This window comes from Plecotus auritus (genome assembly GCF_963455305.1).
Source record: "Plecotus auritus genome assembly, chromosome: 3".
NCBI lineage: Eukaryota > Metazoa > Chordata > Mammalia > Chiroptera > Vespertilionidae > Plecotus > Plecotus auritus.
In genome coordinates, this window is record NC_137772.1 from 28427133 (window position 1) to 28638574 (window position 211442).

Sequence of the window (211442 nt, forward strand, 5' to 3'; positions counted from 1 at the left end):
TCCACGTCAATCTATAGGGCAGAGACACGGGAGTTGTGTTCAAATAGTTGAAATGCCATCCATGAAGAGGGATTAGGCCTCTGCATGGCCCTGGAGGGCACACTGATGAAGTAAGTGCCCAGGAAGCAGAATTGGAAAGAACTTTGCTCAATAGGGAAGAACTTTATCACAAGCAGAGCGATGGAACAGTTGATCTCAGGGAACCTAGCCTAATGGAAAGTGGGCCAGATTTGAAGTCAGAAGATAAAAGGTTGGGTCGAAGCTTTATACAAGGTCAATAAATAAGCTATGTGTGTGTCTCTTTCTCTGCCTTTCTCCATCGGTCTGGACCTCTGACCTATCAATGGGCCTGACTCTCTTGGCCAATGGTCCTCAACATGGAGGAATTGTCCCCTCCTCCCAGAGCCATTTGGCAATTTGGAGCCGTTTTTGCTGGTCACAACTCGGGTGGTGTGCTACTGGCATCTAGTGCATAGCGCCCAGAGATGCTGCTAAACATTATACAGAGGACTGTCTGCCCCAAAGTGTCAGTAGTGCTGATGATGAGAAACTCTAGTCTGGGCAGTAAATCCAAGTTGTCATGCAGAGTAAATTCTACTTGCCATACTGCATATTCCATCTACTAGCCAGGAGGTCCTTGTTTCCTCTGTCTCGGCCTCCTCATCTGTAAAAAGGGGTGAGTTAGTTCCAGAGTGTATAATGCAGGCCAGATTCTGAGCCACATCTTTCCACAGATCCAGCATGGCAACCGGGCTTCATCTGCTTTCTCCCAGGAGACAAGGATTTGACCCAGAAGACAAGGATTTGATAGAAATGGTTTATTTGTGGGAGTGAGAAAGGGGAAATAATAAAGGGTAAGTGTGGAAGTCAGCGAAGAGTGTCCTCTGAGGCCAGGGGGAGATAAAAACTTAAAACTATGGGGAAAGGCTGGAAAATGAGGCAAAACACACACCTCAGAATTATTACACGCCAGAGGGTTTCTGGGCTATTTCTACACCACCATCTCAGCACAGGTGCTGAGACTAGCATTGGAGCACTCAGATGTGTCTGAGAGATTAAGTGAGGTTGTGACAGCATTTGCTATGGCCCATAAAATGTTGCTACTCCTTACACAACTGTAGAAGGTAAACGAAATGTTATTTATCAGAAAGAATTAGTCTGGTGCCGAGAAGGTCATCGTCCTTGGTAAATAAGTGTCTTGTATTAAATTGCATGTCATTCAAGTAGAAGGCTGAACAAGCAGTGTTCTTTGAAAAGATTCTGGGTCACTCACTGAATCAAATGGAAACACTGAGCATTGGGGCTTGGTAAATAAAGGACCAGTGCTGTGCTGGTCCCAGAGATCTCAGCAGCAGGAGTTTGTGGGCTTTCTCGTTCAACATTGCTGTTGGAAGCCTCAGTAGCAGTCACCTTCCAGCCCCGTGTAACTGAGGCCAGGATTTAAAACGTGGGGGGAAATATTCTGATTGGTCTAACTTGGTCATAAGCTCAGCCTGATGGTCAGGGTTGGGTGGTGTGAAAAGCATCCTGCCAAATCATGAGGAGTCGAGCTGGCAACTTAAAGGAGGGATGTTAGTGCCCATGAAAAGCAAGAGTTAGGTATGGCCCTCCTCCTCTTCCTGGCCACCCTGTGCACACACATTTTCTTATTTCCATAAATACAGTTCCAAAACGGAGAGCCACCCTCTCTAAAATGGATGGGAACCTAAAATCTCATTAGCTGATGCACCTAGAATGGAGTTGTTCTTCTCCAATTCCAAACCTCCAGATGTGTCCTTTCTTCCCTAGTTCCTTCGCTTCTCCCTCCATAGCATGTGATCCAGGTCACCATGGACGATAGCTCGATTAGCTGTTCCATCACTGCAAACCATGGACTCCTATTCCCATCCCAGAACATGAGTGAGAGGCTCATAGCTTTTCACATGATCTTCCCCAAAAGTTCCACAAGGAAGAGTTGCCGATCAGATAAATACTATAAGAGATGTCCACCATTCTTATTTACAGGGGAGTCTGTGGTGGGAATTCACTTCCAGAGAGGTGGGGCTTCACTGAACTGAATGTTCTTAGTAACCCCAAGAATCACTAACATTCAAAAATGTGAGATTTTCAATATGTTATACAGAAACTATTTAGTAGTGAAATCCAATTCTGTAATTTTTGGTCCCTTTATTGTCTGGTAACACAGTGGCTCAGAGTTCATAATCCTCTCTGTGCAGTGATGTAGGGCTGCTATAATACCCCTCACTAACCAGACTTTGGGGAAGCCCCTGAGAGTGCCAGAGGAAAGGGCTCACGGAAGCTGCTGTAGGAAGGGGGTGTAAAGATTTAGACCACTTAGCATTGTAGAAGCACCAGACACCAGCAGAATCATAAAATGGGACTCTTCTCATCTTGGCTTGGGCTGGCGCATGAAGACCATGGATTCCTTATTATGCTAATAAGAGACCATCTTCAGAAATTTTAAAGTAGGTGTTCAGAAAAACCATTCAAGCAACACATAAACTTTGTCAAACTTGTGGTCATAGAAGAATTTACTTCTGTTTCATTTTAAGCATCCTTTATACAATGACATATGGTACCAGTGAAGAAAGAAGGAAGTAAATATGAGTGAAGTAATCCAATACATTTGGAAAGAAAAAGTGAAGTTATAGTCATTTCATTTTTAAAATAGCACGTACCTGTTTCTAAGCATTTGAGTGTGCCCTTAACCACATGGAAAGGCATGGCTTGCTGTAGTTTTCTGCCTTATAAAGAGGCTCTGACAAGAAACCAATGAGTAGCCTCTATGGACTATATGCATTTGGGAGAAAAGGTGTACTTAGTTGTTTGTTTCTACTTTTATTCCCCCACCCCCACCCCCATCTAGTTCTTAAAATAAATTACCACTCAAAGAAATTGTATTGTTATTTGAGAAAAATATTTAACTGCAGTTGTTGAAGATTCATAATAGTCAGAGTTCATGTCATCAAGATAGCCAAGAATGATTTGGAGCTGAGCTCTAAGCCCGCATTAACTACATGAAACAAAGTCATATTTGGGAAACAGGTTTAGTTAAAAACAAAACAAAACACACACACACAAAAACACTTTCTGGTCAAATTCTGATCAGAAGAGTTAGTTTTGCTAATAACCTTCTTCCTATGTTAAAATTTAATAAATGATAGCTTTCAGAAGTTCACCTTAATCTTAAAATAGATGGAACAAAATGAGTCTCTAAGAATGGAAAAAAATCCCTTCCCAGTAATTCAATGTTGCGGAATGATCCCTGGGTTCCAGTTCTATGGTCATACCTGAAGCAGAAATAACTATGACAACCCTTACAACTCTCGGCCAGAAACAGATTCTTGCAATGTCATCTGTTCTTTCCATATTGTCATCAGCTGCCTGGAAATGGCACTTTTTAGAGGGGCTTAGTGGTAACTATTCATGCTCCAGTTTTAGCAGCAGCAGTTGACCTGTTTTCAGAAAGATAATTTTTTCCCAAAAGACTTCTATTAGGAAAGAAAGTTTATCTGATGGGGTTATTCTAGGTTGTACCACAAGGGAGAATTCCTTTCATTATTTCTTCTCATTCTAGGACAGACTCAACTTGAAAAACATATGTTCTTACCTGAGGCTCTCCTGTCATGGATTTGGAGAAATATACTAGTACTGTGTTATTTCAGTATAGATCTAGATGGGAAGGAGTGAGAGAGGCCCTGGCCAATGTTCTAAGTGGTTAGAGCATCTGCCCATGCACCAAAGGGTTGAAGGTTCGAGTCCTGATCAAGGGCACATATCTAGATTGCAGGTTTGGTCTCTGCCCTGGTGGGGGTGTGTGCGGGAGGCAACCAATCTATGTGTCTCTTTCACATCAACGTCTCTCTCTTTCTCTCTCCTCCCCCTCCCTCCCTCTTACTCTCTCTAAAAAAATCAATGGAAAAAATATCCTCAGGTGAGGATTTAAAAAAAAAGGGGGGGGGCATGCAGGAGGCAGCTGATCGATGTTTCTGTCTCTCTCTCCCTCTTCCTTTCTTTCTCTGAAATATATACACTGAGTGGCCATATTATTATGATCTCTGAACAGATAATAATCTGGCCACTCAATATCTATATAATAAAAGGCTAATATGCAAATTGTCCCCTCAACCAGGAGTTCAACCAGCAGGCAGGCCGGCCAACTGCCCATGGCCAGGGGGAGGGGACATGGGCAATTGGCTGGCCTGCCTGCTGGTTGAACTCCTGGTCGAGGGGACAATTTGCATATTAGCCTTTTATTATATAGAATATATACCGAGTGGCCAGATTATTATGCATTCAGAGATCATAATAATAATCTGGCCACTCAATATATATATATGCCATTTGCAATATAATAAAAATTGTAAGGTTCCAAGGAAAAAAATCTACTGAAAGGTAATATGAGAAATTGTCTTTTTCAAGATTTTTTCTCTCTAGTTGGTGAAAAGGCATCTCCAAATAATTACTCCAATTACAGGGACAGAGGTAATATGAGCTATCATAAGCCACCTCGTTATGACATTTGCCAATAATGACACCTTCCTTTCTGTAATTGGTGACTAGATCTTAGGCAATAAAACTCAGAAACTTTTGGAGCTTCATATATTACCTTTCCCCTCTTCCTCCTCCTCCCCCTCCCCCTGCTTCACCACTTCCTCCTCCATCTCCTCCTCCTCCTTCTCTTCCTCTTCCTCCTGCTCCTCCTTCTTCTTCTCTCTTTGTTTCCTTTTTGTAGTCTTCAATTATTGAGTTAAAGTTCACTATAGTTTTACTTAGTTATATCAAAACTGGGGGCCATCGGGGGTGGGCCGGCTGGAGCGAGGGACAGCAGGTGTTCCAGTTGTTCCGCTGTTTGGTCGATTTGCATATTACCCTTTTATTATCTATACTAATGCAAATTGGTCACAACACCCTCACAGTAACAACTGAACAGCAGGCTGCGTGGGGCGACCAGGCCGGAAGGGGAGTTAGCGAGGGACGACCAAACGACAAGTCTGGTGGGAGTGGGGGGCAGTGAGGGGCAACCAGGCCAGCAGGGGGGGCAGTTGGGGGTGACCAGGACAGCAGAGGAGGCAGTTGGGGGGAACCAGGCCAGCGGGGGGGGGGGGCACTAAGGGGCAACCAGGTCAGCGGGGGGGAGGGAGCAGTTAGGGGTGATCAGGCTGACAGGCAGATGCGGTTAAGAGTGATTAGGCTCTTAACCAGGCCAGGCAGGGGGTGCAATTAGGGGTGATAAGGCAGGCAGGCAGGTGAGCAGTTAGAAGCCAGTGGTCCCAGATTGTGAGAGGGATGTCCAACTGCCTGTTTCAGCCCAATCCCTGGGATCAGGCCGAAACTGGCAGTTGGACATCCCCCAAGGGGTCCCGGATTGGAGAGGGTCCAGGCTGGGCTGAAGGGACCCCCCACCCCCCACACGAATTTCATGCACTGGGCCTCTAGTATAGAATAAATGGAAAGAAAAACTTAAAGTAAGATATGAATGTAAACTAGGGAAATCTTGCAAAATCACAATAATTCTCGGTGCTTCCAGAGATAGAAAGCATGGAATTGGTCACGCGCTCGCCCTAAAATAGTGAAAAGGCTATATACTATAGAATTCCAACTGTATGACATTCTGGAAAAAGCAACACTATGGAGACATAAAAAGATCAGTGGTTGCCAGGGGTGAGAGGGAAGGGAGGGATGAGGAGGGGGAGTATGGAGGATTTTTAGGGGAGTGAAACTACCCTGTGTGACACTATAATGGTGGATACATGTCATCGTACATTTGTCAAAACCCATAGTTGTACACCAAGAATGAACCTTCGTGGAAACAAACCATGGACTTGGGCTGGTAATGATGTGTCAGTGTAGGTTCACCGATTATAACAAAGGTATCTCTGTGGTGGGGATGCGATGGTGGAGGAGGCTGTGCATCTGAGAGACAGGGGGTACGTGGGAACTCTCTGTACTTGCCGGTTAAATTTGCTGTGAACCTAAAACTTCTTTAAAAATAAAATTATTAAATAAAAGTAAGTGATCTGTTTCAGTTTTCTGAGAGAATTTTTTTTTTTTTAACAAGTCGACTGTTTACTGATCCCTTCTGACACTGTTAGTAGGAAACCCCAAGTGGAAATCAGAATGCGATTGCGTAGTCAGTGCAAGGTGAAACCCTGGATCGCAGGATAGCTTAAATGCTTTACACATGTGTCAAAGGTCAGCTGATTTAGTTACAGTGTTGGCTCTCTGCCCAGCACAGCAATAAAGGGTGGCATTTTCAGTGGCACCAATATGGGGTTATCTTTTCATTCCATACACTTGAATCACTCTAGGTATTGGAATAACAACACGGGGATTTCTTCCTAAGGAAAGGATTGCAGCATGCCTCCACACGTAGACAATGAGATCGGAAATACTCAATTATACGCGAGTGGAAAGCAGCGAGCTTATCTTACAGTATCTCTTTCAGAAGCCTGGGATAAGCAGGAGACAACATGCAAATGTCACACTACTTTCACTTGGGAGAAGATAAATGTGATAAAATGAGCATTTCATAAGACATAATCTGTGTCCCCTGTCCCAGAATGCGTTGATTCTAGTCTGAAATGCATGCTGTTATCCCAACCCTTTAAAACCTTTAAAACCTCCCCCTCTCCTCCTCTCCCTGCCTCTCCTTTCTCCTCCTCTCCCTCTCTCCTGGCAAAATGAGAACTATAGAATCATAGGTCATTTATAGATGCTTTAACTCCATCAAACATTAATCATTTTATTTAGACTATAGCTCCTTCTTATAGACATCCCTTAGATATAACTTTTCCCATTCTCTTGGTTTAATTGTTTTAAAGGTGAAAATTGAGCTAGACTTTAAATTTTTTCAGACAATTGTTGTCTGTGTAAAATTCTTCCTGCCTCTCTAACTCAGAAAACTAGTATTTCCTTCAGCACCGCTCCGCCAGCACTGCACCAGGTGGGTTTCCAGGACCCCTCTGAGTACACACGCCCCCTTTCATTCTTTTCAGTCATGGCTCAACTTAACTACCTGAGAGTTTGTCTCTTGCCAGCTGGACTGTGAGGAACTTGAAGGCTGAGACCTAGTATCGTTACTGGCATGAGTGAATGAATAATGGGAACAACTTTCTTATTGAACAGAATTCAGACCATGCAAGTTTAAAAAGTTGGTATAGATCAGTTTCTTTAGACGTAGAGAGCTTGAACTACCTGTCCAAGGTTTCTCAGGCTTCTGTAATATATCAATCACTTTTTCTTACCAAGATTTTTTCTTTGCTAAGTTAAAGAATATGGACAGTTACAAAACTAATATAACAAACACCCAAAGTCCCACCAACAATAAATTAACATAACCTTTCATCACGTTCTCTTTAAGATATAGATACAAGTAAATGCTCTTTTCATTAGATGGGGACATTTCATGGGCCAATCATGAGCTTCCTGCCTCTCAGCTCCATTTGTCACCTTTTTCCCCCAGCTCTGTGAAAATGGATGTGGGTCCTTTAAATGTTTCCCCCTTGCCAGCTGGAACGGTACTAAACCTTGTCAGGAGAGGGTACTGGAGGACAGAATCCTGCCTCCCAGGCCGGGTGTGCTCCTGCAGCCCAGAGGATGTCCCCAGGGCCCCGCGCCCACAGAGCTGGCAGCTTCTCCAGGGCTCCGCACGGAAAGCAAGGCAGCAGCAGCACCCATGCCAGCAGCCTTCCCTGCACCCCCAGAACATGTGGGAAATTTGGTAGCTCAGCCCTTCCCCATGAACAGCTTTCCCTGGCACCCTCTAGGGCAGATTTCCAACAAATGTGACCAGAACAACGCCACATCAACCTCCCTCTCTCCCATCCAGCAAACCACAGCCTCGCCCTCTCAACAAGATCTGGGCCTCAGACCTGTTAGTGGTGGTGGTGATGGGGGGAGGCGGGGAGGGGAGGGAACGGGGCAGGGTGTTCTAGCTCAGCTAAGAGCAGTGGCTGCTCCCTATAATTTGCTTTTTCTACATTCTTTAGGGTTCTCTTCTTAATAGCCAATGCCTCATGGTTTTAATCTCACTTTATAGTTATTAATTTTTTTATATTCAACTTTCCCCATTAAATTACTAAGTGGTTTCTTTCTCCTGATTGGACTCAAGCAGAAGCAGAGGCCAGCACATCATGGTGTGGTGCATGCCTGTGCTTCTAGTGCTGTAAGGACCAGAGGGGCTGATTCTGATGGGGATCAGAAGCCTGCAGGGAAGTGCTGTGCCCTTCGGGACTCACCCTTCCGACTCCTCTGAGCTATAAGTCCCTGTGACTAGTGATTTGCCAACTGCGGGGAGGGGGTAAACTCAGACTTCATGGCTAACAAGGTGAAAAGGGCTCAGTAAGTCTCGCTTGACAAATGGAGTTCAGCCAGGTTGGCCCCAGTAGCATCTCTGCGTTCCATAAAAAAGAGGCCACCAGATCTCTGAGGGAAATGTTAGCTCCCGTTCACCACTGGAGCAAGGCTGCTGGCTCTGTGGGACCCTCAATTCCCAAAGAAGCTCAGTGGGGCTATTAAGAAAAAAAATCCATTCTATTAATATAGTCAATTGAATATGAGGGAAAAGAGAGAGAGAGACCCAGCTCATTAGACATTATTGGAAATACCAGAGGCCCAATTTGTTACTCTGAAACTAGCGATTAAGAGAATGAAATACTGATCTTGTCTTCAGGATAATCAAATAGACCTAACTGAAGAGAAATTTCCAATTTACAGAGGAATGCCAGCCAGTGAATGTGTAAGGAACGTTAGCATCAGAAAATTATCACCTCGCCACCTCTACTGAAGTAATTGAGTCACACAACAGTCATCAAGGGATAGAAACACTTGACAATGGTGAGCAGCTATAGTGCAGGGACCAGCTGTCACCGCCCCACCCTTTGATCAGTCTTAGCCCACTAAAAATAGAAGCCAGACATTAGGTGCCTCCTGAGGTAACGCAATAGGAAAAACACAGCACCAACTGTGACATAGTCTTGCCAAAAGGAAAAAGAAAGAAAGAAAGGTTAAACCTGAATCTAATCAAGTCTCTACCTCGAACTAGGGGAAATAAAGGAATTAAAGAAGGAAGTTAAATAGAACCACAACGAAATGAAAGGGAAACAAATCAGAGTGTGGAACATTCCATGGGATAATGGATCTCTGGCTTATGGAACAAGCCAGTGGCAGAGAAAGGTGGGAGAGGGAGGACACAGTTTGATTAAAAGAGATTTTAAAAGCAAAACAATGCAACGAGTGGACCTTGATTTCATCTTAATTTGAATAAATAATCTGTTCAAATATTTTGAGACAATCAGGAGAATTTGATTATGGTCTGATTATAAAATAATTCTGAAGAATTACGGTTAATTTTATTAGGTGTGATAATAACATTGTGTGTAACGGAGAAAATGTGTCTTTTATTTTAGGGACTAAACTGTGCTGGAGGGAAATGATACGTCATTTAGGATTTTCTTGAAAACACTTTAACAAAGAAAAATTAAAAAAATGAATAGATGAAACAAACGTAGAAAATCTTCCTAATGGTTGAATCTGGGAGACTGATATCTAGGAATTCACTGTACTATCCCCTGCAATTTTGTGCATGTCTGGTAACCAAATAATTCAAAGCCTTTTAGACAATAGATTAAATAATATATTAAAAAAAAGAAATTGAAACCATTATGAGCAACACAGAAATAAATATCAAAATGTTTGGGGATATGGAAAAATATTCACAAGAAAACTTATAGCCTTAAATGTATTAATTATGAAAAATAAGCACTTAAATTAAAAACTTAAGAAAAGGCACACTTTGGCATCTGACTGAGGTGGAGTGGATTTACCTCTTGCCTGAAACAACAAAAAATAGACAGCATGTGGGAAATAGTAGTTCCCAGTATACTAAATATCAGGCGATTAAAAAAAATGTGATCCCAGAGAGACAGGAAACAGAAGAGGTGAGCCTCATGATTCACTCAGCTAGCTTCCTTCCTGCATCCAGCAGAAAGTGGAGGGAGGGAGAACGCAGGAGCAGCTCAGCAGGCTCCGTAAATTGGAGAGATGGTATTCCCAGGAGGCAGAAAGACACCAAGTTTGAAAGACAGAGTGACAGTGGAGAGAGAGCTGCAGAGAGACCTCTGGGTCTGTGCCCTGACTGGGACTTGAACCACCACCTTCTGGTGTACAGGATGACACTCCAATCAACTGCGCCCTGCCCGCCAGGCCTATAATTTATTGTGTGAAGCGTGCCTAAGTAGTCCAAGCATAGCAAACATGTTTGTAAAAGATCAAGTAGCATTTATAATAGAGGAAATGTAAGGTGGTATGAACAACTTTCATCTGTCTTGTCACTGTAATAATAAAACAACTAACATTATAGAATTTTTATGAGCCAAAATATTTTTTCCCAAAGAAGACGAATACTTTATTAACATGCTAAGCATCAGTCAGTATAAAATACTTTTTAAAAAAATTCATTTGGTGCTAAGAATCCGTCTGTCTGCACCCTCATCCCCAACCCCACACTTCGATGATGTTCTCCTGACAGTGGGCAGCAGAGGGTCATCAGCCCTGAGGGCAGAGGTGAGATGCTCTGCCGGAGGGTTCCAGATCACACTCCAGGTTCACAATCACCTGCCACCAGGTGAGCCTGTTCCACGCTGACCATGAGCCTCAAAGCCCAGGGCGGTAAAATACACATGCAGGTAGGTGGTAACAGGGCAGGTAGCAAAGGAAGAGTCTCTTGGCAACCCTGCAGGATGGCTTCCTGCCTGTCCTGGAAGATGCACTGAGCAGTGACGGGTGCTCTGGAGTGAGGTCCCAAAGCCTCCTGATGTCCTGGTGATGGCAGGTGGCAATCGGGTACAGGTCATCCATCTGTTGTGGGTTCCCATTCAGGTCAGGGATGAGGACAAAGCCATCTGAGGGACCTGGGTTCTCAAGACCAGTGTTTACCCCGGCACTTTGTGGCATTTGACATTGCTGAACCTTCACTGCTATTTGAAACTCTCCCTGTAGTCTCTATGCTCTCCTAACTTTCTGGTCATTCTCTCTCAATCTCATTTATAGGCTACATTCCCTCAAATTCACCTTTCAGTCATTGATGTGGGCTGGGAAGAGGGTTTCCATGTCTGGGTCCTCTCCCCTGGGGATTATGAGGAGGCAGGAGAAACTAAAGGGAGATCTCATGCTTGGTAGGACCAAACCCAAAGTCATCTGCTTTCCCATCCTAGCCCCCCGGGACAACTGTGCAAATCTACTGCAGAAATAAAATAGATCAGTTTAGACAATACTGTATGAAGAAACCATTTGACTTTATATGACTTTATTTTTCACAGAATAGCACAATTACAGCCAGATTTCTACTTCAGATGAATCTAGATATGGTAATATCAATTTAAACTGGGTCGAAGGACTTTAAGAGTGACGCCCCAACTTTTTGGAGAAACTCCACATATGGAAAGAACTTGAAATCTTTGCCACTAGGGGAATTCTGAAGTTTCTCTTCCTTAAAGTTTTTTGGGGGATCATCCAGCGAATGGTTTGGGGTATAATCTCCAGTGAGTCTGCTGGTACACAGGCATAAAAAAATGGCTGGTTTTGTTTTCCTTCATAATGGAAATTGAAATCTTCTGGATGAGGTTTTGATGCTGACTTACGTTTGCTCAGAAAATAACCTGCTCTTTCTGGCTCACAATCACGCACTTTCTTCTCCCTTTTGCGTTTTGCTTTACTCTGTGTATAATTGGGATAGCAGTCCCAATGAACGTTGTTTCTATATGAATCAAAGTTTGACTTCTTTCTTTCTAGATGTCTGTGAGGTTTGTCTTGGCTTTTTGCAAGATGTAATTTGAGATTTGATTCTGTTAAGGGAGCTAAAGAGTTTTCTGTAATCCACAAGAGCTTCTCTTCACTCAATTTAGTAGGCGATGCAAATGGAACCTCCACAGTACTTAGTGAACTGTGATACAACCAGTCAGGAGACTGCACTTGGGGGGAAGACCTATATTTTCTGGTGCTGTGGGATTCGTAGGAAGGCGTTGTCACAACTGAGGAAGGTTTTCTACAGCCTCTAACATGATGAGACACCGAATTATCACTGTAAAGTGGTTTCAAATCAGTTTGGATTTGTTTCATCTTGTAAAGATTTTCCAAAGGAATGCTTTTCTGTAATTCATATAGCATATTTCCTGATTCCTGACTCAAATAAGGGTTGGCTTCTAAAAGCATACTTTCTTCATTCTCATGTTTTTCAAGAGCTGAGCATTCTTCCAAGTTAGCTGAATTCTCAATATCTGTTTGATGACCAGTAAAATCTTGAAAAGTCTGAATTGAGTGGTAATCAGCTAAGCTAGCTGTTTCTTGAAACCATACGTGATGTTTATCTTTTTCTGGGGTCAGAGGAGGTTTTAACACTGAAAGAATCATAGTGTCTTCCCGTGCTGTTCCATGTTGTTCCGGGTCAGAAGCACACACATGGGTGGGCTCCAGGAATCTCCTGATCAGTGATGAGTTTTTATGGGGACTTTGCTTTTTGAAAGAGATATGTTGTTCTAACAGTTCTGTATCAATGGGAAGACTACCACTTTCTCCACTATTGTCTACTTTTTTACAGGTTGCAGCTGTGTTTAACTTAAGGATATGTTTGGGAAGTGTATTTGGCTTAGGGATCATACTTTCTACCGGAAGCCCCAGGAGAAAACTAAGGTATTTACTTTGTAAATCTAGTTCTATTTGATGAAGAGATTTTTCCTCAAAACCTAAAGAAATTATGTTTTTCTGTTTTGGTACTTTGACACCAGAATGAATACATTTAGATAAAGGTTTCTTTTTATCCCGAGTATCGGCCATTGAGTAAGATTCTGTTACAATTTTGGGAAAGGCTTTCATTTGGGTCTCCAATGTTTTCATAGAGAAGTGTATGAGAAGTTTGTCTTTTTCTTCCTCTGAGTAGTTTTGGAGAATTTGAGACATGGGCATTTTATTAGCAGAAGTCACTGAAGATGTTCCACTTTCTAGCTTACTAATACTCTTCACCTTTGTAATGATCTCCTTGCTGCCACTTGAAACCACAGTCAGTGTCTTCATACAGCTGATCTGAGGGGAACCTTTTTGGGATTTGTGTTTTAAGTTAAGTTTGATAGTATCAATCCCTTCTAGAGATAAAAAGCTCATTTTTTTGTGTCTTGGATAGAGCCTCCGACTATGATCTTCTGAAATAGTCTGTTTTGAATAAAAGTCGAACTTTTGGAAGGATTGTTTTGCTGTCTTGGGTATCAGATTCAGTTTTATCTTGAGTGCTTTTGACTCTAAAATGGGTTTTGGCTGAAATGTAGGATGTGCTGTTGTGGATGTTATATCTGGACCCCCTGAAAAAGGTGTTGACTTCCAATCATCAGGGTAATGAGCTTTTACTTCTTCCAGTTTGTCAGTACAAACTTTGTCTTGGACCATGTTTTTTATCTGGGCTTCAAAGACATTTTTAATTGCATCATAAAGAGGGAGTAAACTTTCTTTACTTGTACTATCTGCCACTATTTTTATTTCATTACTTTCAACTTGGGGTGGTGTAGGTACAGTTCCTGAAAAAGTGTTTTGTTGCTGGACCTTTTGTGTGGTTGAGTCCTGTATGGGCTCACTCTGATCCCTACACTCATGTCCTTCTACTCTTGGAGGGGAAATGTGCACACTTAGGGTACTTTTCATGTGGGTTTTCACATTTTCCTTTGGATCTTCAGACATGCTTGGACACTCTGTGGGTGTCAGAATGGGTTTTGATGCCTTTTCTTCTTGCTCTATAGTAAGCAAGTCGGGTTCTTTTATGATCCTTGAGCTATCGTGCCCTGAAACAACCCCTTCTTCTGTTTGTGGAGTGACATTTATTTTACTTACTTCACTACTGAGGTTTTCTTCTGGTTTAACACTAGGAAGTTTTTGCATTTGTTGTTGGTCCATGGAGGGCTGAGAATCTTCTGGAAGTGTGCTTGTAAAATTCTGGCCTCCTCTTTTTACAGTGCTGGAGTTGTCCCTCTCAACCATTTCACTAGCCGTTGATGATTTCTCCTGGAATTTAGAAAAACAGATTCTCTTTTTTCTTTCTAGCTTTGTCTCAGATTCGACAATTTCTTCAGTCTGAAATAGATTCATCCCAGAAATAGAAAGACTTCTGATAAGTAGTCCTGACTCATCTTCATTCCGCAAAGCTATTTCTTTTTGTTTGTTAAAGTCACACTCTTTACTTTTCTGTGTTTTCTTTTCTTCATGTATGGGGAACATGAGGTTTATCGTCTCCACACCAACCTCTTCCTTATTCTGTGGCACACATTGCTTGCCCTCTTGCGGACTGAATAAAATATCAGGAATAATTGGCTCTACATATACAACTTTCTCAGAATCTGATGATTCCTGGAAGTGTACTGGGGAAGCGGAGGATCTTGTTAATGGCGAAATGCTCTTTTCCCTGATTCTGATATTCATGTTAAGGTGCACTGGGGGAGAGCTCGAAGTGCAAGTCTTAGTCAGCATCACACCAGTTGGCTCAACTTTCTGAACCTTTCCCTTTTGCTCTTTCGTTTTCCTCTGAAGGTCACTTAGATTGTATATAAGTAAAATAGGCGATTTCTTTGTATTCAAATACATATCAATGGGATCCACTATACTATTTATATCCATGGTTTTCTCTCTATTCTTTACTTCTTTCGGTAACATGAATTCTTTCAATTCATTTACATCAGTGGAAAGGTCTCCATTAAGTGCTTCTGCACGTGCTAATACTTCTGCATCTGATGATTCCTCAGACTGTAGTTGTGGGAGAGGCTCAATTGTTATCATGTACCCCTCTCTTTCTGTTGCCGCGAATTTAAGATATGGTAGAGTAACCAAAGAAGTACAGATGTTTTTGATATTTGTAACTAGTTTATTTTTATCTTCCTGTACTTTTCTCTTTTGCTCTTTAATTTGACACCGCAATTCCCTGGTATTAAGTATATGTGGAGGAGGTAATTTCTTTGCCTTCAGATCCATGTAGATTGGGCGCACTTTGTCCTCAATATCCCTTTTGAGTCTATCCTTCTTCTTTAACTTATAACCTTCAAATGACTTAGTATGTGCTTTTTTGCCTGAATAAGATGAATGTTTAATATTTAATGGTGGAAAACAGGGTTGTATTGTCTCTAGTGTGTATTCCTGTTCATTCATTCTAGTGTCCCATTTCAGGTGAAAAGGAGAAGGTAAGGACTCACAGGCGTTCCTCAGAACCATTTCTGGCTTAACTTTGTCTTTCTGTGTATCTTTCACTTTCTGTTTAATATTCAAAGGTAGTCTTTTCTTACTGAGTAGATGTGTAAGTGGGGATGTGTGTATTCTCAAAGTCATTATTTGGGGGAGTATTCTACCTTTCCCTTCTTCTACTTTCACTTTGCCCATTCTGTCTGTATATGACATATGTCGATTAGCTTCTATTATTGTATTACATGAGCTGATTTCTTCATTGGAATTTGCATATTTGTTGTTCCTTGCAGCTAAGGACTCAGGGAGCTGTAATTGTGAAAAAGAAAACCCTGTAATTTCAAGCAAGTCTTGGTCAACTTTGGTTCTGTTTTGTTCTCTGTCCTTTTCTTTCTGTGATAGGTGTTTTCTTTTTCTTACATCACTACTGGTCGTCTCTGTATCTTCTGTTTTCTCTGCATCTGATAACGCTGAAACCATTTGTGGAAATAGAGTGGGTCTTTTAATTCCAAGCTCTTCTTCCTCTACTTGAGTACCTTTATCTAATTTGAGGTGAGTTGGAGGTTTGGAAACATGAACTTTTCTTAGCACTGTACAAGGTGATTTACCTTGACCTTCATGTATCTTCTGTCCTTGACTTCCAAGGTTCATGCGCAATTCTGTTCTATGGAGTGTATATGAAGGAGGTGATTTCCTTGACTTCATACTTCTATCTGCAGCATGTGTCAGACCTCTCATAGCTACTGTGTTTTCTCTGTTCGTCTCTTCTTTCTGAGACATATGTTGTTTCTTGTTTTGAACATTTTCCATGATATCCCCACTAATTGGCTCAATATGCACTATCTCCCCTGCATATGATATTCTCTGCATTTCTTTATTCCATTTGAGGAGAGAGAGAGATGGTAATGAATTAGAAGTTTGGGTCATAAGCACCCCTGGTTCATCTTTACTTCCTTGCGTTTTCTTTTCTTGATATTTGGGGAACATGGGGTTTATTGTCTCCCCTCCAACCTCTTCCTTGTTCTGTTGCACATTCATTTCCATTGTGTAGCCTGATCTGTTGTTTTGTGTATCCATGGGATTGGCTTTCTGTGCTTCCCTGTAACATGTTGATTTCTCTAGCTTTAGATAGACAGAGTTCTTGAATCTTACTCTTTGTTGACCCGTCTCTGCCTTTAGTGTTCTACACATTTCAATATCTATTTTGTTATCGGTTGAAAAAGGAGTGGGAGATGAAAATGCATTATCTATGCTTTTATTTTGTTGCATGTCTTTCATTGTAGATTTTGAGTCGCATTCCTGTTCTTTTCTACAGTATAGGGTGCCATGCTCAGTGACAGTGAGTGTCTGGGAACAAAGAGGCTGCTGTGTCTTCATGGTTAAACTTATGGGACCTGTAACATTTTTTCCTTCTGGAAATTTGAATACTTCTTTCTGCCATTTAGACTCAGATAAAACAGACGTCGTAGATCTTGTTAGTAAATCTCTTTGCAGATCTTCATATTTCTTGGCAATATGACCACCCACTTTCCTTCTAGGGCTTTCATCACATGTATCTCCAAGGACTGAGTTCCCTGACTTGGTAGGTGGGATATTTTGATCAACTGTGTGTTTTATTACATTTTGAGCTCCTATGTCTTTCTTTTCTTCTTTAGAGTGTAGGGAACCTGTCCTGTGAACATCCAGCTTCCTTGTAGGGCTCCCACCAGATGACGTACTATACCCTATTCCATCAGCTAAAAGATAATCAAACCTTACTTTCCCGGATTTTGGACATGAAATAATTTCACCAATTCTTTGTAGTATGTATTTTAGTGGTGGCATATTCTTCTGTAGCTTTTCAGTTTGGAATGGAATCATCAGGGGAGAAGAAGCTGACTCTGATACACTTTCTGAGACCAGTATTTGTTGCTGGGTTTCTCGCTTTGCAATAAGCATATTTTGATCTTTTCTACATCCCATACTATTCAGAAATGGTAGACCTGCTTTGGATAAAATGTCATTATCCTGTTTAATCCTTTTATTTTGCCATTTTGATTCTAATATGCTTTTGGAGGTAGTCCATTTATTACAGGAATATGTACATAGTGGTAATTTCTTTGCCTTCCGATCCATGTACATTGGGAGCATTTTGTCCTCAATATTGCTTTTGAGTCTATCCTCCTTCTTTAACATATAACGTTCAAGTGACTTAGTATATGCTTTTTTGCCTGAATAGGATGAATGTTTGATATTTAATGGTGGAAAATAGGGTTGTGTTGTTTTTAGTGTATCTTCCTGTTCATTCATTCTAGTGTCCCATTTCAGGTGAAATGGAGAAGGTGAGGACGCAGAGGCTTTCCTCAGAACCATTTCTGGCTTAACTTTGTCTTTCTGTGTATCTTTCACTTTCTGTTTAATATTCAAAGGTAGTCTTTTCTTACTGAGTAGATGTGTAAGTGGGGATGTGTGTATTCTCAAAGTCATTATTTGGGGGAGTATTCTACCTTTCCCTTCTTCTACTTTCACTTTGCCCATTCTGTCTGTATATGACATATGTCGATTAGCTTCTATTATTGTATTACATGAGCTGATTTCTTCATTGGAATTTGCATATTTGTTGTTCCTTGCAGCTAAGGACTCAGGGAGCTGTAATTGTGAAAAAGAAAACCCTGTAATTTCAAGCAAGTCTTGGTCAACTTTGGTTCTGTTTTGTTCTCTGTCCTTTTCTTTCTGTGATAGGTGTTTTCTTTTTCTTACATCACTACTGGTCGTCTCTGTATCTTCTGTTTTCTCTGCATCTGATAACGCTGAAACCATTTGTGGAAATAGAGTGGGTCTTTTAATTCCAAGCTCTTCTTCCTCTACTTGAGTACCTTTATCTAATTTGAGGTGAGTTGGAGGTTTGGAAACATGAACTTTTCTTAGCACTGTACAAGGTGATTTACCTTGACCTTCATGTATCTTCTGTCCTTGACTTCCAAGGTTCATGCGCAATTCTGTTCTATGGAGTGTATATGAAGGAGGTGATTTCCTTGACTTCATACTTCTATCTGCAGCATGTGTCAGACCTCTCATAGCTACTGTGTTTTCTCTGTTCGTCTCTTCTTTCTGAGACATATGTTGTTTCTTGTTTTGAACATTTTCCATGATACCTCCACTAATTGGCTCAATATGCACTATCTCCCCTGCATATGATATTCTCTGCATTTCTTTATTCCATTTGAGGAGAGAGAGAGATGGTAATGAATTAGAAGTTTGGGTCATAAGCACCCCTGGTTCATCTTTACTTCCTTGCGTTTTCTTTTCTTGATATTGGGGGAACATGGAGTTTATCGTCTCCACTCCAACCTCTTCCTTGTTCTGTTGCACATTCATTTCCATTGTGTAGCCTGATCTGTTGTTTTGTGTATCCATGGGATTGGCTTTCTGTGCTTCCCTGTAACATGTTGATTTCTCTAGCTTTAGATAGACAGAGTTCTTGAATCTTACTCTTTGTTGATCCATCTCTGCCTTTAGTGTTCTACACATTTCAATATCTATTTTGTTATCGGTTGAAAAAGGTGTGGGAGATGAAAATGCATTATCTATGCTTTTATTTTGTTGCATGTCTTTCATTGTAGATTTTGAGTCGCATTCCTGTTCTTTTCTACAGTATAGGGTGCCATGCTCAGTGACAGTGAGTGTCTGGGAACAAGGAGGCTTCTGTGTCTTCATGTAACCTGTAAGAGTTTTCCCTTCTGGAAATTTGAATACTTCTTTCTGCCTTTTAGACTCAGATAAAACAGATGTCGTAAACCTTGTTAGTAAATCTCTTTGCAGATCTTCATATTTCTTGGCAATATGACCACCCACTTTCCTTCTAGGGCTTTCATCACATGGATCTCCAAGGACTGAGTTCCCTGACTTGGTAGGTGGGATATTTTGATCAACTGTGTGTTTTATTACTTTTTGAGTTTCTATGTCTTCCTTTTCTTCTTTAGAGTGTAGGGAACCTAAACTATGAACATCCAGCTTCCTAGTAGGGCTCCCACCTGATGTCGTACTATATTCTGTTCCATCAGCTAAAAGATAATCAAACCTTGCTTTCTCTGATTTTGGACATAAAATCTTTTCACCTATTCTATGTAGTGTGTCTTTTTGTGGTGGCATATTCTTCTGTAGCTTTTCAGTTTGGAATGGAATCATCTGTGGAGAACATACTGTCTCTGATGTATTTTCCGAACGCAGTGTTTGTTGTTGCGTTTCTTGCCCTGCAATAAGCATATTTTGATCTTTTCTATGTCCCACACTACTCAGAAGTGGTAGGCCTGCCTTGGATAAAATTTCATTATCCTGTTTATTCTTTTCATTTTGCCATATTGATTCTAATATGTTTTTGAAGGTACTCCATTTATTGCAGGAATATGTAGATAGTCTTTCTCCTTTATCTTGTTTCCCTTCACCTTGTTCCCAACCCCTTGTAGTGCTGCTTTTTTTCCTTAATGGGCCTTTCTTTGATTTTTCTTTTTTATGGTTTTTGATGGCAGATGAGACAGGTGTGGATGAAAGAAAGTTATTTATAAACATATATGACCTACCTAGAGATACTTGTTGGGCCATGTTTTCCAAGATGGGATCCTGTTGCTTTCTGTGGCTAAGGGCATCAGACCTGGTGATATTAATTGTCTTTGAAACCATCTGTGCTTTCCCAGTTCTAGACTTAGGGATTTGTGCAGCATTTCTTTGCCTTTTAAAATCAGATGAAGCTGGCACGGAGAAATAAGAAAACTCTAGGTTTCTGGCTGGTAAATCCTTTTGTAACCGTATCTCTCTCTCTGGAATAGAACTAGCAAGTTCCTTCCTAGGGCTTTTTCCAAATGGAATGCCACTCTGTGCTGTATCCATTAAAGATTCACCAATTGATTTCCCTGGCACTGGAGATAAAATCTTTGGATTCCTTGTATCTTTTAATCCTGTTTGTGTTTGTGTTCTTTTTGGTAGCTTCTCAAATGGAAGTACATTCAAAATAGAGTGAGGAATAGGATGTAATACACGTTGTGTGAAAAGTGTTTGTTGCTGCAGCTCCTGAGCAGTGGTAAGGGATTCTGGGACTTTTTTCCTTGCTGAGTTCATCTGTTCTACCTCTGGGTACACAAAGAGAGGCTCTGTCATCTCAGGAGCATTAAAACTGAAGTGTTGAGTGTTCCAAGGGGCTGCTTCTCCACCTGGGATTTTTGCTTTCTTCATGCTGTTTGAGGCACTGCCCCTTTTATTGCCGGAACTGGCACAGCAGGCTTGCTCTCCATCTGGTGATTGCTCTTGCTGTTGTAGTTCATGACTGAATCTCATTTTCCACGGCTCGTCTATCTCTACTTTTATTCTATTATTCACATTCATGTCAAATGAAATAGGTATGGTAGAGGAAAAGGCATTTAGGATTATATCTGCCACAGGTATACATTTTCCCATCATGACTTTGAAGTTGCATTCGAATTGCCTCCTATGGCTTGGTGTACCACGTTTTGTGATATCAAATGTCTGGGAAATCAGTGCATTCTTTGCCTTCAAAGTTACACATTTGGGACTCATTTTATTTCTCTTGCCTGAACATTTTAAATATTTTCTCTTTGATGTAGGTACAGCAAGTGTGGATAAATCCAAAGACTCTGGCATCGTTGCTGGCAATTCTTGTGCTAATCCTTCCTTTCTCTCTGCAGTAAAATCTTCCAGTACCTCAGAATATTTTATATCAACCAAAAAGTCAAAAACCCTTGATTTCAGTGTCTTTGAAGGTAAATTTTTTTGACATCCATTCCCTGGGATATTAAATATCTGTGAAATTGGTGTTTTCCTTGTCTTCATAATTACACATTTGGAGTTCCTTTTACATTTTAAGGTTGTACACATAAACGTCTTTCTCTGCCTTTTAGATTCGGGTGGGTCAGGTGTGGAGACAGCCAACGACTGCAGAACTGTTGCTTGCTGATTTTTATTAAACTCTGGCTTGTCCTCTTTACCATGACTATACAGTGTCCCCGGATGGCTCCCATTACTTGACATCCCGCCTTCCATTGTGTCCATGAGAACTTGACCTCTCAGTGATTCCTTTGACTTTCTAAGAGGATGCTTGGACTTGGCTGTGCATATTGTGCCGTTTGGTGTCTGGTGGCTTTTCTTAGGCTCCTCCACCAGCATTGGATCCGTAGGCTGCATTTGTTGTGGGACATCTTGTTCAGTAACAAACAGAATTCTCCCACTTCCTTCATTTTCGGATTTGTGATGGTCAAGCTCCTCCTTCTGGCCTGAGCAGAATGTGAAGTATTTGCCCTGCTCTAGAACTCCTTTTAGTAACGTCTCCTGTTCACTTTCTTCTTCCTCTTGAAGACTGGTTTCTTTGGTGTCATCTGAAGCGACGTTCTCTTCGTGTAGTGATAGCGTTTGCTTTACTTGTTTAGAACTGAGTCTTTTTGCTCCTAGCATGTCTTTTTCTCTTTCTGTCTTGCTACACATATTCACGTCAGGTGTAATAGTCATGAATGAGGACGTTGTATCTGCCATTTCTTTACCTTGATCCACCTCTTCCATTTTGGTTGTCCAGTTACATCCCAATTCTTTCCTATGTTTTGGGCTAGCACCACCCTTGATATTGAGTATGTATGAAATTGATGGTCGCTTTGCTTTTAAAATTCCACACTTAGGTCTCACTAACGTTTCCATGTCTGGATATTGTTTGAAGTTTCTCTTCCTTTTGGATATAGAAAAAGCAGACATGCAGGAACCGAAAGTCACTGTCTTTTTCCTTTCAATACCAGCAGTCTGTTCCCTTTGATGGTTTGCATCAGATGGGACAACACATTCCTTTGCAGAAAATATTGCATCAGTCTTTGCCTCCCCTGACTTTGGAGGGGAAAATGTAGCATACCCCTCTGGCTTTCCAAATTGAAATTGATCAAATATGGGGCATGAAGCAGAATCCAAAATAGTTTGTGGCAGATGGATTTGTAGTTTTACCTGGATATTTATACTTCCTGGTTGTTTCAGTTCCTCATCTGTTTTAACAAGTTCATGGTTCTTCTGATATGCATTGAATATGAAGCCTTGACTATTCTTAGAGGCTAGTAAAGATTTGCATTCCCCTCCCCCCTCTTTCCCATCTTTCCCACTGCTAGATAAGCCACCCACATTAATAGAACAACACACTTTTTGTTCATTTGGTAACTTCTCTTGCATTAGCTGTGAATGACCAAGTCTTATTTTCCTTTGCATATCTGTCTCCACATTTAATATGCTATTCATTTTGGTGTTGGGCAAAATAGGCAGTTTGGAGTGAATGACATCCCAAAATGCATCTGCTACATTTTTCTTTTGCTGTGGATTTTTCATCTTTGTTTTCAAAATGCATCGCAGTTCCTTGCTCTGCCTGTCATTAAGCAGATGTGAAATTGATGCTTTTTTCCCCCTCATGGTTCTATATCTGCAACTCACTGTTGCTTCCTTGCTATTTTTATGTGTTTTTCTTTTTTTTAGATTTAGAAGCAAAGAACTTGACAGAATCAGAAGACTTCAGGGATGTCAGTTGCAAATATTTTTGTAACTTCGAAATTTTTTCCCCATAAAATAATCTAGTTGCGAGAGAGAGAGAGAGATTATATATATCACACACACATACACATGCACACACACACACAAACACCACACTCTATTGGCTCAGTTTCTCTGGAGCACCCAGACTATTATACCTCCTCATTATCTTTAGTATTATGTTACCTTTGATTACAAGGTCTGTCCTTACTACTAAAGCAAAATTTTGAGTTAGAGTAATGATCACAGATGTGGACTCTTCAACATCCATTGTACCTCAAATGGTTAGGCTAGGTCTAACACAGTAATCTCATTTCCAGTGGATCAGTTTAGGAATTGGCATGAACTAATCCTATATAATAAAAGCCTAATATGCAAATTGACCAAACAGCAGAACAACTGGTTGCTATGACATGCATTGACCACCAGGGGGCAAACGCTCAACACAGGAGCTGCCCCTTGGTGGTCAGTGCGTTCCCTCAGAGGGCGGGTCCACAACCGCTCAGCTGACCGGGATGAGCGGCTGCTCCCACAGCGGGCTGATCCCCACCAGTGCATGAATCCTGTGCACCGAGCCTCTAGTCCTAGTATAAGACACAGATTTTTAAGGACTTCTGGAGAAAGTTTCTAAGTTTCTAAGGAAGACACACAAAGAAATCACCTCTTATTTCTTCTGGACATTGATGTTCTGATATTGGAACTCTTGTGGATAAAACCAATACCAAGAAAGGCAGATGGAGAGATACAGGACCTTAATGAAGTTGCTGAACCACTGTATCAATGAATTAAGCAGCCTAGCTCTTCACATTCATCTCCCACTATTCCCTGTGACTCAACCTTAGCATTCTAATCACTCAGAGACAAACATAATTTATTGGCCATAACTTATTGTTTCCTATCTCCTTGCTTCTGCTCACATCCTGAAATGCCTTTCTTATCCTTCTAACCTGCCATCTTTTTCTGGCCACTTTTCTGTCTTTTAAAATTCAGCTCCATCATAACCTTCCTCATGAAGCCATTCCCAGCACCCCTATACAGGCTTGGTTATTTCCTAAATGTTCTCATCATATTTCTCTCATTGTGGTACCAGACTGCAGGGCAATCATCCTTTATGTACATGTCTTCTTCACAGGCATATAAGCTTCTTGAGAACAGAGACTATTTTATTGTTTGTATCCCAGTATCAAACAATGTCCATTGTATATTGAATGATTGTTGGATGGATTTTAATGAAAATTAAATTATTGATAGCAGCAAGAGTAGTGGTCAGTATTTAATTCCTAGCATTGGCATATCTCAATGATGCTAATGAATTCTGATTGTATAAACTCTTTTCAGCACCTAGCTCAGGGTTTGCTTGATTCATAGCAGTCTAAATAAATATTTTCTCAATTGAATTATCAAAACTGGTTATTATGAAAACTACTTTGTGCAAATTGGAGAGGTTGGGGTAGGGAAGCAAGTCACTTAACCTCCTTAAGCATATTTTCCTCATTTGTAAAAACAGTAATAATATTACCTATCTGGAGGGATAATTTCAATAGTATATGAAAAGCCATTAACACAGCTTGGAACTGAGCAACCATTTACAATCAACATTAGACTGAATTATGATGATCAGCTGTAGTCCTCTATACATATGAAAAAAACCTTTTCTGGAATTCAGATGTAAATTCAATTTTCAATAGAACACAACCAATCTGTTTCATTTAATTTCAAAATATAACACTTACCTTTTTTCTGAAGATGAATGAATTGACCAATAATCTAGAGATAAATAGATAAATTTTAAAAGTCAGAGCACCAATGGGAGAGCTTGACTGAATAAGTTTTACATATATTAAAATATGAAATTGTATAATATTTTCCAAATTTCATGCTTTTCAGGCAACCGTCTTCATTCTATTTCAAGGGAGACAATAAAATATTAGAGGAATAAGCCTAATATCAAAGTTCCACAATTTTATGTTATTCTTATGTGTAGTTGTGAAAAATAGGAGAGAAGGAAATCAACCATTTTTTCTTACCTTCTGGGCCTCTGAACTCTTCTTTTCTGGAAGTGCAAGCTTTTTCTGAAACCATGTACAAATCTGTATACGCACGATCTCAAAAATAACTCCTAGAAAAATTAAAATAAAGAAGATTGGCATCCATGTATTTTGAGAAGTCCAGGACTCTATGTGGTCCCATAAAGTAAAAAATGTATTATCTTCCAATCCACCCATTACAGCTTTTTAAAATAAATAAAACCGCTTTCACATTTTTATATGACATGTGAAATAAATTGATGTCTCACTCTGAAGTCCTCCTCATCTCATAACCACATGCGATGCTCTGTGTCAGAAAAAAGTTCCCAGTGCTGTCAGTGTCTTAGCAAGGGCAGTGATGATTAAATAAGGTGAGGTGCATGTCACAGTGGGTATTTAACTGCGCTCGTAGCAACTTACTTTAGCAATAATGAAAGTTCATCTGTGAGACATGTGGTGCTATAAGTGGTGGTTGTTTTTTTTTACTTAAAATTTTTAAAATAATCCTTTATTAATTTTGCAGAAAGAAACACAGTTCTATAAAGAACTCCTTAGTATAGGTGGGTTGTCAATGCCCTGTAATTCAAATATAGGACAAATTTGAATTGGACATAACCATTTTCTATTACCACCAGGAATAGTATAGCTTATGTTTCCATGTGATCAAGAAAATATAAATGTAGGGGAGCCAGATTTAGAAAAAACACACAAACTAAAACAAAACTAGATGCCCCCGTTTAATTTAAGTTTCAGAGAAATGCCAAATAATTTTTCAGTATAAGTATGCCACATTGTTACTATGAGGACATAATAACTGTTGAGGAGCGAACGCGAGTAAAGACCACTGGAGTCCAGACCAAATTAAAATTTAGGGAGCCTTTATTGCCGGCCGGCGACTGTCCCCTCTCCACTCAGGAGCAGCCCAACCCTTTGTGTCCGACCGTATTTAAACCCATTCACTACATCCTGTTTTTGCAGAGCAAACAGTCTAAAACAATTTAAAACAAAGCAGTTTTCCTTAATTAAAGAGCCAGCCCTATTTGCACTTAGTGGTTATCTCGTTGCTGGCCTTGAAAACAACACAGTTCTATCCAATTAAAAAAATGCACCTGGCATGGCATTGAGAGTATGGGCATATCTAGTCTCTGGCCTACAAGGTCAGACAGCTAAGTTTATCTTCCTCATTATTCAAGCAGGCTAAAGCAGGCTAGAAAGCAAAGTTATTTTTTAGAATAAGAGTTCGTCTAAAAAAACAGCAGAGAATTCCAAACAGTAGTTTTACAAAATAGGCGTTAGCCTTCTCACTAGGAGGAAGCATGCTCAAAAATTCCCACTCTCCAACAATAACTTGTCTCTTATAAGCTGTGGACTTTTCCTCTTAACCTTAAAATATACACCTAATATTTAATATTTCCTTTTGCTAGATGAGTCTCTTGGCAAGGTTCATCTTCAGCAATAGCAATCAAACTATTGGCGTGAGTTTCTTTTTTGTTTTTTTGCACTTAATTTGATGCTTTTAGTGAGCAAATCTGTATTAAACAATTTAAAAATCACTGGCCCTGCGGCATACCTTCTTCAAGCCACTCTTCTCTGTTAATGAGCACGTTTTCACTGATGTAGACACTTTCTTCATCCCTTTTGGTAGACTCTCGTGCTGACAATAGTATTCGTGGCATGTCTCGCTACCATTTTTCCATCGGGAGATTGTCTTTTGATTGTTGTCTCTTTGCCAAGCCGTTTTTTTGGACATGGATCAATGAGCCACCGTCTAATGTTATGATGCTCTTCACTTTCTAGTTGACTGCTGTGGCTTCATTAAACTCCTTCCTCAGCTTGAAGGGGAGCTCAATAGAGACAAGGTATCTAGGTTGAAGCGAGCCAGGATAATACAGGCAGTATGATACAGAATTCAGTCTCTAAGGTGGAATCCTAGCTGTGTGACCTTGAACACTTTACAGCTCTCAAAGCTTGTTTCCTCGTCTGTTAATTGAGATAATGAGACCACCTTCCTAGAGGGTTTTGTAAAACTTAATTTTGGTGTTTCTAGACACAGTATGCACTCAATAAATGGAAGTTACTACTGCTGCTACTAATAATAGTAACATTGGTACTTTACACCACATTGCCTATCCTGTACATTTCCAATTTCTTTCTTAGTGAATTGTACACTGCAGATGTTTCCTAGAATTGGATATTCTGACTTGAAAACTATGTGCATGGAAATAGGAATGTGTTCTTAACAGAGATATGTAGGCATATGCGTGTTTTAATGAAAATTAAATTATTGATAGCAGCAAGAGTAGTGGTCAGTATTTAATTCAGTGAACCAGGGATCTTTCCTTAAAACTTTTTTTTTTTTTTTTTTTTTTTTTTTTGCCGAAACCGGTTTGGCTCAGTGGATAGAGCGTCAGCCTGCGGACTGAAAGGTCCCGGGTTCAATTCCGGTCAAGGGCACGTACCTTGGTTGTGGGCACATCCCCAGTAGGAGGTGTGCAGGAGGCAGCTGATCGATGTTTCTCTCTCATCGATGTTTCTAACTCTCTATCCCTCTCCTTTCCTCTCTGTAAAAAATCAATAAAATATATTTAAAAAAACAAAAAACTTTTTTTTTTTGCTTTTGATAGAATTCTCTTTCACTTTATTTTTAAAACTTGAAATCAAGTATAGTTTTGTAGTTTAAGTCCCTGCTCATATACAGAGAATCATTTCCCAAGATACAGAACAAGATCTGAGGACTTGATGACATTTCTCAGCTTGTTTACATGTTGATGGCCTCTTCTTACAGGAGGGCTGGCCTCCCACGGATGTGGGTGCTAGCTCATCTCTGACTCATCTCTGATGTGGGTATACCTTTTTAATTGAATGAAAATTTTTTCATTGAATGAGAAACCCCTGCTCCCTTTGGGACTGAGAGGGTTAATAAAATATTTGCGCCCTGACCGGTTTGGCTCAGTGGATAGAGCAGCCTTGGGCAAACTACGGCCCGCGGGCCGGATCCGGCTGTTCTATTCGGTTCTCTTGCTCTCCCCTCCGCTCCTTTACTTTGAATTTATATTAGTTCACACAAACACTCCATCCATGCTTTTGTTCCGGCCCTCCGGTCCAGTTTAAGAACCCATTGTGGCCCTCGAGTCAAAAAGTTTGCCCACCCCTGGGATAGAGCGTCGGCCTGTAGACTGAAAGGTCCCAGGTTCGATTCCGGTCAAGGGCATGTACCTTGGTTGCAGGCACATCTCCAGTAGGAGGTGTGCAGGAGGCAGCTGATAGATGTTTCTCTCTCATCGATGTTTCTAACTCTCTATCCCTCTCTCTTCCTCTCTGTAAAAAAATCAATAAAATATATTTTTTAAAAAATAAAATATTTGCATTTTTCAATCAGATGATATTGATGCAGTTCTTGAATGTATATGGGTATGTTGTTTGTGTGTACATGTACATGTGCACACGTTTTGAACAATTTATTTCTTGAAGTTATGCAGAAAGCATTGATCTCAGTTATTGTAATATAAAAAATGTTCAAGCATATGTTTTAGCAAATTTTGGTACATCCACCACATGATGTAACATGAGAAAGTCATTCCTAGTGATAAGGCTTGGGTGAGGTTTAGTGTGGGAGATGGGGAGGTCCAGAGGACAACAGAGGAGTCGTTATAAATTCAGAGGGCATTAGGGGCTGCGTGAAAGAAAAGAAGGCTTCAGAGATGACTTCCAGGATGGATACTAGCCATCTGTTTTGGAACCAAAAGTGCTGCTGTGTCTTGCAAATATGGAGGAGTTGATGGAATACATTGTACCTTTGACCTCAGTCCTACCTCCCTTTGGGACATTACTTGTTTTCTCTTTGCCTAATTTTCCTTATAAGTGTTCAGTCTTCTATATCTTGCTATATTGTATGTCTTTTTTTTTTGAAACGTTGTAAATTGTTTTAGCTGCACATTGAGAGATATATATAAACATATACATATATATGTATATGTGTGTGTGTGACACACACACAAACTGACAATTTTTAGAGATGCTCTTTCCAAAATCTTGGTTTGTTCATGGAATATATGCCATAGTATTTATAATAAATGGCCTCTATACAATTAAAAAGCTAAAGTAGGGAAAGAGCAGATAGGAGGACAGCCACAAAACTACGTAGAAAATGCTTTTGGTACAAAATAAATGTTCGCCTAAGGCTGTTATAACTGTGGGGTGGAGGCTCGATAATAGCTCTTGCTTCAAGGAGCTTGCATACACAGTTGGGTTCGTGAGGCCAGTTCTAGAAGAAACAGGAAGACGTAAGGATTAAGCTACGTGTCAAAATCATCCTAAACCAGCGGTGGGCAAACTACAGCCCGCGGGCTGGATCCGGCCCGTTAGGCTGTTCTATCCGGCCCGCGGAGCCGAAAGAGCAGAGGGTTCTCTTGCTCTCCCCTCCGCTCCTTTACTTTGAATTTATATTAGTTCACACAAACACTCCATCCATGCTTTTGTTCCGGCCCTCCGGTCCAGTTTAAGAACCCATTGTGGCCCTGGAGTCAAAAAGTTTGCCCACCCCTGCCTAGACTAAGCTTTGGTCTAATTTCTTAAGTGGCTGTAGGGTTTCTGCTTGGAGTTTTGTGAAGCTATCTTACCTAATCTTTGCTGATGACTATGAAACAGAGAAATCTCAACCAGGCAAGTGTTTGCTGTGGTAGAAACAGGGTAGTAAGCAGATACCCAAGAAACAATATAATGTGATTTTTAGGAAGGTAAGAAAATAGATTTCGTTATCTATTCTATATTCTGAATTTACTGAGCCTGCATTGATTCAAATGAAGATGGGACTTGAGTAAATCTGCTCTACTGAGGAACTAAAAAGAAGCCCAAGAATACAGTTCTTTTGGCACAGCTGAGATGTTGAATTACTCCGTTAATATATATGATGATGGAAACCTGCTCTCTATTGTGACCAGTGGAGGTATTCTCTTTCAGATTTGCTAGTTAGAGTTAAATTTATAAAGTGCAAGATGATAAATTCCTGTAGCCAAAAGCAGCCTCAGAGAGAATTTAATCTAGAGATTCCAATTGAAGAACTAGGTCTGGAATAATAAATGCAATTTGATTTCCTGGCTGGTGTGTGAAAGCTGACACCTATACCCTCCCAAAGGACAGCTGCCATAGTTCAGGTCAAAGGCGGAGTGTCAGAACCCATGATCTATACTCACTTAGGAATGGAAATTGTTATTTGTTATGGTTCCTATGTCAAAGCCAGTTTGATTTCCATAAGTTTTACTTTTTTTTTTTCTTCTTGGAAATATATTTTTACCAGTATTGATTTCAGAGAGGAAGGGAGAGTGAGATAGAGAAACATCAATGATGAGAGAGAATCATTGATCGGCTGCCTCCTGCACACCCTCTACTGGGGATGGAGCCCGAAACCTGGGCATGTGCCCTTGACTAGAATCGAACCCGGGACCCTTCAGTCTACAGGCCGATGCTCTATCCACTGAGCCAAACTGGCTAGGGCTACTTTTCTTAAAAGAAAATAAAAGTAATTGAAACAAGCAAGTCTTTGGCAGTATCTCACAGGAAATGTTCAGTAAAATAAAAGATGAGAAGGACATATTGATAAGAGTAGTTAATAATCACAGAATTGATGTGAATGTTAACAAGTAGTTACCTGAGATCAGAAGGTAAAGCAAACCGCTTGCAACAGTTAAGGAGTAGAGTTTGTCAGATGTCTTGCTGCGAAATGTGGGGCCAACATCTGGAGACAGCATCGGGGGAACCAGAGAAACTGGGTCCCAGCCTCTTTCACTGACTGTGTGGCCTTGGAGAGATTATGTCACCTCTCAGCCTCAGTTCCTCATTATCTTGGGGGCCACTTAAAGACCAGTTTTCTGGGAGGTTACAATGGGGTTGCCCTGGCCATCATGTTGCCCAGTTCCAGGAGGCACCCCTCAGATGGTAGTCTATGGGCCCCACTTTGGAGTTGTGTGACATGGTAGTGCTCAGACCTCCCTTTTTTAGCAGCAATAGCCTCAGAGTTCTCCTGACTCGACACCAGGCATCTAGCTAGGAATAACACCAGGAATCCCCCAAACTTCCTTCAAGAATATGCTCTGCCTTCTTTTTGCTTAAAAAAATTAGATGATGTTGTATGTGATTTCACAAATCTCGAATGCCTTGTCCATCCTACCCTGCTTTGGGCACTCTTCATATTTGCCTTCATCTGTTTGGGCTGCTATAACAAAAATACCACAGACTGGGTGGCTTATAAACAACAATGTATTTCTCACAGTCCCAGATGCTAGAAGTCTGAGATCAGGGTACCCACATGGTCAGGTTCTGGGTCTGGTGAAGACCTGTTTCCTGGTTTATAAACGGCTGTCTTCTTGCTGTCTCCTCGCCCGGTGGAAGGGGCAATGGAGGGCTCTGGAGTCCCTTTCATAAGGGCACTAATCCCATTCATGGGGGCTCCACCCTTATGACCTAAGCACCTCCCAAAGATCCCACCTCCCAAAACCATCACACTGGGAGTTAGGTTTCAACGTATGAATTCAGGAGGACACAAACATTCAGACCATAGCAATTGCTGACATATTCATGTTACACGAAACACAGGGGGTGAGAGTGGGAGTGTGACAACAGATGATGCTATGAAAAGGCAAGAAAGGATTTAAAAAGCAGCAGCCAGGTCTCAATACATAGTAGTTGGAAAAAAGCACTGTCTTCGTTGGTCAGTGAAAGAGTCGGTGAGAAGAGGACATGCGTGTACTTGAGTGGACTGTGTCAGCACAGTTCTTCGACTGTGATCTCCTTCCATTGATTCCACTGTGCATACAGCAGTATCCCACGGGTCATATATGTAAAATGTTGGTATTTCTTTTTAAAAACAGAATTACATTTATGTTTCTAGAGTAGTTTACAAATGACTCTTTGAGAGCCTTTCAGCTGTTTGGTTCTATGAAATTCTCTCATATGAAGCAACAACTTGGAAAGCAACGTATTTTTCACAGAGTTCACTTTGTTTTATTCTCTTCACTAAGTGTAATTTAATAGTAAATCCAGTGCAGGGAGGTTGAGGGCATTGGAAGGAGGACAGAAACCTGTAAAATTGAGTGGAATCCGATCTCCATTCTTCTTTTCCATTAAATCCATTGTCTTCCTTTTACACCTTTAGTTCCCATATTCTTTTTCATCATGTCTTTCTCTTTCACCTCATTTCTCTTCATTATCTTATTTCCTCCTCTCTTTGCAGACCCTCAACTAACCCCACCTTTCCTTTCTCACTTTCCTTAATCTAAATGTCCTGTCCAATTTCATGGTGTTCTGGTGGCATTCAGAACCTGAATGGCATGGTGAGCTGATGGTCAGGTTTGTCTCAGTCACCCAGGGGTAAGCTGGGCAGGGCCTCTACCATGTAGGTTTGTGATCCGAAATGTCTCCTAGAACCAGTCCTGGGCCTTTCTGTATGACTTTGGGGTGCAGTGAGTGGGCATGAATGGGTGATCCACATACTCCATGAAGCCTGTTTCAGAAAAGGAGCAAGCCAACGGGAATCCTGCTGGCCTGCAGCCTCTTCCCCGGCACAAAACAAGCTCCACCCTCTTTTGGTCTGAACCCTAAGATGCAGACCAAACTGGCCCTGACTCTTTTCCCTCAAGAGTAGAGGGTAAATCCCACGGCATTAGAAGACACCAATGCTGCCTAGAGTCCCAGGTATGAAGAAGCAACATTTAAAAAATGACCCTGGTGACTACAGTTAGCAACACTGTACTGTGTACTTGGAAGTTGCTGTGAGAGTGGAGCTTTAATGTTCTCACCATAACAACAAAATGGTAATTGTGTGAGGTAAAGGATGTGATAACTAACGTTATTGTGGTAAACATTTTATGATACATAGGCATGTCAAATCTCAGTGTACACCTTAAATTTGCATAATGTTAGATATCAATTATCTATATACTACAGGCCCGGTGCACGAAATTCGTGCACGGGGGAGGGAGGTGTCCCTCCGCCCAACCTGCACCCTCTCCAATCTGGGACCCCTTGAGGGATGTCCGACTGCCCTCTCACAATCCAGGACTGCTGGCTCCCAACTGCTCACCTGCCTGCCTTCCTGATTGCCCCTAACCGCTTCTGCCTGCCAGCCTGATCACCCCCTAACCACTCCCTGCCAGCCTGATTGCCCCTAACTGCCCTCCCCTGCAGGCCTGGTCACCCCTAACTGCCCTCCCCTGCAGGCCTGGTCACCTCTAACTGCCCTCCCCTGCAGGCCTGGTCCCCCCCAACTGCTCTCCCCTGCAGGCCTGGGTCCCCCCCAACTGCCCTCCTCTGTAGGCCTGGTCACCTCTAACTGCCCTCCCCTGCAGGCCTGGTCCCCCCCTGCAGGCCTGGTCCCCCCCAACTGCTCTCCCCTGCAGGCCTGGGTCCCTCCCAACTGCCTTTCCCTGCAGGCCTGGTTGCCCCCAACTTCTCTCCTCTGCTGGCTTGGTCACCCCTAACTGCCCTCCCCTGCAGGCCTGGTCCCTCCCAACTGCCCTCCCTTGCTGGCCATCTTGTGGTGGCCATCTTGTGTCCACATGGGGGCAGGATCTTTGACCACATGGGGGCAGCCATCTTGTGTGTTGGAGTGATGGTCAATCTGCATATTACTCTTTTATTAGATAGGATAGAGGCCTGGTGCATGGGTGGGGGCCAGCAAGTTTGCCCTGAAGGGTGTCCTGGATCAGGGTGGGGGTTCCCTTGGGGCGTGAGGCGGCCTGGGTGAGGGGCCTGTGGTGGTTTGCAGGCCGGCCACGCCCCCTGGTGACCCAAGCAGAGGCTCTGGTGTCTGGGGTTTATTTATCTTCTACAATTGAAACTTCGTAGCCTGGAGTGGAGCCAAGCCTTCTGCTTGCTCCGTGGCAGCAGCCATCTTTGGGGGGATTTATGTATCTTCTATAATTGAAACTTTGTAGCGTTAAGCGGAGGCCTGGGCCAGCCAGGGTGTGTGGAAAGCTTGGCTTCCTCCATCACTGGGGGCAACCCTAGCCTCCTGCTCTTTCCAGCTCTGTGGCTGCCGCCATTTCTGTTTGGGATTTATGTATCTTCTATCATTGAAACTTTGTAGCCTTGAGTGGAGGCCTAGGCCGGCAAGGGCAGGCAGAAAGCTTGGCTTCCTCCATTGCCGGGGAAACCCAAGCCTCCCTCCTGCTCTCTGTGGCTATAGCCATCTGGGTTGGATTTATTTGCATATTTGCTCCTGATTGGCTGCTGGGCGTGGCTTGTGGGTGTAGTGGAGTGATGGTTAATTTGCATATTACTCTTTTATTAGATAGGATATAAAAGGCTAATATGCAAAGTGTCCTCTCAGGAGTTCGACCGGGAGACCAAGAGTTCGATCACTTGCTATGACGTGCGCTGACCACCAGGGGGCGTCGCAGAATGAAGGAAGGCCCTGATAGGCCCTGATCGCTGGCCAGGCCTAGGGACCCTACCAGTGCATGAATTTCATGCACCAGGCCTCTAGTATGTCAGTAATGCTGGGGGGTGGGGGGGAAAATAGGTACCCATGAGCTCTGCACACATAACTCTGGAATCCCCTACTGAGGGGAGACACTGCTTGCCTTGAATTTCCCTGGAGTATTCTCCAGGGTGAGGGGCCCACCCAGTTCTTGTTTTCCCCCTCCCCTCTTCCCCCTACTTTAGAGCTACCACAGCCTCTCCACGTCTATTCCGGCTGGGTCTTCCCCTGGTTAATCCATCAGACTCACTGGGTGTGATTGGCCTTTTCGGACCCAGGCTACCGCTCTGGGTATACACTAGTAATGTTCCAAGTTTCCTCAGAACTTTGGCCAAAGAAAACTATGTGTGGATCTTCATTGACACTGAGGCCCAGAGAGTTCAAGAAATTTGCCTAAGGTCACAAGGCTAGTTACAGACCTAGAATTTGAACATAAATCTTCTGGTTCCGACGTTTATTTTGTTCCTCTATAGCACACTATTCAGCTCACTAACCAAAGTCCATTACTGAACATATCAAGTTGCTTGAAACATAGCTATATATTCACTGAGAAATCAAATCACAGGGAATGCTGCTTGTTGCTATTTTCAAGTTTACATACAATTGTAGGAATATCTCACCTTCTTTTTTCTTAAATTACCTTTTATGCAAATGTGATTATAGAGTTCCCCTAGCAAGTGATAAAGATGAAACAATTTGCAGGTTTTGTCAGCCAGGATGTACCCTAGTCTACATGTGGCACACTGACAAAATTGGTTTCCCCATTAAAACAACTTGTAAATATTTCCTACCCTTTTGGCATTCGACATAAAGTCTTTGGTAGGGACTCACCATCCAGTCTTATAGGATTCGTAACTGTGTTGCAACCTTATAAAAAATTTGGATGAGGCTCTAGTGAACAAGGGGAGGCCAGGCGTCAGGGCTGTGACTGGGAATCCCAAGCCCAGCGTCCACCATCAGGTTTAGCCTTTCTGTTATCGTGTTTCCTTGCGCCCTCTTGTGGTCAGGAATGAAGTGAGCATTACGAAGGCCCATTGTTAACTCCAGGTACTAGATTCCAGAGGTATTTCTCAAGTTTTGGTGGAAATTCCCCATGGAACAAAAGTCTCCTTTTCATAAATCTTTGTACTTCCCCATCTTATAAAAGTGAGCTTGCCCAGCCAGCGTGGCTCAGTGGTTGAGCGTTGACCTATGAACCAGGTCACAGTTCAATTCCCTGTCAGAACACATGCCCCAGTAAGGGGCGTGCAGGAGGCAGCCGATCAATGACTCTCTCTCATCACTGATGTTTCTATCTCTTTCTCCCTCTCCCTTCCTCTCTGAAATCAATAAAAAAAATATTTTAAAAAGTGAGCTTAATTTTCCTAATTATAAGAGAAATACATATTTCAAAACTTTAGAAACTGAAAAATACAGAAAAGTATGAAGAAAATAAAATTAACAAATACTCTGACCTGGCAGAAGTAGTAACTGTCAAATTTTGTTGCATATTCACAATTATTTATATGCAAGTACATACACACAAACACACACACATATAGCATTTATTTGTTTAATATGCAATATAACTAATCTATCAGTAGCTCCTGAACAAGCCATTACTAATGCCTACATCTCTCATGTGCACCTCTGCCCAATCCTTCTGTCTGAGGTAAACACTGGTGTTTATAGTTATAATTCCCTTGCTTCTTCTTAAAAGTAAAATTAATACACACACACAGGCGGGATTACACTGTACTTATAGTTTCCTCCTTTTTCCCCCCACTGAGCCTTACCCCATATCATCAAATATATCAGAATACATGGCTGTAACCAAAACTAAGAATATGGGTGTATTATAGTTTATTTAACAAACCCTCTGAATGTTGGCCATGTAAGTTGTTTTAAAATTTTTGCTACTCTAAATCGTTCAAGCTACTCAAGATAAATATTTGCACAAATCTACGATTATTTCTTTGAGATGCATCCTTAGACATAGAATTTTGGGTTATGACGTATGAAGTCTTTGATCACTCTGCTCCTCTGCACTGGAAGCCATTCCCCTCCTGTCCACCTGGGTCATTCTGACATCACTTTTCAGAGAAGCCTTCAGTCTCCTCCCTATGCACAATTAGGTGTCTTCACTGCAGGGTCCCTGTGCTCTGCTGCCTTTTTATAGAAGCACGGGGACACGGCTTATACTTCCTCTTCTTCAAAGATGACTTCAGCCACCCAGTAACCACGGGATCCTCACCCCTAGGAATTTTGAAATCCTCAAAAACAAACAAGTGAGCCTTTTCTCTTTAAAGAACTAGGGAACTAACACCACTGGCTTCAGAATCTTAATTTTTCTTACACCTAGGGTAATTGAACTACGAGCTCTTCACAGTGGGGCTTCTGTTCTTACTTGTGTTTTCGTTTCTGAAGGTAAAAGTATACTAACCTTCTGAGATTTTCTCTCAAAGAGGCAACATAGCCAGATCAGCAGGTTTTCTTGACAGAGTAGGTGACCTGTATTGGGAGCTTGCTCACTAGGTGACACCATCTTCATGGGCGTCTGGACCCACACGGCACTGACCTATCGGGGTTTTTCCTCGTACATCAGCGCTGAGCATGTGCCTGCACATAATAAGCACTTAGCAAATGTCTCACAAATGAAGGAGTCTAAAGTCCCTTCCCTGCTCTAAAATTCTGATCCTAGAGATTTTATAGGAGAAGAATGCCATGTTATTAGGATTTGGACTGAGAATGTACTTTCTACACTTCCTAAGAGTTTAGATCCCAGTGTACGGAGGGAAATGAGAACTGGCTGTAGTTTTGAAGTGGCCAAGGCCAGAGATTTGATATGGACATTGAGTGTTAACCTGGATCTTGTTGACAGGGCCAAGGGGACAGGATTCCCTCTGCAGTAGCTCTTTTGTCACCTTCCTGCAGCAGGTGTAGGGGAACAGAGGAAGTCTCTCTGCACGACCTGGGATGGGTGATGCCAGGTCCTTTCAGAAGAAAGATCTTTAGATAGCAGAAGCCAAAGGAAGGAATGTTGCCAGATTCCCATGCAAAGTGATCCTTACAGCCTTTAGTGGTCTGCTGTACCTGACAAAAGCCAGGCTTATGCCAAAGTACAGGCTGAAGTCATGGCTCTAATATTCGGTGCAGGAAATTCATGCACAGAGGGGGGTGTCCCTCGGCCCAGCCTGCACCCTCTCCAATCTGGGACATCCCTCTCACAATCCAGGACTGCTGGCTCCCAACCGCTCGCCTGCCTGCCTTCCTGATTGCCCCTAACCGCTTCTGCCTGCCAGCCTGATCACCCCCTAACCACTATCCTGCCAGCCTGATCGACGCCTAACTGCTCCCCTGCTGGACCGATTGCCCCTAACTGCCCTCCCCTGCCGGCCTGGTCACCCCCAACTGCTTTCCCCTACAGGCCTGGGTCGCCCCTAACTGCCTTGCCCTGCTGGCCTGATTGCCTACAACAGCCCTCCCCTGCAGGCCATCTTGTGGCAGCCATCTTGTGTCCACATGAGGGTGGCCATCTTTGACCACATGGGGGCAGCCATCTTGTGTGTTGGAGTGATGGTCAATTTGCTTATTACCTCTTTATTACATAGGATTATTACATGGGATAAATAGGGTTTTGGTTGTATACCTTTTAAACTCTTATTGCATATTAATTTTCATCTGTATTAGTAATTCGTGAACATTTCCATATGCCAGATAGATTATGTGCTATGAATACATTATTTTATTTGATACCCACCAGAGTATTTAATACTCTGAAGTAGATCTTAGTCTGTTTCACAGACTTAGAAACTGAGGCATAGAGAGGTTAAGTTGCTTGTCTAATACCACAGAGTTGGCAGATCTGAGATACAAGCCCAGGCTCTTTTGACTCCAAAGCTCATTTTATTTAGCCTACTGAGTTCTACTGCTTTGCTTAGGACTGTGGTCGGCAAACTGCAGCTCATGAGCCACATGCGGCTCTTTGGCCCCTTGAGTGTGGCTCTTCCACAAAATACCACGGCCTGGGCGAATCTATTTTGAAGAAGTGGCGTTAGAAGAAGTTTAAGTTTAAAAAATTTGGCTCTCAAAAGAAATTTCAATTGTCGTACTGTTGATATTTGGCTCTGTTGACTAATGAGTTTGCCAACCACTGGCTTAGGACATTCATCATATTCTGCGTCATTTTGCAGGCATTTGTCCAAGTTCTGCATTATGAGTCCTTTGGGAGAACTTACCTTACTTCTCTCCTATTAGCCTGAAATAGTGATATTTGCCATTGATTCAAGCAGCGATCTAGTCTGTAAACTGAACATCACAGACTGTGTGTGTGGGTTCTCCTCAACTTATTTTGAAAATTTTAAACTTACAGGGAAGTTTCAAGAATAATGTAATGAACACTCATATATCTTCTACCTAAATTCACCAATGTTAACATTTTGTATATTTGTTTTTTTCTTGACCATTTGAGTTAGGTGCAGATACATGCTATTCCACTCCTAAATACTGTAGCATGTATCTCCTAAAAACAATGCCCTGTCTACATAACCAAGATGCAATTATTTCCTTCAGAAAGTTTTACATGATTGCATTTCTAATATAGTCTACATTCAAATTTTCCCAATTGTCCTAATAATGTTTCTCAATAGCTGCTCTCCACTCCAAGGTCCAATTTGGGATCACATTGCTTTTAGTATATTTTTCATCTCCTTTTATTTTTATTGATTTCTAGGGAGAGGAAGGGAGAGGGATAGAGAGATAGAAACATCCCTCAGCTGCCTCTTGCTCCCCCTACTGGGGATCCAGCGGCAACCCAGGCATGTACCTCCGCCATCCCCCACCCCTCTCCAGGAATCCATCAGGTGTCCTCTTGGTTCATGGGTCATGCTCAACCACTGAGCAACACCGGCCGGGCTCATCTCCTTTAATCTAGAACAGTTCACTAGCCTTTTGCTTAATCTTTCATGAAATTTACATTTTTAACGAGACTGGGCAGTTTTGTGCAGAATGTCCCTCAATTCGAGTTTGTTTCCTCACGAATAGAGACCAATCACACACTTTTGGCAAGAATAATTATCGTTGGGTCGGTCCTCTGTGCACGATATCAGGGAGCGCATGATGTCAGTCTGATTTCTTTGATGTGAAGGTACCCTTTTCTCTTCAGTAAGCAATCTGTGGGTGACACTTTGAAATATGAAAGTCTTCAACCATCCTGCATCCATTGATACTTTTTGCCTGAATCAATTATTGGTGGTTCCCAAGTGGTGATTTTCTATTTCTATAATTTCTTCTACATTTATTAGTTGGTATTCTTCTCTAAAGAGGTTTCCCTCCTCCATGTCTCTTCTTTTGAATTATCTACCTACCGCTGCCTGTGTGATCTTGGATACGTGACGTCACTTACACCCCTCGGGACCACGTTTCTCATCCTTAAGGTGAGATGACCTATGGGTCACATTCTTGAAATTTAGTCAGTTGGAGATTTTTCCATAAAGATGGGCAAGGCATCGGCCAGAGAATGAAATGGCCTGGTTCTGGTGGCGAGCCACAGCAGCCACCAGCCCAAGAGTACCAAGTTTCCTCCGCACGCCGGCCGTGCGGCCCCGCCCATGGCAACAGTAACTGGTAACTACCGGGCGTTCTCGCGAGAGCCAGCCCTCCAGCGACAAAGGTGCGATTCCCCCAGGCCTTCCCTCCCCACGCCCCCCCTCGCGCGGACCTCAGCCCTGGCCACCTGCGCGCAGGGCCTGTCGCGCACGCGCACACACAGAGCCGGACAGTTGGTGGTGTTGGTTCGCCCCAGCTGTTCCTCTCGGCACGCAGCTCCGCGGCGCGCGACCCCGGAGTGACACCACGGCGCATACGCGGTGCCGGGGGAGGCGGGGGGGCGCGCAGGCGCCGCGGGGGAAGTGAGGCCGCGCAGGCGCGGACGGCGTTGGTTGAAGAAGACCTTCAGCGTTGCCCTGGCTGAGCAGAGACCTGCTCTCTAGGTGGAGGTGAGGGGGGCCGAGGCCGCGGGGCGTGCCGGGGGTGAGGGAGGTGGGTCGCTCTGGAGCCGGGGACCCGACGGGAGGCGAGCCTAACGGAGGGCTCGGGAGGGAGAGTGCAGCCTAACGGGGCGCGGGCCCGGCTGGGCCGCGGAGGGCAAAAGGGGACCTTGCTGCCCTGGCCACCTTGGGTGATGGAGCCGCTGCGCCGGCGGGGGCTGGCGGCGCTGCGAGCGCCGAGCCGCGACCTTCCCGACGCCTGGGGTGCTCGTGGGACTTTGTTTCCAGGCGTCAAGCCAGAAAGGAGGTTGGTTTCTAGGGAAGTTGGGTCCTCGAACCCCGAACCCACTCCCCGCTCCCCAGCTTCCTCTCTGGAATTGTTATCCAGCATCATGGGAGCCCTTCCACTTCTTACCGCCAAAGGGAGGATGCTATATGTGCAGCTTGAAAAGGAGAATCGAGGAACAAAACAGGCTCTTCGCTGACTGTGTAGTTATTGTGTAAAGCAGCATTACCCAGTTAACGCCCTCTCCTCCCCGTCTGCATCGAATGCAACCTCGGCACCTTGTGCATGTCTACAAGTAGCAAGTGCATTTTGTAGCGCTAATAGAAATATGTGATGACAGCTTTCATTGCTCTCGGGTAACGTGAAGTCTCTTGGCTTCTCGATTTTCTGCTTGATCATACCAGTCGTACATTTCCCATCAGAAATCGTGGGCCTGAAAAAGTAAGCTTGAACTAGGCATAATTGAGATCAGTTAGTAAACTAAATCAGCTGCACGACTTTTGCAAAGTGTCTGTGTCTGGCAGTGGTTTTGAAAAAGGCAGAATGCTAAAAGGTCGTGATGAGTCCCTAGATGGATGTTTCTAAACATTCAAGTGCACCTTTTCTTTTGTCAGGAGATGAAAAACCAGACTCTAAAGCCTTAACATTTCTATTTGAATGTATAGTGCCTGTTTTTTTCTGTACTTATCTTTCCAAATTACAGTCTTCTGGCAAAATTTCAACAGATACCAGCATCAGTTGTGATCATAAAAAGTAATACCAGGTTGCAATGGCAAGGTGTAAAATGGATAGAATCTATCATTTGAATACAAGGAACTGAATTGTAAAATAATTGCTCTGGATGTGAACTCTGAAACCCTTTGGCTTAGAAAAAAAACTTTTATTATGGAATGAGTCAGTACTTTTATTATCCTGACCCTTTCATTTTTAATATACTCTTTCCTTGAAACTGTGGCTTAGAACAAAGTTTTATTATGGTCTGAGACAGTACATTTATCCTGACCCTTTCATCTTTACTATACTCTTTCCTCCTAACTTTATGTGTATGTGTGTATTACACTGTTCCCTTAACATATAATGTCTGTCGTATTTGACAGATTTAGGTTAAGGAACAAATTTTTAATGAATTCACAATTAAGAAGTGCATTATAAGTGTATGTCACGTTCAGGTATGATGGCATAGGCAGAAACTTAACAGAAGGCCAGATTAAGACCTGGGCTGAATAAATATTAGTTTGAATGTGTAGGCATAGGAATTGCAAGAGCTAGTTGGTGCTCTGGAATTTTCTGGTTTAGTATTTGGGGCTAACTGGGTTGCTTCGGTGGTTCTACAATTGGTTACACATGGTTTTTGAGACTGCTGTAGGAAAAGATTTCCCCTTACACAAAGGGCAAAGGGATGGTATGTTCAGCAGTGTTGATAGAACTGAGCATTTCGATGTGAGTCATATTGGCAGTAGAAAAGCTGGGTGAATACTAAGTAAGCAAGATAAAAAGTCAAGGCACTTTGGGATTTAACTTTAGAGTACACCAATTTTTTATAAGGAGATTACTGCAGGTAGAATTATTCCTATTTCTGGCTCATGGGTAATATTAGCACTTTATATTAAGAAGAGCTTTAAGCCCTAACCAGTTTGGCTCAGTGGATAGAGTGTCGGCCTGGGGACTGAAGGGTCTGAGTTCGATTTTGGTCAAGGGCACATGCCTGGGTTGCGGGCTCCATCCCCAGTAAGTGGGGTGCAGGAGGTAGCCAATCAGTGATTCTCTTTTCATTGCTGTTTCTGTCTCTCTCTCCCTGCCTCTCCTTTCCTCTCTGAAATCAATAAAAATATATTAAAAAGAAGAGCTTTGAGAGGGCATATTCTGGATGATTACATTTCAATTAATATGGTAATTCTTATTTTAAGAGCTTAATTTCAGAGTGGCAAAAATGTTAACCCTGAAGATTTTTAGTGCATCCGTTTAAGCTTACAGTTGCTTAACAAATTTACCTGTCCCCTTATACAGCTTTTTGGCTTTATAAGAGCCTAAGAAATATTTTTCTAATGTAAATTTTCCTTTTTTTAAAGTAAAACGTTAAATTAACACATTTCTCCTTTGGCCTGTGAGAAATTTCTTTTCTTTGAAATGCAATCAGAAGATGACCTCTGACTCTACTGAAAAAAAACCCTTTTATTTTTCAGTGTTCAGGAAAGCTCTTTTTAAAGGATCTGAATGCCTTTTCAACTTTGCTGGCATTAGGGTGTAAGCATTAATGATGCAAAGGAAGAGAAAACATGTACCTCTTCTCACAGCACTATATAGTAGAAGGACTAAGGGTGAATAAATACTAAATGGTTATTTTTATTCCATTGTCCCCATTTTTCTTTGTAAGAGATGTGTAACACACCAACTTACTGTGACCTAGGAAAGGCTGCCAAGGATGTCTTCAACAAAGGATATGGTAAGTATGCAATTGTAAATTTCCAATTTGGGGTAAATGTTAGTATTGAACGCTTATACCATGCTAGTAAAATGAGGTTAATCAACATTAATGTGTCTCACAAGACTAAGGGGATAACTATTAACACATTATTAGACTTCATTCTTTAGAGGAGTCACACAAGTTTTAAAAACAATTGTTTAAAAATAAGACCAGACCTAGCCGGTTTGGTTCAGTGGATAGAGCTTTGGCCTGTGGACTGAAGGATCCCGGGGTTCGATTCCGGTCAAGGGCATATACCTCAATTGCAGGCTTCTCCCCGGCCTGGGTCCTGGTCGGGGCACATGCAGGAAGCAACCAATCGATGTGTTTCTCTCACAATCGATATTTCTCTGTCTTTCCCTATCTCTTCCATTCTCCCTAAAAATCAATGGGAAAATATCCTCAGGTGAGGATTAACAAAACAAACAAAATAAGACCAAATAATATAAATCTGTAATATGTATGCTTTCTCTGGCTACAATTAAAGTAGGGGGTACATTTTTCCTTCTCTAAATAATGGCAGTGTTTTTGTAAGAGTGAAGACCCAACTTTTAACGTCTTCGGAGTAACATATATTCTTTGATCCAGTAGACATTTATTTTTTAGTTTTTAAAGTTTAATCTTTAAACTTTTAATTTTTTGTGTTGTACACATTTGTTTTTTTATTAACTAATAATGTTAATTATATATATATTTTTAAGCTTGTATATAATATCTGCATAGTATTTTCTAATTTAGTTCTCAGAATAATACATATTCCATTCATTCATTTGTTCTTTAACTTATAGTTTTAAAATATGTCTTTATTATTTTGAGGGGTTTAAAAATTATGCTTAAGCTAGTTCATTATAATTGTTTCTTATGGAAGTCTCACCTAACGAGAATACTGTGTATTTTCCTAATGGAAGGGACTATGGACTATTTTCATAATTTCTAAGTTACAAAAACTGGAGTGAATGTCACATTTTGTACATTACTGTGTTTTTGTGTGTGTCTAGGGTTTGGCATGGTCAAAATAGATCTGAGAACCAAGTCATGTAGTGGAGTGGTAAGTACCTAATATATTTTCAATAAATTTATCCTCATGAACTGAAAGGAACCAGTTTAAAAATTAGTGTTTAGTCTGGTTATGTGAAGCAGCATACTTTTGGCTCTATGCTCTCTTCCCGACAGTTTTATTCCACTCTCAGATTTCAGTGAGAATCCTTACTCAGCCACTTAAGCCCAGAAAAAATCACGTTAAATTTTGATTTTTGTCATAATTAGACTATTCTTAAGTCTTACTCTCAGAAGGTATGGTGTGTGTATATATATATTTGACCCATGTCACATTATTATGAATCTTCATGAGTATGGGCACTGAAAACTTTCCTTTCGTTGTATTGGGTTCATACAAGTTTTGTCATCCTTTTACAAGAATAAATTAATTTTAGCCTCTGCCCCTTCATGATTAATTGAAGCAAATGTAGAAATAAAATGCATGTAGAAATTAGTTTATAGTTTTTATTGATGTTCATAAAGTCTTTTTTACTGGAAGTTAAGAATATAGTAAAAGATACATGTGCATATTTTCAAAGCATCATTAGCCAGAGCTTTTATTAAGTCTCAGCAACTAGATTACCTTTACATTCACCTCATTCTCTGATATCTCCTAATTGGCCTCATCTTTTTTGGTATTACCTATTCAAACAGATGCAAAGTTTATTTCTAGGTATAATGATTTAATTAGAAGGGAAGAGGTATGTGGAATTCTTATGATACTTTGTCTCAGACTCTGTATAAACCTCATTTGTCACTGTCTTTCTTTCCCTGGATTTTCTACTGGTGAACAAATACATATGCAACTGCACTATTAGGATGGGCACATTGTATATGGTTCTGTTAAAATAGAAATATAATACTCATTCAGAATTTGCTCAAGTTAGGTTTATGTTGCAAAAACCATCAACTAAAAATGTTATCTCCCTTTCATGCTGCTGTGGTGTGGGAATATTCATTCAGATGGTAAGAAAAACAGCATATGTGTGCTTATTTTTATCGTTGCTTTTGGTCTCTGGTACTGATTCATGACAAATTATATCCATTGCTCCACATTTCTTAGATTGCATCTTGATATTTTTATCATATGCCCTTTATTTAACAGTAACATTTTAAGATTATTTTGTTGCTTTCTAGCATTTAATGTAGAGCTATGTGCATGTTATAAATGTGTTTTGCACTGTTTGAGCTAATTATGAAATTAGAGAAAAACAAGCAATTATGAGCTTGGAACTAAACTTAGAAAAATACTAGCCTTCTCTTTGAAATTCGTAACTGGTATTTTAGACTTTTGACAAAACTTTAAACTAAGAAATGATAAGAAAGAAAGGTAGATTGACTACTCTTTCTTTGAGTATATTTGCTATACTTTTAAGTTTATGAAAGGTAAATGTAAAAAATAAAACACTGGGTAGTTGGATCTACTAAAAGACAGTGCTGGCCACATTAAATAATTGTGTGAACTGTTAAACATGACTAGCTTTTTATCATTTTTTACTAAGGCCTTGCCCTAAATATGCAGCATGATATTCTCTGAAAACTTTCTGTGTGGTGTTGATAAACAGATCAGAGTTTCCCAGTTGTTTCATCAGCCTCAAAACAGAGTTAGGAAGCAGGGTATTTGTTAAAGGGAGGATTCATGTTGCAGGGAGTGAAATATAACTGGTCAGGGTTGGCAGTATTTCAGAAATGTTCTTTAAAAACAGGGCCAATCAGAATGGTTTTTTCTTGGCAGTTCATAGATTGTTAGTGACAGGTGTTGACTGTTTGCTTCCCCTAGAAGGATATCTATTTCTAATTGCTTATTGTCATATGACTGAAATGATACCTTACTAGGGAGGAGGATCTATTTTAAGGTACACATAATAGCTATTTGATAGAAAGCACTTTAAAGGTAGACAAGGGGAGAAGGGAGGAAGAGGAATAAATTATAACATTGCATTTTCTTATAACAATGGGATATAGACACTTTCAAATATTAAAATTGTTTATGAAGAAAGTTTTATAGTTTTGTGGAAAAAAGTAATAAAGTTTTCATAACTGTGAATGTACTAAATGCCACTGAACTGTACATTAAAATGTGGTTAAAATTGTAAATATTATATTGTTTATTTTATAACAATAAAAATAATTTTTAAAAAATGCAATAGAATTCTGACCCTATTAAAAGGAGGAAGAGAGGCTAGTGCTTCCACTGATTTGTGAATTTTAAGGACTTTAAACTTAACTAATAGTTTAAATGATGATAGAAAACTGATCATCTTTGCCCTAACGGGTTTGGCTCAGTGGATAGAGCGTCGGCCTGAGGACTGAAAGGTCCTGGGTTCGATTCCGGTCAAGGGCATGTACCTTGGTTGTGAGCACATCCCTAGTAGGAGGTGTGCGGGAGGCAGCTGATCGATGTTTCTCTCTCATCGATGTTTTCAACTCTATCCCTCTCCCTTCCTCTCTGTAAAAAATTAATAAAATATATTTAAAACAAACAAAAAACTGATCATCTTTTACAGGCCATGAAAATAAAATGTTTAAGATTCTATAGTTTTGTCATTTTTAGTAAAGGCATTTATTTTCAGTTAAGATACTTTTTAAAGTAGAGAATATACGATTTCCATTTAATAAGAGAATATATGAAATAAGAAATATCAATAAGACAGATGGAGTAATGGAAAGATCTAAAACTGGTTAAAATATTTAGAGACTAGAAAGAAGGAAAGCAGGCAGTGAGTTGCTGTAGAGTGGGGCTGTGGTAAATGTTAATTGTACTGGTGTCTACTGCATTGAACACTGCTTTCTAAAATTGTATTTTGCTATTTGATGAGCTCCCTTTAAAGTTATTTTTTATTGCTTAGGAATTTTCTACTTCTGGTCATGCTTATACTGACACAGGGAAAGCATCAGGCAACCTAGAGACAAAATATAAGATCTGTAACTATGGACTTACATTCACCCAAAAATGGAACACAGACAATACTCTTGGAACAGAAATCTCTTGGGAGAATAAGGTAAGAGAAAGCATTAGCAGATATTTGTGTGTTAAATTTATCTTGCAGATAAGATGATGAACAAACCCCAAATGTAATCTGAATGAAATCTTACAACCTATCCAGGAGCCATGTTTTTTCTCTGTTCGTGGCCTTCTTTGGTATGTCTTATGTTTATAGAATGTAGGGCTTTGTTTGCGAGTACATAATTATCACTCTACATCTTTATTCTGAACTGTTCTACTTATTCTGTTACACATCTAAGCCTCTCCTGGGTAGGCCAAACTATTGGCAGTGATTTAGTTTTAATTTTGTTTTGTAATCATTGCAAAATTTGCTCTACAGAAAAATGTTTCTAAAATTCTATAATGTTTTCAAAGATAAATATATCAGATACTTGTCAAGGGCCTGCTATGTACAGGGCACTTTTTTTGAAGTTGTCTATATGTACATTACCCTATAAAAGTAATCTATATATATAAAAGCCTAAGCTACCAGTCGCTATAACACGCACTGACCACCAGGGGACAGACACTCAATGCAGGAGCTGCCCCCTGGTGGTCAGTGTGCTCCCACAGCGGGAGCGCTGCTCAGCTGGCTGATGGGCACCAGATGCCGGGCTCAAGGCTGGCAAGTGCAGCTGTGGTGGCACCCACAGCAGAGCGGCAGCGAGCCTACCGAGCTGTGGCGGCGGCAGGCGCAGTGGGGACGGGTTGAGCGGGACTGGCACGGCACCTGGCCGCCTGCTGCTTCATTAACTAATACATCCCTCAGGGGATACTGGACTGCTGGTTTCAGGCCAATCCCTGCAGGCCATGCCGAGGGACCCCATTCGTGCACCGGGCCTCTAGTATACATACATACATATATATATATGAAATAATAAAAGCATAATATGCAAATCGACCGAACAGCTGAACAACCATCCGGACAACCACACTATGACACACACTGGTGCCAGGCCAGCCAAGACGGGTGCGATGTGATTGGTGGGGGGGCCCTGCCGTCACCCCACGATTGCCCTGCAGAGGGAGGCCCAGGCCACCAGCCAGCAGGGCAATCAATCGGGGGGCGAGGAGGGGGAATGGTGGCGGACACAGGCAGCACCAGGCTAAGGTGGGTGTGGGCGGAGGGTGGGGCCAGCTGCCGTAGCCAGAGGGAAGCCCAGGTGCCGGCAGCTGGAGGGAAGTCCGGGTGCCAGTAGCCGGGAGAGGAAGGCCTACCCTTTTAGTATATATACTAGAGGCCCGGTGCACGAAATTCGTGCACTCGGAGTGGGGGATCCCTCAGCCTGGATTGCGAGAGGGCACAGGCCAGGCCGAGGAACCCCACTGGTACATGATAGGGGCCGGGGAGGGATGTGGGAGGTTGGCTAGCCAGGGAGGGACCGCAGGAGGGCTCCAGGGCATTTCCAGCCTGTCTCGCTCAGTTCTGATCGGCCAGACCCCAGCAGCAGGCTAACCTACTGGTCAGAGCGTCTGCCTCCTGGTGGTCATGCACATCATAGTGAGCGGTTGAGTGGCCTTAGCATATCATTAGTATATTACGCTTTGATTGGTTGAATGGCTAACTGGAGGACCGGACACTTAGCATATTAGGCTTTTGTTATATAGGATGTATACAATGATGTACTTAAGTTGGCTTGTTAAATATCAGACTGTCTTATTACTATAATTTCAAGAGAGTATTTTGTTGTATTGGGACTTTGTTGTTTTTGTACTATGATCTACATTACTGGCTGGAAGAGAATTTGACCTTTATATTTTAACCTGTTTTGATGAGAGAATCATGATGAAGCCTGGGGTAAGGGGAAAGAGGTAAAGGGACAAAGAAGGATGAAGAGGTAATTTATTAAATAATTTAATATTTGTCTTTCTTTAACAACTTCCTTTTTTGTTGTTGTTAGAGAGGAAGTTAGAGAAAACTTTAGAATTGGTTTCTTGAGTCAAAATAAGAATTGAAAGTTACTAATTATTAATTTTAAATCTTTATTTTTCAGTTGGCTGAAGGGTTGAAACTGACTCTTGATACCACATTTGTACCAAACACAGGGTAATTATCCAAACCCCATTTTCTGACATGTTTTTTAGCCTGAAGCGTTTTAAGTAGGAAATTGCAATTAAAAGTTTTGATGCTTCGGAGGTTGCTGTTAGGAATATTAGAGACCTTGTGTATGCAGTAAAAAGAAAGAAAGACTCCCTTGAGGCAGGGCAAAATTGTTATTTGAAAATGGAACAGATGAACAAAAATATACATCTGGTCCAAAGAGGCACATCATAGTAGAAAAAGTTTAGGAACGAGAAGGGCCTGACATTAGATATTTCCTAAGCGATTCCAAAGATTCATGGATATGGTATTTTGCTGAGGATTTCTTAAGAAAACAATGTAATCTGGCTGTAGAACACTATAATGACTAGTTCTGCTATTGACTTGCTTTCTTAGCCTTAATAAATCCTCCCAACTTCTCGGCTTCAATTTCTTTATCTAAAAATGGGTTTGTGTTGTTCCCTATCTGCCTATCAAAAGAACAAAGGTGCAGAGTGGCATTTCTTAGCTGTATCGACAGGTGCATCCATCCTTTCTGCCACACACTTTAATTATCTTCAGGACACATAGTCTCATAAGAGGCCTGATTGGAATAGAAAAAGATTATTAAGAACTAATTTCAGTATTATCCTTCAAAAATGCACACTTCTCTTCCATCTATCTAACATTGTCTATAGAGAAAACACTGACCCTAAGGAAAATAATTGTATTTACAAAAGGGCTGTACCCTTTAAGAAAGAAAAAAAAAATATACTTCTCTCCGTGATAGGTTAGCTTATTAATTTAGAAGCTAAGTGTGTCAGGTGTTGTTACCTTCTGTAGCATTTGGGCATTTGGAAATATTTAAAGAAATTAGGCTTCTACATATACATATAGTTCAGATTATTAATTTGGTTCTGAAATATCTTACTCTTGTATACTTTTTTTAGAAAATATATTTTTTATTGGTTTCAGAGAGGAAGGGAGAGGGAGAGAGAGATAAAAACATCAGTGATGAGAGAGAATCACTGATCAGCTGCCTCCTGCACACCCCTTACTGGGGTTTGAGCCTGCAACCCAGGCATGTGCCCTTGACTGGAATTGAACCTAGGACCCTTCATTTCCTGGGCTGATGCTCTATCCACTGAGCCAAACTGGTTAGGGCCTTTTTATACGTTTGTTATTGCCTTCAAGAAATTAATCATGAAATAACCCATCATTTGAACCTATATTGAGGAATAGGTAAAAATAGTACGTATATGTTTAATACTAACAAAATTATATTTTTAAAGCTAAGTAATTTGAAACATTTTTGCTGTATGTGTGCCATCTACTGCTGGGGTAGAGAGGATCTTATTGTAAAGATTCCTGAACCGTATTAGAAAGTCTTACTGCTTACATGTGTTGTGTTTGTTTTTTTCACAGAAAGAAGAGTGGGAAATTGAAGGCCTCCTATAAACGGGATTGTTTCAGTCTTGGCAGTAATGTTGATATAGATTTTTCTGGCCCAACCATCTATGGCTGGGCAGTATTAGGCTTTGAAGGTTGGCTTGCTGGCTATCAGATGAGTTTTGACACAGCCAAATCCAAACTGTCACAGAATAATTTTGCCCTGGGTTACAAGGCTGCAGACTTCCAGCTGCACACTCATGTGTGAGTGTTTATAATTTATTCCTCCCTTAGTGCCAGTACAGTCACCCAAAAAGTTGGTGGCCATTAGCATGTTGAGAAGTGATGGTATTTGCATTTAATATGCCTTAGTGGACATCCGGCCTTGCTGCACTGTTTCCATAGTCAGCAAAACAGTGCCAAAGGTTAGTGCACTTGGTGCATTGTGCTGTGTTGCTGGCAGTTTCTGGCCTCTCAGCCTGCACCCATGCTTTATGGAACTCTAGACTCTGTAGAAGAAGCATTGGGATGGAGAGAGCCCAGGACATAGGTCACCTCCTGATACAAGGGATCCTTAGGAGATGGTCTTTCCTCTGCTGCCTACCTCAGCCTTGCAGTCTTCTGACACAGGTCTGTTTGGGTCATGAAGAACTGGAGCATTCCAGTAATTTTCTGGAGGTTTTCCGATACCCTTGGTCAGGAGCAGCAGATCCTCAAAGCAATTCTGGATTCAGTTCTGTAGACTGCACCTTATTGGTGAAATGATTTGAACTTTTAAATTGTATTTTATGTCTTGGGCTACTAGGCACTGCTGCTAAACCAGAAAGAGAAAGCAAGGAGGAGCCATGTGTTTTGAAGTGTTGCATGTTGTTCTCCACTAGATACTCTAATTCACTCATGATGACTAAAATAAAGTCACGCAGTGGTATGACAGTGGCCTTAAGATTGATGAACAGTGTTTCCAGGAAAACCATGAAAACTCAGGGACTAATTTCTGGGATGCTTTGCAGCAATTTAGGTATCTCTTTGGAGCAGTGCACCTGAGGTATTGTAGGGAGGGTGCTTTCTAACTATAGAACGCTTTTAAATGAAATCCAGGATTGGCATTATTCCCATACTTGTACCACTGTATGTATTTTATGTGGAATCTTTGTTGAACTCAACCTTGAAGTTTATAAATTCTATGAACGTCAGAGAGATCTCTAGGTCATATTCACCTGAGATGTCTGCCTTCGTATATAATTTGTGACTAAAAAACTTATATCGTGGAGGAGCCAAGTAAATGAATCAAGTGCTAAGTACATTTTAATTAGGTGGTTAAATTACATAACAGGGTTTAGTTCTTTGTTTTGATTGGTAGTCATTTATGCTAGAAGTTTACTGAAATCTATAGTTGCAAAATGACATCTTTGTTTAGATAGTCTTAGAATTTGTTACTATATCACAACAATGGTACAAACTAAATATTTTGACTTTTTCTTATACCATGAAAACAGGAATGATGGCACTGAATTTGGAGGGTCTATCTACCAGAAGGTTAATGAGAAGATTGAAACATCAATAAACCTTGCTTGGACAGCTGGCAGTAACAACACCCGTTTTGGCATCGCTGCTAAATACAAGTTGGATTGTAGAACTTCTCTAGCTGTAAGAATGTGCTACCAGATTGGGTCTACCCTTAGGGTTTCATCTAAGTTATTAATGAAAGTTGTGATATGGTTGTAGTTTGCATGTTCTGTATTAACTTTTATGAGCTAGTCATTGTGTATTGAAAAGAGTATTACACCTGAAGTCAGGATATTGGGTTGTAGTCCTAGTTCCTCCTATATTTGGCTGTTGTCTGACCTTCTCAAGTCATTTTCTCTCTTTGGCCTCAAAATTTTCTTATCTATAAATTCACGGGGTTTGATTATTCCTATTGGTATTAGTAATTTTTATTAATAATAGCACTAATTGAGCTCTTAAATTTCAGGTACTGTGCTAAGGGCTTTACGTGTATTATCTCATTTAATCCTCACAACTATAGGTGGTGAGTAGTATCCTCATGCCCGTTTTACAGATGAGGGAACTGAGGCTTAGAGAGGTCAGGTAACTAGCCCAAGGTCACACAATAAGTGGCAGTGCCAAGATTTGAACCAAATCTGTCTCTTACCAGAGTTATGCTCTAACCAGAGGCTGTAAACTTGCATCTCAAAGAATTCAGTACACAGGGATATTTGACTGCATGGTGTTTTAAAAAGATTTGCTTGAGGCCTTGATGCATGCATCTTCAAGGTCCCTGCTGTTTCTACCAGTTCCCTTCTTAGAAGGTTTATCTTTTTATTAATTAAATTTGCAGTTTCAGTCATTCTAGATTGACCCTAAGGTACTTTAGCTTTGAAAATCTGATGCATGAAGTGGTGGTCGTACTGGACTTACATATTATGAAATGGATTGTTTTCTTACTGTTTCTATTTCATCTCCTAATCTTAGGCTAAAGTAAATAATGCCAGCCTGATTGGACTGGGTTATACTCAGACTCTTCGACCAGGTGAGTAAAGAAATTAGTAACAATGGGTTTCAGGTAGAAGGTGATAGAGGAATAATGAAAATAACCTACAATCACTATAGGCTGATTCAGACCATTTTGTAACATTTGGTTGTTCCTACAAAGTAAAACAGATCAAGTACTCTTGCTTAAAATTTTTTTGTGTATTTCTAGCTATAACTTGGTCACTCTGGCTTGTGAATTTGATCACTCATTCTTCTTAACCTTGAACTCCATTAGAGTTTGCTTTGCTCATTACAGATCAGTTGATTATGGATAACCCTGTGTTGAGTTCAGTAATAGCTGCATGCTTAATGTCTTTCACACCCTGCCGTAACCCATGCCATTGACTCCATCTGTTGTTTCTAGAAAATGCAGATCTGATTGTAATACTTGTCACAAATTATTGTTGTGTTTTCTTCTTCCTAGGAGTCAAACTGACCCTATCAGCTTTAATCGACGGAAAGAACTTCAATGCAGGAGGTCACAAGGTTGGGTTGGGATTTGAACTAGAAGCTTAATGCAGTTTTGAATAAAGCATCAGATTTCTCCCTGGAGGTGAAGAGAAATGAACCCACTATGTTTTGGCCTTAAAATTCTTCTCTGAAATTTCAAAAGTGTGAACTTTTTATTCTTCCAAAGAATGGTAATTCTCCCTACACTGAAGTCTAGAAATCGCAAGTCCATCCTAAGGGAGGTGCTTGAAGGCATGCCTGGAAGTTGTCGTGTGTGTGCCACATTTCAGTTCAGTTCCGCAGTATTCTTTTAAATGTGTTCCTCAGCGACAATGTAGTGTCATGTTACAAAGGAGATAACCTGACCTCCAGTTTGTACATCACGTCCTGCATGTCCCACACCACTTTTTCATGACCTTTTGATATATTGGTCTCTGTGCTGTAGTGGAATCTTTGGTTTTGCATCAGAGTAAAATAAAATAAACCCATCACATTTAACATAATCATTCATCTGATTTGCTAGTGGTGGTTTTCTTATATTTGGTGTGATTTGCTTTGAAAAATACTATCATAGGTGGGATTTATGCCTAAAGTGGCATGTCTGAAATATCTATGCTGTTGCCTGTCCCTTCCACTTTAGTGTACCTCACTCTTGCTTCTCCTCTGCACTCACGCCAAGGAGTGGAACGGTGAGTTTTGTTCTGCTGGGCAGAAGCAGTTCTGTTGAGACACTGACTTCCTTTAGCAGTGTTACAGAGTAGAGTAGTATCAGAAAGGTAGTTTTGAGAAAAAGTGAGGGTGTGAGTGGTCAAAAGACCGTCAAAGGGCCCTGGCTGATTTGGCTCAGTGGATAGAGCAATGGCCTGTGGACTGAAGGGTCCTGGGTTCGATTCCGGTTAAGGGCACATGCCCGGGTTGCGGGCTCAATCCCCAGTGGGCGGCGTGCAGGAGGCAGCCGATCAGTGATTCTCTCATCATTGATGTTTCTCTCTCTCTCCCTCTCCCTTCCTCACTGAAATCAATAAAAATATATATATATTTAAAAAAAAAAAAAGACCGTCAAAGGAAAGAGGACAGTTGGGGAGGCAGTACTGTAGGGAAGAAAGTGTGGTAGGAGGAGGCCAAAGCTGGAGACGGAAACATCTGTGGCTCTTCCCAGGCCTCAGGAAAATGTTCTTGATTACTATGTCTAGAAAAATATTAAGCAAAGAATAGAATTTCCGGTTTAGGGAAAAAAATGAGTAGAGTATGATCACAACTTAATGGGTAAGTCATCTTTCTAAAAGTAGAACTCCTTTTGAAAAATACTTTTAAAACATAGGATATATGCTGTTGTAACAAATTCAGTCAGTTTCAACATAAATAAAAGTGAAAATTGCCATTCCTCTCTTCAAACCCTATTTCTTCTACTACCATTAACAGTTTGATATATATCCTTGCAGATATTTTTCAGTGGCTTTAGAGTTACTATATATATATAATGTGAAAATGCATATTTTGTTTCACAATAACTTTTTAACATAGAGCCCTTTTTGTTTATATAGATCTGCCTCATGTTTTTTTATTTTATACTTTAGTATAAATGTGACATTATTATTTATTATTTAACTATTCTTTGTTTGTTGTATTCAGGTTTTTTGCTTTACAAACAGTGCTGCATTGACTATCTCTGTCCATTTTATTTTTGCCCGCTTCTCTGAACATTTCCACAGCAGCATCACTGCCCAGTAGAATTTTCTGTGAGGATGAAAATGATCCATGTCTGTGCTGCCCCAGGTGATGGTCACTAGGCACACATGGCTGTTGAGCACTTGAAATGTAACTAAGCCAGTGGAAGAACTCCATTTAAATTCTGTTTCATAATTCTTGCATTTTCCTGTTAGGATTCCTTGCTCAGTTTCCCAGTGAGTCATCTGAAAAACAACTACACCTGGTTGCTTTTTGAAACGTTTCAGTGCTACAAGGATTTCCCCCTACCACAAAAGATTACTAGAACCCAAATTCCAACCACCACTGCCTATGATACCAACCACATGATATAATTGTATTTCCTCACTGCTTTTGTGGGTTGAACCACCATTACAGGAGATAAAATATAACAGGAAAGGAAAAGGGAAAGAGATAAGCAACATTCATTGTCTAGTTGACATCTGCGTCTAGTTAACTTTGTGTCTTACTGGATGAGCTTTATATACAGTGTGAGTGGATGGGATGCTGAGATGGGCTGACCGGTGTTCCCGTGGGATTTCTTTATGGTCTGGAGCAGAGAAATGAGCCACGTGAGTCGGCAGCTAGCTGCTGTGTGTTAGAGGAGTGATGCTATGGACCATTTCTCTTCGGTCTGCTGATAACGATAGGGGCTACAAATGATGAGGTCAGGAGTCGAAAGGAAATAGAAGGAAACACTGATGAGATATACCTCTAATTAATTTGTTATTTACCTGTTAAAGTTAGTTTTATTTATGGCCTGAATTAAATGGGAAGAAAATAGACTTGTGTTTTTTTCCCTTTCCTGTGCTATCCCTTTTACATTATTTGTTACTGCAGAGCTACAGAGCCAGATTTTTTGCATTGATACTGTAATCTATATATGAACATAGGTAGTTTAAATTCAGTGTTTCTTCAGTAGTTTTGTTGAATTATATGGCTGACTAGTCTGTGGCCTGAGTATCCTCCTCATTGTGTGAGTCATTAGGTTGTAACAAAAAAAACCCCACAAATTTCTGGAGCTTGTGTGTCAGGCACTGTGCTGGTCATCCTTTATTTTTATTTATTTATTTTTTTTATTGATTTCAGAGAGGAAGGGAGAGGGAGAGAGAGAGAAAGATCAATGATGGGAGTATCATTTATTGGCTGCCTCCTGCATGTCCCTTACTAGGGATCGATCCCGCAACCTGGTCATGTCTCCTTGACCAGAATCAAACCCGGGACCCTTCAGTCCGCAGGCTGGCACTCTGTCCACTGAGCCAAACCAGCTAGGGTAATACTGTAAATTATTAATACTCGTTATCTTGGGGAGGTAGAATCGTAAGTAATTTTTATTTATTTTATGCTTTACTATTCTTCTGGTTTTCTAAAGTGAATTTCTTATGTCTGTCATTAGGGAAAACTCTTCTAATATTATTGTTTGGAAAAGGCCTCGGGCCCCTTGTGTCAGCACAGCAGGTAGTATTCTAATTGGTGGTGAGTGCACTTGTAGCTCTGTATGAGGTTTTTCTTCAATTTTGTAATAATAGAGTTCACACATCATATTTTAAATATTAATTACAGCCAGAGGCCAGAAAGACAGCGCAGTGTATTGCTAATCCATCATCATACTCTGAGCACCGCTGCTCGAGGAATAGAGGGCGATAAATGTCCCAGTTTCATTAAGTTACTAAATGTCTGAACTTGAAAGCTCGCTGCCAACTTGGCCAAACCTCAGGTTCTAGAACCTTGGGCAGGAGGAGCCAAAGCCATTTCTGGGCCACTCTACAGAGTTATCTACAGACAAGCAAGCCCATCCTTCCTTCTGAGACTGTAGCTCTGCCTGCGCATGCTCCATGTCCTCTTAGTTCCCTCGCTTGTTTCCCTTTAGAAGCAAATCCCCTTTTTCGTTTGCCCTTAAGTGTTGGCATTCAGGTTCTATCCTCTACTCTTTAACTCTACACCTTGGTGTGATATGTTTGTGTAAGGAGCCTTTTCAAATTACCGCTGCTTTTCCTTATATTCTGAAATGCCTCAAGGGCCTTCTCAAAATAAGGGTAGTCTGATAAGAGTATTCTTACTCAGATTTTAAACGAATTGTCAATTAGGACAACCTGTCAGTGGCTAGAGTTCAAAAGCTCCATCTTGACCTCTGAAGACTTGTTGCTACTCTTGCTCCGGGTGAGTGACAGCAGTGTTGGCCAGGGCAGGCCGCCTCTCCTGCCCAGCTTGGTGGCATGGAGGAGGGGAATTCTTGTGCTCTGAGGTCAGTCTCCCTCCTGAGAGGAAGAGGGGAGGAACTGACTGCAACATGTCCAGTTTATTCTTCCCAAATGTACCAATCAGAGGCATCCTTTTCTCTTGTGGAGGGTCTGAAAGGGTAGAGAGCAGCCAAAGTATGATGCTAAAGGTGGCCCAGTCACATGGAAGCAGATATTTAAGAATGGGGCACAACTTTGACAGTGTGTGTCTTAAGCCATAGCCAGTTCCTCCCTCCTCCAAGAGATATGGCTTGTTCACTTAGGAAATACATGCAAACCTTGAAGTTGGGGTGAGTGGAGTATGTGCTTAGACACGTCTTCCTGGTGATGCTCATATACCCATTCTGTTCAGCCTTTGAACACCACTACTGTCTTCCTGGACAGCCACCTCCTAAAGCTAACTATTCCCAAAGCTTACTTCCATCTAAGAAGGCTCTCCTAACCTCCAAACCTTTACTGCCTTCCTGGCGGACACCTCTTTCCATATTCTGCAGGTAACTAAGGCCCACCATTAACCAATCTAAATCAGTGCTTTTACTGTGCACTTTGCAGCCAAATTTCTGCCTCTTCTGTGAAAGCTTCCTGACCTCCCTAAGCCACTAAGGGGGCCCTCCCTAGCGTTCCTCCCACTCTGTGGGAACATCCTCACTGTGACAGCAATCATACTGTATTGCAATTTTGTTTACTGTCTCACCTCCTGCCTGTGAACTCCTAGAGGAGGACTATCTGTCTTCCTACCTCCAGTGGCCAGGCCAGCACTTGGCACGTGATAGGTAGCCAATGGAAGTTTGCTGCCATCAGGCAGATGGGCCTGCTTGGCTACCAAGTCATACAGATTTCTGCATATGGATTAAGGTTCTCCTTCGGCAAGTAATCATAGTTCCATGGGGCCATCAAAGAAGCACAGATAATTCCTGGTAACCCTGAATTATGGTATAATTGACATTTTGTGAGGTGACTTCACTACTGAGATTTCAAAAGGTTCTGGAAAGATGGTCATAATTGCAATTACCCTTGGCCCCACTGGGTGCCGCTATTGTTGCTGCCAATGGAAGATGAGGGCCCTGCTGTGGGGTCCATGCCTTCGGCCCATGAGCTCAGTCTGTCTCCCCTTTGGACTTCTGACTCCCTTCCTCAACACCTGCCTGCTCATAGTTTGGAATCTGCATTAGAGTTTGTTTTAACCTCTAAATGTCAAGCCTTGGGGAAAGGCAAGGAGCTTGTTCATCCTACTCTGGCCCAAATCCCTTTTGCTCTCTGTTTTATTCTAGCCAGTGGAGATGGACAGCAGTTGACCACCTTTGTTGAGTCTGAAATTCTTCACTTAAAATCAGATTTAATTTCCTTATAAAAACAGTAAACCTCACCCTTTATTCCTGGGCTTCCTTTCCAAGTTCTTAATTACCTCCCACTGTTCCTGCTCTGAATCCTCCCCCCAGGCCCACAGCACCATCCTCCTCCTTCTTGAGACCACAGTTGTTGACAGTCTGACAGCGGCTGCACAGGGAGACTGAGATGAGGTCAGGAGGCCGGGGCCCTGTTACCATTTGGCTGCCTACCCTTTAGCTCATTCTGTGCCGTGGTTTCCCAGTGCCTGGCCAGTTCTAAGGCTTTGAAAAGGATGGTAGTGGGACAATGGAGTAGAGGTGACTTCCTTTTTTCAGAATATGCTGTAGGGTTGTTTCATTGTCTTCAGTAATAAAGGATGATGTGCCCTGAAAACACTGAGGAGGGTGACAATCCAAGAACAGGCTACCTTTCCCCTCATGAGACTTTAACCATATCCTATAGGTCTCTTCCAACCTCCCCTCCCCCCGCCAAACATGCAAAGAACCCGTTCTCCAGTTTCTTTTAGTCTCTAGCTGTTTTATCTCATTCATCTAATTGGTTTATTTTCTGTTCCTTTTCTTCATCATCTAATTTAATGCTCTCCTTCAAGCAGTTCTCCTGAGGGGAATCATCCATGAAGAGTGAGGTCACAAATAACCAGCCATTCATCCCCATGGGAAGGAAACACACACTTGTTTATGGAGCCCTTTTCTGGGCCAGGCCTGGAGTGGTCCCTTTCACTACCTGTCCCCCAAAATTCCTTAGAACCCCTGGGTGGTCTCACTTATTCCCATTTGAGGAAACTGGAGCTAATAGGGTTAAGCTTGCTGAAATCTGAGCCCAATTCCTCCAGACTCCTGGAATCACTGCCTCAGGAGCACTTCAAGGCAACGAGCAAATCCCCCGAGCAAATCCGTCTCCCTCAGGTGGGCAGGTACAACCTCATTTGAGGACTCAACAAAACACCCTGCTTCATGTTGAAGCACCTGTTTTTCTACCTCACTTTGTAATTGAATAAGCTCATTGATGCCATAGATTTCCACGTCACCAATAGCTGAACCATGAAATGTTTTTAAAATTTTATTTTTCAATTACAGTTGACATTCAATATTATTTTATACTAGAAGCCCGATGCACGAAGATTCGTGCTAGAAAGGGCTTTTCTTTCCCTGGCTGCCGGCACCGCCTTTCCACTCCGGCCCAGCCCCTTTCCGCTCAGGCCCCGGAGCCGCCTCTTTCTGCTCTGGCCCTGCCTTCCCACACTGCCCAGAGGCCCTGAGAGACCCGGGGTGGGGCAGAACGCCTGCGTCGTTGCCATGGCGACGACACAAGCGTCCTGCCCACCCCCGTCACTCGGTGCCTGTGTATGCAAATTAACCTCCATCTTTGTTAGGTTAATTTGCATATCACTCCTGATTGGCTGGTGGTGTAGCGGAGGTACTGTCAATTTACATGTTTGTCTATTATTAGGTAAGATTAGTTTCAGGTGTGTAGCATAGTGGTTAGAAAATTATACAGGGTGAGGCAAAAGTAGGTTTACAGTTCATATGGAAAATAACATAATAAATAATACAAGAATAAACTGTGTTTCACATTCTCACAACTGTAAACCTACTTTTGCCCCACCATGTATAATTTATGAAGTGATCCCCTCAGATAATTCAAGTACCCATCTGGCACCATACATCTATATATATAAAACCCTAATATGCAAATAGACCAAAGGATGGAAAAACCAAGCAACTGGTTGCTATGATGTGTGCTGGCCACCATGGGCTGTGCGTGGAACATGGTGGGTCTCGGCAGCAGGCGGCAGAGCATGGAACATGGCAGGCATCTTCTGAGGCGGGATGGTGGAGCAGGTGAGTGGGGGCGCCAGACCAAGGTGGGGCGCTGGTCGCTGTCATTGGGGAAGCCTCTGGTGGTTACTGAAAATTCTTTGCTCCCGCCGGGCACTCGCACCTGCTGCCAGCGCCGGCCCTGCTCACACCCGCTACTGGCACTGGAGCTGCTGCTCACACCTGCTGCTGGTGCCTGGCGCTGGCCCCAGTTACCCCTGAGGGCTTCACCTCCCCCTGCTCCTGAGGGGCAATCGGGGCAGCAGCCGCCGCTCGCAACCACTGATGGCGCCGGTCCCAATCACTATGCGCCATCAGTGGGTGCAAGCAGGGCCGCGCCATCAGCGCGTGGGAATAGCAGTGGCGGGAGCGGGGCTGCTGGCAGACAGGGAACCAGGGGCTGTGGCGGGAGGGGCCAGGAGAGGGTGCAGAGGATGGGCCGAGACCCGCCCCTGTGCCTACCGCAGCCTTGTGGCCCACAATTCCTTTCAAGGTGCATGAATTCGTGCACTGGGACCCTAGTAGTTCTTATTGACTATATTCTCTATTCTGTACTTTACATCCATGACTATTTTGTAACTACCAATTTGTACTTCTTAATCCCTTCACCTTTTTCACCCAGCCCCCAAACCCATTCCATTAGTTTGTTCTCTGCATCTATGAGTCTATTCCTGTTCTGTTTGTTCATTTATTTTATATTTTATATTGCACATATAAGTGAAATCATACAGTATTTGTCTTTCTCAGTCTGACTTCTTTGACTTAATGTAATAATATCCTCTAGGCCAATCCATGTTGTCACAAATGGAAAAATTTCATACTTTTTTATGGTCAAGTAATTTTCCATTGTATATATGTACCACCACTTTTTTATTTGCTCATCTATTGATAGGCACTTGGGTTGCTTCAATATCTTGGCTATTGTAAATAATGCTGCAGTGAATAGGGGTGCATATATCTTTTCAAATCAGTGCTTTGGGTCCTTTGGATATATACCCAGAAGTGGAATTGCTGGATCATAAGGTAGTTCTATTTTTAATTTTTTTGAGGATCCTCCATACTCTTTTCCATAGTGGCTGCAATCTGTATTCCCACCAGCAATGCATGAGGGTTCTCTTTTCATCACATCTTCACCAACACTTGTTAATTTATTGATGATAGTCATTCTGACAGGTGTGAGGTGATATCTTATTGTGGTTTTAATTTGCATTTCTCTGATGATTAGTGACATTGAGCATCTTTTCATATGTCTATTGACCATCTGTATGTCCCTCTTTGGAGAAGTGTCTATTAAGGTCCTCTGCTCATTTTTTAAATTGGATTGTTTGTTGTTGTTGTTTTTGGTGTTGAGTTGTATGAGTTCTTTATAAATTTTGGATATTAATTCCTTATCAGATGCATCATTGGCAAATATCTTCTTCCATGCAGTAGGTTGTCTTTTTCACTTTGGTAGTTTCCTTTTGCTGTGCAAAAACTTCTTAGTTTGATGTAGTCCCATTTATTTATTTTTGTTTGCTTTCTTTCCCTTGCCCAGGAAGATATATCAGGAAAAAAAACATTGCTAAGAGAAATGTCAGAAAGTTTACTGCCTACGTTTTCTTCTAGGAGTCTTATGGTTTTGAGTCTTACATTTAAGTGTTTAATCCATATTGACTAGTCTAGTTTCATCTTTTTTGTATATATCTGTCCAATTTTCCTAACACCATTTATTGAATAGACTGCCTTTACCCCATTGTATGTTCTTGCCGTCATATATTGATTGACCATACCAGGAGTAGGTTTATTTCTGGGTTCTCTATTTTGTTCCATTGATCTATTTTTGATCCATTGTCTGTTTTTTATGCCAGCAACATGCTGTTTTGATTACTAAAGTCTTGTAGTGTAGTTTGATAACAGGTAGCGTGATACCTTTGTCCTTCTTTCTCAAGATTGTTGTGGCTATTTGGAGTATTTTATGGTTCCATATAAATTTTTGGATTATTCTATTATTATTGTGTGAAAAAGGCCATTGGTATTTTGATAGGGATTGCATGGTATCTACAGATTGATTTGGGTAGTGTGGACATTTTAACACTGTTAATTCTTTTTATCCGTGAGTACAGTATATGCTTCCATTTATTTATATCTTTAATTCCTTCAATATCTTATAGTTTTCCAAGTACAGGTCTTTTACTTCCTTGGTTAAAGTTATCCCTAGGGCCCAGCCAGCATGGCTCAATGATTGAGTGTTGACCTATGAACTAGGAGGTCATGGTTCAATTCCCGGTCAGGGCACATGCCCAGGTTGTGTGCTGGTTGGAGACATGCAGGAGGCAGCTGATCAGTGATTCTATCTTATCATTGATGTTTCTAGCTCTCCTTCCCTCTCTGAAATCAATAAAAAATATATATCTAAACATTTATTCCTAGGTGTTTCAATTTTTTTGGATGCAGTTGTAAATGGTTTGGTTTTTTTAAAATTTATTTTTATTGATTTCAGAGAGGAAGGGAGAGGGAGAGAGAGATAGAAACATCGATGATGAGAATCATTGATCAGCTGCCTCCTGCAGACCCCACACTGGGGATCAAGCCCACAGCCCAGGCATGTGCCCTTGACCAGAATCGAACCTAGGACCCTTCAGTCTGCAGGCCGACGCTCTGTCCACTGAGCCAAACCGGCCAGGAAAATGGGTTTTCTTAATTTCTCTTTCTGATAGTTCATTATAATAAAAGTGTAATATGCTAATTACACTTTTATTATACTTCCAGACGACCTTCCGGACAAAGCTGGGGCTGCGAGGGAATTCCAGGTCCTGGGTGCCAGAGGGAAGCCGGTGCTGGCAGCTGGGGGAAGGCAGGCCTACTCTTGCATGAATTCCGTGCATCAGGCCTCTGTATATATAAAAGTCTAAGTGACCATTACGACTGGTCAACCGAACGACTGGTCGCTAGGAAAGTACACTGACCACCAGGGGGCAGACGCTCAATGCAGGAGCTGCCCCCTGGTGGTCAGTGGGCTCCCACAGCCAACCTCCTGCGGTCCTTCCCCCGGGCCAGCTGGGTGGTCAGTGTGCTCCCCATAGCCAACCTCCCGTGACCAGCCAACCTGCGGTTCCTCCCTGCAGCCAGCCGGTCCCAATCAGCCCCGATTGCTGGCCAGGCCGAGGAACCCCACCGTGCACTCATTTGTGCACTGGGCCTCTGCTTGGTGTATAAAAATGCAACCAATTTCTGAGTATTTGTTATCCTGTTACTTTACTCAATTCATTTATCAATTGCAGTAGTTTTTTGATGGAATCTTTAGGGTTCTCTACATATAGTATCATGTCATCTGAGTTTTACTTTTTCCTTTCCAATATGTATGTATGTATGTATGTATTTATCTTATTGCTATGGCTAGAACTTCCAATATAAGTCAAGTGGACATCCTGTCTTGTTCCTGATCTTAAAGAAAATACTTTTAGAGAGTATTATGCTAAGTGAAATAAACCAGTCAGAGAAAGACAAGTATCATATGATCTCATTTATATATGGGATCTAATGAATAAACTGATGAACAAAAAAGATCCAGAGACATTGAAGCATGGAATAGACTGACATATTTCAGAGGAAAGGGGTGAGGGGAGGGGGTGTGAAGAGATTAACCAGTGAATTTATATGCATATATGCATAACCCAAGGACAGGTAAGTTTGGGGAAGGGTTGGAGAGAGGGGTGGAACAGAGGTGGAGAGGTTAATGGGGCAGGGGGAGGAAACATCTGTAATACTTTAAATAAGATAAATTGGGGGAAAAACACTTTTAGCTTTTCCCCATTGCAAATGATGTTAGCTTTTCGTTTGTTATATACGGCCTTTATTATGTTGAGGTATGTTCCCTCTAGTCCCACTTTGCTCAGAGTTTTTATCATAAATGGATGCTGGATTTTGTCAAATGCTTTTTCTGCATCTATTGATATCATGATTTTTATCCTTCATTTTGTTTAATGGAGTAGTTTCAGTTTTTATTCTCCAACTTATTCTGAGACAGGAAGAACTTATTTTTAAAATTATTGTTGAAAATGAATAAATAGGTCTACATACTTGCTCAAAGGGCAGTCCTTTTTGAAAGGGAGAAAATTAAATAGAAGAACATAGTCTTTGGAGCTCAGGCTCCATCTGACAGTCTGTGCTCCAGGCAACCTTTGCTGCTAGGAGAGGAGCCTCAGCTGAGATGCAGGAGTAACCCTTGTCCAGGAATGTTTGCACTTTTAGAGGAAGAGGTCAGAGAAAAGACTCTCAGGTGGCCCAGGCAGGGGAGCCCACTACCAGCACCCCGTCCCTCCAAGGGGACCCATCCTCTGCCTGAGCTCGCCTCCCTGCCCTCACGGGGAGGCCCTCTCTCTGAGGTAACAGAGAGGCTGCCAAGGGGCAGTGGGCAAGCCTTCTCTCTGGACATGGCTGGTGACGTGGTTAGGTGCTTAGTCATTTGAAGACTCGGTGTGGGTGTGACCTTTATCCTACTTTGCATCCTGGGCCTCTGCCTCTGCCACTGCCACTCTGGCTGCTGGGGCTGTGCCAGGCTGAAATGGTAGCCCTTCTCCCAGGACACTGCTTGCAAAAACTGCCACTGTGTCACTGTTGTGCTGTTATTTTTTTTAAATAAATTTAGAAGGAAATTAAACTTATGGATTCTATGCTTTTATCATAAGTGAAAAAATGAAAGGCCTAAAATGCCATTTTAGACATTGGAAAGGGCACATTTCTTTGTGGAGATGAAGAACTTCTAACATCCGGCCAGTTTGTCCCACCTCTGTTACCTTCCTGGCTCAGGAAGGAGTTTCCTTTTGATGCTCCAAGTGGGTGTGTTTTTGTTTTGTTTTTTGGCTGCTTACGCCAAGAAGAAAGGATGTGCGTGTTCCTACTAGGACCATAGCCCTGAAATCTGGCCAACGTAGAGTAGCAAACCCTTTCATCAGACAGTACATGACTGAAGGATCATGTTTGTGCTGGTTATCAGTGGGCTTTCTGGATGCCGAGGTGTGTGGGTCATTCTTTCCTTTTCCTAATCGTGTATTTTATGCACAAACAGGTAATAGTACTAAAATAAGGGGGAAAAGGTGTTTGAAAAATAGAAGTAACCAAATTTTATAGCTTTTATTTTTGTGGACTCTGGACAAAAAAACATTACATAGATATTTAGAAAGAAACTTCAGAGACAAACTTGAAGGGCATTTTTTATTATAAATTTAATATGGTTGATTAATGAAAAATCACAATGAAGTACCGAGAAAATGTCTGTCAATATAAAAATTTTAGCAGCATTTTCAGTTTCAGGCTCTAACATTAGTCATACTTCCTCCCGCTATCAAAAAATAATCCAATGGGATATAGTGAGCATCAAGATGTTCAGCTTAGTGAAGGCCTCAAGGAAATCCTCAAATCCAGTGTATTATCTGATATTTCAACCACCCCTCTCCCAAATTTCTAGAATGTCAAAGTACTTGCCTCAATGTTTGAGACAAGAATTCCTTGGGGCTGCAGGGGAGAAAGGAGTGAAAATAAAACTGGATTTGATATGTAGTGCTTGAGTGCATGTCCTCTGTACATTCTCTACACTGACAATGAACGGCCATGGCAGGGCTGACCAATACCTGCATGTGGCAGCAGTGGTGGGGGAGGGTGGAATAGGGAACCAGAAGTGGAAGTGGGACGTGTACACAATAGGGGATGTTGCCTCACCCCACACACTGCTCGGGGCAGGCCAGAGCCTGGCAGTATTGCTACATCCCAAGTTAATGGTAGGATTCATGAGGAGGGGAGACAAACAATATGAAAATATAATACTGGCAAACTATTCCCCTGCTTCTTTGGTACTCTCCAAAAATTCTCTGATCAAAAAAGCTAGGAAGCGCACATCATTAAAAAATTACAGTTTTAAGTATTTACAGAAGCAATTATGATATTTTACATAATCAATACACAGTATATGAACAAACTTCAGTGAAAGCACTTGGGAACTCCTGTTCCAGTATTATTCAATGTCACTTCAACATACGCACACCTCCCAAATTTGTATCATACATCCTGTATCTCAGTTATCTTACAGTATGTTAAATGGGAACAATAGCATTTTCCAATCTACACTTTCCTTTTAAAAGGTTCTCAAAATTTGCCACTGAAATCACTATGTACAAAAATTTGTTGAATATTGAATTTTAGGCAATTCTCTCCACTCCCATTTTGGATATATTTGCAATAATGCTACCTATTCTATGTATACAATATATATTTAATATATAAGTAACTGCACCATGTTATGTCACCACGATACCAATTTAATGCACATGATTATGTACAGTAGTTAAGTTAGCTCTGGAGGATGACTACCACCTAGGTGAACTGTGGTCTGGAACCACCTGAAGGGCGTGGAGAAGCTGGCTGGGAGACAGCCCGTGCGTGGGCAGGACGCGTGTGCGTGTGAGAAATGTGGGCACACGCTTCCCACACATCCCCATGCCAGACTCTCCGTCGTTGGCTGGCTGGAAGAAGACAAATCACACATATGGAAGGATCCCGTACACAAGGAGAGCCATGACAGCAGCACTGAACAGCCCAGCCACGGGGACAGTCACAAACCAGGCCACAAAGATGTTCCGGAAGAGGTGCCAGTCCACGGCCTTCCGGGAGCGGATCCAGCCCACAGCCACCACGGAGCCCACCTGAAAGCAGAAACATTTTAAAGTTAAAGGAGGCCCACAAACTCAAGCAATGTAAACTGGCTAATCTCAAATAAATTACGTTATAAAATTACCCGTTCTTTTTCCTAACTTTGCTAAAAGCTTCTAAACTGGTTTAGATTTTAGGTATAATTGTCTATGCTTCTGTACCTTATAAACTATGAATGCCCCTGTTTTAAATACTCCCCACGTAGGCTACTGCTTACTACAGTATGTAAACCGGCTTTAATTACATAATGAAATGGCAATGATGTATCTTCCTCTGAGAAAAACAGCATCATAAAATGTGGGAGCTGGAGAAGAACCTTGAGAGTATGAGATCACACAGAGCCCTGGAGGGCTCAGGCGCCAGGAGATACCACAGGTCACGGCAGACTAAGGACTAGAAGTCAGGCCTCTGACATTAAACCGGTTTCCTCCATTATCTCAAACTGCCTTGCAGTCCTTGCACTTCAGCTAATTTTAAAAAATAAATAGAGCATAAATATTGGATCTAATGTCAATCACGCATCACAGAGGCATGACAGAGATCCGTGGAAATTAGAATATCAATACTGATTCAAATATTTTTCTAAATACTTGCAGTTCATTCTATGGTTTGCTGAAAGTCTAAAAAGGAAAAAGAAAGAAAAAAAAAGGCACTTCAAGTATCCTAAAAATCATAAGAAAGTACATTCCCTTTACCATCTCATGCCTCCCTCAGGCTCTGGGGAAGCTCAGAGAGTTTAACTTGTTAGGTGGCTCTTGAAGATATCCATAAAACAGGCTTGTCTGCTGACCCTCCATTCCTTCAGAATCAGCAGTGGCCAGTGAGATTCAAGTAGCGAAAAATAAAATCTGACACTTTAAATTGTTTATGGAGGCCAAGCAGAACGCCAAAAACAGTGGCATATTTAAAGGTAGTTATTTAATGTGACATCTTGTCTACTCAAGCCATCAAATCCACAAACACTATCTCCTGAGATTAAATTCTTGTTACTCATTGTCTCCCCAGAGTGTGTGCACCTCAGCTGTTCTGGATTACCTTCATAATAAGGACACAGTCACGTTTCTATTTTATCTATGCCCTCTTCCTTTCCTAGAACACATTTTTTTAAAACCTAAAGGTAATAATTTTAGAGCAAGTTTATGTAATAGGAGGGATGGACAATTACTGAGAACCCAACTACTCTCATATTTATATATTCTTTTCTAGTATTTTTATAAATATACCTTTATTAGTAAATAATAGGGTAGGCTACTATTTTTCTTTAAAAAATTAACATTATATTCTAAGCATTTTCCCTTTGTACTCACAGCCTTTATGTTTATCATGTAAAATGGTACATACTTTAGGTGGATGTACCTTAATTTATTTAACCATTTCCAATTTGCTTCCAATTTTTCCCTTTTAAAAACAGTTCCATGAGTAACATATTAACTCATATAGCTTATGTTTAGGCTTTAAAAAATAATATTGCCTGAAATGGATTCTTCATTAAAGGGGATATTTATAAAACACCTTGAAATAATCTGAAACTTAGAGAAAAACTGCAAGAATTCCCACACACCCTTTACCAAAATCCACCAATTTTTAACATTTTGCCATAATTTACAAAGAAACATTTTCATACCATTAAAATATCCTGCTCCTCATCAACCTCCCTCTTCCCTTCTGCTAAAGATTTAGCAATCTGATCTTTAATATGTTGGCTGCAAAAAGGTGATTTACCAAGGCCTTCCCATGCACCCAATGGAATGCTGCTCTGAGGAAGACCTCTTTGTCTCCTACTATATGCTAGGACCTCAGTACCTACTGCCCAAGTATTATAAACAGATGTGAATATACAAGGTCATCCATAACCTGTAACTTCAGCACACCACAACAATCCTGTAAATTGTTCATTTTTGCTAATCAATCAACAAAAACATACTACTGTTGCTATTATTTGTATGTCTTTGATTATGACTAAGGCTGAACTTTATCCAATTTTATCCCCTCTAGTCTTTACATATAAAAATTGTCTCTTCGCCCTAGCTGGTTTGGCTCAGTGGATAGAGCATCGGCCTGCAGACTGAAAGGTCCCAGGTTCAATTCCAGCCAAGGGCACATGCCCGAGTTGTGGGCTTGATCCCCTGTAGGGGGCATGCAGGAGGCAGCCAATCTATGATTCGCTCTCATCATTGATGTTTCTATCTCTCTATCCCTCACCCTTCCTCTCTGAAATCAATAAAGAAATATTTTTTAAAAAATTGTCTCTTCGTGTATTTTGCCCTTTTACATAATGGAATCTAGATGTAAATATGTCCCTTATTTATTTATATGTGAAAATATTAATGCAAATATTTTCCCAACCCAAGTTTTCCCTTTCAAGTTTCTAATTTTATGCAGTAACAAGACAAGCAATAACAAGTGTTGGAGAGTTGTGGAGAAAAGGGAACCCTCACTCACTGCTGGTGGGAATGCAGACTGGGTAAGCAGACTGGCAATTCCTCAAAAAATTAAGAATAGAGCTACCATACGACCCAGCAATCCCTCTTCTGGGTATCTACCCCAAAACTGGAAAACCTGTATTCGCAAAGATATATGCACCCCTGTGTTCACTGCAGCATTATTCACGGTGGCCAAGACGTGGAAACAACCAAAGCGTACTGTGACAGAGGACTGGATAAAGAAGATGTGGTACATATACACAATGGAATACTACTCAGCCATAAAAGAAAGGATGAAATAGCGCCATTTGCAATAACATGGATGGACCTTGAGAATATTATGCTAAGTAAAATAAGTCAGAAAAAGCTAAGAACCATATGATTTCACTCATATGTGGGACATAAAACTGAAACTCATGAACACAAACAGCAGTGTGGTGGTTGCCAGAGGGAATGGGAGGGGGGAACACAAATACATGGTGATGGGAGAAGATATGACTTTGGGTGGTGGGCACACAATGCAATATACAGATCTTGTAACATAGAAACCCACACCTGAAACCTATGAGATCATATTAACCAATGTCACCCCAATATAGTTAATAAGAATAGAAAAAAAAATGTTAAATTCTTCAACTATGAAAAAAAATAATTTCATGCAATAAAATATGCTGCCCTTTTCTCCATAATTTATCCTTAGCTTGAATATTTGATACATATTTAATTCTTTTATTCTAAATTCTCTAAAACAAAGACATATTTTATTCTACATTTTAAAATATTTAAAAAATATTATTTAAGCCATCAGATATATGTCCATATATTTTGAGAGTTGTGGATCTAATTTTGTTTTTCTAGATTGATAGCCAGCTGTCTAACATCCCTTACTGGTTAAATTTTCTCTTCCTCAAACTATATGCTCATATATAACAGGCTCTCTCTCTCGCTTATCGACTGTTTTTAGGTAAGTATTTTTATTATTGTGGTAAAATATACATAACATAAAATTTATCATTTTAACCATTTAAAAACATATATGTTTTTACTGATTTCAGAGAGGAAGGGAGAGGGAGAGAGAGATAGAAACATCAATGATGAGAGATAACCATGGATCGGCTGCCTCCTGCACACCCCCTACTGGGGATTGAGCCCGCAATCAGGGCATGTGCCCTGACTGGGAATCGAACCATGACCTCCTGGTTAACAGGTCTATGCTCAACCACTACGCCACACCAGTTGGGCCATTTTTAGCCATTTTTTAAGTGTAGTGGCATAAAGTATATTCACATTGTTTTGCAACCATTATCACCATTCATCTCCAGAACTTTTTCATCATCCCAAACTCTGTCCCCATTAACACAATTCCCCACCCCCCCTCACTTCCATCTACTTTTAACTCTTATTTCCTTATACTAAACTTTCTACCTGGCAAGGTCAGTCCCTCCTTATCACTTTTCTTTTTAGATAATTTTATGTTCTTGCTAATTTAATCTACCAAATGAACTTTAGATTCACTCTGTAAAGTTGTAAGAAAAATTCTGTTGGGGTTTTATCTGAGAACTGACATCTTTACAAAATCTAGTTTCCCCATCCAATAGCAAAGTATATCTCCTACATAGGTGTTCTTTCCTGTGTTCTTGCTTCCCTCTGAGGAAGCTGAGTGTGTTTCCAGCTTATGGCTATCACCAGGCACTAACAGCAACAGAATTATTGAGAAGTGGGGGAACCAGGGAGCAAGAATTAGAAAATTAGATTAGAATTTAAAATCAGTAGTGTTTCCTATAAGCAGTTCCAAATCCCACGGCTAGTTGAGTAATCATCAATAGAGATGAACAATGTGGGTAATTCACACAAAAAGGATAATCCCAAACCACCCCAATATGGAATTAAAACATTCAGATAACACCACTCTGAATTCCTATAAAAGCGCCCACAAAGGACTATCTTCATTAAATACTGGGACACTTAGAAGAAACATGAATAAATACAATCTACCCAGGTAAATTAAAAAAGCTCATTTTACACAATAGTTTCCATATTTTTTCCTGCCAAGTTCCCCGCTTTTGCCCACTTTTTAATGGAGGTGGCTCTAAGCAAGAAACCTAACAAGCAGATGGGAGAGGAAGCAGAGAGCTGGACAAATCAAACACAAGGTCTGATCATTCCGGGAAATCTGATGGGATTGTTATGGTTTTATGTGGATGTCAACACCCTTTGAATATTTCCAGATTCACAGCTTCACTCACATAGGGCCTCATTCTTAATGCCATCCCACGTCTCTCATATTTCATCCCACATTTGCCATTTGGGGACTTGCAAGCAGAAAAAAAAAATGTGGTGAAACGGAGTAAGTGTTATGGGGCTGGCAACTGTGACCTCTCCTTAGCACTTACTATGTGGACTGCGTGGAGCATCTCTGTCCACACCAATGAGGTTCCTGAGAGCCAGGACTCTGCCTTCAGCTACTGCAGTGCCGTGATCTGGGTTTTGTCCACAGTCCATGATCAGTGACACTGGACAAGCGGACTAGAATCCAGTTGAGCTCTGTCTGCCTAGTTGATAGAGGGCATCACTGTGGTCCCATGTTAAGGAGACTTGTTTTAAGTACCAACAAGCTATTCTAATACTAACCAACAGCTCTAAGGAAACAACCCCTCGATGTGATTTGTGCAGCTATTCATTCACATACACATTTATTCACTAAGGTCCTGTACAAACTGGATATAAATCCCTTAGTAGCACCTCCTTATTGTAGTATAGATATAAATATTGAGGAAATGACATTTAAGAATATAGTTTTTATAGGCATTGTATACTTTTCATCTAATTCACACATGTATTAAAGAATTTAGTGTTTAATTAGCAAAATTAGTAGTCTCACTATATGTACATCAGAATAGGTTAGCTTACAGATAGAGTTCGGTAAGTAACAATAACAACCTAGAAAAACCAAACTTGTGCTGTTTTCCAGAGATCTTTCAACTGGTGTGAAAAAAGTTTGCCTTCACTAAGCTTGCTCAAGTGCAGGGTTAATCATTAAAAAGACAGTGTAATGTTTATTTCCAAGCAGCCCAAAAGACTATTTATGCCTACAGAACAGTTCAAACCTGACTTCCTTGGGAAGGAACAAATTTAGTAACATCATTTCCTCTAGGCTCCCACACAGCAGGGAGCCGAAGGTGAGGTAGAGTAAGGGGAAGATGATCCCTTTTCATTCCATATAGTATTGTTTGTCATATTTCAGTGAACATGTGCTCTTCTGTAATTTTTAAATAACTGAAATTAGAAAAATAATGCTAGGAGAACGGCGGGTGGTCACCCACCACCTTCCTTTTCCTGCCTTCCTCCTTTGGACTTGAGAGGCGAGGGCAGCGTACTGGAGGGCAGGCTCTGGGCCACACTGCCCAGGCTGGACCTCAAGGGCCACTTGCTAGTTGTGTCACCCTACTGGACAAGTGAGTTAACTTTTCTATGCGTCAGTGTCCTCATTGGTAAAACGGGGTAACACTGGCACTACCCTCGAAGGTTTGTGGGAAGATGAAACAAGTTAATTATTCACTGTGCACTCAAAACAGTGCCCAGCAGAGAGCACTTGCCCCACACACCTTAATTATGGTTGGTTACCATGATTCTCATTATTATGATTACGCTTAGGAGGTCCAGAGCATGAGGTGAAGTTCTGAATGGTTCTATCACATGTTAAATATATGATCTTAGGAAAGTGACTTAACTCTGGAAACCTCAGTGTTCTTATATGTAAACTAGAGGCCCGGTACACGAATTTGTGCACGGGTGAGGTCCGGCGGGGGGGGGGGGGGGGGGCACAGGTGGTTGGACAGCCGGCCCCGACCCCTGGTTGAGGGGACAATTTGCATATGAGCCTTTTATTATATAGGATTGGGAACACCAGTGCCAATTTCAAATGATTGCTGTGGGGATTAAATGACGTATTTTGCACATAGTATAGAGCACTAAATACAGTCCCTGGCACTCCATATATGCTCAGTAAGTGGAAATAACTTTTACAATGAAAATGTGTGGAAACTGAAGTTATTTTGTAGCAAAAGAAGAAGGAACAAGAAAACAAACAACCCTCTCCCATAAGGCTGCCCTTCCATGAGGTAGCCCACTCAGAAGACTCCCGTAAAAGCTGCCTGGCCTTTACAGTCAAATCACTAAGTCATTTGCATTTGTTTATAAACACATTGGCTTTTGTATAAATGTAGAAGGCCGGGTCATTTGCTGGTGCCTAGAACAGTACCTCACACACAGCAGGTATGAATGAGTTTTTCTTGAATGATGCAAGCAAATGAACCTAGGAAAAATCTGGAGGTGACTTTGCTTTGTTGAAGTTAGGGAATACTTTTGTCAACAGGAGGCCCAGTGAAGAAGTTCTGGGAATTTTCCAGACCTGGGTTATCAGACCTGGGTTCTAGTCCTGGCTGCACCTGAAGTGACCTTGGATAACTCCCTGAAACTCACGGAGTCTCCTCTTCATTAGTCTTTAAGGTTCCTTACAGCTCCAACATTCCAGTCCTAAAGCAAGGAATCCCCTCTTGCACAGCCCTGAGTTTTACAGCATTGGCTGTGAGCAAGAGTAAGCATCACCCTTCCTCTTAAATTTACTCTAAGGCAATACAGTCACTTTGACCATCAGATAAGGAAAAAGAACTGAAACAACTGTGTCTTACAGTTCCATTGAGATGATTTCTGCTTATCTCTAGTTCCACTGTCCACTCCCAGTCCCCTGCAATGGGTTGGCACTGAGTGGCATGCCCCCATTTGAGCCTAGGAATATGGTTAGCGCACACATGACTTCAATGCAAAATCACTGTGGAAACAATGAGAGAGACAGGACACATGGAAAGTGTGAAGCACACGTTGAGGAGGGAAGGCTCTCGCCAGGCATGCATTGGAAAAGCAAAGTGCACACTGCGAAGCGGGCAAGGTCGAGAGGGATAGTCTGAGAAAAGCAATCGCCCACATCCAGCAATGCACACCCAGCAAACCTGCAGATGACCTTTCACAAACAACAATATACAAAGCGTAACCAGCTTTTCTCCGACTCACTGGGTGACTACGGACCGATCCCAGCAGCCGGAAGAAAGGAGGCGCTGGCGGGGGCCTACCTTGCAGTGAGTGGTGCTGACAGGAAGCCCCACGTTGGAGGCGATCACCACCGTGAACGCTGAGGCCAGTTCAATGGTGAAGCCGCTGTGGGAGGGAGACAGGAGACACATCACAGGCGCCCTTTGTATGGGCCTCACGGACACCCCAGGGGTGCCAAAGTCTCACCAGGACATTCTTTGAATTGACTGCCGACTCCTGACTGGGCCAGATGACATCAATAGAACTAGAAACTGCTGTATCATGGCAACGATTCACACTAAGGCTCTGCTTACACTGTTTACAGCCCCGAATAGCCTTGTTTTTCTGCTAGGTTTTCAAAACCCACACAACTGTAGTAACTGGGTCAGAAATTCCTGCTGTGTAAAAAATGGTCACTTGCTCATTTCTAAAGTGGCGTACGGAAAACTGTGCTCTCATTTAAAAAATGTGTACTTATTACCAAAAAAGTGTATTTTTTCTCAGATGACTAATTTTTCTTGAAGTCAACCTTATAGAAGAATCACTGAACTTAATTTCAAGAAGGAAAAGATTTCTTACAATAGGTAATTCCAAGTTTTAGCTGTATCCTTCTAAAGTTCCCTAATCTAGCTAAAGATGAGTGAAAAGGACAACAGGAAGGGCTACAGAGAAAACCATGAATCTTGGACCCCATCCCTGAGGGCAGAGGTTGCGAGGGAAGGAAGCACAAAGTAACCTCAGGAGGGTGGCAGGTGAGAGCTGCTTCGTCCACTAGGTGGAGCTGGTGTGGCAGAGACTCTGGGGGAAAGGCAGGCCCTGGGCCATGGGTGTGGTCTGCATCCCGGGCCTCCCCACTTGCTCTCCAGAGCTCATGCTGGGTGAGACCACCAGTGGGAGAAAATGGGGGCTCCTGGGTGGGTTCTGTTTCTCTTCCCTCCTGCTCTGCTTCAGCCTCTCCTTCCTTCTGTCTTCCCACCCTCTCGTTTTCTCTCCCTCATCTCAGTGCCACGCGGGTGGGGCCCAAGAGTGCATGAGGGAGGGCGTTAATAGGAGGCCAGCAAAGGTGGGGTTTGCTTACCCTCTGCCCCCTGCTCACTGCGACCCCCAGCAGACTGGCTGAGCTGAGGGGTTCAGGGCAAAAAAGCAGCACAAGAGAATGTCAACTCTGCTTGGCCTCAAAAGACCAGCCCTGCAGACCCAGCCTGCACCTGGCTTACCTGGATGGCGTGATTGGAGTGAGGTCTTTCCCCATGGTCTGGATCACTCTTCTTCCCCAAACCCAGAGCCCCGTACAAATTCCAACTCCTCCATAAAACAGCAGCCAGATGGGAGTAGGTGCTTCCTGTAGGACTCCACCTTGTTCATAAATGAGCCACAAAGCTACCAGAGGACCAATGGCATTACTGGCAGAGAGAAAGAAGTAGATGAGTTATACGAACATTGTATGGACAAATGACACTGTACACAACACGCAGGGACTTCTCAGTCTTGGGGATAGCCCTGCTTACTGTATTTATGGCTTGCCTATGTATAAGCTAGTGGTGATCAAAGTGATTTATCCAATTTTTTTGTTGTGGTAAAAAATTAACAGAAAATTTGCCATTTTAGCAATTTTTAAGTGTACAGTTCATTAGTATCAAATATATTCACATTGTTGTGAAACATCTTCAGAACTTTTGCATCCTGCAAACCTAAAACTGTAGTCATTAAACAATAACGATTTTGCCCTTTGCTCTCAGTCCCTGGTAACCACCATTTTACTTTCTGTGCACTTAAAACAGTGCCCAGCAGAGAGCACTTGCCCCACACACCTTGATTATGGTTGGTTACCATGATTTGATTATTATGATTACGCTTAGGAGGTCCGGAGCATGAGGTGAAGTTCTGAATGGTTCTATCACATGTTAAATGATCTTAGGATCATATATGATCCTAGGATCATATATTTAGGATCATATAATTTCTATGAATTGGACTACTCTCGGTACCTAAGTAAGTGGAATTATACAGTATCTGTCTTTTGAGACTGACTTATTTCATGTAGCAGCATAATGTCCTCAAGACTCATCCGCACTGTAGCAAAAGTTAGAATGTCCTTCCTTTTTTTTTTAAATATATATTTTATTGATATTTCACAGAGAGGAAGGGAGAGGGATAGTGAGTTAGAAACATCGATGAGAGAGAAACATCGATCAGCTGCCTCCTGCACACCCCCTACTGGGGATGTGCCCACAACCAAGGTACATGCCCTTGACCGGAATCGAACCTGGGACCCTTCAGTCCGCAGGCCGACGCTCTATCCACTGAGCCAAACCGGTTTCGGCAGAATGTCCTTCCTTTTTAAGGCTGCACAGTGCACGGTAGGCATACACCACATCTTCTTTATCCACGCAGCCGTGGGTGGACATTTGTGTTGCTTCCACCTCTTGGCTGCTGTGAATGATGTTGCAATGAACATGGGTGTACAAATATCCCTTTGAGACCCTGCTTTCATTTCTTTTGATTAAATCACCAGAGCAGAATTGCTAGATCATAAGATAGTTCTATTTTTAATTTTCTCAGGAACCTCTAGACTGTTTTCCATAGTAGTTGCGCCATTTTACATTCCACTAACTGCATAAGAGTTCCAATTTCTCCACATCCTTGGCAACACTTGTTATTTTCTGGTGTGTTTTTTATAGTAGCCATCTTAATGGGCATAGAACTGAAAAATCACAAGTGGACACAAAAATCAAGTTCTTTTTCTCTTCCTTTTTTCCCCTTTCTTTTCATTCTCACTGCCAGCTCCGCTACTAAGATCAGCCACCAGTTTTGGGCAGCTGTGTCGAGTCCCACACTGTGGGATCCACATATGGCTCATCACTAGTTCTCACATCCACCCTGCAAACTAGGTATTGTCACTCCCATTTCACTGATGAAGAAACCGGCACTAAAGTCATGTCACCAGCAGGAGGCCGATTGGGACATGAGCTCAGGACCCACTCAGGTGCTCCGTCCTTTCCCCTAAACCTGCTATCATCGCTCAGGCCCTTGGCAGCCACACACTGACTTTTTGGAGAGATGCTACAGCTTCTTCTTCTTCTTCTTTTTTAAATTATAACTAAGACCTCATTTCTTTAGAGCAATTTAAGGTTAACAGCAAAACTGAAGGGAAGGTGCAGAGATTTCCCACATAAACTCTGTCCTCCTCCCCCCACGTACATAGCCTTCCTCATTATCAACATCCCCAAGACGGAAAGACTTGACATCTTGACAATAGTGAGTCTTCCTATCCTTAAACATGAAAAAAATCTCTCCTTTTATTTAATTTTTCTTTGATTTCATTAATCAGTTTTCCACATATAGATCTTTATATATTTTATTAGATTTATGTCTAAGTATTTCATTTTTAGGGATGCTATATAAATAGTATTGTGTTTTATTTTTTATTTATTCTTTTAAGGACACAAAGTTTTGTTTAAATATTTTTGGGGGAGGGGATACCACACTTCTACTCAATTAAGAGAAACATTTTCATCAACACCAAGGTCCTTTTTTTAAAAAAAAACTTAAATTCCTTATTGTTTAAAGTATTACATAAGTCTCCTTTTTCCGAGGTCTTTTTTTACACTTATCAGGCCATGAGTTCAGAGGGGATGGGTTCAGCAGTTCAGGCTCCTTTCCATTCTCACAAAGTGAGCTTCTCTGGGCATAGGCAGAGCAGGCTGGTGCTTCAGCTGAATCCAGGCACCTTTCTCTTTGGATTTCTCCTTTATCCGATAATTTTCCTTCAGACGTTTCAGGAAGCTATCTCGGTTCTTTGAGTGCTTAATATGCTCAAAACGTACATTAATTCTCTTGGCAAGAAGCTTGCCCTTAACTTGTTGTTTACATAATGCCCACCACATGCTGTGAGAGAGAAACATCCATCAGCTGCCTCCCGCACACCCCATACTGGGGATGTGCCGCAACCAAGGCACACGCCCCTGACAGGAATCGAACCTGGGACCCTTGAGTCCGCAGGCCGATGCTCTATCCACTGAGCCAAACCGGCCAGGGCAGTGCATGCCTTTTTGAACAGTGCCCATTCCCTTGATGTCTACAATAGCAGCCTTCTTGCAGATTCGTCTGTATGTGGGTGGCCAAAGAACAACCCCATGCTTTCTAAAAGGCCTAGAGAACATATAGCAGGTGCCTCTCCTCTTTCCTCTGTGTTAGTCATTTTGGCGAATTACTGGAAGAGGGCAGTTCTGGCCAAAAAAAAAAAAAAAAGCAGTACTGTGTTTTAAATTTCAAATTTCACCTGTTCATTGTTGGTATGTGTGAAAGTGATTGATTTTTGTACATTAACTTTATATCCTGCAACCTTGCTATAGTTACTTATTAGTTGGAGAAGTTTTTGTTAATTCAGATTTTCTACATAGACAATCATATCATCTGTGAACAAAGACAGTTTTATTTCTTCCTTCCCTATCAGTATACCTTTTATTTCCTTTTCTTGTCCTATTGCGTTAGTTAGAACTTCAGTATAATATTGAAAAGGAGTGATGAAAGGAAGTATTTCCTCTGCTTCTATTGTCTGAACAAGATTGTAGGGAATCGGTATAATCTTTCTTAAATGTTGGCAGAATTCACCAGTGAATCCATCTTGGCCTGGTGCTTTCTGTTTTCGAAGATTAATCATTGATTTGATTTTTTAATAGATATAGGTCTATTTCCTATAAGTTTTGGCAGATTGTTTCATTCAAGGAATTGTCCAATTTCATCTCAGTCATCAAATGTGTGGGCATGGAGTTGATAGTACGGCTTTATCGTTTTAATATCCATAAGATCTATAATGATGTCTCTTCTTTCATTTCTGATATTAGTAACTTGTGTTCTCTCTTTTTTTCTCATTTAGCCTGGCTAAAGCTTATCAATTTTATTGATCTTTTAAAAAAAATAGGTTTTCATTTCACTGATTTTCTGATTTCAATTTCATTGACTTCTGTTCTAATTCTTATTATTTTTCTCCTTACTTTGGATTTGATTTGCTTTTTTTTCCCAAGTTTGCTAAGATGAATATTTAGGTTATTGATTTTTTTTTGTTCTTTCCTAATATATTTATTCAATGCTATACATTTCCCTCTAAGTACTGTTTCGCCATATACCACAATTATTGATGTGTTTTTCTTTTCGTTTAAAGTATTTAAAAATTTCTCTTGATGTTTTTTCTTTGAGTCATGTGTTATTTAATCATGTTTTATATAATCTTTACATATTTGGGGATTTTCCAGTTATCTTTCTCTTACTGATTTCTAGCTTAATTTCATTGTGGTCTGAGAGCAGACATTTATTAGTTCTATTCTTTTAAATGTATCAAGGTTTTTTTGTTCTGTTTTGTTTTTCCTTTTTTTATTAATTTTTTTAATTGTTTGAAGTATTACAAATAGTAGTACATATGTCTCCTTTTTTTTCCCCCATTGACCTCCCCCCAGTACATGCCTTTACCTGCACCTCCCCCCCCAGCGTCTTGTATGCACTGGTTATGTTTATATGCATGCGTACAAGTCCTTCGGTTGATCTCTTACAGTCCCCCGCCCCCAACCTCCCCTGCCTTCCCGCTGTAGTTTGACAGTCTGTTCAATGCTTCTTTGCCTCTGTATCTATTTTTTCCCCCGTTTCTTTCTTTTAAAAAATCTTGCCTCTGCAGACTAGAAATAAACATATAATAACAAAAAATGTTTGAGTCCCAATTTCAATGTCCAACAGTTCTGAGTCCCCGTTTCAATGTCAAACAGTTCCTTATGTGTACATGTCAGCAATGATATCTGGTGTATCAAGGTTTTTAATGGTCCAGAATGTGGCCTATTTACTGAATGCTTCATGTGAGCTTGAGAAGAATGTGAATTCACCTGTCAAAGTCTACAGATATAAATGATATAGAGTTGACTAACGGTATTGTTGAGTTTAACTATGTCCTTACTGATTTTCTGCCTCCTGAGTCTGCTCATGTCCGCTCTGTCTGAAATTAATATAAATTAGCTACTTATGCTTTCTTAGTGCTAGCATGGTATATTTTCCTCCTTCCATTTACTTTTATCCTGTATGTATCTTTATATTTAAAGTGGGTTTCTTGCCCTAACCGGTTTGGCTCAGTGGATAGAGCGTAGGCCTGCGAACTCAAGGGTCCCAGGTTCGATTCCGGTCAAGGGCATGTACCTTGGTTGCGGGCACATCCCCAGTAGAGGGTGTGCAGGAGGCAGCTGATTGATGTTTCTCTCTCATCGATGTTTCTAACTCGCTCTCCCTCTTCCTTCCTCTCTGTAAAAAATCAATAAAATATATTTTTTTAAAAAAAGATTTACCCTTGCCTATGGATATTTAAAAATAATAATAATAATAATAAAGTGGTTTTCTTATAAACAAAATATAGTTGGGTCTTGTTTTTTGACCCAGTCTGACAATCTGTGTCTTTTAACTGGTGCATGTAGACGACTGACGTTCAAAGTGATTTTGACATAGTTGGATTAATATCTATCATATCTGTTACTCTTTTCTATTTGTTACCCTTGTTTTTTGTTCCATTTTGTCTTAAGTGAGCATTTTATATGATTCTATTTTCTCTCCTTTGCTAGTGTACTGGTTATACTTCTTATTTTAACTGTTTCTACCACTAGGTTGGTCCCCCTGGAGTCTTTAACTCTCAGCCTTGTCTCCACTGAGCCTCTAGGGTTCATCATTACAGTTCAGCTTTCCCACTGGGCACTGGTTCCCACAGCAGCTTCCACCTGTGACTCCGTGTATTTGACTGTATCTGCAATCTTGGGGGCAGTGGTTTGCCCTGTGTCCTCTTCTTTCTTCCAGATCCAAAAAGAGTTGTAGATTTTATAGTCTGTTCAGTTTTTCACTTGTTTTTAGGACAGTATGACAACTTCCAAGTTCCTTACATGTGGAACTACACACAGGCTTTTAACGGCTTCTGTAGCTCCAGTCTCCTCCTCCCATCCCAGTCTAGACTCTGTAGACAGAGTGTGGGCTGCAAGTCACAAAGAACCAGCTCTCAAGTCTGCTTCTCTCTAGCTGTGTTATCCTGGGCAAGAAATGTCACGTTTCTGAGATTCCGATTCCCCATCTTTGACTAACATCACCGATGACCTCAAAGGGCTGTTTTGAGAAGGATTAGAATCAATTACAAATGGTTCAGCAAATAACCTTTTGGTGAATAAATAGGAGCCCCCTCTTTACTGTTACATTACAATTTCTAGGACACTGCTTTTATCAGACCATATCCTTACTCAAAAGCTTCAAAACCAGCCCCAAACTGTAAGGAAGTGCTCTAACCTCTGGTCAGCTATAGCAGTTATTGTCTCAACTCTTCCTTTGACCCTGAAATACTGTTTTGGGGTGGTTTTTTACTTTCCCATTTGTATGTATTTCTTATCTCCAGTTTAAACTCCTGAAGGACAGGGACCCAATTCATAACACTTCACCAGTACCAGGTCTTCAATAACAATTCTTGATAAGGAGAAGGAAGTAGGACAGGTCCAGGGAGGGGCAGTCAAAAAATTAAGACAGGACAGAACATGGTGCCTTGATTAAAATAACATGGCAGCACCTACATAATACTGCAAAACATAAGATGTCCAGGCCTCTTGTCTGGTGGAGACTTTTTAAAAAAGAACAGAAATGCAGTTGTACATGGATAGGCAATGCATAGAAACCCATGGCTGTAAAGCAGAGAGTCATGTAACTGGGCAATAAAAAAATGCAACAGCCCTAGCAGGTTTAGCTCAATGGATAGAGCAACAGCCTATGAACTGAAGGGCTCTGGTTTTGATTCCAGTCAAGGTCATGTACCTCAGTTGCAGGCTCAATCCCTGTCCCCGGTTGGGCACACGTAGGAGGCAATCAATCAATGTGTCTCCCTCACAACACTGATGTTTCTCTCTCTCTCTGTCTCTCCTTTCCATTCTCTCTAAAAAAATTTAAAAAAAAGAGTCAATGGAAAAATATCCTTGGGTGAGGATTAACAACAACAAAAAGCAACACGAGGCCCTGGCCAGGTGACTCGGTTGGTTGGAGCATCGTCCTGTGCACTGAAAGTTGTGGATTCGATTCCTGGTCAGGGCACATACCCAGGTTGTGGGTTCAATCCCCGGTCTGGTCATGTATGGTTGACAACCAATTGATGTTTCTCTCTCACATCAATATTTCTCTCTCCTCCCTTCTTTCCTCTCTAAAATCAATAAACATATCCTCAGGTGAGGATTAAATTTAAAAAATGAAGCAACAATAGCATGTTTTCCTGATTTGGATAGAAACATTAGCCATGCATAATAATTAATAATAACAGTAATAGTGACAATGCATAGACACTGGTTACAGGAGGAGCACTGTCCTAAGCACATTATAGAAAGCATCTCATGAAAACCCCATGACAGTTGGTACTAGTTTTAGCGCCATTTTATAGGTTGAGATACTGAGGCTTTGGGAAAAATCGGGTGACTTGTCACTAGCTACCAAGCTAGTAAAAAGAGAAATAGAGTCTCTCTACATCTTCTTACATATTTCCTACATATTCTGGGACTCCATGATCTGATAACCTTACAGCCTACATGCTCCCTCTTTGCTCCTCCTTGCTCTTCCTGGAATACACCGGGCATGTTCCTAGCTCAAGCCTTTGCACCTGCTGTTCCCTCTTCCTGAAATGCTCTTCCTGCAGAGGCTCACATGGCTGGGTCCCTTCACCCTTTCAGTTCCCACTTAGTGAGCCCTTACCTGAGCAATCTCCAGCCCTGCAATCCCCAGCAGCTCCAATCTCCTCTCCAGTTTACTTTTCCCTTTAACGTCACTGCCTAGCCCATTACATTACAAGTGCTACTTCATTTATCTGTTTACTATCTGTGCCCACCCTCACCGGGACTGGCAGGGATTTTGTTCCCTGTTTGCTGCTGTATCCTGCCACCCAGAACAGTGCCTGGCACACGCAGCCCCTCAAACATCCTTGTTGAATGAATGAGTATCCTCACCTCACATCATTGCCACCATGTGCAAAGGATCCAAAGCAGGCAGTAAGGACTTGCAGAAAGTGGAACAGGAGGTGGACCTCGGATGTGTCTTTCTCATCTTTTTCTTCTTCCACAGGGTCCTCTCGAGGCCGAGCAGGATCTGCCAGCTCAGACGCCAGCTTCATTTCCACACCTCCCTCCTCTGCCTCTATCTCAGCCTCGGCTACCGCATTGCAGTAGCTGGAGTAGCTGTCGTAGCGAAGTCTCTTTTTAGAATAGGCCACGGTGTCACCCACCAGCTTTTCACTGTCCTCGGGGGCAGGCGACGGGTCCACAGCTTTGAAGGTCGAGTGGACCGGCATCCCACAGATGGCCGCGGTGTAGCAAGTGTAGCTGTTGTTCCGCCGCAGGAACCTGTAGTTGTTCTCCTGGGCGGGCTTCTCGTCGGGGCCCCTGTCTGTGTGGATTCTGTGCAGCAAGTCTTTGTAGAGCCCCGAGTCTTTGTGGACCGTGTGGTACACGTGGCCGTCGCTCCTCGTGTGGCCGTCGAAGCCGAATGTGCCATTGGAGATGGGCGATTTTGTGGAGCCGTGAGTCATGGACAGTGCCCTTCCTGAAAAGGGTTAGACAGAAGTCTTATTTTCTAGCCTTATGAACAGAAATCATGTCTGGAAGGAAATACTCCCCACTGTTTCATGATGCTAATCTCTGAAAGGTTGGATTATGGGTGATTTAAATTTTCCCCCACATGTCTTATTTTCTAAATGGACTATAAAGGACATGTGATATGGTTAAAATAAAAAAGGAAACTTGTAAACATACGACAAAAAGGTAAAGCTAATAATAAGGTATTTTTAAAATGACATTATTTTTCTCTTAAAAAGTGTCTTCCAGAAATTACTACAGCATTCTTTCCTGTTTTTAGTAACTAATGAAGGGAGAATCCCTTTAAGGAACTTACTTCAGAAAACTTCATACATAAGGGGCAAAGCCCAGCTTCCTGGGAGGCGGATATTCTAGGTGCACGTGAAAAGGCCAACGTGACTTGTCGAAGGCAGTATCTGTCAGATCTGTGGGCAAAATTAATTTGCTTCCCCTGGGCCAAGTCTGAGGCCACACCTAGGAGAGCGGGTGCCAGGCCCCACCTTGAGGGCGGCGGGAAGCTGCCCTGACAGGCCGGGCAGAGGCTGGTGCTCGCCCACCATCGTCTACAAACTTTATGGACAAAAGGACGCGCCAGGGCAGGCTTGATGTTGTCTGAGGTTTCTGTGATTCTACGGCGGGAGATGGCCCTGGCTCCAATTTTAGCTTTCTCCCTGCGCCTTTACGAGGGAGGCATCCTTACGAAGTCGGATAAGCCAGCCTCTGGCAGTTAGGTAGCTGCACCACCAAACACACACACGCAGCTGAGCGCCCGCGGCACCACTGTGCACTGGCGCTGATGGGCTGTAAGGAGTTCCTGGAAGGAAAGCACAGGACAAGAGGAATTCTGCTGTGCTGACGGGAGGCCGGTCTCCTGAGGCCGCTTGAGTCTCTGGGTTTTCTCAAAACATAAAATGGGGGGACACTTCTGTGCCCTGAAACCTGGCCACCCACATGCAGGCCTTGCTGCTTACCCTGAGGAATGGCTCGCCGCCACCATAAGGGCTCCTCGTGGTCTTACCATAAGCCACCCGGGGGTGGTTGACCGCGGATGTGCCTTCTGGGGCCACAGACGTCTCCCCAGCTGACCCCGTGAGAGGAATGGTGCTGTCGTCATTGGCCTTGGCACCAGGGAGCTCTTTAAATACGGGGGATTCCGCTTCCGGAATTTTATTGAGGCTTTCATTAGAGACTCGCGATAAAGCACCTTCTTTTTGTAATTTGCCTAAAGAAAGTACAGTCATAGCTGAAAATTTTAGAGGAATTCTTGTTATTAAAAAATAAATATAAAAAATGAATATCTTTATACCTTAGTACTTTGGAAATGGAACAAAAACGTTTAACAGCTAGACAGAGAAAATGAAGTGGAGAGTTCCATCGACTGAATGGAAAACTTAGGCCAGAAAATTCAGCTACTGAGGAAAAGATGGGGGTGTATGGCCTGAATTATCTCATCAAAAACCAGCAAAACAGAGAGGGTCAGATCTGATCCCCAGGGTCCCTGTACAGGGTAGCATTCTGTAATTCTATAACCATCTAGGGCTCGCCTTCTATTTTCTTAAACTAACCTCAGAATCACTGAAATGTTTATCCTTTTTGTCTTCATTGATATTATTATAGTCTGTTTGGTTTTCTTCTGTTCAATAAATTATTGGTCTCAGAATTCTTCACGTCACTAAATCTTAAGAAACAAGTAAATCATTTTTCTCAAAAAAACCACCACCAACAACTGAAAGATTCTACTTTGAAAAATCATTTACTTTCTAAAGAAACAATAGATTTTTAGAAAGCCGTTTTATAGCTCGCTAGCACTCTTCTGAGTCAAATCTGTTCTGATGTAATGATTTTGCAAAATTCCCTGAGCAAATGTTTAAACTCTCCCCTATAGCAATGAAATGGAAATGCTCTTCTTTGTTTCTCTTATGAAGACACTCACACATAGTCTCTCTCCCTATCATCTCTCTATCTCTGGATCTACCTAGTCAGACAGATAGATTTTTTTAAACTAAATTCTTCTTACGTACTACAGGGAACAAGAAATGTACATATAGACCTATTGGCCTCAAACTGCTTATAATCTAAATGAGAGAATATTTGCATATCTATATATATAAAAGCCTAAGCGACCGTTATGACAGGTTGACTGAACGATTGGTCGCTATGACAATGCACTGATCACCAGGGGGCAGACGCTCAACACAGGAGCTGCCCCCTGGTGGTCAGTGCACTCCCACAGCCAACCTCCCGCAGTCCTCCCCTCCCCGCCCCCCCCCACCCCCCGCCGGCCCCGATTGCTAGCCAGGCCAAGGGACCCTACCCACGCACGATTTCATGCACCAGGCCTCTAGTTTATAATAATTAAAACAAAAATTGTTAACACAGGAAAATAGCTCCGGCAGCTTTCTAAGCCATATTCTTCTTTCTTTAAAAACTGTTTTCACTGAGGTAGAACTTATGTACTGTAGAATTCATACATTGTGAATGTTCAGGTAGATGACCTGTGACAACATAGGAGTATACCCTATAACCACTCCTGCATTAAGACAGTACAGTCCCATGTCCCTGCAATGTTCCCTCCTGCCCCTTTGCAGTCCGTCTCCTGCGGCCCCGCACTGGCCTCAGCAACCAGTGATTTCTATAGATCAGCTTTCCCTGGAATCATACAGTATGGACTCTTCTGTGTCTGGCTTCTTTTGCTCAGGGAAAGGTCTGTGAAGTGTGTCCTGTTGTGCCCACGGTGGTAGGCAGTTCATTCCTGTATTACTCAGCAGTCTTCTAATGTATGAATAGACCACAATTTGGTTATCTATTAACCTGTTAATGAGCATCTGGGTTGTTTCCAGTTTGGGGCAATTACGACCAAATGATTTGTGTACAAGTGTTTTCATGAACACACATTTTCATTGCTCTTGGACAAACACCTAGAAGTGGGATAACTGGGTCATATGCTAAGTGTATACTTTACTTCATAGGAAACTGCTAAACCAATTTCCAAAGTGGATGCACCACTTTACATTTCACCATAAATAAAGTTACTCCACTTCTTCACCAACACTTGATAGTGCTAGTCTTTCTACCTGCAGGTGTGAAGTGGTACCTTAGTGTGGTGTTAACTTGCACTTCCCAGATGAGTAAATGTTCTTCGTCAGGCTGGTCGAGCTCCCTGGCATAGGTAACTTCCAGTTATCCACGGCAGCTAGGGCCTTGCTGTGTGAGCCAGGACCAGGAGACAGGGCCTGGGCATGTATTGCAGTGTGTGTTCTAGAGTTACCCATGCTTCCATTTCCCTCTGTTAGTACGGGAAACTGTGCATCACATCTGAAGTCTTGGAACTCAGGAGCACTTTTGTACATCAGAAAAATAAAAGAGTGCTTACCTGCTATTTTCCTCCGCATCCACGGACACACAAAGAGCCACACGAAAATGGCGAACAACAGCGCTACGCCGAAGGAGATGAGCGCTATCGCCCAGATGGGGAGGACCAGGCCGAGCACTGAGAACAGAAATGACAGCAGTGGTCTCAGTGGCTACTTTCCGAAAGGTCAAGCCTCATAGCAACACACGTTCCATTCCCCTAAGCTACACCAATCACCTGGATTTGTGTTTAATAAAACCCACAGCCAAAAACATGTGCCATGCTTTTCAGGACAGGAAGCTGTGTGTTTAAGACACACTTCACCTTGTGAATATGTGGTTAAATTGGACAGTAATCTAATTATTAAAATTTTACCAAATTGGCACAAGCAGCATATTAAGTTGGCAATAAAATCATTTACATCTTATCTCAATAGCTAAACTCCCAAGTGGACCCATGTGGCTAAGAAAGGAGTCCGCCACCTCGTGTCCTACCACCAGCCCCTCTGGGTGGGAGAGGCTGAGGTCTGGATGCTGCACAGAGCCGCTGACTGCCTGCTTCTCTGGCTTCTCACAGGTCAGCCACCCTGCTTTAAATGGACATGTCACTCCGACCACATACATGAATCTCTTTAAAAATCAGCTTAGGAATAAAAGAGTTTTAAAAAGATCTTGACCTTCAAACTTAACTCTTCTTTGCAGTATCAGCTCATGGAATTACAACATAGAAAAACTTTTCATTAGAAATGCGGTAATGTACTACCGTGCAATTACATCAGCCAACAAAAGGGTAGGGTGTACATGGTTTAGGAACATCCTGTTTTCCTGGCACTGTAACATCTCCAGAGCTCGTCACTCTGAATCCTTGTCTTCTGTCACGGTGGCAACAGGCACCATTCCACACACACTCACAGGTGTACAACTTAAACATGTGTGCTTACACAGAGACACACGATAGGCATACAAGAATACCTATGATAGCGTTACTTGTAATAGCAAGAATTTGTGAGACAACTAATATATGCATCCTTAGGGAAATGTGAAATAGTTATAGTCTTAAATCATAAAAATGAGGTGGATCTATATGTACTGATAAGGAAAGAGGCCCAGGGTCTAGTTAAGTAAGAAAGGCTGGGTGGGTAGCAGTATGCACAGCATGATCCAATTTATGTTTTAAAAAGATAACGACCCCACCTTTACTCCTATCATATGTGTAAATGTATAGCAAAAGTTCTGGAAAACACAATGGTTACTCCTGGGGAGAGATGCAAAATTGGGAGGGGGCTTTCAATTCTTACTACATATACATTCGTACTGTTAAATTTGAAAATATATAATAAACATGCACTTTTGTAAATTGTTAAGAATTTTTAAAAAGTGTTAGAGGAGTGAACTATTTAAAATATTGCCCTTTGCCCGGCCAGCATGGCTCAGTGGTTGAGTGTCGACCTATGAACCAGGAGGTCATGGTTCGATTCCCAGTCAAGGCACATGCCCAGGTTGGGGGCTCGATCCCCAGTGGAGGGTGTGCAGGAGGCAGCAGATCATGATTCTCTCTCATCATTGATGTTTCTATCTCTCTTTCCCTCTCCCTTCCTCTCTGAAATCAATAAAAATATATTTAAAAAATAAATAAAATGTTGTCATTTGATTAAATGAATCTATAATGATGCAAGCTTGTTACATATTTAATGATTTTATACATAGAAACCAACTCAAAGTTATTCAATTAAGGTATTATTAAATACTAGAGGCCCGGTGCATGAAATTTGTGCACTCGGGGGGAGGGGGTTCCCTCAGCCCGGCCTGTGCCCTTTCACAGTCCAGGAGCCCTCAGGGGATGTCCGACTGACTGCTTAGGCCCACTCCCAAGGCTCCCACCACTGCCGCTGCGCTCACCAGACATAAGCCCGGCTCAGGGCTTTTGGCTGAGTGGTGCTCCCCTTGAGGGAGCATACTGACCACCAGGGGGCAGCTCCTGCATTGAGTGTCTGCCCCCTGGTGGTCAGTGTACATCATAGCAACTGGTTGTTCCGCTGTTCAGTCGATTTGCATATTAGCCTTTTATTATGTAGGATATTTATTGGTAATTGTAAGAGGTAGAATAGATAGTTACTACAATACTAGGAATGAATTAGCATATATAAATGTGAAAAACAAAACACCAGAATCACCTACTTCATCTATAGCTAAGGGCACACTGGTGGGAATATTGAGACTTAGGGGCTAGCCTGTTTCTCTTCCAAACTCCTGGGTACCTCAGAAAGTGGGGGACTGGTGTGGGGCCACACCCCTTTAGCTGGCAGCCAGCTCCAGCCCCGGCTCTGCCACAGAATATGAAGCTTGGAGCTGCTTATAAAACCATTGGGGCTGACCTCACCAGGCCATGCTGTGGGCCATGGCATCCAGGCTTCTGCTTTCTGTCTCCATGTCAGTGTCTAATACATGTGATAGAGGATCACTCCAAAGCTGTTTCCTGCCAAACTGAATGGTAACTGTTAATTACCCACATCAAACTGACCACCTAACATCAACACGCATCACTCTTACAGCTTAAAAGTACTTGGTTTTTGAAGAGGTTTCCCGTTTCCTTTGGCTCCTGGTTTAGTTGGTGGTAAAATTGTTAACTGTGCTACTTTTGACTTCATTGTGTTAACCTGACCTAAGAGAGGCAAGCCATGGATACTGTGGGGAGAGAGAAACAATCTGAGAGATATTTGTTCCATCCATGCCAAGCAGAGCCCACAACAAAAGCCGAGAAGGGCTGCTTTATGGGCCTTTTCCAAGCCCATCTCCACACTCCCTGCTGGGTTCAAGCGGATTCCAAGGGTGTCAGGGCCAACATGCCCAAGGGTTTCCTGAGGTCAGTTATAAGCTTCTGATCCTTTTCTTAGACAATAAGCCACAATGTCACCTGCTCCTTGAACCTTTACTGTCAGAACCGCCTTTACCATTGGTCTGGCCTGGGTCATGGCCAGAGGCTCTGAAGTTGCCCTCCCAGTCACAAGGCACTGGATGGGAGGGCAGGGTACAAACACGTACAGAGGGAGGGGGGCAGGATTGAGTAAAACATCAAGGAGGGACAGTGTGAAGGAAAATAGGAGAAAGTCATTGATAGTGAGCAAGGTCAGGGGAACAGAAGGGACAGAATTTATTTTTATTTTTGTTAATCCTCACCTAAGGATTTATTTTTTCCATTGCTTCCTAGAGAGAGTGGAAGGGAGGGGGAGAGACAGAAAGAGAAACATTGATGTGAGAGAAACACATCCATTGGTTGCCTTCCACACCAGCACTAGAGATTGAGCCTGTAACCAAGGTATGTGCCCTTGACTGGAATTGAACCCATGACCCTTCAGTCTGCAGGCTGGATACTCTATCCACTAAGCCAAACATTGTAGCCAGAAGGGGTAGAATTTAGATCTTACCAAATCAGTAACATAACTGAGCATCAAAAGAACATGAGGATTTGTTTTAAAGCCTCCATATGAGAAATGCAAACTGACAGTTATCTATACATATAAAAGCCAAATATGCAAATTGTCCCCTTGGGAGTTTGATCGCTATGATGTGCACTGACCACTAGGGAGTGGTGCAGAATGAAGGAAGGCCCCGGCCAGCATCGGAAGGAAGGCCTGGGCCAGCAGCCGGAAGGCCCCGATCAGCCCTGATCGCCGGCCAGGTCTAGGGACCCTACCCAGCACGAATTTTGTGCACAGGGCCTCTTGTTTGTAAATAACTCTATTTGTACTAAATACATCAAATCCAATTTCATGGGTAAAACATAACTAAATACAAAACGTCGGCAGAGAAAAACACTGGAATCAACGTGCATCCGAGGGAGAACCTTTTCTCCGGAAAAAGTTAAGGCTGAGTTATACATAACAAGATTTTTGACAGGAATACTTGGTATTGAATTGTCTTCCCCAGAGGATCTCAAAATGTTTTGCAATAATTACACCTTAGGAGGGCAATAAAGCACGGCCTGCCCTTCACTCTGCGGACAGGCAAAGTAGGACACGGCTTGAATTGCTCCAGCTGCCGCAGCCCGAAGTGCTGCCAGGAACCAAGGCCGGGAGCTCTGAGCCCGTCCTCCGCTCCAGGCATTCAGGGGACTTTCATCTCCAGCCCTTTCCCTTCTCTGAACAGCGAAGCTATGATGAACAGTGATTTAGGTCCAACCTCAAGCATCATTACAATCCTGTTCCAAATCCCCCAAAGATCAGAAGATTCAAGTGACTCAGGCAGTAAAGAGAGCGTTTCAGAAACGAGCACTGTCTTCCAGAGTCGCTGCTCTGTTACACCTCCTGCTTTTCATCTTTGACAGTCATTATTAGAAACTACAAAATAACTAAAACTGCTACACAACCAACAAGGCTTTGGTCCATATCAACTCCCTTATAGCTCTACGCATCAGTCTCTATCTACAATTTTCCTTCTTTTCTCTCCCTCCTTTTAGTATAATTTTATAATATATGCTTACTATAAAAATGTCAGCAGTAAAAAATTGTACGGCGTACAAATGTAAAATCCCTCACCACATTCCCCTCTTGAACCCACTCCCCAGAGAAACACTGTTAACTACCTGGTGCGTAGTTTTCTAAGCATCATCTAGATACAAAGCACCCAGTGTGGAGAGTTGGCCAGAAGTCTGTCCCCCCTTTTCTTTAACTTAATAGATGTAGAATCTTACTGTATACACTGTTCTGTACTTTCGTTTCTCACATAACAACACACTGTGGACATCTTTCCACAGTAACACACATACACACATTTACCACACTTGCAGAAGCACATTTTACTAGTCCTCCCTTATCGGATAAACTAAGTTAATAGTTTTTGTTTAGTTTGTTTTACATCAACTTGTTCAAAGCATTGGAGAGAATAAAAGGCATAAAAGATCCTGGAGCAACTTTCTTTAAGAAAATGAAGCATTCTTTTGAAATTAAAAATGCTATTTCCTCTTATAATTGGGATTTCCCCTTTTTCTTTTTCTTTTTATATATATATATATATATTTTATTGATATTTCACAGAGAGGAAGGGAGAGGGATAGAGAGCTAGAAACATCGATGAGAGAGAAACATCGATCAGCTGCCTCCTGCACACCTCCCACTGAGGACGTGCCCGCAACCAAGGTACATGCCCTTGACCGGAATCGAACCCGGGACCCTTCAGTCCGCAGGCTGATGCTCCATCCACTGAGCCAAACCGGTTTCAGCTCCCCCCTTTTTCAAACCAGGATTCATTTAAAATAATTCTGAAAAGGAAGTGAATTCAAATCACTCTGCTTTGAATCCAGCCTTTGGTGAAAACTGGAGGCTCTTCTCACCCAGGGCTTCCTGACCCGGGGTCAAGAGTCACTGTCGTGGAAACATCTGGTTTCTCTATAGCTCAAAACTTTGCAATGGCAGCATGGAATATGGAGACCCTCTGGGAACAAGCTCCTTCTTACAAAGCCAGCAGGGGCCTGCAGGGGTACTGATGCTCTCATTTCCCAGGACGGGATCAGAAGAGCTACAACTGGAAGAGGACAGGATGAAGGAGGAGGGGGGGGGGGAGGAGTAGGAAGGAGGGAGGAGGGAGGAGGAAGATGGAGGGGAGGAGAAGTTGGAGGTGTAGAGAGGAAGGGGAGAAGGAGGAAACAAAGAAGAGGAGAAGGAGAAAGAGAGGGAGGAGGAGAAGGATGGAGGGGAGTAGAAGCTGGAGGTGTGAGAGGAAGAGGAGGAGGAAGAGAAAGAGGAAGAGGAAGAGGAAGAGGAGGAAGCAGAGAGGAGGGGGAGTGTCAGCCCTGTTTTAGGCACAGTCTGCTCTCAAGAAGCCAGAAACCAAACCTGGATACGTTTGAGAACTCATTTGTTGGCAAACAGAGTGAGCAAACGTTGCTAGTGAGAACTTTTGAGTAGTACCTCTTACATCAGAACTGTGATAAGGGAGCAGTGTTTGTGGTAGAAGATTTTGGTGAAGAATGACTAGAACAGTGGTTCTCTATGTGTATCATGTACAGGATCACCCAGATTCTGGTACAACACAGACTGTCAGGCTGTAGTGGGTCTGGGGCAGGGCCTGAGAACCTGCATTCTGACAGGTCACCGTGAGAAGCTGGTGCTGTTGGTCTGACTTAGAAGTTTTGCATACTGTATTACTGCTGGAGGCTTAGTTAGGAGAGCTGCCTGCACCACTCAGAGAGGCATGCAATGAATTTCACCATTCATTCTTTGGACACCGAACAAAAACCAGGCCCCATACAACTGAAGACTTTCTCATTAAAAATAGACTTCAGGCTTGTATCCAACCCAAGTGAGCACTTTGTTTCCTAAAGTTATTTTTGCTTCTTGCAAATTATTTTTTAAAGGACAAAAAAATGCAAAGGCAATTTTTTAAAGTGCTCCCTTGGTCTTTGAAGTGTAAGACTGACGTTTATTTGAGAAAAGTCATGTCAAATGCAAAATAAAACAAATCAAACTAAGTCGAAGACATAAACAACTTCAACATAACTTACGAATGGAGGAACAGAGGAAATCAAAATAAAACACGGTAACCCAACATCCAGCCGATCCCACGAAATCCATCTCCATGCACAAAAATGCTATTCATCAAAACCCCTTCAAGCTGACACTGGGTAGGATTAATGCCGTCACTCGTTTTTGTTGGAGAGCTTCATTCTTTCCTTTCATTTCTGAGGCCCCTCTGAAGTGTTCTAGGGAAGAAAGGGGCCCCCGAGGAATAACCCCCAGCGTGGCAGGAAGGCAGACATTACTCTGCAAGGAGCAGACTGACCAAGTCAGTGCTGAAGTGACTCTCAGCTCAGCCTCGTCACCACACACAACACCCTGGCTATTTATGACACAGCTGGCCAGGCAGAAAGGCCCCACGTGCAGAAACAGTACGTAATTCAAGTCTAGTCTGAAGGGCAAAAGTCAACTTTCAATGTTTAAATAAAAATAAGATTTAAACTCACCTACAGGAGATTTTAGAAATATTCCCCACAAACCAAAATATTTGTAAAGTCCTTTTCTGACTTTAGTGGAGGAACAAAATGGTGGGTCCTTCAGTCGTGACCCCCTTCTTCCTCCTCCTCTAGGCGAGCCCCCAAACGTTAAGAAAGAAGTATGTTACACCAATAAGTGTGGAAAAAATAGAAAGACAGGATGACTCAGGATATGTTGGCAACTTAAGGCTGAAAAGATAAGGCTACTTAAGATTGATGTAATAAACTAAGCCCTAACACATATGAAGAGTTATTATGTGCCAGGCACTGTACTAAGTGTCCTGTTCGCATTATCTCATGAAACACAGTGTCCCTTTCATGGAGTCCTGCAAATGTCCTTACTTTATGATGACGGTCAGGGAGGGGAAGAAATAGGATGTTCTTTTATGTTTTTTTTTTGTTAATCCTCACCTAAGGATATTTTTCCCATTGCATTTCAGAGAGAATGGAAGGGAGGGAGAGAGAGAGAAGGCAAGAGAGAAGAGAGATTGATGTGAGAGAGACACATCGATTGACTGGTTGCCTCCTGCACTCGTCCCGACCAGGGAGGGAACCCGCAGGTATGTGCCCTTGACTGGGAATTGACCCCATGACCCTTCGGTGCACAGGCCAACACTCTAATCACTGCCCCATACTGGCCAGGGCGGAAATATGTTCTTGACAGCATCCAACCAGAGAACTTAACATTAACTCTACCACTCAGAATATTGTTTGTGCTTTCAATTGGATAATGATCTTCAAGACACTTGTACATATTTTTAAAATATTCTTAATTATAGAGGAAACCACCTTCTTCATACCTCTTTATTAAATATACAAGTTTCAAAATATACTGGAAGCCATTTTTTTTTCTTCAGAGAGGAAGGGAGAGGGAGAGAGAAACATCAATGATGAGAGAGAATCATTGATCAGCTGCCTCCTGCATACACCCCAGCTGGGGATCAAGCCTGCAATTTCCTTGACTGGAATTGAACCCGGGACTCTTCAGTCTGCAGGCTGATGCTCTATCCACTAAGCCAAACCAGCCAGGGCTGGCAGCCATTTTTAAAGAGTGATGAGAATGGAAAGAATGTATTAAGGCTGATGTATTTTGATTATCCTTCATGGTAACAGTAGGTACCAGGTACTATGAGCTAGGTATCTTCCCCCGGCCAGTTACCAATGTCAGAAGTCGAGGGTTTGATTTCTTAAATTTAAATTTGACTTTTCTATACTTAGTCTAGGAATGTCATAATTAAGAACCCATGGCTCGGGACTAGACTATTTGCTTCAGATTTTGGTTCTGCACCTCACTAGTTACATGACCTTGAGTACCCAGTATTGCTGTGCCTCAGTTTCCCATCTGTAAAGTGAAGCCAGCAAAGCAATATTACCAATTTTCTAAAGGAGTTTAGACGACTAAAAAGATGAATTCATGTAAAAGTAGGTTCAATATAAGTTAGCATTTATAGTATTTATTTCTCACAACCTCTCTTTGAAGTATTTATATAATCCTTAGTGTCTTATCCATTATGTAGTTTAATTTTCTCTAGAATAACTTAGTCTAGTAAGATGATTCTTTTAGCAAAGTTGCAGTAAAGGTGTAGCAGAAGATGAGGAAAAGAAAAAGAAGAGATGGGAAAAATATACAAAGTATAAAAAAGTCAAATTTTAATTTAAAAGTATCATAGAGTTGACTTCTTCTGACATTTGGAAGAACTGGGGAGCAAGAAGAAGAGAGGGTGGAAAACTAAAACAGGAAAAAAAATTGTCCTTATTTGAACCTATTCCCATTTCCAGGACTGGGCACTACAAAGACATCCCAGCCTTCACGTGACCCAGTCTTCAGTCACTAGGCCACAGGTGTCTGGCTGTTGACAGCTGCCTAGCTTTTGGTTCAGCTACTTGAGCTCTAAGAGCCTAAACAAAGTTAAGAACGAGGACTCAGGAGCAAGAAGATGGACAAAGAATCCCTCTGCCACGGTTCACTCCCAAGCTGGGCTCCAGGCCTGCCCAGCACTGTTTTTTCTCTGCCTTGGATTCCCTTTTATAGATCAGGAAAACTGTCTGCCAAACACACTCCATAGTCCATGAGTTACAAAACCCGAAGGGCCATCAGGCCGCTGTTATCTGAGGCTAGGGTTTCATCTCTCCAACCGCCATGACCTTCAGCTTTGGGCTTCTCGGTAACTTAAAGCAGCTGTGGGGCCTCCGGCCAGGCTGCCACCCAAGCCTGAAGTCCTGATCACAAGTGTTCAGACCGTAATGATCAATGTTTCCAATGCTGCGGAGATGCCAAAGTAGCCATCTAACGCTAAGGGATCATTCAGAAAGTGTTTTATTACTGGCACTGACGTGCTCAACATATAATTACAGATGGCTATTTAAATCTGAGTAAAACTACTGTAAGAAAGCATAAGTTGAGAAATTCATAAGGGTTTCCCCCCATTTTGGAAGAGGGTATTTTTCTACTGTAATCTGACGTGTTGTTTGGAGAAACTGTATCTTTTGATCAGAGAGGAAGACTTTTGTCAGATATGGCCAATAACTGAATCTTACTCCATCAAGGACATTAACAAGAACAACAACACAAACGAACATATCTACTGACTCCCCATCTCCTCACACAATGGGCGTATTCAGGATCTGGCTGTAGGAGGGCATCTCCTAGAGAAACAGGAAGCATCCTCTCTACCAAAACATGTACGGAAATACTGACTTAGAATGTTACCAGTCCACCCACATTGAAATGTGGGCAAATGAGGATAATGTACATAATTTTTTTTTTTTACCCCTTGAAAATGGAAAAGAACAGGACTTTTAACCCTGCTCTCCCAAACTCCAAACCCTTGTAAAGAAGAACAAAAGCCGTCAGAATCAGAAGAAAAGGCGTAATTTTGAAAAGAAGATCACCATTGGTTTTAGTATCTAAGAAACAACAGTGTAGCCCCTAGTTGCTGCACAAATTGGTCTGACAGTTTCCAGCAAGTTTGATATTTGTGCTCTCGACCACACGGGCGTGTCCCCTGGCGTGTTACCAATGTGTGGACACGTTCGCATGTGCTCTCCACCCCTCCCCAGCTCAGGGAGGCGTGAGGAGTTAGATCCCGCTCTGAGACTCAGAAGATGCAAGAAGCCACTAAGGCAACAGAGCTGGGTAAACGGCAGAATGGGAATTGCAATTTTCTTTTTTTAAACTTGAGAGTCTGTTGCCTTTGCATTTCACTTATCTCTTGAGTATTTAAGACTAGCAAATGCATTTGCTGCTCTTTTTCCGGTTCCATAATGACAAGTGCTGCTTTCCACTGTCACCCACAATCGTGCCAGCACCCAGCACACCAACCATCAGATGGTAACGCCCTGCCTGCTGGATGTAAGCCCAAGGAATTCTTACCTGGTGCTCCCGTGTACATGATGGAAAACACATTTATTGCTATCGTAGCAGCATAGAACACCGGCAGGGCCCGGAGGCCATTGGGAACAGGGTCCTCCTGCATGATAATGAGACAAAGTGAAAGGTCAGGACTCAAGAAGCATCTGGAGCCAACACAGGCAACAGGATCTAACCCACTGCTACGTGAAAATCCTCCCAAACTCTGCGTGGCCAAACTGCTGGCATGGCACTGCCGGGTGACCTGCTTCACAGGACAGCAGCGGCTTGGGTCTCTCTCCCACACAAACACTGCTTCAAAGAGCCCATAACTGTGTCCAGCAGACACTTCAGAGCACTAGGATCGCATAAGCTGACATCAGATTTAGAAACAGAGAAACACTGTCAGGTTAGGTCTGTTCCTGGGGACCGAAGCGCAGAGACTGGCTTCTACTTCAAAACCTGTGACACTCACTACTCTCAGTTCAGGTTTGGTGCTAAAAAAAACCCTACTTTCAACAAATACTCTGAGGCTCGGCTCCTTGAGGATGTCTGATAAGAGCCAAGTGACTTGAATGCCAAGGCATTGCTATAGATTTTATGTCACTCTATTACACAATGCATTTCAGCTCTATCAAAATGTGTAAAGCAAACACATTGCCATGTGCTGTGATTTTTTTAAAACTTCTCATAAGGTACAGTATTTATGCTTCAATTATTAAAAGTTAAAAAACTGGCCCTAGCCAGTTTGGCTCAGTGGATAGACCATCGGCCTGCAGACTAAAAGGTCCTAGGTTAGATTCTGGTCAAGGGCACATGCCCGGGTTATGGGCTCAACTTCCAGTGGGAGGCGTGCAAGAGGTAGCCAATCAGTGATTTTCTCTGATCATTGATGTTTCCATCTCTCTCTCCCTCTCCCTTCCTCTCTGAAATCAATAATATATTAAAACAAACAAACAACAGTACACCAAAAACTGTGGCTTGTTTATCTAATAAAACATGTATTAACAATGTTAGGGTTCTGATACAACACTCTCTAAATCTATTACTTCACAAGAAAGGTATAGCACATGTTTTAGGCTAAATAACATCTCAGAGAATATTAAAAATTTAGAGTTTTAAGCAGATCTACAGAGGATTTTGGAACAAAAATGCGGACTGAGAACTCAACACAGCACTGGCACATAAATGTTGCCTAAATAATTTTTAAAATGACTGATTTCTAATAACCATGTAAGATATTTGTACATTTATATGAATGTGCTACCTCCCCACAATAAAAGGAAGATTAGATCTAAACATTGATGTGAGCTACAGGATGAGGAGAAGTAGAGATCATCTCTAAGATTTCCACTGTCAAATGCAAACGCGTATGGGGATCAGATAGGTTTGTAGAACAGTACACCTCGTCAAGAACCTATTCTGGAATATCCCAAGCAGCCACCAGCATTTGTTGAGAGGCTTGAGTTGATAGTACTGAGGTGTAAAGAACAGTAAGAGCAGGGGTAGGAGGTGATTCAACTGCATGAGAGTCACGGGCAGGTCAGGCAGAGCAGGTAAAGAAGAGCAAACATGAAGAACCAATGGGCAGGAGCTGGGACGAGAGGCACAGCAGTCTTCTCATCTTAAAAACGCTGGCTGAACGGAAAACAAACATTGGGATGCTCAAATGCCTACTGCCTCTGTTTTCCAAAATGCTGTTTTCCTGGGGCCAAGGGCTGCTAAAGAAAGATGCCCAACCAATAACTTCTGAAGGTGTGTAAGTCCTGAGTTCATGTTTTTAATTAAATCCTGTTGTGTTTTCTCAAATAATCTATTCTTATAACTCAAATGACAACTGTCTCATTGCAACCTGTCTCCTTTCCTCCTCCCTCCCTCTCTTCCTTCCTTCCTTCTTCCCATCCATTCATCCATCCATCTGCTGCCACCCACCCAAACTAAGTGAATGAGACAGTTATGATTCTACTCTCACAGAAATTATAGTAAAATAGCAAACAGACCACTAAGCAAGAAATAAAACACCGTACACCACGAGAGTGCAGTGATAGCAGGTGCACAGTGCTGTGGATATAAAAGAGAGGAACCAAGCAGAACTTGGGGTGGGAGAGGGAAGGCTTCCTGGGAAGTGACACCTGGAGGCTGAGTAGGAGCAGGAGTTTGCCAGGAAGGGATGGGTTCCAGGCAAAGGACATACAAAGGGTGAAGGCTAGCAGGCAGAAGGGGTGGCACCTTCCAAGATGTAAACCAATATTAGTATGGCGGGCACCCAGGAGAAGGAATGGCCGTTTTGTACTTATTCAAGAGAATGAGCACTTCAGCGGACTACCAGACAATGCCAAGGCAACCCAGTGCATCTTTAAGCAAGAGCACAGCTGAAGGAAGGTATGATCCCGATGTGCCCAGCCTGTGTGTAACCCAATGATCCAGGCCTGCCTTACGGCTGATAAAACACCACGCCAACCTCTTGACAGTCAGATTAAAAATGCAATCCATTTTTTTCTAGAATGCTAATCTCAGTAAGTTTTCATTTTAATCTCATTTTATTTTCGAAAAACTACACTCCCAATAGGTGTACTTCCTTCTTTTTATCCTTTTGAGGAGAGGAAAAAGTCAGTGTCTCAAGCTTGCTTTCTTCATTAAAACAAAGAGAAAGAAAGAAAACACCTTACATTTGGGAAAAGGAATTCTCCAGCTGTTTTTAGTAATAGTCAATTTCAAAATCCAACACCATGTCACTCTACTCTGCTTCACAGTCAGGAAATTACCTTTCCTTCTGGAGGTCCAAGCACAGTGCAGCTCATGAACTCAATCACCAGGCGAGAAACAGTATTTGCAATGCTGGGCTCAGGGGTCCCCCGGGTCCTCTACCTTGAATCTTTCCTCCTATTTTATAGTAAAGTCTGATTCTAACTCCCGGGTGCAGTGCCTTAAAAATGTAAAAATGCAAGTATTCCTCTGCCCCCTCTCACGATTAATTTCTATTGAGTAGAGCCAAAATTAGTTCTCACACTTAATTTTAAAAAATCAGCCTCACTTACCTTTTTTAAGATGAAAATTCTGATCAGTACAAACAGCACGCCAGACATGAAACCAGATAATAGTGGAGATATAAACCAAGAAGCAACTGCATAATTAAAAAAAAAGGATAATGAATGCTGAAATTCTACGTAATTCAAGTCATATTTATATAATACAATTATAACAAATACACAGTACATACATTCATAAAAATTCCTGGAATCACTCATCTTAATTCAACCCTAACAAGCCCACTGCCCTGGCGAAGCTGACATGCACCCATGCACAGCTCTGCGTAGACACAGGAACGGTCCCACAAAACCCAGCACACAATCCAGCAGGCGACTCTGTGTGCTGAATGCAGAAGATGAACTTGATTCCTAACGAGCCCCTTCTGCCTGCTGTACTCAATCCACATGGAGACCTGGTCCTTGTTCCAACATAAAGGTGCTTTGAAAGGTGGGCCATCTTCCATTTCACTTTCCACCTCCAGCCTGAGACTGTCATCCTGACACGGCCTCTGGCCTAGTAGTTCCCAACTCTGGCTGCACGTAAGTAACATCTGGGGAGTTTTCAAAACTAGTTACATTCTGGCTCCACCCCGAGAATTCTGATTTAAAACGTTTGGAATGGGGCCTGGGCACTGATATTTTAAAACTGTTCCCCCAGGTAATTGTAATGTGCAGACAGAGTTGAGAACCATGGTTCTAGAAGCCTGGGAGCTAAAGTGATTTTCCTGGTCCTCTGAGTCCCTGCTTGGGACTCAATCTAGAGCTCCTGAAGTCACTGTGATTCTTAAAAGGACAGCAACCCAGAGGATGGAGATGGGGAGAGAGCATTTCTTACAACAGGCAGGTTGGTGCTTATGGGGCTGAATGGATTTCCCTCTTACAAAGAGCCAGGGCCAGGAAGCAAGCTGCCAGACCTCTTAAAACAGACCTGCTGAGCATCCTACAGCCCGGAAGGAACGCTAGAGCGAGGGCCTCCTCTGTACAGGCAGACTGGGCGATTTCTTGACTGTAGTGAGGTCAGTAACACCGGGCTCATTTCAAGGCTTCCCCATGACCAGGAACTCTGACTCCTAGACACCAAGGGTACTTTCCTCATTAGGACCTAATTTTTCTCTGACTACAGACTGTTTTCAATGAGATAAATTTCTTTTCTGCTTGGGAACAACAGATAAATATTGATTTTTCAAGGCTGGATGACAATGTAACATTTCAAGGAGTGTTTGGAGGCAAAAAAAAAAAATTCTCTAACACGTAACAGTTCACAATACAGAAATTTTAAGGAAAACTATATTACCCATATAGATCTTCTAAACCTTAACATTTGAAGGAAAAATATATTATAATTGCAACTTTTAATAAAACTTACTCTAGAGAATGTAAACTTTCCTTCTTATAGGTAAAAGAAAATGGCAATTACCAATCTTGACCAGCTCCATCCACTGTACACCTTTGGTGCCAATTGCAACCAGTGAGAATCCTATAGTTGCACCAACAATGCAATGAGTTCCTGAGATGGGAAGTCTCAGGAAGGATGCAATCAGTTGCCAAACAGCTGAACCTAGAAGTGGGAAGATTAAAAAAAAGAAAAAAGTCAGGTATAAGGTACAGCAAGCATTGTCAAACTCACGGCCCTCGGGCCGCATGCAGCACACAACAAATATTTTTGCGGCCCAGCCAATATAATAGTATGCAAGAAAACATTAATTTTATTATTGTTCTTGTTCTATTTTATATTATACTTTTCTAAATAAACCTATGTTTCAATGAAAATCGAAGCTTTTGGTTTTTTGCAGCCCACGTAAACTTAAACCTTGTTTATTTGGCCCTAACGTGTTAGCCTTTGAGTTTGACATGCCTGAGGTACAGCATCTCCAACAGCCACAAAAGGAAGAAATACAAATTACTGTTCTCCATAGCACCACCCATGGGGTTCATTTTCTGTGGGTGGTTCCTTTACAAAGTGCTAATATCCCGACAAAATTACTCAATTAACTTGAGTCAAAGAAAAAGTCTTCAACCCTGAAGGGAAAATGATCATTTACTTAAAGAAAAGTCTCTTGATGCCGGTTACTAACTGCCCTTGTCACATTTAGGTAAGGGAGCTGATAATGAACTTGCTCTGATGTGAAGTGTGGCCAAGACCAAGCAAGAGATTGAGGACTGGAATAAACAGAGAAACCAGAAAGGCTGCACATGAGAAAAGATTTCACCACAGTTAGGCCTTGAAGTCACATAATGAGGAGGGTTAAATATCGGCTGTGTGTTAGTCTGTACACGAGAGCCTGTACCACCACGTTGCTTTTTTATTCTTGCCTCTCATGTGAGAAGAAACTATGATATTTAACTCAAAGTTGGGCCTCTCCTCTCAGCTCCTGACCAGTTAAGAGGATCCCTTCGTGGTGGCTTTATGTCCTTTTACCTCAATTTCACCACTCTTTTTCAGGCTTAATGCTTTTCTAGGCTATAGTTCAGATATTTTCATAAGCAGATCAGATTTTGCAGTGAGTATTAAAAGCATCAGCTGGGAGGGATCACTCTCAAACACAATTGTTGAAAAGTTCATATAGAGCTGAAGGGGACAAGGGTTTGGCGGATAAGCAGGCCCGTTATTAATCCCAAATGTTAATTCTGGAAATCTGGTTGCTTGGCAGCAGCAGCACTTTCAAGCAGATCCTTGGCATTTTCTTCAAAAATATCTGAGTTAGCGGGGATCGTTAAAGGCTGTGCAGGTCCGTTTGAGAAGCAAGGCTGACAGCTGCTCCACGAGCGCTGGGCATGCTGACCTTTGAGCTGCCCTGGGCTGTGGCCCCGTGCCTGTCCCTGAAGCGTGTGCTGGAAGGAGAAGGGGCCAGCCCTGTACTGCCTACCCGGTAACAAGGGCTCCCTGGCTGCACCCAGGCTTCCCGGTGAATAATTCCTTAAGCCCTCGCAGCTAAGCCCTGAGTTCTGCAGGGACTACATAGTTGTTTTAAAAATAAAGCCAGAGTTTGGAGCATGTTTCACGGCATAGAATCATAACTTAAAAAACAAACTTTATGATTTCTATGATTTCTTTACCAAAATTAAAATAATTTAGTGATGTTAAGAGCATGGTATAAAGTCACCCATATGATCGAGCCCATGAGATTTTTTTCCTTCCTGAAAGCTGCTATCCTCTCTCTGGCTAACTTTATAATGTATATCCTGGAGCAGGATGGTTTGTAAGGAAAGGTAGGGAGAATGAGCTGCCTGAGAGGGAAGAAGGAAAGACTCAGGAGGCCCGTGGGAAGAGTGAAGGAACAGCTGAGAGGAGGGAAAAAGGAGGCAGGTGTTTGCAGGGACCTTGCAAAGTGAGAGAGGGTGAGAGGCCTCCCTAATCCCAGGAATTTCTGAAGGCATGTAGGATTACATTCGTGTTAAGAAAAACAGTGAGAAAGAGAAACATATTTTAACCTAGAAAAATATATGTTAGCCTACAAAAAGGAAAGGGGTTAAGTACAGGATGCAGGCATAAGACAAAGCCTAGCAAATGTTGGGGGGGGGTGTGTGCAAACGGGCATCACTGAGGCAATAGGTTCCTGGGAAGATGAAAGAAGGGCAGAGCCAAGGTTCAGGGTTACCATCGAGGCAAACAGGCAGGCAGGTATGAGTGAGTGTGGGCAGGGGGAGGCTCAGTGGTTATGGGCAGGGAGGGAGCCTTATGGGGAGTGTGCTGGTTAGTGTGCTTCAAGGAGATGGCTTCTTCATGCGGGTGTGGGCATTTCTACGGCAAGGTGGTGGGTTCTGGATTCTCAGATTTTTGGAACCATTGATGGTTTCATATTAAGTGGATTGACTACTGCTTTAATACTAAGCTAGAGTCCCAAAAGATAACTTGTTCAAGAAGTTTAGCTAGCACTAACAATTTCTTCCACCCAACCAACTAACACCACCACAACTCTATCAGAAAGCACAGAGACCCATGGGCTTGGGGAGAACTTTCTAAAAGAGAAGAAAACGAATAGAACAGAATAAAAGGACAGGGGAAGAGAGGGAGAGAAGAGATGGATGTAGAATTCAGAAGAGGAAGATTGAGAGAATCAGGCATCTGAAGAAAATCAGCTTTGATTCTGGTTAATAATAATTATACCATCATCTTAAATTTACATAGCTCTCATTTGCAAGGAAACCAATTTTGAAAATCTAAGTAACCCATATAAATTCCCAACAAAATGGGCTTTGAGATTCATGTAACCATACAAAGGAGAAGGAGGAGGGGGAGGGAGAGGGAGGAGAAAGAGGTGAAGGAGAAGGAGCGGGAGGAGCAGGAGGAGAAAAGGAAGAAGGAAGAAAGGGAGGGAGGGAAGGAGGGAAGAAGAGAGGGAGGAAAGAAGGAAGGAAGGAAGGAAGGAAGGAGGGAAGGAAGGAAGGAAGGAAGGAAGGAAGGAAGGAAGGAGAGAAGGGAAGGGAAGGGAGAGAGAAGAGAAGGGAAGAGAGAGAGAAGGAAAGTAAGAAGACAGAAAGCAAACAAAACCCAAGTTATTCAAGCAAAACCCCAAATTGCTCTGGTTAACCTAAATTCTAGTTGGGGTAAGTATTCTTCATTCTTTCAGTAAAGAGCCAAGGCCAGGGGTGGGAAAACGACTGCCCACACAGAAAAGCAAGCAAGCAATGGCATGAGCTCCGCTCACGAGACTTTCTGTCGCTCTGAGGCCTCAGTGTGGCCTCACTAACAAGTCTCTAATAAGCACACCATTCCTCAAGTTTCATCCAGTGAAAGGAGAAATTTCTGTAAATGTTTAATTTTATCAGTGTTTTTCTTTATTTCTCCCCTGCTTTCAACATATCTTGCCCACATCATCCCGACTGAAAAAAATCTTAATTTCAGGTCGATATGATTATGTCTTAGACATCCATCACAGCTACAGAAGGGTGAATTTTACAAGTAACTGTTATTTTTCTATGAGAAATTTCAATTATATCTGACTTTAATAAAAAATATATGCTCACTGAAGTTAAGATTCAATCATTTCAAGAGCTGTTGGAATTAAAGCAATCGTGAACCTTACATCTTTAAAACACAAAATGTTCAGTTGAGATATAGGCGCTCCTTAGCATAAGTTACCAGCCCACTACGCTTAGTTGTATTTAATTCCTTAGTACATTGGCCTGCTTCAGATCAAGTGCCTCAACAACTTCTCAGACTAACTTGCTGTAATAAAAAGATGATTGATTATCTTAAATTTGGCAAATCACTTCCACATCCTGGGTGCTTAAACAATGGCAGTGACAATAAATAACTAGGAAGGACCTGTGAAATGTAGCTGCGTCCTTGGTACACCAGCATCTTACCTTCTACTGCAGGACTCTTCCTACAAAAGGATAGGTCCAGCTGAAAGCAGAAGGTGGTAGAATTCCTCTCTGTCCCTCTCCTCCCTAACCAAATTACCCGAATCGATCAGCTGTCTGCTGTGCCTTCATCTCTACCTCCAGGCAAGCAAAGAGAATCCTGTCAGCTGCACTTCAGGCACCTCTGCCTGAGTCTCCTTTTCAGCTGTAGCAAGGACAGTGAGGGAAGCGCCCCCACAGTGCTTGGGTCTACGGAGAAATCCCACTGTCAGCCCAGTCTCTCATTAACATACTTCACTGCCTTCAGCACTCCTCTCTCATCTAGACAACCTGAAACCACCCACAGGTGGCATACAAATGACCCACAGGTGGCATACAAACGACCCACAGGTGGCATACAAATGACCCACAGGTGGCATACAAATGACCATTTGACTAGAAAACACAACAAACATACCAAATGGAGCACCCAGAGGGGGAATCAGAAAATCAAAACAAAAGCCAACAAGAGGATTACAAATGCTACACTAGTAGAAGACCAGAATTTCTTGAAACACAAACACCATTTACTTGGTAACTGCTCTAAAACTTAAACTGAGAATACAAGTTAAATTAATAAATATTATTTTATTGGCGTCCAAGTTTTCAAAAACAACTGTGTTCTAATTTATATATATATAAAAAAATCCATGAAAAACAGAAATAAACCTTAAAGGAAATTTCTTAAGTAAATCTTTCAAAGACATTTTCTTAGATATGCTCGCTATTTCTCTAATAAGAGCTGTCCTACAAATATCTTTTTCTGTACTTTATAAAAAGTACTCAGCTGAAATCTATTTTAACAACCAGGTTTGCTAAACATTTAAGAAAATGTGTTTGCTTAATATTTGAACACGAAAAAAACAATCAAATTAAAATGCAGAAAGCAAAAATAAGACAACAGCAATTATAAAACATCAAACCAGTTTTTGCAAAGTTAAAGAAAGAAACACATTTATGGATATGACAAAAGCACTATAGGGAAGGTCAGTGGACACACTTCCCACAGGTATAAAGAATCATGTTACTTACCAACCATTGCACTAACTTCCCCAGCCATTAGTGTTTCTACTGTCTCGTTGTAGAGGTTCACATCAATGATACCTTTTCGAATGGTCTCTCCTACTTTGGCTCCCAATAACACTGAGCCCGTGGTTTCAAATATTGAAGCCAAAATGCACGCCTGCTTCAAGGTCACTACGCCGGAGCCCACAGCAGTACCGAATGAATTGGCAACATCATTTGCACCAACAGAAAATGCCAATATAAAAGCTATGATAAAACCTAAAATGACCATCCACAAATACTCATCCATGGCCATTTTGGAAAGTGGGCTCTGGGTGCTTTTCTTTTGCAGAAATATTTTAAATAAACGAAGCTTGAGGTTATAAACGTCGTAAGGCCGAGAGTTCTTGTAAACAGTGAGTTTGCTCTGGAAAGTGCTGGACAATGTTAGAGCCTGAACAAACTGCTAACTGCTGGTTTTCAAACTACTGTCAGTACAGTTCATTTGGTTGTGTTCAGTCAGCGGTAAAACACATTCCATATTTTTCCTCCCAATCTGGGAAAGCTGTGATGTCTCCTCCTGTAACAGAAAGAAAACAAAAGAAATCAATTACCCTAAGCAACCTGTAACAGTTTGTTCTTTCATAAATAAATGTTTTAAGCCTACTAATGGGATCTAACTTTAGCATGTGACAGATCTAACCATAGAGCAACACAAGGAAGATTATAATTAGGTTAACTAACTCTCCCCTCCAAAAAAAAAGCTGATGTCTAGAATGTCAGGGGTTGAAGCATGCTTTATAATTACAAAACTGATAGTAAGCCTCAATGGGATAAGTTTTTATACAGTCTGAAAAATATATTTGGTCATTCTTTTCAGAAAAGAAAATTGTCTCAAATGAACAAAAAATAAAGAAATGAGAAATTTATCAGTCCTGGCTGGGTAGCTCAGTTGGTTAGAGCATTGTCCTGATATGCCAAGGTTGTGAGTTTGATCCTTAGTCAGGGCACATACAAGAAGCAACCAATGAATGCATAGATGGGTGGAATAGCAAATCAATGTTTCTCTCTCTCTCTCTCCCGTCCTCTCTGTAAAATCAATCAGTCAATAATTTTTGAGAAATTCAATTATAAATTTTTTTCAAGTGTGTGAAATATGTAAAATTTTTTGGAAGAGTGATTACCAAATCTGAATCTGTGACACCACAGGGTGTGACTACCTGCCTACACATTTATGCATAAGGAGTGCGGACTTTGCATTGTGGCTGCTTTATGCGTGTCTGAAAGGAAGTTTACAGGTTCTGGTACAAAGTGAGTCATTCGGAAGGTGGCACAGAAGGAACAGAGAAAGTTGGTGAACGAAGGCATATTATGAAAGCACAAGCCAGGGCATGTCCCTATTCCACTACTTCCCATTCACTTGGAGAAAAAGCCAGAGGCCTTACCATGGCCTGGAAGACTCTCTAAAACTCCTCAGGGCTCCACCCCCAGCTCACTGACCTCAGCTCCTGTTCACCCTCTTCCCTCACTGGCTCCTTGTTTTTCCATGCAAACATCCACACTCACCTCAGGGCCTTTGTACCTGCTGACCCTCTGCCAGGAAAAATCTCCCTGACAGCTGCACAGCTCACCCTGCACGCTATTTAGGTCTCTGCTCAAACATCACCATTCGAGAGCCTTCCTGACCTTGTGAAAGAGCAGCCCCTCCCCCATACCATTAGCCATCCCTCTCACCTAACTTTTTTTTCTCTTCTACTCATCTATTCATTCATGCATGCATTCACTCATTGTCTGTCTTCTCTCACCAGGATGCAGACACTTGGTTGGATTCACTACTGTATCTCCAGTATAGAGAGTAGCGCCTGGCACACAGTAAGCCCTAATAAATTTGTTGAATAAATGAAGAAAGAAGTTATTAAACAAATGGAGAAAAGTCTTGCATAGTCTTCATTCTGAGATGAAGAGATGTCACAAAAATCAATATATCTGTGAAGTAAAAATGTCACTAAAAGCTTCAGAATTACAATATTCTATTATTATAGAGTATAATATCTGTGTATTTTCTTTGATGGCAGTAGGCACACAAGAAGATGACTGGCAAAGTGTAATCCTTCATAAATGCTTGTTGAATTGAATAAATTAGGCTCGTACACAATATAATGATCAATGAACATCAAGGTTACGTAGGGGAATAAAAGCAGGACACAAAATGTTATGTACATTATGATTATGGCAATGTTAAAAATGCATATAAAAAGACCAATAGGTAATATTAAAACAATAGTTGAGTTTGAATGGTAGTGTTATAGATGATTTTTCCCCTTTTCTCCAAATATAGTTATGTGCTTTTCAAATTAAAATAATATATAATAAACAAAATAAACATAGATTGAGCATCACCTCTGTATGCAATGCTACAGGCAGACAGTGAAATGGAACGTGTGCACTATAGATCTGATTGCTTTCAAAGATCTGTAGCCTCTGCAATTCTGAAGAGTCAGATCCCAAGTCGGACAAACACAGACCACTCTGAAGGCAGAAGACAATATTCCACTGAAAGAGCATTTTATTAATATTATGGGCACAATAAATCTATAAATGAAAATACAAAATGAAAACTATTTTGGACCAACAGTATCTACCCTAGAATATAAAGAATTCCTGAGGAAATCTCGTTCGCCAAGTTAGGCTGTCAACAAGGCAAATAAGAACCACATTCAGCAAAAATTTACTGAGTATTTGTGACAGTCAGTAGGAATATAATGATGAGCAAGAATGGATGTGGTCCTGGCACATATGGGGCTTACAGTCCAGTGAGGGAAACAGACACTAATCATATAAACTCAATGCATGACTAGAAACTGTGCTGAGTACTACAAAGGAAGGAGGCACGTGTCACACAGCATCATGAGAGCATGCTGGGGGCAGGAAAGGTTCACTTGCAATCTAAGGATGGGGGAGTTAACTCTGGAACTGCATGGGGCATTCCAGCCACTTCCCAGGTGGGAAGAAGCAGAAAGAGAAGAGGAGTCTGAAGGCAGACCAGTGTGAGGAAAACACGGCGAAAGTTGGGGTGGGCCATATTGAAGCCTGTGGCCACCATGAGAACAATGGGATGATGCTGAAGGGTTTTTAATCAGATGTATGCTGCCCTGATCAGCCTTTCATTTTTAAAAGTTTATTCTGGCTGTGACGTCGAAAATGAATTGGCTAGAAGGTGAGAGTAAATGTGGAGAGACTAATTACGAGGCTACAGCATGGTTCGGGCACAAGGGAGGCCTTCCGGACCCAGGGTGGTGGTGGTGATGAGTTAAAGAGGTACTTCAGCAGCTAAAGTCAACAGGACTTGGTGATGGTTTACATATGGGTGTTGCAAGGGAATAGATGGCTATTGATGTGTGGAACTGGACTTAAAAATAACTGAGCGGGTGTTTTTCCCTTTGCACTGTTTTTAGGTGTTAGGATGGGGTTGACCACAGGTTCACTTCAGACATGTTACACATAGAGGTAAATCGCAGGCGCACAGAAGGGAAGTGTGGTCACAGTTGAGGCCCTCCAGCAGGTGTGTCCTCGGTCCAGTTTTGCTTGGGGAAGGTTTTAATCATCTTTATGATTTTTGTGGCACCATTTCAGAACCGGGATCCCCTCTCCTACATAGATAATCTTAATTAACTTATTTCCATATCTGTATTCTTCAATTTGGCTTTTCTCCTTCACAGTCATACCCTCAGTAACCAGCTCAAGTCCAATAAGCACCTGGCTGAAGAATAAGGCTTGTCACTTTTTTGAGACTTAAGTGATTTCTACCTTGCATTGTATTTAGAAGGCCTGCTTTGTGTTGCAAGTACCAACACCTTGATTTTCTCCCCTTTCCATTATTATCAAACAAGAGCAAAATAAAACAAAGCCCTTAAATAACTACCAATCTGCTGCATAAAAAAAGATGGCAAGGCTGCCGACACTGAGCTGGCCAGCGGACCACCATTCAGGAGGCCAGGATGGTAATTTGCCAGGACTGTGGACAGCCCACATTCACAGTGGCTGAGGTCTGAGGTCTGACCATGTGTGGCATTTGACAGTGCTGGTTGTTTGAAAGTAGGATTTTGAAGATGGGTGATCAAATCAGTGGGGAAAGATTAGACTTACTCAAGACATGATGCTGGGATAACTTGCTAACTGCTATCTGAAAGGAATGGGAAAAAGCTAGATCCCTACCTCACACCAAAGCAAATGAAAGATTTAGATGTAAAGATTGAAACCTGAAGAACATGAAAAAATTGAAAGCTTCCTAACTCTCTCTCCTTCCCCTGATGTGAAAGCCCTACAAGGGTGGGATTCACAGGACTGAAGGTTACAAGTTACTTTCCAATTTTCAAATGCCACCAACCTCTTGCATTTTAGGAAGAGGGACCTTAGAGTGTTTTGAATTATTACAGGAGGCACTGAGGGGTTTCTTAAGTTCTGTCTCCCAAACTTGTAACGTTCATAAGAGCTTCACTTTCTTTTCTCAGGACCCTGATGCCCTCTGAACAAGCTTCTCAACTTTTGGTTCCACCCACCATTGCTTTTGTTCCCTGATCTCTGAATCAACTCTACTTCTCTCACCAGCCTAAGGAGTGCCCTGTCAGGACTCTCAGGTGTTTATGGATTCTTTTCCTATAACTTTCTCTGTGAGCATATGCTTCAACTGTAGCCTCTTATCAACATTAGGAATCTGAATGTTCAAGTGAAAACAAACATTCTCAGAATATTTCTAGACAGATATGATTATGGCTTAAAATGGAATGCTGCTGAGTTATAACACAATGGAAATTTATGCCAGAAGAAGTTTGGGTAGGAGAATCTCTTCTCTCAAATGCTGCCAAAGGTAACATCCAAGGTGACTTCTCCAAGCAAACGTGCTAAGGAGATGTCTGTTCAGTTCTCCCATCAGCAGTCCCTCCTCTCTCAGCCTCAGACTCTAATCACCTCCTCAATTGGTGCAACCAGTCCCTGACAACCAGGTCCGTAGTGAATTGTGGCTTAGGTACCTGGGAGACTTGACATTTTAAAAAACTGGCCCAGCCCTGACCAGGTAGCTCAGTTGGTTATAGCATCGTCCCGATATGCAAGGTTGTGGGTTCGATCCCCAGTCAGGGCACATACAAGAATCAACCAATGAATGCATAAATAAGTGTGATAACAAATTGATGTTTTTCTCTCTCTTCCTTCCCCTCCCCCAAGATCAATTTTTAATAAAACTTTAAAAAAATAAGTAAATAAAAGATTGACCCATGGCCAGCCTCCTTTCCATGTGCTTCTGGCCTATGGGGATCTGTTCCCTGAGATTTCATGGACTGGCCCCAGATCAAGCCCCCCTCCAACTCAGGAAGGGAAGGAGCCAGGACCCCCCGCAGCAGACCTGGTGCTCGGAAGTAATTTTCCAATTCCTCTCCTAAAACCCTCTAACATTATTAAAAGGTGGCCTACGCCCACCCTCTAACAATGTAAAATCCACTTTCATGGAAGCTAGGGTTGAACCAAGCATTCTGACTTAGGTAGAAATATGAAGACACAGATATCTCTTCAATGGTACAATGTAAAATCTAGTAACTCTGCTACATGTGAGTCAGCCTGATGGCTCAGGCATTAAAATTACTAGCTTTTCCTGACAATATTTAAATAAAGTGGAAGATTCAGTTTTGGAATTTTATTATTTATAAAATAGTGCAGCAGAAACAACATTTTTTTTCAACTTTCAGGTTGCAGATCTTGTTATAAGTAGTATACTTTAGCATCATTCTTGGATAGCTCATGAAAACATCTACCTCACACACTTAAATTTTAAGAAAATAAATGGAAAGTCATAGTATGTTTATATAGAGAATATTGAGCTTCATATTTTCACACTAATGGTAAAAGATCAAAACACTACTAAACAGCTCTGAGACTACCTTTAAATGGCAAATTGGTAAATATGCAAAGCAGTCTATGGGAACACAGGAGCCTGGAGGAAGGCAGATGACATTCTGGCTGAGAGAAAAGCAAGAAAGGAAGGGAGGGGCAGAGAGGATGACAAGGGGATAGAAAGAGAGGGTAAGAAGGGGAAAGAAAATGATGTCCAAAGGCAAGACAAGACAATCAAGCCACCTGTGAGCCCGGCTTACAGCATGGGTCACAGAGGCACCCCTCCCCCCCCCCAGATAACAGAAGCAGGAAAAAGCAGGTTTACTCACTGAGGACAACCAGCACGAACATAAAGCCTGATAGTAAAGATATCAAACATCCAAAGTGAATAAGCCGCAGATTTAACCGTAAATTGGAAAAGTGGCAAGGGCAGTTTGCTAATTCACTGTGGCTCCTGCCCAGCACCGAATGTCCTTTTCTCTCTGCTGTTAAAAAAAAAAAAAAAGAAAAAAAAAGGAACATTTGTTCCTCCTGAATGGAGAGGGGAAAAAAGTAAAGGACCTGCAGTCAGAAGCCCTGGGTCCATTCCAGTCCAGCCAGCTATTGGCTACACAACCCTGGGCAAGTCACTGAAATGACTCATCTAAGAATGACAATAATGCACACAGCGTGGCAGTTGTGTAAAGGTGCTAGCACAGTGCCAGAATCACTACGTGATGACTATCATCAGTATTAACAGACAGACCCCTGGGGCTCAGTCTCGGCTCTGCTACTAACTAGCAGTGTGACACTGGGTAAGTCATGTACACTCTGAATCCTGTTTCACTATCTGTAAAGTAAGGACAGTAATAACACATGTACTTTACAGGTTTATTGTCAGAATCAAATCTCACATAAGCAAAGTGTTTTCTAAGTTGTGCTTAGCATCAAACAACTGGAAGCTATTGGTATCACTGTAGACACAGGAAGAACTTACTAAGTTTTCAAATCCTTCTAGTAGTTTGTGGATATATCCAGCCCACCTCCCTCTATGTACAAACTCTAGCCTTGTCTTTGGTTAAAGACTGACATATATTATAAGGCACAGGAACTTTTTTGAGGGAGACGAAGAGGCAGAGAAAAGTAACTCTATTTTGACCCAGTGATCCCACTTCTAGGAATATATCCCAAGAAACTAGAAACACCAATCAGAAAGGATATATGCACCCCTATGTTCATAGGGGCACAATGTACCATCGCTAAGATCTGGACACAGCCTAAGTGCCCATCAGCAGATGAATGGATTTAAAAACTGTGGTACATCTACACAATGGAATACTACGCTGCAGTAAAAAAAAGAAAGAATTCTTACCATTTGCAACAGCATGGATGGAACTGGAGAGCATTATGCTAAGTGAAATAAGCTAGTCAGAGAAAGATAAATATCACATGATCTCACTCATTTATGGAATATAATGAACAACATAAACTGATGAACAAAAACAGATCCAGAGACAGAGAAGCATTGATCAGACCGTCAAACCTCAGAGGTAAGGTAGGGGAGGGTGGAAGTAAGGGGGAGAGATCAACTAAGGACTTGTATGCATGCATATAAGCCTAACCAATGGACACAGATACCGGGGGCGGGGGGGGGGGGTGAGGGCATGAGTGGGGGAATGAGGGGGGCATGGAGGATAAGGACACATATGTAATACCTTAATCAATAAAGAAAAAATTTTTTTAAAAAAAAACCTCTAAAAAGTGCTAAAAAATAATCGCACTAAATGGTAAAGCCACTTGGAAAACAGTGATAGTGTCCTATAAAGCATAAGCTTACACAAGCCAGTAGTGGTATTCCAAGGCATATTTACCCAAAAGAAACGAAAACATGTCTACACAGGAAACTTTTGTTCTGTACCTTGAATATGGTGATGGTTACACTACTTTTCATGTGTGTCAAAACTCATGAAACTATACTTGAAATTGCAAACTTTACTGTACATAAATTATACCTCAGTAAAGTGATTAAAAAACAACACCTGTATATAAATATGTGAGGTGATGAATAAGTTAATAGATGGGAAGAAGCCTTTTGCAATATATATGTATATCAAATCATCATGATATTATACTTCAAATAACTTACAATTTTATTAATTATACATCAATAAAACTGAGGGAAAAAGAAAACAATATTGGTCATAAAAGGTAATATTCACTTTTGATATTTTTCCTTTCCTATACTGCCAGCATTGTCTTCCACCGGCCTCCAAGTCCCCAGGATAAATTGTATTAGTTAAATAGTTAAAAAAAAAAAAAAAAAGAGCAGTTGCCTTATTCAATGAAAGAATACTGTAACATTCAGATACAGAAAAACCAGCCAGTTCAACCAATAGAGTAAGGGCTTGGGGACAGGTTGTCACACCATGTTTAAAACAATTGCTCAAGAAGCAAAGAGCAAAAACAGATCAATTAGAGGAGGTGGCTGACTTAGCACTGCAAATAGAAAATTCCTCAGACACAACTCTTCCCAGGTCAGAGATGAGAGAGAAAGCCTGCTGCTGGGACAGACTACTGATCTCTCTTCGAACCAGGCATTTAGCACTTCTGTAGAGAAAAGGAAAGCCGGGCCTTCCTGGGGAGACAGGTCTTCAACACTGCCTCTACGGGACCCAAATGGAGGAAACCACTTATTAAGCATCACATTTAAGGCAAATATGAACACTTCAGCTGGAAATCCACTATGGGGTACCACAGATTAAACATACTTTACATCTGGACTTGTGGACACTTCATATACTAAAAGCTTCAAGGAGATTAATTAAAGAAAATGGGAGTATGAGCAAGCGATAATGTTACTGTGGTCTGCAACTCTGTTGACCAACTCTAAAATCAGTTCTGTAATGTTACCTCCCATAAGTACAGTTAGAAATAATTGAAACAGTTTTAAGTAACAGCATTTATTTTCTATGGGAAAATAAAAACATTATCACATATTATAATCATGAAAAAGAGGAAACTATTTAACTGTTCCCGGAAAGAAGATGAACTATGATGTAGTCACTAAAATGGATTAACTCAAGAGTTTTCCTGACATTGAAACATAGTAATACTAAATAAAAATTCAGTACACAAAATGGTATGTGCCATATAATTTCAATTGTGTTTACAAATGCACTGGCAATAAGACTCTACAGAAATATGCTCAAGGTTAAGAGTGGCTCTCTCTAGGTACACTTTACATTTTTAAATATTATCCAAATTTTTCTACCATTTTTCTACCACTTTTATCATTAGGAAAAACACTACAAAGAAAAGTATACTTTTTAAAAAGTTAGGAATGTGCCACCAAAATACGCTTAGTTTTTGCTAATAAACACATGAATCTGTTTGTTTTCAGCCTAAGCCTCTCAGACAATTCTTCAAACTTACTATCTACAATTTAAGACTGAAAATACATCTTCTATTCTGTTTTACCTTATTTTTTCACTTTCAAGAATTTCCCTTTGTTCTGGAGTCTGAATACTTGGTCTCAGCATGGAGCCTTCTATCATACTTCCATTTGCAGGATTCTATAGGTCCATCCTCAGTCACACTTGGTCTTTCTCTAGGATTCTCCCCTAATCTTCCTTATGCTTCACTTGAGGGGTGGCCATCAGGATTGAACTTAGCCCAAATAATAGGAAAATGTCCTGATGGAGCCAAGTACTTCGCAGGCCTTTTTTACTAAAACAGTATTTGAGGTTAATGCTTATAAGAAACAACCCATAATGTTTATTTACTCCTACTTTGGTTCACAGAATAAGAGGATCATAGAACATTAGAATTTGAAGGGACTTAGGAATCCTCTAGTCCAATTTTGGTAATTTTGAAGATGTGACTGTCATAACTGGAAGTATAAGTTAGATAATGATTCCCTAAGTGCATTATCTATTTACTACGCAGGAGGTACTTTCACACTAGGAAGTGATGCTCCTGGTTGACATTCATCAGGCCTTCTTAATGATGCTAGCTCCTATTCTGGGAGTTGAGATTCCTTAGGGTGCTGGCCTAAGCCGGGGATGCGGAGGCAGAGACAACAAAGAAAGAGAAAAGAGAATGGATTACTAAGAATGCTGCAGAGCCTTCATCCTGGGAAGTTTTCAAGATTAGATGATATCTTTAATTCCTTTCCAACTCTATTACTCTCTATCAACCAGAGACCACAGGATTAGGAAGAGGCAGTTTAGCCTGGAACAATGAACCACAAGATTGCTCTGTGGGGAGAGGGGGTGGAAATTACTGACCCTTTCTTGAGCAAGTGCAATCAACGGCCTTCATGAATTTATGGAACATGAACAAACTTATTTTGGTCCTCTATCTGAAGTTTCCACTGCAGATCCTGTCGACTCAGCCCTTCAAAACCATTTTTCGTCTCCAGGCCTCATTCCTGTTATAATCACTCTCTCTCCTACATTTTTGTCATTCTGACATTTAAATACTTTTTGGTTCTAAAGCATTTTTGTTATTTAGATGTTTTCCACACAGCCGTTTGCTCTTTTGAAGGCATTATATGAACCTATTAAGTAAATATATTTTTAAAAAGATAAAGAAATAAAAGCAAAAATAATTAAAATGAAATAAAGTTAAGAGAGAATGATTTGGCCTGAAAAAAAAGGAGAAAATTTAGAATGTCCTACATGAAAAATCTCTCTTAACAACTGAAAGACTGCCTCAGGAGGCATAGGTGCTATTTCCGTGGAGATGTCCAAATAGAATCTTAATTAATGACTGAATGATGAGTTATAGTAAGAAAGTTTTATTTTTCCCCATTTTAAATATGCAATTCAATAATTCCACACAAAAAGTTCCTATAAGGAAATACATATTAGCCATTGTACCTAATTTAAAGATATAGCAAACAGTCTTCCATTATAATAAGAAAGGCCACACTCTGGTAAGAAAAAAACAGTTGTAACTGAATGGGTTGCTGCACACTGAAATGATCTCCCACTGGCAATATGGAATTACCTGCAGTAGAGATTTTTAAAGACATTATCACCTTGTTCGAGTGTTTTAGGTAAAACATTGCTTGGAAGCAAGGATTAAGACTAGTTGAACTTTACACATTTATTCCCACTCTAAGATAGAAATAGCTGCTACACATTTTCTCTTTCTGTATGCACTATAGATAGATACCCCCTTCCCGAGATAGTCTAGGTAATTTTTTCCTTCTCTCATAACCAAAAATAGATTAGTTTTCATGAGCAAATCACTTAACATCACTTCTATCAAATGGCAAAACTAGGATGACTTGTTCCAATTCTGTGCCCTTAAGTGTTGGACTGTCTGGCTACATTCCAAGAGCTATATTAGGAAAATACTTTCCCCTAAGTCACAGTTTAAAATGGAACTATGTATCTAAACAGATATCTTGGTTCTTACATACATATTTGCCAATTGTTCCAATTACACTAAAAGCTCAATAAAAATATGAATACTTATAAAAAACATTGATTCTTGATATTCTATTAATAGAACATTAATCTAAACAGAATAGTTGATAAAGATTATTATCTTAACTATTTTCCATGCTTAATTTATAGTCTCATATTTCTTGTTCTCATTCCAGAGGTTGTTAAGCTATAGTTCTTAGGCAGCAAAAAAAGCACCAGAGGGCAAATAATTATTAAATTGATTTAGTCAAACTTTTCCTTTTTTGCAATGTAGGGAATTCTGTTCAAGTCTTTGAAGAGCTTCATCTACAAATCTGATTCAATTCCACCAATAACTTGCCAAATTAAGAGTGGAAACAGTCTAAACAAGGCATTAAGACCACAAAATTTTTCATCGGATGGGTAAGTCAGGTGAAAATTTAGTTCTTTATATCTCCCACTGAGACTACTGAAATGGAAATCTTTTTACTAAATTAAGAAATCATAAGTATTTGCTTGTTATCAACTTGAAGGAACCATGAAAATAAGTTTAAAAATACTATCAGAAATATAAGCCAGTTTATAAGATTTCTTTGAAAATGATTTCTTAGCCCAGCTAAGTGGTTGAGCCTCAACCTATGAACCAGGAGGTTGAGGTTCGACTCCCGGTCAGGGCACATGACCGGGTTGTGTGCTGGATCCCCAGTTGGAGACATGCAGGAAGCAGCCCATCAATAGTTCTCTCTCTCTCTCTCTCTCTCTCTCTCTCTCTCTCTCTCTCTCTCTCTCTCTCTCCCTGTTCCTTCCTCTCTGAAACCAATAAAAAAATAATTTTTAAAAAAGGAAAATTATTCCCTAATTCTGAGGGTATTCCTGGCCTTAATTCTATTGTATAAGACAAACTTTCTTGGGCAAGTCAGTAGCTCCCTTTGCCTGTTTTTCCTTTAGAAAACTTAAGAGCTAGGGAGGATGCTTTGATGTAAACTAAAGAACTTTCTTATAATAACTAGAAAGCAGCCAGACACTCTTTAGTAATGTTTGAAATCAATTGCTCTTTAGTAATGTTTGAAATCAATTAAGAGAAAAAGAAATATGCAATAATACTGTCTTTTGTCATTACCTACTTAATTACCTTTACTGGCGCTCTTGTGTGTATATATTTAAATTACCGTCTAGTGTCACTTACTTTCAGCCCAATGAACCTCTTTTTTAGTACTTCTTGTGAGACAGATCTGCTAGCAATGGATTCTCTGTTTTTATTTACTTTATAATGTTTTTATGTCACCTTCACTTTTGAAATACAGCTTTGCAGGATATGGAATTCTTTCAGCCCTTTGGTTTGTCTTCTCACTGGTTCTGGCCTCTACTCTTTTTGATGAGAAGTCAGCTGTTAATTTTACTAGGGTTACCTCACATGTGTTAAGTCACTTCTCTCTTGCTGCTTTCCGTATTTCTGTCATACATAGTCTTTCAATTTTTGACAATTATATGCCTGGGTGTGTATCTCTTTGTGTTTATCCTACTTGGAGTTTAAGTGTTTGGGATATGCACATGAGTGGTTTTCATCAAATTTGGGAAGTTGTCAGCTACTACTTCTTTGAATATTTTTCTGCCCCTTTCTTCTACTTCTGGTATTCTTATTGGCATACTTAATGGTAACCTATATTTTTCTGAGGTTCTGTTCATTTTTCCTCATTCTTTATTCTTTTTGTTCTTCAGACTGCATAATCTCTAGCACTCTATCTTCAAGTTTGCCGATTCTTTTTTCTGACAACTCAAATCTACTATTGAGCTTCTCTAGTGAGTTTTTCATTTTGGTTATTGTACTTTCCAACTCCAAAATTTCATTTAAAAAAAAAAAGTGTAATTGTGCCCTGGTTGTTTTGGCTCAGTGGATAGACTGTTGGCTTGCAGACTGAAGGGTCCCAGGTTCGATTCCGGCCAAGGGCACATGCCCAGGTTGCAGGCTCGATCCCCAGTGGGGGGCGTGCAGGAGGCAGCCCATCGGTGATTCTCTCTCATCATTGATGTTTCTATCTCTCTCTCCCTCTCCCTTCCTCTCTGAAACCAATAAAAGAAATATATATATTTTTAAAAGTGTAATTGTGGTTAAGTACACATAAAATGTACCATCTAACCATTTTTAACTGTACTGTTCAGTGGCATTAAGTACATTCACACTGTGCAAACATCATCACCACATCTACACTCTCATCTTATAAAACAGAAACTCTATACCCATTAAGCAGTAATTTCTCATTCCCCCTCACCTCATCCCCTTACAACCCATTCTACTTTCTATCACTGTGAGTCTGACCATCCTAAGAATAAAAAAAATCATACAGTATTTGTCTTTTTGTGACTGCCTTATTTCACTTAGCATAATACCTACAAAATTCATCCATGTTATAGCATGAGTTAGAATTTTCTTCCTTTTTTAGGTTGAATAATATTCCACTGTGTGTGTGTGTGTGTATCTCACATTTTATCCATTCATTAGTCGATGGATATTTGGGTTGCTTCCACTTTTTGGCTATTGTGAATATGCTATTAAAATGGGTATACAAATATCACTTCAAGTCTCAGCTTTCGATTATTTTGGGTATATACCTAGAAGTGGAATTTCTGGAACATATAGTAATTGTTTTTAATTTTTTTAGGAAATACCATACTGTTTTGCACAGTGATTGCCCAATTTTACACTCCCACCAACAGTGCACAAAGGTTCCAATTTTTCCACATCCTCCCCAGCATGTTCTTTTCTGTTTTATTTTGTAATAGTAGCCATCCTAATGGGTATGAGGTAACATCACATTGTGGTTTCAATTTGCATTTCTCTAATAAGTATTGATGGTGAACATCTTCTCATGTGCTTATTGGCCATCTGTATATCTTCTTTGGAGAAATGTCTATTTAAGTCTTTGCCTATTTTTTAATCAGGTTGTTTGTTTCCTTGCTATCAAATTGTAGGAGTTCTTTATATGTATATTCTGGATACTAACCTCTTAACAGATATATGATTTGCAAATATTTCTTCCCATTATGTAGACATATTTTCATTTCATTGATTTTGTCCTTTGATGTACAGCTTTTAATTTTGATGTTCAATTTATCCATTTGCTTGTGCCTTTGATGTCCCATCTGCATTTGGTCCTTTTTTTAAAAAAATCATTTCTGTTTCTTTAAAGATAGACTCTATTTGATGAGTCACTGATACTACAGCTTCCTTTAGCTCTTTAAGAATAATTTCTTCTAAGTCTTTGAACATATTTGTAGTAGTTGCTTTGAAGTCTTTGTCCTCTATGTTCAATATATGGGTCCCCTCAAAAGCAGTGTCTATTGTCTGTTTTATTACTGCTGTGTATACATCACACTTCCCAGTTTCTTTATGTCTCAAAAATTAGTGTTAAAAACTGTACATTTTAGAAAATATATTGTAGCAACTCTGTACTGATATTCCCACCGAGATTTATTGTTCTTATTTGGTTGTTTATTTGGCTGAACCCAACTTTGTGAGATCTTTCCCTACAGGGTGCAGCTGTTGATGTCCCTTTTCCCATTTTTTTCCCCTTTGTATTTATATTTTAGTCTGGCTTGCTAGGGATCACACATGGGACAACAAAAACCACTTAATGGTCAAAGATTGTACTTAAGCCCCCTTAGCTAGTTAGATTTTCAGCCTTTACCATGTGGAGGGCTTAGAGACTACTTTCACAGTTCAGGAAGTAAGGGATGGAGGGAAGGTCTAAGTATAAAGGAGTTATACAAAGATACTCTTTGTAGAGTTGGAATTATTATGTATCCTGTCTGTTTGGTAGTAATAAAACCCTGAACATATGTAAAAACTCATAGAGCTGTATTCCAGAAAAAGTAGACTTTACTGTAACTTTTTTTTTAAGTGGTAAGGATTTGCCTTTTTTTAAAAAAAAAAGATACCTTTATATCCATATTGCTTTTACATAGCTGAATCCAATTTGATCACTGAGTTTTTTGGAAGTTCACTACTTAGTATTTAATGGGGAGATAGAAAACAAAATCTTTCTTATTATAGTCTTGCCTACTGGGATCATTTCCTTTCAAAACACAATAAAGATTCAACTTTTTAAAAGAGGTATCATTCTAATACTTAAAAGCATCTTGATGATAGGCTGAAAGCTTGAACTCCTGTGCCAAACAGCCAAATTGTGAATGGAAAAAAAAATTCTTGAAGGCAATTAAAAGTGCTATTTTTAAGGATAAGAACATAAAACAGCCTTTTGACTGACATAGAGGAAGTTTTAGTACTTTGGCGGGATAGATCAAATCAGCCACAACATTCCCTTAAGTCCAAGCAGAACAGTTTAAAACTAGCAGAGGTTGGTTCATGGGGTTTAAGGAAACAAGATGTTTCTATAACATGAAAGTGTAAGGTGAAGCAGCAAGTACTAATATAAAAATTGCAGCAAGTTATCCAGAAGATCTAGCTAAGAAATAATTAATGAAGGTGGATACACTAAACAACAGATTTTCAATGTAGATGAAACAGCCTTCTATTGGAAGAAGCCATGTAGGACTTTCCTAGCTAAAGTGGAGAAGTCAATGCCTGGCTTCAAAGTTTCAAAGTACTGGCTGACTCTCTTGTTAGGTGCTAGTGCAGCTGGTAACTTTAAGTTGAAGCCAATACTCACTTACCATTCAAAAAATCCAAAGGTGCTTAAAAATTATGCTAAATTTACTGTCTATGCTCTGTAAAGAGAACAACAAAGCCTGGATGATAACACATCTCTTTGCAACATCGTTTCCTGAACATTTTAAGTCCTCTGTTGAGACCTACATATTGTTCAGAAAGAAAGATTCCTTTCAAAATATTATTGTTCACTGACATGGACCCAAGACTTCGGATGGAGATGTACAACAAGATTAATGTTGTTTTCCTGCCTGCTCATACAACATCCATTCTTCAGCCCATGGATCAAGGAATAATTTCAACTTTCAAGTCTTATTAAAAAAATACATTTGGTAAGGTTATAGCTGTCATAGATAGTGATTCCTCTGATGGATCTGCTGAAAATCTTCTGGAAAGGATTCCATTCTAAATGCCGTTAAGAACACCTGTGATTCATTAGAAGAGGTCAAAATATCAACATTAATAGGAGGCTGGGAGAAGTTGGTTCCGACTTTCATGGATGACTGAGGAGTTCAAGGCTTTGGTGAAGGAATTAATTACAGATGTGGTGGGATTAGCAAGAGAACTAGAATTAGAAAGGGAGCCTGAAGAGGTAACTGAATTGCTGCAATCTTATGATAAAATTTTTAATGAATAAGGAGTTTTCTCTTACGTCTGAGCAAAGAAAGTGGTTTCTTGAGATGGAATCTACTGGTGAAAATGCTGTGAGAGCTGTTGAAATGATTACAAAGGATTTAGAATATTGTGAAAACTTAGTTGATAAAGCAGTAGCGGGGTTTGAGAGAATTGACTCCAATTTTGAAAGAAGTATGGGTAAAATGCTATCAAATAATTGCATGCTACAGAAAAAGAGTTTATGAAAAGTCAATCGATGCAGCAGACTTCATTGTCTCATTTTTAAAAATTGCCACAGCCACCATAAACTTCAGCAACTACCACCCTGATCAGTCAGCAGCCATCAATATTGAGGCAAGACTCCCTACCAGCAAAAACATCATGACTCGCTAAAGGCTCAGATAATGGTTAGCATTTTTTAGCAATAAAGTATTTTTTAATTAAGGCATGTACATTGTTTTTGTAGACATAATGCTACTGCACACTTAATAGACTGCAGTATAGTGATTATAGTGTAAGCATAACTTTTATATGCACTGAGAAACAAAAAAATTCATGTGACTTGCTTTGTTAGGATATTTGCTTTATTAGTGTGGTCTAGAACTGAACCCATAGTATCTTCGAGGTATGCCTGTACCTGATCAAAAGAAGTTTCTTCTGGATCAGTCTTCAAGTCATTTTTGTCCAAGTAAGCATCTGGATTTATTTAATTGTTACTGACAAGTCCCATGGAGCCTGAAGACACTATGACTTAAAGATCAGGGGGGAAAAAATCAAACAAAACTAGAGATGGCAAAAATCAGGCGTGACAGAAAGAGGTGTGTGGCTGGATGCTCTACCCTCCAAATCCCTAAGGATACTTAACTATGCACAGTAGGCTGAAGCAGAAAGTGACAGAACATCACTACAATTCTCTCTTCCTGCTCAAGCCACCACTTCAATTTCAAGTCAAGTCTACAGTAATCATTCTTTAAAAAAACACACACACACCCAAAAACCTTTTTTAATAATAGATGGTGTCATCCGTAAACTCCCTATCACCTCACTATATTGAATACATTCATATCCTCTTACTTTTGCTTTTAGTCATCAAGTAAAGGCAAAAACAAAACAAAACAAACAAACATTACCAAAAAGGAAGAAAATAAACTCAGTCCAAATCCTAAACTGAGATGGATTTTCCTCTGGCTCTTACAAAAGTCACCCTTCCCCCTGACAGACACCAACCAGTCTTCTTACTTTTTCCTAGTCTATAGTCTCAGGAAATATTATCATCTGCTCTATCTCTTTTAAAAAGATGTTCCTTTTTCCTTTGAGCCACTCAATTTGCTTAACAAACATCTTTAATCAAATGTAACCACCCAGTTATTTCATCTTGAGGTGGCATGTGGTATTTCCTACATCTGTGCTCATCCTGTGCAGCAGAGCTTTGTGACTCACCTAAGTTGAAATCACTTGGCAGCGATGACATGCTGATGTGGCTACCATTAATTCTCACTGGGAACAGTATTTGATCCAATGAATATCTGACTATTTGGGTTAAATAGTTCACCCACATCTTTCCCCCTCCTCCACCCAGAGAAAATGAAGATAAATCCATGTGGTATGTGTCCTTACTTCTACAAGAAGCCAATAGTGGAGAGAGGAATTAGACAATTATTCCTAAAATATGATTGCAGGAGAAAGAGGCAGGATAATAAAGAAAGGAGAGGATGAAAAGACGAGCACTCTTTGTAAGGAAATTTGAAAAACCAGTTTTCTTAGTTCCAAATATTCCAGACAACACTCTTATATGAGTAACAAAGACTCTGAACCAAGGGCTAGGCCAAAGTATGGTAGGTAGTACATGATAGTAGATTCTATTTGGTTTCCTAAGGCACTTTGGCTTTAAATAAAGTTTAAGGTATCAGTCCTGCTGAAAGTGGATTCAATTCAATCTCAATCTAAACCTCTATGGACAGGTAAACCTGGTGACAGGTTCCACTCATTTAGGCCTAGGCTTAGGAACGCAGTTCAAAGAGAGACCCTTTAAATAACCATCAAAAGTACTTATTCTCACGTGTCACCACACTAAATGGGCTGAAAGGGGGGCCTACTGTTTTTTGCTCAAGATTTTCTTAAATCAATTACCCCTAGTACTAAAACAGTTACTCAAAATAACCTTCAGATTAAGGCCACAAGGTCATCGTAGCAGCACTGGGCAGAAATAATTGAGGGAACCAGCACTCTGTTAAAGTGGTATCACTTTTAGTAAACAATGATGAGATACACTTTGATACTACAAAAGTAAGTGCTTTGGAAACACTAGCTAGGAGACTTTTTCTTTCCATCATCCCTCATCACCATCACTCAAAATATTATCTAAGGTCTATGGCATATGGTTCCACCTTTCTTTATATGTAAGATCTAGAATAACAGTCCTTTAAAAAGTTTAAATGGATCATCTTAACCCCAGAAGTATTATTTTAATGGCTTAAAAATATGCTGCATCCCCCAGCTCCCTTCCTTTACTCTCCAAACAATACAAAACCTGAGATCGTGGACAATTTGAGATCATATTAGAGTTCACTGAACATCCAGAACAGTAAATAGTGAAAGCAGACCCTTGCTGAATATCTTTCACACTGTAGAATTAACAGGATTAATCATTATCAATTAATGGCTACATGTCAGTTTGTATGGGCCTCTTCCCATGAGCCTAGATCTCAAGTCTCTCTCTTAAAAATAAGTCAGATTTTTTCATTACAAAAATAATACGCATGCATATAAAAATGTGTCAACTACAGAAAAGTAGAAAATAAAGCAAGGAGAAATGCTCCTGGCCTACCATTGCAATATAACCACTGTTTATGTGCACATTTTTGTGTACTAGTTTTATCCATTGGGGTAGGCATTATTCACATAAACGGCTGAGAGGTCACTACCAAAATAAATAAAACACAAAAGTTAAAACAAAAATGAATTACATAGTTCTTTTGTGAAAAGAACGTTTTCCATTATTACATTAAGTATTATATGCTCATTGAAGAAAAATATATAAAATAGGTAACTAAAAAGAAAGTGTAGAACATCACACGTCAGCTCATCTGCTAGCGATAACTATTGCTTACATTTGGTTCATAGCATTCCTTTTTCATGTGCATATAAGTGACACCATTTAAAAAAAGAATGAAAGCCATTAAAAATGCCTCCCATAAAAAATGGTTCACACATATGTATTTTGTAACCTGATAGTTTTACTCAAAATAGATCTAGCATCATCATTTTAAATGGCTGTGTGGTGTTGCATTATATGGTAACACCATATATTATTTAACTAGTTTCTTATTAGGTTGTTTCTGGAGATATTTACTGAATTATTAGGTCAGTAATTCTTGTGTAGTCAAATTTTCCTTCTTTCTCTTCAAGTTTAATTTTCTTGACTGAACAACTATAATGAGGCAAAATTTATCCTAAACCACTTAAAACTACTCTTTTAAAAAAATATATACTTTTATTGATTTCAGAGAGGGAGGGGGAGGGATAGGAAGGAGAGGGAGAGAGAAACATGAAAAATGAGAATCATTGATCAGCTGCTTCCTGCATGCCCCCTACTGGGGATCGAGCCTGCAACCTGGGCATGAACCCTGACCACAATAGAATCATGACCTGGTTCATAGGTCAACGCTCAACCACTGGGCCACGCCGGCCGGGTACCACTTAATCACTCTTATTTTTCATGACACATATGTGGACTAGATATTAGATCGATTTTATTTATTTATACTTTTTAAATATATTTTTTATTGATTTCAGAGAGGAAGGGAAAGAGAGAGAGACATAGAAACATCAATGATGAGAGAGAATCATTGATCGGCTGCCTCCTGCACGCCCCCTGCTGGGGATCGAGCCTGCAACCGGGGCATGAGCCCACGACTGGAATTGAACCTGGGACCCTTCAGTCCGCAGGCCGACACTCTATCCACTAAGCCAACCAGGCAGGGCAAGATTGATTTTAGAAACAAAATTATTTTTGCCAGGGCTAAACCCTAAAAAAAATGACTTGGTAATTTCTCCTTATATAGAAATAATAATCACCATTGCCTGCCATCATTAAGAACCAAATCAACCAACCACTTGGAATTTTCCTACTGGATATAAAGTGACTGAGCGATTACAGGTTTTCAAGAAAGTATTTTACATTCGGAGACTAATTTAGGGTATTAAAAACCAGCTACCTCTGCCCTCTGGATTAGTGAGACATATCTTATCAGTGTGCAACTACCACATTCACAGGGCCTCGTATCCTCTGTAAATAGACACAGATGTAGGAAAAAACAGTGCAGGCAGCTTAATGTCTGAGAGGTCAGTTTCTTCAAACGTAACAAGGTCCCCAGATTGTATAACAGCGTTGATATACACACTTGCCACCTTTATTCCTGTCTCCCATTACAAGGCAAACTGGTTTGAGCCAGAATGTCTTCATTTGTCTTTTCTCACTTCAAGGAATTTTTAATACTCTGCAAATGTGTAATTAATTACAGCTATAAAAGTCAAGGATTCTTCCTATCCTGATTTTTTTAGTGTTAAAACATTAGGGCCACAGGCCCTGGCCGAGGGAGAGCACGTCTACGCTGGAGACAGCAGTGCGTCACTTGTGGGATACTTTTTGAGCAGCACTGGCAAAACATGTCCTCAGAGAACCCTTTCTTCATTATGATCACAGAGAGCTTTTATTGTACTAAATGCTATACAAAGTGTAACAAATAGACACACTCTCAGCACTTTGTGTTTTCAACCCAAGACAATTCTGTCAAGCAAAAGCATAAAGGGAAAATATACAAAGGGCAAAGACATAACTAAATTAAGATGCATTTATATCAGGTGCAAAAAAAAAAGTGGCAGGGGGTGTGAGGTTGGGATAACTAGAGGGACTCTTAGGAGTAACTATTTTGGCAAAGGTAAGAACTGCCAACTGCCTGGCTCTAGATAATTAATTACATGGGAGAGGACATTCAACTGAATAACCACTTATTTGTATAAAGTCCCTAATAATAATGTGTACCATTGGCTGTTTCCCGCAGATACAAAATGTTAAGATGAAATAGTTCCCTATCCTCCACCTCTAACGTGTCATCCTGTATTTGCATCCTCTTGGGATCCCCCCACTCCGCCCCTCCTTCCAGGGTGCCCAATGAAATTCACCACCACAGGGGTGAGGAATGCCATTCCTGCAGCTGGTTAAAACTGCTCACCCACCAACTTCGCCTCCTATGGAAATGACAGAATTGGGAAAATGGGGCGAAGTCAAACTTTCCCTACAGCTTACCTTTCTTCTGGAATGGGATTCATGAGGAGACGGACTGATCTAGCCATCGGTCTGCGGGCTAACATCAAGGGGCTCCTTGTTTTGACCTCTGCCCTAGTTTCCCTTCTGATGACTGTGAAAAAGTCACATGGGGAAGAAGGGGTCTATTAAACAACATTGTGATAAGTAGGATACCTGTGGTAACACAACGTTCCTACTATCACATTATCTCATTTGATTCTCATTTGAAATGGGCACTGCCTTAACTACTAAGTTCAGAAAAGTAATTGCAAAATTCTCCTGGTTGATTATTAATCTTCTGCAAGTGCCAGAGGAAATCCAGAGCAAAGTCAGAGCTGGAAGGGACTTTGAGAGGTCACCTATCTCCTGACTTCAGAGAGAATATTGAAAACATTGCCAAGAAATAAAAGCCCATTTTTGGATGATTTCAGGATCCAAATTCTCCATTTTATAATACTCTTTTTCAGATCTCGTCTAGTGATCCTCAGACTTTAATGTGCATCAGAATCATTGGGGGGGTGCTTGTTAAAACACAGATTGCTGGGCCCCACTCCCACAATTTCTGAATCAGTAGCTGGTGGATGGGGCCTAAGAATGTGCATTTTCACAAGTTTCCAGGTGATACTGGCACTGAGGGTACTGGGACCACATATTAGGACCCCGGTTCTAACCTAACTCTTACTGAACTCTTATATTTGCAATGGAAATAGATACCAGTTGGTCATTATTCCTTGGTATTGAGGCATTCATATACTTGAATAACAATTCAAGAGTCCCTAGCCATTTTTTTCCTTCAGGCTAAATAAAAGAAGTTCCCTAACATCTTATTATAGGTATCATTTTTCAACCCTTTAATCATTTTTAAAGGTTCTTTGTTGAGCTCTCTCCAAGTCTCTTCTAGTTGTAGAGACATGAACTAGACCCAGATCCTTAGTCAGAGGCTGGCTGAGGCTGAGGATAAAGGGGAAAATGACTCACAGATTCATGCAGTATACTCCTGTTTCTTAATCTCCAATACCCAAGCTTGCCTTATTAGCTCCCTTCTGATTCATGCTCTTCTGACTCCTTTATGAGCTGCAGTAATGTTTCGTTGACCTTCATAATGCCTTTCTTCTGAGATGCTCAAAGCGCTTCTCTAATTTAACAGTTGACTCAACATCCTAAACCAGTACAGAGACAAGTAAATTGTTCTACTGCATAGCAATTCAGGAGGAGAGAAAATCTGGAACCCAAATTCAGAATTCTATCCAAAGATAATTATATGGAGAAAGACCCTTCTTACATTTATTGGACTTTGTAAGATATCGAGTTTACCTACTTCACATGACAGTACCAGTTCCAGGTGTAGGTCAAACTACTGAAACGCCTTCCCTTTGTGGGGACACTGTAATAGAGAACAGAAGTTGTGGATAAGGCTTCTGGGGTCAGTCTTCTCACTCGTTTTCATCACTTGCCCAGCTGTTGGAAGAGAGAGTACCAGCACCCCAAGTGGCACTGCAGTCTGTCCTAATCCAATTGGGCAAAAGTCCACATGAACTGAAAGCTAACCCACAAGCTATCCTTGACCCTTCCCACACCATCTTGTTTTCCTTTTCTTCATCTCCATATTCTTTCTGCCAGTGTCAGTGTGTACGTCAAGGGCCCAGCCTCTGTGTCCTGCCTAATTTTAGCATGTGAGTTCTTTGAGAGTAGGAACTATGCTTTCTTTGTGCATTGTATGTGCTCTGGGGGTGCTTAATACATGCTAAATAATAACAACAGACCCAGTATTTCCAGGAGAAATCGGCATTCCTGCCCACAGGCAGATCCTACCACTTACTTATATACAAGACAGGCAAAGCGGAAGGCATCCCTCTGCTCACAGTTCTTTCATTTTAGATAAAACAGTTGAAACTCAATATAGCAAAGCCTGTTCCTGCAAAATCTTTTAAAAGAGAATATTCTAGAGATGTGATCACTGAGCATTTGCATTAGGCTCCAAAACAAAGGGAACCTGTTAGATAACGTAAGTTCCCATATAGCTATGCAGCCAAGTTACCTATTAAAAACCTCATGTGGATGAAGGAGACACAGAGAAAAGATTGCTCTTTGCTTCCCTAAAAAGTCCCTCAAAGCTTCAGAAGAGAAGGCTAGTCATTAGGTATAAAGTAACAGCAAATAAATCTACTGCAGTCAGGAACTACTCTGTCAGAGCCTCTTGGTTTGTGACTATTTTGAGAGGTAAAGGAGTAGGAGGAGAGGGCAGGCCACCACTGAAAGTAATTTAAACAGGACTAGAGGACAGATATGCACTATGTTAATGACCATGACAGCGATGGCAATGGAGGTGCAGGAGTGCACAGCACATGGTTGAGACCACGGGCTCCTGGACTTTTGTATAGGCCACAAAGCCGCCTGTGTTTCTCAGCATCTGGACCCGCATTTGTGACTGAGTTGAGCTCATTGTGAACTGTCATGGCCAAGGTCATACATAACTAGTCAACAGAGCCTCTACTCATGAAGGAACCATAACCAGTATCACTTCATCAGGCACACAGGCTAAGAAGAAGCAGAGTCACAGCACCAGCAAACATGAGAAATTCCGACAATGACACATAATAAAAATTATCTCCTTTTTCATTCACCTGTATCAATCTCTCACAGCCCATAAATCATTAAAACACTCTGAAAGTGTTTATGAGCCTTTTTAGCGACTCTTAAAAGAACACATGCTTCCGAGTAGTAAAAACAAGTGTACCTTTAAAAACACTCCACTGAGATTCTGATGGTGCCTTATTGACAACTAAAAGTAAGAATAAGAATGGTTACTTTCTTTGAATAAAGTATGTATTATGAAGAATATGCTGAACCAAAGTCTTTTTTACTGCTGAAGATGATATTACCAATGTTTTTGTTATATTTACAATTAATCTGGACTGCAAATCTCTCTTTCCTTCAATAAAATCTGTAAGTTTTTTAAAAAGCTTATTTCCACAAATAGCCAAGAACTCGGTCCTTTTTTCCCTTCTTACATTCTTTTCCTACTAAATGTAGCAGTGAAACACTTCCTTTCATTGTTGACACCTCAGGTCATTTGGATTTAAAATCAGACAACACATAATAACAAAGAAGTCATTAAATAAAGCTTTCAAAATGGGGAAATGGCACTTAAGGGCATGCCTCCCTCCTTGTTCATAGCGAAGAGAGAGACAGGGATGCCTGGTAAGCAGTTACTACACAGCCTATTAGAATTGTTTCATTAAAATCAATATTCCTAGAGGGGATATAATTTACACATTAACTGATAAAGAAATTCCTTTACCAAAGGCTCTGTGTTATAAGCAAGTTGTTTTGGCATGGAGTCCGTGTTCTCTGAATTAAAACACTTCAAATTAAACAAGGTGATTCAGGTTTAATTAAAAATATTCATTACTAAAATCTTTAGTTTTCTTCAGTCCAAATTGACGCTGGCAATGACTTGTTAAATTCAGAGCAGTTAAAATTAGAGAACTTCATGGCCCTTGATTAATTTAGATAAGTAACTCAAACTTCCAGAGGATGCTTTCAATTACTTTCTAAAGCCTTCATTCTAAAAGTATTTTACTTAAGTGCTCCTCCTTAGGAATATATGGATTTATTATTGAGTACAAAATCCTCCCTAAAAAAACAAAAACTGTCCATTTACACATTTTACAAAATTACATTTGACTCTCTCATTATTTCTGGACCATAGCTTGTAGCTCAGGATAAGTATAATATAAAAGGAATCCTTTTAACATAATACACACAGAAATTAGGTTACCATAGAAAATAAAGCTCAGTGATACAACCATTTCCATTAATCGAATACTTTAACAGATAAAATAAGTAATAATCTACAGATTGCCTCGCAAAGATAAAAATAGTAAGAATCAAATACTTTCTCTTGGGAAAACGGAATAAAGCAGGTTTCTTGCAGAAAAACCTCTTGCCAGCATTCTTAGAATCCTCTAAAGCACTCACCCCAAAGTTTCTGGTTTTCCTAAGAAATTAAAAATGACTATTCTAGTAACATTAAGAAGATTTAAGGAGAAAAGAACAAAGGGAACTCTTAAAAATTCTCCCAGTACTTACAAGTACTTTCAAAGGAAATCTGAGCCGCGATTCTTCAGAAGACTGCTCTCCCGCTCGCTCGTGAACACAATCTGAAGTCTAAAATAGATATCCTATCACGCTGGCCGGAGAAGTCACATTTCAGCTTACTAACTTCTACTTGAGTAAACAGTTTTACAACTCATAGAACAAACCCTGGCTAAAATTAACTGCACCCCAGCGGCAGGAACTAGCTGATTCGCATCATGTGTGCCTGGATTTATTCACTAGGACAACGCTGGTGTCCTCTTAATGGGAAATTTGGCCAAGGGGCGTGCTCTGGTGAACAATACACAGCATCATGATTATGCTAATTACTGAATTCAGTCCAATGATAACTAACTTCTTTTAAGTTGTTTTTGCAAGTACTGACAAAGAAAGAGTAAGCCCTTTTTCTCTACAGGCACTCACTTGATTTTTAAAGCACATTCAAATCAGACAAAACTCTGGCAACAAGGTGGCAGTGCTGTATGCACTTCACCAGGAAAAGCCTGGTAAAAGCACATTCTGTCAGATTACTCAGTGTGGCCAGAAGTGGTACTATGTTAAGTTAAATAGGCAACAAGCACACATACCACTGAGTCTATGGATAAGTCGCCTTGAAAGAAAGCTTTTTTCCCTTCCTATATAATGAACGTGTTTCATTTGCTTACTTTTTAGCTTTGTCTTCTGCACCTCCCAAGGAATTGCTATGAGGACACAGGTTCACTAATAAATTACAACTGAGAACAAACATCTCAAATATTTGCAAAAGGCATTGTCCTTGGCAAGAAGTATTTTGAAGTGTATTTAACTGCCTGGCTGGCTGTACTAGTTAACAGTCCTCCGTAAGTGACTGATCTTCTCTCTCTATAAAGCATATTGAAGCTCAGGTTAACAGCTAAAAAACACAAGTATATAGCTAATATTCAAAAGAAAGTTAGAAGTAACATGGAACTTTCTTTAAAAAATATAAACTCCCTTACTAAGTATAACTTATACCAAAGACACAGAACAGAACTGCTTAATACCTATTCAAGATGGTTCAGGCTAGTTTATTTTAGACATTTAAGTTCTGATGACACATTTGGCTCTTACTGAACACTTTTATGAAAAATATCAAACCATGTTACAAATATCAATCAACTTTCCAAACAGCTGTGGGAGATGTCATTTTCCCATTTTTAAAAAACAGATGGCAAACAGTGAAATTCAATCAATGATTGTCCAAGGCTTCTTTCTGAATCAACATTGGATTATCCCAACCCCCTCCTAGCCTCTCTCTGACATGTCTTCCATATTCCATTTAGCTATGATCCGGTAGATCTTTTCAGAGCTGGTTGTTTTCCTAATTTTAAAATGTCATGTCAGTTTAGACTTCAAGAGATTTCTTCAACTCAACTCTCAAATTCCAGGTCTGAGCTCCAGGGGCTCACTTAACTCACGACTGCAGGCAAGTGTCCTGTAACATGGACTTGGCCATGTCCTTATAAAGCACTGTCCACCTGTGGCATGCATACCCCAAGTGGCAAACACGGTGCTTGTCATTGGCATGAGCTGGTAACCACCAGCACAATCCCCCTCCTGTCTGTACAAAACTGTAGCTGCTAGTCTGGGATTCCACCCCTACTGACCCATCTCAGGCAGCTGTAGCCAGCACCCATTCCACCCTCATGAGATGGTGGCTGGTGACACCACCACCCCAACCCAAAGGCACTGGAAGTGGGCATTTCCCACTCTGTGCCAAAGGCGAAAATAGATGGCTGACCTCTGATTAATATAATTGCTCCTCAGTGATCCACAGCAAACTTACTTTGGAATTTTAAGAGCCAAAAGAGGATGTTGGGAGGCTATTTTAAACACAATCACCCTTACCCTATTACATCATAGTTCAGTAGAAAGAAAGAAAAAGCAAATACACCAAGTTTATTTCTGCATCGAATTTTTCATCAGAGAACAATATGACAGATCCTATATCGATTATACTGAAGCCAGTTCCTTATGAGCATGCTGAGTATGACTCTACTCTTTCTTTCAACAGTGGCCACACCTGTTCCAAAATGCAAGCACTAAAACATTCCAAAGAAGATAGTGTATCCTCCAGTTTACATTAGTCACCCTGCTGCTTCCTTTTTGTTAGTGAAAATAATTTAAGAGTCAACTGTACTTTTGTTCCAGGCATACTTATACCAACGGAGAAAAATCTCTGTGCATCATTAAAAGCAAGATAAATTCTTCCCATTCCTTCTCATGAACTTTTGGTAGTGGGGGAGGAGGGACAGGCAGCACTATGCCAGTGGAGGGTGGTGATCTAAAGGATGTTTAGTCCAATAGATCCATGGAATTAAAAGAAAAACAACTATTTTTATGAACTTGCATGAATGAATTAACCTAGATATAGATTCTCTAGAGCAGCTACATATGATTTTAAATTTTCTAACAGTCGCATTTAAAAAGTAAAAATAAAAAGGTGAAACTAATTTTAATAATACATTTTATTTAACTCAATATATCCAAGACACTATGTCAACATGTAATGAATATAAAATATGACTAATGAGCCCTGGCCGGTGTGGCTCAATGGATGGAGTATTGCTCCCACTCTCCCCCGCCCCCCCAGAAGGGTCCAAGGTTCTGTCCCCAGCTCCGTTAGGGGCTTGTGCAAAGGCAACCGATTGATGTGTCTCTCTCACATTGATGTTTCTCTCCGGGCTCCCCACCCCTCCACCCCCTTCCATTCTCTCAAAAATCAATGGAAAAAATATCCTTGGGTGAGGATTAACAACAAAACAAACAAATAAAAAATGACTATTGAGATGGTGGAGAAAATGAAAAGCTAAAGAACTGAGACAGACAGAAAGAGAAAAGAAAATGATTTTTAGAAAGGAGGAAGAACTAAATGGAGGACAAAAGGAAGAAGGGAGACCAAAGGAAGAAGAGAAGAAGAAAAGAATTTCTTCCTGGCGTAGAATTCCCCTATAAAGCATGTAACAAATATGGGAATAATCCCATTCCAGGACTAGGTGCTAGGGATACAGACAGGAAAGACAAGGGCTCTGTGTTCAAGGAGCTCACTGCCAGTGCCCACCCAGGCAAATACGACGTTCTGGTAAGTAGGAACAGTTATTGGTTGCATGCTACAGGAGCACATGTGAGGATGGGGGCGGGGAGCACAGTTTATTTTTTAAATAAAGGTTATTTTCCAATGAAATTTTAAATAGATGTTCCAGGATATCTCAGGATTCTGAATTTTATTTTGGAACTTTAGAAAAGTCATGGAGAGATCGGTTATTCCAAAATATTTAAAAGTGACATCTGAAACTAGCAGTAAAGTTACATTCTGAGCTATTCATCAGTTTCAGATTAAACCTGGTTATCTGGTCCAACTATGAAGGGGGTAGGGTAGGGAAAGAGTAGAAAGGGGGAAACAATTCATGTTTTACCATGGTTTCGTTTTTCAGAGAAGACATAAAATACTCAAAGGCTTCATGTTGCATAAAAAAAAAATTACCAATCCATTAGGGAAGAAACTCTTTGATTGTAGCTGTGGGGTCAGAAAGACTTGAGTTCAAAATGTAGTCCGCCAGCCTCTAGCTATATAACCTCAGGCCACTTAGCCAGCCTCTGAGTCTGCTTTCTCACCTGTAAAACGGTGTTAATGCTGACACCAAGGGGAGAGTTAGAACTCTCAGAGAGCCCATGCAAAGGGCGCGTAGCCCAGGCACATAAGAGCTTTCCATGAACAGCCATAGCCATATGATCACACGCCTTCTACATGAATATAGTCCTTGCTGAAGATCAATTTGGGATACTTACTGAGTGAGGATTAAAGCTTCCCTATTTTTATAGATCAAAGCTTAAAAAAAAAAGTAGAAAGGGGGGTCAAATGATTAAGTATTTCAGAGAAACCAAGGGTCTATAAACTCTCTCTTTGAAAACTCTATAGCTTTGACAGCCTGATCAACTTTTCTCTATTCTATCACCTCTTGTTGCTAGTCTAAAGCTGAGTCAGAATGTAGGGACACTGACTAAATAGCATATCTGTACAAATTCCACACCTTGGTAGATTGTGCAGTGATAACCCCTATTTGTTCCCACTTCCCTACATTCATACCCGTGGGTAGTCTCTCCCCACACTGACTCTGGGTTGGCCAGCAAGACAACAGCAAACATAACCCAGAGACTTGAAAAGTGCAGGCCCACTGGGGCTCGCTCTCTCTTGTTGCACTTTGGAACCTTGAGACCACCGCATGAAGCAGTCCTGCTAACCTACTGAGGATGAGACAACCACATGGAGCAAAGATGCGCCAGCCAGCAAGACGACTGCCTGACATGAGTGAGGCCATCCCAGACCATGTGGCCCCAGCCAAGCGGCCAGCTAACCACAGAGATCGGCCAGGCTAGCTCAAACCAGAAGAACCACCTGGGTGACCTATAAAATAGTGAGACATAATCAATGTTTGTTTTTCTAAGTATTAGGTGGTCTGTTAAGCAGCAAATCTTCAAAAAGTCTAAAATACTCCATTCCTTTGCTTCCAAATGAAACCTTTTAAGACTTACCTATCTTACTCTTAAAATTTACAGTTTTATAAAAAATTTCAATCCTGATTACTATATTTACTTTTGTCATATCAACTATTATGTTAAACTAAAATGAAGTAGTGATATGCTCTGATTACAAAATTGCTAAAATAGTAAGTGTTCTATTTATTTCATCCCATCATTTGAAACAAATATTATGTGTCCTTCAATACTACAACTATATATACCCTAAAGCAATGACTTCTCCATCCTAGCCTTAAGAGTGATTATACTGGCATACTTCATAGCTAGTTAGCCTGTCAATACTTCAGAAATGGATTAAGAGTACCAATTTATATGCATATGAACAGGGAAATCTAAGATCTGTTCAAAAGGTAGGTAGATATCCAAGTGTGAGGTAGAACACAGTACTTGGTACCAATTTACCAAGATACTGAAATCAATATTTTATTCTCTAATTTTTTTTTTAAATATATTTTATTGATTTTTTACAGAGAGGAAGGAAGAGGGATAGTCAGAAACATCGATGAGAGAGAAACATCGATCAGCTGCCTCCTGCACACCTCCTACTGGGGATGTGCCCGCAACCAAGGTACATGCCCCTGACCGGAATCAAACCTGGGACCCTTCAGTCCGCAGGCCGACGCTCTATCCACTGAGCCAAACCGGTTTTGGCTATTCTCTAATTTTTAATAGTTTTGCTGTAAATGGATATGGTTTACTCCCAACCAGATAAATTGAGAAGTGGTCACTTTTAGGGTAAGCCGTTCAAAATCAACCTCAAACTAAAAGAGATGAAATATTCCTAAGGGATTCTAACTTCCCTTGGCTACAAGAATCCAGTCGGTGGCTAGTTTCTTCAGGGTTGTATAGCCTATTCTCTTGATGTACATGATTGTATCTCTTAAGCACCAATAATTCATTTTAAAAAGTGCTTCAATGAGTGATCATTTTAAAGTAGCAGCAATAAACAAACAAACAAAAAACCAGGATTAACAACTCAGCTCTAAGAACTATAATAGCTCAGTAAATATAGTAATCCAAGAGGCCATTCTCAGAAACAGCAGAGACCAGTTTCGTTACAGAGGCCCTGGTTCACAAAAAGAGAGGACAAACAGTACCGGGGTATCTGTGGCTGACTGTAGACAGTGAAATAGGAGACAACTATCCATTTTAGACCTACTGCTCCCATTGTAAGAGTTGTTTTCCTCATTGTTGACATTATATTCCTGTTTCTGTTTTTTAAAATGCTCTTAAAATGACAAAAAATTATTCTTTTTAAAAGTTTTGCAAATGGAGATCTTTTCTTGTAAATCACATTTAAAGGAGGAGCTCTTGATAGATCTGATTTCTTTAAGGCTTAAAAAACTCTTTAAATAAGATGAACGAAAGCATAAAAGGATAGCATATTAATAAATTCCAACTATGATTCTGATTTTGAATAAGAAAAATATTGTCCTTATTATTCAAGCTTAAAAGGTATAAGATTATAAAATATTAAGCAGCCAGTTAGACAAAGGATATTCTATTTGTTCATACACAGCATACCACAACAAGGTACACCCAAATCACGACATCAGACTGGTTAGTACTCACTGTGTTTTGTATAAGTATTAAACAAGCTATCTCTTCTCCTACATGTAGGGGTAGGTCAGTGTCCAGGAAAAATAATTAATATAACCCAAAACATTCCCCAAAGCATGAGACCAGTTACTAAATTAATCTCTTTCAAATCATCTTTAACTTAATTCTGGACACTGAAGAAAAAGAAAGAATAAGTCACATTTGAGTTATGATTCTTTAGAATGTGTTGGACAATTCTGAGACAGACTGAGAAAAAAAAAGTATTAAAAATAGCCAAGAGAAGGACTAGGCAGTAGCTAAAACACAAAGGCCAGGGGTGAGATCAAAATTAGAAACATATAATGTCTGGTGAACAGTCCATATAAGGGTATCTTTAAATCAGTAACTAAGTAAGGATAATCCACTGGGCAAAATAAACAGCTGCCATCATCAGAAAGGCTGGCTCTCCATTTCTCATTCAGAAATCCCTCTGAGCCCCAGGAGACAAATACGACTTTATGGTACATGGTCAATAATGCTCAGCAATGTTGGGAGGTATTTTCAAAACTGGTCTCAACTTTCATGGCCCCAGACGAGAAACTTCATGTACTGTGATCTTTTCTTTTTATAAAAGTATGAAACAGCAATAGAGGATAAAACTTCTGCTGAGCATTCCTCGCCGTATCTAGTATACCATATTTACATACATTCCCCTACCCCATGGATTTCTGATTCGCCAGAGTAGGCTGCTGTTTGTTCATTCTCATTTACTTATCATTAGTCTCTCTGGGAGCTTCTTAACCTGGTGCCAAGCACTAGAGAAACGAAATAAATAAGGATCCTACCTTCTAGGAGTTCAGAGTAGTGTGGAAGACAGATACACAAATAATTATAGTACAATGTAGGGCCTATAATGGGAGTTTGTACAAAAGTAAGAGTTGCAATTCTCTTTGGGGTTTGGGAAAGGTTTTTCTATGGAAACTAGAGGCCCCATGTCGTGCATGGGTAGGGTTCCTAGACCTGGCCGATCTGTGGGGCAACTGGAGGGGCAATCGGGGGGCCCCCACTGGCAACCTCCTTGGCCAGCCAGGCACTGCCCACTCGCTGGCCCCACCACCAGTCACCTCCCTCTGCAGGGTGACCGGCAGGGCAATCGGGGAGGTGAGGGGGAGGGTGCCGGCCTACTCACAGGCTGGCCCCGCCCCCCTGCCACCGGTCGCCTCCCTCTGTGGGGCGACTGGCAGGGCGATTGGGGGGCCCCCCGCTGGCACCCACCTTGGCTGGTCTGGGGCCTGTGGGCTGGGGACAGCTCCCGCTTTAAGCGTCTGCCCCCTGGTGGTCGGTGTGCATCATAGCTACGGGTCGTTCCACCAGTCGTTCCGCTGTTCGGTCAATTTGCATATTAGGCTTTTATTACATAGGATGACCAGGCAAAGGAAGGGTGAAAGGCATTTTAGGTAGATCAGTACAGGCAAGAGCTCAGAGGCAGGAAACAACACAGCATGTTCTAAAATTAGCAAAATAAAAGTACGTGTCTAGAGTGTAAGTAATGGAATATGAATGGGAGAAGAGATAGGAGATTAAACTGAAAAAGTAGACTGCTGCTAGGTTGTTGAGGTCCTTATGTGCCATGCTAACACATTAGTTCATTATCCCATATCCCTGAGGCTCTCAACTCTGGCTACACAATAAAATCTCTTGGGAAGCTTTATAATAAAATACCGATGCCTGATATTAGTATCAATTAGTTCGTCTAGGACAGGGCATCAGTAAGCTTCCCATGTAATTCTAGTATGTGGTCAGGGGTGAGAATCACCACTGTAGGCAACAGGAAATCAATACATCTGTATAAGTAGGGTGATGATATGACAGGTTAAAAAAAAGTTAAGTGGGCGCCCTAACCAGTTTGGCTCAGTGGATAGAGCATCGGCCTGCGGACTGGAGGGTCCCGGGTTCGATTCCGGTCAAGGGCATGTACCTTGGTTGCGGGCACATCCCCAGTGGGAGATGTGCAGGAGGCAGCTGTTCGATGTTTCTCTCTCATCGATGTTTCTAGCTCTCTATCCCTCTCCCTTCCTCTCTGTAAAAAATCAATAAAATATATTTAAAAAAAAAAAAAAGAAAAAAAAGTTAAGTGGGCAATAATGTATAGAGTAGATTAGAGGCACAGAGACTAGGGGAAAATGTTCATTTATTGGCTACTGAGTATAAGCAAGAGGTAAAAGGCTGCCAGTAGTTACGAACATTTTATGGGTCACTGACCTGTATGAAAGTCAAGGATAAAGGCTAAAAGCCCTTCCTTTGGGAAAAATGCACATATATCAAAAATGTACATATATTTTCTGGGAATTATGAACTTCTATGAGTAATAGATTCAAGTTAAGAAACCCTGACCTAAAGGCAATGATGAGAAAGGATGAGAGACTTTTGAGGTAGAATCCATAGCTTTGATGACTTTCAGGTGAGAGGAAAACAATTAAGGATGACACTACCATTCATTCCTAGCTTCAGAGTTATCAGTAACGGGTATTGAGCACTTAAGTGTCAGGAATCATAGTGAGCACTTAACAGGCATTTATCTCACTGAATTTCCCCAATTCTGTAGGCCGGGTTGCCATCATACTTATTTCACAATTGAAGAAACTGAGATTTGGATACATTAAGTAGCTTGTCCAAGGTTACATGTGATAAGTGGTGGAGGAAGAATTTAATCCCAGAGAGTATGACTCCAGAATTTGCAGTATTAGTATCTTTCCATACTACCTCTGGCAGGTAGTCCCCATTAATTAAAAAGAGGAGACAGGAGGATAAAGCAGGAGTAGGGTTAGGAGGAGATGAGTTTGGGAATCAGGATATAAAAAAATAGTTTTAGACATGATGTGTTCAAGACAGTACAAGACATAAAAAATGACAATATATGTTAAGTCAGAAAAAAAGAGATGGGAGCGCAAAAGGTGAGAGCAGAAAATACGGTAGGTTTTCTGAGTTTTCTCCATGTGCCTGGCACTGTGCTAAGTGCCTTCTCACAGGGGTGTAAACTCTAGCATCACCTTTCCTTTACAAGTGAGGACACTTACATGGCCATTGGTATAAGCTCTATCATCTCTCCTGTTACAAGTGAGGACACAGATATGGGAGATCAAGTCACATGGCCAGTAAGTGGGGGAGCCTATCTTCTTAACCCCTAACCTAGACTCTGGCACTACAACAAGGAGTAGAAACCATGGTGTCATAAGTGGCAGCAGCTCCCAACCTGTTCTAAAACACAGAATTATTTTTCTTTTAAAGTTATATAGATATAATAATGTTATCTATATATAATGTTATATATAAAGCTATATATATATAAAATAATGTTATATATATATATAATGTTATATTGTTTCAATTATTTAAGAAGAAATAAGGGCTATTTCTGTCTCAACCAACTTAAAACAAATATCAGATACATTTTCCCAGAAAATATGCAAACTTGAGTGCAAACCTATGTAAATGACAAAGCATGAGACAAATTCCACACAGTGTTGTTATCAGAGTCAGAATTCAGAACAATCAGTCTAAGGGAGATAGTGTCTTGTGTTTCCTGAGGCCACAACGAAGCCAGGAAGTGGTGAAATTTCCTTCTTTATACTCTTTTTGTAGCTTGAAAAGAATGTGGTTTTGAAAAGTAACAAATAAAACTTGAACCACACTCCACAAGTCTAGACTAGTTACTTCAGGTTTAACAGTGTAATAACTTATGCACTGTAGTTTCAAATAAAAACCTGTCATACTTCAACGTTTAAGTATTTTTGAAATAACTAAAAATCATACAGCCTGAGTCAAAAGCATTCCTCCTATAAAGTACTTTTAAAAAGCCTACAATATTATCCTAGAATTTTTGCCTGTTTTAGAATTAACACACGGGAGAGAATATAAAATTCAAATTAAGAGTTTTGAAGTCCTGTTGCACAATCTTTCACTTAGAGCAAGAATTCCTTCTATAGCCCCTATCCCAGTCACCTGCCACTATGCTTAAAGGGCTCCACTGATGGGAAGTCATTACTTTCTAGGGCAGCCCACTTTACTACTGGAGTACTATCTCCAGAGTTTAGAGGAAGTCAAAATTCTTTGCCTTGTAATTTTCATTCATTCATTCATTCATTCATTCACTGAGCATTCCTTTGCCTAACAATATGCAAATTATACATACTACCCCTGGTCTTCCTATTCCCTAATCTAGGGGTTGCTTCTATGGTTCTTTTATACCCTCTCCTTCAGATCCAACAACCAAACGCCTTCAGCAGTGGTTCCTCAAGTGACTTAACTTCTCAGTCCATCACTATGCATGTCTCCCTCCCTTGCCAATGTCTCACCTAAAATGTGGGTTCACAGACATAAACACAATTCATCAAGTGTGGTCTAACTAACTCAGATTTTTAACAGCCACATTATAGAGACGCTCATATAAGCCTGTTGTCAAATAAACTCCTGGCTCTTTTTCATCTCAGGTGAATCGGAGATTGTCCTCCACCCCCAAGCATTCCTTAACTCCTGCATTCCTCAAAAGGTTTATCCTTGGTATATTTCATCTTGCTAATTTTAGAATAGTATTACAACCTATTCAGATTCTGCATCTAGAGTCTGCTATGTATGGTTTTAGTCGTTTTTTCTAGGTTTGTCATCTTGAAATTAAGTAAACTTATGGCAACCCAGATCTTTACAGAAAGAAGACATTATTATTAAAAATCTGCTATCAATGGGAATTCAAAGTGCTTTATAGATTCTCTGGACTAAGTACACACACACACACACACACACACACACGTGTGTGTGTGTGTATATATATATATATTTAATTTTCAACCTTCTTAAGGGTAAGAGCCCTCTGAAAATCTGATGAAAGCAATAAAATATTCATTTGTATAAAATTTTACAATGAATATCAGATGAATCATGGGCCCCCATGAAGCCCATCCATTAGCTTTCTACTAAGGTGCCTTACCTAGGGTTCTAGTACCTATGAAAAACTGATCACTAGGATTCATTAATAACCATTTAAAAAAATAATTGATTTTTCTATCTAATGTCCAGCTTAATACCCAAAAGAAGCCAATTAACTTGAAACTGACTGACATTAACTCACTCATTCTGACGATCTAGAGAAGGTATCCAGAAACTAAGAAATCTGACCAAAACCAAAGCAAAAATTGTAAGACTACTTTAGAAACAAAGCAGAGGTACCTACAGTTATATATACAAAGATGTGCATTGCACCATTGTTTATAGTGGGGGGAAACAAGAGGAAACATCCTGAATGCTCATAAATTATGGTATGTGGAAGACTTTATTCATTTTTTTTAAACAAGCGTTAGACCTATTATCTATTTTCATGGAGAAATATTCATGATCTATTTAGTAGGAAAAGCAAGCTTCCGAATAATGCAGAGTATGATCCTACTTAAAAAAGAAAAAATTCACAGACCTTATGTTGTTAAAAGTACTTTTATGAATATAGAAAAATGTGTGGAAGAATTCATATCAGGCTGTGAACATGGGTGGAGGATTCTTTTTTTATTCATCCGTGCATACGTTCACTTTTTACAAGTAAATATAGCTCTTACTAAATAAAACATTAAAAATTTTTAAAGGCGGGGGGGGGGGGGGGGGCGAAGAGGACCTAAATAAGGCTGACAATAGGACCTACCAATAAAGACTCAGATCTCTTACCCAAACTCTCCATATAGGTTTTCTAAATAATTTCCCAAAAAGTTTCCCACCCATAGTGTGTACTGGATGAAACCTAACTTCCTTTTTAACTTTCAGTGATTCTGAGGTTCTCACTGTTTGGGGTGTTTGATTCTGCTTCATAGGCACTCACTCTTCTGTTAGACATACTAAGGTTGTGTCATATAGTTAATGTGCCAACAATTCACAAGTGTGGTTCCCCTCCCCCTTAGGAAAATATACATGTCAGCAGAGCCCTAAATAAAAGGTATGTGAACCCACATTAGTCCAGTGCATAGAACACAAATGCATGCAGCCCAAATACTAGCAAATTCTAAAGTGAAGAAATATGAGCACCGAAGCCATTCCTGTTGGTTCAGTGGCCCCCAGCCTTGGCTGAACATTAGAATTACCTGGAAGCATTGTTAAAAACACCACTGCCTGGGTGCCACTTCCAGAGGGTCTAATTTAACTGGCCTGGGCATGTAAAACTGGAGAAATCTGAAAAAGCTTGTGGATCGTACCTTATGGATTTTCTGGTTTTATCTTATACTATAGTTACCTTTGGGGGAGACTTGGTGAAGGATACATGGAACCTCTCTGTATTTTTTGCAATTTCCTGTGAATCTGTAATCATTTCAAAACAAAATGTTTTTTTAAAGTTTAAGGAAAACATGAAGGTGGTCTTTTATTTAAGACACATAAATCATTCTTTCTTAAAAATGAATTTATTGGGGTGACATTGGTTCACAAAACCATACAGGTTTCAAGTGTACAACGTAACAAAACATAATCGTCGCCCAAAGTAGTCTCTTTCTGTCCCCATTTATCCCCCCTTTGCCCACCTTCACCTAACCTTACCACCTTTTCCCTCTGATTATCAACACACTTTTGTCTTGTGTTTATGTGTGTTATATATATACTAGAGGCCTAGTGCACTACATTTGTGCACTAGGGGGGAGGAGGGGGTCCCTCAGCTCAGCCTGCACCCTCTCAGTCTGGGACATCCTCCTCACAGTCCAGGGCTCTCACAGTCTGGGACCCCTCGCTCCTTACTGCCCACCTGTAGCAGAGGCAGAAGAGGCTCCCGCCACCGCTGCTTGCTCTCCAGCCATGAGCCAGCTGAGCGGCTCTCCCTCTGTGGGAGCCCACTGACCACCAGGGGGAAGCTCTTGCTTTGAGCATCTGTCCCCTGGTGGTCAGTGCGCATCATAGAGGCCCGGTGCACAACATTCGTGCGGGGGGGGGGGGAGGGGGGGGGCGGGCAGTCCCAGCCCAGCCTGCACCCTTTTACAGCCCCGAACACTCAGGGCTTAGGGCTGCTGGGAGAGGCTCCTGTCACTGCTGCTGCGCTCACCAGCCATCAGCCCAGCTTCTGGCTGAGCGGCGCTCCCCCTGTGGGAGCGCACTGACCACAGGGGGTAGCTCCTGTATTGAGCGTTTGCCCTGTGGTGGTCAGTGAGCGTCACAGTGACTAGTCATTCCATCGTTCGGTCGATTTGCATATTATCCTTTTATTATATAGGACTAGAGGCCCAGTGCACGAAATTCGTGCACAGGGGGTGTGTGTCCCTAAGCCCAGCCTGCACCCTCTCCAATCTGGGATCCCTTGAGGGATGTCCGACTGCCCGTTTAGGCCTGATCCCACCAGGATCGGGCAGTCGGACATCCCTCTCACAATCAGGACTGCTGGCTCCCAACCGCTCACTTGCCTGCCTGCCTGCCTGATTACCCCTAACTGCTTCTGCCTGCCAGCCTGATCACCCCCTAACCACTCTCCTGCCAGCCTGATAGACGCCTAACTGCTTTGCTGCCGGTCCAATTGCCCCTAACTGCCCTCCCCCTGCAGGCCTGGTTGCCTCCAAGTGCCCTCCCCTGCTGGCCCGATAACACCCAACTGCCCTCCCTTGCCAGCCTGGTCCCCCCCAACTGCCCTCCCCTGCAGGCCTGGTCCCCCCCAACTGCCCTCCCCTGAAGGCCTGGTCCCCCCAACTGCCCTCCCCTGCAGGCCTGGTCACCCCTAACTGCCTTCCCCTGCTGGCTTGGTCCCCCACAACTGCCCTCCCCTGCAGGCCTGGGTCCCCCCAAACTGCCCTCCCCTGCAGGCCATCTTGGGGCGGCCATCTTGTGTCTACATGGGGGTGGCCATCTTTGATCACATGGGGGCAGCCATCTTGTGTGTTGGAGTGATGGTCAATTTGCATATTATTCTTTTATTAGGATGGTTTTTTAAATCCCTTCACCCCCAATACCTCTCCCCTCATTTTTCTTAATCTAAGTGAAAGTGCAAACCAGGGGAACAATAGATGGCTGGAAGGAAAAAAGATGACTGGAATAATATTTATGGAGCATTTATGTGCCAGGCAACATAACTTATCTCATTTAACTCAACAAACAAATGAGGTGGCTGCTAATTAATAGCCTCACTTTTCAGTTGAGGAAACTGAAAGATAAGAAATTCAATTAAGGTCACACAATTGGCAAGTAGCAATGATGTCAAAGTTAAAATTAAGACTATTTCAAAGCAAAGAGGATTTTAATAAAAAAGTATCATTTGTGTATCAACCAAGTGTTTAAAATAGGTAAAATGAGTGAAATGCTACAGAAGTAAATCACAACATACTATACTGAATACTATATTTTCCAAGAACTTAAATCCATAATACACAATAGCCTAGGATAATTGAATGCACTTGACCAGATATCTATTTGAAACTGGAATTATTTTTTATTCATCTTTCAACTTTTGCTTAGAAATTAGAAGAAACATAGCATTGATTTCCCCTCTTTAAAAGGTGTTCACTGAATAAAAATAAGTAGATTAAAGTGAGCCAATATTAAAAAATAATATGAACAGGGCACTAAAAATGGAAGGAAAATAAAGCTGATTGCCTATAACAAAGTCTATTCACGAATGAAAAAAGAAAGTCTACAACACCGTTCAAATGCAAGGCAGAAAAGTCTAAACTGGGTTAGAATAAAACATGAATCTGCATATAATAAACAATAGGGCTAACAAGATGAATATTTATTTGTAATAAATAGTTTTAAATGAAATAGTTAAGATTAGTTTGTCTGACTTAGAAAAGGCATATTTAACAGCAAACAAACAGGTAATTCTAGGATAAACTCAATGCAAGTAAATGGGTATTTAAAATGAAATGTTATTTTGGTTGTAAAGCCTCTGAGATATGGGGTATTTTTCTAGAGAGAAACAGAATCTCAATTTTAATTATGCAGTGAAACCTCAGGAAAATATTTAAAACATTGGGAGTATTCATCACCCTTAAGTTATATACAATCAAGTAATCCACTTAATGTGCCATTTTTCATGGTGGAAAGATATACATTAAAATCTCTCTATAGTCTCTGGAGAATTATACCAAAAAAGTACATTTTCAGTAATGCCAAATTAAATTTCTTGGTGAATACAAACTTTGAAAGTTTTTATAACTATCCTTGAATGGAAATATTTCTAAGGTTTGATAATGACAATTGTGATTGTGCTTTGAAAAAAAGATTTTTTTTAAATATATTAAAATATTTACAAATGAAATGATTTAATATCTGGGTATGCTTTAAATTAACATGGTGTGGGGGAGTGGGTGGGAGTTTTAAACAAGATTGACCACAAATTGATATAGCTGGGTAATCAGGACATAGAGATTAATTATACTATTTTGTTTTCTTTGGCATATGTTTAAAATTTTCCAACATCAAAAGTTTTGTATTTCCTTACACAGGATATAAAACATACCCATGTAACAAGAAATTGAGATTTATGTAGAAATCCAGACCCTTGAATGCTTCTGCTACTGCATATTCCCATCTCATCTAACAATACCAGTTTCCTTTTTCTAAATGCAGGATGGTACATGATTTCTAAGGTTGCTTCCAGCTTTTACTCACTGAGAATGTTGTTTTGTTTTACCAGGTTGAGTTTAAATTCAGCCTGTTCACTGTTTATTGTCACTGAAAAAAAAGGGAGGCAACTAGTGATAAACACACCACTGTTTCCCACTGATAAGTGAAAATACTCACTCCTCAGGAATCTACTTAAGAATCTTTAAGAAAAAGTCACATATCACAAAACATAAAGTGAGCAGTCCCTTTAATATAGCATTTTTCCTGAGTAAACTATCAATATTGCATAAATATATTTTTTGAAGACTACGCATCACATACTGTTTGTAACATTAAAAAATGTGCTAACCAAATTACACTCTTAATAAGGGATTAGTTAAATATATTATGGCATACTCTTATAATGGAATGCTATGCAGCTATGTAGAAAATGAAGATATTAATCCACAATGATAGGGGTATGGCAAAGGGACACAGGAGCCAAATCAAATATTAGCTCCTAATGGCTAATATAGCAACAGATACAGCAATAAAGTTGCATTGGATTATAATCCGAAGTATAAATATCCATTAGCCTATAATGATATAATTAAATGAGGGAGGATAGCTAAATCTCCCCAGCAGAATTCCAAATAATACATGCAGATACTCTGCCTCTGCCCTCAAGGAGGTAGAATGTAACCCCCCCAGTTCTTAGGTGTGAGTTGACTTCCTTCCCAAGAGCACAAGATAGAAAAGAGACAAAAAAGAGTAACTTGACAGTAGAGAAACCTGACAAAGGCTACCTCAGCAGGATATCAAGGTCAACATCAACGGTAAAGTCATGCACCCTTAAAGTCTTAATGTCTTAGTGGTAGAATCACTAGTGATTTTCACTGCCCCTCTTTATATTTTCCTGTATTATCTGGTTTTGTTTTTTCACTAAGCATTGATTACTTGTAATGATTACATGTAATATTGAGCCCCATTACTTCTATAATATGTAACAAATTAATTTTATCTTGGGGGGGAAAATTACGTGTATAGCATAGAATAACAATATGCATTTATAAAATCACTAGATTTTACTTTTTCAGGGGGAAATATTTTAAAAGGCAGTATAGAAAAGTGATTTCATCACACCTGGAGTAAAATCCTGGTTCCACCATTTACTATTGGTGTGACCTTGAGCAGTTCAATAATCCCCTTCAATGTCCTCATCTTATAGTGGGGAATATGTAATGTTCCAACAAATCCACTGATCTGCAGAACTGCCCTAAGATTTATTTACTTATTTATCAATATAAACACATACTACTTACTATATGTGAATATATATTATATAAAATATATTTCATAACATCAAATTTTATTAGAAAATTAAATATGTATTAGCAGAGAGTTCAGTGTATGTCAAGAGCCCGGCCCTACTGAGGCTTCATAATGGTAACTGTTACTGAGATCAATAATAATATAAAAATCCAAGAAAAATAAAACATTATCAGAAAAAAAATTGGTTTCTCAAAGAATATAACAAAAAGCAGTGAAAGACAAAGCTCATTCTACATCATTTGAAGCAATTTTCTATCTATGAATGTAAAGGCAATACAAATTAACTCCAGCCATAAAATACAAACTAAACGTATTGAAATCTCTTGATTGTAACTAATGGACTTTAATAAAGAGGTTTCACACAAGACATATATTTTGAACTTTATAAAAATCATGGCTGGACCTGGCCAGGGTGGCTCAGTGGTTGAGTGTCGACCTATGAACCAGGAGGTCACGGTTCAATTCCCTGTCAGGGCACATGCCTAGGATGTGGGGTTGGGGGCTCAATCTCCAGGAGGGAGCATGCAGGAGGCAGCCAACCAATATTTCTCTCATCACTGATGTTTCTATCTCTCCCTTCCTCTCTGAAATCAATAAAAATATTTTAAAAAATTACTTAAAATTCTGGGCTGGGAGTCTATCTTAATAATAATATTTTAAAATTACCCCAAATACAACCCTTATCCTATCTAATAAAAGAGTAATATGCAAATTGACCATACCTCTGCTATACCCACAAGCCACGGCCATCAGCCAATCACGAGCAAGTATGAAAATTAACCCAACCAAGATGGCTGCGGCCACGGAGAGAGCAGGAGGCTTGAGTTGCCCCCAGCAATGGAGGAAGCCAAGCTTTCCGCCTGCCCTGGCGGGCCCAGGCCTCCACTCAAGGCTACAAAGTTTCAATTATAGAAGATAAATAAATCCCAACAAAAATGGCTGTGGCCATGGAGCAAACAGGAGGCTTGGCTCTGCTGAAGGCTACAAAGTTTCAATTATAGAAGATAAATAAATCCCAGATACCAGGGCCTCTGCTTGGGTTGCCGGAGAATGTGGCCGGCCTGCAAACCACCACAGGCCCCCCACCCAGGCCACCCCACGGGAACTCCCACCCTGATCCGGGACACCCTTCAGGGCAAACCAGCCGGCCCTCACCTGTGCAGCAGTCCTCTATCCTATCTAATAAAAGAGTAATATGCAGATTGACCATCACTCCAACACACAAGATGGTCAAAGATCCTGCCCCCATGTGGACACAAGATGGCCACCACAAATGGCCAGCAGGGAAGGGCAGTTGGGAGGGACCAGGCCTGCAAGGGAGGGCAGTTGGGGGCGATCAAGCCTGCAGGGGAGGGCAGTTAGGGGTGACCAGGCCTGCAGGGGAGGGCAGTTAGGGAAAAACAGGCTGGCAGGGGAGCAGTTAGGCATCAATCAGGCTGGCAGGGGAGTGGTTAGGGGGTGATCAGGCTGGCAGGCAGACGCAGTTAGGGGCAATCAGAAAGGCAGGCAGGCAAGCAGTTGGGAGCCAGCAGTCCTGGATTGTGAGAGGGATGTCTGACTGCCCGTTTAGGCCCGAACCTACTAGGATTGGGCCTAAACGGGCAGTCGGACATACCTCAAGGGGTCCCAGATTGGAGAGGGTGCAGGCTGGGCTGAGAGACACACCCCCCCGTGCACGAATTTCGTGCACTGAGCCTCTAGTAATACATAAAATCACAATATAATACACAAGTCTAATTCACACTATGAATCAGTGAACTTTTATAACAAAGCCAAACAACCCAGATCAGAAGAATCTATTTGATTCAATGAAAAGTTTACCCAACCTAATTTATCATATAGTCTAGGACATAGACCCATATTTTAAAGACCTGCTAATTTAGGAAGAAATTAATTAACCATTAATAATAAATCACTGTGCCAATTTTTCTTACTACATTAGAATTAAAATATGCACACTGTTCAGTTTGGTTTTGTCAAAGGAAATTAATTTAAACACCTTTTATAATAATAAAAACACAGATGTAATCCAGGAACTATATTCAGGTTAGTATATACAACCCAGTGTGGGGATTATAACTTAACAAAGGCTGATTTTATAACATATCCCACAGCTTCTGTATCTAATTAAGTCTTACTCCAACTTTCCTGAAAGCAGTCATTACAGAGACCTATTCCAATGATGTCATTTTTGCTGAACACTTTAGAAGCTTGGGGCATATTTTTGTCAAATATGCTTAATTGTAGCAAATTTTAAATTCTCTGAGAACAGCTATGATTTATGAGAAGAGACAACTGTTATTGAGAACGACTTCTGGCAAAACAGACCAAGCTAAATAAGCTTCTGGTTTATTTTTTTTAAAGGAGGGAACTGACTATTAAGATGTTTAATAAGGTTAGTTTTCTTAAAAACCATACAGGCAAATTTAAAATGGGATTTCCAAGCTTTTGAGCAGCAACAGTATCTAGGTAATAATAGTATATTCCTATACAATGTTCTCTACTATGTTAGTTCTCTGTAATCCCAAAACAGTCCTGTACTTAGCACATCTACACAAATTTCTTCTTAGTAGCTTAACTGTAGTTCTGATGTTTTTTACTAGCTGTTCATGAGTTTTGAATGTTACAGTACTATTATTATCAAACATTAGCCATTCCTTTAGCTTCAAGATACCCAGTGACTACCCTCACAATTAAGGAAGGCTCAGAAGAAAGAATATTCAAAATGATCAACTTCAACTTGTAAGGTTATTCTTAAAACTTACTTAGACACTACTACATTATGTGATGTATGCGATCTTCCTTTTTTAAGTTTAATAAAGCTATATATCTACTCTCACATTAGTCTACCTCCAGTTCAGACACACTATAGAAAACTAAATTACAGGAAAACACCACATTTATACCATATACAAGGATAAAAGAAAAATATAAGACAATGTAAATCATAAATAGCATAAAATAAAATTTTGCCAAAAAGCTACTTTTTCATTACACAACTACAGAGTCCTGAGGGGCAAGACCATACAATTTATACACTTTCCCACACAAGAAACTAACACAGGCACTTTGAGAATGTTACAGTATAATTACAAAATGACACAGGTTAATATTTAAGGAGAAATCAAGCCTCTCAAAATAAAATAAATATTTATAAGATTCAGTTTCTGTTTTGTTAAACATTAAAGAAAGGTCTTGGAACTTAAAAGGAAATGTAAAAACAAAGATGACCTAGTGAAAAGAATTCCTGATACGTTCTATTCTTTCAGGGGACCTTTCACCTAATAAATGATAAAGAATGTGGTTTGTGGTTTTAGTTTTCTTCCCAGTTCCAGAAATTGACTGATTCCTTTTGTAGTATTTACTTTTCTCTTCCCATCTGACCCCCAAACCTGCTTTGGATGTCTTTTGTAAAATTTTTCAAGACAGGGAGTGAATTCAAAGTTCATAAGCTGTTGAATAAGGAGTTAAAATGACAGTATCATACAACTATCCTGACTCTCTTTAAAGTAATATTAGTCTTCTAGAATACCAATCTAATTCTTAGAAGCAGAAAACACAGGAAGCTCAGTGTTCCAAGAAAAACTAATAGTAACTGATTCATCCTGGCTACCCAGGAAATACACAGCAAGGATCTTGTTCTATGTAAATACTGACAACAAATCTGTCTAGTAATACCTACCACCCAAGGACAGGAAAATAGAAGAGCTCATGGAACAAATGCACAATGACTAAAAAGTACAGAAAGAAAACATAAATTTGGAGATGAGAAGAAATCAGAGCTAGATGAAACACATGACAGATCAGTGAGCTATAGAGATAGAAGTAGACTGAGGTGGTAGAAGAGAAGAGATCACCACTGACAGGAGATGAGAGTGGAATGTAGGTGGACAGGAAGCGAAGTGGACAGTGGTGAGGGGTAAGATAGGAAGGAGCTAGAAATGACAGGAGTTGAATTACAAGAGACAACAACAAAAGCAGGGAGGTAGCAGACTAGGAAGGAGGCAAGCCCAGGGAAAGAGTAGTAAAGAGAATAGTAAGTATTTTCAATGGGAAGCGGAATAATGGAAAAGGCAAGAAGTAGGCAAAATGCAAAGACACCAAACAAGAAATTATGAACAGACGAGAAAAAATGTAAGCAGATAAGAGTAGAAAGGGAATTAAAGGGATGAAGTAAAAAAACAGGCACACTGAGGGAAAAAATATTTTTTGAAAATTGTTTCTGGAATTTCACTTTATTAAATTAAATTTTAAAATCTTATATTTCTTTGTTGGGTAAACTTCATACATAAGAATAAAGGTTTCCTCAACTTACAGAGAAGAAAATTTTTGATGTGGTCAACTGACTTAATTGCAAAAAGTAAAAAGAGCTGAAAAATATAAAAATTATCTTAGCTCTAACCAACAAATTAATTTTCATACCAATACATTAATGACCTTAATGATTGAAATGCTACATTTGTTTTACAAAAGCTTTCTCTGTCTCTCTGTCTCTGTGCTTATTAGTCAGCATTTGGAGAGATCCCCACTATAAAGAAAGTTTGATGGAAGTTTAAAACAAGGTTAAAACTATAACGGTTAAGATACGCTATAAATTTTCACTACCCATTTTCTCCTAGGTAACTGAAAACAGAACACAGATGAACTGAAAACAGTTCATCCTTCATTTCCACTTAGAAACAGTAAATGAAAACAAAACATTAAACAAGAACATAAAAATAGTAAAGGACAACAACTCTGAAAAAGAATGGCAATTGCTCTATTCTTGACCCTAGGAAATAACCTAGAGGAAAGAGCAACCATACCAAAGGTTTATTTGTGTAGATATAATTCTTATTTTCACTCTGAAAAAACAAGGTCATCAGATCTTAAGTCCAAAAAATTGTGCAAAATAAAAGGAGGTACACACAGAGGCTGAGAATAGATAAAGATGAATCTAAAGTCACAAAGACTGAGACAGAAGCACATCATATGAAGAAGCAATTCATCAACATCCTGCACTTTTAGAAATTATTCAGTGAAAGTCAATTTCTAGAGGCCAACATCCCAATAAATTGTTCCTATTTCTCCTATTATATCTACTAGTTCTCTATCCACACAGAATAAAACTCTGATCTTAAGTAGATTCCTAACTATAGCAGTAGAGGAAAATAACTCAAATATTATATGCAAAAGCAGATGAGTTAACAAAGATAATATAAGAAACATGTAAAGAAATATGCTAGCATCTTGTCACTTATATTTTCAGAACTATCTTCTTTTGGCTGCTCAAAAATCCTGAATAACATGGGGGGGGTCACTTCTTGAAATTTGCCATGTCTTCAGCTTTTTACCATTCTTCCATGAATATCTTAATGAGTCTCTTGGCCATATAGTCCATTCACAGGCATCTGATATTATTATTTACTTTTAGAAATAGTTGCTGCTCCACAGGATTTAGCAGACATCTTGAAGAAGAAACAAACCTGGTTCTTTGGTCTCTATTGGGGACATGCTGAAACTAGGATTCTCTCTCATACTCAAAGAGAACATGGGAGCCGAATTGTGCTGTTTCCAACGTAAGATGCCTTTAAAAAAAAAAAAAAAAAGGTTAAAAATCAATCACATTTTAAAACACAAAACTAAAAAAAGCAGTGAAAATTCTCACACATTTCTGGCTTACATTTTAGCTAAGATGGAAAAATAAGTAATTCAAATAAAAATTTAATATCTCACTTCAACTTTAAATATACTGTATTTTCCCCAAAATTTAACAGGGCATCACAGGGTATACAATAAAATTACGTCAAATAATTGAAAGTTCCTAAAATTAATTTAAAAAATCAGTTGAGATTATACAGAAATTCTGGTGATTGACTTTTTGAATTTTACCATGGCCAGGAGAGAAGATGGGCTTTGAGAAAACACTATGTCTCTACATTCATATCTTACCTGGAAATGTTATGAACAAGCCTGGTTTATACAGAGCTGTAAAATGGGCTACTAAACTGGTGACCTAGAAAATTTCTCCCAGCCATGAAATTACGTATTATCTGGTGATAACATTTGGTACTACCGAAACAGCTATAGGCAAGTCATCTGACTTTGCCCTGATTTTCTTATCTATAAAATACAGGGTTGGTTCTTCTTACAAGGGCAGGTGGTTTAAAATACAGATGTGCAAGCCATGCTCCTGGGGTTAGGCTAAAACCGTGGTGGGCAAACTGCGGCTCGCGAGCAACATGCGGCTCTTTGGCCCCTTGAGTGTGGCTCTTCCACAAAATACCACGGCCTGGGCGAGTCTATTTTGAAGAAGTGGCGTTAGAAGAAGTTTAAGTTTAAAAAATTTGGCTCTCAAAAGAAATGTCAATCGTTGTACTGTTGATATTTGGCTCTGTTGACTAATGAGTTTGCCGACCACTGGGCTAAAACATGATACTTTTACAATAAAGCCTGGGTCATTCTGACGTCTACTCCTACTTAGAGAACCACCACACTAGATCATGTTCAGGATCCAGTTCTACAACCCTAAAATCCATAAAATGGGGGTACACATTTCATTAAATTATCCAGCTTGATAGGTTTAAAATATGAATCAGTGTATCCCCTTCCTTTCCCTAAACCCCCCCAATTTAGGGAAGAGCCTGCAATTAAGGCTCATATGCCAATTGGATAAAAATATAAATACAGATTTTAAACCAAATTTTCCAAATTATTTTCTCAGGGATTTAAATAGAACAGGACTGTGGGACAATATTCATAGATATAAGTTGTTTCTATGACAGGCCATCCCAAAACATGTGCTGATGTTAAAATGGCAGCAGCATACATAATTTCTTCACTGACTCAACGTCATGACCTCCTATCCAGCAGAAGTGATCCGTAACACAGAATACTATACCTGCAGAGCGAGCGTGTGTCCTCCCTTGCTGCTAACCAGGGTGGTGGCCCATGCTTCATTCAAAGGCACTTCCTCCTCTGATTCCTCGGCTGTGGGTCGGTGATGAATGTATTCCCCTATCTGTGCAGTCTTTTAGAGCCAGTGACTCTGTTGATGCCCAACATCCCAAAATAATATTGTCAGCTCCCGACAAAGGGATACAAAACTGGGCTTTCAGAGAATACCATTTTTCTTCATCTTGCCGGATTTTGTTTGTGGGCCCTCATCTAATTCCACATGGCTTCAAAATGACTTCACTCCAGGTTTGTTACCAAAGCAACAGCATAATTTTATGGTGGCTTTAAATATAACTTGGTTTGAAGAGGCCTCTTGGCCCCAATAATGTACTCTATTGCCCAAGACAAGCTGAAAAAAATGGATCAAGATTTCACACAACAAAGCAAATGGACAGAAGTGCACAGGAAACCGTCAATAACACTCACATTCTGGTAAATTACTACTGCTAGCGTTTAAATCTAGTAAGTGTTTTAAAGAGAAAAACGGTAAGATAGCAAGTGTCTTTAATATTACTTTATTTTACATTAGTTTTCTGACACTAAATAAAACAGTCACTGTTCTATGTCCTGATGAATTACTGTTTTAGAATTCCATACCTAAAGAGTTACATTTAATCCTTACTCAGTTCTGAGATTCAAAATTCAGTTTCTAATATCAAAATGCAGTGCCCTCTTTTAAACCACTTCATTATCAACCTCTGCTCTCTGGAAAATGCAGCATTATTTCTGCAGCTCAGAGTCACTGCAATCTTTTATGCTACCTTGAACTTTTACAGCTGAGAACGTAGTGTCAACTTTTAGATGTCTCTTCCGTCTTTGGTAAAGTAAAACTCCCCAGAGAAACCACCAGTTCAGAACTAGACTGCCTGGTTTCATATCCCCTGTCTCCCTACTTACTACTTGCATTGTGATATTTGGCAAGTAACCTAATTACCTTGCTGTGCCTCCATTTCCTCATTTGAAAAATGGGATTATTATGAACCTATTTCAAAGAATTGTTGTAAGAGTTAAATAAATTAACATGTAAAGATGCCTAGGGCAGCATCTGGCACATTCAAAACCCTACATAAATGTTAGCTATTATTACTTTGTTTTATTTAGCTCCAAATTATTGTGCTGTTTCACGTGTGTACACAATGTTTGCCTAACTAAAATACTACCAACTAAAATCAGGGGTGGGCAAACTTTTTGACTCGAGGGCCACAATGGGTTCTTAAACTGGACCGGAGGGCCGGAACAAAAGCATGGATGGAGTGTTTGTGTGAACTAATATAAATTCAAAGTAAAGGAGCGGAGGGGAGAGCAAGAGAACCGGATAGAACAGCCGGATCCGGCCCACGGGCCGTAGTTTGCCCACGGCTGAACTAAAATAAACAGCTAACATTCAAAGGCTCATTGTGGTCTGTGGACTCTGTGGAGAGGGTAAGACTGGAGTGTTCCTGCCCCTAATGGTAAGTGGGATCTTCATTAGTGGAAAGAAAAGATTCCGATATATTTTTGTTCATTTCACAAATATTTACTCAGCACCTTCCATATGCCAGGTTCTGTTCTAGGCTCTGGGCATATGGCAATGAGTGACACAGAGAAGGTCCTCGCACTCTGGAAGTTTAAAGGGCCCTCCACGTGAGAGCCAAGTTTTGAAAAAGGGAACCAGAAGGACTTGTCTTCCAATCTGATGAAACACAACATTGCTTAAATGCCTTATAAGCAGGAGCCAATACTGGTATCATGGGTCACTCCAGCTTTCTAACAATGACAAAACATACAGAAATGGCTGCAAAGAAAAATTCAATAACTTCCCATGTAATGTACTCTAAGTATCTTCCATTGGTTATGAAGCACATTAAAGGGATAGTCTCCATGTTTCTGGCATATAAATAACATGTAAGAGATTTACAAACACATACACTCAATCATATTTGAACGGTTTTCATAATAGAAGCTGTGAAGGCCCAGCTCCTAAATTTTGTCCAAATATAACCTATTTGCTGTATACCCTTGTGCTTTGTTCCCCCCACCTTTCCCCTTCTTTACTTTATCTCCAAGTGGCTGCATACAAATATCAAACATCTACGAGGAAAGTGCCTGAAGATGTGATGGCAAGAGTCAGTTAGACACAATGGAGCATTAACTCCAAAACAAAACGCATGCATCTTTTTCTTCTTACATCCTCCATTGGTGACAACTCTCCACTCATCCCTTCCCCAAACAGAATGCCTTTAATTAAAGGAACTCTCTTATAAACACCAACTGGCAAAGCATTCTCAATCTTTTCCTTGCCAATGATAGCCCACTGGAATCAGAAGACAGGTAAAGTCCAATATGCTCTAATCACAAATAAGACACATTTTCAAATACTTCCCTTATTCTTTCCAGTCTTTTCAACTACTACTACTCTCCCAAGATGGAAACTGTTAGGTCCCACCATCATTCTCATCATTGTTATCTATCTATCTATATTACACATATATATATAAAAAGCCTACGCAATCATTATGACTGTTGACCAGTTACTATGATGCACATTGACCACCAGGGGGCAGATGCCCAACGTAGGAGCTGCCCCCTGCTGGTCAGTGCGCTCCCACAACCAACCTCCCGCGGTCCCTCCCCCAAGCCAGACGGCCCAAATCAGCCCGATCAGTCCCAATTGGGACTGGGCGAGACGGCCCGATTGCAAGCCAGGTGGAGCATCCCCACCCATGCACGAATTCGTGCACTGGGCCTCTAGTGTCTATATAAATCATTAGATTGTATCTGTGGAAACACAATCAAAATAAACTTCTTGCTTAAGGAAGTCAAACTGCTTAATTAAATCCAACCAAAAACTTTTCTTAATGCACAATGTACTAGATTCAACACTGAACATGTTTCAGTTATTTAATGGCAATCTGAAATATTAAGGAGAACCCCTGCAATGTAGATAATATAACATTCTTAACACTCATATAACCATGAATGTTAGACTTATTAACAAAGCAATAGCCAGCTCACTGTTTTTCATTTCCTTGGTTGGTATCAGAAAATTACTCTTCCCGTTTCATTGTCATTTGTTAATCCTTAATTAGGAATGTCACTTAGAAACTAAATATGGAAAGAGGCCTTTCAGAAAGGGCCATTAAGGCTTTCCCAATGTTAACCTTTTCCAATGTCCAAGAATTGGGTGACAATGATACACAATGGGAATTTGGATAAATAAGAGATACAGGGCTTTGGAAACTACTGAATACTCAAATAAATGGACTAATTGCAGTTCTACGCAATTTTAAAGCCATCTTCCACCTTGAAAAACACATTAATTTACTCTATGAGTCATTGTATATTGCCAACACCTTCATTTTACAGAAGCGAAAACAGTAGTAATTAATATATGTATATATTCCACATTTGGCCACTTTCAAATCAAACTCATGTACTCAAATACTTTTGAGCAACCTATGCTTATGCAAAAGTTATCCTGGCAGACTGAATGTGATAAAACATGTAGACCATTTGGCACAGGCCCGGCAAACAATCATTACTCAACATTGCTCATTAATACTGTTTTTAATTTTCCAACTTTTTAGTAAACCTAAATGATTGTAAAATTATATGATTATGCATACATAGAACATGTATAAGCTAACATGATTTAATACTATAAATAAAGCCAGTACGTTAGTGTAAAGTCACGCTATTCATCTAGAGACAAAGGTAAGTTTAACAGTAACAAAATGACCTACAAAGCAGCAGAGAACACTTCCTAAGGGGTAGTGTTAAATACTGGCTCTTATCTCTGTTTACCAATTAAGAATACAACCCCTACATGGTCTAGCATGAATTATAATTAGCAGTGAGGTGATCCTAGAGAACTAGCTCAAAATGAATAGTTAAGACCTCAGCACGTGGGCAAGTGACCATTTATTTGCAAGGCTGCTGCACCAACCCCTGAAACCTGATAACTTCCAAACACTGGAATCCTACAGAAATTCATTACCTGCCTCAGGCTAGAAAATATATTTTTCAAGTCCCTACACAAATTTTTAAAAATATCTACAGTGTCACTATTACAGCATCCAGTTTTTTATAGCACTTCAAAGAGTCTCGGTAACACATCATTTATTACCATCGGGAAAATGGAAAGATAGTTTGGAGAGCATATGCTTTCTTAAATAAATATTAAGGTGAATATTAAAAGTAACCCTACGCCCTCATTAGGAAAAAGAAAATCTTTGTGTTTCCCAGCCCAATCTCGATCCGTGGGACAAAGCACATTCCCCCTCCCACGCCGAGAGTCACACCCGGGGCGCGCCGAAATGGGGCGGGAAGAGGCAGGGAACTCCGGGGTAATGACCAGGCACCGCTCCTTCCCGCCGGGTTTAGCATACAGCCGCTAGATCCACGTGGACCTCCCGGCGGGGGCGCCGAGACCCACGCCCACTAGCAGCCCGGCAGCCCCGGCCCGCCCTCCCGCGGGGGCGAGATCGCGCGGCTGGGACCCGCAGTGGGCGGCGCGCGCGGCCGGGGACCCGCAGAGGGCGGCGCGCAGCCGGGGGTCGGGGCCGGGGGCGGGGCCGGCGGTGACGCGCCACGGGGGAGGGGAAGGGAGCCCGGCTCCACTCACGCGCGGGGGCGGCACCGGGCCGTCGCTGCGTCTCTCCCGTTCAAACACTCTTAGTGGGGGTGGAGGGGGGCGGAGGGGGACGGAGGGGGGCGGGGAGGGAAAGACCTGGTTCCTCGTCTCTTCCGGAAACCGACGGGCCGGCAGGAAATGACGAAGCAGAGGTCGTTCAGGTCCGTGCGGTAACCGGTTCCCGCGAGCCCGGCCCCGACTCCGGGGAAAAGGGCCCCGCGCCGAGCAGCCTGGCCGCCTGCCGCCTCCGGAGCGAGCAGTGTGAGTGGACCCGCGTCCCTGCGCGTCCCGGGCCCGATCTCGCGTCACCCGACCCCGCCCCCCGCCCGCGCGCCGCCCCGCCCCGCCCCGCCCCGGCCCCGCAGGGGAGGGAGGGTGGAAGGGGGATGGAGTCGCGCCCGCCCCACGCCCCCCTCCGGGTGCTGTGAGGCCCCGAATACCTGCCTTTCCTGTGTTCGGAGCCTCTCGGGGTCGCAGGGAATAGTGAGGCCCCGAGTTCCAGAAACGCAGACGGGGAAGTGGAAGTAGCCGCTCTGCGGCGCTCACTGGGCGGGCGCGCCGGCCCCGCCGGGGGTTCAGCGGGAGTGTGTGAAGCTTGAATCATACTCAGCCAGCGAGCGGCGGAAACGCGGCGACCTGGCAGCTCTGGAGGCCCCTGCCTGCGGCCACTTCCTGAGAAGGATTATATTCTGGACCCGCTCAACTGGATTTTTTTTTTTTTTTCCCCTGGAGGAGCAGGTCTCACAAGATTGAGGTCAGGGCCGGAAGAGTTAAGGCTTGGGAGTCAAATGCATGTGACAACCCCCCCCTAGACTGTGTGACATTTGGGCAAGTTATACTGTGTGACCACCGCCACCATCCCAGGTGCTGCTGTAAAATGGAGCTTTAGTGCCTCCCCGCAGGGTGGTTGTGAAGATTGAAGGAACATGTGGGCTGCCCAGCACGTGAACCCTCAAATGTTACTTGCCTGCCTTCCCTTGGCTTCCTCCTGAAGGCCTATGTTAGCTTGTGTACCCTTCTGACTCGGCAACCCAATCCTTCAGTGTTTCAGAGGACTGAGAAAGAGAAAATCACGGTTATGCAATGGATTGTGTTAGGAGGAACTCTTGGAACTGTATAAGTGATTCTAATCTGAGTTTGTATCAAAATAACAAAGCACTCTTTGAGAGACAAAAATGATAACATTCAAGACACGATGACAAGTGATAATCCACTTTAGAACCACCTAGACATGGTATCAGCAAGCTAATTTTAAAATTTATGATATAATCACTAATCCCTAGAAAACTTCTAGTTATCAACGTAAAAGTTTATCAAACTAAAACTAAACCCTAGCTGTCATATTTTTATCAACGTTATCTCTGGATACTAGTATTTACCTGGGACTTAAGTCAGCTCACCCTAGCTGCTGAAATCGTCCAAGCATTACTGTACAGGAAAAACGTAAGAAAAAAGTTTAGTTTTCTCAAATGATGAATTTGAGAAATCCATGAATCATGATCCAAGCACAGGCTAGTTACATTTTAATGCCCCTGGGCATTTTGCTTTACACTCAAGAGGAAGGCTGTGGTGGTATGCGGGAACCGCTCCGGTGTCTGTATGTGTGCTTGGTTAGACTGTGGCATGCTGGAAGGGGGTGGTCATAGTTCAGGCCACACGTGAGCCATCGGTCCATACTGTGACTTTGGACAAAACCATTCTTCATTCCTGGCAGCCTTACAAAGCCATGCCATTGGTCATGATGGAGAAGTGGACAGGACAGGTCTACCCTCAGTACAGATCTTTCACAACAACAGTACTAAACATACCTCCAGTGCATTTCCCTGGAACTGTGGAACAGTAGTGTCATTGCATACCAAATGATGTCGTCTAATGTATGTTATATAATTCACGTTAAATTTTTACCGTCTGGGTCAGCAATAATTTGAAATCCTCTGTAATTACTGGCATATTTGTAGCAGGAGGAAGATAAGCTCTGTAGGACTACACCATTTATTGAGTGGTACATAAACAGAATTTTGTGAAAAATTGAAGCCAGAAATTAACCTGGTTCAGATCCATTCAGGTGTTAGGAAACAGGTAGGAAACACTTTCATAATTTGTCAGATAAATGGCACCTGCCAAATGTTCTAGTGGCCACTGCTATATGTTTCCTGCTTCTTCCCTGACTTGTTAATAACTGCCAATCCTGAAAGCTACCATCTTTGCTGAATAATTGTTCCTGGCCTTTTTCAGCATCTTAAATCAGACATCTAAAGTCATCTCTTTTTGCCAAACACAGTTATTGTTATTTTACATTTTGGAACCAACAAAATCATAAATCATAAGCAATTATTAGTCTCTGGTCTTCCAAAATTTTTCATTCCTAAAGTAGATTGATTACTTATTATTGATCATAATTATTATATTCAGAGAAACTCTGCAGTTCAGTTTTAAGGAATAAGAATTGAAACTCTGTGCCAAATCCCCCTGTGCCTCTTACTCTCTTAAAAGAAAATTCACAGCTAGACTTTAATATATAGGATATAGATATGGTCTGATGTTTAGTATTTATCAGGGGTCCTCAAACTACGGCCCGCGGGCCACATGCGGCCCGCCGAGAACATTTATCCGGCCCGCCGGGTGCCACTGCCTGTCCTGCTTAGCAGCCGACTCGTCCCAGGCCCGCAGTGCGCATAGGAATTTGTTCATAGTTTTTTTTTTAAACTATAGTCTGGCCCTCCAACGGTCTGAGGGACAGTGAACTGGCCCCCTGTTTAAAAAGTTTGAGGACCCCTGATTTAGATCTTGCATCTATAGATTACTATAATTTAAAGTAAGTTCTGTTTATTATTCCCTGGCTAATTTTTACAAGACATCTTTATATTCATCAGACACCAATAGATGTTTTAGGGAAATTATTCTTCCCCTCAGTGTTAACAGTTTAAGTTCAATGCCATTCATGATACTCACTTTATTGTAAATGAGTACATTATGTCCTCAAATGTCTGACAAAGACTTCAGATATCAGCAAGGGACAAACATGCCACTTGGCTTAGCAGCAGACCTCTGAGGAAATTTTATTAATTTTATGCCGAGGCACACTGTAAGAAAGAAAGCAGACTCTGCCCTTAATACACACTTATCAACTTACTGAGCCAAATCTACATTATAGATTATTTTGAAGGCTTACAGGTTGAAAAATATTTCAGTGGATGAAGTTCTGCAATGTCTTCATTGTTAGAGAATATCTATGGGGAAATTGCAAAACAATTTCTTGGACATTTCAGATACTCTTTTTCTTGGTATTAGAAAATGGCTGTTTTATTCTTAAAAACTACAGTACAGTTATCACCTATCATTTTGTTCAGCTTCCTTTTTAAGAATGTCTAAAATAACACTTCTGGATTTCTTTTACATATTAGGTCATTTTACTTAGACTTACCTTTTATGTCCAACACAAAGGAGGAACTCTCTATTAAAGGGAAAATTCATTTACCTTCCCAAACACAAATAAGAAACCATTGCTCTTTTACTGCCTAGTTGATACAGTTGCTATTACCACTCTTATTTTCTGTGGGAATGTCCAAAGAATGCATTTCCATGAATAGAAGTCACAGCTGTGTAAATAGCAAAAAAGTAACTTTTTATCCCATAGCTTCTTTCAACCACATTTGGCCAGTCAACCAAAACTAGATAAAGCTCCAGACGTTTTCCAGTTGCATGGGCGGCTTGTGGAAGAGCATCGTCATGGCTGTCACATCTTTTCTGGGCTGCTGTCACGAGTGCAGCACTTTCTGAACATCACAGCCAGTTGTTTGGGCCTGTGTTTCAGAGTATTCACTTGCTTTAACCTGGGTGATAGTCACTGTTTGGAGACTGTGCAGTGATATTTCAGCCTGTATCCCTTTACTAATACGATTTTTTAATCCCAAGTTTTAACCTTTATGTAGAAGCTGTAATGTTTCAAAGTAAAAAATAAGGGGAGGACACCTGGCTGGTGCAGCTCAGTGGATTGAATGTTGTCTCATGGACGAAGGGGTCCTGGGTTCGATTTCTAGTCAGGGCACATGCCCGGGTTGTGGGCTCAATCCCCTGGGGGAGGTGTGCAGGAGGCAGTCAGTTAATGATTCTCTCTCATCATTGATGTTTCTCCCCCTCTTCCTTCCTCTCTGAAATCAATAAAAATATTTTTTTAAAAAAATAAGGGAAGGTGATCAACCAAAGAACTTGTATGCATATATGCATAACCCATGGACACAGACAATAGGGTGGTGAAGGCCTGGGGTAGAGGGTGGGGCAGGCTGGAGAGGGTCAATGGGAAAAAAAGGGGGACATATATGATACTTTCAACAATAAAGATTTAAAAATAAAATATAAGGGGGGATATGTTACATGCCTTAGTTATCTAGACCAGGGGTTGACCAACTTTTTCTTAAAGGACCAGATTAAAAATATTTTAGGCTTTGAGAGCTCTGAGGCAAAAATCAAGGAAATTATGTAGGTTATTATAACCATTTAAAATGTATCTGTTTAGAAATGTAAAGCCATTCTTGGCTCCTGGGCCATACAGAAACAGGCAGCAGGGCTGGGGTTGGCTGTATGCTTGCCAGCCCTTCTCCAGTCATACCATCCCTCACTAACAGAAACCCTGGTTCTTTTTTTCTCTCTTTCAGCCACATGCCTGGGGATTACGGAGTGATGGGTGATGATGGCTCTATCGATTACAGCGTTCATGAGGCCTGGAACGAAGCCACCAACGTTTACTTGGTAGTGATCCTCGTTAGCTTTGGTCTCTTCATGTATGCCAAGAGGTAAATCTTTGAGTACTTCAGGGCAGATAAGAAACTGGGCATTTAAAAGCTCTACAGATTTGTTTGTTTGTTTGATCTAAATTGAACGCACAAAAATAATGTCATCAACATTTTTGTTCCTGCTCTGAAAGCACTGTCTGCTTATGCCCTTGAGCACTGGGCACTGAGGTTTGGCTTGGAAAACCCTGTTGCTTTAAGAGATGGAGATTTAAGTGTAGCCCTTGGCACCCAGCCCCGCTGCACTATACTCCCATTCTATCATATCTAACACAGCTCCATTTTATCACCCAGCCTGTGTTCACTGGCACCCTTGGATGAGCACACATGTTGGCCCATGTCCCTAAAATGCAGAGACACTACTCCTGTGTGTTTAGCAATTCTCTCTTTGCACATTTTAAGTGTTCCCTTCTGTTTCCCGTACAAGACTATTTTATAGCACTTATCCTATATAATAAAAGGGTAATATGCAAATCGACCAAACGGCGGAACGACCGGCTGCTATGACACACACTGGCCACCAGGGGGCGGACGCTCAACGCAGGAGCTGCCCCCTAGTTGGCAGTATGCTCCCACATGGGGAGCACTGCTCAGCCGGAAGCTGGGCTCATGGCTGGCGAGCGCAGCGGCAGTGGCAGGAGACTTTCCCGCCTCCAGGTCAGCGCTAAGGATGTCCGACTGCCAGCTTAGGCCCGCTCCCCACAGGAGGGTACAGGCCGGGCTGAGGGACACCCCCTCACCCCCAAGTGCACAAATTTCATGCTCTGGGCCTCTAGTTGAACAATATGGTATTATCTGATTACTTATCTGTCTATTCCACAAAAACTTCAGTCCCTTGAGAACAAGGCCTGGTGTGTCACATAGTATAAATAAATATTTCCTACTTTAATTCTAGATTCCGTAGCATAATGTAACTGTTCTCTCTCATACTCTCTCTGACTCCTTTCCCTTTTGGGGGGGCGGGGGTGGGAAGCTGCTTTGGAAAGGAAAAGCACTATTAGTTGAACTGAGTTGCTTCTGCTTATAGGCACGTACTTTATGGTATCCTCTGCCAAAGTAAAAAAGACAGTAGATAGCTCAAAATAATTAGTAATCCAGAAATTATGAATGTTTGATCTGGGGAGTAGTTCAGAGCCTATATTTGCTCTCAGACACACAGGCTCATCCTTCCTAGCTGCCTGACCCCTGAAGCAGCTAACCCATTGGCTGTCTAGACTGTAGGGGATGGGTGAGGGATGGCTCTACATATCAGCACTGGCCCACTTGCAAGAAACAGTGTTCCACTAAAAATAGCCACTGCCTCCTCCCACCCCACAGTTTTAAAAGTAGGGGCACTGTTATCAATTTTAAATAGATGGCCATACAGAAGCTCCACTGAAGTCATGCTATTGTATATGAGAAATATGCTTCTTTGTTATTTTCCAAAGTTAAGGTCTGCTCACATTTTGTTTATTATCAAACCCAGAAAGTTAGCTTTATTTGGAGGACAGGAGAGGGAAGGGGGGGAAAAGTCAGATATTTTCTTGCTTATGCATTTTTCCATACAGTATTTGGCTTTTGGAAGGGTAGGGAGTGAAAGCACAGTAGAGGCACATCACTGTTGTATTAAGTGGATGTGTTTAGCTACTTTCTTTTCTTTTGTATATCCCTGTGGCTATACATATACTGCTTCATACTTTTTTAAAAATATGTTTTTATTGATTTTTAGAAAAAGAAAAAGGGAGAGGGAAAGAGAGAGAGATTCATCGATTGGCTGCCTCCCAACTGGGGATCGAACCTGGGCCATGTGCCCTGACTGGGAATCAAATTGGCAACCTTTTGGTGCATGGAGTGACGCTCAAGCAACTGAGCCACAGAGGCCAGTGCATATAGCTTCATACTTTTTAGTGAAATAAAGAATACTTGAGTCAGGGAAGCATCCACAGAGACAAAATAAAAGATGGATTCCTTGCTATTTAAGTCCTTAAATGTAGTTTCCCATTACAACGATCCTAAGAATATTATAGTCCTATAGGTATTAATGCAAATCTCTCTTCTGCATTGGTTTTGTGTTTTAGGAATAAAAGGAAAATTATGAGGATATTCAGTGTGCCACCTACAGCAGAAACTTTGTCAGAACCCAACTTTTATGACACAATGAGCAAAATTCGTTTAAGACAGCAGCTGGAAATGTATTCCATTTGTAAGTATATTCTGTGCTGTACTATATACAGAAGCATGTTTAAAGTAGAATTTTTGGAATGAACCCAGTTAGTAAAAGGTTGTCAGAAATAGTCGATAATGAAAACGGTGTGCCCTTTTCAGATGCTCATCACAGTGTCAGCAAAGGAGGTTTGCATGAAGTTAATGCTTCAGGACCCTGTTCTTGAACGGGCCCTTCCAAGACTCTGAGAACCACCCTAGGAATGAATACGTGGAATTGTACTTTTGTAAATTTTGCAAAAAAAAATAGCTATTTTAGCCCTAACCGGTTTGGCTCAGTGGATAGAGCGTCAGCCTGTGGACTGAAGGGTCCCAGGTTTGATTCCGGTCAGGGGCATGTACCTTGGTTGCGGGCACATCCCCAGTAGGAGGTGTGCAGAAGGCAGCTGATCGATGTTTCTCTCTCATCGATGTTTCTAACTATCTATCCCTCTCCCTTCCTCTCTGTGAAAAATCAATAAAATATATTTTTTTAAAAATAGCTATTTTAATAATCAGTTAAGATGGCTATCTCTTCCAATTCTAATTTTCCCTCCTTTGTACCCCCCCTCTCTGTGGAACGGCATTAAAGTGGCCAGGAGCATTTGGGGGAATCTAAGGGAAAGTTGAGTTGGAGCTACTTTTAGCTGGGTTTTGAAGTTTTATTTATGGAGTTTGCAGTCACTCTCTTCTATTATAAGTAAATTACTACAAGCCAAAGCAGAAGAGGAATGGCTTCCAGGAATATGGCATGTGATATTAATGTGCAAGGTCAGGGGTCATATCTCAATATCAATATGTTCTATAGTACTGAACACGGTGACTATATAGTTGGTGGGGAAGAAACAAAGTTTAAAATGTACAGAGTCAGAATGTATTGTAGACCACAACCATTTATGCCACCCTTAAAAAGAATAAGGGTGTTATTTCTGTGGTGTATCATTAAGCTGAGAAAAGCAAAATGTAATAGTATATTATACTATGCCACTCAAAGTCAAATGACCACAATATCCCTTATATTATCTACATATAATATAAATGTTCTATGTAATTATGCAAGCATAGAGAAAGGTTTGAAGAGATACACATCAGATTGTTAACATTATTACCTTGATGGGGAGAGTGTGGGATTTAAGAAAAAAGACTGGATACTTTTTAAAAGAAACATATCTGTGTAAAAATGTAAGTGTGTGTGTGTGTGTGTGTGTGTGCATAGAAAAACCAAAGAGTGAAATTTTTGGTGAAAAATAAAATCTATAAAAAATTCTTTAGCATACATTTTGTCCTAAGAACTGGTAACAGCAGTTCCTTTGGGGAAAGCAACTGGGTAGGCAGCTACAGGACTGATCAGCTAAGAGGAATACACTTTCACTGTTTTTTTCTTTTGTTCCTTCTGCACTTTGTACCATATGGATGGCTTACCAGCTCAAGCTAAGCAGTAAAACTAACATAGCAGCTTTATTCACAATAGCCAGAAGGTAGAAACAATCCAAGTGTCCTTGATGGATGAATGGATACACAAACAATGGTACATAAATATCAGTACAGTAGAATGTTATTCAGCCTTTAAAAGGAAGACAATTCTAACATATACTACAACATGGATGAACCTTAAAGACATTATGCTTCATAATTATTCTTATAATTAAGTAAAATAAGCAAGTCACAAAAGAACAAATATTGTATGATTTCACTTATATGAGGCAAATTCATAGACAGAAAGTAGAATGGTGGTTGCCAGTGACTGGGGGAGGAGAAAATGGGGAGTTATTATTTAATGGGTAGAGTTCAGTTTGAACGATCAAAAGAGGTCTGTGTCTGGATGGTGGTGATAGTTGCACAACAATGTGAATGTAGTTCATGCCACTAAACTAAACACTTAAAACTGACTAAAATGGCAAATTTTATGTATATTTTATCACAACAGAAAAAAATCCTTTAAAAAATTTAAGCATTTTTTAAAAGTATAGCATCAGAAGCTTTGTAAGGAAAATTATAAGGGAAGAATTAAGTTTTCATTGATGCCTAGTCAAAACAGAAGTTACCTCCTACCAGTAGTATATTCAGTAGTATAACATATACAATTATAAACCCAGTGTACAGGTTTTTTTTACTTCTTTGATGGGAACAGCATAAAATAAGATCAGAATTCCTGTCTTTGTAAGGCGTATCAGTTTTCTATTGCTGCTATAACAAATTATCACAAATTTTGTAGCTTAAAACAACACAAATGCATTGTCTTACATTTTTATAGGTTAAAAATCCTACAACAGCCCTAACTGGTTTGGCTCAGTGGATAGAGCGTCAGCCTGCGGACTGAAAGGTCCCAGGTTCGATTCCGGTCAAGGGCATGTACCTTGGTTGCAGGCACATCCTCAGTAGGGAGTGTGCAAGAGGCAGCTGAATTGATGTTTCTCTCTCATCGATGTTTCTAACTCTCTATCCCTCTTCCTTCCTCTCTGTAAAAAAATCAATAAAAAAAAATCCTACAACAGTTTGGCTGGAATAAAAATCTAGGTATGAGCAGGGTTTTCTTTCTGTTTCAGATGCAGAGCCAGCAGCATTGCATCTTTCTGCTCATTCTTCCATTATTATATCTTCCCCTCTCTGAACTCAGCCAGGAAAGGTTCTCCAATTTTAAGGGTCCATGTGATTAGGTGGGACCAGGTAATCCAGGGTAATCTCCTCCTCTCTTACCTTACCTTGATCACATCTTCAAAGTCCCCTTTGCCCTGTAAGGTAACATATTCACAGATTGGGGGGATTAGGATGTAGACAATTTTGGAAGCCATTATTCTATAAACAATGAGTGTGTGTGGATCTGTACATTTATTGAATCCCTGATCATTGGAGCATTCTTAGTGTTTGTGACATATCTAGCCCTAACAAAGTCTGGTGGTTCAAGAGGAAATAGCAAACAAAATTCTTTTTCTTAAAAAGGACTCCCAAAGTTGTATAAGCTTTAGGCCACAAAAATCTGAATTTACCCCTGAGTACTGTAAACAAGAAGTATCTCTTTCTTGGCTAAGAAACAATGAAGAGACTGAAAATTTTAAAGCTAAATAGTCAGTGACATTCCTAAAGATTTTAGCCCTGTACTTTCTCTAGTTTTAGGTTGGGACCATTCATTTTATTTTATTTTTTTAATTTTTTTATTTTCTTGTTGACAGTGTTATAGATGTCCCCCAATTTTCCACCCCTTCTCCCAGCCCAGGCAAGACCATTCTTCAAATAAACATTTCTCAGAAGTACAAAGAGAATACAGAATTGCTTTTTTTTTCCCATCAAGTTTATAGTAATCACAAAGTTCAATAATAATACATCTCTTAGGCTTACAAGTTAAAATATAGTCAAATTCCTTATTATGTGGACAAAAGCATTTTTCTTAATTATCTTAAAGTGGAAATAAAGGGCAAGAAAGAAGTCAATTGCAGAATATTAATTTAACAGCTTAATTAATGTTTACCCCATATTTTAAAGCTCTGACTAATCCTGATATACAAATAATAGTAATACAATAGCATATAAAATGGATATCAGCAATGTTGAGATATTAGAGGATCATAAAGTATAATAAAAATTTCCTCCAACAGAAAAAAGTTTAATTCTAAGCTAATTCTTTACTGAGATTCATGACTTGTCGTTTAATGATATTAACTAGTAATTATTTTGCTATTAAGTTTATCTCTTTTTTCTTGTTTTTTTGTTTTGTTTTGTTTGTTTTTTTAATAGCAAGGAAGTATGACCATCAACAGCCACAAAACCAAGCTGACAGTGTGCAGCTCTCACTGGAATGAAATCTCAGAAAATGAACAACATAAATAATTGCTAAACAGTATTGTAGCAAGCTCCTAATTCCACCAAGTCATGAACAGCATCTTTAAAAAATCTTCTGTCTCCATAAGATAATTTTTCTTGTGACCTTTATCCAAAATTTTTGGTGTGTTTTCTTTTACTTTTTTAAATTGCATCTCTGAGTCATTTGTTACGCAAATAAAAAAATGGCTCAGAAGACCTGGAAATGGGAAGAAAGACTGTAACCAGAGATGGTGATTTTACTTTGTGAACACCTTTGATTTCTTCAGGATGCAATCTGGAGTGAAAACCCATATTTGGAAGCGAGAATATGAAACTTATGCCACTTGGAGCTGAAATTTTTGTAAAATAAAACATAGAAATCGAGTCATTGGTATAATTTCCTCTCAGATTGTATTCTGTGATAAATGTAATATGGAAAACTGACTGATTTGTGTTCTCATTGCTGTTGGTTGCTACTCTTTAATTGAATTACTACTTGCTTCTTCAGAACTTGCATAGTGGACTGTCTTTCTATATCATGAAGCATACCCATCTGCTGATTACGGAAGCCTTCTGGAATTTTTCCCTCGTGTGTTCTTAGGAGTTCGTTTGTTTTTTTCTTTAATCCTAGAGTTTCATTTCCACCACAAGAGTCTTCTTTCGACCATACTGGGGCCATGTTGCCAAATAAATGGGCACCTCTATAATTGTTGTTAGCAACTTGCTTTTCATCATATGACTCTCGATGTTTAACGTAACTGGTTTCTTATGCTTTCTTAGCATAATAAGCTTCCCTGAAGACTCATATCTTGTACCATTTTCTACTGTACATTGAAATGTTTTTACCTACTTTGTCATAAGTAAAAGCTCATTCAACGTAGTGGCAGGGAAGTTTAACTGTCCAGGTAACTGGCCAAGAATTGGTTTTTTAAGCCAAAATATTCTTAATTCTAGGAGTTAGGGTTAATATGTCAGCATTATTTTCTTTTCCCTTTATAATTGTAAAGTAAAAGAATATAAATTTTAAATGAAAAGGTTTAGACCAAATAAAATCATTCAGGGAAATTGCATTTTCTTTTAAAATTATATCATTCAAAAATGTATATATTGTCTGAGGTAAATTGTTGATCAAATGGAGTAATTCTTAACTCACAAGTGAGTGAATGCACTGCCTATACAAAGAATGAAAAACCATGTATAACTACAACCATGTATAATTAAACAGTTATAATTACAGGCTGGGGGTAGCAGAGTGGCAAGGAGACGGTCTTCTTAAACTTTGCTTTCCTCAAGGAGACAGTGTAAATTTCCATCAGCAGAGAATGTAACCGAGCAGGAACAGTTTACTTGCTGTCACTGACATGTGACACAATCTGGACAAATTTCAAACCCGGCCATCTCAGATGATTTGTATAGTGTATATAAATAAATATAAATCACAATGAAATTGTGATTGTTTTTATCTGTGTCCACTAGATAGAGACAGTCATAACTAAAAACTGGTAGATCATTTGGTGAGCATCAAACCCTGGCAAGTAAGAGCGGATGAATTCCTGGTTTTTTTCTCTAAAGCAAACATGGGAATCACTCACCCCCACTGGCAGGAACAACAGTAAGTCTGCCTTTGAAGTTTCTTCTCTGCTTCAACAGCTGAGCTGGGAAGGGTGGAAGCCTGCAGCCACACTTCAAAGCGACACCAGGTGATTGTCCTGCTTCTGCCCCTGAATCCTCCAAAGATTCAGTGGAACTATTTTCTTTGGCAGAAAAGAGGAATGACTAATAAGCTGGTAAATAACATTGGTGTTCTTTTGTTTCTTCTTTTTAAATGCAGAAGATACTGAGCTGTAAGCACCGGTCAGCCTCTCTTGGTGCACAGCTTGAGCATGTTAAATAGTTGTTTAGCTGATGCCAGCTAGCTGCACTCAGGGAAGCTGTTGGCCCCTAAAGGACACAGACGTTTGCTATTGACCTCGCACTGCTTCAGGTGGAGTTATTTATATGATTCATCAGAGAATGAAATGTGGAGTTTATGGTAAAATTGGTGTAATGTCAGAAATATTTTCAATATTGAGTAGAAATAACAAAATGGTAATAAAATAATTTCAGATAGTAACAAATATATCGGAGGAAAAGGACAAAAGTATATGGAATGAAGTAATTCAACAAATAGTTATGAAATACATAACTGTGCTAGTCATGTGTCATCTACAGACTATTAGATTCTAATAACAATTAGAATAGGAACAGATGCAGGAAAACTAAAAGGAAATATGGTTACTTATTTCCATATCTTTAACATCTATGCAAAATTGTGAGAATAGGGACTGGAGCTTATTCTTAACCTGTTTTCCACTTGACTCCCTAATAAAGCCAGAGCCAAACTTGCACAAAACTATAAAGCAAGAAAAGTTTCCCACCTACCTTTTGACCCTCATCAGTCCCCTAAAAGTCTGTATGGGCAAGACAGGTCTTAAATGAGGATTTAAAAGTAAGGATGAGGAACTAAGCTGATAACTCAGGTGGTAAACCCTCCTTAGTCCTGTAGCACGCCTGTAACACATATGGGGACTTTCAGCAGCAGGTCATCTCTCTACTATCATTGACTTCTCACCCAGAATAAAAGTGGTATTTAGCATTGGATTCTATGCTGATGTATTTTCCACCCTTTACTTAGAGTAAAAAACTAAAGCTATTTATGTAGATTAGTAACATTCCATATCCTAGGTAGGCAGTTGGGATAAGTCAAAGGAGAGGCCACTTATTGTCCAGGTCCATTGATAGTAGTGGAGCCCCAAATTTGATACTGAAAGAGCACTGTGTTGTGTTCACTTCTTTTATTTTTGTTGTTTACTAGTTCCAGAGGTTCTTGAAAGAGCAGCTCCATCCCAGGGATTTTATTTAACAACTGCAGGCCTGGTGCATGGATTCGTGCGCCGGTGGGGTCCCTCAGCCTAGCCTGCACCCTCTCGCAATCCAGGACCCCTCGGGGACATCGGACTGCCGGTTTTGTGCCCGAGGGATATAGTAGTGCTCGAAGCAGTAGGCGGCTGGGGAGGAGCCCAAGCCCTGGCCAGGCGCCACACTGCTCCTGCTCATCCCACCCAACTCCACCTGTCGCCACAGCCGCTTGGTAGCGCTGCCACAGAGGCAGGAGAGGCTAGCACCACCGCAGCTGCGCTTGCCAGCCGGGAGCCCGGCTGTTGGTCAGCTGAGTGGCGCTCCTGCTGTGGGAGCGCACCGACCACCAGGGGACAGCTCCTGCATTGAGCGTCTGCCCCCTGGTGGTCAGCGTGCGTCATAGCAACCAGTCAAACCGGTCGCTTAGCGTTTTATATATATATAGATATTTTGACAAATTTCAAACTAGCTGAAGAGAGTGGAGATTTTTCAATACAACCAACTGTGTTGTCAACTGCAAATGTTTTTGGCTTCAGAAATCTGAATTTTTAAAAAAATGTACCATGAAATGTAAAATATGACAGAATAAGTAAATGTATGTTTACTGTATTCATTTTTTTAAGGGATTGCAAGTGTCCGAAGTTTAAAAATCCAGGTCCGTTCAAGTTTACTACAATCTAATATAAATCCTATGTAAATGCTTTCCATCACCTAGTATTAGCATAGTAACTAGACCAGGGGTGGGCAAACTTTTTGACTCGAGGGCCACAATGGGTTCTTAAACTGGACCAGAGGGCCGGAACAAAAGCATGGATGGAGTGTTTGTGTGAACTAATATAAATTCAAAGTAGAGGAGCGGAGGGGAGAGCAAGAGAACCGGGTAGAACAGCCGGATCCAGCCTGCGGGCCGTAGTTTGCCCACGGCTGAACTAGACCAAAGTAAATGCTTGGTGAATACTTATTGAATTAATTAATTTACTTCTAATAATTTATAGAACCAATGTTTTATTTTTATGTTTTTGAAAAGTGTTTGTAGGTTCTGCTTCTGGTAATAGAAGAGTAATCTTATGCACAGATAATGATTATGAATTCAGAACAAAACATAAAAAATATTTGACAGTGCCCATAAGCAGACAACAGAAGGAGGTTGATCCTTGAAAGAGGGGACTGCACTACCTGAGATTTGTGATTATATGTTTTGTTTTGGTTTTGTCTGAAGGTATTTCCAAGTCCACCAGTTGAGAGTAGCTAGAACTCAGGTAGAAAGTTATAGTGAAATTGGTTTGAGAATAGGACAGAGTTCAGGGCTTCTAGAGGGACTGGAACATGAGGAGGAACATCACAGGAAGAAGTGAACCACAGAAGGGGGAACCTCAAAATCTGCATATAAATTCTGACAAGTCCCTGGCTGACCCTATACTATGAATCTACAGAGACTCTTAGGAACCTGGCAGAAACAAATAACTAAAAAGCTGAACGAACTAAGAAGAGTTTTCAGTTACGGCCTACCATAGGTGAGACAATTTGAGTCCTGCCAAAAAACAATTTCAGAGAAAGATAGAATTTAGACTCTCTACACCATACCATCCACAGTGTCCACTGTACAATGAGAAGTTATGGAAATGAGAAAAACAGTAAAATGATTCACAGTTAAGAGAAGAATGAGACAATGTGGTCCATAGTCAAGAGAAAAAATAGTTGATATAAACTGACTCCAAAATGACCCAAATACTGAATTAGCAGACAAGGACTTTCAAGTAGCTATTACAAATATATTTAGATAAATGAAATACTTTCAGAGACATTATAATTGAAAGGCTTTATCAGCAGCAAATCTTTCAGTACAAGAAATACTAAAAGAAGTTCTTTGGGCAAAAGGGATGTGATAATAGAAAGAAACTCAAATTTAAGCAAACTCTAGGCATAATGAATGACTGGATGGGGAGAAATAAGCAAAATCTAACATGTCATTATTGTTTTGTATATCAGCAAATATCCTATATAATAAAGATGTAATATGCAAATTGACTGGCACACCCTTGCACAAAATGGCCACCCCCATGTGGTCACAAGATGGCCAGCAGGGGAGGGCAGTTATGGGCGATCAGGCCTGCAGGGGAGCAGTTAGGTGTCGATCAGGCTGGCAGGGGAGTGTTTAGGGGGTGATCAGGCTGGCAGCCAGAAGCAGTTAGGGGCGATCAGGCAGGCAGGCAGGCGAGTGGTTGGGAGCCAGCAGTCCCGGATTGTGAGAGGGATGTCTGACTGCCAGTTTAGGCCTGATCCTTCAGCCGGACATCCCTGAGGGGTCCCAGATTGGAGAGGGTGCAGGCTGGGCTGAGGGACACCCCCCCACAAGTGCACAAATTTTGTGCACCAGGCCTCTAGTCAATCAATAAAATGTTGACTGGAAACCAACTTAGACTGAGGAAATATGTCAACTGTCCAGAACATGAGAGAGGATGCTGGCCTGGCTAACTGCAGACAAACTATATATGCACCCTTAGGGGGCTGTGAAGGCTTTTATCAGCAAATCGTTTTGGGAAAGGAGTTGCTCCTTTTCTTCCTTAAGACTTTGCTCATCAGAGTTCGCTTTCTCTTTTCATCTTAAGACCTGTGATGTTTTCTGAAGAGGAGTGGAGGTTGAGTTTCAGAAACGCCAGTCCAAGGACAGATTTTCACTTATCTACAATTTATAAATGAATACAGGTGTTTGGAATCTTAAATACTCAACATTTGCTTATTTAGTTGCAGTCTAATTTACTTAAGGTGCTGGATGCTTTTGGCTACTTCTAAGGTGCCTTACTTAGTGGCTTCTGGCCCATTGCTATGGTAAAATAGAATTTATAATAATTCTTACGTATGCTAACTTAATACTTGTAAAATATACCCTTTCTTTGTTTATTAAAAAAAAAAAAAAAAAGGACCCTGGCAAATCTAGTATGCTTCAAAAGGATTATAAAATTTTTAGAAATGCTAGTCCTTAATTAAAGCTGTGGAGAAATTTGAGCTGAATGTATTAACCAACATATGACAAATGTAGACACTTAAATTGTTCTGCTAGCTGACAGTTTTGACTGAAGCTTGACATTTCCTTTTTCAATTTAGTTTAAACAATTCTGAATGGAGGGAAGTCATTTCATGATCCAAATAATCTTTTATTTGTCATTGTTGGCCAATCAAAAGGATATAGTTCATCTTTCTCCTAAGAAGTTAAAATGAAATTTGAGGTAACAATTTAGTTGGTAGAACACAGAATTTGAAAACTAAGTTCCAGCCTATTTTGATTTGTGATGCATCTGTTTGAATTTGAGCTTATCATTAATCTTACTAGGTCTCAGTTTGTTCATCTGTTAACTGGGAATAAGACTGCCTTTACCCCAGGGATGGTCAGATTCTAAATGACAAACCACCTGAGCACCCTGGAAGGCAATTTCAAGACCCATGGTGTTTGGTGGTGGTGTTCAATATTCTTTCACTGTGTAACCAATTTATATTTTTAAGAGTTCTAAGAGCAAAGTCAGGCATAAATGGAGTCCCTAATCCCTCCAGGCCACTAGAGTATGTATTCTTTAGCTTTCTCTGCAGTCCCAGGAAAAGCAGCTAGCTAATGAGAACTTAAAAAGTACACGAATTAAGTCATCTACACATAATTATCACTCACTTCAACCACATTTTAAAAACCTTCCCTGATACTATCTCCATTTTTCAGATGGAAATATGGACACAGAGAAATTAGGGGAGAGGCTCAATATTGAAAACCAGAATTACGTTATCTCTTGAGGTCCTTTCCATTCTATTTCTCTATGATTCTCACAAACAGAATGGTTAGGAGGTTCTAGCATTGTTTCCAGTAGAGAATAATGTTGACATTATTGCTGGGAAATAATATAGCATGCCTTATTCAAGTCCCTTTGAGATAAAAGTCAAGCAAATGGCAGCAAGTAAGTTTTCCTTACAATATTTTGAAAGTGTAACTGCCAAACACTTGAATATAGAGGATTCTTTTTTGTTCCCTTTGTATTCATTTGATTACCCATAATTTATAAAGCACATGTTTGGTTTGTACACTTTGTACCAGGCAAGTCTGGGCCTGCAAAGACTGTATCGAGTTCACAAAAGCCACTTAACATATTTGGTTGTCATTTAAATTATGACTTTGAAAACGAAGAAGACAAGCCCTTTTACAGTGATAGGCAGGTTTGCAGAAATTGCCGAGCAAACTAAATTTAAAATCAGTTCATATAGAAAATGTTATTTTTCCATTGCCATTCTGCCATAATACTCTCCGATGTGTTTTAAAATACCCACAGTAATTAATAAGCATGACATGAAGGTTTCAGTCCCTCTTCCCCTGTGCATCCATTTTGTAAGTTACAGAAACTACAGCCACCAGGCCTTTATATTGATGATTGGATGAAATCTAGTGTTTCCTCCAAAACACTTATACTGACATATTACAAATCAGGGGAAGAAAGCCAAGAGACATAGCCTTAGGAGCACATACAGGTCTTGGGGTTTGTTCATTCGCTTCATCTAGTACCTCTTTTTGCCACAATTTTAGTTCAGTGACTCAAGAATATACAAGTTAAAACAAAAAAAGAAAGAAAGAAAAAGGATCCTGCAGTTCAGAGGCCATCAGTGGCTCAGTGAACTGGAATTGAGTAGCTGTGTTCTGAGGGTCTGTATTGGGGCGGGTAGGGTGGGGGGGGGGCGCCTAGCAGCATGAGTTGTGGCCAGAGGAAGAACTGTTTACATCCCAGCTCCTTTTCTTACCAGAAGGCTTTGTGCCCTCTTCTGAAACGTGGAGATAACCCCACCTCAAAGAACTATTTTCAGGGTTAAATGAAACTCACCACATTAACTGCTTAACCTGGTGCTTGATAGAATATGTATTCCATAGAGAAGTTATTGTTGTATACTCTCTTAGAGCCAGTCTATCTAATTTATGCTAAAATCAAGAGAAGTATTACTAAGATGAATCAAGAAAAAAGGCTATTCTTGGGAGTGAAATATTTGTATAATTTAAAAAATATGAAGTTTCTTACTTCTAATAACATACAGTAACATGCATGAAGTATGGCAAACCTGTTTTAATGAACATATAAGAACCACTTAGAATTATCATAGCAGGATATAATGGAAAGTGGTGTTAGGCAAATCAACTTGATTTCAATTCTAGCTCTGTCTCTTGAGCAAATTTATTTATCTTTGGCTTCCTCGTTTGTTAAATTAACACTTGGGAGGAATGTAGTGAGGGTAACATATTAAAAGTATATATGTATATATATACATTTTAGGATAATAGAATAAAACTGTATACATGTCTGTCTATTATCTATCTGTAGAGAGCACACAATAAACTATATCAAGTAGTGATTACTCTGATATTATAATAATTTTACTCTAAATAGGATTTTTAAAAAATTTAAGTGCTAAAAATCAGTCTGATATAACTCTTTTCCCATAAGTGGCTTGGGGTAACCTCTGAAAATGGTTTGCTATTCACTTAACCCAGAATACCCCACAAAACCATGCAAATTAAGAAGTTCAGATCTTTGTGTTCACTTTAAGAATATTCATAAAACTATCCAGGCCATCAAGGGTATGCATATCTGAAAAGCCACCAAGTATCTGAAGGATGTCACTTTACAGAAGCAATGTATGCCATTCGTCCTCACAATGGTGGAGTTGGTAGGTGTAACCAGGCCAATCAGTGGGGCTGGAAGCAGGGTCTGTGACCCAAAAAGAGTGCTGAGTTTTTGCTGCACATGCTTAACAATGCAGGGAGTAATGCTAAACTTAAGGGTGTAGACATAGATTCTCTGGTCATTGAGCACATCCAGGTGAACAGAGCTCCCAAGATGCAGAGCAGAACCCAGAGAGCTCATGGATGATGCACCCACATATAAGCTCTCCCTGTCACATGGGAAGGATTCTTACTGAAAAAGAGAAGATTGTTCCTAAGCTAGAAGAAGAGGCTGCACAGAATGAAAGTATATCCCAGAAGAAACTGAAAGAACAAAAACTTATAGGCCCAAAACTTTATAGCATAAAATAATCCCATATAATAAAAGGGTAATACACAAATAGGCTGAATGGCAGAACAACCGAACAACCAATCAAAGCATAATATGCTAATGATATGCTAAGGCTGCTCAACTGCTTGCTATGACATGCACTGACTACCAGGGGGCAGACGGTCAACTGGTCGACCAGTTGCTATGATGTGCACTGACCACCAGGGTGCATATGCTCCAACCGGTAGGTTAGCTTGCTGCTGGAGTCTGGCCGGTAGAGACTGAGCAAGATGGGCCAGACATGCCCTGGAGCCCTTCCACAATCCCTCCTTGGCCCGATCGTGCGGGGTAGTAATTACAAGGATGTGTCTGCCTTTTAATTTCTTATTAAACTACTAGAGGCCCAGTGCATGAAATTCGTGCATGGGGGAGTGTCCCTCATCCCAGCCTGCACCCTCTCCAATCTGGGACCCCTCGAGGGATGTTCGACTGCCCGTTTACAGGGATCGGGCTGTGTGGGTGTGGCCATCCTGGGTGAGGGGCTGAGGGCTGTTTTCAGGCTGGCCACACCCCCTTCAGGGTGGAGGTCCCCACTGGGGTACCTGGCCAGTCTGGGTGAGGGGCTGATAGCTGTTTGCAGGCTGGCTAAGCCCCCCAGCGGGGACCCTCACCCCATGGGGGTGTGGCCAGCCTGGGTGAGGGGCTGATGGCTGTTTGCAGGCTGGCCACACACCCCCGGTGACCCAAGCTCCCAGCCCCTCCTTTTTTTTTTTTTTTTTCAGCTCCTTCTTGAGTGGAGGCCAGGGCCAGCTGGAAACAGGTATCTGGGATTTATTTATCTTCTATAATTGAAATTTTGTAGGCTTGAGTGGAGGCCAGGGCCGGCCAGGGCAGGCGGGAAGCTTGGCTTCCTCCATCACCAGGGGCAATCCAAGCCTCCTGCTCGCTCCAGTTCCGTGGCCGCCGCCATCTTTGTTGGGTTAATTTGCATACTCACTCCTGATTGGCTGGTGGGTGTAGTGGAGTGATGGTCAATTTGCATGTTTCTCTTTTATTAGTGTAGAAGTATAGATATATGTGTTTTGTGTAGGTTTTTTTGTCTGTGTTTTATTACACAATAAAACATTTTAAAGTAAAAACATTTACTCAACCCAGTTACTGTATGAACTACTACAAAGTGAAATCATAGAGCACTGATTTAGAGAGGTTTCATTATGTTTTTAATAAAATAGGAGCAACATACAAATATTTGGGGGGAGGGGGGTCCTTCCGCCAAAGCACCAAATTACTATCTTAGTTTTCCATTCTCATCTGAAAAATTTTAGATGCCAACAACTGTAAATATAAAGTAGAATTTATGTCATCTTAGACAGTAACAGTTTACATGGCAATATACATGATCAATGTTGTTAATTTAAAAAGACGAATCAAATTGTAATGAGTCACATTACATGAATTAAGTCACAATAAGCATGACAGTGCCCACTTAAAGCATAAAAAGAGCCTGGCTGATGTGGCTCAGCAGTTGAGCATCAACCTATGAACCAGGAGGTCAGGATTCAATTCCTGGTCAGGGAACATGCCCAGATTATGGGCTTGATCCTCAGTAGGGATCAAGTGTTCTTACAAGATGGATCAAACAAGTATTCTGTGCAGGAGGCAGCCGATCAATGATTCTCTCTCATCATTAATGTTTCTATCTCTCTCTCCTTTTCCCTTCGTCTCTGAAATAAAAGTATATTTGGGGAAAAAAAAGAAGAATAAAAAGAGATCAGTAGATGACAAGTTAAATCTGAGTCCACTTTTGTGTGGCTATTAAAAGAATAAAGATTCCTGAGCTACAATAAATATTTATTGAACAAGTTACTATTATCACTAGTGAAAATTGTAAATATTCTGTTAATATGGAGAAAACATATGAATAGGTATCTTTGGGCACTTTGCTTATAAAGAAGAGAAACCTACTCAAGCTTTCTCTAGATAAAGGAACACAGAGGTACCTTATGACATCCATGAGAGATCAATGCAGAAAACCTGTCAGGAACGAAGGAAACACCAGTCTCTCTCCTCTAACCCCATAGGTTCTTGTTCTCTTCTCGCTGCAGTCCATTCCCACTCCTTGATGATCAATATATGTGACCCTCAATGGCTGCCCTATGCTTCTGAAACTCTTGGGGCCATCATCGGATGCTAAAGGATTCATTCTGTCTGAGACCCAACTTCAAATATAATGAGCGGAAGAACCCACAGGAGCAGAAGGTTCTTTGCTAAGGCATTGTAGAGGTAAGAGGAAATGATTTACTGGAATTCAACATAGACAAGGACATGGCCACTAAAATGGTGGAATAATGTATTCATTCCACCACCACCGAACTACCATGAGTCAGACTGTGCTGGGGATTCAAGGGTAAATAACGACCAGAGATCAGACTTCAGAAACCATGACAGAACATCTAAAGGGATTCTTTAAAGAGGATAAAATAAAAGAAGTATAAAGTCTTTCAGGATCCTAGAAGAGGTGATGACTAATTTCACAGAGGAGATTATACTAAAGCAACCTTGAAGCATGAGTATTAAAACTCACAAAGCACAGTCAAGCAAAAGATGTGTTCATATACATACAGCAAAGTTGGAAATTTCTCTTCAGTAAAGGACACTGTGGATATAGTCTTGACAGGTCCAAGAGAAGATTTTTGCAAGATCTAATACTGAGAAGGAGCTAACCCAAACCAGTAAGGAACAAATGATGGGTGCTCCAATAGAAGATGGGCAAACATTGAGAACGAGCAATTAGCAGAGGAGAAAACAAAAAGCATCACACCTCATTCATTCATTCATTCATTCATTCATTCATTCATCATTTTACACCAATTAGACCAGCAAAATGAGCAAGCTGGATAGCACTAAGTGTGGACAGGGGCTGAGGGCTATCGGCTCTGGGATGGGAGCAGTATTAACCAGCAGTATTAACTGCATCCTGCAGAGCACTCCAGCAGTGCCTATCAAAGTCTGCATGAACACTGCATCCAGTGCAGGAGGAGGGGACAAAGTGGAGAGGCCAGCTTAGAAGGATTTTCTATATCACAAGTTTTTATTCTAAAGACAATGGAGAACCAAGAGAACATTCTAAGCAGACCAGTGGCATGGCCAGAACAAAACTCATGGCAGTGTGGTGTTAAAAACCAAGTGAAGAGAAAATGGAAGCTTAGAAAATGAGTTCAGGGTTTCAGGGCATGTATATATGAAATGGCATACAAAAGAGTATGCAAACACAAGCTACTACTAGGTGAGGATGGCAGATTATATCTAATAAAGATCAAAAGTGAATCCGGAATGAAGCATATCATATTTAATAGTCACAGTTTTCTTTTCTCCCTTGCAGCCGTTTGTTCATGATTTTTTTATTGTACAAAATATTGTTTAGAATCCTAGAGTCTAAATATTAAAAGTGTTTCTTTAAAAAAGATACATAGACTATGTAGTCTGGTTCATTTTGAATAAAGGATTAACTGATGATTAAAAAAAAAAAAAAAAAGATACAGCCCTAACCGGTTTGGCTCAGTGGATAGAGCGTCAACCTGCGGACTGAAAGGTCCCAGGTTTGATTCCAGTCAAGGGCATGTACCTACCTTGGTTTCGGGCACAGCCCCAGTAGGAGGTGTGCAGGAGGCAGCTGATTGATGTTTCTCTCTCATCAATGTTTCTAACTCTCTATCCTTCTCCCTTCCTCTCTGTAAAAAATCAATAAAATATATATTTTTTAAAAAGATACATAGAGATTTAAGAATAGAGTTATTATGCTTTGATCCTGTATGGAAGATGGAGTTTTGGCAGCTTTTGGTCGTTCCAGAGAGTTCCTTTTTACATAGCTTTTATAAAAATTTAGACCCTAGTTATACATAAACTGTTCTTTAAAGAATGTTAGTGAGTTTATGGGACTATGGATGATTTTTCAAAATATGTTTTACATTTTCTATGGTTTCTATAATGATATTGTACCCCCACGATCTACCATTTTTCCAACTAAATTCTAATTTTCATTTGGATGAATTTAGGATTTGTTTTAGGCAGGGTGCAATTAAATTATAAACCTTTAAGCTGAACCTAGTTTCTCTTGTGAAATTAATTGGTTGGTCCAGCTAGTAAATGGCATCACTCACTGGTGCCTCAGCCAGAGGGCAACACAGCTGCTCCTCAGCCCCGAGGAGTGTGGGGATGTCGGGCCTGGCTATCATCGATTCCAGGCAAGGGCATAACTTACAGAGATCCTATGGTCTTAGAAGCATGAAACCCACCAGTCCAACAAAGTAGACAGTCAATAAGTGCGTGTTAGCTTCTCTCCCGTATATGCAGAGGGTTAATTTCCTCTACTTTTAGAAACTTTTGCTTTTGGCTTCTGTAACCTGAATGTTAATTAGCATCCTTTTCTCTTTCCTGTACATCTACCCATCTCAGGATGGCGCCAGTGCTGAGAATACACAAAGTCCTTTTTCTTACTTACTTCTAGTTTTCTAGCTTTGCTTTCTCCCTCTGTCTCTGTTTTTTTTCTCAGCCCCAGTCTGTTGTGTTTCCTTTGGTATCCCATGTCCTAGGCTCAATGGCTTGTTTTCTCATTAATCTCTGAGGAGGCTCCACTGAGACCTAGACACAATCTAGACTAATGAACTCTCTGGGTACAATGTCTGTGTGGTCTTTTCTAATAGAGCTTCACAGAAATTTAATTGGGAGGACTTATGCTCATTAGGCAGTGATGTATTCTAAAGCTGAAGAACCAATGCAAACATTATGTTCCTTGCTAGAATGCTAAAAAAAAAACAAACACAAAACTTAAGATGCAGGATAGCTCTTTATTGTACTGAAAATATCACCCATTAGAAATGGCATGCAGCTGTGCCAGGGATCATGATATGTGCCACATTGTGTTAGGCCTAATTTCCTTGCTGGTCTTAAATACCTTTAAAGAATTGCTTCACACTTTTTGGCCATAATGATATGACTTACTATATTAAGGTAATAAATGGTAATACATAATTAACTTAACTGCACTATACTTAATGCAATAGGTGACCTCTTAAAACTAGCATGTAAATTAAATTACGAATAGAAAAAATTTTAAATTACTAAGCTCTGTGAATAACTTTTATTGTTAATGGCTTAAAATTTTAAGGAATCCTCTTGTAATAAGGAGGCAGCATTATATAGTGGAAAAATAATAAAATTTGGAGGAATAAGCACTAGATTTCAGTTCTGATTCTGCCAGGGTGAGATGTGTTTCATCAAACCCCTCTTGCCAAGGTTTTCATCTGCCGAACAGGAATTATTTCACAATGTTATTTTACTTTGCAAATTATAAAGGGCTCTACAGATGTGAGCTGTTGCTATGATTACCTGCAGAGCCTTTTATATACATGGTCTCGTGGGAGTCTCCTGCAACCTGTGGTTGAGACACAGCTGATCTTATTGTACTTTTCTCTATAGATGGAGAAACTAAGCATTAGAAGAGGCTTCTGATTGATCTGAGGTAACATCACCAAAGCTGGCAGAGGCAAAACTAAACTCCAAATTATCTGACTCCTAAATTGGTAGGTTTTCTACTATATCATGCTACCCCAGACTCTGGGAGTGGGGAGGGGAAAGGGAAGAAAAGAGGAGATGAATACTTATCCTCTATAATAAAAGGTTAATATGCAAATTGTCCCCTTGGGAGTTTGACCAACAGGGAGTTCGACCGCTCGCTATGAGGTGTGCTGACCACCAGGGGATGGTGCGGAACAAAGGAAGGCCCTGGCCAGCAGCTGGCAGCTGCGGAAGGAAGGCCCTGATCAGCCCTGATTGCCAGCCAGGCCTAGGGATGCTACCTGTGCACGAATTTTGTGCACCGGGCCTCTAGTACATTAATATGCTTTTCTCCACTACAGTGGAAAGTGGGAAGGAATGGGAAAGTCTTGGGTGAAATTATAGATTTACTTCTAATAAACTGTATGAACTTGGAAGTAATACTTAACCTCACTGAGTCTCCATTTCTAAAATAAAGATGATAATATCTAATTTGGGGGTGGCTAGGATTAAATAAGATGATGTGTGTGCTATCCAGCATACATAAAAAGCATTCACTAAAGAAAATATTAGTATCAAATGCAGGCCTACATGTGGAAGAAAAGAAACCAAGTACACCTAACGTGGCTTGGGGGAAGTCAATAGTTCACCCTGCCCTGATCCCTTAAGGGGCCATTTTGGGGACCAGTAGGATTGAAATATTCTCCTCTTCCATGAATTCCCTCCACTCCAGTCATTCCAGCCATCAAAGTTTCCTGCAGTTCAGAACATCCTTTCCATTTCTTCCTGAGATTTTTAGTCTCAGATGGCAGACTGAGTACATACACTTATAAACTCTGCATGAAAATGCTAATAAAAAATTTTAAAACTCAACCATAAAGAGAATAGGAGGGAATGTCATCAACAAACCAGGGAGTTCAACAAATCTCTGTAAAACAGAAACCGTATGGGAGGGGGCTGACTGATGAAGCAGACCCTAGGAAGCCTAGATTACTGAGTGGGACTGGACTCTAGTAATTGATGGAGGTGAGGCTAAACACGGGGATTTAGTAAAGATCTACACATTAAAAGCAATCCTCCCTCCATAATTCTCTCCCACTTCCTATGCAGGGTGTCCTGTAGCCAAGAGTTTAACCCCGTCAAGCAAAGAAAAACCATCTTTTCTAAAGAAATCAGAAGAACTCTCTGGGGAGAACTACAGTCACTAGCATGGGATTGGTGACTCAAGTGAAACTTCCTCTTTTAGGATGGCCTCTGCCCAGCCTGTCTGCCCAGTCCAAAGCAAAGCGTGTCCTGGTGACAACTCCCACCTCCGTACCCACCATTTCCAGTAGGTCATTCAGTTTCCTCATTTTCCCCAAATATAAAAAGGCACCCAAAAATCATCAGGCATTTGAGTCAAATCTATAAAATAGAAGAGAAAGAACAAGGGAACAACGAGAAGAAATGCTCTTAAAAGAGATTCATGAAACACTTTAATTAATGAAACAGAAGGTAACACGTTTAATAATAGAATTAGTGCCACCACAGAAATATGAATAGATCCATGAAACAAGGATGAGTATCTGTGGAAAAGAAATTGAAAATTAGAAAGAGCTCTTAGAAATAAAAAAGAAAGAAAGAAAAATATTGTTTAGATGACAAATTCCACAGAAAGATAAGATAAAATCAAAGAAATTTCTCAGAAAGTAAGTAAAAATGAGCAACTTACAGAAAACTGAATAAGAGAGAGAGAGAGAGAGAGAGAGAGAGAGAGAGAGAGAGACATAGGGGCTTAATCTCAGAGATCCAACATATAACTAATAAGAATTCCAAAAACAGAACAAAGAAAATGGAAGAGATTAGTTTATAAAAATAATAATAATAACATACTTTCCCAACCAGAAGTTGTAGAGAAAGAGACTACAGGATGTCCAGAAAAAAAGTGCAAAAAAGAGCCACACCTAGAAATTTCACTGTGAAATTTGAGAATCCCAGAGATTAAAATATTCTAAATGCCTCTAGAGAGCAAAACAGGAAGGAAGATGTCTATGAGACACTCCTCCAGCCTGAATGATGGTAGCATAAAGGCATTTTCAGACAGGCAAGCCCAAAGAAAGTTTACTCCTACCCAGCCCTTGACTAGGAACACGTGGGAAGATTCTCTGGTAAAATGAGGAGTAGGATGTAGGATGCTGTGGATGTGAGCCAGGGGAGTGATGAAGGATGACAGTGCATGGGGATAGCTGTGTAGCAGCCCCAGGAAACAACCAGGTCCAGATCAGAGCATGGTGCTCTGGGAAAGAGGTCCCTGGAAGAAAATGGTATGACCACTTATTTAGACCAAATTGAATGACTATGCATTCAGGAAAAACAAATGAATTTGTAATAAAGGCATTGGTTCCGAGAAGGTAACCAGAAACTCCAGGAAAAACAAAATGCTGTATCAGAAAACCACAGTCTAAATATTTAAAAACCTGGAGTTTCAGAAAGAATAATGAAACAGTTTTCAAGCAATGGAGAACATGAATAATAAGAACAGGGAAGGCAGTAGGAAAATGGTCAAAAAGACATATTATGCTAACACTATGTTCCTTCTTACAACAACAAAAAAGTAATGAGAAACTCCAAGGCAAACTGAAATGGGGGGGTAGCTGAACTTCATATTAGAACCATTCATGTTTGAGTGGCAAGGTGCTTAGGAGAAAGCATCACACTTATAGACACTATTTGACTATTCAGTGAACACTTTTTACAGTCATAATAACATAAATGCTATCAATTATTCTTCTTATTTAGAATCAACCTATAGACAACTAGCAGAAAAATTTGATTTTGGTTGCCAAGCAGGCTATGAATGTAAGCAACTTGGATATTTTAAAACTAGAGGCTCGATGCACAAAATTCGTGCAAGGGGCTCGGCCCACGCAGCCATGGCAGTTGCCTCAGCCCTCGCAGCCCCAGCTTCGTCCAGAAGGTCGTCCGGACGGTCTTTCCGCTGTTTGGCCATCTGGTCTAATTAGCATATTATGCTTTTATTATTATAGATAAAGCTTTGGCCGATAAAGGTTGAGAAGGAGAGAAAGAGCTGAGTTGCTAACATAATACAAAATGAGGACTGGGATCATGTTTAAAATGAGAAACAGAAAGCCCACAAATGTGAGTATTTTGTATACCATCTATAATAATAAAAGCGTAATGTGCTAATTAGACCAGATGTCCTTCCGGACGACCTTCCGGATGAAGCTGTGGTGGGCGGGGACCGAGGCAGAGGTCCCCCAGCAGCCACCATGGTGAGGGCCCAGCCCCTTGCACGAATTTCATGCATCAGGCCTCTAGTTTAGAAATATGAGAAATAGAAAGATGTGAAGAAATAACTAGGAAAGTTGAACGTGGTTTCCTCTAGGAAGATTAGGAATTAGTGCCCTTACAAAAAGAGGAAGAGACACAGGAGAGGAAGAGATGAGTGGACATAACCAGGAAGAGAGCCCTCACCAACAACTCAACCATGCTGCCGCCAGTACCCTGATCTCAGCCTTCCAGCCTCCAGAACCCTGAGAAATAAATGCTTGTTATTGAAACCACCCAATCTACAGTAATTTGCTACAGCAGCCTGAACTGCTATAGCAAATTACTGTAAAAAAGACCTTTCTTCTTTTCTAATATAAGCATTTAGTGCTATGGATTTCCCCTAAGCTGCTTTAGGTACATTCTACACATTTTGGTATGTTGACTTTTAATTTTTACTCAGTTCAAAATATTTTCTAATTACCTTTTAGACTCCTTATTTGACCCATAGGTTATAGAGGTGATTAATATTTTGAGATTTTTCGGTATCATTCTATTAGTGACTTTTATTTTCTTTGGTAAGGTCAAGGAACATACTGAATATTGTTTCAAGTTTTAAAATTTTGTTACAATTTGTTTCATATGGCATATATTAATGAGCTGATAACTTTTCTTGTTATTTAAGAAAGAGTAGGTTCAGGCAAAAGCATTCCAGCTGATATACCATTTTACTGTTAACTGACTGAAAGCAAGAAAATGGAAGTAGCTCTAAACAAATTATAGCACATCTGGTTAATTGCTTCTCTCTGCTTTGAAGTATTCCATCATGTACATCTACCGCATTTTTCTTATCCATCCCCTCTGTAATGAACACCTAGGTTATTTCCAAGTCCCCACTATGTCAACCAATACTGCATGAACATCCTCATATATGTCCCATTATGGAACAGTGTGAGAATTGCTTTTTCAGTGGGGAACAGCTGGATACAGGCTGAGAGAATATTACCTGATTTGACTAAATATCACCAGATGGGTCTTTGGATTCCACACAATTGCACCCCATTGCCACAGCCACATCTCCATTGCCTCAGCATCACCAGCTTTCTACACTTTATGCCAACCTAGCAAGTATAGAGGGAGATTCTTGTTTTGTCTAATTTCTATCACTACCACTGAGATCGTGCTAATTGTTTACGGCCTTTGGGGCTTCCTCTTCTTGAATTGCCCGTTTTGTTGTTGTTGCTGTTATTTGGGTTTGCCTTTTTTTTTTCATTGAAGTTTCTGTCTTTTTTTTTTTTTTCCTTTCCTTGTATAAGTTGCAGGTATTAGACCATGTTTGGTTTAAGATACCATGAATATCCTTTCCCCATCTGATTTCACTGTTATTTTTTTCCCATGGTCTCTCATTTCCCATGTGGTTAGACATTTCAAATTGCCTACACCCAGAGGCAGTGCCAGGTAACAGCCCAATATTTGCATGAGTAGAAACTCTGTCTGGCACAGACACTGTCTGGCAGACCACTGTCTGGGAGCGATGCCTGACGCTCTGCCCCATCTGGCTTCACTATGATAACTACTATGCAAATCCCTCACTCCTGCTCCCCCTCAACAACTACAAAACCAAAGATAATCTGGACACCCAGGGAGGTAATGAGGGAGGAGAACTCTCACAAGAGTGCGTGGGAGTGGGGTGGCAAAGGGGCCGAGAGCCCACAGGAGAATTCTGAGGTGGTACAGTGGGCACAAACACTCCAGTAGGCTTTCTAATACAAAAGGCTTTGGGGAAGGTAGAAACTGGTACAAAGAGTAGGTTTATAAGTAAAAGATGCTTAAGAAAATATGGAGTTGGGGCTCCTGAGGATTCACCTACCCCAGGAAGGAAGGCGGTCATCTACTATCAGTAAGCAAGGAAGCCCTTGGGGCTCAGACTATACGTAGACCCCTGAAGTTAAGGTTTAAACCAGACTCAAAGCCTTGAGTAAAATGTACCAGCAAAGTGACAGACTCCAGACCAAGGTGGCTTGGCTGGAAACAACAACAGCAACAAAGCCAAATATTTGAAAATGCAAGATCCAGTCTAATAATTATGTCAAATTGCGATAACTAAGTTTTATACTTTGCTCACACCTCTGCTGCTAAGGGGTAAGCCCTAAGAGCTGGAGTATGGAGATTGCAATGGGCAATGTATGGTAGGAACCTGAACAATTAGGAAACCCAAACTTCTAGGTCTTGCGTGGGCATTGCCCACCATGCACCACTACCAGACAAAGGTGGAGATGCCTCCCTTCCCACGCCTCTTTGGATGACAGGGTTAATATGCAGCGTAAGTGGGTGGCTATGTAAAGGAGACATCCCTTCTGCACCTCCCCAGTCTTTTTTCCCCTAGACATAGCCCAAGACTAAGAAGTTTTAGTGAGAAGCAGAACTTAGCCTACTATTTCTATAAAAAAAAAAAATAAACTGGACAGGAAGGTGTGGTCCAACTCCAATTGTTCAGCTAACTGGTCAAGTTATTCACAGAGCTGCCTGGCCCAGCATGACAAGATGGGTTTTGACAAATAAAGTGCCTGATAATAACACTGACAGGCAGCCTACTAAAGCTCCATGGAGTTATGTCACCAGGACAAAAAAGAGTCGGTTAGTGGGGCTTGTGGTTAACTTAGCATCTAGTCTCTGTTAATAGCGTACATACTGCACAGAAAGAAGCAGAGCCGAGGGACAGAGAGGCAACTGGTTTAAGACATCCTATGAACCACTGAATTTAGTCAGGTTACAAGTAACTTCTGTCTATTCTAGTACTTTCATTTCTTACTTAAGGTAGTTTAAGTAGGATTTCTATTGTGGGCAACCAATATGTTCTGACTAATATAAGTGATGTAAGAAAGATGGAAAGGACAGTAAAATTTTCACTAGTTACATTATCTAGCTGTAAAACCTAAAAAAAAAAATCAACTGAAAACTTATTCAAACATATAAGAGAAAAGATAATTTCTTTTTTCAGTAAGTGGTGTTGGGACATTAGATCCCTACCTCACACCAAAATAAATTTCAGGAAAAGATTTAATTAAATCATAAAAGAAATAGAAGATAATATAGACACATTTTTATCTGCATTGGAAATAGAAAGAGCCTTTCTTAACATTGAGGCAAAAGCAGAAAATAAGCAACAAAAAGGATAGACTTATATTTTAGCAATAGGAGATAACAATAAAGCACAGAATGAAAAATTCATTGAGATAGGAAACTTCGGTGGAAGACCAGGTTTGGGACTTCCAAGGGCTATTGCTGGAAGTGGAGAAGCTGACTAATTTGATTTTGAACATATTGGTATTTGTTAGAATGGCTCTCTCTGTCCAAATGAACTAGAAACAGATACATACGTGTAAACCTGAGGGGTGACCGCAGGTTACCGATGTATGTTTGGGAAAATTCAGCCTATAGATGATAGTTAATTCTACTCAAGTGGATGGGATTACCCAGGAATGAGAAAAGAAGAACCTCACAGAACACTGATATTTAAGGAGCAGGGAAGAAGAAAACCTAGGAAGACTTAGTTTTTTTCAAGGTAGAGATATCCCAAGTCAGATTTATCTTGTGGCCTAGATCCGTGGTCGGCAAACTGCAGCTCTCGAGCCACATGCGGCTCTTTGGCCCCTTGATTGTGGCTCTTCCACAAAATACCACGGCCTGGGCGAGTCTATTTTGAAGAAGTGGCGTTAGAAGAAGTTTAAAAAATTTGGCTCTCAAAAGAAATTTCAATCATTGTACTGTTGATATTTGGCTCTGTTGACTAATGAGTTTGTCGACCACTGGCCTAGATAGTACCTAGCACTGTGCAGGATATGTATTGGATATTCAATATATGGTAAACCCAATTAATTTTTTTCCAATTGTTTCTTAAATTTAATTAATTTAAAAATAAATCAATTCATATTATTCAAAATTCAATAGGTGTAAAAGGATATTTTCTTGGTACCCCGTCCCTCTATTTTTCCTCCCTGGGATCAATGAATATCAACACTTTCTTGTGTATCCTTTCACAGATATTTTATGAATATGCAAGCAAATAAGAATATGTTTTCTTCCCTTTTTAAAATCTTCTGGTTTCAACTCCCTGCTTTAATTGACACACTATATTAGAGACTGTGTCATGTCAATATGTAGTGTTTTCATTCTTTTTATGATGATAACATTTCAATTTCTAGATTATCATAATTTGTTTAACCAGGTCCTTTGTAATAGCTATATAGGTTTTTTACAACATTTTCCTTTAACTAACAATGCTGGGATAGAAAGCTTTGATTGCAAGTCATTTGATGGTGGTAGTTTTAAAATGTGTCAACTTGATTCGGCTGAACCATGGACTTCACAATTATTTTCCTTGTATGTTCCCTGAGAGGGTGGGACACAGGAGACATTTTTGTCACGTGATAATGGATTGACGTGAAGACACAGGCATACTGTTTGCCTTGGAAGGGCAGGGTGGGATCACCAGGTGCTTTTGCAGCTCATAAGAGTTGTTGCTTGGCTGCGGGATCTCCTCTTTAGAGTAGAGCAGTGGCCTCTGCCCACTCTACCTTTAGAAAAAAATTCTGCTAAGGTTTCTCATCAGCTTTTACAGCTTACTTTTCTATATTTAAATATGCAGTCCCTCTGAAATCAATTTTAAAAAAATATAGTCCCTTTGGAATTTGTCCATGTGTTTACCCAGAAGTTCCAAGGCCATTTATTGAATACTGTTTCCCCCCATAGATTTTAATGCCATTTTCATCATATTTTACATTCTTGTAATTATCTGGGTCTTCTTTGAGACTTTTTCATCCTTTCTACTGGTTTTGTGTAATGGTATTTTTAATTTATTGAAATGTATAATATTTAAAAATAACTGGTTCGTCCATTCCCCTTTAATTACTCATCATTTTTAGAATTTTACTGGCAAATCTTGTTTCTTTTTTTTATATAAGTTTAGAATCAACTTATCTAATTTAAAAATCCACCTAACATTTTTATTGAAATTACATGAAATTCATAGACCAACTTAGGGAGAGTTGATATTTTTATGATATTGAGTCTTCCTAGCTAAGAACATAGTATACTTTCTACGTAATAAGTTTTTCTATTGCTTCCAAAAGTAAATTTAAAAAAATTCTTTTTGTAGTGACTGCACGTGTATTAGTAAGTTTATGTCTAGCTATCTTGTCTTTTTGTGAGACAACTGAAATAAGTTTTTTCTTCCATTATATTTTCAAACTGGCTATAACTTATACATTTTTTCCCCCATGGTGCTCTTAAGTGGGACACACCTGAACTGTTGCAGGCTGGTTATTGTTGTTCCCTTCCTTTCTCGGTAAGTTTCCTGGGCAGTCTTAAAAACAGTAAATTACATACTGCAGCTCTCTTGCAAATTTCTCTCTTAGCCACTGGGTTCCAAAATTCCTTAGCAGGGTCACAGATGGTGTTCCTCTCTGCTGGTATTTTAGTCAAATCAAGGTTTTTGTTTATTCCTTTCTTTCTGTGGGCCAAATAGTGAAAATGTTTTTGGTTAAAACTGGAGTTTGATCTCATCCAGTCTGCAAACTGAGCAGTCAGGGTGCTGCCAGCAGTGCTGTTATCTGTTCTGAGGACCCCACTGGGTGTGGATAATTGTGCAAGTCTGTAGAAATTGCTAAGGCCTTATTTTCATACCCTCTTGTGAACTGACAGCTTTGCAGTGCTGAGAGTATAAAAGTCACTGTGATTTCATCACATTAATTAAATAAAAATGGTTAGAACGGCAAGGGATTTGAGATCACACATCTAGTCTAAAGCTTTCATTTTATAGATGAAGGCGGCCATGGTAAAGAAACTGTAATTAAAAAGTGATACCTCAAAATATTAAATATAGAATTACCATATAACCCAGCAAGTCCTCTTCTGGGCATTTATCTGAAGAAACCATAAACACTAATTTGAAAAGACATATGCACCACATGATCATTGCAGCATTATTTACAATAGCCAAGATCTGGAAGCAACCTAAATGCCCACTGATAGACAAATATATAAAGAATATGTGGTACTTCTATACAATGAAATATTACTTGGCCATAATAAAGAATGACATTTTACCATTTGAAGCCACATAGATGGACCTAGATTATGCTAAGTGAAATAATTCAGACAGAGAAAGACAAATGCCATGATTTCATTTATTTGTGGTTTAAAAAGCAAAAAAATTAACAAACAAAACAGAAACAAACTCATATGATACAAAATATATTTTGCTGGTTGCCAGATTGGAGGGGGGTGGCGGGGATGGGTGAAAAAGGGGAAAAATTAAGATGTACAAGTTTCCAGTTAAAAAACAGTCCCAGAGATGTAAAGCCCAGCATAGGGAGCATAGTCAATAATATTGTAATAACTGCGCATGATGCCAGGTGGGTATTGAGGTGATCACTTCGTGAGTTATATAAATACCTAATTCCTATATGTATACATGAAACTAATATAATATTTTTAGTCAATTTTAATTGAAAAATTATAAACAATAATAAAATAGTGATTAATTAAAACTGAAGACTTCAGATGCCAGTGTTGCTACTATCTCTTCTAACTTAAACTGACATTTCTGCTTTAACTTGAACTGTCTCAACATCTAAAAGGTGCCTCTACACCAGTCATTGTTTTCCATTGTAACCCCTAGAGTGAAAAATACCTGGTCAACCACAAAATGCACTCATTGGTAAGTCAGGCCAAGTGGCTGTGCTTGACTCCACCCCTAGACCTCAAAATGTGACCTGGGGACCCCCCTGTAAGATGGCAAGGCCCTTTCAGGAAGTTTGAAAGGCCAAAACTTTTTTTATAATAATATTAAAACACTAGAGGCCTGATGCACAAAATTCGTGCAAGAGTAGGCCTTCCTTCCCCCAGCAGCCGGCACTAGCTTCCCTCTGGCACCTGGGACCTGGGCTTCCCTTGCAGCCCCAGCTTCATCTGGAAGGTCATCCAGAAGGACATCCGGTCTAATTTGCATATTACACTTTTATTATTATAGAAGATTCTTTGACTTTTGTACTTTCCTTTGATCAGAAATGTCTTCTAGAATTTTCCAAGAAAGTAAGTTTAGGATACAAAGATATGTGTGTATTTTCAGAGCTTAACTATTTTCTCAATACTCTTATTGAGCTCTTATGGCCTTCAGTTATACTTGCTATCGTCTCTTTAACCTCATTATTGTCCATAAATTGTTATTTTGAAATCCTGAAGTTTGCCTCTAGCTTATGAGGAAACCCAAGAAGTAAGCACACATTGTTTTGATTTACAATCATTATTTTAAAGTTTTTAAAAATTTTTCCTAAAATTGCTCTAAAAATAACAATTATTAATTAAAAACTAAAAGTATTCTGGTGTCCATTCAGTTGTGGTGTCACTTGGAGACCATTCACTCAGTATTTACAGAAAAAAAAAGAATTAAGTATTTTAAATGTTGGTGTGATGAACTCTTTAAAAGTTAAACATTATTTGTTACAGCTTTTTATATTAGAAATGGGGGGAAAAAACTCCAAAACACCTTAAGGAGTAAGTTATCTTATTACTAGAGGCCTGGTGCATGAAATTTGTGCACAGGGGCAGGGGTTACTCAGCCCGGCCTGCACCCTCAGGAGATGTCAGACTACCGGCAGTCAGACATCGCTCTCACAATCCCGGACACTGCATACACCAGTGACCATACTTTTCATACAGGTGAAAGGCATCTTGCTGTTGTATGGGCAGCTACATTTTTTTGCCCTGATTATAAAAAGTAGTACATAACATGATCCTTCTGAGGCAGTAGTAGCATTTTCTCCATTTGTCAGTGGAAAAACTGAAGCAGAGAGAAGTTAAGTAATTGGCTTTGTCACACAGTTATAAGTGTCAGAATCAGGGCTGACCACAAAATGTGCAAGCCAGAGTCCATGCATGTCATCGCTGCATCATCCTGTTTTTTCAGTGTTAGAGTAGCCTTGCCAGGTTTTAATTTTTAAATCTAAGAGACTGTTCCAATATATAGGGTAGGGTCTCTAGGCCTGACCAGCCATCAGGGCCAATCTGTGGGGTGACTGGTGGGTGGGGCGATCAGGGGGTCCCCGCTGGCACCCACCGTGGCTGGTGGCCTGGTGCTGCCCACTGGCCAGCCCCGCTCCCCCATCACCGCCGCCGGGTGCCTCTGCCCCCTGGTGGTCAGTGCGCATCATAGCAACCAGTCATTCCACCATTCGGTCGATTTGCATATTAGGGTTTTATTATATAGGATGTTGGCTGGAAGAGTGCCCAAGTTTGTATTGCTGAGCATTGAAGGTCATTGAGGGGAACACTTGGTGACAAACACAAAATGTTGAATAACTTTTTTGAATCTCCTAGTTTATCCTGGGACAAGTCTGTTGACATTTTGCACAGATGATACAATAGCCAAGGTAAGCAAAACTGCTAGCACCTTAGCATGAATCAAGGCAGTGGAATTGAATTGTACCAGCCGCCTTTGTATTCTTCACTACACAGTTACAATAACCCAGCTTCACTTAGGAATGTGCTTGATTTCATTGTCTCAGCTCTTTGAGTACACACCTTTTTAAAATTCCACAGGACAAGATGGGAAGCGCTTATGCTGACGTATGATGGTTGTCTCCAAGAAAAATCACCTGTGCAACTTTTACAGTTGTGAGCTAAACAAGCAACTTTTGTCATGGAACATCATTTTTGCTTGAAAGAACCCCAGACAGACAAATTCAGATTAGTCAGAGTTGGCTATTTGTCAAACATTGTGTTGAAAATGAATATAGGGAACCTTTTGTTTCAAGGAAAATAATTGACACTTTTCCTTCCAATGATAAAATTGAACTTTCAGGGGAAATTTAGAATACTGTAAAAACTTGAATTCACCCCCATGAGTTCGACAGCTTCCCAATACTTTCCTTATAAAATAGATGGTGATATTGATGAATTCTTTTGTGTTGTATGAAGCAGGTCAATATTCAGAAGATCTGTATACCTCAGTAAATCAATGTTTTCCAAACAAAAAAATGTGTGATGTTATTGAAATATTCATGAGTAAAGTATCTATTCAAAGTATCAAGTAGACGAATGGATTTTAATGTAACAAAGTATAAAAAGTTCATTATTATGGTTTCTGATTCCACATTGCAACTAACCATTAAATATTATCACTTGCCAAGTTTCATTTAGTATCAAAGAATATCCACAATTCTCTGAAAAGCTATTCAAATACTCCACCCTTTCCCAACTATCTATCTATGTGAGGCTAGATCTTAAAATAGGACATAAGACAGGGTGGATCCCCTCCTTCTGCACGGATGTTGTTGGCATGTGAAGCCTGGAACCACTGCAGCCATTCGGGGCCCATGAGGAGAGGCAGTCTAGTGAATCAGTCAGTGTGAGGAGGACGGCAGAACATAAAGGCAACTTGGCCTTTGATGACATTGTTATTCTATAAAATTAGCCCTGACAATTCCCAGGCTCTAGATTTCTTATTAGATAGCCAATACATTTCCTATGGCTTAAGCCTCTTGAGTGAGGGTTTTCCTTTACTTTTAGCTGAAAATATCCCAACCCCTCTGGATATTCACACATATTATTTTTTTCTTGCCCTCACCTACTCCATCTGGCTCTCCATTCTTTGGTTCACCATGTAACAGAGTGAAAAGCACAGACTTTTGACCCAGATTGCCCAGGCCCAAAGCTGGGCTTAGTCACATGTTTGCTGGTGAGACAATGGCAAATTCCTGAATATGCTAGACCTTGGTTTCCTCATTTGTGAAAGGTGACTAATCAGAAGCTAAATTTCATGAAGTTATGGTGAAGATTAAAGGAACTAGTGCATTTAAAGCATTTGGAATCATTTTCACCTTCTTCACAATCCATAAAAGGAGAATCCAGCCAAGTTGATAGTTCAGTGAACGGTGTCTTTGGTCACAAACTTTGTTTAGACCAAAATATTAGGTTGGACTATCTGAAGTTACCAATAACCCAACATTTCTGACTTACAAAAACAGCAATTTCACTTCGTTCAATCTACTACCCTTGGAAGTTAGGCTTTAGAGCTGTGAAAAAAGGCTTTCTTTTTTTTAAATTTTATTTTTTGATTACAGTTTACATTCAATATTATTTTGTTTTAGTTTCAGATATACAGAATAGTGGTTAGGCAATCCTATACTTTACAATATTTCAAGTACCCACCTGGCACCACACATAACTATTACAACAGTATTGACTATATTCCCCGTGCTGTACTTTACGTCCCCATGACCACTTTGTAACTACCAATTTGTACTTCTTAATCCCTTCACCTTTTCCACAATTGTTTGTTATATAAGCAATCTGTGGTGCCTCATTCATGAAAAAAATACATTTCAATAGTATATGTTTAATATTTCAGTTTTTCAATTGAAAAGACCAAAATGTAAAGGAATTAATGGCAGCAACATAGATGAATTTTATTCATCTCATGATCCTGGGTGGGTCACATGGATTGGAATATGATTTCTTAAGCTTTTTAAAAAATGTATATTTTTATTGATTTCAGAGAGGAAGGGAGAGGAAGCAAGAGATAGAAATATCAACGATGAGAGAGAATCATGGACCGGCTGCCTCCTGCATGCCCCATACTGTGGATCAAGCCCAAAACCTGGGCATGTGCCCTGACCAGGAATTGAACCGTGACCTCCTGGTTCATAGGTTAATGCTCAACCACTGAGCTACGCCGGCTGGGCTCTTAAGCTTTTAAGAGTCTGGGAACTCAGCTATCTTTTTCACTAAATTGGTTTAAATTTAAATTAGAGAGGAATTCCACAGTAAAAAGCATGGCCTTTTAACACCTTCCACATGGGATAATAACATACCAACCACCAGCTAAAATGAACTTGATTTTTTCAAAACACCAAGAATTTGGCAAATGCTGTGCTGAACCACTCACCACCCTGCTCAGTGATGTCAAGTGCTAGCCCCCCCCTCCCCCCCCCCCGTCCCACCCCACCCCCCCCGCGTCATGCTCTGCCCAGTGTTATAAGGAGAAGTGTCACCAATTGCGAAGCTAGGCAAGGTGACCCAGAAGAAGAATGCGATGGCCTCACATGCCCTCACAGTCCATTTCCCCTTAGGACAGGACAGGGCAACCAGGTTTCCAGAGGCAACCCCCCTCCCCTCTGATGCGTACAAGGGAGAGAGCCAGCAGGCGCCCAGGTGTGGCCTCTCCTCCAAGGAGCAAACCTGCAGGTGATGAGAGGGTTAAGGGGTGGGGATGGGGGTGTGGGTGCGGGAAGAGATGTGAACACTCAGAGGTTCACTCTCTGTGCAGAGGGGTCACTTTCTGTTTGGAATCCAAGTCTGTGCTCTAGAATGCTGATGTGGGCCTATTCATGCCCATGGAAACCACCCTGTGGAGTGCTGGCCTGAGGCCACGTGGTGAACTACACTTGTACCAGGAGCGGAGCCAACTCAGGAGCTCCCTGGTGGTCTGAGTCTCAACCCAAATCTCTCTTTTGTTTCCCAAATGGCTTCTCTCCCAAGCTCTGGGAAACTAATACAAGCAATGTTTAATGGGAAATGATCCTGAGGTCTACAGGGACCCCACGCTTGGCCTCAGGGCCTGGCCCCCAGGACTGGCTCCCTGAGCCACCTAGGGTCAGGTATTTGGGCTCTTTTTGGAGCAGGGGTGGGCTGAGCAGCCTATGGCCAGACCTCCCAAAGCTTGGCTGTTCAGGACTTCTATGCTTGCTTCTTCTGCCTCCCTCCGACCCTCTCCTTCCCCCGCCTCCCCCCACACACACACTCCATGATAGGAGTTACCTGTGGATAGGGGAGGGAGCAGGATTGAGGAAAGAAGAAAGACAACTTCAATTGTATTTGCAATACTCCATTTCTTTCATAAAGTTAAAGGTCTCTATATTTTCTTTAAACTTAATATAGTACTTCAAATGTTAACAGTAGTGAAATTAGCAGTGATACCTTTTTTCTCCTTTCAATGTATTTCTCTCATTTCTTCTAATGAGCATATGTTTTTCTTCTGATGGTGGGGCGGGGGGAGAAAACGTCTTTTAAAGTGTGAGTTGAACCATTGTTCATACGAGGCACTGTGAGTAGGTGCTACGTGGAGAGCCACTTGGGCATGGGCTCTAACGTCACACATTAGATCTCAGAGCGTCGATTCACTCTCAGCAAATACTTCTGTTACTTTAAGATGTCTCAAGTTAAAGAAGCTGTCCAGGTATTTGTTGAAGGCTTTGACTTCCCCTGTCAAAATTCAGCTTCTAAGAAGGAATAAAACTAGGTCATTAGTCCTGATTTACAGACCATTCTTTTGATAAAGCTTATGTCTCTCAGCTGTGGTGGGAGACAGAAGCATCTGGTATACCTTCTCATTCCCCCAGTCCACACGTACAGACTGAGCACACATTGTGTATGCCAGGCACTGGCTTAGACACTAGAATGCCATAATCACTAAAACAGATACAGCCCCTGACATCCTGGAGGCATTCCCTAAATAGACGTTGCCTTTCATTCCTTTATAAACATTCTACCTGGCCTGCACCAAGAACTCAGAAGAATCTTGACGTTGTGGACAACAAATTTTCTCCATTACAACTGGTTTCTAGGTGAAACCAGCTGCTACATGTTGTCATGGTTAATTTCATGTGTCAACTTGGGTAGGCCATGGTGCCAGATATTTGGTCAAACATTATTCTGGATGGTTCTCTGGCATGTTTTTTGGATGAAATTAAAATTTAAATCAGTGGATTGTGAGTAATGCAGATGACCCTCCAAGATGTGGGTGGGCCTCATCTAATCACTTGAAGGCCTTTACTAGAAAAGACTGGCCTCCCTGAGCAAGAAGGGATGCTGCCAGCAGATGGCCTTTAGACTTGGACTACATCACCCTGGGTTTTCAGGCTGCTGGACTGTCCTGCAAATTTTTGACTTGTACCTCCACAATTGTGTGAGACAATTCCTCAGAATAAAATATATATATAATAAATTATCTAGAGAGCCCTAACTAATACACATGTACACCCATAAAACCTCACGTAACATACACAAAAGACAGTGAAATATCAAGAAGAATGAGGGTTGGAGAGGGTTCACAGCTACTAATACTTAGCACTGTCAGTGAAAATACATGAGTTTTAGTTGCTAAGGTTGGAAGAATTCTTAGAAATAATCTAGATCTATGGTATTCAAACTCCTGTTTCCCAAAATCTTATCCAGAATTCCAATATGCCAAAATGGGGTAAAGGAACCAACTTATTTCAATTGCCTTACTTTTCCTGCTCCTCTTCCTCAGGCACCCCTGGACACACATCTCCTTGAATGTTTCAGCCTGTTGCTTATATATTGGATTAATGATTATGCTCCCCAGTAATATATTCTTGCATGCCCCAATTTTATTTTTATTGTAGTGCTAATCAAGTCTGTACTAATATTATATAGATATAAGTTCCTTATCCTCATGGCTCTTTTTTTTTTTTTTTAAATATATTTTATTGATTTTTTACAGAGAGGAAGGGAGAGGGAGAGAGAGTTAGAAACATCGATGAGAGAGAAACATCGATAAGCTGCCTCCTGCACACTCCCCACTGGGGATGTGCCCGCAACCAAGGTACATGCCCTTGACCGGAATCGAACCCGGGACCCTGCAGTCCGCAGGCCGACGCTCTATCCACTGAGCCAAACCGGTTTTGGCTCCTCATGGCTCTTGAACAACTATAATAAAGCAGTTGCAAATTCAATAAAAACATTACTACCAAACCAATAAACTTTAACTTGATAACATTAATTTAATTTGCCAAATGATGTTGGTTTGCTCAAACTAAATTGCTACTGGTAATATAAATATGATAATGATTTCCATGGAGAAGGCTTTTGTGTGGTTAACATGCTCACTCCTTTCATTGTTAAAATTACTGGGCAAACTTCATTTCTATGAGGCCCCATGATATCATTTAGCCTTCACTTGATGTGAATATGCTGAGCCTGCCTCTTCAGTGCTTTTCTGGGCATATCATGGAAATTAAAGCATGACGTCCAATGCCAAAGGGAAGGTAAACATGAACAGACATCAGGCTCTGGTGGAGGGCAGCAGCCCTTGGTGAAAGTGGACAGCTGAAAGAGTCAGATCAAAGCTTACAATGAGTGGCCAGATTATTATGATCTCTGAACGCATAATAATCTGGCCACTCAGTGTATATCCTATATAATAAAAGGCTAATATGCAAATTTCCCCCTTGACCAGGAGTTTGACCAGCAGGCAGGCCGGCCAACCACCCATGTCCCCTTCCCCTGGCCAGGCTGGCCGGACCCCACCCATGCACGAATTCATGCACCATGCCTCTAATATATATATATATATATATATATATATATATATATATATATATACACACACATACACTGAGTGGCCAGATTATTATGCGTTCAGAGATCATAATAATCTGGCCACTCAGTGTATATGAGTTTTCATCAACATGAAAAACTAATAGAAGAGAAAAGGCTAATAATTAGTGAATCTAAGTGAAGAATGTGTGGATGTTCTCATCCTGTTCTTGTGACTTTTATTTTGTAGGCTTGGAATGTCTAAAATTAAAATGTTGGGGGGGAAAGAAATCCTCATAGAGAGCTCACAGCTCCCAAGAATATATCTAGACCGCCCTGTCCCCAGTGTGAGAAACATTGATCTACTTCAACCCTTTCTTTTATAGATTGGAAAGCTGAGGCCCAGAGAGCAGACATTATTTATGGGGATATTACCAGGCTGATTAGTGGAGATTCAAGATTAGAATGTCAATCTCTTTGCCCAGACTCTTCAGCACATTGACTATGAATTATAAGGCTTAGAACCCTACAATTCTCACAGGGTTATATTTTACTGTAAGAAATCAGTGAGAATTTTACAACCTGTGTTTTGAGAGCATTACTAAGCCAACCTTTGAGAAGATACCAGCTTGAATATCCCAAATACATCGGAGGCATAATAAAGAGACCAGCCTACAGGGAGAAGGAGCCAAGACTTCATTTAAACCAAATATATATATATTTGTTGTTTTACTCTAGTGACCATTAAATCCTCTAGTCAATAACACCTGAAGCAGGGCAGGACCAGGGGACATGACTGGGGCCTTGCCCATGACTGGATCCACATGAAGGTACATTCTAGACCAGCCGTGGGCAAACTACGGCCCGCGGGCCGGATCCGGCCCGTTCGGCTGTTCTATCCGGCCCGCGGAGCCGAAAGAGCAGAGGGTTCTCTTGCTCTCCCCTCCGCTCCTTTACTTTGAATTTATATTAGTTCACACAAACACTCTATCCATGCTTTTGTTCCGGCCCTCCGGTCCAGTTTAAGAACCCATGTGGCCCTCGAGTCAAAAAGTTTGCCCACCCCTGTTCTAGACACTAAGTCCTGCCTCTAGCCCTGTCCTTTAATTTTTCATCAGTGGGGAAAAAAGATAATATAAAGCTTAGGGAAAAAAAAAAAAGCAAAATTAATACATTACAGCACCTTGAAATTAAACTATCATTTTCCTCCGAAGGACAGGAATCTGATTCCAGATTTAAATAGTGGAATGACTGAAAGATGTAATTATTGCCAAAAGGACTAAAATGTCTAAGGAGTTAAGAAGAATTTGTAAAATGTTTGAGTAAGTAGTATTGTCTCTAGCATACTGAGATGGTCAAGTTCCTGGGAAAAAGCCAGGGGGAAAAGTCATATCCTGTTTAATGTGAAATACAGACACTATAGGTATTCATCAGAGGAAATTACATGCAGAGAGAGCTATCCAAAGGAAACCTTATTCCCCCTACTGCAAACATACAGAACTGCAAATATATGGCCCAAGTGAACCATCTTTTGGTTTTCAATAAACAGTCAACAACTTCTGTACGCTATAATTTAGTTCTTAAGAGTCTACACTTACGATTAAGTTGTGGATGGATCCTTTCGACCACAGTCTTAGAAGTTGCACAATGTTTTCCACAAATGTTAGGTTCACAGTCCATTAGAAGGATCCTGGATCTTGGGCCAGGGTGCCAGCTAGCAGTGTGGTGCCTTTGGGAGAGTCTGGTGGTTGGAAATGAAAGTCTGTAAACTGGGCAGTTGGGAAACAAAAGTTTATAAGCTGTCTGGACAATTCCATTCGTCTCATTTCACCTCCCTTTGGAGCACAGCAGAAACCAGCTTGGGCAGATGCAGCCAGGGGCTGAAAGTCTTGGAATGACTTTCCGTGGAATGGCTGGACTGGCCAAGAAGGTGGTTTCAGGAGAGAGGGGCTTAGATATTTGCTATTCTCCAAAAGTGTTGCCCCACTGTACTCATTCCTTATACCCATACTACCACTGAGTATGTCACCCAACTCCGTGGCTGCATCCACCGTCCATCTGCTCCTAATATACCTTTTCTAACCTGGATCTCCAACCCAGATCTGTCTTATACACACACAGGTTGAATAGCTCCTCTTGGAGTCCTGCAGGCAACTCAGGCTTATGTTTCTATCCTCATGCCTTTTCCTCCTTCTGTGTTTGCTGTCTCCTTGGAAGGCACTGCCAGGCACCTGAGGGTAGTTCGTGACCCTGCCTGACATTCTCATAAATATTTGTGGACTCTCTCCCCTGTCCATGACTAGTTGTTTCATCCCTTCTTCCCACACTGCTTGGTGTTCCTATCTTGAATTTATTCTCCTTGACTCAATCCTTCAGTGGTTCCTCATTGCTCACAGGAATAAATTCAAATTCCTCAGGACAGCAGTATAGGCCTTTCAGTCTGATTTCTTCCTTTCCTCAGCTCAACTCTGACATTCCACCCATGCCAGAATCTTGACATTCTTCATACAACATCAAAGCCACATGCCTCTTTCATGCTTCTCCTTGTACCTGAAATGTTTTTGATCAGCCTCACGTCCTTACTTTGTCTGACTAACTTCCAACTCATCCTCTCAGACGTAGTTCAGGGGTCTGCTCTTCCTGAAAGTGATCCTTGCCTTCCGTTATGGGGTTGGGTGTGGCACCTCCACACAACTTAGTATCCACGATATACCTTTGTCATTTCATGTATTATAATGATCTCATGGTCTCACTTACACACTCATCTGTGAGCTTCATAATGAGCAGGGACTCTGTATCCTCAGTATTCATAAAAAGCACTTCAAAAACATTTGCTGGATAAATGAATAAATGATCTAAGTTTACTTTGCTGGTCCTCCAGGAACTACTTCCAAAACAAATATGCACAATATGATACACCTATCCCCAAAAGGGGCCTGTTGGGCATCCCTGGAGGCAAGGTGTGCTCAAAGTTCTATTACTTGAAGCATGATAAACAGCAGCCTTGGGAGGGCTAGAAGGCTGATGCTCGGCCAAAGATCTGGATGACAGTGCAATGAAGGTCTTGAAGAACTCAAGAAATGGGATTGTAATCGTAGTTTACTAGTTCTACGGATTGAGGTCCCTTCTGGGCCTTAACCTCTAAAGGGGACCCTTGACTTTGATCAACTCTAAAGTTCCTTTAGATTTCAAGAAATGCCACCAGTTAGAGCAAAGTGGCTTTGCCCAGGTATAAAAAGTGATGAACTATGAGAAGAGGATAGACACATGTGCTGTGGACACCCTACTGTGGCGCCCTAATGTGGTATCCCATTCTCTAGAACAGTGGTAGATATTTGGCAATGCTAGAGACACTTTGTTTGTTCTGATGGGGGGATGGGGAGAAGGGGGTGCTACTAGTACATAGTGGGCAAAAACCAGGGATACCATTGAACATCCTACAATGCACAGGACAGCCTCCCACAGCGAAGAATTACCTGGCCCCAAATGTCATTGCCAAGATGGGGAAAACCTGCCTGAAGCTTTAGCCCTTTGTCTTTGTCTCAAAATTTACCAACAGGCCCATGGCTCAGGCACAGTGATTTCATGCAAAACAGACAAGCAAACACACCCCTGCCTTCTTCAGACACTGGAAAAGGTCACCATCACTGGGCCACCAAAGAGAGTTTCAAGGTGTGTGTGTGTGTGTGTGTGTGTGTGTGTGTGTGTGTGTGTGTGTGTGTTGGGGGGTTGGGGGGGCGTGGGGTGAGTGGCAAAAAGTTCAGATTTCACTTCGGCAAATTGTCCTGACTAGCACATTCCAATGGCAGTGGAGGTAGGCAAGATTGATTCTGGACAAAATTGTGCTGTAGTCAATTTATAATATTCCAGCTTCTCCCAGTGAACTGTCCACTGTCATATTGGTCCCTGTGGAGGATGTGACACTTTAGTGGCCACTTTTCCTCTTCATCTTGGAAACATTTCCATGATACCTTCTAAGATACTGGGAAACCCTCTTTGATCCATGTGTCTTTAATGCCATAGTTCTTATGGCTTCTATTGCACACCCCAGTGCCTAGTGGTTCAATGTTATCTACTGAAGGTACCTGTAACCATCATCACATCCTTAACTGGACTGCAAGCCCTTTAGAGAGTTTTGTGCCCTCCCCCCACCGCCACCCCAGTGCCCACCATATCACTGAGACTGTGGCAAAAATTCATTAAAAACTTGTTTGATTGATTTCTACCTTCTAAGGAGAAAATTAACTAATTACAGTAAACTCAATCTTCTAATGAGGAGATGCTGGCCCTAACAAGTATACTCTTAATACCTCCTTTTCTCTGTACATCCCCTCCCCCTTGCACCCCTATCACATTTCAGTAGGAGTTCAGATTGGGAGATAGTATTGTGAAGAGGGGAAGATGTGTGGGCTCCTTTCCTTCACACCTGGCCAAGGTGGGAAGTTGGCAGAAGAATACTTTCCTAGACTCCTCTTACAATCCCCTGGGAAGTGGACGGGGCTTTGCTCTTATGGCCTCTTTTCAAACTTCTAGTTGAAACAGAAGCAAAAGTGTGTGGGGCATGGAGAAATGGTGACAGGACCTACGGATAGGAAAAGGGTTTGTGGTATCTCCCCCTCCTTTCTGTATCTCTTCATCCCATTCTTATCTTTCCAAGCTTATATTTTAGTTACTCAAGTCTGCTTAGGTTAAGACTTGGGACTGTAACAACTTTGGATTTTCATGGGTATAATATACTCGTGGCCCAGTGCACAAATTTGTGCACATTGAAAAGAAATTAATTAGAAGAAATATTTTAATATCACTATTTGTCCTTTCTCTATAATAGAAGTGTCAACCAAATTCATGATTGACAATGACAGATTAAAACACATGTGTGTGATTGGCACCAGTGAGGGGTTTATATGTAATGTGCATGCATGAGTCAACTTAGCCTTTTATTTATATATAGAATAAACTTGCTTAATTAGACCTGCTTTCTGATTTAGCTAAACTTTTTCCAGTCCAGTGAAGCACCCCAACTTCCCTTTCAGGTAATTGTCAGCAACACAGCAGTAAATACCAACACAAAGCAGATTATTATTGTAGATCACGCAGGGAGAACAAAGGGTAAAATATTTAACTGCAGCAGTGTTTGACTATATTCCAAGCAGTAAGAAAACCTGAAGTCATTTGCAAGGCTCACCATTTCTTCTTTTCAGTCGGGTCAAGTTTCTAAGCTTTCTAAATCTCCATTTTCTGGCTAATGAAAAGAAAATAGGATTCCACTGAGTCTCCTATCCATCTACTGCAGGACTTCTGTGAGAATCAAATGAGATGAGGCACGGGAAAATGCTTCACAGACATTTGATTAAAGTGTAAAATGTTTCCACCTGGCTATAAAGCAAGTCATGTTCCTGGGCTAAAAAAACTCCAAGGAGGCTAGTTGCTAGGGAGAGGAAGCTGGCTGTTGCTATGTGACATCATTAACCGGCACCCACAACTACCGTTTCCGGGCTGGGCTGGGTTTTGGGCTGCATTTTGAGCTATGGGTCTCAGCAGCGTCAGCTGAGATTTGGTGGGCTGTTGCTCTGGAGTGGTGGCAGGGCCTGTGTCCCACTTGGGGGAAGCCAAGTGTTGCTTTGTGGGCACCAGGTCTGTGGTGCCATTTCTCTGTAAATGGCCAGTGCACATCACAGCAGCTCCTGCATTGAGCATCTGCCCCCTGGTGGTTAGTGCATGTCATAGCGACTGATCAGACACTTAGCATATTAGCCTTTTATATATATAGATAATGCTCCTACTTTTGTGATGATACTGGCCAGTTACTGTCACATATTCTTGCATTAGCAGAATATATCAAATTTTCATGAGCACTACCCACTTTCCAAGTCTATGAACAGAATGGGAAATACTTTCAGAAACCACCTGGTTAGATCTTTAGAACTAAACTAGTCAAGATATGGACATTACAATGACTATTTTCTATGATTGCTTGTATTAGGTAGTTACTTTTGAGTACTGGCTCATCAAAGCATAATTGAGAAGGTAGCAATTAATGTTAGATCCCTGCCTTCAAACCTTCATTAAATCATGTGTTAATTAAGATGCTTATGCATAATGCTAAGTATTATTGGAATGAATCCTTGAGTAAGAGTCAGGAGACTTGGCACCGGATCTCTGCTTTGCCACTGACCTTCAGTAAGGCACTTTACCTCTCCAGTTTCTTTTCTAAAATATGGATAATCGTACCTGCCTCCCAGATTTGCTGTGAAGATGAGCTGAGTACATGGTGGTGCTCCCTCCCTCACCAGCCCCCTGTTGAAAAAAAAGACCTCTGAGAACCATGTGACTCTCGTTAGCGTAAGAAACATTCAAACCTGTAAAGAATTTTTGTGAGTTTATTTGAGCCAAACTGTTGACAATTGCCTGGAAGCAGAATCTCAATGTTTCAACGCATTGAGATAATGCTCTGGAGAATGGCAGTTTTTTCACCTATTTTTATAAATTACCATCAAAGGAGGAGATATAAGTGGGTTACATGAAATCCACTGGAGATAGATTAGGGAGGTAGGAGAAAGCAAAGTGGGGACACCTCTGGGATTGGGTAAACCAGTTAAAATGATAGACACATGCTTCTTTTACTTAAGTGGGTACAGGATAGTTAACAGTGAACAATTAACATGATAACAGTAACAATGAGGGAATTTGTGGTCTTCACCCTGATGGCCTGATGCCTTGGTTGTGCC

The 211442-nt window shown here is 40.8% G+C and overlaps 4 protein-coding genes across 20 annotated transcripts; 2 read left to right on the plus strand and 2 right to left on the minus strand.

Annotated features, from left to right (window-relative positions):
- Positions 1 to 11380: 11380 nt before the first annotated feature.
- CCDC168 (coiled-coil domain containing 168) lies at positions 11381 to 26455 on the minus strand (the record flags this gene model as incomplete). Its single annotated transcript, XM_080659023.1, is given in 6 exon segments — positions 11381 to 11415; positions 11418 to 15519; positions 17950 to 19253; positions 19770 to 22587; positions 24780 to 24871; positions 26350 to 26455. Coding segments are annotated over 6 exon segments (8457 nt in total).
- A 7574-nt stretch (positions 26456 to 34029) lies between these two features.
- On the plus strand, positions 34030 to 53888 carry VDAC3 (voltage dependent anion channel 3). Of its 4 annotated transcripts, none has more exons than XM_080662870.1 (9): positions 39880 to 40229; positions 42881 to 42949; positions 43969 to 44018; positions 46858 to 47010; positions 48989 to 49041; positions 50440 to 50667; positions 51900 to 52050; positions 52876 to 52933; positions 53360 to 53888. In XM_080662870.1, the coding sequence occupies exons 2-9, from the start codon at positions 42883 to 42885 to the stop codon at positions 53449 to 53451; spliced, it is 852 nt and encodes a 283-aa protein (XP_080518996.1). In that variant the 5' UTR covers positions 39880 to 40229; positions 42881 to 42882; the 3' UTR covers positions 53452 to 53888. The 4 variants fall into 4 exon arrangements, with proteins under 4 accessions (XP_080518998.1, XP_080518996.1, XP_080518999.1 ...); XM_080662873.1 differs by having other exon boundaries at positions 39996 to 40229; positions 52876 to 52937; positions 53360 to 53880; XM_080662871.1 differs by having other exon boundaries at positions 40203 to 40527.
- An 11790-nt stretch (positions 53889 to 65678) lies between these two features.
- On the minus strand, positions 65679 to 174521 carry SLC20A2 (solute carrier family 20 member 2). Of its 12 annotated transcripts, XM_080662885.1 has the most exons (14): positions 133337 to 133448; positions 131982 to 132026; positions 130563 to 130628; positions 129245 to 129356; positions 107404 to 107956; positions 102443 to 102583; positions 101035 to 101120; positions 98021 to 98117; positions 87682 to 87798; positions 85327 to 85530; positions 83685 to 84276; positions 75912 to 76097; positions 74736 to 74820; positions 65679 to 67176 (listed from the first exon to the last, which is right to left on the minus strand). In XM_080662885.1, the coding sequence occupies exons 5-14, from the start codon at positions 107690 to 107692 to the stop codon at positions 67012 to 67014; spliced, it is 1962 nt and encodes a 653-aa protein (XP_080519011.1). In that variant the 5' UTR covers positions 107693 to 107956; positions 129245 to 129356; positions 130563 to 130628; positions 131982 to 132026; positions 133337 to 133448; the 3' UTR covers positions 65679 to 67011. The 12 variants fall into 12 exon arrangements, with proteins under 12 accessions (XP_080519011.1, XP_080519009.1, XP_080519010.1 ...); XM_080662883.1 differs by lacking the exons at positions 129245 to 129356; positions 130563 to 130628; positions 131982 to 132026; positions 133337 to 133448 and adding exons at positions 155785 to 155886; positions 157200 to 157604; positions 161964 to 162174; XM_080662884.1 differs by lacking the exons at positions 129245 to 129356; positions 130563 to 130628; positions 131982 to 132026; positions 133337 to 133448 and adding exons at positions 155785 to 155886; positions 157200 to 157604; positions 161859 to 161900.
- SMIM19 (small integral membrane protein 19) lies at positions 161987 to 174088 on the plus strand. 3 transcript variants are annotated; one of them, XM_080662889.1, is made up of 4 exons: positions 161987 to 162128; positions 166523 to 166660; positions 168715 to 168839; positions 172571 to 174080. In XM_080662889.1, exons 2-4 carry the CDS (start codon positions 166527 to 166529, stop codon positions 172633 to 172635), a joined length of 324 nt encoding a protein of 107 aa, XP_080519015.1. In that variant the 5' UTR covers positions 161987 to 162128; positions 166523 to 166526; the 3' UTR covers positions 172636 to 174080. The 3 variants fall into 3 exon arrangements, with proteins under 3 accessions (XP_080519015.1, XP_080519016.1, XP_080519017.1); XM_080662890.1 differs by lacking the exon at positions 161987 to 162128 and adding an exon at positions 162218 to 162621 and having other exon boundaries at positions 172571 to 174088; XM_080662891.1 differs by lacking the exon at positions 161987 to 162128 and adding an exon at positions 162238 to 163101.
- Positions 174522 to 211442: the final 36921 nt, after the last annotated feature.

Excerpts from the sequence above, each read along its gene's own strand:
- VDAC3 (XM_080662870.1), top strand. The coding sequence starts at position 42,883 with ATGTGTAACACACCAACTTACTGTGACCTAGGAAAGGCTGCCAAGGAT. Across the intron at positions 50,668-51,899 it reads TTCCAGCTGCACACTCATGT|GAATGATGGCACTGAATTTG; the intron begins GTGAGTGTTTAT and ends CCATGAAAACAG. Across the intron at positions 52,051-52,875 it reads ATTGTAGAACTTCTCTAGCT|GCTAAAGTAAATAATGCCAG; the intron begins GTAAGAATGTGC and ends TCCTAATCTTAG.
- SLC20A2 (XM_080662879.1), bottom strand. The coding sequence starts at position 107,692 with ATGGCCATGGATGAGTATTTGTGGATGGTCATTTTAGGTTTTATCATA. Across the intron at positions 87,799-98,020 it reads CATGTACACGGGAGCACCAG|TGCTCGGCCTGGTCCTCCCC; the intron begins GTAAGAATTCCT and ends TTCTGTTCTCAG. Across the intron at positions 84,277-85,326 it reads CCACCCCCGGGTGGCTTATG|GAAGGGCACTGTCCATGACT; the intron begins GTAAGACCACGA and ends AACCCTTTTCAG.
- SMIM19 (XM_080662889.1), top strand. The coding sequence starts at position 166,527 with ATGCCTGGGGATTACGGAGTGATGGGTGATGATGGCTCTATCGATTAC. Across the intron at positions 166,661-168,714 it reads CTCTTCATGTATGCCAAGAG|GAATAAAAGGAAAATTATGA; the intron begins GTAAATCTTTGA and ends TTTGTGTTTTAG. Across the intron at positions 168,840-172,570 it reads GCTGGAAATGTATTCCATTT|CAAGGAAGTATGACCATCAA; the intron begins GTAAGTATATTC and ends TTTTTTTAATAG.